Source organism: Cnephaeus nilssonii (genome assembly GCF_951640355.1).
Source record: "Cnephaeus nilssonii genome assembly, chromosome: 2".
Lineage (NCBI taxonomy): Eukaryota > Metazoa > Chordata > Mammalia > Chiroptera > Vespertilionidae > Cnephaeus > Cnephaeus nilssonii.
The window spans coordinates 36,051,537-36,263,980 of record NC_137073.1 but is presented as its reverse complement, the minus strand read 5'-3'; the positions used below and the strand labels follow the sequence as shown (position 1 = coordinate 36,263,980).

Below are 212,444 nucleotides of genomic sequence, written 5' to 3'. Positions count from 1 at the left end.
GTAACCTATTCTCCCCTTTCATATTACTAGTGAGGCAACTGAGACCCCTACTCTTTTCCCCCCTAAAAATAACATCTAGGTCTCAGTTGTATTTCAGCTCCAGGCCCAGAAAAGCAGCAAAACCAGACAAGTGACGCTGTGGCAGCCTCAGGACAAGTTTTTATCTCCCAAGTGACTCAACAGGATCACTCTCAAGACTTCACCAATCAGTCTCTTGGGGAAATCATGCTGCTGCACCCCTCGTCCAGCACAAAAAACACTACCTGTTTTTCTCTCACTTACCCTATGGCTCCTCCCACTATTAGGCCCACTGGTATTTATTCTTTTAATTTTGCTCTTTGGCCCCTGTCTCATACGCTGTTTCACTAGTTTCTTGCAGAACAGAATGCAGGTGTTCGCCAACCAGAAGGTGGGAGAGATCTATCTGGCCTTGAATTCAGAACCCAGTACCAGAATCCTTGAGACCCCGGGTAGTCGCCCCTAATGATGCCTCCTCTCAGCAGGAAGTAGCTATGGAAGATGGACCTTCACCCCCTGTCCTTGCCCGGACTCTCAATTTTTTTTTTAAATATTACCAAAAACCTAGAATGATAGATCCTCCCTTCCCCCAACTGATGGATAGAGTATGACATAACCTGCACCTGTGGTCTGGACATTCCTGAGCATTTAACCAGGCACCTTATATGGACTATACATTGAACCACCAGTCAGCACCTGCCAAATACCCTAAGCCCTTGATTCCTAAGTACCTAAGTGCCTAATCATGTGCCTTATATGAAACCACCAATCAGCGAGTGCCAAGTACCCTAAGCCCCATCCCTTCCCATTTCTCCCCTCAAAAGGCGTGTTCCCCTCTGCACGTGTTCCTACTCTCCCCTTTCGAGACAGCCTGGCAGGGGTTCTTCTCCTCTAATAAAGCCTGTAGTCCTGGTTTTCGACCCTCTGTCTCATCTTTCATTCCTAGAGAGCCAAAACAGACCACCACCTAGGCTCTCTCCTGTTGCTTCTTCTGTCCTAAGCTCTTCCCTTGTTTCACTGTCCCCAGCTTTAATAAATGTATTTTTAAATCACCTGGACTCATATTGTGAAATCCTTCCTGCATAAAGTAAAAAACCCACACACTACTGGGCAGCCTGAGGCAGACCTGCTCTGGGTCTGGTCCCTGTCCTGTTGCATTCTTTGGTGACCCAGATGGGACCTGGAGTTTTTTTCTCCTTACTCTCTCTCTAATTCACCTTTCCTGTCACTTCTCATCATTGGTGTGGTGGAAACTTGCATGTCAACTGCAAAATAAGTATTTCATGAAAACGTGCCTCATCAACCCTGAGATAGAAGGTAAGCCTGTCCCCTGGATACAGAGTAACCTGCCCATTTGACCGTCTTCCGGTGACACCTGGGTGATGGGGTCCAGTGAGTCAGGACCTGATGATCCCTGACCTTTTCTCTCACCCTCATTTTGCAAGTATGGAGTTGAGTCCCCTATCTGAGCAGATTAAATCCATCCTCAGGGCATCTACTTCCAAGATCTTTGGTAAGGCTACCCTCAGAACACAGGATAAACATGTCCATAGAACATGTATCTATCAGGGACCTGACTTCCTTTACCTGGTTCACAGTATATTAATCAGGCTCCCCAAAATGCTACTATTGTGCTTCATACTATAACTCCTGGTCCTCTATCTGGAGCATTTATTACACTGATTTTGACAACTTCATTCTTGTCATGGTACATCTTATCTTCTGTCACTGGTTTATCTTTCTCCCATATAAACAACTCTTTGGAATTTTACATACGTAATTCCTTGAACTGGGGGTGACACTATATTTGCTTCTACAGTTCATTCATGACTTTTAAAACTTTGAGAGTCTCAACAGATTTTCCTGTTGGATAATTAGGAGTGTAAACAAGGGTAAGGTAATTGAAAGGGGGGAAAAAGCCACTTTAAAAAATAACAGATGAAGTCACCAAAGCTTAATATCTCCCCTCACTCTTCTCCAGACTCTTTAAAAGTTGTCAAGAACAAATAAAAAAATCTTGTCTTCTCCACAATTATTAGTAACTAGTGGCCTGGTACACAAATTCATGCACATTGAAAGGAAATTAATTAGAATAAGTATTTTAATATCATTATTCTCCCTTTCTCTATAATAGAAGTGTCAACCAAATTTACCATCAACAATGACAGATTGAAACACACGTGTGCGATTGGCACCAGTGAGAGCTTTATGTGTATGGTGTAGGGAGCGGCTATAGGGTCAAGCCTCAGACTGACCTGTGGCAGAGCCACATACAAGTCCCAGCTTGGAGGGCAGAGCCCTCCTAGCACAACTAAACTTGACCTTATAGTCCTCCCTTGTTCCTAGGTAGCTAATGGGCTGTGGGAGGTGCAGCAAGTGCTGCCAAAACAAGGCTTGAGTAATGAAATAGATTTGAAACTTGCAAGAACATTGTAAATGTTTTGACCACTCCCCTTGTTTTGCTTTGTGTGATCTGACTATGAAATAAATCTTAGGCTTACAGGCTGTGTCACTGTTTCCTCATCCAGGCACAGTGTTCCTACCTATCCCCCAACTATATTCTATTGTCTGTCTTCTTTAATCCTTCACCGCCTGTCCTCAGGATCACCCCTGGCCGTGCTGGATGCGGTTCAGCATGGCACATGCGTGAGTCAACTTAGCCTTTTATATATGTAGAATAAAGTTACTTAATTAGACCTGCTTTCTGATTTGGCTAAACTTTTTCCAGCCCAATGAAGCACCCCAACTTCTCTTTCAGGTAATTGTCAGCAACACAGCAGTAAATATCAACATGAAGCACATTATTATTGTAGATCACACAGGGAGAACAAAGGGTAAAATATTTAACTGCAGAAGTGTTTGACTATATTCTGCGCAGTGAGAAAACCTGAAGTCATTTTCAAGATCCACCATTTCTTACTTCCTTTCAGTTGGGTCAAGTTTCTAAACTTTCTAAATCTCCATTTTCCAGCTAAAGAAAATAAAATAGGATTCCACTGAGTCTCCTATCTACCTACTCCAGGACTTCTGTGAGGATCAAATGAATGAGGCACAGGAAAACACTTCACAGACATTTGGTTAAAGTATAAAATGTTTGCACCTGGTATAAAGCATGTCATGTTCCTGGGCTGAAGAAACTGCAAAGAGGCTAGTCACTAGGGAGAGGAAGCCAGGTGTTGCTACATGATGTCATTAGCTGGGCCCATGAAGACCATTTCTGGGCTGGGCTAGGCTGTGGGCCACATTTTGCGCCATGGAGTCTTGGCAGCATTGGCTGCAATTTGGTGGGCTGTGGCTCCAGAGTGGTGGTGGGGCCTGTGTCCCACATGGGGGAAGCCAAGTGTTGCTCTGTCAGTGCCAGGTCCACAGTGCCATTTCTTTGTAAATGGCCAGTGCACATCATGGCAGCTCCTGCGTTGAGCGTCTGCCCCCTGGTGGTCAGTGCACGTCATAGCAACTGTTTGGATGGTCAGAGGGACATTTAGCATATTAGCCTTTTATATATATAGATACTGTTTATGTGTATGGTAAAAAAGAAAAACTAGACCAAATATTTTTTTCAGGATCATATGTTCTGAACAAAATTATTTTATACTAAAGCTAGTTTAACTTTAGTTAATGCTTTTTAGAGTGATTAACATGAAATATGTTTGTTTTACCTGGGATTACAAAAATTAGTTCATGTTAGTTCTCTCTGCTACAAAATTTGTCAATAAAATGGTTTGGGTAATAATTGACTTTAAAATCTCATATAGTTGTTAAAAACCAATAAATAGATGTAACTAAAATGAAAAGTTTTGGTAAGCTTTTCAGTAACAATTATATATATGCCTAAACATAGTTTTCTAAAGTCTATTGGTAGCTTGAAACTTTTGAGCTTATCTTTTTCCATTCTAAGAACTAAAGTTTTACTAGTCAGTATTTATGTTCATACCTTTTATTGTCACTTTGGGTAATAAATAATTTAGTGTTATTTCATAATGATATAATGTTTTTGGTCAAATGTGCTTGACAAACTTCCCAGGGTTCAAGTTTTAACAGGAGACTTCTTCTTAACCTAGAAATAGCTTTAAGTTATTCCAATGTGCCCCTGGAATACCTCAAGGGTTTGTTCTTTCTCCTTACAAAAGAGAAATTTTAGACTAATCAGGCCTATCTAATAAGTTTGATGTACATGGGAAGCTTTGTCAAATAAAGAAATAATAACTATGTTCTATTTGTATACATATATTTTTACTATTAAAGTAGATGTCCTAGAGATTATATAAAAAGTCTGCAGTTTTTTGTCAATTGTATTATAATCAGATCTACACAGTCATTGCCTTATTCTGATGCTTCTAAATTATAGATCTGAAAATTTATAACTGAATTGACACTTCATCCCCTGGTAATGGAAGCCTCATAATCAGTCATAAGCTGTATTGACCAGGTAAAAAAGAGACAAAATGGGCTGTGCCAACAGCATTCCCCAAGATTACCCACTAGGGTGGCTCCTTAACAATTGATCCACCTTTACGGGCAATGATCAAAAGAAAAAAAAAAAAAAAAGCATCCTTTTCTTTTGTAATGTCCCCAGAACTCAATACAATCTCAGGAACAGGGAAGTCTGACCTGTAAATGGAACACTGAATTATGACACTATTCTCCAATTAGATTTGTTTTTGAAAAAATGAAGACAAATGGAGTGAAAAACCTTATATTCAGATATTTATTGCCCTTTACAAAGATAGGGATTTAAGGAAGTCTTCTAGGATATTCCTTAATTGTCACAATGTCCGATGAATTAAAGGACGCCTTCCTCACAGCCCCTGCAAGAAGCTGGCTTCTGTCCCTAGTAGATAAAACAGAATCCATCCAGAGGGTGGAACAGCCTGTTTCCTAGCTCACTTCACTGCTGTCACTCAAAGTACAGCTGCTCCATATAACCCCTCCTCCACTGCAGAACTGCTAGCACTCACCCTAACTTGTAGCCCTGTCACTACCAGGAAGGGAACTCAAAATCATCCAAACCCTAGCATGTTGTCTCTGAGGGAAGTATCTAACAGGAAGCTTGGTAAAGAAATTATTTGGATACACGTTTCCTTTTCTATGTCTGATCTGGCCCTTTGCAAATAAAAACTTGGTTGGTTTTCCAAAGATCCTAGCAAATTCACACAGGGGTTTAACCACACTGCTTTACTGAAACAGGTAGAATAAAATGTTCCCCAAAATTACACCATCGAGTCAAGCCCTACCAGAACAAATTGCTCTATCAAGTTAAACCCCGCCAGAATTATGGCAGTTATCAACAGGTAATTCCAAAACAATGGTCTAAGAACTACCCTGACTTCTTTTAAATATTTTTTATAAGTGTTCTTTTAAAAAAATGTTTTTGGTTAATCTTCACCTGAGGATATTTTTCCATTGATTTGTAGAGAGAGTGGAAAGGAGAGGGAGAGACAGAGAGAAACATTGATGTGAGAGAGACCTCGATTGGTTGCCTCCTGTACACACCAGGCCCAGGCCAGGGAACCTGCAACTGAGGTACGTGCCCTTGACTGGAAGCCACTGAGCCAAACCGACTAGGGCTAATTTTTTTTTTTTTTAATCCAAAGCCAAACCATCAATCACAGCTCATTCATGAACTTTAAAGCTTTGACAGTCTCAATAACTAGCTGGGAAAGTCCCTTCCTGCATCTCATAATAAGTATTGCATAATCCCAGAACGATTCGAGTTGCTAACATATACCCGCACATCAGTATTCCAAAAAAGTTTAAAGCCAGCCAACCGACACCCTGATTTAAACCCCACCTTTGGGGCATAGAACCTGAGGCCCTATCTCAGTGCTCTCATCCTCTGTAGGACCTCAATAAATATGCCTTTGCTTTTATCAGTGTCCCTGGTCTAAATTCTTTTATATCAGGAGACAAGCACGCAAACTCATCAGTAACATTATGACCTAATGGAGTGATTTACAGACTGTTCTCTTCCACTGCTGCACTGTAAATGAAAAGCAGTGCATATAGAAGATGCTAGGGCTTATCCTGATAAATTAGCCAGTCATCATGCTAAATCAACACTGCATATATAGACTGGGGGAGATGCAATCCCAGATCAGGACCCTAATTAAGTCTATCAAACTGGGACAGATGAAGAACAAGAGGGAAAGGACCGCTGGACCTTTATACTAGGTGCAGTGGTTAATAATGCGGATTTTTTTTCAATAGATGGGTTTACACATATGTTGATATATAGTATATGCGATTTGATATGTACACTTTTTTGTTGTATTGACAACAAGCTTCAAAACTTCATATGTCAAATTTGCTGAAGGTGTTAACATCATAGATATTTTTACGCTTAAAAATGTCAAATTTCATGCCAAAAAGCATTTGTGGGAAGTTTTAATTCATTCCTTTATTTTGAAGAAAAGTGCTGCTGAATACTTTGGGAAGCTTATAGTGAACATGCTCCATCTCAAGATACTTGTGAACGCTGGTTTAAACGCTTTAAAAGTGATGATTTCAATGTGAAAGACAAAGAACGTCCAGGTCAACCAAAAAAGTTTGAAGACCAACAATTACAAGTATTAGTGGATGAAGATGCATGTCAAACTAAAAAACAATTTGCAGAAAGATTAAATGTTGCTTAGCAAACAATTTTGGTCCTTTACAAGCAATGGAAAAGATTTTAAAGGAAGGAAAATGGGTGTCACATCAACTGAATGAAAGACAAATGGAAAACCGAAAAGTCATCAGTAAAATGTTGCTTCAATGGCATGAAAGAAAGTCTTTTTTGCATCGAATTGTGACTGGCGATGAAAAGTGAATTTATTTTGAGAATCCCAAATGCACAAAATCATGGGTTGATCCAGGTCAACCATCAACATTGACTGCAAGGCCAAAAAGCTTTTGAAAGAAGACAATGCTCTGCGGTTTGGTGGGATCAGGAAGGTGTGGTGTATTATGAGCTTCTAAAACGAAGTGAAACTGTTAATACTGATCGATACCGACAACAAATAATCAATTTGAACCACGCTTTGATCGTGAAATGACCAGAATGTGCCAGAATACATGGCAAAGTAATTTTGCTTCATGATGACGCACCATCACACACTTCAAAACCAGTTAAAGAAGGACACATATGTACTACTATTTGTAATACTTTAAACAATAAATAATAATAATAATAATAATAAAAACACTAGTTAAAGACACGTTAACAGATCTTGCCTGGGAAATATTAATACACCTGCTATATTCACCAGACCTTGCCCCTTCAGATTACCACTTGTTCCGATCGATGGCACACGCACTTTCTGAGCAGCACTTCAAAACATACGAAGCAGTGGAAAATTGGGTCTCTGAATGGTTTGCCTCAAAACGAGAAAAGTTCTGTTGGGACGGTACCCACAAATTACCTGAAAGGTGGGGGAAATGTGTAGCTAGCGATGGACATTACTTTGAATAAAGCACTTTTGATGTTTCTCTTGAAATTATCGTGTTTTCTTTTATTACAAAATCCGCATTATTAACCGGTACACTAGTAGTTACTTATCTCATAGAAAGCATGACAAAATATACTATTAAGCCTGTTAATTATAACAAAATAAAAAAGGTTAGTTTAAAAAATAAAAAGATTTAACTCCGCCCTTTTCCCGGAGTGACTAACAAAAGCATTAGGAAAGTACACAAAACCCCCTTGAGTCTGTTAAGGGCCCTACACGCCCAGCACTTCAGGAAATGCCTTTTATCCAGGAGGCAACCCCAGTCAGCACGAGAAAGTCACAAAAACTAGCCTTGGGACCCCAGACCCCCACTGAGCAACTGAGAGAGATAGCTTTCAGTGTTTTTACCAACCAAGACAGGGAAGAGGAAGAGCAAAAAGCCACCAGGTGGAAACAAAAGGCATAATCACTTGAGAGCCGCAGCTTTAAATCCTATGCTATTCCTGTGGACGAGAAGGACCCCTAAAGGAGTGCCTACCTCTAACGCAGGACCGACTACCTCCAGGACCACGCCCCGTCTGCACGAGGAAAGGCCTTTGGAAAAGTGAGTGTCCCAGGCTTCCAAGGGAACTTAGTGCCTCCAAACCAAAGATGTTTAAAACACCTGAGAACTGATGGTGCCTGAGGCCTCCCACTGCCCCCACCGACCGGCTGAAACCATCACACCAGGGGAGTCTCCTGGTGGCCCTTGAGGAGACAGGTAAGCCCATTCATTTTCATTAGACACAGGGACTGCTTGCTCTGCTCTGACTCACTCACCAGGGCCTCTTTCTTCCCAAACCTATTGGATCACTGGGGTGAATGGGCATCCTCAATGCTACCATTTCATTCAACCCCTCGGCTGCTGCCTCAGGAATATCACTTTTAGTCCTAATTTTCTTGTAGTTCCAGGGTGCTCCATTCCCTTATTAGGGAGGGACAGCTTGTCTAGTCTAGAAATGACCATAGACGATAATAAACTCTCATTGTTACTCCCGATGGCCAACCTAACTTCTCACCCTGAACCAAAAATTAATAATATTCTACAACAAGCTTGTCAAACTCAAAAGGCTAACATGGGCCAAATAAACAAGTTTTTAAGTTTATGTGGTCCGCAAAAAAAAAAAAAACACAAATGCTTCCATTTTCATAGAAAGTAGGTTTATTTCTATAGAGACATGCTTGAATACAAAGGGCTGCAATAAACAAGTGATCGTTAACATAAAATAATAGAACATTTTAATAAAAATTAATATTTTTTCTTGAACATTAACTTACCAGACACTGAGTAACTGCACAAATTAATAAGTGTAATACAAATAAACCTATTTTTCTTGTTCTCCAAAAGCGAAATAACTTCCTGTTGCTCACACCAAACAAGTCAGTACAAGGCTGGCGTGGCAATGGGCTACTAAAATATTCGCCGCTAGCATTAGTGGAGAGAAACGGTGCAGCCCGCGCCTAAGGCTCGTAAGGGAAATGATTGCAACACCATTATAGTAATCAGTCATTAGCGAACATTATAGTTCGTTATTAATAACTATGTATAACAGGATATTGTAAAAAATGAAGTTACGAAGTTTTTATTAAAACGTTTCTTACATACCATTATATTGGCTGGGCCACAAAAACATTCATTGTGGGCTGCATGAGGCCCGCGGGCCACGAGTTTGAGATGCTTGTTCTAGAATCTGTCCTCTTCTCAGTCAATCCTGAGGTATGGGAAACTGGAATACCAGGCAGGGCAATAGGAGCAAAACCAGGGGCACCCTACCCTAAAAACAGACAGCACCCTTTAAGACCTAAGGCTATAAAAGGGATTGACCTTCTCATTAAATATATACATATCTAAAGCCTGGGCTTCTCAGGCCTTGCCAGTCCCCAGGCAATACCCCTCTTCTAGTACAAAAGCCAAGTGGCAAATACCAGTTTGTGAAAGACCTCAGGGCTGTAAATAAGGCTGTAATTCCGGTACATCCTATAGTTCCAAACCCATACACTGCCTTAAAGCCCAGGAGAAGTCAAATATTTTGCTGTGTTCAATTTAAAGGATGCCTTTTTCTGCACCCTGACTCCCAGTACTTGTTCCCATTTGAATGGACGAACCCCCAAACTAGGGAGACTTGCCAATATTCATGGGCTGTACTCCCTCAGGGCTTTAGGAACACTCCCCATTTGTTTGGAAATCCTTGAGCCACAATATGGTGATAATAATTAATTTCTAGTACTAACAGAGAACTCAGATAAAAATTCCATCCTGGTATTAAACTTCCTCGTAAATAGAGGATATAAAGTATCTCCCCAAAAGGCCCAAATAACTTTCCAGGGGTCCAATATCTAGGGTACCTACTTACCTCAGAAGCCCAGACCCTGTCACCCCAAAAGAAGCAAGCAATACTGGCTCTCAGAATCCCAAAAAGTAAACAACAGCTTGGAGAATTTTTAGGAATCGCTGGCTTCTGCCACCTGTGGATACCAGGTTTGGGGCTAATTGCTAACCCTCTACATAAAACTTTTAAAAGAAGACGGCAAAGGGCCAGTAGACTGGACCCCTAACTGCCAACGTTCCTTGGAGGAATTAAAAGTGAAACTGCGCAGTGCATCTGCTTAGGGCTGCCAAATTTAGAAAAACAGGTTCCTGTGCTCACTTCGGCAGCACATATACTAAAATTTGAACAATACAGAGAAGACTAGCATACCACCCAAATTTGTGAAGCGTTCCATTATTTTTTTAAAAAAAGAAAGAAAAACAGGTTACTTTGTATACAACAGAAAGATAGGAAATAGCACTTGGAGTCCCCACCCAGAATTTAAATTGGACTCCTAGCTTACTTTTCAAAATGCTGGATGCTGCTATCGTAGCCGGCGGGCCACATTGTTAACCAGGTGTAGCTGCCACTGCTCTCCGAGTAGGAGAGGTGGATAAACTTACCTAGGACAGCCACTAAAAGCACAAGCCCCCCATCAAGTAAATAAAGGGTTTATCAATGGCTCCCGGGAGGAAGGCTTAAATAGCAGGCTCTCTTCCTTGACTCTCCTGAATTAACCCTAAAGCCTTGCCAAACTCTCAGTCCTACTCCCCTCCTGGTAATAGGAGGGTAGCCCACCAGGTCACACACCAATGCATAGAAACTATTGAACAAGTCCAGCAGGCCTGACCTAAAAGATGAACCTTTACCTAAACCTGATGCAGAATAGTTTACGTATGGCAATCATTTTACACAAAATGGGGTCAAAAAGGCAGGTGTGCCATTGTCAGTCTTCAGGAAACAACAAAGGCAAAAGCCTGCCCCCTACGACTTCGGCCCAAAAAGCTGAACTCATAGCACCCACTAAGGCCTTACAACTAGGGGAAAACATCTGAGTTCATATCTACACTGACTCCAAGTATGGGTTTCTAATATTACATGCCCATGCTACTATTTGGGAAGAAAGAGGACCCTGAACAGCTAAAAACTCCCCCCCCCCCCCCTAAAACACCATATAGGAATTTAGAACTCCTGGCAACTGTAACACTGACGCAAGAAATAACAGTGATACACTGCCAGGGTCACCAAAAGGGAACACAGATATAATCAAAGGCATTACATTGGTAGATCGGGAAGCTAATATAGCAGCATGGTCTTCCTCCATCACCCTAAAGGCAGCTCTGGTCCCTGACTTCCCTCGGCAACCAGAAAGCCCCTTCTGCATCACTGAGGAAATCTTTGGGGCCTTAAAGAATGGATTCTCTAGAGACCGGCAGGCTGGATATCAAGGGATAGTAAACATTTGTTACCTCAAATGCTCCATAATGGCACCCACATAAGGAGAGGTGTTCTCGCCATCCTTGTCTCCCAGCTGGTTATGATATGAGAGCGTTATAAAACAGTACAGGAAGTGGCCCGAGTATATACTCCGCTCCGAAAATAATCTCGAGTTGCCTTCCTCCTCCTCCCTTCCTGGCACCAATACAAACCAGGGTACATACCCTGGGAAAGGTTGGCAAATTGATTTCACTCAGATGCCTCCTAAAGCTAGATTTAAATATTTGCTAGTATTTGTAAACACCTTTACTGGATGGATTGAAGCCTTTCCTACCAGAACACAAAAAGCTACTAAAATAGCCAAGTACTTACTTAGAAAAATCTTATCTAGGTTTGGACTACCAAGAAGTTTCCAGAGTGACAATGGACCCTCTTTTGTAGCCCAGATTACATAACAGCTACCTCATGCTTAGGAATCACCTATCGCTTATACTCATCATGGAGATCTCAATCCTCAAATAAGGTAGAAAAAGCTAATCAAACCCTAAAAAGGACTCTAGCCAAGCTATGCCAAGGAACCTCAAAGTCCTAAAGAAAAGTGAAAAGTTAGCCCCTTTTAACTCACCTACGGCAGAGGCCTTTCTCAGATCTTCCAGCTGATGCCTCACACCGTTAATCTAGGACAAATAAGTTAAACCAGGTCTATTGAAAAACCTGGCGGGACAACTGTCCTAAGTCCCAGCTACAGCCCAGATGGAAGGGCCCACATCAAGTCCGACTGAGCACCCCAACTGCAGCAAAGCGCCCAGGGATGTAGCCAGTTCCGTTCACAGATGTCAAATTAAACATATTTCCTGTGAGTCCCCACAGAAACCACAACCTGAGACCTACTCTCATGAACCCACCGAGGGCCTCTAACTCCTTTTCAAGAACCTGTTACAAGTAAGTCATGTAATGGCTGGGCCTTGGTGTGATTCTCTTTCTCATATTTCTGACACTCTTTCTCCTAGCCTGTCGGTGTGCCCAGCCTCCATCCCCCAGGAAGAGAATTTTTCTGTCCTTGTTGGATTTAATCCTTATCAAATAAAGTCCCAGGTCCTCCACTCCACTCAAATTATTTAAATTTTAACCAACAGCCAAAACCGGTTTGGCTCAGTGGGTAGAGCGTCGGCCTGCGGACTGAAAGGTCCCAGGTTCGATTCCGGTCAAGGGCATGTACCTTGGTTGCGAGCACATCCCCGGTGGGGGGTGTGCAGGAGGCAGCTGATCGATGTTTCTCTCTCATCGATGTTTCTAGCTTTCTATCCCTCTCCCTTCCTCTCTGTAAAAAATCAATAAAATATATATTAAAAAAAATTTTTAACCAACAATATTTGTCCTTCTTGTTTTCATATTCCTACCATTCTCAAGACCCCTATGAAAAGAATGGAAGACTAATATACTACTAAACGTTTCCAATATCATTGCTGCTGGAAATTAACTTTCTGATTGCTGGATCTGCCCTAAACAGACGACCACAAGAGCCCTCCCTCCTCAGTTTCAATCTATAGCCCTCAACTTAAATCTAACTCTACTAGTAGGGTCCCAAAATAATTTTGAAAAGACTAGTGCTTTTTTAGTAAACCTCCTTTCAATTTCTAGCGACTTTCCTCACACCAACCTCACCCTATTTTTTTTTTCCATTAGTTCTCTCAATCTTTTTTTTTTTTATTGAGGTATTATATGTGTACATATCTTACCATTACCCCCCCCACCCCACACCCACACTTGCCCTCACCCCCCAGAGTTTTGCGTCCATTGTTTATGCTTATATGCATGCATACAAGTCCTTCGTTTGATTTCTTATCTCCCCCCCCCCCTCCCTAACTTTCCCCCTGTAATTTGAAAGTCTGTTTGTTGCTTTACTATCTCTGTATCTATCTTTTTGTTCATCCGTTTATAATGTTCTTTATTATCCATAAATGAGTGAGATCATGTGGTATTTTTCTTTCATTGACTGGCTTATTTCACTTAGTATAATATTCTCCAATTCCATCCAGGTTGCTGCAAATGATGAGAATTCCTTCTTTTTTATGGCAGCATAGTATTCCATTGTGTAGATGTACCACAGTTTTCTGATCCAGTCATCTGCTGACGGGCACCTAGGCTGTTTCCAAATCTTAGCTATTGTAAATTGTGCTGCTATGAACATAGGGGTGCATATATCCTTTCTGATTGGTGTTTCTAGTTTCTTCGGATATATTCCCAGGAGTGGGATTACTGGGTCAAATGGGAGTTCCATTTTCAGTTTTTTGAGGACAACCTCACCCTATTTGTTAATCAGACTAATAACTGGTCAGTTTTGAGGCTCTTATACAAGATCCTTAGAGAACTTTGCTGTCATTATATTACATCCAACCAATCCTATATAATAAAGAGGTAATATGCAAATTGATCATCACTCCAACATACAAGATGGCCGCCCCCATGTGGTAAAAGATGGCTGCCCCCAGGTGGACACAAGATGGCCACCACAAGATGGTCGGCAGGGGAGGGCAGTTGGGAGAGACCAGGCCTGCAAGGGAGGGCATTTGGGGGCTATCAGGCCTGCAGGGGAGGGCAGTTAGGGGTGACTGGGCCAGCAGAGGAGGGCAGTTGTGGGGGACCAGGCCAGTAGGGGAGCAGTTAGGCGTCAGTCAGGCTGGCAGGGGCATGGTTAGGGGGTGATCAGGCTGGCAGGCAGAAGCGGTTAGGGGCAATCAGGCAGGCAGGCAGGCGAGCAGTTGGGAACCAGCAGTCCTGGGTTCCAGATTGCAGAGGGTGCAGGCTGGGCTGAAGGACACCCCCCACCCCACCCCCGTGCACAAATTTTGTGCACCGGGCCTCTAGAATATCAATAAACTAAATAATTCTGTCCTATCTCTGATATATCCAAAGACTTCTTCTAACAATATTTTCTGTACCCCCAATCTGACACACTGGTGTCCACTAAGCTACAGGGTCCAATCAGATGTCTGGGAAATGAATTCTCAAAACAACCCCCAGAACATTTGCAATTATTGACAAGGATAAACTAATGTTAACTGGAAACTTGTTTATCAAGTCCCCACAGCACATAAAGCCCCCACAGGGCCAAGGGACCTCCTTCTAAAAGGAGAATCCCCTTACCCTCGACTGCAAGGGGGATACCTATTGAGGTCCAACCCTATGGGTCTAGTTTTCTTTCTTTAAAAAAAATTTTTTTTGAAGGAGGAACGCACGAGGCCAAATTGGTAAGGGATTATAAATTTACTAGAGGCCCAGTGAATGAAATTTATGAATGGGGGGTGGGGGGGAGCATGGAGAGGTCTCTCAGCCCAGTCTGCATCCTCTCCCAATCCAGGACCCTTTGGGGGATGTCAGGCCTAAACCGGCAGTTGGACATCCCTCTCACAATCCGTGACACTGAATGCACCAATGACCATACATTTTATACAGGTGAAAGGCATCTTGCTGTTGTATGGGCAGCTACATATTTTACCCTGATTATAAAAAGTAGTACATAATACCCTTCTGAGGCAGTAGTACCATTTCTCCCATCTTATGGGTGGAAAAACTGAAGCAGAGAAAAGTAAAGTAATTGGCTTTGTCACACAGGTATAAGTGTCAGAATCAGGGCTGACCACAAAATGGGCAAGCCAGAGTCCATGCATGTCATTGCTGCATCATCCTGTTTTTTCAGTGTTAAGGTAGCCTTGCCAGGTTTTAATTTTTAAATCTAAGAGATTGTTCCCAATATACAGGGTAGGGTCCCTAGGCCTGGCCATTTATGGGGCGACCGGCAGGTGGGGCGATCAGGGGTCCTCTGCTGGCACCTGCCTTGGCTGGTGGCCTGGCGTGGCCTGCTGGCTGGCCCTGCCTCCCTGATCGCTGCCACCAGTCACCTCCCCCTGGTGGTCAGTGCATGTCATAGTGACCAGTAGTTCTGCCATTTGGTCGATTTGCATATTAGGGTTTTATTATATAGAATTAGGTCATCTGGATACCAGATGGGCTGAGCCCCAAAATAGTACCAGCCTCCAAAGACGGGGAGTCAGAGATTTTTAAAGGACTCTAGGCAGGTTTTCTCTGGGAGGAGAATTCTCTGTTCAGGTCTGGATTCTGGGAAACTCTGGAGGGGAGAGATAATGGTCTTAGCAAGTGGAATGTGGTGTAAGCAAGTGGAATATCCTATCTGAAGTGGCCTAAAGGTCAGTTCCCAGGGAAGGGGATATTGGTTCAATTATTTGATCAAACCTAACAATATTTTTATTGATTTCAAAGAGGAAGGGAGAGATAGAAACATCAATGATGAGAGAGATCATTGATCGGCTGCCTCCCGCATGCCCCACACTGGGGATCAAGCCCACAACCCAGGCATGTGCCCTGACTGGGAATTGAACCGTGTCCTCCTAATTCATAGGTCGACACTCAACCACTGAGTCATGCTGGCCAGGCTGCAGGTAGATACTCTTGTTCTGCCAGTACCGTAAGTTTCTTAGGCAACATGTCTTCCCCCTCCCGCCAAGTTGTGAAACACCCTGGATGTTGCACAGTAATTATGGTTATTCCTGTTTTGTCAGCCTGAGGAGCAACCATCAATCCATGAACCAGGAGCTCATGGTTAGGTTCCCAGTCAGGGCACATGCCTGGGTTGTGGATTTGATTCCCAGTAGGGGGCATATAGGAGGCAGCTGATCGATAATGCTCTCTCATCATTTATGATTCTCTCCCTCTCCCTTCCTCTCTCTGAAATCAATAAAAATATATATTTTTAAAAATTACCTGTAGACAATTTGAGGCTGTAGTTATGGCTATATGTGCCATAAAACTGTAAGAAGAAGACTATGAAGCAATGAGGTATGTAAACTGAATATAGAAAAATAGCATAGAAATCAGATATATTTCTGCTTGTATGCAATATAAATTTTATGACTTATGTTTTAATTACATTGCTTCACAATAAAAATTCATTGTATTAATAATCATTTTTCCCAAGAGGCCAAGAAATGCTTAAAGGAAAAAAATCCAAAATTTAAACAGTTTTTATAAAAATAAACTTGTCCATAAATAATATTTAAAAGTCACAAAGAAGATATTTTTATTTTTTAAAATATTTTTTATTGATTTCAGAGAGGAAAGGAGAGGGACAGAGACACAGAAACATCAATGATGAGTGAGACTCGTAGATTGGCTGCCTCCTGCACGCCCCCTCACTTGGGATCTAACCGTGACCTCGTGATTCATAGGTCAATGCTCAATCACTGAACCACGCTGTCCGGGCAAGAAGATATTTTTAAATTGCACTAAAATGGCCTTTTAAAAATGTTGCCTTTTATGTTAAAATGTAAATTTGTTTGGTTTTCTAGTAATAATACACATCTCAGCTATATTTTCCTAAATCTACTTTATATTTTGCACTATTTAAAGCAGGCCATACTTTGAAATCCTGATATTTGAAGTCTATTATGACAAACAGAAAACGTGAAGTTATATTAAACTACTTTCCTTCGCCTAGTTCCCTTTGAAAACAAGTTTTGTTGCTAAAATATGTTCATGTTAAATCACCAATTGGAACCACTCCTTGTACTGTCTATATTCGCATCTATATATCTTTGTTCAAACCTCTTATCTATGCCATTCTTAAAATCAATGTTTAAAGTAAAAGTACAGCCCTAGCCAGTTTGACTCAATGGATAGAGTCTCAGCCTGTGGACTGAGGGTATTGGGTTCAATTCTGGTCAAGGGCACATGCCCAGGTTGTGGACTCGATGCCCAGTCGGGGCATGCAGGAGGCAGCCGATCAATGATTCTCTCTCATCATTGATGTTTCTATCTCTCCTTCTCCCTTCCTCTCTGAAATCAATAAAAATATATTTAAAAAATAAAGTGAAAGTACATTTCCAGACTATAAGTGACACACTGGGGTTAGAGGGTGGGTACTCATGCTCTGGGGCCTGGTTAACTGACCCATGTGGTGGCGCTTCAGTCACTGCATATGAACGGGTGATGAGCTGTGGGGGTAGAGAATGGTTGGGAGTGGCCAAATAAGAGTGATCTAAGAAAAAAAAAGAGTGATCTGTGACATCCAATGTGTGAGACCTAGTATTTAGGGATAGGAATCTCTCAGAAGACATTCCATGGTACACACTCTGAGACCACCTATTGTAGGTCTGAGCTCTTTGTCATATGCCATCATTTCCACTCTTAGCTACCATTTCTGGCTTTTCTAACCTTTTCATCTTGTGGGTGTGACATCTATATGCTTTTGCTTCTTTTGACGCCTTTACTTTTTCCTTTTGTCTTCCTTCCTGATTTAGATGCATTTTATTTGTTTCTCTTGCCTTACTGCTCTGGCTAGAACTTCCAGAACTATGTTGAATAAGAGTGGTAAGAGTAGGCATCCTTGTTACAGATTTTAGAGGAAAAGCTTTCAGTTTTTCACTGTTGAGTATGATATTGGTTGAGGGTTTGTCATATATGGCCTTTATTTTGTTGAAGTACTTTCCTTATATTCCTATTGTCTTGAATGTTTTAATCATAACTGGATTTTGTAGCTTATCAAATGCCTTTTCTACAGCTATTGATAAGATAATTTTATTTTTATCCTTTCTTTTGATAATATGGTGTATTACATTGATTGATTTGCGTATGTTGAGCCATCCTAGTGCCCCTGGAATGAACCCCATTTGGAGAGGGCCTCTTTGGATTAAGGTAACTGTGTTCTGTTTCCTTCTTGGATTTGAGGATCTAGTTCTTTCTGTAGGTTTGGAAAGTTACCATCCACTGTTTGACTAGGCTCTCCATTTCTTTCTCCCTCTGTCTTCTGGTATGCCTATTATTCTTATACTAGAAGCCCAGTGCATGATTTAATCATGCACGTGTAAGCTGTCTGTCCGCTGGTCGGCAGCTCCAAAGTCCCTGGGCCCCTAGGGCGAGGCGGGGCGGGGGCGTGGTCCTCCTGCGGCCGGAACCCAGGCCAGGGTCTTGCCTTTGCCTCCCGCCCAGGAAGGCTGGGGCCGCCACGTGCTCCTGCGGCCCAACTGCCGCCAGACTCCTCCCCGGGGAGCCACGCCGCCTGCCCACCGCCTCCAAACCTCCAAAACGCCGGCTCGACTCGCTGCCCCAAAGGCCTGTCTGTGCCGCAGCACAGCCATGGCGCAGACGCTGAGCTCGCGTCGCCACTGGCAACGCGAGCTCAGCGTCCTGCCGGCCCAATCACCACCCCAGCCACCCCGAGTCCCGCCCCCTGTGTCACCCGCTGGCCCAATCATGGGTGTAGCGGAGTGATGGTAATTTAAATATTACCTTTTTATTATGTAAGACTAGAGGCACAGTGCACATATTCGTGCACAGGTGGGGTCTGGCCGGCCCACCTCAATCAGGGCTGGCTGGAGGGAGGGACCACAGGAGGTTAGCTGGCGGGGCTCGCCCCTGATTGGGATTTCGGGGGCTGGCTGGGGGAGGGGCCACGGGAAGTTGGCCGGCCGCAGTGCACGTCTTAGTCACCGGTTGTTCTGGTCATTCTGGTCGTTCTGGTGGCTTTAGGCCCGATGCACAAATTTTGTGCAAGGGGCTTGGTCCTCGAAGCCGTGGTGGCTTGCTTTGGCCCTCACAGCTGTGGCTTCATCCGGAAAGTCATCCAAAAGGACACCTGGAAGGTGTTTGGCTGTCCAATCTAATTAGCATATTACCCTCTTATTATTTTAGATTGCTTTTTCTGATGGAGTCAGATAGTTCTCATAGAGCTCTTTCTTTTTAATTTAATGCTCAGGTCTCTCTCTTCTTCCTTCTATGTCATGTCTAGATTCATATCTTTGATATTACTTCACCTGATTGGCTCTGTTTCCTATGTTCATCTCTTGATCTCCTTAATTGAATACTTCATCTTTAGGATTTCTGTCTGGTTCTTTTTTAAAGCTTCAATCTCCTTGGTAAAGTAATCATTTTGTTCATTAATTTGTTTTTTTAGTGCATTAAATTGTCTGTCTATATTTTTTCACATCTTATTGAGTATTTTCAGAACTGAAATCTTGAATTCTGTCATTGATATCACATATTTCCATGTGTCCCAGTTTGCTTTCTGGAGATTTTTCATTTCCTTTTTGAAGTGCCTCACTTCAGTGGTTAGTCATGGTATTTGCTGGACTCCTTCTCTGCCTAGGCATCTATATATTACTAGAGGCCCAGTGGTAGGGTCCCTCTCTTCCCCTAGCCGGCCCTGCCCCCTGGTTGAACTACCAGATGAACTCCCAGTTGAGGGGACAATTTGCATACTATGCTTTTATTTATAGGATTGGTGTTTCTCTAGCAGCTTTCTATAAAGAGGTCTTTCTACTGTTTTCCAGTAGATGGCACTAATCACAAGTGTTTTGTTTTTGTTTGGCTCCATGAAATCCCAGAGACGACCTCTGTAGCTGCCGTCAGTGTGGCTGGGCTGCTTGGGGATGGATTTTATTTTGCCTTCTCAATAATGGTGACCTGAGATCTCCACTGAGTCTTCCCCCACACACCCCATGGGATCAGTTACCAAGAGAAATAGTGATTCTATTGTAATAGTTCTCAATTTGCTCCTCAACCTGATGCCAAGAGTGATGGGAGGAGAGTTTTGGGAATCTGTGGCTCCATTTTTTTTGTTTGGAACACTGACTACCTGCTAGCAGACAGTCGTGGTAGAGCCTCTGTATTGTGTCCTTGCCCAGGCATCTGGCTGGCTCAGCCAAATCTCCCACCACTCACTCCTAAAGGAGTACTGACGAAGACTCTTTTCCTCCTGGCTGAAGGGCGCCTCTGCTACAGCCAGCTTTCTCTCCTCTTCTGGCTGAAGTTCCTTTAACATTTTGTATAATACTAGTTTGGTAGTAATGAGTTCCTTTAGCTTTTTCTTGTCTGGAAAGCTCTTTATCTTTCCTTCCATTTTATTTTTTTAACTAAGGGCCCAGTGCATGAATTTGTGCACCTAGAAAGGAACTGTGGGCCACGAGGCTGTGGTAGGCACAGGGGCAGGTCTCAGCCCATCCTCTGCGCCCCTGCCTGGCCCCTCCCGCCGCGGTCCCTGGTCCACTGTCTGCTGGCAGCTCTGCTCCTGCCACTGCCACTCCTACACGCTGAAGGCACCGGCCCTGCTCGCACCCACTGACGGCGCAGAGTGATTGGGGCTGGCACCATCAGCGGGTGTGAGCGGTGGCTGCCGCCCTGATTGCCCCTCAGGAGCAGGGGGAGGTGGAGAGGCCCTCAGGGGCAATTAGGGCCGGCGCCAGCAGTGGGTGCAAGCAGTGCTGGTGTGGGCGGCGGGTGTGAATGGTGGCTCTGGTGCCAGCAGCAGGTGCGAGCGGGGCCAGCAGCAGGTGCGAGCGCCAGGTGGGACCATGGCGCACGGGAGCAAAGAATTTTCAGTAACCACCAGAGACTTGCCCTGATGACAGCAACTGGCGCCTGCCTTGGTCTGGCACCCCACTCACCTGCTCCACCATCCCACCGCGGCCAACGCCTGCCATGTTCCACACTCTGCTGCCTGCTGCTGATGCCCACCATGGTCCACCTGTGCCCCCTGGTGGTCAGCGCACATCATAGCAACTGGTTGTTCAGTTCCGCTGTTTGGTCTATTTGCATATTAGCCTTTTATTACATAGGATGAGGTCACTCATTGTATTTTATTTATTTATTTATTTATTTATTTATTTATTTATTTTTAATCCTCACTCGAGAATATTTTTTCATTGATTTTTAGAGAGAGTGGAAGAGAGAGTGAAAGACAGAGAAATATTGATGTGAGAGAAACACATCTATTGGTTGCCTCCTGAACACACCCCAACCAGGGCCCGGGCCAGGGAGAAGCCTGCAACCTAGGTACATGCCCTTGAATGGAATGGAACCTGGGACCTTCCAGTCCGTAGGCTGACATTCTATCCACTGAGCCAAACTGGATAGGGCTCCTTCCATTTTAAATGATAGCCTTGCTAGGTAGAGTAGTCTTAGTTGTAGGTTCTAGCTTTTCATAACTTTGAATATTTCATGTCAGTCTCTTCTGGCCTGAAATGTTTCTGTTGAGAAACCAGATGACAATCTTATGGGAGATCCCTTGTAAGTAATTAACTGCTTTTGTCTTGCTGCTTTTAAGATTCTCTCTTTGTCTTTAACCTTTGTCATTTTAATTATGATGTGTCTTGGTGTAAGTCTCCTTGGGTTCATCTTGTTTGGGACTCTCTGTGTTTCATGGACCTATATGTATTTTTCCAACAGAAGTTTTCAGTCATTATTTCTTCAAATAGTCTCAATCTCTTGCTTTCTCTATTATCCATCTACAATGCAGATGTTGTTATGCTAGGTGGTGTCATAGAGATCCCTTAAACTATCCTCATTTTAAGAAATTTTCCTTTTTGTTGCTTTGATTGGGTGTTTTCTACTACCTTGTCTTCCAAATCACTGATTTGATCCTCTGCTTCATCTAATCTGCTATTGATTCCTTCTAGTGTATTCTTCATTTAAGATGTTGCATTCTTTATTTCTGACTGGTTCATTTTTTTGTTTTGTTGTTGTTTTTGTTAATCCTTACCCAAAGATATTTTCTCCATTGATTTTCAGAGAGAGTGGAAGGATAGAGAGAGAAACATAGATGTGAAAGAGACACATTGATTGGTTGCCTTCCACACATGCCCTGACTTGGGCCAGGGATTGATCCTGCAACTGAGGAACATGCCCTTGACTGGAATCGAACCCAAGACCCTTTAGTCTTTGGACCAATGCTCTATCCACTAAGCCAAACTGGCTAGGGCATGACTGGTTCTTTTTTATGCTTGCTATGGTTTCTATGTCCTTTTTTTATATTAAAGCTTAGTTTTTATTTAAAATTTTTAATTTAAATTCTTTATTATTTAGAGTATTACATAAGCCCCTTTTTATCCCATTGACCTCTCCATGGCTGCTCCCACCCCCAGCACATGCCCTCACCCCCCTACTGTCTTTGTCCATTGATTATGCATGCATACAAGTCCTTTAGTTGATCTCTTACCCGCCCCCGCCCCCCCCCTTCCCTTTTAGGTTGGATGTTCTGTTCGATGCTTCTAGCTCTATTTTTAAAAAAATATATTTTATTGATTTTTTACAGAGAGGAAGGGAGAGGGATAGAGAGCTAGAAACATCAATGAGAGAGAAACATCGACCAGCTGTCTCCTGCACACCCCCCACCAGGGATGTGCCCGCAACCAAGGTACATGCCCTTGACCGGAATCGAACCTGGGACCTTCAGTCCGCAGGCCGACCCTCTATCCACTGAGCCAAACCGGTTTCCACTCTAGCTCTTTTTTTGTTCATCAGTGTATGTTGTTCATTATATTCCACAAATTAGTGAGATCATGTGATATTTATCTTTCTCTGACTGGCTTATTTCACTTAGCATAATGCTCTACAGGTCCATCCATGCTTGCAAATGGTAAAAGTTCCTTCTTTTTTACAGCAGCATAGTATTCCATTGTGTAGAAGTACCACATCTATGCCCTTTTTTATGCTTACTATCTCTTTGTTGAAGTTCTCACTGAGTTCATTCATTCTTCCCCTAAGTTCCTTGAGCATCCTTAAACCATTGTTTTGAACTCTGTATCTGATAGATTGCTACCCTCCATTTCTTTTTCTGGGGATTTTTCCTATTATTTCATTTGAGATATGTTTCTTTGTCTCCCTATTTTGACTGCCTCTCTTTATTTGTTTCTCTGTGTTAGGTAGATCTGCTATGTCTCCCAGTCTTAGTATGGTGGACTTATGTAGTAGGTGTCCTGTGGGACTCAATGGCACAGTCATCCTGATCACCTGAGTTAGGTACACCAGGATGTCCCTTGTGTGGGTTATATAAGTCCTCCTATTGTAGTTGATTCTTGATTGCTGTTGGTCTGTCCATGGGTAGGGTTAACCCTCAGGCTGGCTGACTATGAGGATTGACCCCAACCACAGTGCACAAGCTGCTATGTCAGAGCTGATCGTAGGAAGTGGAATTTGGCTTGGCAGGGTCTGGTGCCCTTTGGGTGTACTGCTTGTGGAGCTAATTGGATCATGCTCAGTTGTGGTCTGAAGCCTGCCACGGGGTGTGTAGGTACTGGGACTTCGAGGGAGGGACTTTGGTGCAGATTAATGTCAGACACTGCTTATGACTAGTCCTGGGCTACCTATTATGAACTACAAAGTGATCCACAGCTTGAGGCTGCCTCTTCAGGGCTGGATGCATGTGGGAGGGGCCAAGCTGTGTACCAAGGCCAGCTTCCACAAATACTGAGCCGGGAGGCAGGTCAGGGCACCTTGAGATTCACCTCCGCCTGTCAGCTGCTTGTTAGGCTCAGTCACTGAAAGAGCCTCTGGCAGTATGTGAGTTGCTTGAAGGAGGCTTTCAGTGAGTTACTAGGTTGATACAGATTCAAACCCAGTGCCAGTGCAGGATCTGCAGCCACTGAGCAAAAGTCTAAAGGTACACCAAGGAAGGCCAGCCACCAAGTGCCTGGGGCCTGCAGACCTTTGTGATAGAGTGGGAACTCAAGGAGTCACCAGGAGCCCTTCTTTACCCGCAGGCTCTCAGTCTGCCTGGTCACTTAGCTGTCACTGACTGGCTGGCTCTGGGCATTGGCCCTCCTGCTCACAATGCTATTCTTCCTCTGAAGTCACATTTTCCCACCCTCACCTATTTCACTCCAAGATTCACTTTTTTTTTTACCAGAAATAGGAACCAAGTCAATATTTTTTCAGGGCCTTTCAGATCCCACTGCAAATTGCTCCTGCTATCTGCCAGCCGCCATGTCCTTCCTTTCACTTCTAAACAATGTTAGCTCCTGGCTCAGTATCAATCTCTTAAATTCACTACCTGTCCTAACACTCGGTGGTTTCAAAATACATGTAGGTGAACCTTTCAACACTATGGCTTTTAAGTTCTGTGAGCTGCTCTCCACCAATGAACTTGTCATCCACTCTTTATCAGCCACTCACTCTAGGCTCACACTTGAATCTCCCGGACGCATAATCTATCCACCTTTCAGCATCCACATTCATATAATCAGTCTGCCTCTCTGTTACCATGGATGAACTGTCTATACTTAAATCCAGCCCTTCACTAAACCTCATCCTCTCTCACCTTCACAAGGCGATTGCCCCAGAAGTTCTCCTTACTCTCTCTCTCTCTCATATTACAATGGGTTGGTTGTGGCCTTTCAAAAGGCCAAGGTACATAAACAAATATGTTATATCTATAGTATTAAAATTTTATGGAAGGGTAACAATCATACCTAATAAAATGGTAATATGCAAATTACCATCACTCCGCTACACCCACGATTGGGCCGGCTAGAGGCGCGGGGGGCGGGGACTCGCGAGTCCCTGCCCCCCGCTCCTCCCGCCGGCTTAAACGGCCGGCGCTGCTTAGGCCCGCGCTGCCGAAGACGCTGGTGGCGGAACTTGCTGGTGGCTGAACTCGGGGTGGCCGATTGCGTGGCTGCTGGCACCAGTTTTCCTCCAGCAGCAGTTTTCCTCTGGCCACCCGCCCGATCGGAGCGCCTCCCGATCGGAGTTCCTCTCGGGGTGGCCGATCGTGCTGCCGGGAGGCGCTCTGATCGGCGGATGGCCAGAGGAAAACTGCTGCTGGCGGATAACTGGCACCGGCAGCCAGGTGAAGGAAAAGTCTATTGCACGAAACTTCGTGCAACGGGCTCCTAGTCTATATATATAAAAAGCCAGCGACCATATGCCGTAACGACTGAATTGACCACTATGATGCCCACTGTGGCCAGTGAACCGGCCAGATCAGGGGGTGGGACTGGCTGGCCAACATGCCCCCTGTGGCCCTTCCCTCCAGCTGGCCCCACTCCAATCGGCCCGCAGCCCCTCCCCTGTCCAACCCCGCTCCTGATTGCCCCCCCCCACTCCAATAGGAGGTGGGCTGGCCAACCTCCTGCAGCCCCTCCCCCTTGCTGGCCCCGCCCCTGATGGGCACCCACCACCCCATTGGGCCACAGCCCTTCCCCCCAGCCAGCTACGCTCCCAATTGGCCTCCACCACACCACTCAAGGGTGGGGCTGGCCGGCCAACCTCCCACAACCCCTCCCCAGCCTGGCCCCAATCAGCGCCCACACTCCATTAGCAGGTGGGACCCGCTGGCCAATTGCCTGTGGCCCCTCCTCCCAGCAGGCCCAGCCCTGATCGGGTCCTGATCAGAGCAGGCTGGCCAGCCAGCCTCCCGCCATCTCCTCCTCCCGAACAGCCCAGCCCCGATCCGCCCTGATTGGGGCCAGGCCAGCTGGATCCCACCTATGCATGAATTCGTGCACTGGGCCTCTAGTTAGGTAAATAAAATCTTAAAAGCCTCCCAAGGGGCAAAGCAATTTTAAAAAGATTAACAACCATTAATTCAGAGGCAAAATCAAATTCCTATAGGGCACTACATAATCTGACCCCCATTACTTACCTGAGCTTGTCTCCTACTACTTTCCCCCTTGATCATTCAGCTCCAACCACATTGAGCTCTTTGCTGATTATTAAGTACATCATGCATACACACACACACACACACACACTCATCCTCCACCACCCCACCCCCCCACACACCCTAAGATTTTGCATTCTCTGTTATCTTTGCCATGGATACTCTCTCTCTCTCAGGTTTCCTCCAGGATGATTCCCTCACCTCCTTCCAGTCTTTGCTTAACTCAATGTCTCCTCAGAGAGACCTACCATGACCATCCTATTTAATACTATGGCATGCCCCCCTTACTTCTACACTCTGGATTTCATTTACCCTGATCTACTTCTGCTTTTACCCTATAGCACTTATTATCTTCTAACATACCATTTCATTTTCCTTTTATGTGTATTGCTTGTTTTCTGTCTTTATCCACTAGAATATAAACTCCATGAGGGTAAAGATCTTTGTTTTATGAACCACAACTTCTAGAACAGTGACAGTGCTAGGCATAGAGTAACTCTCAATAATGAAAAAATAGATAAAAACTTAAGTCCTAAAAGAAGCCATACATTCAGTTGAGTTAAATTCTATAACTGAGGGGGTGTGGGGGGGAGGAGAGAGAGACTATGGCTGAAGATGTGACACATGATCACATTATTAATTCTTCTGGGACTCCCCCTCCTAGGGTCATAAGAATAACTAGAAAGTAAGGCATGTTAAAGCTGTATCTGGAGTTTAGCCTAGGATGAGAAGGACTTCTTGTCTGGGCCTCACATTCACAAAGAGCCTCAAGTGTAGGTTTTGAACGTTCTCTCTAAAGGGGGTTGGTTATATATTCAGCCAGAGACATACACACAAGAAAGGAAGGAGACTTTCAGTTTACAACTTAACTAATGTCTCACTATAGCATTCTGTTGTATGGATTAACTTGTAAAACTCATAATTATTGCATGACTGTCAAAATCATAAACCTTTGTGTTAAAAGCATTCATTTGTTAAATATAACTATTTTAATTATGCTACAATTTTGGAATTCTGTGTTTGCTTCTCTTTGGTTTTTCACATGCTGCTAAATTTGAGAAATGGAAGTGGCCTGGGATTTAATAGACTTTGTCTCCTCTTGACCACAGAGAATCAAGGGAGTAGCCAGCACATTATTACATGAGCTCCTGGTGCTCAGAGGTTACCAGGCCCAGACACTCAAATGCCTCCTTCCCTTCTGGCTCACCAGCGCTTCCCCAAAATATGTACTTACAAAGCATTCCTTCCCCTTTGCTTCATTATCCCATAATACTCCTGGGTTGGGGTGGAAGTAAAAGAGGGAAAACCAGGGGGAAGAATTACTCAGGAGTATTGACCCAGGTCAGAATGCTGCCATGAAGACCATTGCAGGAAAGGGACACCCAACCTCTCTAGTTTTTGAGGCTGTGATGGTTTGTTTTATGTCAATTTGGCTAGGCTATGGTACCCAGCTGTTCGGTCATACAGCAGTCTAGATGTTGCTGTTAAAGGAAATCAGAATGTGTCACCGCAAAATAAGCCTCTTTGACAAAAAATTTATTTTGAGCTATAGGTAGTTTTTATAAATAGTAGGAACAGGAAGGACACTCTGGCTACCCCCCTTTTTTTCCTGAAAGCAGATCAAACTCTCATTAGGACGATATCCTCCTATATCAGGAGGAAAGTAATATTGTTATCATCAAGGATGGAAAGTTGAAACCTAGAGAATTCTGTTAAATAGGCATTATTAAAATAATTATTACCTTCTTTATCCTCCCCACATAGTTTAGTCACATATCCACAAGTGCTTCACTTTGTTCAACCTAGTATAAAAAGTCTTTGGGTTTTGCCACTTCTTTGGGCCTTCATTTCCTTATGAAGGCTCCCGTGTCACATAAAATTTATATTAAATTTGTATCCTTTTCTCCTGTTAATCTGACTTATGTCCATTTAATCCTCAGGTCCAGCTGAAAACGCTAAGAGGATAGAGGTAAAATTTTGCTTCTCATACACTGTGAGGGTCTTTAAAAAAAAAAGATATGATGAATACTTAATTTTAAATGAAGGAGTTTAGCTTCCGTACTGCAGGTGGGCCCAATCCAATTGGTTAAAGACCTTAAGAGAAAAGACAGAGGTTTTTCAGAGAAGAAGGAATTCTCCTCTAAACTGTAATAGAAACCCTGGCTGAGTTCCAGCCTGCTGCCCTGCAGAATTCACTCAAAATTACACATGAACTCTTCCCTGAATTTCCAGCCTGCCAGACAACTCTACACATTTTGGACTTGCCAGCCCCCACAAATGCATGAGCTAATTTCTTAAAATAGCTCTTTATTTCTCTCTCATTCTCTGTAGAACCCTGACTAGTACAATGGTTAACTTATGGCTAATTTCTGTTGGTTTTGTGTCTTTTTGCCTCCTTTAGCATTCTCCTTCTCTTTAATACAGATTTTTTTCCCACAGGAGAAAGTAAAAGATTTTAATATATGCACATGGAGAATACACATAGGCATGAAAATTCCAAAGACAGTGAGGCAACATTGGATATATAAGAAATTTTGGACAAAAGAGAAAATGGGGTGGAGGGACAGAGTATTTAGATTTTAGAAATGAGAATGAGCGATTAACAAGAAGTTGAGAAAGAGTGAACATACATGGCAGGAAAATTCTTGCTAGGCAACTCAAAAACAGTGGAACACGGGGTATCTAGCTAACAGGCCCCTGCCTGAAACCCTCTTATTTGCCATAAATAAAAAATTTACAGTTTCTAAAAAGAGGGCTGCAGTATATAAAGTAGTGTTACCATTTGGGGAGAGAAACACTGAATAGGTTAAGAAAAAAAAAGCAGGAATCAAAGGTTTGTTTTATCTTAAAAAAAAAACTTTTGCTCCACACAGAATCTTTAAGAAATAGAATTATTATTATTGCCATAGCCCATTCAGGTTGCTCTAACAGAATATCAGAGATGAGGAGGCTTATAAAATAGACAAGTATACAAAACGTATCTATTGTTCTTATTGAAAAAAGTTAACACAAAGCAGAAAATGTGGTGTTAGTTTTCTTCTTCCTCTTTCTCTGTAATTACTAGGGTACCATCCAGCTTTTTCAGTTTGGGCACTCTCTTGGTTGCCTCCTTAATCCAGTTCCCCTAGCGGGATGCTTCTCTTCCAAAGGAATGCCTACAAACACCAGGTATGACAGTCTGCCAGCCTCACAAACTCGGCCCAGTCTTTCGCCAGGTTATTGGCTCGCTTACACCTTGAGAGGCATGGAGGCCAAGGCTGTGATGTTTTCAACATTTCATGCCTAAAGCACGTAACTATTCCCCTGAAGTCTTTGAAAAGTGCTGGTTGAATGGATATATATGTCAGGGTTAAGAGAACTAAGAGAGGCACAGTTGGGGTTGGGAAGTCTATTCCCTATTATGTAGGGAATAATGAAGGGATTCTTCATTACATGGATCCCTTCCAACTTCTCAATAAAATTGTAGGAGATCAATAAGAAGCATGGAGAAGGATGCACATTCATCTTCCCTATAGGGGGAACCTGGGCATAAAGCGTTATCTCTTTGGCTTCAGATAGCTTCTAACTGGTTTTCTTTTCCCATCTGGCTAGGGCTTCTTTGATTGTTGTTGCTTTTGCCATTCCTCGATTGCTACTGTCACTCCAGGTTTTCTGTTTGTTTTTTGCTTTGAAACTAGACCTCTTTGTTTCTCACATACAACCTCCTTTCTTTTTCCTAGTACTAGTTACTACCGTATCAAACAGCCATCAATAGACTTCCCAACCCCAACTGTGCCTCTCTTAGTTCTCTTAACCCTGACATATATATCCATTCAACCAGCACTTTTCAAAGACTACAGGGGAATAGTCACGTGCTTTAGGCATGAAATGTTGAAAACATCACAGCCTTGGCCTCCATGCCTCTCAAGGTGTAAGTGAGCTAAGCAGGCAAACAAAGAATTGCAGTGATGTATAGTAAGTGTTACACTAGATATATGAAACTCTTAGGTATTGGTGGGACAAGGTGAGTGTGCTGAAAGGGGGCCAAGTTGTGGGTAAATGAAGGTATGTGTGATTTTCAATAAGGATGCTCTAGTAGGCTGAGAGAGGGAGTATTGAGATCATGTGGAAATGGCTTGGACAAGAAGAAGGAGGCCAGCTCTGCCACTAGGATGGATGTAAACACGTTATCTATATATATAAATGCCTAAGTGACCATCACAACCAAAACAACCGAACGGACAACCAAACAGGCTGCGTGGGGCGACCAGGCCGGCAGGGGGGTTAGTGAGGGATGACCAAATGACTGAACAGCAGACTGTGTGGGGCGATCAGGCCAGCAGGGGGGCGGGCAGTGAGGGGCAACCAGGCTGGTGGGGGGCAGTTGGGGGCAACCAGGCCGGCAGGGGGAGCAGTTGGGGGTGACCAGGCCATCAGGGCGGGGGGGCGGGCAGTTAGGGGTGATCAGACAGGCAGGCAGGCAGGTGAGCAGTTAGGAGCCAGTGGCCCCGGATTGGGAGAGGGATATTCGACTGCCCTGTGGGATCGGGCCTAAACCGGCAGTCTGACATCCCTTGAGGGGTCCCGGATTGAAGAGGGTGCAGGCTGGGCTGAGGGGACTCCCCTCCATGCACGAATTTCATGCACCGGGACTCTAGTCTAACATATCAGAATTTGTCCCCTCCTTTTCAAAAGAAGAAAGTGCCATGGAAGGGCAAAGAGCAGAGTTAGAGACCATGAAGCCAAAGAAAAAAAGTCTCTGAAACCAGAATGAAGTCCTGGAAATGACTGGGACAATACAGAAAAACAACACAAAACGATTCCACTTTCAGTTTAGCAATGTGCTAGATACTGGAATTTCAAAGGCACACTAGGTCCTATGTTCAAAGAACTCATAGTCTAAGACAAGTCGCATGAGCACTCACCAGAATGTTCTTCCCCCAGGTAGAAAATAATGGCACGATGTACTCCCTCAGGTCTCTGTTTAGCTGTCACCTCATCAGAGAGGCTGATCCTGCTCGCTTGATATAAAATAGCACACACACCACTCCTCCCAACCTTTCATATCCTCCCACTCCACATTTTTTTAACCTTTTTATTCAAGTATAATATATATACAGGAAAAGTTTATATTATATGTATACGTAGTTCACTAAATTTTCACAAACTGAATGTACACAAAACTCCAGCATCCAAATCAAGGAACAGCATTAGCAATGCCCAGAAATACCCATCTTGTCCAGTCTCAACCCTTTCCCCATGGATAACCACCATCCTGATTTCTAACAGAATAAATTAGTTTTGCCCATTTTTGTACTTTACATAAATGGAATCACACAGAATGTACTCTTTGGGGACTGACTTCTTTCACTCAACATCAAGTTTGTGCAATTCATTCAGGTGATTGTGTGTCATTTTCATTCATTCATTCTCACTGCTTTATAGTGTTTCATTACATGAATATGACACAACTTATTTGTCCATTCAATCATTGATAGGCATTTGGGTAGTTTTCAATTTTGAGTTATTAGGAATAAAGCTTCTATGAACATTCCAGTACATATCTTTGGGTGAACATTTCTGTTGGGTATAGACCTTGGAGTGAAATTGCTGGGTCACAGACTTACATTTTTAAAAAAGATTTTAAGAAATTATTAAATCTTTCATGTATTAAAAACAGTGTGTGAATGTACAGACTTAGAACTTAAGAAATAGAATATTACTGCTATAGTCCATTCAGGCAGCTATAACAGAATACCAGAAGTAAGGGGGCTTATAAACAACAAGCATTTATTTTTCACATTTATGGAAGCTGGGAAGTCCAAGATCAAGGCACCAACAGATTCAGTGTCTAGGGAGAGCTCACTTTCAGGTTCATGGATTGCCACCTTTTTGCTGTGTCCTTACATGATAGAAGGGGGAAAGAGACTGTGGGGTCTCTTTTATAAGGGCTCTATCCTTATGACCTAAGCACCTCCAAAAGTCCCCACCTCCAAACACCATCACATTAGGGATTAGGTTTCAACATATGAATTTGAACGGAAACACAAACATTCAGTCTATAGCAATTATCAACATTTTTAAGCTTTTTGTACTTCTATCTCACCCTCCTCTCTATGCCAATAGTAACCATTATTCCAAATTTTATTATTCCCTTGATCTTTATCATTTTGAGATATATTTCCCTGTTGTGTGTATGTATGATCTCCCTAAATGATACATTATTTTTTTTTATGTTTTTGAACTTGGTGTAAATGGAATTCTGTTTATTGTTCTTCATAGCACTTCTCACCAATTAACATTTATTTTCTTATTTATTTATTTATCATCTTGGTCACCCTCTCCCTCACAGCTCCTTGAAAACAAACAAAAATATGTCTTGTTCTTACTCGCTATTGTACGTCCAGTTCCAAGAAGAGTGTGTGGTACACAGAAGGTGCTCAATGAACATTTGGTGAATGAAATAATGAGAGAAATTTTGCTTTCTATATGACTAGTATGATTCAAGCTGTTTGTGAAAATGAAACAATTCGAATGATGGCTAATAAGCATTGTCCTGCTAAAGGCAAGAAAAATGAGTGCAGGAAATTCAGTAATATTAAATGTAGATTAAAATAACAGGAAACATAGTTTGCCCATGGAGTGATGGAAAATGCATCAGCCTCAGCGTCAGCAAACTTAGACTGGAATCTGGCTTTGCCACTTGCCAGCAATTTCCCTTAGAGCAAGGCTCAACCTCTCTTGAGTTTCCACTGCCTTGATTGCAAAATGAGAATACTATTACAGGATATGTAATGTGAAGGTTAGATGAGTTCATGGATGGAAATGCTCTGAACAATAAATACAAAGAAAATTATACTATAAACTGTCATCAATACTAAGACCAGGAAAGGCTTTGCGAATTAAACATCTCCACAAAACTCTCTCTTTACATCTTGCTCCAGTTTAAATTTTATATTATAAACATACCTTCTTTTTAAAAAGGCAACTTCTCTAATTAGCTTTCTCCTCAAGCAATAGTACTTTGTTTGTTATTATACAACAAATTGTATAATTCAATTGTTATTATGTTCACAAGGTTGTGCAATCATCATCACTATATAATTCCAGAACATTTTCATCACCCCAAAAGAAACCCCATGCCTATTAGCAGTCACTCTCTATTATCCCCTCTCCCCAGCCCCTGGCAACCACTAATTTGTTTTCTGTCTAGTTTAGATGTACAGAGAATCACACAATATGTGGCCTTGTGTGTGTCTGATTTCTTTAACTTAGCATAATGTTTTCAATGTTTATTTATGTTGTGACATGTATCAGTACTTCATTCCTTTTTTACAGTGATAATTTGCGTTGTATGGATATGTCATTTTTTATTTATCTATTCTTCTGTTTAGGGATATTTATATTGTTTCCATTTGGATGGTATTATAAATGATGCTGCTGTAAACATTTGAGTATAAGTTTTTGCGTGAACATATGTTTTCAATTCTCATAGGTAGCTATCTAGGAGTGGAACTGCTAAGTCATACAATAACTCTATATTTTATTTTTCCAGGAACAGCGGATGTTTTCCACATCAGCAGCACCAATTTACATCCCCACCAGCAATGTGAGGGCTCCAATTTCTCCACACCCTCTCCCAACAAGTACTTGTTTTATTTCTAGCATCATCCTTCACTTTACCTATCAACACTGCCTCAGTCATATTAGTATTGCAGCAGGTCTAGAAACTATTTAAATTAAAACACAACATTCCTACGTGACACCCATATATTTAAGAAATGGTCCAGCCCTAGCCAGTTTGGCTCAGCCTGCAGAAGGAAAGGTCTGGGGTTCAATTCCGGTTAAGGGCAGGTACCTTGGTTGCAGGCTCCTCCCTGGCCTGGGGCCCTGGTTGGGGCTCCTGCAGTAGGCAACCAATCGATGTGTCACATTGATATTTCTCTCTTTCTTTCCCTCTCTCTTCCACTCTCTCTAAAAATCAATGGAAAAATATCTTCGCGTGAGGATTAAAAAAAAAAAAAAAAAAAGGACTCCAACCTGGTCATTATGGCTCAGTGGTTGAGCATCCATCCATGAACCAGGAGATCACGGTTCTATTCCTGGTCAGGGCACATGCCTGGGCTGCCAGCTAGATCCCCAGTGTGGGGTGTACAGGAGGCAGCTGATCAATGACTATCTTTCTTCTTTTTTTAAATATATTTTATTGGTTTTTTTAGAGAGGAAGAGAGAGGGATAGAGAGTTAGAAACATCGATGAGAGAGAAACATCGATCAGCTGCCTCTTGCACACCCCCTACTGGGGATGTGCCCGCAACCAAGGTTCATGCCCTTGACCGGAATCGAACCTGGGACCCTTGAGTCCGCAGGCCGACGCTCTATCCACTGAGCCAAACCGGTTTCAGCAATGACTATCTTTCATCATTGATGTTTCTCTCTCTCTCTCCTCCTTCCTTCCTCTCTGAAATCAATATATATATATATATATATATATATATATATATATATATATATATATATTATTTTATTTTTTTTAAAGACTCCAAGTACTGTTTCTAATTTTTTCTGGCAGAGAGTATTCAGAATTGAAGCTGTGTTGCCCAGCGAGGGATTCAATTCACCATCACAGGGCTCCTCACAGAATCCCAAGAAGAAACCGTTTTGGGAACAAATCCTTGTATTAAACAGAGAGCTGTCTGGAGTAAGGGTAAGGGTAGCAGTTGAATAGCTTCTCACACGCATGTCACGTCGTTTCACTTTATTCTCTTGCTGTGGTCACCCTTGTGGGCAGTTTAGTCCAGGCAAAATATCTCCAACCCTCCGCACTCAGGGTCCCCGTCTCCTCCTCCGGCCCCGCCCCTCCAGGTCCACTCCTTCGCCAACACTTGCCCCTCCTACTCGCGCTCAGGTTCAGAGGGGCGGGATATGGGTGTTAGAGAGGGTCTGCGACCAATCCGCGTGCGTCTGGGAAAGCCCGATGACGTAGCCAAGCTCCAATCCGCATTCTGGGGGTGGGGCTGAAGTCCGACTGGCGCAACGCAGCGCAACGCAAGGCCGGAGGAGGAGACGCCCTGGTGGAAGCACGTGACCTGGGTCTGGAGCCGGAAGCTTCCTATCTGGTAGGGAGCGCCCCCCATCACCTAAGGCAGCGATGGTGAGTGAGGACGCATGCGCGGGAGGACGCGCTGGGGGCTCCTTGTCCCTGTTCCCCAATCTCTTTAGTTGCCCCTTCCTTGGCCGGCAGTCTGTCCCCACCTCCTATTCGCCCCTGGACGGAGAGGGATTGTTGAGGGCTGAGGAGGGATCTGTGGGAGGGTGTAGTCTGCGGAGGAGGATTGGACAGGGGGCAGGAGAGAGGCCAGTGGGGCTGCGAACGCCTTCGGGGGTAGCAACGGTGGGATGTGAAAGAACAAGGGAGCCCAAGAGCAGAGGGTGAGGACACATTGAGGTTCAAGAAGATCAGTGTTGCCCTACCTGGTTTGGCTCAGTGGATAGAGTGCAGGTCTGCGGACTGAAGGGTCCTAGGTTCGGCTGGGGTCGAGGGCACATGCCCGGGTTGTGGACTGGAGCCCCAGTAGGGGGCGTGCAGGAGGCAGCCAATCAATGATTCTCTTTCATCGTGGATGTTTCTATCTCTCCCTCTCCCTTCCTTTCTGAAATCAATAAAAATATATTTAAAAAAGAAAAGAAAATGCCATTCCTTTTTTTAAAATATATTTTTATTGATTTCAGAGCGGAAGGGAGAGAAACACCAATGATGAGAGAGAACCATTGATTGGCTGCCTCCTGCACGTGGGTATTGAGCCCGCAACCCGGGCATGTGCCCTTCACCGAAATCGAACCTGGGACCCTTCAGTCCACAGGCCGAGGCTCTATCCACTGAGCCAAACCAGCTAGGGCAAGACAAATACCATTTTTTTAAAAATCAGTGTTGAAGGCCATGTAAAGGGAATGGGAAAAGGGTCTGGAATGGCCCTGGCTTGGGAAAAAGAAGGTCTGGGGCAGGTCATGAGAGACTTGGGTTGCAAAGGGAGAGAATCGAGGCCATCCTCCTAGCAATGCTTCTGATTGCATCTTTACCCACTAGACTTCTGCGCTGACCCACGGGCTGGAGCGAATTCCTGATCAGCTCGGCTACCTGGTGCTGAGTGAAGGCGCAGTGCTGGCGGTGCGTTCTGGGCAAAGGGGGCGGGGGGAGTCCCCCCAAGTACACATGGCCCGGTGATCCCTTCTAACATTGCCCAGTTGAGCTTAATTTCCCGCTATTCTTGGTCTTAATTGGTATAGTACATTTTTAATAATTAAATCTCTGGAATCTCAGTATGGTAATTATTCTGAGGTAAAAGGGTTTACTAACTTTACCAAAGTCAGACAACTAGTTACAGGTTTGTTGTATTACCCGTTATTCTCGGTTATGTCTTTATTTGCTATTTATTGAAGAGGCTTCGTATTTTGTTTCATAGTACAATGTAGTGTTAGCTCTCTAGAAGTTTTCAATCTAGCTAGAGAGACAGGCTTAAGGTCAAAAGTTTAAAGCAATGCCAGTGGTCAAGATTACTGAAAGAGTTCAGAAAATGAAGGATTCAACCCTTAAGGTTATAACTTGTGTTATGAAAAGGGATCCTTGAAGGACAAAAAATTCAGCTGGGCTTAAAGGAAGAATGGTTGTGAACGGGCAGAAAAGAAGAGGGCTGAGATGGATATATTTGCAGGAGTGATGCCTGTTTTGATGGTGCGTTTATGTTGAAAAGTTTGGAAAGGTTTGGGGGAAGAAAAGGATGTGTAAGAAAAGATCTGATTGTGGAGGCCTTTCAAGACTGGGGCAATAGGAGCTTTGAAGAGTTTTTTTTTAACAGAAACATGAGCTGATAAAATAGTTGAGCAAGATTGTCGTATTAGGTGAGAAGGTGGGCTGGAAGGGGAGGAATCCAGAAGCAGGCAGGCTGTTGCAGAAGGAAATCTATGTATGAGTCTGGACTGGTGGCACTGAGAAGGAGCAGGGAGAGAAGAGAATGTAAAGGAAGAATCAATATATCTTCATAATGACTAGAGGGAGATAGGTAATAGAGGAGATACTTCTCCATTCAGTATGACTTTGAACTCAAGGCTACTACAATGATGGTTCCTTTAACAGGAAATTACTAAAGGAAGTTTACTGGGGAATGGGAGCGGTAAGGGGAATTTTGATGGCTTAACTTTAGACATCAAGTTTGACATAGAATAACAGCAGTTAATATATATTGCTAAGAGCTGTTTTAAGCACCTCACCAATATTATCTCACATAACCCTCAAGAGCCCATATGATAGGTGCTGTTGTCTCTAATTTACAGATAAGGAAACTGAGGTACAAAGTGTCCAAGAGAGCAAAGGGCACTGAATTTAACCTAGTGGGAGGCTCATCCTGAGGAGGTAGGGAGTTGTGACAGTCAACTGCAAAGAGGAAGCCCAGGCCACTGTGATATCATTACCCAAGGGCAATGTAATCGGAGCGGAGGTGGGGAGGGGTGGGGGGGAGGTCAAGGACAAAAGGGATATTTCTTGCAGATTCTGCAGACAGGGCAACAAGTGGGAAGCCAGGAAAAGATAGAGCCTTGAAAGTCAGTGATGTTTGAGAATGTGGTCTTATCAAATAAATGGCGACAGGGAGAGAAATCAAGTTTCAAGGGATTCGAAAAGAATGGTCAGTAAAGAAATGGATGAGTCACTGCTCACGGGAGGCGGGAAGCCCAGTATCAGCAAGAGAACCAGTATGGCATCTAGAAGGGCAACAACATCATAGGAAAGTTTTAGGTTTGTTTTCCAAAACGGGTGACCTCGAGGGTGCTAGGAAGTGGAGAGGAAGAGGGTACCAATGCCAGAGCCAAAGTGGTTCCTGAAATTCTTTCCCAATTCTGTTCCCTAATTTCTGCCATCCTCCCTCCATGTCTGCATGCAGTCATCTGGGGATCTAGAGAATGATGAGCAGGCAGCCAGCGCCATCTCTGAGCTGGTCAGCACAGCCTGTGGTTTCCGGCTACACCACGGCATGAACATACCCTTCAAGCGCCTGTCGGGTGAGCCCCATCCCCTGCCCCTACTGGTGGTGATAGGAAGTAGGGTCTCCCAGAGGTGGGGTGCTCTCCTCGAGGGGGAAAAAAGCACTGGTCTCCTATCAACCTCCCACCATCTCCCCCTGGGGTCCCTGGTTCTGGCTACTTTCTTCTCTTTGGGATTCACCCCTGCATCAGAAGAATGAGAAAGTAAGAGAAAAGTATGGAATGCAGACGTCCCATCTTCAGATCTCTGAGCGTCAAACCACCTAATTTCTTTGGCTCTTGATCTCAGCCAGTTTGTGTATGACCCCACGGAGGCCAGTACACCCCACTAACTCTGTGTTCCCTTCCCTCTCCCGGGATTTGGGAAGGCGTGTCTCCCCTCCAGTGGTCTTTGGAGAACACACGCTGCTGGTGACCGTGTCAGGACAGAGGGTGTTCGTGGTGAAGAGGCAGAACCGAGGCCGGGAGCCCATTGACGTCTGAGCCTGCCACGGGTGGGGGAAGAGGTGGACTGGGTCCGTGAACCTCTGTGATGAGGAAGATGCAACCTTCTCTTTCCTGGCCTGCTGCCAGACCGGAGGCTTTCTGCTCACCCTCTCCTCCACACCCCATTACCTGAAAGGGCAGAGGCTTGGTGACTATGCTGTGTTAAGAGGGAGGACAAGGGGGCCTCCCTCTCTCCTAATAAACATGAGTCTGATGTTCCTAGGCCTAGGGATGTGTGTATGGGGGAAGGGAGCTGACAGGAACTATCTGGTATGCATGCTGAAGGGAATCAATTTTGAGCTCTGGTCTCTGCTCCTTCCACCAACACACAAACAACAGTCCTTCTTCTCCCTCCTGAACAGGCATTTAATAGTCTTATTTCAGTTGGAAGCAGTAGTTGGAGAATAAGTTACAGGGACAGACAAAAAACAAAAACAAAACCCACACAACTTAAAGTGCTTCAGGCTGCAAACGTAAACATGAGGGGCAGGAAGAGGCCACCACCTATCGCCCCTCACCTCTGAGACAGGGTCATTGTCTGGGTCCCTTTACCATCACCACCCTCTAATCTCAGCCCTGGGGGGGGGGGGGGGGGGAGGGGGCGGATTTCAGAGGCAGGAAAGACAACTTAATAGGAATGAGAAAACACTTTGTAAACTTAGAACCAGGGAGCAAGGCGGGGAAACAAGGGAGCTCTTGGAACCCTTGCCCTGACCAAGGGGTGGGACCAGCCCTCCCAGGAAGTCAGGGAAATACTGTTTAGTGCTGCAGCCATACCCGCCCATTTCACAGCTTCTCCCTCATCAGCAGACACAGACAGGCTCCGGCCTCCTCACCCACCATGGGAGGCATCCCTAGGGAGGCACAGCCTGGAACAAGGACCCCCTCCAGAGGCATTCAGTTTCTGGGAGTACAGGAGAGCCGGCAAGGTGCTACTTTACAGGCTCCACCACCAGGACTTTGCACTCGCGCTTGGCAATCTTGTCCAGAGAGAGCACAGCTTTTTCTGGGGGCAGGTAGAGGGGGCGGCCAACTGGGGAGGCCACAGGGGGTGTGATGGCCCTGCGCTCCATCACACTGCCGGACCTGGAGGAAGGCAGAGGATGTGGGCTCTAGTTAGACCTCAGGACCGCTCCCTGCTCCCTCTCCAATTCCGGGCCTCTGCTGAGTCCAGTGGCTGCCCTCCCCTTGGTTCCATACCTCATGAGGTGGCTGCGGGAAGGCTGTTGGTGGGAGAAGGACTGAGAGCGGCCCAGGCTAGCCTGGTGCCTCTCCACCAAGTCCCGGACAGCTGGGCTGCTGGGACTGCTCTTTCGAGAGAGGGGCCGGGCCTCGGGTGGAGGGTGGGACACACTAGCAGTGAATTGTAGCTTCAGTTTCATGTGCTGGCTCAGCTGGGGTGGAAAGACACAGATCAGCATTCCCACTTGGCTTCCAGGCCCCAGACCTCCTTTCAAATCACTTTTCCCCTTCACAGACCAATACTGGATCTAAATGCCGCCTCCCCTCAGCCTGGCTTTAGTGCCATCCATTGTATTTCCTTGCCAGCAGCCAGCAGCCCTGATGCCTCCTATCCCAACATTCTGCATCACCCACCACACCGTCCACCCCCTCTCCAGCACCTCCCCAGCCCACCTCAAAGAGCCCTGTCCTTAGAGCCTGGAAGGCTACACTGAAGGTGAGTGCACTGCCCTTCCGGGAAAAGCCAAGGTTGTTGAGGGGCGTGTGGCAGACAATGGAGTCTAGGGCAGCCTGCATGGCCCGACGGTCCTCCTCACACAGCTGCTTTCCTGGGGGGGCAGAAACAGCGACCAGTGAACATCTGTATAGTGTTCCTCGCAAGGGGCTTCCATGAGCACAGTCTTGATTAATCTTCAAAGTCACCCTGTGGAGTAAACTGAGTATATCTTTTGCCAAATGTTATAAATGTAACAGCTGATATTTATTGTGTGCTGAGGTCTATTCTAACCACTTCATATACATTAAATCTTTAAGTCACCATAACATCCTCATGGGGGGGAGCAGTATTATTTTCTCCTTTTTAGGGATGAGGGAGCTGAGGTTCAGAGAGGGTAAGTAACCACCCAGGGTCACACAGCTTGTAAATGATGGAGGTAGAAATCAAACACACCAGGGAGCCAGCATCAGTGTCAGTACTCTTGTCACCCTGCCCCACTGTCTCTCTAAATTTCCTATCTGTGACACGAGCCGGAGCAGCCTGCCACATGTCACCCACCTCCATGACTTCTTCCTTTCCCCTCCCCACCTTCGGGACGAAGGCCCAGCCTGGCAGCACCCTACCAGCCTGTGCGTGCTCCGGGGTCCACACGAGCCTCACAGCAAGGAAGTCTTGGAGATTGTTGAGCAGCGTGTACGTGACCGTGAAACGCTCGTAGGTCCGAACCGGGGACTCGCAGGAAGCAGTCATCACAAAGCACGGGCGGTCCAGGCGAATGCTGGGCAGGCTAGAAGCAGTGAGAGGAAAGCAGGATGTATGTGTTTTGAAACAAAGGAGAACAGGGTGGTCCCACCACGGGTTCCCACACACTCACCGGTAGTGGGTGTAGATGCTCTGGGTGAAGGGCAGCTTTGGGGTGGACCACTGAACCACAGCAATCAAAGGGACTTCCAGGCCCTGTGGGAGGAGCAGAGGGAACCATCATGCGTAAGAGATCCCCTCTCATCTTCAGGTAACACCCTAGTGTTTTCTTTTTTGTTGTTAATCCTCACCCAAGGATATTTTTCTATTGATTTTTAGAGAGAGTGGAAGGGAGGGGGGAAAGAGAGAGAGAAACATCGATGTGGGTTGTCTCCCACATGAGCCCCGACCAGGGCCAGGGATTGAGCCTGCAAACAAGGTATGTGCCCTTGCCCAGAATCAAACTCAGGACCCTTCGGTCCACAGGCCTATGCTCTACCCACCAAGCTAAGCCAGCTAGGGCCCACTGCTTTTTCTTAACCTTTTTTCTTGAAATCACCAGCCCCTTATACTCACCTCCTTGGCCCCTGGAGGTGGCTGCTCACCCACTCTCAGCTGAAACAGGAAGTTGTGTTCCTCTAGGGCATTGAGTGGGCAGGGGAAGCAGCCAGAGGTACCAGGAAGCCGACAGAAGGAGCCCATGGACACCTCCCCAGATTGGTGACTAGTTCAGAAGAAAGGGAACAGAGCTGGATCTTTCCAGGCCAGAGCTCTCAGCCCTGACCCCAGCCCCAACACTCTGCAGCCCTGCCCCTTCCCAGGACCTCACCAGACATTGTCCACCAGCAGCACAGAGCCATCGGGCATGACAGGTAGATAGCTGGCATTGAAGTTTGGGAGAATACGTATATCCCAGATGGAAATTTCCTCTTGGGAAGAGCTGTTCAGCACTGTCGAAGGTAACCAGCTCAGTGATTATCTGGACCCCTCAGATCCCACCTTAATCCCCCAAAATGGACCTATCCCCCCAGTCTGCACAGGGTAGCTGCCATCCAGTCATTGCCCTTGCTGCTACCCAAGACCTTAGCCACCAATCTGCTCACCCTTGAGAACAGTCAAGTGTTTTCCAGCCACAGTGAACTGGCGGCATTTGAGAACTGGAGGGGGCAGCAGAGTCAGCAGGGTACTCACTGGGAGAGAGAGGGCAGGAGCAAGAACAAGAATTGATGGGCTGGGCCTGGGCACAGACCTCACCTCCAACCCACAGTTCTAATATTTCTCTCAATTCCACTCCAGCATTTTCTCCCTGCATTCTCCCCACCTTGGGCCTTGAAAGCACTCTGCTCTCCCCGGAAGGTCTCCCCAGGAAATCGGGTCTGCAGCAAGCGCAGGTAGCCTTGATCTCTGACCTCTGGTGCCTCAACCTCCCGCTTCCACACAGTTACTACGATCTGAGCAAAAGGAACACAGGGCCACAGTCAAGAGGAGAGGTAGCCAGCCAGCCTTAGAGAGAACATCTGAATTAGGATAATAGCCTCACCCCTTGCCAATCTTACCTTGGCCTTAGGTGTCCCTGGGGGCAGTCTATCCAGCGAAACAGTGAGTGGGAAGATGACCTCGTCTGTGGACACAATTGGCTCTTCCACAGGCAGCTAGGGGTGTGAAAGGGGTGGAGGTTAGGAGAGAGGCAGTTCCCTTTAAGAGGTGCCCAGTTCTGTCCTCAGCCATCATCTGCCCCCAGCTTCCCTCCCATGTCCCTCTCCTCTCCCGTCTTTGGATCCCAGCGAATCACCCCTGGTCCTGTGCCGTGTCACCCCAGTTCCTCACCGTGGTCACTCCCCCTGAGGTAGCAGGGCCCGGGCCGTGGGTGAGAAGGGGGCTGCAGCCTCGAAACAAACCCCCACCGCCCGGATCCCCGCCCCCTGGGGGTTCGGGATCCTGGTCGCCGGGGCCACCCCCGGCGCTGACCGAGGCCAGGGCTGCCAGGGCGGTGGCCAGTTCTGCCCAGGCCCCTCGGGAGCCCAAGCCCGGGCCACCCCCGGCGCCAGAGCCCGCACCCCCCCGGCAGCGAAGCACCAGCAGGAAGCGGACCGTCTCCCCCAGGTAGAGATGGTTGCGCCGGGGCAGCGCCCGGTACCGGCCCGGGTCCCCCGCCAGCTCCGCGCGCGGCGGCAGCGGCACGGCCGGGAAGTACATCGAGTAGTCGCACTGGGACTCCATGGGCGGCGAGCACCGCACGGCCGGCGGGGGAGGGCGAGGCGCAGGGCCGGCGGGGAGTCCCGACACCAGACGGGGACGGCGCGCGGCCCGGCCGGCCCAGAGACCACCCCCGGGGCCGGGAACCGGGACAACGAACCCGGAACCGAGACCCCGCGGGGCCGGAACCGGGTGCCCAGAGAATGACTGGAGAAAAGCCGGAAGCGGAAGGGAAGGGGCGTGGTCTGAGGCCCCGGAATTTGTGAGTGACCGGACCCTGGAGGAGAGGGGCGGGGTTCGGCTGCAGTTAGATTGCAGCAAGAAGGATTTAGGAGAGACTACAGACAGGCTTTTTGGAGAACCCTCTCCACCCCCCGCATCTCTCATGAAGATGCAGCATCCCCTTCCCTTTCTGCTCTACATAAAGCAAGTCCAAGTTTCAAATTATTTATTCATTCAACAAACATTTCATAGTGAAATGAGCGTAGCCCAGTAACAAATATTTCATAGAGACATGGACGGGTTATTCCAATCCACCGCGTCCCAAACTTTCTCTGGCTTAAATCATGGTTTGCTCCTCCAGGGAGCCTTTGAGAGTGCTACATGGACCTGCCAGGGGGCTGAAAAGGGGAAGGGGCAAAGGGGGGTGGAGGAGTGCTGCTAGGAGCTGAACAACTGGAGTCTTTGGCACAGCCTGGAGGACTTTGGGCCCACATCCATGCAAAGTTCCAATCATCCTGGAGGGAGCAGGCTTGCTTTCTCAGAGAAGCAGAAATGTCATCTGGCTGTCCCACACTGGTCACATGTGTCCTGTAGCTTAGCTGCTCTTTAACCTAATACTCAGTGGTCTAATGCCTATGGGGTGAGTAGCTTTGAAGTCTTGAAGGGCAGAGAGACTTTTGGAGGGAACTGCTTGGCATCTAGCTTGTCCTTGTACTGCAGCTCTGGGGTAGCCAGGCGCTCACACTCCTCCTGCTCTTGGAGGCTCAGTCCACTCCGAAGTGCATAGCCCAGAACCTTACCTGATCCAAACTGGAAAGGGCGGAACCGCCGGTCAGTGATGTATTTGGGGTCTAAAGCCTCACCCCCCAGCAGACAATGTTTAGCCAGGGCCTCTCGGCGAGCCCTGAGCTCTGCCACGGCACTCTCCAGTCGACCCTGGCCATATTGCTTTATTCGTGTCCACAGACTGCGGTTGAAGTGAACATAAAGAGCCCAGTCCAGATTGTTCCAGACTCGAGCCCGTGCAGTTAGTTGCCTGTCCTCAGTGGTCAGTCCACCATTGCTGACAGCATTTCTGCCCTGTTCACTTCCAGCCTGGGCATTGTGCATGAAGCCCACCACATCATCTAGACCCCAGCACAGGGCATCTGCCAGCAGAACCAATGACTCGTCAAAGTACTCGGCCACCAAGACCAAGTCAAAGACAGAGTCCAACCAGGCCAGACTCCACTGGACGAAGGATGAAGGCCCCAAATCTAAAGCAGCGGGGCTGGACGTCTGGCTGTGACCATCAGCAGTGGTGGGAGCAGGATGGAAGAGAGCATTGGGATCCAGGGTGTGGGCTCGAGAGCCAGTGCCAGAAGGCAGGACATGCAGCTCTGGGGGGTTGGGGTCACTGGGGAGATGAGGATATCCTCTCTTGGTCCTCATCTCGGGGGGGAATGGGAGGCCAAAGTCAAACCATAGCAAGTTGCGCGCATAATGGTCTCCACGGGCCCCAGGTCGGTAGAAGGCTCGAGGATTAGCTAGGAAGGCAGCCAAGGAAGGTGCCTTGCGGAAGGCTGATGAGGTGGATTTATAGTAGGAGAAGGCAGAGCGGGCCAGAGCCGCTGGGTCTCGGACAATGGAAAAGAAGAAGCTGTCAGAAGGCATGACCTGAAGTACCTGCAGAGGAGAGAAAACAGTCATGGGGAGAACGAAGTGGGCCAGGAAGGAAAGAAGTGTAAGCCCAATGCCCGAAGATCCCCCAGCCTCCTGACAGCTCTAATAGGAACCCCCAACTTTTTTCACTAGCTGCCAGATCTTGGGCAAGTTACTAATGTCTCTGAGACTCAATTTGCTCATCTACAAAATGGGGATACTTGTATCTTCCTTCCGAGCTCATTATGGAAGTCACATGGATTAAAGACTATGAAGGAACCTGGAACGTGGGAAGCTCCTGGAGAACCCGTATTTTCTTTGGCATTACTGTCTGCCTTGGTCAGTAAAATCTCTAAGAAGCAAACTTTGTGTTCACTTCTCCAACAAAAAAAAACTATTAAGAATCTACCCTGGGCCGAAACCAGTTTGGCTCAGTGGATAGAGCGTCGGCCTGCGGACTGAAAGGTCCCAGGTTTGATTCCGGTCAAGGGCATGTACCTTGATTGCGGGCACGTCCCCAGTGGGGGGTATGCAGGAGGCAGCTGATCGATGTTTCTCTCTCATCGATGTTTCTAGCTCTCTATCCCTCTAACTTCCTCTCTGTAAAAAAATCAATAAAATATTTATATATATATAAAAAAGAATCTACCCTGGGACTCTTGGTCCCTGCTCCAAGAAAGAAACTGGCCTCGGGCCTCTTCAGTGGGGGTGGGAGTCACTGGCAGCAAAGAGGGAAGAGAGGGGCAGCCATAAGGCTGTCTCAGGTAGAGGTGTCAGGTGGGCAGACAAGCCCAGGTTGGTTGAAGGACAGGGCACTTCTGGGGCTCCTGGGCATCTTGGAGAGCAAAAGGCACTTCTGGACTAGACATCCGGGGAGCCATGGTCACCTTGTAGGGAGTTGCCCTGAGGCCTGGATCATTGGATTCCACTTCTCAGCAAGAAGGAAGGTGGGAATCAGGTTGAGCCAGGCAGGTGCACATTAGAAACCAGCTCCCGGGCTCCCTGAAGGGTTTCTGCCTCTGAACGTGACTGTCATTGAACCTGACTCTCTGACATGATGTCCTCCAATCTGCTCTGCTATTATGGGCATGTCTGCAGGGCAGAGCCAGGGAACTGTGCATCTCTTTGAAGGAAGAAGAGAACAGTGCAGAGAATAATCTGTGGCATCAGGTGAACCTAGAATAAAATCCCAATTCAGCCATTTACCAGTTATGTAACTTTGGGCAGTTTATTGAACTTCCGCCATCTATAAATCTGGGTTAACACTTACCTTGAAGAATGTGGAAATACATAGAAGGCGATAGGTATTCAGATGAATGATGGTGACAATGAAGGTCCTCATCCTAACCTTTGGAGAAACCTGCCTCAATGGTCATTGTCATTGCCTCACTCCCAGTAGTGGGCCCTCCTTGCCCATTAGATCACACTCATGTTCCTCAGCTGCTTTCTCCAGCTCCGACTTAATCAGCAGTGGGTCTGCAGCCCCCACTGAAGTTCTACCACCTACACACACACACACACACACACACACACACACACCCCTCACACACACATCCACACCACCATGTCTTTCCTGATTATTTTGCTACCTTTAAGAATGCCTAGTGTTCTCCTTACTACAAAATCATGTCCACCCTTTCCTTTAAAACCTGCCTCTCCAGAAATCCCCACCTCTTTCTGCTATTCTTCTCACAGTTCCAAATACAAACATGTATATGCACATATGCCAGGGAAGGCACTTTGACTTTGGAGCAGATGGACCTGGGTTCAAATCTGGCCAAGAGACCAGTCACTTAGCCTCTCAGAGTCTCGACTCCTCTTCTGAATAATGGAGGCACTTATAATGTCTTCCTGGCAAGGTGATGGTAAGATTAATACCCAGAATTCAGGAAGTACTCAATAAAAGTTAGTCCCTTTCCTCATGTTTTCATTTGCACATTGACTTTCTTCCTCTAAGAACTCTCAGGTTTCTGTGTGTTCGGATGAACACGTGAGTCCATGTACCTATCTCCCCCTTTAGAACTGAGGCTGAGGGTGTCAGGGCTGGGCTATGGCTTGGCATATAACCGATTCTCAAAATCTGGCAGACATGGTGAGGGGAGTGAGAGGAAGATAGGTCAGAGGGCAGTGGCTGAGCAGCGGTCCTGGTGGTATCAATGGAAGGGGCTAAGAAGGGGAAGGGGCACCTGGAGGGGGAGTTCGGGAGTGAGATTCAGACTTGGCAGAGTGCTGACACCAGCTAGATAAATTGGTCAAGGAAGGAGACTGGAGTATGCACCAGATGGGAGGGGGCAGGACTTAGCTCTCAGAAACTACTGGGGAGGGGACAGCTGACGAGAGAACAGGAAATTTCACCTTTGTGGCCCCCTGTCCACCTTTTGGGTGAGGTGACTCCTGGGGAGCCCCCATGCCTAGGGCTTCCTCCACTGATGGTCCTGGCCACAGGCCTGATCCCATCTCTCTCCAGTCCCACCCACACCCTCGACACCTCTCACCTCTTTCAGGTTGAACCTCATGTGATGACAGAGGATGTGGAAGGGGGGTTGGGTGCCTCCACCCTGAGGGTGGTAGCCTTTGACCCAAGAGGCCTGGAAAAGCCTTGGGTAGCCAAACTGGTAGCGGGCAGGGAGGGCGAAGCGCAGCCCACGTTGGTCCCCGTAGCGATGAAGCAGGCTTAGCACAGAGCTGCTCCCAGATTTATGCGTCTTCAGGAATACTAGTCGCTGCCGCGGAGGACAGGATGGAACAGCTGGTCCTGGGGATGGGGCCCAGGGCTGTCGGAGCTGCAGCCCAGGTAACCTGGGGAGAGACGGGAGGGAAAGTATCCTGTCCCTCACCAGCAGGTGGATGGGCGTCTTGTGGAGCAAGGACAGAGGGTGTGGAGCCTCCTCTAAGTTCCCAGGAGTCACAGCCCCAGATAGGATTGGGAGGAGCAAGTGGGGCATCTATCAGGCATTGGGACAAGATAAAACTCACCTCCTTTGGAAGGGCCCACCCCAGAGCTGGAGGGCAAATCCGATGGTCATGAAGATTCCCAAAGCCACCCCCAGGCTCCGAGGCCCCCAGAGGCGCATGGTCCTGGTAGGAGACAGAGGGCCCATGTGGCACAGGGAAGGGTGACAGGGCAAGGGCCAGGCAAAGAGGCAGAGACAGCTGTGCAGCCACAGAAGGTGCAGATTCAAGATTGGGGGTCATTCCCCAGGCCTGTTTGCAGCCCTGGTTGAGTCTGCCCCCTGAGTTAGCAGATTTTTGCCTCTGTCAGCGTCTAGAAGGGAAATGAGGGGAAGGAGGGAGTCTAAGGAGAGGGTAGAGCCTTCTCTCCTGCTGTTACAGCTAGGACTAATTCAGAGGAGGGTGTTGGTGAGGGTGTGTGCTCTCTACACCCAGATCTAGGTGGCCCCACAACTACTCCTCTGCCCTCTGCCTCCAGCTTCTCCAACTGCCTATAGTTTCCCCCTGAGCCTCCGGGATTTGGAAGGAAGGGAGGGGGAAGCCAGAGACCCTGCAAGAAAGATCGGACCAATCTGCTCAGGACAGTGAGGTGGACATCGCCAGGCCCTGGCTCCCTCCTGAGCTTCCGTCGGGATGAAGAGTCCCATGTGGAGGCTGAGAGGGAAAGCCATAAGGAGGGAATGTGGGTCAGGCAGATGAACCCAGAGAGGTGAGACCACAGGAGTGACTCTGTGATGAGTAGGAGTCAGTCATCTGGTGTAAATTCAAGCATCTCTTTTCCCTCTCAGCACAGGGCCCACCCCAGTGTGGGAGGGGGTGGGGGAGATGTGGGGTTATTTACAAAACCCAGATCCCCAGACATATCCCCACAACCCACCCACCCCAACCCCATTCCCTTTTCAACCCCATCAGTGCACCCAGAGGAAACTGAGTGGGTGGGGCTGGAGAGAGAGAGACAGATACTGATAGAGGAGCGTTCAGTTTGGAATTCCTTCCCAAGCCCCAGTTTCCTAATCAGCTGGGAGTCCGACCCACCCCTTCAGATTACAACCCACAACCACGGGCCACAGCCCTTCCAACAAGCCCGGACAGCCCCCTCCGGGACAGCCAGGAGTAAGTCCAGACAGAGAAACCCATATTTGCTACTTAGAGACCTGCCCCCTCTGGCATCCCTCCCCTAACACAGCCCCCAGGATCTAGCCTTGCATTAGGTTTCTGTGTCCAGATTTCTTCTATTCCTTCCACCCATCTCTGTCTCCTCCTATTAGCCTCAATTCCAGCCCTCTGTCCCCTCCAGCTTTGGTGATAACCTCCCCCCTCCCCCCAAGACTCCTCCCATAAATTCTAGAGTCCTTCCACTGGCTGCAGCCTCAATGTCACTTGCCCACTCACCAAGCCTCCTGAGGAGCAGCAGGGTAATCAGGATCTGGCCTTCCCCAGCCACCGCCCGGTTCCTCACTCTGCTAAACTTTCCCCATAAACTTTCTCAGCGCCCAGGCTCCTCCCCTCTCCCTCCCTTTGTCTGGCCAGTCCCGCAGCTGCTTCAGCTTTGATCAAGTCTCTGGGTCTCTCCCTCCCTGCATCTTTTTTTTTTTTGGTCAGGGCACATAGCCTGCCCTTGGAAGACACAATTTCTACCCTCCTTTCACACTTAAGAGTCATTTATACCTTTTCTTTCTCTGCTTTCTGCAGAACAAAAGACTCATTCAGGAGACAGAAAGGAGAAAGGAACAGACAAGAGTTGAGAGCAGACATTGGCAAGAAGTTGTGACAAGGCAGCCAGAGGCTGACGCGCGGAGAACAGGAGCCCGTTCTGAAGGCAGGGGGCAGCAGTGTGGAAATATTAATGATGCTTCATGTTCAAGAATTTTGCCCGTAACAAGATGCTTCCTCACACAGTTCTTATTTGGTCCTTACATTTCTCCCCATTTTACAAATGAAGGTCCTCAGATGCAGAGGGTGAACAACTTGCCCAAGTTCAGTATCAGAGGACAGGATCCAAGAGAGGCGAGAAGCAAGCAGAAAACGAGCCATTTGAGGCTCTGGGGCCTCTGCAAGGAGCCAGGCTGGGGAGGGGGGCGGGGGGAGGCGCTGAAGGTACAGAAAAGTCACACTCAGGGTCCAATAAATTAGTTGTTTATTTGTAAAATGTAAAACTTGTGAAGGATGTGGATGGCAGAGGTCATGAATTTTTTTTTTTTTTTGCGTTTTAGTTTAAGAAATTGATACTGAAAAAAACACATAGAACCAAGGACCAGAGATCCTGATATCCTATTCACATACCCAAGTTCCCTGCCCTGCACCCTGTCAGCACCCAGCTTTGTCCATTTCAGAGACAGGTGAACCCACCACTCCCCACTTCCAACTTCCTTCAAACCCTACCCCCCCGCGCTCCCCCCCCCCCCCCCCCCCCCGCCAACTGTCACTCTAAAAATCTTCCCTTTCTCCTCCTTGGGGCTGACCACCAGAGCCCAAACTTAGAGGCTCAGTTGGAAAGACCACAAGTCCTTCCTAAATAAATACCCCCAGCCTCCCACCCCGATACCAAATGAAAAAATAAATATGTGAACACCCACCCAATCCTAATGGGAATCTCCTGGATTTGGGGCCCTAGCCATTCACCCAAAAAGTCCCTAGTCAACCATCTCTGCAGGCTCCTTCAACTCCTCCCCAGATTCAGCTGAGAGGGGAGGAGAGAAAGGGCCACGAACCCCTCTGATGCCAGGGCACCCTTCCCCTGTTATCGAGGTCCAAGCAGGGCCAGGGCTGAGAGGAAGAGAATGAGAATGGGTTGGGTGTGGAAACCAACCGATGTGCCCCCAGTCCTGCTCCTGCCCTGGTTTTGGCGGACGATGAAACCTCCTTTGCGGCCAGGAGGACGAGGAGGCCGGGCCGGGGGGCCCACAGCCGCTGCCCCGGCCATCCAGTCATCTGCATAGTGCTGTCCTTCTCCAGAGCCACTGGCATCCTCCTCTGCGGGAGGGAGAGGGTCAGAGACAGACAGGGATGGGTAGAAGGGGCAGTGGGAAGCAGAGATAGACACAAAGAGGGAGGAGAGAGCGATAGAGAGATAGATAGGAGGAGGGAGAAAGACAATGACAGGAAGGCAAGGATAGAGAGGTCAGGTGGACATGAGAATGAGGAAAGGCAATGGGAGACAGAAAAAAAGACAATGAGACAGAAAAGAGAGACAGGCAGATGGGAAGAGAGAAAATTAATGTTCTTGCCTTGCTTCTCTGGCAAACTCTACTTTGGGAAGCCAGCCCAATGGCACCCTCCCCAATCTCCCACAGTCCTTTGCCCACTGTTCTGTAAGAATGTTTTGGAGACTCCTCAACTGGAATGTGAACTCACAGATAGAGACCTTCTCTCATACTGGTCTTCTATCCCTAACCTTTGAGGTAAGGGTTCAATTCGTGATTGTAAAATAATGCGTGAATGAATGAATGATCACAAGATGGGAAGGGAGGGACTCAGAAAGCAGTGGGCGGGTCCAGGGTCCAAGGTCCAATCCCAAGCAACCAGAGGAGGGAGACCATCAGGGCCCTCCTCCCCACCTCCCCATCCCCGGGGTATCAGGTCTCACCCCAGTCCTCCAGATCTAGGTCGCGTCCCTGGGCAGCTGCCCTCATCCTCATTGTAGCTGACCGGAGTTGCAACCGCCGCATCCGAGTCCTGAGGTCGGGCTTTGAGGCTTTCACATCTAGCTCTGGATTGTCGATCTGCTTGGTCAGGGACTCTCCGACTACCGGCAACAGGTACCTGCGAGCAGAGCAGCCCGAAAAGCTCCCGCCCCGCCCCGCCCGCCCGGGATTTGGGCCTCGCCCGCCCACCAAGCCGCCCACCTGCCCCCCACCCCGACCCTGCTGGCTCTCACCGGCCCCGCCCGGTTCCGGTCCAGCAGGGCGCCGCTTCCTGCGTGATGTCCAATGCCATGCGGGAGTCCCCGCACACCGCCAGGGGCAGCCCGGCCCAGAAGCCCCGGGCTCGGTCCAGCCGCTCGCGGAGCTCCCACACCTGGGAGTGCAGAGGGAGAGCAGGTGGGGCTCCACCCACCCACCCAACACCCACACGCGTGCCCACCCACCCACCCAACACCCCCAACTCACCATCCGGGGCAGGCTGTTGCCCGCAGCTGTCGTGGGCTGCTCCTCCTCCGCCCCTGCTGCCGGGGTCCAGAGCCGGCCCACTTCTTCTATGGGTGCCAGGGCTCGGTGGGCACGGGCCATCGCCTTTGGGGGGACGCCACATTCCTGAAACACCTGTGGCACAGGGATGCCCGCAGGATGAAACTGACACTGAATCTCCATTCCAACACCTAAATCTCCCGTTTCCCCAGGTACCCTACAGCGTCTCCCTGACACCCAACACTGTCTCACAATCCCAGGCCCTGGCCGCCATCCTTTTCTCTCCTGTACTAGAGCCCATATCCATACCACTCCTCCCAGCCCCCAGGCTGACACTCCCACGCTCCTGGAGGCTCCTGTACCTGGGTGGACACCCCTATACTGTTTTCCTGCAGGTACATCAGACCTTCTGAGATCTTCACACCAATGGCCTGAGCTGCCAGCTCAAAGGAAAAGGGGCCCTGGATCTTCTCAGCCAGGAACAGGAGACCATCTTGAAGGAGGGGGAGAGAGCCAAGGGTGAAATGGGGGGACAGCATGGAGGTACTCATTAAACTAGGAAGTTCCCACAAATCCTGACCTGGGCAGCAAAGTGTTAGATGGGGAGACTCAAGATCTCTACCATTCCCTCCCCCCTCAATGATCCCTCTCAATGTGGCTTAAAAATCCCTCCCAGTCCATCCCACTCACCCTTACAGGGACACGCTTCTCAGGCTTTCCTGAGTCCTCACCCAGATAGGCCCCCCAGTCAGGGTCCAGTCCCTGGCTGCTGAGACAGCCATGGGCCACGTTGAGGCAGAAGCCCCGGCAAGGCGGCAGCAGGGGGACCCCCCGGCAAAAGGGGCAGCCAGTCAGACGCATGACAGCCCGCCTACAGCCTTCGGACATGGGCACCTGCGGGCAGAGAGCTGGGCTGTCATCCACAAACATTGAGGCTGCCCTCAGCCAAGCTTAGTACCGCACAGAGAGAAATCAAATACGCACCCTGCCTTCCCAGGCCCCATATGGAGAACTGATGTGAACGGCTAGGGTTGGTGACCCCGTGTAGCAGCAGGTGAGACCCCCAAAAGACTGTGGAGGGAAGTTCCTCGGGGCCAGCTTGCAGATACTGCTTTTGGGGAAGGATGGACCAGTGGGGTCTGAGAAAAGGTTTAAGGACAAGAGTGGGGAAGGATGAAACTGAGGATGGAAGAGGTAAGGCTCGAGGTCAGGGAGAGAATGGGTGATAGAAAGAGAGACTTGAAGGCCAAGTCAGGAATCTGGCCTTCAGTAGCAGGAAAGGAAGAGCCACTGAGGCATGTGGAGGAAACGGGGGACCCGTACTCCCACCTCAGAATGTTATGGAGATGAGCAGAACCCCAGAGGCTGACAGGAATATGAGTCATCAGAGGGCAGGAGAGGGTCAGAGGTGAGAGCAGATCATGAATCATGACACCAGGGAGACTTCCCTCTGGCCCATCTCCTTCCTGGTTCACCCTTGGGTTCCAGGGCCTCAAGGCTAACATGGGGAAGCTCCACACCTCTCCTGCCAGCTGGCATCTGACTCTTCCTCACGGGGCATCTCCTTTTCCCTCCCTGTGCCCCACCCACACTCAAGCACCCTCTAACCTTAAGTGCTTCGCTGACCACATCTCTTCCAGTCTCCAAGCCCTGGATAAAGGCCCGGGCAGCCACCATGGCCCGGGTTATCTGGGGAAGAAGAAAGAAGGTAAGAAAAACCATAGGGTTGTCTTGTCAGTCAAGATCGGGGCCAAGAACTATACCACGGGGGATGAGCAGTGGGGGGTAGGTTTGTGGAGTTAACTTGGGGTGGTTAGGATTATCAGGTGGTACAGGAAGGCAGGTACAAGAGGCTCAAAGGAATTATAGTCTAGAAGGATCAAGGTGAGCTGGGCTTGGGAAGAGATGGAGGGACGTTTTACAGGGCTTGGAGATAATGGGACTGTGCATCAGGACAAACACTGAACTACAGCCAGAAGACCTGGGTGTGAGACACAGCTCTACCATTTACTGGCTGTGAGACCTTAACTTCTGGGAGGTTCATTTTCCTCATCTGTAAAACAGGAGTACTACCATCTACCTCCCAGAGTTAAAATGGCAATTAAATGAGATACTATAAAATGAAAATCCTTCTCAAATACTAAGTGCCTGATTCACATTTAATTGAACCAGAGGAAGTCAAGATATTAGAATGAGGAAAGAGCTGGCAAAAAGGTGGCTGGGAGGCAAGAGTAGGTGAGTGGGTCAGGGATGTGTGTGAGAGTGGGAGACATCCAATGAAAGGAAATCAAGGAGCACTGGGTCAGGCAGGGGTCACTGGGGCTCTAGATAGTGATCACAAGGTCAGAGATGGCTGACATGCATGATGTGGGGATCACCAGGTCAGGGGTGACTGAAGCATGAAGGGGCAGTCATTCAGTTGGAGGTGAAGGCACAGTTTAGAGGTCACTAGGTCAGAGATGGCTGAAACTCAGGCCTTGAGACCCCTCACCTGCAGGCGGAGGCGACGGGGTGAGTCCCCGAAAGGCTTCAGAGAGTCATCAGCAGAGGAGGCAAGGCGAGTGAGGCAGAACAGGTATTCAGGGGAGAAGATGTACTGTGGGTGCAGCAGGGGGAACATTCTCTCCAGGACCTGCGTCCAGAAATCCACCAAGGCGTCATCTAACCCCTCACCAGACTTCTCATAGTAGTCCCGCAGCCGAGAGAACAGGCCGCTGAACAAGGGGGTATGCTGGGAATATAGGCGGCCATAGGAGCGGTGGAAGAGCAGGGCCAGGGAGTGCTCAGCTGATGAGAGCATCTCCCGAAAAACCTCTGTGGCAAATGCAAAGAAAGCGGTGTGAGGTGGGATGAGACCAGAGAAGGATGAAACAGTGAAAGAGCAAAGGCAAGAAGAAAGAGGGGAGAAAAAAAGACAAGTGAGTTAGAAATTGAGCAACTCTCAGACTTGGGCAGATTGAGAATGGGGTGGGGCAGGACCCTGGAGAGAGCCTGGGGTGGGGTTGGGGAGCTAAGACAGGGCAGGGGTGCCTTAGGGATGGAGTAGGAAGTGAGGACAGGATATACTTGCTGGGATCATGAGCGCAGCGAGGAGGTGTGTGGCCAGGTTTGGGGACCCCAAGTCCTCACCATCAAATGTTCTATGCCGGGAAGCCAATGTGTGAACCAGGAAGGAGCCATTCTCCTCCACCAGGCCTCGGAAAGTAGCCTCAGTGTCCCAGGTCAGCCTCTCCTCTATTTCACTGGAACAGCAAGTATATTCTTGGGGACAGATCCGGAGGTGCTCACCTAGATAGAGGAGACACAAGGAATGGTGGGACATAAGGAATGGTGGGAAGTGATGTGGTAAAATTCCTTTCTTTTCCTGCCTATCTCTGGGGGCCATCCCTTCTCTTTCACCTGTCTGGTTTCTTTTCTATTGTCTGTACACACATTCCTACTTGACCCTATACCCACCCTATTGTCCCCTCACCCATTCCCAGTCCTCTGCCATTGGGCATGGGATCAAATAGTAAGGGGCCACATTAGTGATCAGAGGGCCCTCAGGCGACCGTCCCCAACGTGGCACACCCCAGGCCTCTAAGGACTTACAGGGCAGCTTCTATAGGAAGCATGGGGATTGGAGGGGTGGGGTTACTTGGTAAACAAGAAAGTATTATAGAAGTGCTCTCAGAAACAGCGAGGAGGACAGATGGGGCTGTAAAGAAAGCACCAGAGAGATGGGTGCTCCTTACTAGAAAGGGATTTGGGGTGGGGGTGGAGTAAAATAGCTACTATGCGAACAGGAGGGTTATTGTGCTCCTGGCAAGGAAGTTCGGGAGGAGAGGCGTCATTACTATGGGATAAAAACATTACAACGGTCACTCTGAAAGGGAAGAGTTACTGTGAGACGGGGAGGACCCACCCCGACCCCGCCCTCGCCCCCAATGCTCTAGTCTTCCTCTTTCTCCTCACCTGAGATCAGGGCGGGAGGGAGTAGGCTTAAGCTATATCCCCGGGCCCCCAGAACCTGCCGGGTCTCAGTGCAACTCCGGGTGACCTTTGCCTCGCTGCTGCCGGGTCCGGGACCAGGACCGGGACACAGGGGTAGCAGCAGAAGCAGAAGAGCTCGCAGTGCGGACATAGCTGCTGCGACCCTGGAACACCAAAGTGGGTCCTCCGGAGGAAAGAAGAGCTGCCCGAACTCGGGAAGCCGGTTCTCTGCTGCAGGACCGTCCCGCGGGCAAGAGAAAGAGCGCGACCTCGGAAAACTGAACGCCGAGGAGGATCGCTGGGTCGGGCAGCATCCGCGGAGACAATGGGAGAGGCGAGCCGGGCAGCGGGAGGGGCCCAAGGCGGGGCCTCACCAATGATGGTAAGGAGCCGGCCTCACAGGCGGGATCAGGGGAGAGATTAAGCCAATGTGGTTGGGGGACCTCGGCCGAGGGGCGGGATTAGGCTGAACTACAAAGGTTGGTGGGGGGCTTGGTCTTTCTCGGGGGCGTGGCTATCCGGTTCGAAGGGCGGGGCCAGGGTAGACCCCAGCCTATGGTAGTTGATAACCCAGAATGAAGGGGCTACTACTGGTGTACTGCAAAGCCCCGCCAATGGTGTGTGTGTGGCGGGTGCGTGTGCGTGCGTGTGCGTGTGCGTGTGTGTGTGTGTGGGGGGGCGGGAGGGGGCGATAGTGGAAGCGGAGGGGCTGGGGCCGGGGCGGAGCACGGTTGAATTGGGCCGCTGGAGCGCCCAAGCCCACGTGACTGGGCAGCACGTGGGAGAGCTGGTGGCCGCTCGAGGCTGCCAGAGCGGCGTGACTGGAACGTGGTGAGCACGCGCTCGCACACGCCCAAGCCTCGCGACAGTTACCAGCCCCGGGACGAGCCGTTGGGCTCGCGCCTGCGCACAACGCACCTCGCGCCTTCCCGCGTTTTTCTGGATTCTTCCGCCTCCGCTGGAAGGGAAGCGAAGGGAAGCGGCGGGCGCCTGTGTCGTAGGTGGGGTGATTACAGCGACCAGAGGGATGGACCCCAGGTGTTGACTTTTCCTCAACCCTACTCAGCCAGAAGTCGCTGTACTGGGCTCAAGCAGTGAGGTTCCTCTTTGACCTGAGAAAAGGCCCCCTACCTCCCTGCCCCCTCCCCCCATCCCCCCTCCCCGCCCGCCCTCCCGTCCGCTTCCTCCTCCATGCCTTAGTGGCCTCTTCCCTTTCCAGTACCCGAAAGGCTGATAGTCCCGTGAGCGTTTAGAAGGTTCCTCAGCCCAAAGAAACTTACCCCAGGGAGGGTCAGAAGCACCATCATATGGGAAAGTAGAGAACGCGAACTTTCCTTTAGTCCTCTGGCGTTTCTGGCCCTGTTCTAACGGCGCCTCCTCCTCTCCCCCCAGTTCGTTAAAAATGCCCCATTCCTTTCCGTGTGGAATCAAGTAGTACTCACTTTCTAGAAATGAGCGTCTGGGTGCTTTTCGATTTTTGTGTTTTTGTTTGTTACGTGTTTGCTGGTTCACTTGCACCAGGCACTTTACGCTTCCAAATCGGGAGTGGGGTCTGCTTTAAGCTGCTCCGGCGTGTGCCTTGGAAAGCAACTCCAGCCCCATAGTCTGCATCTGTCTTTTTAAAAATTTTTTTATTTTATTAAAGTATTACATATCGTATGTCTGTCTTGAATGCCCTGGTGCCTTACTTAGGTCAAGACTGTCTTTTGTGTGTGTGCCCCGCCCGCCCCCCGCCCCCCTCCCCCCTCCCCCCTCCCCCCTCCCCCCCCCCCCCCCAGTTCCCTTGGAAAGCAAAGGGATAGCTGGGAGGGAGAAGTGGGAGGGTAGGAGCCATTTTCTCTCTTTCCTCCTCCAGCTGGTCCGCCATGTCTACCCTTCGACCTGCCGCCTCCTGGCTCCGTAGCTCCTCCTCCCCAGGCAGTCTGTCCTCCCCACTGCAACGAGCAATGCGAGGTGGGCCGAGGAGCCTGTCTACATCCAGTTTGTATGTCAGTGTGCCCCGTGATGACAGGGACTCAGACCAGACTTCAGAGGGGTGAGTGGAGTTGGCAAAAAAAATTGTTCGCTTGTCTGGCTTTTGCCTGCCTGGTCGGCAGCTTTCCCCTCTGTCTTTTTACCAACGTGACAGTAAAAGATGCCCTGCTGGTTCACAACAGTGCCCCCTTCCAGTTCTGCTGGCTGTTTCTATCTGTCCTACATGTTGCAGACATTAAGAATGATACACGCTGTTCTAAATCTATCGCCCAACTCGTCAGACCTTTCTTGAACACATTTGTATATTCAGCATGTACCACCTCTGGTGGAAGCAGGGACACAGGGGAAGAGGAAGCAAAGAGTTCTTTATTTGTTGCCTGACATGTAGTAGGTAACTACCACTTTGTAGTTGGTGTCCTTTAGTGATTTTATTTGGGAATTTTATATACAGGTCCATCTACCCTTGTTACCATTTTTGAGCTTTTACTGTGAAGGTTATAATACTATATCTTGTTTTTTCATCTTTCCAGAAAAAAATAATCGTATACAAACATCTGATTTATCCCCTGGTTATTTCAGTTGACTTCCTCCAAATCATTCTGTTTCTGACAGTACTACTATTCAGAACCAGATTATATCTGTGTTATAAACTTAATGGGAATCAATAAGACTGTGAATTTGTTTCAAGGGGTAGAATTTAACTTCAGGCCCATATTAATCTCCTGTTTATGTATGAGTAATATATGACTTCCCAAGCCATGCTCACTTTTCTCCACATAGTGATCCCTCCACCTGCTTAAGTAAATATTACTTTATTTTCTTACTAGAGGCCCGGTGCACAAAATTCATACACAGGTGGGTTCCCTGGCCTGGCTGGCCTATCAGGGCTGTCTCGCCCAGTCCGGATTGGGGCCCAGCCAGCTGGGGCCTGGGGATGGGGGACAGGGAGAGGGATGGCAGGAGGTTCCCCAGCTGGGGGGCGGGACCAGGGGAGGTTGGCTAGCCCTGGGAAGTTGGCTGTGGGAGCACACTGACCACCAGGGGGCAGCTCCTGCATTGTCAGTGTGCGTCATAGCGACTGGTCGACTGGTCATTCAGTGGTAACAGTTGCTTAGGCTTTTATGTATACTAGTATAGATTTAGAGACTATTAGGAAAGGATTTTAGGTCCTCATTCTTTATCTCCATTGCTTTATTCAAGTGAGTTTTCCTTTAAGACTTTGTCCCTACTGGCTAACAGTAAGCTCATGTCTTCCTGAAGAAAATCTGGATATATTTTTCACATGGAGAGGGGGTACAGTTAGAAATAAAAAGAAATTATAATTTATTTACCCTTTCCTGTGGTGGAACTGGAGTGTTATATTTAAGGAGAACCACATTCCCTTATAGGGATAGTGATTCTTTGTCAGCTGATGAAGGCAGTGACTTTGAAGACAGCTCAAGACGCAATGTGAAGAAGAGAGCAGCAAAACGACCGCTCAAAACAACCCCTGTGAGTCAATTTTTTGTTTTCAAACCTGGTCTGGGAAGCAGCCAGAGAAAACCTCAAAGAGGCTCAGGAGATATGTTTGATGAAAGGACAAGACTTGTTAAAGAGTTTTAAGAGCCTGGCCAGTGTGGTTCAGAGGTAGACCATGGACCCAAGAACGAGGAGGTCATGGTTCGATTCCCGGTCAGGGCACATGCCCAGGTTTCAGGCTTGTTCCAAAGTAGGGGGTGTGCAGGAGGCAAGCCGATCAGTGATTCTTTCATTGATATTTCTATCTCTCTCTCCCTCTCTCTTCCTCTCTCTTCCTCTCTCTGAAGTAAATAAAAACATTTTTTTAAAAGAGTTATAAGAGACAGAGTAAGAAGAAGGCAAATTTTGAAGAGAAAAGAATATAAAAAAAGGGTTATTAAGATTCAGAGGAACAAGAAGGGGGCTAAGGGACTTTTTAAGAGAAAAAGTTCACAATATAAAAATTATTTCAGATCTAAGCAGTAACTCAAACTGCTATATAATTGGCAGCTTAAGCCTACCTATGTGATGATGTTAACGTCACTTTTTAAAAATACTCCTCATCTCTTTATACTTATTAGGTGGCAAAACATCCTAAGAAGGGGTCTCGAATGGTACGTGGTCATAGCCAGAAAGAATCAGAGCCACCAGCCAGTGATCTCTTTGATGCTGTGAAAGGTGCCAAAAGTGACATGCAGGTAAAACAGTGTTTCACTCTGTTTCTTGATACCATCTCACCTTTCGTAGGGTGAAAAGATAAGGACAAGTGTCTACAAACTTGATTTAATGTGGACATTTTAGTGAACATAACCTGTATCAGGAAAGACAGATAAGATCATGAAGTGAAATAAGGGAGACCTTAGATGAGAGAGATTGTTCCTTTCCTAACTATCACAGAGCAATGAAGCAGGGAGAGGCATTGGATAATCTAGAAAGAGAGCTTGGATATAGGTGGCAACTTATTCACCCTTATCACTTTTTAGTTTACTCTTGACAGTTACACCTAATTCTTTTTTCCCCACCTCACATTTTTTATAGCTGATTGTAATTCTGTAATAAAGTATATTAAAAAATTTTAAGTATGTAAAAAATTTTAAATGATCACTCAGAACTCCAGCCCTAGCTCAAGAAATGAAATAATAGTGCTATAGAGACCCTTATATATCTTCCTTCTACCCTACCCCCACACTACCCAGAGATAACCACTAGAGTGAATTTTCTATTAATTATTTCCTTGTCTTTACATTATAGTTTTATCACCAGGAAATGTATTCTTTAATTTAAACAAATGGATCATTCTTTATATAGTCTTATGTGACTTAATTATTTTAATTGTTTGATATTCACCCATGTTGATAGGTAATGTAGATTTTTATAGTTTTTAGAAGCTTAAAAATTTCAAGCATTGCGTTTTCCTATTTATATTTTTGTTATTGATTTCTAACGCTATTGCATTGTGGTTAGAAAATATGGTCTTTGAAACTTGGAGACTAGCTTTATGGCAGCATTTAGTCCTTTTCCAGAAACTATTTCACATGTGCTTGAAGGATGTGTGTTCTCCAGTTGTTGGGTCCAGTGTTCTCTTAGGTGAGATCAAAGTGTTAAATGTGATACTGCTTTGATATTTCCACCGTTAGTTTAAGGGGGTTTTGAGGTGTTTTTTGGTCTATTTGATATATCAATTACAGAGAGAGGTGTGTAAAAAGGTAACTTTTTCAATTACTCTTTTTGTATTCATACCCATCTTTGCCTTAAATATTTTGAGGCTTTGTTTTCTGGTAAATCAAACCTTTTATTGTCATACTAGGGGCCCAGTGCATGAATTCATGCACCTTGAAAGGAACTGTGGGCCACAAGGCTGTGGTGGGCACAGGGGCAAGTCTCAGCCCATCCTCCATGGCCCTGCCTGGCCCCTCCCGCCACGCCCCTGGTCCCCTGTCTGCTGACAGCCCTGCTCCCAGAGCTGCTGCTCCCAGAGCTGCCACTCCCACACACTGACGGCGCGGAGCCATTGGGGCCGGTGCCAGCAGCAGGTGCAAGCAGGGCCAGTGCCAGCTGCGGGTGCGAGCTGTGGCTGCTGCCCCAATCACGCCTCAGGGCTGGCAGCCACTGCTCACAACTGCTGATGGAACTGAGCGATCAGGACCAGCACTGGGCGCTGGCTGTGGGTGCTAGCAGGGCCAGCGCCCCCACTCACCTGCTCCACTGTCCTGCCACGGCTAATGCCCACCATGTTCCTCGCATGCCTCCTGGTGGTCAGCACACATCATAGCAGTTGTTCGGTTGTTCTGCTGTTTGGTCTATTTGCATATTAGGGTTTTATATATATAGATAATGACACTCCTTTATCTGTAAACATTAAGACAACAAATTGTTTTGTTTTGTATTAACATATCTACATTAGCTTTATTTTATTTATTTTTAAAATATATTTTTATTGATTTCAGAGAGGAAGGGAGAGTGGGGGAGAGAGATAGAAACATCAATGATGAGAGAGAATCATTGATTGGCTGCTTCTTGCATACCCCCTATTAGGGACCGAGCCCACAACCCAGGCATGTGCCCTTGACTAGAATCGAACCCAGGACCTTTCAGTCTGCAGGCTGACACTCTATGCACTGAGCCAAACTAGCTAGGACTAGCTTTATTTATTTTTTTAATATTTGCCTAGTATTTTTTTTTTATCCCTTTACTATCTATATATGTTTGTAATTTGTATTCTGCATACAGAATATATCTGGATTTAATCCATTCTGTCAATCAAAGGAGAGTTTAATTCATTTTTATTTATTGTCCCTACTGATATATTTTAATTTATTTCTACCATTTTATGTACTTTCACTTTATCCTGCCTTTCCTCTCTCTTTTCCTCTTTCCTTGCTTGCTTTTGGATTTACATCTTCTATAAGTACTTAAGCACATTTTAATTCCAATTGCTCCTTCCAGTTTGCATACTAGTGTACAGTGTTTTAGTTGTGTCTATTTCTCCTCTCCCAGAAAATGAAACATTACTATTTTATTCAATATTTGTTTATATTTGTCTACATTTTTATCATTTTCTTTGTTCATCATTCCTTCTAAAATCTCAAATTTTTCATACAGAATCATTCTCTTGTTTTCCAATGTTTATCCCTTAAACTTTCTTTCAGAGCTTATTAACAAACTTATTTTTTTGCTTTATTCTTGAAAGATTCTTTAATGTGTATGGAATTCTAAGATGACATTTTTTCTCTTAGCACATTAAAAATAATATTCCACTGCCTTCTAACTTCCCTTATTGCTACTGAAAGTCAGCTATCAGTCTAAGTTGGCATTGCTTATTACAACAATTTGTAAGGATGAAAATGTTCTAGATCACCATTGTCTCCATTATAGTATCCATTAGCCACATGTGGCTATGGATTTTTAATTTTTATTTGATTTAATTTTAATAGCCAGATATGGCTAGGGGCTAATGTATTTGTGCATATCTAATTTGTAAATGTTTTTGTTTATGTTAAATGCAAATCGTTTTAAGTGATCTCTTTTTGTTGTGACGATTTTCAAAACGTTTTTTGCTTTTGTTTTATGGATGTTTGGTCATGTCTGAGATCCATTAGTGTCCAGGCTCTGAGGACTGGTGTCTTTCAACAACTACAGAAAATTCTTTTCAAATATTGCCTCTTCCTCATTCTGTTATCTTCTAGAATTCAAGTAGATACCATTAGAACTTCTCACTATATTCTCCATGTCTCTTAATAGCGCTTTCATTATTTCTGTTAGTCTCTGGGTTGGCTGCATTTGGATAATTTCTTTTACTTAATAATACAGTTTACTCATCTTCTATTCTGCTATGTCCAGTTTGCTTTTAATTTATTAATTGAAGTTTTAAATCCTATTTAATAATAGACAAATATGCAAATTGACCATACCTCCGACACACCCGCGAGCCACGCCCACCATCCAATCAGAGTGAGGTTGCAAATTAACCCAACCAAGATGGCTACAGCCACAGAGAGCAAGGTTTCCTAGGTAACAGAGGAAGCCAAGCTTTCCACCTGCCCTTGCCAGGCCTAAGCCTCCACTCAAGCTACAAAGTTTCAATTATAGAAGGTAAAAAAATTCAAACAAATGGCGGCAGAATGGAGCTTGAGAGAGCAGGCCAGGGTTGCCGCCGGCAACAGGGGAAGCAAAGCTTTCCCCACACCCTGGCCGGGCCCACCCGCTTAAGGCTACAAAGTTTCAATTATAACCCCAACACAAATGGCTGCCAGCCTTGGAGGGAGCCCCAGGGTTGGCTCTGCTCCAGGCTACAAAGTTTCAATTGTAGAAGGAAAATAAATTCCAGATACCAGGGCCTCCGCTTGGGTTGCCAGGGGGCATGGCCGGCCTGCAAACCACCACAGGCCCCTCGCTCAGGCCGCTCCACACCCCAAGGGAACACCACCTTATCCGGGACGCCCTTCAGGGCAAACCAGCTGGCCCCCACCCCTACACCAGGCCTCTATCCTATCTAATAAAAGAGTAATATGCAGATTGATCATCACTGCAACACACAATATGTCTGCCCGCATGTAGTCAAAGATCCTGCCCCATGTGGACACAAGATGGCCACCACAAGATGGCGAGCAGGAGAGGGCAGTTGGGAGGCACCCGGCCTGCAAGGGAGGGCAGTTGAAAGGGACCAAGCCTGCAAGGGAGGGCAGTTGGAGGTGATCAACCCTGCAGGAGAGGGCAGTTAGGGGTGACCAGGCCGGCAGAGGAGGGAAGTTGGGGGCAAACAGGCTGGCAGCAGAGTGGTTAGGGGGTGATCAGGCTGGCAGGCAGAAGCGGTTAGGGGCAATCAGAAAGGCAGGCAGGCAAGCATTTGGGAGCCAGCAGTCCTGGATTGTGAGAGTGATGTCCGACTGCCCGTTTAGGGATCTGACTGCCCACCGGGATCGGGCCTAAACGGGCAGTCGGACATCCCTCAAGCAGTCCCATATTGGAGAGGGTACAGGCTGGGCTGAGGGACACCCCCCCTCCGTGCACGAATTTCGTGCACCGGGCCTCTAGTTTTATTATATTTCTCCAGCAAATTTTGTTTGTTCCTTTCAAAATTACTTGTTCTTTGCTTCTACTTTCAAGCTTCTCTTTCATTTTTTTAATCATAGTAAGCAAAATCTACACTAATAAAAGAGGAATATATAAATTGACCGTACCTCTGCAATGCCCACCAGCCAATCAGGAGGGAATATGCAAATTAGCAGGACAGAGATGGTGGCAGCCCTGCCCCCCAGCCGCTCCAGGACACCTGCTATGAGGGGGAGGGCAGTGGGTGGAGGGAGCTACAGGAGTGGCACTCCAGCCAGAGCAAAGCGAAGACTGCAGACTAGACTGCAGACTCCGCTGGAGTCAGCGAGAAGCCTGCAGACTCTGGCCGGAGTCAGCGAAGACTCCAGAGCGAAGGCCTGGGTCCCGGGTGCCAGAGGAAAACTGGTGCTTTCAGCTAGGTGAAGGAAGGCCTGTCGCACGAATCTTTGTACAACAGGCCTCTAGTAATTTTATAATCTGACTAGAGGCCCGATGCACAAAATTTGTGCAAGGGGCTCAACCCTCGCAGCTATGGTGGCTTGCCTCGGCCCTCGCAGCCCTGGCTTCGTCCAGAAGATCGTTCAGCTGTCCAGTCTAATTAGCATATTATGCTTTTATTATTATAGATAACTTCAATGTCTAAAGTCTGTGAATATATTTCTGCTGTCTGTTTTTCCTGCTGGTTCTTACTTTCAGTGCCTTGTTTCTTTATTAGGTTTTACTGTGATCCACTCATTTTCCATGGAGCTCTGTGTGTTGGAATTCTTTAGGGCCTGGGTTAAAGTTGGGTGTTTTTTGTTGTTGTTGTTGTTGTTGTTTAATATATTTTTATTGATTTCAGAGAGGAAAGGAGAGGGAGAGAGAAACATCAATGATGAGAGAATCATTGATTGGCTGCCTCCTGCACACCCCCTACTTGGGATCGAGCCCGCAACCTGGGCATGTGCCCTTGACCAGAATTGAACCTGAGACCTTTCAGTCCGCAGTCTCCACTGAGCCAAACCAGCTAGGGCTAAAGTTGGGTTTTTAAGAGAGGAATCTGCATTTAACTGGGGACACTTCAGAATCACTTTTAATTACACTGAGTGGCCAGATTATTGTGATCTCTGAACACATAATAATATGGCCACTCAGTGTATTTGTATCTCAAATGAGTACCAAAAGTATTCTAGACTTTTGCTGGAGATCCACCACCTACTTGCCCTGAGCTTTCTATCAGCCAGTGCAAAGGGGAAAACTGATCAGGTGCACGATTTATAGTATCTTTGATATAAAAAAAAATGAGGTACTCAAAAGAAGTACACTGAGTGGCCAGATTATTATGCGTTCAGAGATCATAATAATCTGGCCACTCAGTGTAAATTCTCTGATTGAGATTATTTTGATAATATAGATAGTATGAATATGGACTGAAAATTTAGATCTGAGAGCTGGTTTATGATTATGAATTCTCAAGGAAGAATTATTTTTTCTCTCCACCTCACACTAAGGTCATAGCTGGCTAGTTTTCTTGTCTTCTTCTGACCTGTAGGTTTATTTTTCATTCTTGCTTTCATGAGGATGTGACTCTTTGCAGGACCTAGCTTTATGCAGAAGCCTCCTTTTGGACTACTCTTCTTGGAAAGCCCTTAGGCTCAATCGCCTATGCTCTGATTTCCATGCAGCCATCTGGACAGAAAGTCAGGGTTCCCAGGCTTTAATAGAAACCTCCAGGCACCAGTCAGTTTGCTTATCTCTAAGGATTGCTACCTTCACTTCATTTTTAGCCATATGGAATTTTACTTTTCATTCCAGTTCAGCAATAAATTTTAAAAGACTTTTTAAAGATTTAATCAGAAATTTAGATGCTTCACTTGGGAAGATCACACAGGATTTATAGCTTGTCATAGTGCCAAAAATATAAATCATCCATATTGTTTTCCTAGTCTTTGGTGGATGAGTGGCTGGAGAGCTACAAGCAAAACCAGGATTCAGGATTCCTAGAGCTCATTAACTTTTTTATCCGATCTTGTGGATGTAAAGGTGAGGACACTCCTACCCCTTTCTGGTCTCTAGTCTTCTGCTACTATGTTATAAAACTTCCATTTAGAGGAGTAGGATTAAGCATTTCCTAAATGAAGGAAGAAAGTTAAAGCATAAGAAAAGTTTAACTTATTTAACTATATTGTTAACTGGTAAATAGGGATCTAGTAGGGAACTATGTTGGTTTGGAGACAAGACCTTTTGTGGAAAAATAATTCATCATACTAATAATATTCACAAATTAAAATGGTTCCATCAGATACCCTTTAGTCTTCCTCTCTCTAGATGAAATATTGTTTTTTAAATTTATTTTTGTTAATCCTCGCCAGAGGATATGTTTCCATTGATTTTTAGGGAGAGTGGAAGAGAGAGTAGAAGACAGAGAGAGAGAGAAAAACACCCATGTGAGAGACACATCAATTGGTTGCCTCCTGCATGAGCCCTGACTAGGGTCTGGATTGAGAAGGAGTCTGCAAACAAAGTACATGCCCTTGACCAGAATTGAACCCGAGACCCTTCAGTCCTCAGGCCGACGTTCTATCCAAAGCCAAACTGGCTAGGGCTTATTTTCTTATTCCTATTTCTCAGCCACTTCATAGCGTATTTCTTCACTGAAGCTATGGGCCACTAGAGGCCATGACCTAATTGATTGGGCCAGGTAGTCTTAGACATCCTATCTAATAAAAGAGTAATATACAAATTGACTGTCACTCCAACACACAAGATGGCTGCCCCATGTGGACACAAGATGGCCTGCAGGGGAGGGCAGTTGGGGGGGAACCAGCCCTGCAGGGGAGGGCAGTTGGGGGGAACCAGGCCTGCAAGGGGGGCAGTTGGGGGCAATCAAGCCTGCAGGGGAGGGCAGTTAGAGGTGACAGGCCAGCAGAGGAGAGAAGTTGGGGGCAACCGGGCCTGCAGGGAAGGACAGTTGGGGGGGACCCAGGCCTGCAGGGGAGAGCAGTTGAGGGGGACCAGGCCTGCATTGGAGGGCAGTTGGAGGGGACCAGGTCTACAGGAGAGGGAAGTTGGGGGTGACCAGGCCTTCAGGGGAGTGAAGTTGGGGGTGACCTGGCCTGCAGGGAAGGGCAGTTGGGGGGGACCCAGGCCTGCAGGGGAGAGCAGTTGGGGGGGTGGACCAGACCAGCAGGGGAGAGCAGTTAGGGGCGATGAGGCTGGCAGGGGAGGGCAGTTAGGGGTGATTGGGTCGGCAGGGGCGGGCAATTGGGGGGGGGACCAGGCCTGCAGGGGAGGGCAGTTGGGGGGGACCAGGCCAGCAGGGGAGGGCAGTTAGGGGGGACCAGGCTGGCAGGGGACGGCAGTTAAGGGCAATCGGGCTGGCAGGGGAGCAGTTAGGCATCAATCAGGCTGGCAGGGGAGTGGTTAGGGGGTGATCAGGCTGGCAGGCAGAAGCAGTTAGGGGCAATCAGGAAGGCAGACAAGCGAGCAGTTGGGAGCCAGCAGTCCTGGATTGTGAGAGGGATGTCCGACTTCCCTCAAGGGGTCCCAAATTGGAGAGGGTGCAGGCTGGGCTGAGGGACATCCCCCCATGCACGAATTTCGTGCACCGGGCCTCTAGTGTTGTATTATAAGAATCCAGAATCTGTGTGTGTGTGTGTGTGTGTGTGTGTGTGTGTGTGTGTGTGTGTGTTTGTAACTGCAGTTTTCCACTGCTTGATTCCTTTGGGTTTTCTAGAATGGTTGCCTTATAGCAGATATACAGTTAGATGATAGCAGATTTGGGTCTTCTGATTCCCCACCTAAGTTCTTTTCAATATATTCCCTAGCTCATCTTCAGATGTATATGTAAATAGTCATGGTGTCCAGTTATTTTCCTTGTAAATACCTCATTTCTTCCATTCCTTAGGCACTGTGACCCTTGAGATGTTTAAGAAGCTGTCAAACTCGGAGATCATCAGGCACCTAACAGAACAGTTTAATGAGGTGGAAAGAGAAGACCAAGATCATTATGCCACTCATTTCAAAACACAAGACTCATTATCCCCTTCTTTCTGATTCTGGGAAATGTGATAGCTTTTAGAAGTTCAGTCGTGTGGGGGCAAAAAGGATCCATAGATATTATCTGAATATGCCTCTATATTTGAGAAAGCAGGAAATGAGGTATAACAGAGATAACATATTTACTATACACTGGATTTTTAAAATTGTGATTTTATTGATTTTTAAAGAGAGGGAGAGATAGAAATATTGGTGAGGGGAAAAAAAGAAATATCAATGAGAGAAACATTGATCAGCTTTCTCCTGTGGGCCCCTACTGGGATCGAACCCACAACCCCAGGCATGTGTCCTAAATGAGAATCGAACTAGCAACCTCTTGGTGCATGGGTCGATGCTCAACCACTGAGCTACACCGACCTGACTATACATTGGGTTTTGGCATCCAATGTCCCAATGGCTTCATAGACCTGGTAATAAAGTTCCCATTCTTTTCAAACCCTCTATAGGACTCAGGAGACTATCCTCTGACAGCTCCAGGTCCATCCTGGAAGAAGTTCCAGGGTAGTTTCTGTGAATTTGTGAAGACATTGGTCTATCAGTGCCAATATAGCCTACTTTATGATGGCTTTCCTATGGACAACCTCATCTCCCTGCTCACTGGCCTGTCAGACTCCCAAGTCCGTGCCTTTCGTCACACTAGCACCCTGGCTGGTGAGCACTCATTTTACTCTATAAATGTTCTGTGGATTGTTAGGGCTTTCTTCTGTTCTCCAGTCCTGGATCTTCTTTTGTACCTGCATCTTAGCTCTTTATTTCAAGGCCATGCTTCTTTTATCCCAAATCCAATTAGTTTCTCACTAGTGGAGTTCTAAAAAAGGGTGGAACACAGTGACCATTTCCAGCTTTACTATGTTTCTCATAACTCACTACTGGGAATATGCTGAGTATTAAAAAAAAAGCTGAACAGTGTTAGGGAGAAAGAAAAGTCCACTCTAGAATAGTCTTGATATTTGAGGGCCACACTGCTCTAGCTTTTCATTTTCACTGATTTTTATTCCCTTATTTTTTTAACCTACCTTCTCTCCCCTGACTTACATTACATATTAGTAAGTAATGATTCCCTTATCTTGTTTTTCCTGACTCAAAGCCATGAAGCTAATGACCTCTCTGGTAAGAGTAGCCCTCCAACTGAGTTTGCACAAAGACAACAATCAGCGTCAGTATGAGGCTGAACGAAACAAGGTTCCAGGACAGAGAGCACCTGAGCGGCTGGAGAGCCTGTTGGAGAAACGCAAAGAGGTGAGAAGTACCATATTTTCCGGCGTTAAGACAACCCCCAACTTTTCCAGTTAAAATATAGAGTTTGGGATATACCCACCCTATAAGATGACACCCGGCATATAAGATGACCCCCAACTTTTGAGAAGATTTTTCTGGGTTAAAAAGTCGTCTTTTACGCCGGAAAATACGGTATCCCCTGTCTTTTCCCTCCCTCTCTCCCATCTTCCATTCACTGTTGCCACAGCCCGCGTTATCAGTCCCCAAGCGCTTTTCTCTGGTAAGGCACAGGTCCCCAAGCACCCTTTCAGATCATGAATAATGGAGACTGGCAATAGTTTAATAGACCCATCCTTCAGAGGTCATTGCATGCTCATCTTGTTTCTGGGATGTGGGCTCAATTTTATCATTTCTAATTTAGAGTAAATTTTAGGAATTCTCTATAATTTCATTTTTACTCAGTTTCCTTTGTCTGCATTCATTATCAGAAGTATTTAGGTGTTGTGCCTACATATCATGCAAGGAGTTAAGTTTTTACTTTCTTGTCAAGTATACAGTCAACAGGTCACCACAAGAGTACTAAGGCCAACCACTGATGTGGAGGAGCCAAGTTTTTAAGGAATGGAAAGGGTACAGGCCTTTCAGTAACTCCTGGGTTTAAAATTCTGTTCCAATTACCTACTAGTTCATGGTCTTGTGTAACACCTCTAAGTTTCAGTTTCCTTTTCTTTAAAAAGGGGATAATTCTACCTTTTTATGAAGTTTAAATGAGATAAGTAAATTTGCCTAGCCTGGCACTTAAAAAAGACCACTGGAGGACATAAGCCCTAACATAATCTTTAACACTGATTAACCTTTAAACAGCTGTATATATTATGAGATTAGACACTAGATCCCCCGCCACATACACACACACTCCCTTGGTATCTGAGACTTCCCCACCATGAGGTGGCAGAACTCACCAATCTAACTATACCAATTGATCATTTTCCCAACCCTTGCCAAAGATTTCATCTGTGCTAAATCATTAGAGAAGGAAACTTTTTATTTTCCTCATTCTTTCAACTTTCACTGTCAGTATGCTCTTAAATCTTGTGTGTATTAGTTCTATCTCAAATCTTAGGCATGTTGTATTATAAGAATACACTGGTGTCTTTTTCTTTTTACTTCTCTATGCTCTTGCTTCAAGTATTCCCCTTTTTGTCTTCAATCTCTTTCTCCCCACGGTTTCTTCTCTCCACTTATATGTAGGCACTTGAATCATTCTTTCATTCCACTCTCCTTGAGAAAGTATTTCCTAACTTTATCTTTATATACACCTGAATCCATTTTGCTGCCTAGCTTCCATTCTCATTTTTCTTTGAAATTCTTAAACCAGTGACTTCCTAATCCCTATAGCCAATGACCTTTTCTCAATCTCCCTTTTCCAAACTTCTATAGAATTTGGTACTGATGATCTACCTTTCCTCCTTTCCTCCTCCCTCTCCTTTTTCTTTTAAATTTGAAATTTTCAAAAATTCAGAAAAATAGAGACACTGCTAGAACGAACACTATATACAAATTATCTAGACTTAACAACTAATATTTGCTCATTTGTTTTTTTACTATTTTATGTAAATTGTGGACATATTGTATTTCAACCTAAAGACTTAAATATATCTTCTAAAAGATGACGTAGTCCTACATAATCCCAATAGCATTTTCACATCCAAAAATACTAATGATGATTCCCTAATAGATTCTAATTCCAATTTATATTAAAATTTCCTCATGTGTTCCCCAAATGGTTTTAATATTTGATTAGATATAACCATGATTTAATTAATAATTGTGTGTTACTTGGTTGTTATGTGTCTTTAGTCTCTTTTAATCTTAAACAGAACCTTTGCCTATCCCCATTTTTCCCCAGTATACATATTGATTTGTTGAAGACATAGTGTTAGTTGCCTTAAAGGATGTTCTCTTATAGTTCTGATACCCTGTAACCCTTGTAATTCTCCTTATAATTATTTTTCTTTAGTATCTATTATTCATCCAGTCTAGGGTTTCTTAATAGTGGCACTATTGACATTTGCGGGGGCTATCCTGATATTGCAGGATGCTTAGCAGCATCCCTGATTTCTAGCACTAGATGGCAGTAGTAACCCCTAGTTGTGACAACCAAAAATGTCTTCCAACATTGCTAAATGCCCCTGGGGGGCCTCCAGTTGAGAACCATTGATCTAAATTCACAGGTGGGGAACCTTTTTTCTGCCAAGGGCCATTTGGATATTTATAAAATCATTCATGGTCATACAAAATTATCAACTTAAAAATTAGCTTGCTATATTTAGTTAAACAATTAACTCACCCCTAATGCCTTGGTAAGCAAGACCAAATGATTTCCTGGCCTTACACGGCATGTGGGCCGGACTTTCCCCACCCCTGATCTAATCTCTTCCTTCTCTTTTTTGCTACTTCCACATCTTCTGTCAAACAAACTACATTTACTAAAATTTCATTTTCTCACTTGTTAGTCAAAAACATGTAACTACCAACTAGGGCCTCTGAATAGCCAACGATAGTAAAAATAACCAGGTGCAGAGGAGATACTATTGTTTCCAAACATAAAGAAGCCTCTGAGGTAGCAGTTAACTATACAGTTTCTTCCAGAATTAGGTTTAAAGGGAACATAAGATACCAAGGTTCAGATTGTTTTGTAATAAATATAAAGTAGGTGGAAGCCATACTTTTTTTTTAATATATATTTTTTTATTGATTTTTTACAGAGAGGATGGGAGAGAGATAGAGAGTTAGAAACATCGATGAGAGAGAAACATCGATCAGCTGCCTCTTGCACACCTCCCACTGGGGATGTGCCCGCAACCAAGGTACATGCCCTTGACCGGAATCGAACCTGGGACCTTTCAGTCCGCAGACCAACGCTCTATCCACTGAGCCAAACCAGTTTTGGTGGAAGCCATACTTTTAAAATATTTTTGTGGCCTTATATTGTTGAGAAATTGACCTGTTCCTTCCTCTCCTCCAGCTCCAAGAGCACCAAGAGGAGATTGAGGGGATGATGAATGCCCTCTTCAGAGGTGTCTTTGTACATCGGTACAGGTGGGTTAATGGGCTCTTCTCTTTGAAGCAGCTGGTCCTTGGTTATAGAGTCGATAGAAGTAACAAGGCTCCCTCCTTAACTCAGAATTATTTGTTTAGTCTTAGAACTAATACAGCTAGAGAAAAAACTAACAAATATTTTAGATTAATAATGTTTAGTTTGTCCCCATCTACAAAGGATCTTATAAGCTCTTCTGGGAGAGAAAATAAGGGCATAGGGCTTTGCTGAATATTCTGCTCCAACTTTATCCAATACCTTCCCTGTCTCCCATGTCCTGGGGCTAGAGACTAGAGAGGATAAGAGCAGAGAGAAAAAAGGCAGGGATTTTCTGAGGGTGTACAGCTTGGCAAGCCTTTTTTAACCCTAGCCTGCTGTTTCACTATGCTAAATGTGGGGAGTTTTATACTGTTTAAAGAACGGGTAAGAATTAATTTAAAAAATTCATCTGTATTTGTTTCTCATTCTTAACTAGATTTTTACCCTGTATCTTTTCAGAACCCTTTAGCTAATTCAATCTTTTCTTGAAGTGGAGTTAAAACACAAACACTATTTGGCCAATGATTAAATTAACTTCCAAAATCAGTTTTTAAAGAGGGCAGGGAGGATAAGATCAACTATTTTATGGGCTGGTAACAGAAGGAAAATGTTTACTTTTTATCTATCATATTTACATCGGGAAGAGTTAATGAAAGGCATGGTACACGGTGTTTAGTCAAGAAAATAAATTCTACTATGATGGAGATTATCTGGTAGGAGGGAAAGTGAATATGGAGAGAAGGTGATAAGGGTCAATTTATCTCTCTATGCCTAGGGATGTCCTTCCTGAGATTCGTGCTATCTGCATCGAGGAGCTCGGGTCCTGGATGCAAAGCTACAGTAGCTCTTTCCTCACTGATAGCTATTTAAAATATATTGGCTGGACCCTGCATGATAAGGTGAGAATTGAGTCAGTCGCCTTTCCTCTATTCCCCTCATTCTTTTCCCTGCCCTAGGATACTTCAGCTTTTCCTAGTCCTGCCACTTAGGTGTCTCACTAGTCATCAGTGACCAACCCATCAAGGCACTGAACCTTGTATTGGAGAGGTAGGCTAAGAAGAGAGAAAGACCTATCCAAGGAGTAAAACACCTCAAAACCTGAGTAGAGGGGAGAAAGAAAAGCAAGAATGTTATTGATGAGTTGGTAATGCAGGTGCTAGTGTGATAACCAGAGATCCTTCTCATTATGATTGCTAAATTCTGCTGTGATCCTTTTATTTTTTTAAATAATAAGATAGCTGTTCATTGTCTTTTAGGTACCTCAGAATCCTTGGTATAGAGGACACTGAGGCACAGAATGAGTAATTTGAGGCGGGGTGGGGGGGGTGGATACGGAGACCCATGAGGGTGAGTAGAGGAGTAGTCAGCCATACTTCCATTTTCCTCAATAGCATCGAGAGGTTCGTCTGAAATGCCTGAAAGCTCTCAAAGGGTTGTACAGCAACCGGGACTTGACTGCACGCCTAGAGCTCTTTACCAGCCGCTTCAAGGTAAAATTGGGACAGTACTTGTGTGTTTGACTCTTTCCTGTGGCTCTCATTTCCCCACCTCATCTTTCTATTTCTGTTTCTTAGATATACTAGTATCTGTAGCTCTTCCAGCATCTGCTTCTACTCTCTTTCTTTCTTTAGGAATCTATCAAATACTAAAAGAACATGATTTGGAGGGAGGGGGTGTGGTGGGTACAGTGAGGTTTTGATCAATGTTTTCCTTCTTGCAGGACCGAATGGTTTCCATGGTCATGGACCGAGAGTACGATGTGGCAGTGGAGGCTGTCAGATTGCTAATACTTATCCTTAAGTGAGTCCTGGGAAGTGGGGAAGCAAGCATCTCAGACTTTTACCTTTCCAGCATCAGACAGGTCCTTCCAGGGTACTGTCCCTCCATCTAGCACAGGTTGACTCTTCCTTATGTACAGGTTGAAAGACATAGGTCATTTCTAAGTTGCAAGAACTCCAGGGGGAAATTTTTCTATCTTCTCTCTCTCTCCATACTTCCATGCTTCATTTAAAAGTACTTTGTGAGTTAATACTCATAGTTTTTGCTTCTTTTGTTTCTGTTGTGCTAGAAGACTACATCCATATCCATCTGCTTTTTCTCCTTTTCTCTTGACAGGAACATGGAAGGGGTGCTGACAGATGCAGACTGTGAGAGCATCTACCCTGTTGTGTACGCCTCTAACCGAGCCCTGGCCTCTGCTGCGGGGGAGTTTCTGTATTGGAAGTGAGTGGGGCTCCTTTCATGTGTTTCTTTAACACCATCCTCTGTTGTTTTCTCTCCCTCACCTGCTGCTGCTCTTGCTAAGAACTCCCCATACCTATTAAAGTCTCTCTCAGAGACTTTCCCTCTCAGCTCCTTGGGGCTTTCCTTAGCTCTGCACCTGTTTTCTTTTCATACCTCTCCTTGGTTTACTAGTATTTCTTCCCTCTATGGTGATTATTTCTTCCCATGCTGTGATTTTCTTTGTGTCCATTCTACCAGGCTCTTCTACCCTGAGTACGAGGCAAGAACGGTGGGTGGGAGAGAGCGGCGCCGAAGTCCACACACCCAGAGGACTTTCTTCCACCTTCTGCTGTCCTTCTTTGTGGAGAGTGAGGTGATGTATAGGAAGGAGCTGTTTGGCTGTTGTGCATAAGAGCTGCAGATAGAGAAGGATGGGAGCTGGCACTATAGGAAGGAGAGACATGGTGCCACTTCCTAGAGTTTTATAATGTCGCTTCAGTAACTTAATGTATACCTCCTTCCACAGCTCCATGACCATGCTGCTTACTTAGTAGACAGCCTGTGGGACTGTGCAGGGTCTCAGCTGAAGGACTGGGAGAGTCTGACAAGCTTGCTGCTGGAGAAGGACCAGAGTGCGTGTCATATGGTAGCTGGGGGTGGGGGGGTGCCTTTGACCTCCTAGTAGGAAACCAGATATTTCTTTCCTGTATTGTAAAAGGCAGAGGTGTAATGGGCAGTGGCGGCACAGGAGTGGGGGAAGACTCAGAGATGGAGGATGGATAATCTGTGATTTTGTGTTTTCATCCTCCTGCCAACCCAGACCTGGGCGATGTGCAGGAGAGCACGCTGATAGAAATCCTTGTGTCCAGTGTTCGGCAAGCTTCAGAGGGTCACCCGCCTGTGGGACGGGTCACTGGGAGGAAGGTATGGCATGAGGGGTGGGGTGGGTTGATTGGCAATATTAAATCCAGACAGGTATTATCCATCTTTATCCTTTTTCTGCCCCTCAAAGAATTCCATTTCCAGAAGAAGAAGAAAAATCTGAAGGGAGCTACTGAATTCTCTTTTCCTTCCTGAATAGATAAGATTGTGGGGAGGAGAGATACACATACATGCCAACTGGACCCAGTGTTTCTCCACACGTTTCCCACACCCCCAAATGACTCTAATTCCAGGGCTTAACCCCTAAAGAACGTAAGATTCAAGCGGATGACAAGGTGAAGCTGACTGAGCACCTCATTCCCCTGTTACCTCAGCTCCTGGCCAAGGTAGAACTGCCCAAATGTTCAACATCTGGGAATGACAGGATGAAAAGAAAATGGCCTCATGAAGAATAGGAGTAAGAATTAACAATATATTAGTTAATGAGTTGGTCTCCCTCTCAATCACAGTTCTCGGCTGATGCAGAGAAGGTTGCTCCCCTGCTCCAGCTTCTTAACTACTTTGACCTCAACATCTATTGCACCAGGCGCTTAGAGAAGGTGAGGAGGAAGATGTATTTCCTCTACCTTGTTGCTTCCCTGTCAGGGCCAAAGGTCCTGCTAATATCTGGTTCTTTTCAAAAAGCCTGGGTTTCAGAAAAATCAGTCTTCCCTTTCTTAGGTACCTTATCTTTGAAGTTTAATACTTTCAACCCAATTTCTTACCTCCCTCAGCTATACTCCCCTCCAGAAGAGTGGTCCTCCCCACCTTTCTAACAGTACTAGCTTCTGCCCCCTTTTTTCTATCAGCACCTGGAGCTGTTTTTACAGCAACTCCAAGAGGTTGTGGTGAAGCATGCAGACCCAGCAGTGCTGGAAGCTGGAGCTCATGCCCTCTATCTGCTCTGTAATCCTGAGTTCACCTTCTTTGGCCGAGTGGACTTTGCCCGCAGCCAACTAGTGGATCTGCTTGCTGACCGTTTCCAGCAGGAACTTGAAGAGCTGCTGCAGGTAGGAGTGGGCTGAATGACAGGACATACCACACTCGAGTGGGAGAGGGCCACAGACAGGGAACCTGGATCAGTGAGTTCTTGGGAAAAATCCAGTTATGGACCTTCTTTCGTCCTCAGTCATCCTTCCTAGATGAGGATGAGGTATACAGTCTGGCAGCCACTCTGAAGCGCCTCTCTGCCTTCTACAAGTGAGCAGTTTACCTCTTCCTTCCTCTTCGATTTCTACTGTTTTCTACAGAGTTGACTCTTCTAGTTCTGTTCTGGTATAACATTTCCCTTTCCTTCCCCCTCAAGTGCTCATGACTTAACTCAATGGGAGCTCTATGAGCCATGCTATCGACTCCTCCGGAAGGCTGTGGACACAGGAGCGGTTCCTCGCCAGGCAAGTAGACAAGTTGGAGATGTGGAGGCAGAGAGGAGTTTTTAAGGGCCCCGTCTCTTAAAAACTCTCTCAGGATTTTCCAGTTCCAGAGATGTGGATAGACCACAAAGGAGGAAGATCACATGTGCATTGTCCTTCCATTTCACTCTTGAAAGGTGTACGGTACTTTCCACTGCCTAAAAACAGCTATCCTTTTGGTTTCCTGAGAGTCAAGGATAAGAAGACTGAGAGATTCTAAGAGACTTCAGATAAATTAGGGAGAGGTGACATTTTTACTCAGGATAATAATATCTTAAGATTGTCTGGAATCACTTATTTTCTATCAAAAAAAGGAATTGAATCTCCCTAATCTCATTTTCTCTCTTCCTTCCCCCCCTTTGCCTCTTTTTACTGCTTTGTGTGTACCTCTCCCTCTCTCTCTCCCTATCTTCCCCTTACTCTCCTGACCCATCCTCATTTTTGTAACATTTGGTTGTTACAGGTGATCCTGCCAGCCTTGACTCTTGTCTATTTTTCCATTCTCTGGACACTAACCCACCTTTCTGGATCAGGTGCTTCCCAGGTGAATATGGGTCTGAGTAGGGGGAATGGGAATGAAGGAGGCTGTGTCTTCATTCTTGCTCCTGAACCACTATCTCCACAGAAACAGCTATTGAGTTTGAAGGGCAGGATGGTAGCCTTCTGTGAACTCTGCCAGAGCTGCCTCTCAGATGTGGATCCTGAGATCCAGGAACAGGTGAGCATTTAATCAAGTGGGACCAAGGAGACAAGTCTTTCCATGGTTTGAGGAATGCTTTCCTAAGGAGAAATTAGTTGTGTAATTTTGATCTTAACCAATGTTTTGTCCTTTTTAAGCATTCTTTTTTTCCCCCCTAACAGGCTTTTGTCTTATTAAGTGATATACTTATCATCTTCAGCCCTCAGATGATTGTGGGGGGACGCGATTTCCTTAGGCCCCTTGTCTTTCTTCCTGATGCCACTCTCCAGTCTGAGCTAGCCAGCTTCCTCATGGACCACATCTTCATCCAGCCTGGAGAAATGGTCAAGGGTACAGGGGCTCAGGAAGGGTCTAGGGCTTGGGCCTGCCTCAGGCAAATAGGACAAAAGGCCTAAATCTGTGACTCTGATATTTCCATTCTGTATTTGATATGAGCCAGGTCATTCCCAGGAGGATCATTTACAGATAGAGCAGCTGCATCAGCGGCGCCGCCTCCTGGCTGGGTTCTGCAAGCTGTTGCTTTTTGGGGTGCTGGAAATGGATGCAGCCTCAGATGTTTTCAAACACTATAACAAGGTACAATGAGGCACCAAGCTGATCACAGGCACGAATGCAGACACTGTAGCATTACAGAAAGGAGGGTGGGAGAGATTGTGGTATCAGGGTTAAGGGAGAAGTAGGAGGGAAAGGGCAATAGGAGTTTAGAATAAAGGAACAAAGAAAAGAGACTTCGTAGTCAATAATCATGGGAGAAGGTATTTGGGAGGAAGAAATTCATTGGAGGGGACATATCCATTTCTGTGACCCCAATCTATGGAATGGGGTAATCTAGGAATTAAAAAAAAAAAAAGAATGGAAGTGGGATCAATTTTAACAAGATACCTAGATGTGTATCTTAGTTTCCTCAACCCACCATTGCATTAATTTCTGTTTAGTGAGTATCTACTATGTGCCAAACACCATTCCAAACACTAAGAGCAAAGCAGTGAACAAAATAGACAAAGTTCCTTCTACATGGAGCGTCTCTTCTAGTGGTGTGAGATAAACAGTAAAGACTTCAATGCTGGATAAGAGTATGCACTAGCAGGCTTACTATTCTCCAAGAAATGGGCTCAGAGCAGAGTTTCTTCCCTTATTTATTTGCCTAACTCTGATTTATTTGGGGTTTTACACCTATTGGCTATAGCTAAGGTCTAGTCTAAGTTGTTATACACGTAGATTTATGTTTCCCTACCTGAGTGACTTTTGGAAGGAGACATAATTAGGAATGTGAAGAAGAAATGGTCTTTTCTTATAGTCAAACACTATCTTTTCCATCTCCTCTCCCTCAGTTTTACAATGACTATGGTGACATTATCAAGGAAACATTAACTAGAGCAAGGCAGATTGACCGAAGTCATTGTTCCCGAATCCTGCTGCTGAGCCTCAAGCAGGTACTCCCTTCTGCCTAGAGTGCCTCAAAACTATGAAATGCCTTTCCTATAGTTTACAGATTCTCTGTCCACCCCCAGCCCTTTAGGATAAGAAATCCTTTAGAGCAGGAACTGATTTATTTTCACTGTTGCTTTACATAAAGGTCTCCATAACTACTAGACACATAGAAAGTTTTTTTTTTAATCCTCACCCAAGGATATGTTTATTGATTTTAGAGAGAGTAAAACATCAATGTGAGAGAGAAACATTGATCAATTGCCTCCACTGTGCACCCCGATAGGGGATCAATACCACTACCTTTTGTTGCAAAGGACAGTGCTCCAACTAACTGAGCCACTCGGCTAGAGCAGAAAGTATTTTTTAACTGACAGGCAGCTTCCACCCTAACTCAATAGAAATTTAACTATTAGTTGGGACATCGGAGTACCAATAATAAAGTGATAGGGAATTTCTATGTTTTTTAATCTGTTCTTTTTAACCTCCTTTGGTTGCTACAGACAATTTTATTTATTGTTATAGAGCAGGGGTGAAGGCTCTCTCTGCTGCAGGGGTCAGGAGTAGGGATAGTGTCTGGGAGGAAAGAAAGAATAAATGTAAATGACAGTATCCAAAGTCCTTTAGAATTTCTAGGCAAAGGAAGGAATGCTCTATTTTTCTATTTCCACCTTGTTCCTCCATTTCCCAAATGTATCATGTCTCTTGGACACAGTTGTACACAGAACTGCTGCAGGAACATGGGCCCCAGGGCCTGAATGAGCTTCCAGCCTTCATTGAGATGAGAGACCTAGCACGGAGGTTTGCCTTGAGCTTTGGACCCCAGCAGCTACAGAACCGTGACCTTGTGGTCATGCTACACAAGTAAGCCAGTATTAGTTGGAAGTCAATGTTCTTGAATATTCCTAAGAGGGTTAAACCAAAGCCTTTATAAGGGAGAGCTGGGAGTAAGGTCTTGGAGGGAGGATAAGCATGTTGAGAAAAAGCAATCAGGTTGGCAGATGGGTAGCTGTGCGAGACAAGCTGGTGACAAGAGGAGGGTATACTGGGACAGCTCTGGGATGGAAGTGGGAAGGGACTATCTTCCTAAAATAATTCTGCTCAACAAGGGAAGGCATCAAGTTTTCCTTGTCTGAGCTTCCTCCAGCTGGTTCCTCCGGTCAGCCTCCAAATCTAGCATTCCTGGAGCTCCTTTCAGAGTTTTCCCCCCGACTTTTTCATCAGGACAAGCAGCTGCTGTAAGTTATTGGTAAAGAAGTGGATTAGGGAAGAAGGGGATGGTGAGGGCCCAGTGATCACTTCAGCCTCCTCATCCACACCCCTTGCTTAGACTCTCCTACCTGGAAAAGTGTCTGCAGCGTGTCCCCCAGGCACCCAGCCATCCCTGGAGTTCAGTCACCACTTACTGCCACTCCCTCAGCCCTGTCGAGAACACAATAGAGGCCAGCCCTCAGGGCTACCCCCACTCCAAGAAGAGGCGCATTGAAGGTAAAGTGCTGTGTATATATGCTGTGTGTATAGATATCAGGGTCCCCAGCACTACTTCCTTTATTGCCACTACCTGGATAAGAAGCATATTGTCTTTAGCCTCCTTCAAACTATTGCCTTTGGTTAAATAAAAAATATTTCATTGAACATCTATCATTAAGGGTACTAATTTTTATCAGGGTCTATTTAGCCAACTGAAAATAGCAAACCTCTATGAAAAATCAATTAGAAAGTAATAATGAAACCAAAAATTGAACTAAGAAATCTGTATATTTGGAGTGCCCTTTCCTAACATCTTTCATTCTGTTATTTTATAAATTTCAAATATTTTTACACAACTCTCATGATTTTTTACCTTCAGATTACTACCTATCGTATAATTTACCTAAGGTTTTTTCTTTAAACTGATTTTCTTATATAGTGTCATCTTAAGTGATATCCTAGAAATCACAAGTTTGGTGTGCTAGTATGTTTTCTAGTGTACATTTAAAAATATTAGTCATTCCTCATTCTCCCCATCTCCTAACCCTAGGCAAGACCACTAATCTACTTCATATTTCTGAATTTGCCTATTTTAGATATTTCATGTAAATGGAATCATATAATATGTGGCCTTGTGCATCTGACTTCTTTCACTTAGCATAATGTTTTTAAGGTTTATCCATGCTTTAGCATATATCAGTACCTCATACTTCTTTATGGCTGAATAACATTCCATTGTATAGATAGGCCACATTTTATTTATTCATCAGTTGATTGACATTTGGGTTGTTTCCACTTTTTTACTTTTATGCATAATGTTGCTGTGGACATTCATGTACAAGTTTTTGCATGGACATATGTTTTCAGTTCTCTTGAGCTATACCTAGAGTGAGATTGCTCAGTCATATGGTTACTCCATGTTTAATGTTTTAAGGAACTACCAAACTGTTTTCCAAAGTGCCTGCATCATTTTACAATCGCAACAGCAATGTATGAGAGCCCCAGTTTCTCCACATTCTTGCCAATACTTGTTATTGTCTATCTTTTTTTATTTTACTCATCTCCCAGTGGCTATGAATTGGTATCTCATTGTGGTTTAATTTTCATTTCCCTAATAACTAAAGATATTAAGTATCTTTCATATGCTTATTGACCATTTGTTTGTATTATCTTCTTTAGAGAAATATTCTAATCCTTGCTCTGTTTAAAATTGGTTTATTTGTCTTTTTATTGTTGAGTTGCAAGAGATCTTTATATATTTTAGATACAAGTCCCATATCAGATATGATGTCCTAAAATTTTCTCCCGTTCTTGGGTTGTCTTTTCATTTACTTTATGGTATCCTTTGAAACACAAAAGTTATTTTGTTGAAATGACAGACTGGAGGAAGGAGGAGAAATGGCCAGATACTGGATATATTTCTAAGATATCACTAATAGGTCTTCCTGACAAACTGGATGTGTGATGTAAGACAGAGGAGTTGAGGATGACACCCAAGAATTTTGGCCTAACAGTTGGAAGGATGGCATTGGTGATAAGTGAGATGGGGAAGGCCGTGAGTGAGATCAGGGCTTTGGTATTAGTTATGTTATTACAGGTGGAGATGTTGGACAGTCAGCTGGGGATAAGAATTGGGAATTCAGGGGAGAGGCAAAAACTGGAATGAATTTGGGAGTTGCTATTTAAAGCTGTGAACTTGAATGGCTAAGGAAGCCAGGGAAGGTGGAGCAGAGGAGATGCCCAAGGGTTGGGTGCCTCCATTAATAGGCTGGGGACATTAGAAGAACCCACCTGGAGGCCCAAGTTTTCCTCTCTGGGGTTACAAGCTCATGGGTGTGTCTCTTTCCTGTTGTCCTCCACTTAAGCTAGTAGCAGTTCACTTTCCAGGTTCTTGGTTTCTTTGTGCAAGCATGGCCATAAGAAGGGAAGGTAATGGAGATGTGAATATTTACATGGCGGCTGGAGATGGAAAGAGCTAGATATATGTAATTCTGTAAGCCTTATTCTTTCAGTATATAGGGCTATACATTAGTACATAGGGCTACAGTCATATTTTAGTCATAACATAATGAGGCCACATAGGTTTTTCATTCTCTTTTTAACTTTTTCTAACCAAATCCTGGCAGGTCTTGAAAGGTAAGAACATTTGTGGCAGTACCTGGTCTACAGTTAATATATATGGACATCTGCTTCTTTTCAGGCTCCTCCAGGCAGCACAGAGAGGACAGCTCTTCATCCCAGGAGGAAAGCCTACAGCTGAACAGCGTCCCACCCACACCCACCCTCACCTCCACAGCTGTGAAGAATAGGCAGCCCTTGGAGGGGCTGGAAGAGATGGAAGAAGAAGGCAGCTCAGAATCAGAGTTTACCCAAAGGTGAGGACTGGGGGAGAGAATCTGGGTGTCTGATTTGCCACTTTGGTGTCTTGCCATCTCTGTCTTACTGTTTTTGCTTTTCTCCCCTACAGCACTCCCTCATTCTTGGGTCCTTATGCAATCCTTTCTTCCTCCTCCTCCTCCTCCTCCTTTTTTTTTTTTTTTTTAATCTTTTTCCCTATACTCTGAGCTTTTTTCCTCTTTAATGCTGGCCACCTTACCTCTTTTTACCTTTTACTTTTATTTATTGTCACTGATCCTACATTATTCCCAACAGCCAACTACTTCCAGGCACCCAGAGGTCAAGGTTCTTGAGTCCACAGCATTCCCAGACTCCATTCAACCCTTCAGGTCCTGGTTTGGGTAACCAGCTGACCCGGTGAGCTTTTCTTTTCATCTTCTATCTTCACTTCAGATCTGTTAGCCACAATGAAGGGATTCTCCCCTTATCCAATACTTCTATGCCGATGCTTCTTGGAATTGTTTTAGCCACCGAACACTTGCTTCTAATATAATGTGGAACCCTAGTATGTAAAACTGATAAGGGTAGGGCTGCTGATTAAAGCAGGAATGGGAACCTAAAGGCCTGCTTTATTTTCTGCTTACACCTGCTCCCCTGGGGTGCCTCTGAGAAACTCTCAGGGGCCTTTAAAGAGCACTTTGGAAACCTCTATACCATTGCCATCAGACTCAGCCTTGTGGAAGAGGACGAAGACAAAGAAGAGTTAGAAACTCAGAATGAGTCAGGTGAAGAATGGCAAGATCCAGACAAGGTGAGTGGAGCCAGCATTCCCTTCTCCCTCTAGAACTAGAGGCACATATGAGAAAGAGAAACTAGAGTGATTCTGCTCTATCAGTCCTGATGATGCCTTTGTCTCGGAATGTTCCTTAGGACTTTTTGAAAGATTCACAGAGTAAAGGAGGGAGGTTTGTAAGTTGCTTTGCACTTTGCTAGGATTTATCTTTATTTAAAAAATAGGGCAAATAAATTTTCAAATACCAAAAAGTACTGGAATAGCATTCCCCCTCTCAATCTCCAAATAAGAATTCTTCCTCTGAATCTAAGAAGTGAAAGGAGTTCTAGAGCTAGAGATAGAAGGTCATCTAGTCCAACCTTGCAGCCCATTCAATAAGTCTCTTCATAATGTATGAGCACCGGCACGGCAACATGGGCACCCTGCCTTCCTTCCTGTCTTCCTAGAGGGCTGCCCCAGTCCCTGTTCCTCCACTCACTCCCTTTTCTACCCCAGCCTGATTGCTTCCCCAGGAGGAAATGCTGCCAGTCTGGTAGGAAAAGCACAGTTTCACCATTTTATCTAGTTAGCTCTTTAACCCCTCTGAACCTCCTCATCTTTAAAATGGAGCTTTTACACAAAACACAAAATGAAAAAAATACAAAAAGGATAATAAACGGAAAAGGATTATGTGTCCACTGCTGTTATTATTCTGCTCTCTTATCTGTTCTTTGAAGAGGGAGAAAGAATGGAATTAATCAGAGGAATGGAGGTCTTATGCTCAGAAGGAAAAAACAGACAATGACATATTTAAACCAGAGACTAGAGAGCAACGTGTCTATTAAAATTCTGTAGTCTTTCGTAAAATTCCCTCAGGAAAAATTCCGTTCTCAGGTTCCAAAATGGAATGAATTTAAGGGACTTAGTCTGCAGATCAGAAGAAGAGGCACTTCTCTGATGACTTTGGGAAGTCTAGGTTTGAACCTCCTGCCCACCCTGCTTTTGCTAATCTTCCCTTCCTGACTGCTTCAGAGACCTACTGCAGCCCTTACACTTGTTATTGGAAAGGGAACTTGGTGATTGTTTGCAATGTGATGGGAGTAGGGAAGGACCTTTCTGACTTTTGACCACATTCTCTCTAGCACTCTTCCCCCAGTGAGCCTGGGCTGGACCTCTTAGATTCTACAGAACTAAACGTTGAGGTGAGTGGCCCCAAAACAGACTGTGGAAGGCAGGGTAAGAGGAGTTGTGTGTCTTTGGGAGATTCTGGCAGGTACCTTGCGTATCTGTCAAATAGGTGGAAAGGCCACAGCCCATGGCCTGCCCTCTCAGCTGTGTCCAGAGCTTTAGGAATCGCCCTGGGAGGAAGTCAGGAGGGGAGTTGTCATCTGTAGGACCTTGCAGTCATATCTTTGCCCTGTGGCTGTGGTAATGTCTTTGTGCTTGCCTTTCATGTTTCTCATTACAGGATTTCTGACATGACTCTGCACCCCTCTCCATCTTCACCCGACACCTCAACAATATAACCACTTGGAAAAGGCAAACAGGAAAAAGAAGCAAAAGGAATCATTACTTCCAGGCCCTGCCCCTGGTCTCTGAGGGAAAGAAGAGGTGGGCTTTGCCTTTGTAACCTATGCTTTCTCTGATGTTGTTGGCATAGAGAAGCCTTAAGTCCCATCCTTCCTAATGCACCATGGCTCTGTCCCTCTATGTTTGAGCCGAGTGCCTATTCCCTACTGTGTTTAGAGGGGTGGGGGCTTCACCTCAGTATTTGAGTTGAATGGAGAGAGCCTAACAGTTTTCCTATATTTTTGGAACATCTTTCCCAGCCTCTTTTGTGCCCTGATTATTAGCTCAATAAACATGTTTGCATCAGCTGGTTCCCAGGTGTGGCTTGAGATTATTAAACTGATGGAGATCAGGTCTTTGCTAGTGTCTTAAATGGCCCTGCCCAACCCCATGGCCCAATGTGTAGATGTGACACTGCACACACCCCAGGTGCTTACTAGTAGTATACTGGCTCTCATGGATCTATTGCTTAGTAACTGAGAGACGGGGTGGGGCAGAGAAGTTAGGGAGAGACTGCCTGCCTTTGACTAGGTTTATCTACTGAGAACCGTTTAGGCTGAAGAGGAAAGGTAGTAAGTATCCTGATCGGCTGGAGGGTGGACCTTTCTGTCCCATCTACACTGAGGCCAGGCCAGCCCACCCCACATATCTTGGCATCCTTCACCTAAGGGTTCTTTCCAGGGGTAATTTCATGTCCTCATCCCCAAAACACCTGTAATAATTTGAAATTTTATAGACTCTCAATATCTGAGAGATAGGAGGAAACTTCGAAGTTATTCTAAATTACCAACCCTAAAATCCAAGCCTTTGACATCACCTTCTCCTTCGTCCTTGCCTTCCCCAGGTAGTTCTCATTAAGTCCTGTCAAGTCATTCTTCAAAATATATCTCTGATCTATCTCTTTTTTCATTGCAGCCATCATCTCTCACCTAAACTGCCATAAAATAACCTTTGGAAATTGGCCTCCTTGAAACTCTGACTTGTTTGTTCTTGCCCTCTGGTCTCTCTTTTCCCTCTGACAAGCAATCAAATATATGAAGACACTGTCACTTTCTACTTTGCCTTTTTTCTTCTGTGGTTTAAGGAACCCTTCAGTCTCTCCTTTTATTTTTATGCTTATTTATTTTTTAAAAAATAAACTTTTATTGATTTCAGAGAGGATGAGAGAGGGAGAAGGAGAGAGAGAAACATCAGTGGTGAGAGAGATCATTGATTGGCTGCCTCCTGCGCAGCCCCATTGGGGATCGAGCCCGAAACCTGGGCATGTGCCCTGACCAGGAATTGAACTGTGACCTCCTGGTTCATAGGTTGATGCGCAACCACTGAGCCACGCCAATTGGGCCAGTCTCTCCTTTTAGATATGATTTCCAGTTCTTCCCTGTCCTGGGCATCTGCTTTAATTTCAAGTTCTCACTGTGGTCTTCCCAGGCTGAAAACCGCCATTCAACTAGTGGTCTCTGCAAAGGAGCCATAACTTCTGTGATCAGGTCACGCAGCCAACCCCATTTCTTCCTTCTTCCCCTTTCCTCTCCCCTACTCTCCCTCCCAGATAGAAGCTGTAAATTGGGTTTGTGAGTCTCCTTTGGAAAGACAGCGTGGGGGAGGAGGGGTAGTTGACACTTTGAGAGATCTTTAGCCTGTGTTCAGTTGGAACAGCCCCAAGGAAAGGAGCCTTTTTTATGGGATCTGGGAACAGAGTGGGAAAACTGAATTGAAGATAGAGAGGTCACTAAGGATCCAGGAGGGGAAAGATTCCCGAGTTATTTAAATACCAACCAAGCTGAGGGTACTTCACAAGATCAAAAGAGAAACTTGAAAGCTCTATAAATGTGGAGATATGTATACAGCCAGACAGCCCACTGTAGTGGATTGAGCTCCAACCTTTGAATCTGTGTGTTATACCATGCTCCCCAAATCCTTTACCACTCTCTATTGATAGGTAGGGTTCTAGGTCCTCTCCCCTTGAATATTGGGTCCATGATTGCTTAATAGAATGTGGTAGATAATGCTGTGCCAATTTCCAAATCCAGACCTTAAAGAAACGGGCAGCTTCCACGTCCTATTTCTTGAGATAATCACTCTTGGAACTTGGTTACCAGGCTGTGAGGAAGTCCCAAGCAGCCACATGGAAAGGCCATGTGTAAGTATTAAGTCAGCAGCTCTAGCTGAGGTCCCAAACTACTTTCAGCATCAAGCACCAGCGGTGTTCAGATGTGAATCAAATGATTCCAACACCCAGCTTTTGTCTTCCAGCTGAGGCCCCAGGCATCACAGACCAGAGACAAGCCACCTTTCTGTGCCTTTTCCGAATTCCTGACCCATAGAATCCATGAGTATAATGAAAACACCACTAAGTTTTGTGTTGTTTATTATGTGGCGCTCGTAACTGAAACAGAACCTTAGAGTCTTAAGACTCCAAATATTTGGGCATTTTTATCAGTTAAAGATTTTTATATATTATATAAATACTAGCAGCCCGATGCACGAAGATTCGTGCAAGAATAGGCCTTTCTTCTCGTGGCTGTGGCTGCCGGGACACCGCAGGTTCGCTCAGGCAGCCTGTGCAGTGTTGGTGGCGGTGGAGCAAGCCCTTTGCCCTCCGGCACCACTTCCTCCTCTCCCTCCTTCTCCGGAGAGTTCCTCTGTGCAGCACTGGTGCTCCCGGGGAGGCACTGAGGGGAAGAGGTGGGGGGAGCGAGGCAGGCGTGGAGGACTGGAGAGGTGGGGTGTGCTAGTGCATTTCACTTTCCCATTGTGAAAGTGGGATACAACTGGCCCCCTTCCTCATCCTCTTTCTCCTCCGCCCTCCCTCCATGCCCATCGCCCCTCCCCTCTGGATTTGGCAAGATAGGGAGGAGGAGATCTGATGATTAGGGTTACTGTGTAGGTGGCATTTTTTATCTATTTAAAACAAAGCTGAGTCGCCACCATCGCCCCTTGGCTGGTCCCGGGCTCCCAGGGCGCGCTAACTGTGCATCTAGCGAGCTCCCGCACATGTCCCTGCCCGCCCGCGGGCTGCTCTAAGCTAGGGTTTTGTTTACCAGAGCAGCGGGGCAGGGGTGGGGTAGAGGGAGACACCAGACACCAGGAGCTATGACCCCAGGCACCAGAGGGTTGCCTTTGAGGCCAGGGGCTGGGCCACAGGGAGGCTGCAAGGACGGTTGACAGGTGTGGAGCACGGCAGGGAGGCCCTGAGGAGGCCCGTTGCCCAGAGGCCTGGAGTGGGGGGGGAACGGGGCCATCACCATCTTTGTTGGGTTAATTTGCATACTCCTGATTAGCTGTGGGCGTCACGAAGTGATGGTCAATTTACATGTTTCTCTTTTATTAGTATAGATAGACTTACTGCTTGTTTTACTTACACATTAAAAATATAATGGATGATTTAGTGATGAAGTAAATGTTTCTAAATATTTTATTGGTTAACAGAACAAAATACCTTTTTGTGCTAAAAACAGTGAGAGCAAAGTGAGAAACATTTTTTAAATCATAGCTTAACATTTCTGATTCTAGCTGAAATTTATTTTGATAGTTTTAATGACCTTCATAACTGAAAAGAATACATCTCAAAAACTTGTAAATCCAAATGGAAGAGGTGCTTCTTTGGCTGCATTTACTATTTTAATAGGTGAACCAAGCCCTGGCCAGAGGGCTCAGCGGTTAGAGCATCAGCCCATGCATCTCTCTCTCTCACACACATTGATGTTTCTCTCTTTTTCTCTCTCTCTCTCTCCCCACCCCCCATCTCTCTCCCACTCTCTCTAAAAAAAGAAGTAGTGGAAAAAATATCCTAGGGTGAGGATTAAAAACAATAATAATAAAATAATAAATGAGCCAAAATCCACTGAAATTCTTTATTTGGAAGCCTTGTAACAGGTCAGAAAATGATTTCCAAGAACAAATAGCAGTGTTCTTAGAGGGGATGCACATTGTTTGGGACCACAGAACCACTATATACTATAGCACATAAATTGCAATCCATCATAATCTGTGGGTTTGCCTCTCTTACTTTAGAATGCTGATCTTATTGGAGATGACCCATGACATTTGGATCCCAGTGAGGGTGTCACTTAATAGTAATAAAAGTTAACTTCATTTATCTTAAAAAATTAGAAATGTTAATCATTTTTTCTGCATGATACCAGAGGATATTTTGTATATCACCCGAGGTTCACACACCCCACCTTGATGACCACAGTTTGAAGGATTTTGTGCCAGTAAGCTCCCTGCCAGCAGAGGCAGAGCTGCGGGCTTCATGAGCAGCAGCTCCAATTGGTTAGGCCCAGGCCAGGCTGGAGCTGGAGCCGAGGCCAGCTCAGGCAGGGGGCGTGGAGGACCCTGCATAGGCTGAAGCTGGCCCGGGTTAAGTGACACCACGCAGTGCTTTTCAGGAGAGGATCACTGCACTGCCTGTTAGCTTACAACCAAACAAAGGCTTTTTCAACTCATATTGTGACCATGAACTCTGCCAGTTAAGTTGTTGGTATTCTCTCCTAAATTATAAAGTGAAGGTTTTTTTCCCCAGATTGCTGAGAAAAGCCTTCAGCTTATAGTAAGTTACCATCCTTTGAACTCCAAACAACACTGACTCCAGAGGATACAGGATGAAAAAAGAATATGGTTGGATGACATGAGGATAAGGTGGTGGGATGGGGGAAGGTTTATTTTCATACATAGACATCAATTCTTCCTTGAGCTCTATAGTTGCTTCCCTGGGGATAGGGTTGAACATTGTGATCCTGGACAGGATACACAAAAAGAGGCTTAAGCACAAAACACCCTGTGTGTTGAGTTGGAATAGCTGTAAAAATAGGTACTAAAGAGTGGTCAGAATGGAGCAGAGAAATAGAAGAGTGACAAACCCACCAAAAATAAATTCCAGGAAACTAAAGAAGACCTCCGGTGGGCAGAGGAGCCTAGAATCCTGGGGAAACTTGAAGGAAGATGTATTTAATTTGATAAGGTATACTAGAGCCAGCAATTGGACTGAGTGATATAGTGGAATGCTGAAAAATAAAGCATTTGTGTGGTTGCAATAGCCTCTCACAGTAGAGGATGGGGAAGCTGCTAAATCTAGGACCTTTGCAAAGGTTCCCCACTAATGGGGTGGAGGACTGCCTTTTTTTTTTTACAAAAACCTTATAATCCGGTTAACATTTTTAAAAAATATATTGTATTGATTTTTTACAGAGAGGAAGGGAGAGGGATAGAGAGTTAGAAGCATCGATGAGAGGGAAACATCAATCAACTGCCTCCTGCACACCCCCTACTGGGGATGTGCCCGCAACCAAGGTACATGCCCTTGACTGGAATCGAACCTGGGACCCTATAGTCTGCCTGCCGATGCTCTATCCACTGAGCCAAACCGGCTGGGGCACAGTTAACATTTTTAAACTGTGTGTGGGAAAGGCAGCTCAGCATGGTTGTTAATAGTGTGGGTTCTAGAACCAAAATTTTGGGTTCTAGCTTCACGGTGTACTAGCCTCGTGGCCCTGGGCAAGTTACATAAGATGATTGTAAGTGAGAATCGCTCACAACAAATTTAGCTCATAATATACACTCAGATGCTACCTCTCAGTTTTTATATTACTTTGATGCAGGAACATAAGTGACCTTTTCACATTTAAAATATATGTAAAAATAAAATGGAGCAGCTATGAGTCTCACTCTACAAACTCAAATGAGGATTATCTCATATGAAAGGATGGTCACCAATACTCAGGCCTCAGCCAGGCATGAACAAAGTGCTGCACCTACCTAAGTATGTACTCCCCTCAGCTACACTGTGAAGCACAGTGTGGTTTCCTGTGGGGATACTGCTTTTCTGGGAGCTTAAGTCACTTTGTCTAAGCTTGCAGAGCTAGGAAATCGTAGCTCCAATTCAAACCCTCCTGAGCCTCTTCTAGAGACTGACCACAGGGCTGTTTTCACTGCAACTGGACTTGGGTTGTGGCTGAAGGGATTTCACCAAGAAGTATTAGAGCAAGAAGTGGCTGTTATCAGATTGTGTTACCTAACCTGTGTCTCCAGGCCCAAGAGGGATGACTCTGGGCTTATGTTGCTAGGCTTACTGACCTTTTGCATCACCAGAGCTCAAAACTCAAGAGTGTTCGGGATAGCCAAGAAAGTTCTGAAGAGAACAAGGGCCCTAACATATCACAACATAAAAGCATTCTACTTAGGGCCATGTGATAATGAAGCAGAAATAAGAAGGGGGGAAATCTTGAAAAGAAAATCCAGAAGTAGGTCCATTTGCATGAATTTATGATCAAGATAAGTATTAAGAAACAGTGGGGAAAGAGACTATTCAATAAGTGGTCTGGGGACATCTGCCTTTCCACCTAAATGTTACACTATTTTACACCACCACCACCCCCAAGTTAAATTTCATTATGGCCTAAAAACCCTCAGTCAATAATAAAAACACTATAAAATTATTTTGATAATTTGGCCTTCCTAAGTACATAATATTTAGAAATGATAAAAAATTGACAGTTTTAACTTCGTGAAAATAAAAATGGAGAGGGGAATGAACAGGCTGGTGAAGAATTTTGATGTTTTCTAGTCTATATTGTTTGAATCTTACACAATGAGAACTTACTGAGGAGACATTGTGGCTTACAGATGGAAGAAAAGGGAAATGGTGAGTAATTAACTTTGTACCATGGCTTTTAATCTATCGATCACCAAGTATCAAACCCCCTATGTTCTTAGACTGTGTGGGGGTTGAATAAAGGAGCCACCACCAGAGCCTGCCATCTGGAAGGTGGTTGTCCGAGGAAGAAGTGTTCCCTCAGGACAGCTTCCTGGAGGGGGTAGAATTTGAGCTGGGCCTTGCAAAATGGGGAGGGTTTCAGAGGGTGGGAGAGGAGAATCTTCCAGGCTAGGGAGGCGGAGGCTGGCAGCCCAGGTGCCTCCGTGCTCCGCACCCACACTGGCTGGGCCACCTTAAAGTGAACCAGCTTTTACAGGGCTCCCCCCCTGTCAAGGGAACAGTAGTGGAGGAAGTGGTGAGAGCAGTCTGAGTCAGGTTAGGAGGCTGAGCCTGAGAGAAGGTCAAAGGTTTGAGAGAATGCTAATGGGGCTGGGAGCAGTCTGGGGACCCTCCTTAGCTAGGCTCTGAGGTGTGGATGGGGTGACAGAGTTTACCCAAAAGACTGGTTTGATTTATGGCTAACATCACAGGATTAAACATGCTGAATCAGGCAGGTGGGCAAACCAGGCCTCAGAAAGGTGACAATAGCCCTGAGCAGGGCTGTCTCATTTCTTTCTTTTTTAGAAAAATATATATTTTATACTGATTTCAGAGAGGAAGGGAGAGGGAGAGAGAGAGAGAAACATCAGTGATGAGAGAGAATCATTGATGGGCTGCCTCCTACACGTCTCATACTGGAGATGGAGTCTGCAATGTGGGCATGTGCCCTGACCAGGAATCGAACCGTGACTTATAGGTTCATAGGTTGATGTTCAACCACTGAGTCACACCGGCTGAGCTCATTTCTTACCACACAGGACAAGGAGTCCTCAACAACCCCGTTGGCTCTAGCCCTGAGCTCACCAAAGTACTCTCATCCCAGAGTCAAGCTGAGCACAAGACAGGACGCAAAGCATTCTTATCACTTGTCACTGCTTATACAGCAGATTTCTGTAAATGAACATAAACAGAGAAGCAATTTGGGGGACACTGTGGGAAAAGATGGCCTGAGTCAGGGAGATGGCAGCAGGAGTGATAAGTCAGGTGGTCGAAGCCCTCGGGATTTCCTGATGGACTGGAGATGTAAGAGGAGTCACAGATGATTATGCTTTTGACTTGAGCAGTTGGAAGTCAGTAATTCTCAGCTGTGGGTTGGGAAGGCTGCAAATGGGGCAGAGTTCAGTTTGGGGCATGTTTGTGAAGTTAGGGGAGAGGGAGTTCTGGGCTGGAGATTTAAACGTGGGATGGGTTGGTATATAGACCGTGTGGAAACGCACTTCAGGTGTCCTCAGTGGGTGAGTGATGGGTCAAGTGGGCCAGGCTCTTAGGTAGCCCCTCTGGCTTTCCTGCTTAGAGGTCTTCCTCTTCCCATTTTCCTCCACATTTCCTACGCCTTAGCTGGGGACGGTCTGGGTCAGAGCCTTCTTCCTAAGGAGAAACTGGGGTCCCTCCCTTCTGAGGAAATGAGATTCTTTTCAGGTCACTTTGCAGTGTTCTCCCTTCCCACCCCCACCTTGTCACTGTCACTTTAATTGTCCTGAGGGAGGGAGTCCCCTGCCCTGTGTTCACCAGCTGAGGTAGACTGAGAGAAGGAAGTGGAGTTGGGTTGCAGAGAGCACTGAGCCCAGCTGCTCCTGGGCCTGCTCACACATGAAAACTTCCTGCGATGAGAGCGGAAACACAGGTGCCGTCCCCAACACCACAGCCCCCTGAGCCTGGGCCAGAGGGGAGCCATGGGCAGGCCCCCGGCCCTGGCCCTGCTCTTGGCACTGCTGACACTCTGCATCACTGCTGGTGAGTGGGGGGCTGGAGAGAACCAGAGGCCATGGGGATGCCGTGGAGACCCAGCCCCGGGCCCTTCCTATGTCTATTCCACAGGGACACCTGAGGTGTGGGTGCAAGTTCAGATGGAGGCCACCAAGTCCCTGTCCTTCACTCTTCGCTGTGGATTCCTGGGATCTGGCACTATCTCTTTGGTGACTGTGAGCTGCGGGGGGCCTGATGGTGCTGGAGGGACCAAGCTGGCTGTATTGCACCCAGAATTCGGCACTCAGCAGTGGCCTCCTGCCCACCAGGCCCACTGGGAAACCAGAACCAGCATCTCCCTCACCCTGGAAGGGTCTGAGGAGAGAAGCCTTGGTCCCAACACCACCTTCTGCTGCAAGTTTACTTCCTTCCCTGAGGGCTCCCAGGAGGCCTGTGAAAACCTCCTCCTTGTCACAGACCAAGGTGGGGCTGATGAGGAACAAGGTTCAGGGAGGGCAGGGAGGAATTCGGGGCATCGGCCGGAGATCTGGTATGTCTCTCTTTGTGCACAGGGTTCCCTGCCCCTACTTCAGCCTCTATTCTACGGGCTGACCTGGCTGGGATTTGGGGAATCTCAGGGGTCCTCCTCTTTGGCTGTGTCTACCTTCTCCACCTGCTACATCGGCAGAGGCACTGGTGAGACCCAGCCCCAGCCGGGCCCAGTCTAAATCCTCACATCATTGAGCTAGCCGTATGCTTTGTTTCTGACCCTCCTAACTCTCTCCCAGGTCTGTCACAAAGCTTCAGCCACCCCTCAGCAGCCCCCTGACACAGACACAAGCAACGGTGAGGATCAGGGATCACTTTGGAGCAGGGAACTGAGTGGGCTGGAGCTGGGGGCCATGAGGTGAAACCTCACTTGGCCCTTTTTCTCTGCTATCCCTGCAGGCGGCCAGCCAAGCCTCCCTGGCCTCTCCCCACATCCCCTATGCCATCATCTCCACCAACCACCTCTGCCGGGCAGCTATGGACACGGTCCTTCCACCACAGCCATTGTCCAGGAGGGAGCCGATCCCCAACCACACAGCACAGCATCCTGCCCCTTGGGCACCTCTGCCAGCCTCTGCTCGCAACAGTTTCATCTCCGTTGAGAATGGACTCTATGTTCAGGCAGGAGAGAGGCCTCCCCACATCTCCAACCTCATCCCTCTCCCTGACCCTCTGGGGCCCAGAGCCATGGAGGGGCGTTTAGGAATTTAATGAGGGGCCCCACGTCCACTTGACCTTCCTCCCTTCCCAGGCCTCTGGGGCCCCTTCCATTGGTGTTTGCGCATCTCATTAAGCCTCTGATAAGTCCACACATACCCAGCAGGGCCCACTGCTGCGGATGTGGCCAGCGTGTGTGCTTGTGTGGGCACGCGTGTGTATGAGGTGACAAAACCCACCCCAGGTTGTTTCCTGCTCTCACGTCCCCCGCCCTCCCAGGTGATGTCGATAACTAAGTCAGCAAAAATGGTTTATTTGACTGGGGTCTTGGCTGGGCCTTTTCTTCTTTGGGAGCTTAAGAGGTTAGAGGCAGTGTCAACCCCTGGGAGGCAGGAGCCAGGTTAGAGTCAGAGGGAGGAGGGCCTGGGTACGGGAGATCTCTCCCCTACCCCACCCCCACCAGACAGGAGTTTCCTGGGGCTGGAGGAGCCGTGTCAGGCTGGTGACTCCTGGCCCTGCAGACCTTGCTGAGAGACAACAGGTGAGACTGACAGGACTGGGTGTCTGATGGCCCCAGCCAGGATAGTCCATGTTCAAATCCCACCATGCCCTGGGACAGCACAAAGGCTTCTGGGGCTTCAACCTGAGAAAAGACCCTGTGGTCTGACCTGGTGTCCCTACCACAGGGCTCCCTGAGACGGCCTGGGGATGAAGCCCTGACACCCCCCTTCCCCCCTTCCCCCAGAGTTGATACTCAGAGGCAGGGAACCCATCTCATATCTGCCCACAGTAGCTTCCTCTTGCTCCTCTCCTGCTACTGGGCACCAGGACTATCCCCACTGGCCCCTGGCAGACAGGCCCATTCGACACAGGGACTGGACACACCCTCCCCTACCCACTAGTCTTCCCATCCAGGAGGGGCTCTGCCTCCGTCAACAGGCCCAGCAGCCTGGCCTCATCACACGTTTGCGACATGAGGCAACGTGGTGAGAGGCTCTGGAAGCCAAGAGGCTCCACAGGAATGTGGCAGATTCCTGGGAGGTGGGGGGACAATGTAGTCCTGGAGCCAGCCACCCCTTCTGCCTCTGTCTGGCTCAGGGAGGAGGCCTGCCCAGAGGCTGTGTCCAACCACAAAATGTTCTAGCAACCAGCTTACTCTTCCAGACATGCTTGGAAGTGGCCTTCCCAGAAGCCAGGCCCGTGTAGCCACCAACCCCACACTGCACTAGGAAGAGGATGGACCAGACGGAGGGAGGGGGTGGAGAAGGGGTTGGGCCTGCCTCCCTCAGCAAGTGGTCCTCCTCCTCCTCCTCCTCCTCCTCCTCCTCCTCCTCCTCCTCCTCCGAGAAGCCCTCGGCACTGGTCCCGCCAGCTCAGTGGTCCCCGCAGGGCTGGGATTTAAGGGAGAAAGGTGGGGTTGCTGCAGAGGTCCCAGAGGAGGGGAGAGAGATGCCAGTGAGGGAGGGAGTAGCTCAGGGCCCAGCAGTCCTGGGATCGTGTTGGGAGCAGGGACGGAGGTTTGGGGGGCAGTGGGGCTTGCAGGAAGGGAATGTTCATGGAACAAGGGGAGCTCTGAGGGACCCCAATCCCCAGCCCAGCTCCCAGCCAGACCACTTGCCTAAAACTGAGTTGGGGGAGAGGTCCTCAGGCCTGAGCCTGTCTTCCACAAACAAGCCTGGGAGGCCACAGCCAGCCTGCTCTCGGTGGTATGCGGAACCAAACACCTGGGGACCCAGGAAGTCTTCACAGCTGGCTCGCTCCCCACTGTCCACCCCAAGTGCAGACCCAGCCGTGCTGAAGGGACCAGCTGAGAGAACCATGTGGCCCCACATCGTGGGGATGTCGCTGGACACAGCCCGGGGATCAGCAGTGCAGGCTCCCCTCTCAGACCCAGCCTGGGCGAACATGCTCACGTTTGTTCAACAAAATGTGGAAAGTGGGGCCCCAGAGAGAGAGAGAGAGAGAGAGAGAGAGAGAGAGAGAGAGGGGACTTGCTCAAGGGGCCAGGCCTGAATCAGCCCCTGCGCCTCCACAGACAGTCATCCAGGAGGTGCCCTCAGCCTTAACCCAAGGCTTGCTCTTTGAACTGACCTGGGTTTGAGTCCCAGGGCCTGTGGGACCCGAGGGCTCACCTAACCTCCCCGAGGCTCACTTGGCTCCTCTGCACATAGTAAGGCCCGGAGGGAGTGAAGATTGTGTACACCAGGGCCAAGTACCAAGCAACATGGCCCCGAGTATCTTATTATCCAGGACTTGCACAACTCCAAGGGGTAGGTATTTTCAATCAATCTATTTAACAGACCGGAGCCCGGACAGCTGAGGAGGAGGGATGGGCGGGGGAGGAGGGGTGCGCGGAGTGACTGACAGGGACTTGGAGTCCGGGAGGGCGGGATGTGCCGCCCTCGCCGACACCCGCTGGAGGGGCCCAAGCGCGCGCGGCCTCGGGGCCCCTGGGAGACCCTTCTGCGAAGACGCGCGCTCTGCCCAAGAGAACAGGATCCTGGGAGGCGTCTGGGGGTGCACAGAGTTGGACCCACTCGCCACGCCACCGCGATCCCCACCCGCTCGGCAAACGGTCTCGCAGCCCTGCCTTTGCCCAGCAGCACGGGACCGTCCCCCCAGAGGTCAGCTGCTCCGCCCAACCCCAGCGCCCTCGGTGCGGTCCAGCAGCGCGTCCCCAGCCGAGCCGTCCGCCCCTCAGCATCTCCGAGTCCTTTTTCGTGCTCCAGCCCCAGCCGCTCTCGGCTCCTCCCCACCCCCACCCGGTCCCGGCACGGGTCCCGGGAGCTCACCCCCTGCCCCTTCGCCTCAGCTCCCTTTAGTGCCCCCCTCAAACCCGCTCCCCGCGCCCCGTCCACCCACCCGCTGCTCCGGTGGTCCCTGCGCTCCCTGCTGCTCTGAGCTCTGAGCCCTCAGCTGCCATCGCTGGTCCCGAGCCCCAGGAGGTCGGTCGAGGTGCCCAGCAGCCACCTTCCCACCCACAGGCCCCTCTGGAGACCTGCCCAGATGAGCCCCAGGCCCAGAAGGGGTGCTGGGACCTGGATGCCAAGACCACCCGCCCCGTATGCGGAGGATCCTCGTAGTGACCTCACCCCCAGCCCCTTCAGGGCGCCCATCCAGCTGAGCTGAGGTGGCCAGGAGACTGTGACAGTGAATGGCATGGGTCTGGGACCTGGAGAGAAGACATCAGAGAAGGGGTGTCTGAGGACTCCGCCAGCAAAATGCAGGGAGAAGACCTCTTGGCTGGGATGAGGTCGGGGCGAAAAGGGACAGAGTTGAGCTGAGTCTCCTGTTTTTTTGGACCTCTCCCAGACCCCAGAGAGAAACCACAGGCTGTGGCCCCAATTCCAGTTCTTACAGAAGAAGACACAAACACACAAGATTCTAGATCTGCTGGTCCAGTCGTGGTCAGGGGAGACTCTCCAATTTCAAATCTGATGATGCAGCTGCAACATCTGGAATTCCCATAGCTGGGCCCTTAAACAGTTTCACTTCAGCATCTGTGAAATGGGTCAGCTAGCTCACCTGGGAAACTGGGCTGTTTGGTAAATAAACAGACAAACATTACAATTGTTAAAGGATCAGGAATAATGGGACCTCTCCGTGTAGACATCCTATCTAATAAAAGAGTAATTTGCAAATTGACCATCACTCCAACACACGATATGGCTGCCCACACAAGATGGTCGCCACAAGATGGCCAGCAAGATGGTCGCCGCAAGATGGTCGCCACATGATGGCAATTGGGAGGGACCAGGCCTGCAAGGGAGGGCATTGGGCGTGATCAAACCTGCAGGGGAGGGCAGTTGGGGGTGACTAGGCCAGCAGAGGAGGAAAGTTGGGGGTGACCGGGCCTGCAGGGAAGGGCAGTTGGGGGGGGGGGGACCAGGCCTGCAGGGGAGGGCAGTTAGGGGTGACCAGGCCTGCAGGGGAGGGCAGTTAGGGGCAATCAGGCTGGCAGGGGAGCAGCTAGGCATCAATCAGGCTGACAGGGGAGTGGTTAGGGGGTGATCAGGCTGGCAGGCAGAAAGGGATAGGGGCAATCAGGAAGGCAGGCAGGCGAGCAGTTGGGAGCCAGCAGTCCTGGATTGTGAAAGGACTGTCCGACTGTCCATTTAGGCCCGATCCAAAGGGCAGTTGGACATTCCTCTAGGGGTCCCAGATTGGAGAGGGTGCAGGCTGGGCTGAGGGACACACACCCCTATGCACAAATTTCGTGCACCAGGCCTCTAGTTTAAAATAAAACCTAAAGGTAAGTGGGAGTTGTCTACGGGAGAGTGGAAGAGAGGGAAAGATAGAAACATCGATGTAAGGAAAATACATCTACTGGTTGCCTCCTGCATCTTCCCGACCAGGGCCCAGGCCTGGGAGGAGCCTGCAACCAAGGTACGTGTCCTTGACTGGAATCGGATCCAGGACCCTTTGGTCCACAGGCCGATGCTCCATTCACTGCACCAAACCGGCCAGGGCCCCAGGGGGAGTCTGTATAAACTTACAATAAACTTCTACAATGGTTGCTTAAAAATCTTTCAGTCCGCGAATTTTATTCTTCAAACTTCGTAGGACAAGAACCCACCGGGAGAGACTGCGCCCCGAACTCCATGTGACAACAGTAGTGGCAACATAGCAGCATCAGCAACAGGCATGACCACAGTGACAGAAAAACTAGGAGAAAGAAAAAAACCCTTTTCTCTGACCATAAAAACTGGCCAAGGGAGCACTTATGGTTGAAAAGAGCAGGGGAAAGCCCCTGGCTTTTTACTCGGCCTTTCCTCCCACTGCTTCCCCCCAAGAGGAAGATGCAGTCACAGGAAGTGCATAATTAGAAGTAAGTGAGAAAACTAAAACCCTGACTTTCTGTATTTAAAAGGAGGAAGTTTAAGGCCAATCAGAAAGAATCTATGCACCCCTATCTTCATAGCAACACAGTTTGCAACAGCTAAGATCCAGAAACAGCCCAAGTGCCCATCAAGAGATGAGTGGATAAAAAAGCTGTGGTACATTTATACCATAGAATACTGCAGCTGTAAAAAAGAAGACTCGCTTACCCTTTGAGACAGCATGGAGGGACCTGGAGAGTATCATGCTAAGTGAAATAAGTCAGAAAAAGATAAGTATCACACAATCTCACTCATATGTGGAATTTAAATAACAAAATAAACTAATGAACAGAGCAGATCCAGAGACATGGAAGCATGGAACAGAGTGCGGAATCTCAGAGGGAAGGCGGGGGAGGGTGGGTGGGTGGGAGGTATTCAACCAAAGACCTTGAATGCATACATGCATAACCCATGGACTCAGACAATAGGGTGCTGAAGACCTGGGGTAGGGGGTGGGGCAGGCTGGAAGGGGTCAATGGGCGAAAAAGAAGGACGTATGTAATATTTTCAACAATAAATATTTGTTTTAAAAAAATAAAAACAATAAAAAGAGGAAGTTTGAGAAAGGGGTTTCATAAGCTGCATATGAAGCCCAGGCCCACCTCCAAGATACACATACATGGAACTGATCCATAAAAACATACCAAAGGCGTTGAGAACTAAACTATAGTGTAGACTCCCCACCCCAGTCTCAGAATGGCCCAGGGGCAGGGGATGGGAGGAAGAAGAGAGGAAGGGGGAAGGATACATACACAGGACAGATCCAAACACACAATCAAGTTTTTAAAAATGAAAATGGCATTAGAAACACAATATAAAAGAGGAACATATATGGTTGTAAATTTTCTTCAATTCACTTAAAGTGGTGAAATATAAATTCTATTGAGGCTATGAAACATTACATATATAAAAATTTATATATATATATAAAATTCCTACACACTAAAAAACTACACAAGTTCTCCTCAGTAAATGGTGCTGGGACAACTGGATATCCACAGGCAAAAGAAAAATGTTTTTGTTTGGGATGATGAAAAAGTTTTGTAAATAGATTGTGGTGATGGTTGTACAACATTGTGAATGTAAGTAATGGCACTAAATTTTACACTAAAAATAGTTAAAATGGAACATTGTGTTATATGTATTTTACCACAAGTTTTAAAAAAATTAATAATGTAATATACCAAAAAATCATTGAATTGTAGACTTCAATTGAGTGGATTGTATGGCACAGGAATTGTATCTGAACAATGCTATATTGTTTTTAATGGGACAAAAAAAATTAAACTGCAAGTACTTGAAAATGAAGAGACACATTCTTTTTTTTCTAATATGTTTGTATTGATTTTAGAGAGAGGAAAGGAGAGGGAAAGAAAGCTAGAAACATCAAAGATGTAAGAGAATCATCACTTGGCTGCCTCCTGCATGCTCCCTCCTAGGGATTGAGCCTACAATCTGGAGAATGTGCCCTGACCAGCAATCAAACTGTGACCTCCTGGTTCATGGGTCAACACTCAATCACTGAACCACACTGGCTGGGGTGCAGACACATTCTTAAATAACTCTTGAATCAAAAAATAATTAGGGGAACCAAGATGGCGGCATAGGTAAACACCTGAACTTGCTACCTTGCACAACCACATCAAAACTACAACTAAAAGACAAAACGGACATCATCCAGAACCACAGGAAGGCTGGCTGAGTGGAAGTTATACAACTAGAAGGAAAGAGAAAAGCACACTGAGACTGGGAGGAGGTGCAGAGGTACAGAGGCATGCGCAGAAAATGCAACTGGGCACGCTGTTGTCTTTTTCAATTGGGAGGGAGATACAAGCTCCTGACTGCTCTGAATTCCAGTACCGGGCGAGACTCTGGGGACCCAGACTCATATGGGGAGAAACTGGACTGTCTGGCATCAGGCAGGAACACAAGAGTGGCTTTCTCTCCAAGGTGGTTACAGCGATCATTGTTCCTGCACTGGCTGAGGGACACAGAAACCCGGGGACCTCTTCAGGGCAGGGCTGACAGTTAGCCATTGCTGTTTGCTCCACCTTGGTGATTCCCTGAGACCCCGCCCCACCCAATTTACAACCCCACCCAAGCTTTGCACAGAGGCTTTTGCATATGAATGGCCTGGCCTTTTGCGATCTAAAACCTAACAAACTGCAGCTGGGTCAGAGAGCCCCAGAGCTTCCAAAAGAAGGCCCAAGGCTCCACAGCAGCTTGCATTGCTTCACAGCTGGGCCTCATCTAGGCACCTCCAAACCCCAAACAAAGAGGAGGAATCTGCAGATCTCTTTGCACCTCCTTGGAGATCCAAGAGCCAGTGTGCCCAGTGGTCAGAGTGAGACCATCCAGATTACAACTCTTTACATCCATAAGAGGGGAGTAGACTCAGTGAGCACCAAAGCCCCACTGAAGCACGTCTTGCCCCATAAGCGTGTCTCCAGCACAGAAGTTCTCCCATCATAGACACAGCTGATCCTCACAGCCAATTGGCCTGGAGGTCAATTCCTCCCAGTGATACCAACAACAATCAAGGCTTAACTACAGCAAGACTATGCACACAGTTCACAAAGGGGTGCACCAAGAGTGTCCACCTCAGGTAACTGGGGAGGCTGAACCACTGGGCCCTATAGGACACCTAGCACACAAAGCCACTCTATCAACTCAGGGAAGCATCCAAAATGTGGAGACAAAGAAACAGGTCACAAATGAAAGAAATGGAGGAAAGCAAACTACTGGATATAGAGTTCAAAACCACGGTTATAAGGTTACTCAAGAATCTTCTAGAAAAGGCCGATAAATTTAGCGAGACCTCGAGGATATGAAAAGGACCAACTAGAAATTAAGCATACACTGACTGAAATAATAATATACAGAGATCTAACAGCAGACTAGAGGATCCCAAGAACCAAGTCAAAGATTTGAAATATGAAGAAGCAAAAACACCCAACCGGAAAAGAAAAAAGAAAAAAGAATCCAAAAATATGAAGAGAGTGTAAGGAGCCTCTGGGACAATTTCAAGCGTACCAACATCAGAATTATGGGGGTGCCAGAAGAAGAAAGAGAGCAAGATATTGAAAACCTATTTGAAGAAATAATGACAGAAAAATTCCCCTACCTGGTGAAAGAAATAGACTTACAAGTCCATGAAGTGCAGAGAACCCCAAACAAAAGGAATCCAAAGAGGACCACACCAAGACACATCATAATTAAAATACCAAGAGCAAAAGACAAAGAGAGAATATTAAAAGCAGCAAGAGAAATACAGTTAGTTACCTACAAGGGTGTACCCATACGACTGTCAGCTGATTTCTCAACAGAAACTATGCAGTCCAGAAGTGAGTGGCAAGAAATATTCAAAGTGATGAACAGCAAGAACCTACAACCAAGATTACTCTACCCATCAAAGCTATCATTTAGAATTGAAGGTCAGATAAAGAGCTTCACAGATAAGAAAAAGCTAAAGGAGTTCATCACTGCCAAACCAGTATTATATGAAATGCTGAAGTGTATTCTTTAAGAAGGGGAAGAAGAAGAAAAAGGTAAAGATAAAAATTATGAACAACAAAGTGACAACAAATACATATCTATCAAGTGAATCTAAAAATCAAGTGAATAAAAAATCTGAGGAACAGAATAAACTGGTGAATATAATAGGATCAGGGGCATAGAAAGGGAGTGGACTGACAATTCTCGGGGGGAAAGGAGTGTGAGGGGTGTGGGAAAAAACTACAAAAATCGTACACCTATGGATGAGGACAGTGCGGCGGGTAAGAGAAGGGGGTGGGGTCGGAGCCAGGTGGAGGGGAGCTATGGGGGGGAAAAAGAGGAACAACTGTAATAATCTGAACAATAAAGATTTATTTAAAAAATAATAATTAAAAGGGAAATAATAAACCACTTAACAAGAAGGAAAACACATCATACCAAAATCTTGGGACACAATGAAAGCTGCATGCAGAGAAAAATGTCCTGTCTTTAAGGCATTAACTTTTAAAGAAGAAAGGCCTGGCCAGTGTTTCTCAGTGGTTAGAGGATCAGCCCGGCACCGAACGGCTGCGGGTTCGGTCAAGGGCACGTGCCTGGATTGCAGGTTTGATTCCCTGTCGGGTTGCAGCACATGCAGGAGGCAACCAATCGATGTGCCTCTCTCACATTTCTCACAAGGATGTTTGACACACCCTCCCTCCCTCCCTTCACTCTTTCTTAAAAAAAATCAATCCTCGGGTGAGGATTAACAAAACAAACAAACAACACATGATGAACAATAAAGTGTGGGGATTTGGCAGAGACTGTTCTGTGTTCCTCAAAGCCTGGATCCTTTTCTACCAGACACACAAAAGTGTGGTCCCCCATGTACATGCTTTTACGTATTCTTTAATGGTTAGTTTTTAAAAATATAAATGTTTATTGATTTCGGAGAGGAAGGAAGAGTGAGAGAGAGGTAGAACATCAATGATGAAAGAGAATTATTGATCAGCTGCCTCCTGCACACCCCCTGCTGGGGATCCAGCCTGCAGCCCAGGTATGTGCCCTGGACCAGAATCGAACCTGGGACCCTTCAGTCCGCAGGGTGACGCTCTATTCACTGAGCCAAACCAGCTAGGGCTAATGGTTAATTTTTAACAGAACATTAAAGAGCTGGAAAAAAAAAGTGTTGAAAATGAAAAGGAAGTCAAAACTCACAACACTCTTTTAAGTTTAAATATTTTATTTATAACAAAATCAGAATTTATTATAATTTTACCTTGCTGGCTTTAAATCGGGCAAACTTGTTAATAATACTTTAACAATCTACTGAGTTTTTGCCTTCCCCTTATGTCTTCAGTCTGAGACGAGTGCCTCCCTTGCCTCACCCTGATCCTGGCTCCACATCTAAATACGTTTCCTAGCCTCTCTTAGAGATAGGTGGGGTCGGACAACTGATTTTCGGCCACTGCAGTGTGAGAGGAAATGATACATATATTACCTCCAGAAGAAGTGACCTATCCCCTCTGTGCAATCCTCCACGCTATCTGTATCCCCATTTCCCTAAAGAACTAAAGGACATGAAGCTGCAAAGGAGCTTGAAGGAGCCTAGGTCCTTGAATCACCAACTGGAAGAGAGATGCTCAAGAAACCCTGGACCAGGAACGCCGCACTGGAACGTTGTACAACCCAGGATTGAACTTCCGTCGCATTAAACACGGGCATTGGAGGTTGTCTGTTACAGCAGGTTTATTTTATCCCGTGCACCTCAGATCCAAGAGTGAAAAAATATAATGCACAATTTCTTTGGTTGACTATAAACCCCTTTTCTCCCTGTCTAATTTCCCAGGCTACATGATGGCTCTCCTCCCCTATAGCAGGGTTTTCTGCAATAATAATAATAATTAAAATTAAAAAAACCCACAAAGGGCCGCTGAGCCCGTTTCCCTTTGTATCCACCACACTTTGCCAACATCGAATTCACACTCCACGGGCCTCTATTCAGTCTGGAAGCAGGGCAGGCCCTGACTGTGTGCCTGGCTCTCTCAGACAAAGGCAATTAGAAGACATCCCTGAAGGGGAATAATTATAAAGGAAGGGCTGGGCAGGGTGCAGCAACATTAGAAGAGACACTATGGTGGCCCAAGGCCAGTCCAAGTCTGCTCTTCCACTCACGGCCTAGGCCCTAGGGAGTAGTTACCAGAATCCAGACACAAAGGAGGGGAGAGAACTGTGCAGGGAGGGCTCCTTGACAGGCACTGGGGTCAGCACTGTCCCTAGAGTCAGGCAAGAGGGATCCTACCCTGACTCCAGGCTCTAGTAAGTCTTTTGTTGCTGTTGTTCATTAAATTTATTAGGGTGACATTGGATAGTAAGATTATATAGATTTCAAGTGTACATCATCTATGATACATCATGCAGGGGTCCTCAAACTTTTTAAACAGGGGGCCAGTTCACTGTCCCTCAGACCGTTGGAGGGCCGGACTATAGTTTAAAAAAAAACTATGAACAAATTCCTATGCACACTGCACATATCTTGTTTTGAAGTAAAAAAACAAAACGGCAAAAACACCCGCATGTGGCCCGCGGGCCGTAGTTTGAGGACGCCTGATATATTGCATTGTGTGCCTACCACCCAAAGTCAAATCTTCTCCCATCGCCATATATTTGAATCCATCACCCACTTCCCTTTCCTTCTGGTAACCACCACACTGCTGCCTGTGTCTATGAGTTTTTGTTTGTCTTATTTGTTCATTTGTTGCTTTCAGTTTTATATTCCACATATGAGTGAAATCATACGGTTCTTTACTTTTTTGCCTGATTTGTTTCATTTAGCATGATATTCTCAGGATCCATCCATATTATCACAAGTGGAAGCATTTCATCTTTTTTTATGGCTGAGTAGTATTCTATTGTATATACTAGAGGCCTGGTGCATGAATCCATGCATGGGTGGGATCCCTTGGCCTGGCGGGGAATCAGGGGCCAATTGGGTCCATCTCACCCAGTCCCCACCGGGGCCAATTGGGGGCAGCTAGGAGGATAGGGGGGAGAGACTGCAGGAGGTTGGCCGGCCATGGGAGGTTGGCTGTGGGAGCGCACTGAACACCAGGGGGCAGCTCCTGCATTGAGCGTCTGCCCCCTGGTGGTCAGTGCACATCATAGTGACGGGTCAACCAGTCATTCGGTCATTCGGTCGCTTAGGCTTTTATATATATATATATATATATATATATATATATATATATATATATATATATATATATATATAACATATTCCTTATCCAATCATCCATCAAAGAATACTAAAGGCAAGGGAAGTAAAGGCAAAAATAAATGAATGGGACTATATTAAACTAAAAAGTTTATGCATAGCACAAAAAATCACCATCAAAACAAAAAGGCAATCGACTGTATGGGAGATCTTTGCAAACAGCAGCCCCAACAAGGGGCTTGCATTGTGTGCCTACCACCCAAAAAGAAAAATGAAATATAAAATTACAGATAAATTATATCAATATCCACAATGTATAAAGAACTTACTTAGACAACCTGGCCGGTGTGGCTCAGCGGTTGAGTGTCCCATGAACAAGGAGGTCATGGTTCAATTCCTGATCAGAGCACATGCCGGGATTGTGGACTTGATCCCCAGTGGGGGGAGAGCAGGATGCAGCTGATCAATCATTTTCTCTCATCATTGATGTTTCTATCTCTCTCTCCCTCTCCCTTTCTCTCTTAGAAGTCAATAAAAAAATATATTTTTTAAAAAATAGCTCATACAACTCAATACCAGTGACACTCCTAACCTGTAATGAAGGATCTCATCACTAACACCCTTCTGACCCCACAGAGTGCTTTTCCCCGCAGCCTGCCCCAAGGGGCCTGGACCCAATTGCCATAAAGCTCTGGGGGATATGCCCTTGTTGACATAGAAGACTATGGTGAGCCTGTTGTCGAACACAGCCATTACTAAATTAAATAATATGCACATGACAATGTGAAATTACTTAATGCCAGTGAACTGTACACTTTAAAATAGTTAAAGAAAAATGAAATATAAAATTACAGATAAGCCGAAACCGGTTTGGCTCAGTGGATAGAGCGTCGGCCTTCGGATTGATTCCGGTTAAGGGCATGTACCTTGGTTTCGGGCACATCCCCAGTAGGGGGTGTGCAGGAGGCAGCTGATGGATGTTTCTCTCTCATTGATGTTTCTAACTCTCTATCCCTCTCCCTTCTTCTCTGTAAAAAATCAATAAAATATATTTTTAAAAATTACAGATAAATTTTATCAAAAATGAAGGAAGCTCGTCACTTCCTACTTATTTTATCATATTTTAGTATTATCTATGCACTTGAGGTTAATTATGATATTACAGCAGCATGGTGGGAATACTATATAGTGACTACTGTGCATTTCTTCCCAGCTCTGCACTCAATGACTTCACACTGGTAGTTACATTAGTCTGTTTTGGCTTTCGTAACAATACCGCAAATGGGGTGGCTTATGTTCTCACAGTACTTAAGGATGGGAAGTCCAAGGTCAGAGAGCCACAGGGGAGGTTTCATTCTGAGGCCTCTTTCCTTGGCTTGAGGGTAGTGGCAATGTGCTCACATGGTTTATCCTCAAACAGAGAAAGGGTGAAAGTAGTTTCTTTCTTTCTTTCTTTTTTAATATATTTTTATTGATTTTTTACAGAGAGGAAGGGAAAGGGATAGAGAGCTAGAAACATCAACCAGCTGCCTCCTGCACACCCCCTACTGGGGATGTGCCTGCAACCCAGGTACATGCCCTTGACCAGAATTGAACCTGGGACCTTTCAGTCTGCAGGCTCTATCCACTGAGCCAAACTGGTTTCGGCTGAAAGTAGTTTCTTATAAGAACCCTAATTCTATTGGATCAGGGGTATTCTTGTGTCACTTCATATGAGGACCTATTCCTATTGGATCAGCCAGCACCCGCCCCTCCCTCCCCCCCCCCCCCCCAACTTCATTTAACCTTAATTATTTCCTTAGGGATGCCATCTCCAAATATAGCCACACTGGGGGTTAAAGCTTCAACACATGAATTTAGGGGTGGGAGTGGGGGGGGAGGGGGAGAGACACAAACATTCAGTCCATGCAGGAGTTAAACCGGTACTGTGGAAGTTTCTACACCATGGACATTGGCAAATGCTACAAGTCAGCACTTCTTTCTGGAAAGCTGTTTGTTGCATACTGACCAGCACAGCACTGCTCTGAGGGGGAGGGAGACAGCGATCTCCCGTTCCCTTATTCGTGAGTCCCCTTCTCTTCTCCCAGTCTGGGCGCTCAGCAAAGCCAGGAGTCACCCTTTGCTTGCTGGTTCTCAGCCTCTGATCTCACCTCCTAGAAGCTCAATCCGCATTTGTCAGACTGAACTAGAGCTGAAATGCAGGCATGAGAAGGAGGCTGAAATGGGAGAAAGTCTCAGTCACATGACAAATGAAACGTGAATATGACAGAGGCAGAAACTACAGATGGCAGGCTCTGGAGCCAGGCAGCTGGAGCAAATGACTTGCCTTCCCTAGCCGGTTTCTCATCTGTAAAGTGGAGACAATAACTATCTCCCTCAGAGGGAGAGCGTGAGGACAGAATGAGGTAATCGGAAAGCACTGCCTGCTGCCTGGAAAGCTGCATGGATCCTTGCCTGACACCCGCCCTTTAAAGACCTCTCCATTCCTCCCATCACGTTGGTCCGCACTGACTGCCCCACTCGCTGTGCCAGGTGACAAGGACCCAAAGCTGCATGAGCCGTACCCCAGTCAGGCCTCAAACGCCTTCCCTGGGCAGCAGGAATGCAGCACGGATAAAGGGACCCTGGGCTGTTTTATGGCCCAGATGACTCTGGTCCCTGGTGGGGAAGTAGTGGAGAACGTGGACTCTGGGCTCAGCCCCAGCAGCACAGCAGACAATTACTGGCCATGTGACCTCAGTTGAGATTCCTAATTTCACTCAGGACCTCAGTTCCCTCCTGTGTAAAATGAGGACCATTAACAGACCCTGCCCAGCTCCTGAGGCTGCTGGGAGAGTTATGCTATTTAAAAATACACCCTAGATTTGTTTTAATCATGTTATGGTAAGACGCACAAACATAAAAAAGACTGTCACAGGGAAAGATGTTTGTACTCACAGATCCCTAAAAACAAGAGGCGGGGCCGGGCACCAGGTCCGTCAGGAGGCAGAGGGGCCTGGGGGAACATGGACAGCAGGCTTTGTTGTGTTTCCGTGAGAAGGGGAAGGCAGGCGGGGTGCGCAGGGTTAGGAGTGGCCGGTTTGAATAGTTTCTGCAGGCTCCGGGGATTAGGGCTGTCCCGCGTTGTCTGGTATCTGGTTGGCCATGGGTGACTAAAGTAGCAGAATATTAACCTCCAGGAGCCCAAGAGCCAGATAGAGGAGATGGATGGAAGTCGGAGCTCTGGACTTGTAGGTTTGCATATGAAAGGCATGCTCCTGGGCAAGTCCATTGCTATGTCTGAGAATCAGGTCGCCCTGGGAGGAGCAATCTCTTCCTGGTCAGTGAGGCCCTGGGTGTCAGAGCATCAAGAATACAGCAAATAGACCGGCTGGTTGAGCATTGACCTTTGAACCCAGAGGTCACGGTTCAATTCCTGGTCAGGTCACATGCCTGGGTTGCAGGCTCACTCCCCAGTGTGGGGCATGCAGGAGGCAAGCCATCAATGATTCTTTCTCATCATTGATGTTTCTATCTCTCTCTTCCTCTCCCTTCCTCTCTGAAATCAATAAAAATATATTTTTAAAAAGCAACAAAGAATACAGTGAACATTTTTGTTCTCAGGGGAAATGGTTTTCGTTTTTGCCCATTGAGTATGATGTTGGCTATAGGTTTGTCATATATGGCCTTTATTAGGTTGAGGTATGATCTCCCTATTCCCACTTTGCTGAGCGTTTTTATCAAAAAAGGGTGTCAGATTTTGTCAAATGTTTTTTCTACATCAATTGATATGATCATGTGATTTTTGTCTTCCAATTTGTTTATGTGATGTATCACATTTGTTGATTTGTGAATATTGTACCAGCCTTGCATCCCCAGAATAAATCCCACTTGGTCATGGGGTATGATCTCTTTAATGTGTTGCTGGTAGGAGAAAGATAAGTATCACATGATCTCACTCATGTGTGGAATCTAATGAATAAAATAAACTGATGAAGAAAATAGATCCAGAGACATAGAACCATGAACAAACTGATGAATTTCAGAGGGAAGATGGAGGTGGGGGTTGGGGAGGAGAGATTAACCGGGGAATTTATATGCATATATGCATAGCCCATAGACACAGACAGTAATGTGGCAAAGGCTAGGGAGAGGCGGGTGTGGGGAGGAGGGGGTCAATGGGGGAAAAAACCAAAGGGGACATCTGTAATACTTTCAAACATAAATTTAAAAAAATAAAAGAAACATTAAAAAGGATTTAGCAAATAAGAAAACATCTTTAAAACAATTGCAAAGCTCCCAGCACCCAGAAAGTGGGAGGGTCATCCTTGCCTGTTTCAGCTCTAACTTGGGGTCTGGGCCTCCCTCTACTTGTGTCACACGGCGAGTCCTCCCTTCCCAGCTGGACACTAATTCCTGGAGGCTCACTGCAGGCTTGTGCCCACCCAGGGCCCGGATGAGCCCTCTCCGTGTCCCCTGCCCGGATGGAAAACAGGAGGAAGCAAAGAGGGTGACGTCAGCAGAGGCACACAGTCTATGGGGAAGGCCAGGGACCAAGACTGTCCCCCTGGTCTCTCCTCCTTTCCTGTCCTTCAGAGAAGGCGTGTCACTGTGCCATGGCTCCCGTGGCCTGCCAACCTCAGGGACCCCATCCCTCGTCCTTGGTGAGCAGGGACCGCATCCCCAGACCTTGGTGAGCAGCAGCTGAATGAAGCACAGATGAACAACTTTCCCTGCGAAAGGCTGTGGAGGAGAGGAGAGGGGAGGGAGGTTAAACTGGGAGGGGTCTGGGAGCAAGCATTTGGCTAAGCATCCGGCTCACAAGGCACATAGACCTGAGGGTGGTTCAAACGCCAGAGGAAGAGAGGAAATTGGAGTGTGGTAAACTCTTGGCGTCTCTGTTTCTTTCTCTGTAAGGTGAGAATAAAATTCCTGCATCTCACAGAATTGCTGTAAAGAAACACACAAGGCAGGCCCTCAGTCAAACTCCTAGTGGTTCTCAACTTCAGCGGTCAAGGTGGGGCCTGAGAATTAGCATGTCTCACAAGTTCCCAGGTGATGCTGGCGTGGCTGGTCAGCACTGCCATACCTGTGAGCGGTATGACTAGGGCACATATTCGGTGTGTGCTTAACTTTTATGGAACGGCCAACGTGATTGTGCCATTTCACATCCTCCCTGTGGTGTCTGAGAGTTCCAGTTGCTCCACATCCTTGCTGACAGGTAGTCTGGTCGGCCTTTTAATTTTAGTCATTTAACAGATGTTTAATGACACCTCATTGTGGTGGTCACTTGCATTTCCCCAATGTCTAATGATATTACCCATCTTCTCATGCTTATTAGTTACCCATATATCTGCTTTGACAAAATATCTATTCAAATATTTAGCTCAATTTTTAAATTGAGATTTTATTTTTTTAATATTTTAAAAAAATATTTTTTTATTGAATTCAGAGAGAAAAGGAGAGGGAGAGAGAGATAGAAACATCAGTGATGAGAGAGAATCGTTGATCGGCTGCCTCCTGCATGCCCCACACTGGGGATTGAGCCCACAACCCGGGCATGTGCCCTGACTGGCAATCAAACCGAAACCTCCTGGTTTATAGGTCGACACTCAAACACTGAGCCACACTGGCCAGGTCACCTAAGCATCTTTCACAGCCCAGAGGACTGAATGAGATTAAGCTCTGTGCCTCAACTTCCCTGTGGGTAAAATGGAGATTACAATACACCCCCCACAGAATGTTGTAAAGCTGAAATGAGGCAATGGATGTTTTGTGGCTGAGTCAGATAAGAGGCCTCCATAAAAATTTGAAACCTCTCTCTCAGGCCTAGCAGGAGGGGTATGAAAAGCAGACACAGCGAGGGGCGGGCTGCCTGGCTGGCTGTGGGAGAAATGTAGAAGAAGCCTGTTAGGATTGGGGAAGAAACTGATTTAAAAGGAAGTTGGTCTGCTGCTTCCATCTCCAAAAGTCCAAGGTCACTTCCTCTGATGCAGTCATGTCCACCCACTCCCACAGTCTACTCAGTAAGTTGATGCCAAGCTCATTCTGGGGAGGCAATGGGCAGAGCCTCCTGTGAGTCACCAAAGGTCCAGTTCACCACCAGTCTCAGGCTGGCAGTGCCCTCCAGTAGGGATGGTCCCAGGGACTTCACTGGGGTGACCCATTACTGCTCTGAGCCTTAACCCCCGCTGTCCAGGGAAGACTCTGGATTAGCCAGGGCTCCCACAGCAGTGGGCGGGATCATCTGAGGAGCATTATAAAAACACAGCCTCCTGCAGCTCAGCCCTCAGAGCTCTGCACTCTGGTGCTGAGGCCTAGAGACTCTGTGGTGCAACCAGGTAGAAGCATCCAGAAGGCTCTGTGGATTCAGCAAGAGGGGGGTTCCAGTCCTGGACCCATCACTTGAGAGTCACGGACTGGGCACACTCTCTCTGAGCCTTGGTGGTCTCATACGTGAAGGGGTGAAGTCAGGGCCCTGCAGATCCACACGAGTTCTGTGGGTAAAGGCATGGCCGCCAGAAAGCCCACTCTCTGGGGAGAGGGAAGTGTCAGACCACACTCACCTCTCAATCCCAGCGAGGGTGTGAGATGCAGAGGGAACAGGCTGGGGCCTGTGGGTCTTCTTTCTGCCCGTGAACTGCAGGGGAGGACGAGGGCCCAAGAGCCAGCTGGATGCACCTGGGGTGGGGCTGGGGTGGGGGGAGGGCATCTCCACCAGCGCCTCCCTCCTCCTTTTCCAGGGGCTGTGGCTGGACAGAGGCTCCTGCTGCCTTTCCTCTCCTGAAGGAGCCTGAGCTGGTCCTGCTGCTGCCCCTTCCCCTGCAGTGAGAGAACCAGGCTGAGAGGCACCAGAGAGGCAGAGAAAAGGAGAGCGAGGAGAGACAGAGAGGTGGGACTGGCTCCTAAGGAGATGAGAAAGTCCCTGGCAGAGACAGGGAGTTGAGGTGGGAGGGGAGAGGGCCAGGCAGCCAAGGTCAGGACCACACCCGTCAGCATGAGATGGGGACTGGGGGGCCCATATCATGGCTCTTGGTCACTGACCACAGGGGAAGCTCTTCTGCAATATCAGAAAAGAAGAAGCCAGATTGTAGAAGGAAGTGCTGTTCATCCCGGGGCAGGCACGTTTGGGGCAGGCTCCCCCCAGCCAGTCCTCGGAAGGAGCTGATCCTGCCCCTCCCGGTGGGCAGACTAGCCTGAGGCCGCCCCTCCACAGAGCCTCCCCTCCACCAGAGGCTCTGCTTCTTTTCTCACCCGCCCAAGGAGAGCAAGGCGATGGGTCTGCCCCTGCTGCTGCCCCTGCTGCTGCCCCTGCTGCTGCCCCTGCTGCTGGCAGCATCGCTGCAGGCTGGTGAGTGGCCAGGACGCCCTGGCTCTGACCAGCGCCCCAGGGGAGCCCAGGGAGGGGCTGTGGCCAGCCAGGCTTCCCACCTGCAACAAGCAGTGGGCTGGGCTGGTCCCACAGTGCTGGGTCCCCCACGTCCCTCACCCTCCTTTCTACCCCCCTGGAGAGGGGGACACCCAGCCAGAGGGCCAGTCCTAGTATCTGTCACACTTCCGCCCACAGGTGAGGGTGCCAGATGGGCCGGGTTATCTTCTTGGTCCCTCCAAGTGGCTTCAAAGTCCCTCCCTGTCCCTCCCTCCTCCAGGTGGCTCAGCAGAATGCATTTTAAACTCTGATCATGGAGTCTACCAACCAGAGCACCTCTCAGCCCCTGAGGGTGGCTCCATCGACATCCTCTTCTCCTTCTGTCACTCCTGGGAGTTGGCCAGGGTTCCCAATGTGCGTATATCCTGGAGATGGAAAGACTTCCATGGAGAGTTCATCTACAACACAACCCCGCCGTTCACCCGTGAGGATTTTAAAAACCGCCTCTCCCTGAACTGGGCAAAGGGCCAGACGCATGGCTCCCTCCGGATCTCTAACCTGCGGAGAGAGGACGAAAGTAAGTACTTCTTCCGAGTCCGGTTGACCACACGGAAGGACGGCGTGAAGGAGTGGCAGTCCATCGAAGGGACCCAACTCACCATCACCGGAGGTGAGTCCGCCGCCCCGGCCCCTGGTGCCCCCGGCCCCCAGGACTGTCCAGGCGCCTCTCTTCCTGACCTTCCTCTCAGACTCCTCTCCCTGCCCCTGCCTGCTTCCCAGGCCTCTGCCACCTTGGCCTTCTTCACCGTAACCTCCCCCAAACTTGGGCTGCCTTCCTTGCCCACCCCCTCACGGCCCCCATAGATCCAGCCCCAACCCCATCCCCAGGCTTCAGCACCTTCCGGGCTCCCCGGTTACCCTCCCTTCTTGCTCCAAGTTGGGGCTGCAGCCCTGCCTCCTGCCTTCACCCCATGTCCTCCGGGTGGACCTGACTTTTACGGGATGTGGCCTGCCTTTCCTTTGTCCTGTGTCTGTAGGTGGAGCCCCAGCAAGCCCCATGTCAGTGTCTCCCCCCAGCCCTGAGCTCAGCCTGACACACACAGGAGGGACCCAACAGCGGCCCAAGGATGCCCCCCTCCCCTCCATCCCTGGTAACACCCCAGCACCTGTTGTCCCAATTTCTCTGCTTCCTTTTCTCACTCTGCTCCCCAGAACATGGCCCTCAGTGCTCCCTCCCCAGTTCCATCTCTTTCCTCTCCTTCCCCATCTCCCTCTTCCCATCTTCATCCTCTGTTCCCTCTGTTTCTCACAGCATCCCCCTAAGTCCTCCCTCCCACCACACAAAGCCCTGTGTTGGCCCTTCTCCCTCTGTCCTGGTCGTCAGAGGCCCCTCTGCATCAGCAACAAGGCAGCTCCCGCTTCCTGTGCCCTTGCCCCAGCTCAGTACGTTGGTATGCAGCGCCCTAGCCACCCTGCACCACGACCCCGCAGTTATAGTAGGAACGCTTTCATCTTCCTGTTCCAGACGGGGAAACTGAGGCTTACACCTACACAAAGTCACCTTCATGGTGCAGGTGGAAATTTGAACCCAGTTTAACCCCAGAGCCTCCTCTCTTAACCATTAGCCACTCAGTCTCACCTACTGACTTGATCATCTTGTTGTCTTGACCTATTTTAACCTACTATGGGGTGTGCTTTATTAATAGATCCTCCTATATTACTCACTGGGATGGGGGAACTTGAAGGTGAGAAGGTGTGGCTTATCTATCTCCAGGTTAGTGGGGGAGGAGCTCTCTCCCAGGCCCCAGCATAAAGGGGTGCATGGTAAGCCGATTTACTTTTTTAAAAAATATATGTATTTTTATTGATTTCAGAGAGGAAGGGAGAGGGAGAGAGAAATGGAAATATCAATAATGAGAGAGAATCATTGATTGGCTGCCTCCTGCACGCCCCACACTGGGGATGGAGCCTGCAACCCGGGCATATGCCCCGACCAGGAATTGAACTGATGACCGCTTGGTTCCTGGGTCAATGCTCAACCGCCGAGCCACACCTGGGTGGGCTCGATTTACTTTTTTTTTTTTTAATATATTTTATTGATTTACAGAGAGGAAGAGAGAGGGATAGAGAGCTAGAAACATCGATGAGAGAGAAACATCGATCAGCTGCCTCTTGCACACCCCCTACCGGGGATGTGCCCGCAACCAAGGTACATGCCCTTGACCGGAATCGAACCTGGGACCCTTGAGTCCACAGGCCGACGCTCTATCCACTGAGCCAAACCGGTTTCGGCTCGATTTACTTTTATAATCACTTGTGCTGGCAACTTTAACTATGTCAGTGATGAATCACTCCAACCAGCCTGGGTAAACCCACTGCCCTGTCTTGACCACAGAGCTGGTTTTAGATAATTTACAAAGTGGCTCACAACCTGAATTACACAAACAGACTTGGTTTTATTCTTCCTGCACCTTCTCCGTATCTCCTGTATTAATTTCTAACAAGAGTAGACAGAGAGTTTGATCCATGCTAACCTAAAGATTTTATTAGAGTTAGATTTTTTTCTGTGGCTTAGTACTATATCAGTTTTTTAATGGTACATTAAACATCTACAAAGGTACAATCTGTGGGTAGAAGCTAAAGTTCAATATATATTAATGTAGCTTTAAAAACATATTTCCAGTATGTACTAGGTGCTTTACAGATGTTTTCTCACTTATTAAAACAATCCTGCAAAAGACAAATACTCTTCGATTCTACTTATATGAGGCATCTAGAGCAGTCAGTTCATAGACACAGACAGTAGAATGGTGGGTGCCAGGGCTGGGATGAGGGTAATGGGAAGTTGTTTAATGGGGAGGTTTTCAGTTTGGGAAGATGACAAAGATCTGGAGCTGCTGATGGTGAGAGCTGCACAATGATGTGAATTACTTACTGCCACTGAACTGCACATGTAAATATGGTTAAAATGGTAAATTTTATGTTGTGTGTCTTTTGCCACGATAATTTTTTTTTTAAATCCTGTGATTTAGTTATCTCTATTTGTAGGTGATGAAATGAGGTTCTGAGGTCACACCAATGATCGGTGGTAGATTCAGGATTTGAACTGAATGATGTATGTGACAAGCCTTCAGCACTTCACCTTGTTAACCTCCCTCCTTGTGTGAGAGCTTCAGAGGGTTGCTCCCCACCCCCAATGTTCCTCCAACTAGGGAACAGGATGTGACAGTTTCACCCAGATACTTCCAATCCTCTAAGGAAGAATTTGCTTGTTTCTCATGTCTTCTCAGCCACTGAGAAAACCACCATGGACCCCACCACCAGCCCCACTACCACCACAGATGGCCTCAGTGTCTCGGGGAACAAAGAGAGATCAGGGTCTGGGCCCCTGACTCTAGGAGCGATAGTTGGGGTGGCACTGGCGGGTGCCGTGCTCATAATCGCAATTTTGGGATTGATAATCTACCTCAGGTGGAGGAGAAGCAAAGGTAAGTGGTCAAAGACCCCACTCTCTCTCCAATCTTCCCAACCAGATGTTTCTCTGAACCCACCTGCATCAGCATGAACACAGGAGCCTGTTAAAATTGCAAAATCTTACTGGGGTGAGGTCTGCACTTCAAGTGGTATTAACATTCTCCTCAAGTGGTGTCTGTGAGTAATCACGTTTGAGAACCACCACTCCAGACAAACCCCTCTCCACAAATCTGATCATTTTTCCAGTTCTTGGTTCTTGACTTAATAATTTATCATTAGTCCTCACCTTTTGGTTCATGGGGAGGGGAGGATCTGCCCTGAGAAAACTAAGGAGAGAGCAGATGGGACAGAAAGTTGGCTTAGCTCAGCAAACATTAATGGGGTGCCCCTTTTCCAGGACCTGGCTTGTGACTGGAGCTATCTATATATATAAAAGGCTAATATGCAAAATGTCCCCTTGGGAGTTTGACCAGGAGACTGGGAGTTCGATCACTCACTATGGCATATGCTGACCACCAGGGTGTGGTGCAGAATGAAGGAAGGCCCTGATCGGCCCTGTTCACCCGCCACGCCTAGGGACCCTACCATGCACAAATTTTGTGCACCAGGCCTCTAGTAAGTAAATAAAGCAGAGTCCTTGCTTTCAAGGAACTCAGAGGGAGCAGGAGGTACTTCAAGGGCTAATTGCCTCACTTGGAAAGAACTATGATAGATTGGGAAGAAGGAGAGGAACCAGGGAGGACTTTCCAGAAGAAGTAACATCTGCAAAAAAAGTCTCAAAGAATAAAGAAGAATTAGCCAGGGAAGTGGTGAGGGTGGTATAGAGATCACTGTTCTTCCAAGCACAGGAAACCATTCTGGGAACCAAAAGTAATTCAGTGCTATGGAGGAGGCACCAAAAAATTTATCGTGGCAAAAGACACACACTATAAAATTTACCATTTTAACCATATTTAAGTGTATAGCTCAGTGCTATGGAAAAGAAGACCTCATAAATTGCATCCAAGATTCCAGAGGCAACATGAAGCAGCCAAGAGGCAACTACACACTTCACCTTGCAGATACATAGGTCTGTAGAGAGAGTCAGATTCTGGAAAAGGGTAAGAGGGAGCCAGTAAGACTTGATGACTGGGTTGATGTAGCAGCAAGGAAGCAGGAAGAAGTCCCAGGTTTGCACCTTGAGTGAGTGAGACTGTAATGAAACCACCAAGTGAATTAGGGACCATAGCAAGTCAAAAGCCTTATTTGGGGGAGAAAAATGATTCCTCTAATTTGGGATATGTTATATTTGAGATACCTGTGTGGGCAGGTGAGTAGAGATGTCCATCAGAAATTTGGATGTTTGCATTTACACCTCAAAGAGAGGGCAGGGTTAGAGGCATTAATTATTTATGCCCCAACAGCATCCAAAATTGATTTTAAATTACGTTTTAAAAATTTGCAATAAGATTTGCCCTCTTAGTTATATTTTTATTGATTTCAGAGAGGAAGGGAGAGGGAGAGAGAAGCATCAATGATGAGAGAGAATCATTGATTGGCTGCCTCCTGCACACCCCACACTGGGGATGGAGCTCACAACCCTTACCAGGAATTGAACCATGGCATCCTGGTTCATAGATCGACCTCAGGGTCTCGGGAGACAAAGGGAGATCAGGGTCTAGGAGAGAGAAACAGCCACCACTGAGCCACACCGGCCAGGCTGCCCTCTTAGATATTAAAGCACAAAGGTGAAGAGCATAAAATCTGACTGCCTGCAATCAATCCTGGCTGGGTCAACTCTGGCACAGTGGTACTATTACTCTGTGCTTCAACTTACTCATCAGTAAAATGGGGATAATATTAGTAATTACCCCAGGGTTGTCATGACAATTAAACATAATGCATTTTTAGAGTAACTGCAATACTAGCACTTAATAAACAAACAGATAAAAGATAAAGTAATGGAAGAAAATAAAAAAAACTCAAAATATAGGCAGATTAAAAATAGGCCCAAATATATGCAAGAATTTAGTAAATTAAAAGGTAATCAATGGGGGAAAACAAGTAATTCAATACAAAGTGCTGGAAGCATGGAGTGGAGATGACCTCCCTAAGTATGATATAAAACCAAAAAGTACTAAACAAAAATATTGATAAATTCAACTGCATAAAAATAGGGATTTTTTTTTTAATTCTGCAATGAAAATACCACAGTGGTTACTCCTGACAGTGAGGATGAAGGTCAGAGATGAAGAGAAAATGCAATACAGTCACTGAGGAAGTGGAAGATAGTGTTTAAGGATTTGATTCAGGCATGAAGCCATAAACCTGTGAAAGCATCATTGCACATGCTTGTGTTTTTCCCCACCAGTATTCAGCCATGCAGTTTAGAAACCTTTAAGACTCATTGGTTAGGAGTTGTGTTCACCTGCTAGCTCCAGAGGCCACAAGTAACCGTGGTTTAGATACGAGAGAGATTTTTTCCCTCTCATATAAAAAAATCCCCGCTGGCGTGGCTAAGCGGTTGAGCTTCGACCTATGAGCCAGGAGGTCATGGTTCAATTCCTGGTCAGGGCATATGCCCGGGTTGTGGGCTCGGTCCCCAGTGGGGGGGCGTGCAGAAGGCAGCCGATCAATGATTCTCTCTCATCACTGATGTTTCTATCTCCCTCTCCCTCTCTCTATGAAATAAATAAAATCATATTTTTAAATAAATAAATAAATAAATAAATAAATAAATAAATAAATAAATAAAAGGAACTGGAGGCAGACAGTACAGGAAACCAGTCCTTAGGCACTCAGGTTCCTACCTTTCTGCTATCTGTCCTGGATACAGGATTCTATCCTGAGGGCTGCCTCATGGTCCAAGGTGGCTGCAAAGATTCCAGCCATTATTTCTGAATCTAAATGGGAAAAGGAAGAAGGAAAGGACAAAAGACTCTACCCCAGTTATCTGTCCTCCTGACAGTAAGGATAGGGTCAGAGATGAAGAAAAAATGTGATATAGTCCAGGAGCCTCCTTGGAAGTCCTACCCATATTTTCCCTATATCTTATTGGCCAGAATTTAATAATATGCCCCACACCTATCTGTAGAGGAGCACACTACCACTCCAAATAAAATCAAGGTTCTGTAACTGAGTAAGAGGAGGTGAATGGATATTGGGTAAGCAAGCAACATTCCATGCCATAGACCAGTGGTTCTCAACCTTTCTAATGCCGCGACCCTTTAATACAGTTCCTCATGTTATGGTGACCCCCAACCATAAAATTATTTTCATTGCTACTTCATAACTGTAATTTTGCTACTGTTATGAATCGTAATGTAAATATCTGTCTTTTCCAATGGTCTTAGGCGACCCTGCTGTAGAGCCTAAGACCATCAGAAAACACAGGTATTTACATTACGATTCATTAACAGTAGCAAAATTACAGCTATGAAGTAGCAATGAAAATAATTTTATGGTTGGGGGTCACCACAACATGAGGAACTGTATTAAAGGGTCACGGCATTAGAAAGGTTGAGAACCACTGCCATAGACACATGCAGGACTGGCGATTTGTCAGCTCAGTGTGGCCCGACAGGGGAATCAGGAGGTTAAGAAGCTGGTGAAAGGGCACAAGTGGAGAGTGGAGGACTCTGAGTCAGCCTGGATAACCTGAAAGAAAGTGGATTATCAGGGGACAAGAGTTCAGGGAGGTCAAAGCACAGGTGTGTTGGGGGGGGGGGGGGGGAGGGTGATGACAAAAGAGGGCTGGAAGGAAAGAGATCTACAGCATAAAAATAATAATAGCATTTAATATTTCAGAGTTTTCTTTCCCAGTGATTAAAAAAAATAATGTCCAGGGTATGGTGGAATGGAGTGGAGGTCACTGGAGTTGGGGGATGGGTGAGTCCAGTGCCTGAGAGGATTGTCCCTGTGGGTGACGAGACCTCACAGGAAGGTGGGCAGTGGTGGAGAGGATGTGTGAACCAGGGCCAAATGCTTGGGAAATGCTGTAGAGACTTGAGAAGGAGGTGGAGGGGGGGAGTGCAGGGATGTGGGGAGAACAACAGAGTCCTCGGTGGAAGAGAGTAAACAGATTCCAGCCCTGAGGTTCAGAGGTGGAGAGAGAAACAGCCACCACTCCAAGGAAAGCATAAGAGGCTGGTGTGTCACAGCAGGAGGAGCGATGGTGCCTGTGACAAGATGGGGGAGGGGAGGGAAGGCGGGCCGGGCTCAGCAGTGGGAGGAGAAGGTTGAGGGATTGCAGGGAGTCCAAGGAAAGTGGAAGGAAGCAGAGGGAAAGTCAGGGAGAGAGGGCGGGTGAAGGGGGCACAGGGTGCAGAGAAGAGCTGCTCTCCTGGCTTGGTGTTGAGGACAAAAGCAGGAGAGGTGGGCAGCCTCAGGATGCCAGCTGGTGCCACTCCGAGGCCTAGGCCCTTCCAGCACGGCTTTCAGCAGAGCTGCTCTGCTGCCCTGGTTTATCCAAGGGGGTCTCAGAGCAGGATGGCGCAGAAAAGGCAGAGAGATGCTGTTCATGGATGGCACACTGACCTGCTGTTGGTTCCTCTACAGGTCTGCAGACTAAATGTGAGAAGGATGATGTTCAAGGTGGAAAGAAAGCAAGAGCCCCAGACAAGTGAGTGCTTGCCTTCCAATGGGGGTGCTGGTTTGGGAAACAGGGAGTGTCCTTATGAGAACAGTGTGAGGGAGTCTTTCACAGCTGCTCTCATCCTCCGCTTTCACATTAACGTCCACATCCTCATATGTCCCCAACAGGTTAGGCTCTACATTTCCTGCGGCTCTGGCTCCTAAAAAGCAAACAAGCCAAAAAAAAAAAAATCAAGAACAGAGGACCTAGGGGTTCCAGCAGTTTCTGTAATTCTTTCCCAGACTGTCTCCCTTTTCCCTTTCTTAGAAACCCCTTCCTCCTCCTTTCATGGCCATTTCTCAGCTTCTCCTTCTGTTCACCCTGTTTTCTTTCCACCTTGAACATCATCCTTCCCACATCTTCCTGTTCCACATTTTTTCCTCTTTCTTGCTCATTGTCCAATCTGCCTTTTCCCCGGGTGAGGCGCCCAGTGGCCACAGAATCATCTGCCTCCATCACCTCTACCATCTGCCTTTTCTCAGAGCATTTTCCCCCTCAGCTCCCAGCCTGGCCTCCTCTCCTCGGTGCTGGGATCTCCTTCCTGCCCTGAGCACTGGTCCTCCGCACCCTCCCACCAGTTTCCTTTTCTCCATCCTTCCTCCCATTTCTACACTTTCCCTTCCCTAAACCCCTCCCACCTTTCTCTCCCTCCCTGACTTTTGCCAGCTGCCTTACTCAGGTCCCATCTTCTCCTGTGCCCCTTCCTACAACAATGGTTCCCTAGAACAGTCCTTCAGGTGGCACTCAGGGGCCCCTCCTGGGCTACACCACAAACTGCCTCTCAAAGCTCGCCCAGGCGGCCTCCTTCTGAGAGCCTCAAACCATGGCCTGCATCTTCTGAGTAGATCCAAGCAGGTCGCAGAGCCCCCAAGAGAACCAGCCTGATGCAGGTTTTGACTCCTTTCTGCCCAGCCTCTAACACATTTCCCACCCTTTCCTTCCCATGCAGGGGATCCTTCCAGAACACTGAGGAGAAGAACGAGAACATTGGGCATAAAGGTCAGTTCTACCACCATCACTCCCCACTCTCCACCTTGGCCCTTCCTTCTTCCTTACACTCTCTCCCCACACGTGCCCCTCAGCGTTTTCCTCTTTCCCATGCCTCACCCATCCCTCCCACGGACCCTGGTCCTGACCTAGCAGATGACCTCACTACTGAGCCCTCTGCCCATTTCTCTACCTTGGCTGCCATGCTCTGATCCTGGCACTTTTTTTTTTTTCTAGGACTACATAGAAACTCCAAGCCGGACCCAAAGGTAAGAAGTTCAGACTAGAGCCTGAATGAATTAAAGAGAAGCTTGGAGCCGAAACCGGTTTGGCTCAGTGAATAGAGCGTCGACCTGCGGACTCAAGGGTCCCAGGTTCGATTCTGGTCAAGGGCATGTACCTTGGTTGCGGGCACATCCCCAGTAGGGGGTGTGCAAGAGGCAGCTGATCGATGTTTCTCTCTCATCGATGTTTCTAACTCTCTATCCCTCTCTCTTCCTCTCTGTAAAAAATCAATAAAATATATATATATATATATATATATATATAAAAGAGAAGCTTGGAGAAGGGGTGGAAAGAACAGAGGGACTGTGGTATCAGCAGGGCACTCAGGTATGAGATCACTGATGTAAGATGAGGTCGGCTCCCCCTCCACTTCTAACCCCCTTCTCTTTCTGTGCTCACACAGGTTGATGGCATCCTCTATGCCTCCCTTACCCTCTCCAATTTGACCTCACCCTCACCGTCAGCACCTCCTAGCCACCTTCTCCATGAGAGCTCCCAGGAAGAGACCCTATACTCTATCTTAAAGACCTAAGGAGTGTGACTGAATGATGACCTCATTGAGTAAGCTGCACAGAGGGATCACCACTTCCCATGATAATCCCAGCCAGACACAGATGACTCAGAAGCCAGCTGGGGTCGAAGGCCACCAAGGACCTAAGAAAAATAGCCATCTGCTCCAGTTCCCTCTTCGCCTCGTTCCCTTGCCCACAAAAATAAAAGTACCTGTAGAATTTGCCTGCATGCGTCTAAGAAAAAAATTGATTTCAGCTTCTGTCCTTCTTGCCAAAAATAAACTACAATACATAGCTCATGCCCAAGATCCCTCCTCTAGTGCTTCTGTTCAGTGACTGCAAGTCCCTGAACACTGTTAGGCAGCCTGGAACCCAAGGTCTGCCCCCCAGTCTAACCACTCTACTTCCCTGATGATAATAACTAGCATGTATTGTTATGCATTACCTCATTTAAACATTAACAACCATATACGGTATTGGATGTACTCATTTGAGGCATGAAACAAAGAACCAGAATGGCTACAGTGCTTTTCCTAAGGCCACACAGCTAGTAAATGGTGAGCCAGGATTTGAACCCAGTCCTGCCCTTTTTTATGCCCTTCACCCAGAACTCAGGGGTCTCTGCCTTCCCAGATTCCTATGCTGTGCAGGCCTCACACCAGAAACAATGACATGGAGGAGGAGGGAGAGAAGCCAAAAGGAAGCATGTGGTTAAGAGACAAACCAAACCAATTAAGCCAGTAACCTATTTTATTAACACATAAACCATACAACTCTGACTTCAGCGAATTAATCTTATAGTCAATGGCCAATCCCAATAATTCTCTGGGGCCGTTTGAGAGGCTCTCCCTCCTACCCTCAGGGAAGAGGGACGAGAACAAGTGAGCACAGAACTACTCCTCAAAGAAGATGAACTCCTCCGTGTCATCTCTATGCTGCAGCTCCACCCTCTGCTCTGGATTTTCCCCAATATCTTCCATGAGTTGCTCAAGGTCCAAGTCACTGGAGGCTTCATCGTCAGGAGGGAAGCTTCCAGCCTCCTGTAGCTCTTGAGGTGCAGGCTCTTCCTTCCCCGTGGCAGGACAGGCCTTGTGATGAGCTGGTAGGATCAGGCCCTCTGGCACCATTATAACCTCTTTTTCTTCAGACAAGCTGGTTACCAAAGCCTTGCTTTGGGGAGCTTTAAATTTTTTCTCAGGACCTAAATGAAAAAAGTGAAAGAACTGAGAATCTTATTAAGTCATCTGTCCTTACCTTTTACAAATCAAACTCCAAAGTTTATATTTTTAAAAAAAACTCTGGAAAAAATTACCTTTCTCAATAGGAAGAAATAGGCTTTGGAGTCAGAAAGACCTGGATTCAAGCCATGGATTAACCGTATGATAGAGACATGAGACAGGCAAATTTTAAACTCTTTGAGCCTCCGTCTCCTTATAATTGAAATGCCAAATATCCATCCATAGAGATATTGAAAAAAATGAAAGGGAATAACATGGCCATTGCATGACAATATCTATTTAGCCATTGCATGACAATACTCAATAAATGTTAGTTCCCTCCGCCTTATCATTCTTGGGTCTCTGGATCAAACCAAATCCACAACCATTATGTTCCTACTAGAGGCCTGATGCATGAAATTCGTGCAAGAGTAGGCCTTCCTTCCCCCGGCTGCTGGCACCAGCTTCCCTCTGGCACCCAGGACCCGGGCTTCCCTCTAGCACCTGGGACCCAGGCTTCCCTTGCAGCCCTGGCTTCATCCAGAAGGTCATCTGGAAGGATGTCCGGAAGGATGTCCAGTCTAATTAGCATATTATACTTTTGTTATTATAGATAGTGTGTACTGCATTCTACAATCTGAGAGATGCCATTTTGGCCAGTGTTTGTTCTTTTTTTATATATATTTTATTGATTTTTTACAGAGAGGAAGAGAGGGATAGAGAGTTAGAAACACTGATGAGAGAGAAACATCTATCAGCTGCCTCCTGCACACCTCCTACTGGGGATGTGCCCGCAACCAAGGTACATGCCCTTGACCGGAATCGAACCTGGGACCTTTCAGTCCGCAGGCCGCTCTATCCACTGAGCCAAACCGTTCAGGGCAGTGTTTGTTCTTTTTAAAGTAATGAAAAAGTGTAGAATTGTTTAAAAATTATCTAGATCCCTGGCCCGACTTCCTCCTGCCGAGGGCAGCCGACCCAGCTGGAGGAAGGGGCGGCTGCGGCAGCAGCAGCAGCCACGATGAGCGCAGGCTGTGTGCACTGGCTGGCTCGTCAAGTCGCCCCCCCCCCCCCCAGAGGAAACTGCAGCGCTACGCCTGGCGGGGCCGCATGAGTGGCAACCCCAACGTCCTGGAGTATTACAGGAACAAGCACTCGAGCAAGCCCATTCGTGTGATAGACCTCAGCGAGTGTGCGGTGTGGAAGCATGCGGGCCCTGGCTTCGTGCGGAAGGAATTCCAGAATAACTTCGTGTTCATCGTGAAGACTTCTTCTCATACGTTCTATCTGGTGGCCAAGACCGAGGAAGAAATGCAGGTGTGGGTACACAGCATCAGCCAAGTCTGCAACCTCGGCCACCTGGAGGATGGTGCAGATTCCGTGGAGAGCCTCACTCACACGCCCTCCTCCCTCCAGCCATCCCCTGCCAGCTTCCTTCACACCGCCCATGCTGTCAGCTCCCCCTTGCCAAGAGATGACCCACACTCTAATACCATAGCCACTGAGGAAACCAGAAGTGAGTCAGAGTTGCTCTTCCTTCCTGATTATCTGATTCTGTCCAACTGTGAGAGTGGAAGACTGCACCATGCCAGTTTATCCACCAGATGTGACAGCTGGTCGAACTCAGACCGTTCATTGGAACAGACTTCATTCGACAATGCTTTTATTGATGGCCTGCAGCCACTGCCCTACATTAACCTGGTCCACCCCTCAGCCCAGAGGAATGGGTCTCAGGAGGCACCTCCCACAAGGCCTCAGGCTGCCCTGACCTGGAGCAGAGATATCAATGGGCCAGCCAGGGACCACTTTCCCTCACCATTGCGGGAAACTTCCTTAAATCCCACCCTTCAGGTAGACAAAAACCAAAGCTCCTTACCCTACGGGGTAAAAGAACTAGACATTGTGTCCAACACGCCACCTCCCCGCCCGCCTAAGCCAATTCATCTCTCTGAACGGTGCCAAGAGGAGCAGCTACTGTGGAGTGGGCACGGCAGCATCAGAAAGCCAGAATGCACTGCGGCACCAAGAAGGATCTCCCTCTCTGGTTTAGATAACGTGAGAACCTGGAAAGCTGATGTAGAAGGCCAGTCCTTAAGACACCGAGACAAGCGGCTGAGTTTAAATTTGCCGAGCAGGTTCTCCCCAATGTACCCCACGACATCAGCCAGTGCCGAGGACGGCTACGTGCCCATGGGCCCCCACATCGCCGCTGCTTGTCTCCGAACCCAGTGCAGCCCTGATGACTACATCCCCATGAGCTCAGGAAGCATCGCGAGCCCACTGCCCAAGCTACCTGTGGACCTGGAACCTCCTCCAGTGAACAGAGATCTCAAGCCTCAGAGGAAACCACGGCCACCTCCGCTAGACCTGAGAAACCTCTCTACCATCCGGGAACATGCCTGTCTAACCAGGACCCACACTGTGCCTTGCAATCGGACCAGCTTTCTCTCTCCAGGAAGAAACGGTATTAATTCTGCAAGATTTTTTGCCAATTCTGTTTCCAGAGAAGAGGAAGAAAGCTACATCCAGATGGAGGAACACCGAACAGGCAACTCCCTGAGCGGTGGTTCTGTGATGTGGACAAAGAAATTCAGCCTGGATTACTTAGCCCTGGACTTCAATTCAGCGTCACCAGCTCCTGTACAGCAGAAACTTCTCCTTTCAGAAGAGCAGAGAGTAGACTATGTCCAGGTGGACGAGCAGAAGACGCAAGCTCTCCAGAACACAAAGCAGGAGTGGACCGACGAGAGGCAATCGAAAGTGTCACGATGCAGAGAGAATGTGTAACGTCCGTGGGCTTGGCAAGAACCCGTGGGAGAGAATGATCTGTTTGTGTACATTCGACGGGGAGAAGAAGGAAGCAGCATCCTCCCAGAGGGGGCTGGGATGGAGTCCAGCCCCTCTACACGCCACCACCTGTCACAGAAGTTTCCTCCTCTGGCCACACCGGCCCATGCCCAGAGCCTCAGGGATGCTAAGAGCTGGCTCTACAGTCACAAGAGGCGGAGATGAAGGATTGCACGGCCGTGGACTGGGATGGAGAAAACTTCATTCATTCAAACAGGGTAGGAACAATCAAAACAAAACTCGAGAGACTATTTTCCCAGAGTTTGGTGACAAATCCCTCCACTGGAGGATTTGGAGTGCAGATCGAAGCCAGTATTCCTAACTGACAGGAAGACATCCTTTGACTCCAGTACCTGAAATGGACCTCTCTCTCCCATGCTTCCCCTGAAATGATACATTTTCCCAGCAGAGAAGCCCCTGGAGACCATCGTGTCCTAGCTCCCGAGGACACAGTTGAAGAGATCAAGCCAGCAATGGTGGGAGAATCTGCACTCCTCCCTCCAAAGACTCCAGCAGATAGATCATTGTTATCCCCCAAAGAAAGACAATTGAAGTGACGAGGCAATGATTCCTGGGCTCTGCGGTGGCCATATCAGATGACAACAGTGCCTCTGAGGATGTCATGGTTTAAGCAGCTAACTGTGGCCCGGTATTCCGTTGCTGTTGACCTGTTTCCAGCATGTTTTCACGTGTATCATCGCCTCTCCCCCTAAAAGACCCCGGAAGCTCCGGTTGGTAGAAATTGTTGCTCCCACTTGAAGAAAAGCAAACGAGGACCAGAGGAGGGCGCACTTTGCCCACGATCACTCATGGAGCCGAGACACAGAGTCGGGTTTAAATAGAGTTGGCCAGGCTGCCCATTGCAGGTTCATTCTACCATCTCACACTGACTCTGAGGATTTAAAAACAAACAAACCATATATTGATTTCAGAGAGGAAAGGAGAGGGGAGAGAGAGATACAGAAACATCCATGATGAGAGAGAATCATTGATCGGCTGCCTCCTGCACACTCCACACTGGGGATCAAGCCTGCAACCTGGGCATGTGCCCTGGATTGGAATGGAACCTGGGACCCTTCAGTCTGTAGGCCAACGCTCTATCCACTGAGCCAAACCAGCGAGGGCGACTCTGCGGATTTTGATGAAATTGATCAGTTTGGTGCACAGGACCTGAGATGAGTCATCATCTCCTCTTTCTTTCATAGGCTTTTGAGCAGGTGCTTTTATACTTGAAAGGTATGTGTGTCCAGCCAGGGTTTCAGATGCGGAACTCTCACATAAGCAGTAATTACCATGAGAAATACCTCCTGACGACCAGTGCAAAATCCATTCTTGGACTACACGGTCCCCTTGCAATGTGTTTCCTGTAAGCTGGCTAATGCTGGTGGAAGAATTTTTTGCTAGCTTGGGAAGGCACAACTTGTCCCTGACTATCTTATGCTTTTCAGTGATAGAGTTATGATTAGGAAAAAAACACAAACAAACAAAAACAATGAGCTGCATCCTCATGTTTCCTGGCTAGTTTTCCCCTCTGCTTTATGGGGTACTGAGGTTCAGGGCACTCGGACGAAAGTCACACTCGCACATGGGGCTTTACTTAATGCCCCTTCCTCATCCCTCCGAGCACCTGTGGCCAGAAGACAGATCGGAACAACTGGGAATGAAGCAGTTTCTGCAACATTTTCACCGACACTGTGTCCTCTGTATGAGGCTGGATCAAATAGGCAGGCAGGTCTATGACAGTCAGGGTTACGCAGGGCAGCTGTAGGCTTTGCTGCGTGGTTTCGAGGTTTCAGAATGCCCTGCCGGTAAGTAAATGCCAAAGTCTTGTTTGTTTAGATCATAAAAGAAGTCATTTTGATGTTGAAAGCAGCAGGACCTGTTAACATCATTTTCTTGAGCAAGGTGGGGGGAAGTGCCGAGGTTTGTGTTTTTTTTAATTTTTTAAAATTGATTTCAGAGAGGAAGGGAGAGAGACAGAAACATCACTGATGAGAAAGAATCATTGATCGGCTGCCTCCTGCACACTCCACACCGGGGATCGAGCCTGCAACCTGGGCATGTGCCCTGACTGGGAATGGAACCATGGCCTCCTGGTTCACAGGTCAACACTCAACCACTGAGCCACGCCACCTGGGCCTGCCGAGTTCTTTAACTGAGTCGAGTCCTTAGTAAGCCCAAACAAGAGGGCTCCTCTCACCCCGTGGCCAGCTCCACATCATCACACAGGAAGGCTGGAGCCTGTAAAGAGCCACCTCCTTCTCTGTGATTTGCAAAGAGTCACAGAGCTTCAGGCAAGAATCCCGGGCTGCTGATTGCCAGTTCCCATAGAGCAGGGGTGGAGAACGGCTGGCCCGCGGACCTTATAAGGCCCGCAAAATCATTTGGTCTGGCCCTGCCAAGGCATTAGGGCTAAGTTAATTAAACATTTAACCAAATATAGCAGGCTAATTTTTATATTTTTATTGATTTCAGACAGGAAGGGAGAAGGAGAGAGAAATAGAAACATCAGTGATGAGAATCATTGATCAGCTGCTTCCTGCACGCCCCCTACTGGTGAATTGAGCCCACAACCCAGACATGTGCCCTGACTAGGAATCAAACTGTGACCTCTGAGATTTTTTTTCCCAGAAATCATCCCAGATTCCATTCCGAGTCCAGTGCACACGGCACGCCTGTACACTGTGCAGGGTGCTCCTTCTAGAAGACTTGGGAATCAACGGAACAGGACAGTGCGGCAATTAATCCCACATTGTTTTCCGCAGTTCCTTGTTTGTTTGTTTCCTTCCATATTGTTTTGTTAGGAAATTCCTCCGGATCGGGACTTGTGAAGGGTCTCAAGCCTACAAGTCCCTAAGGACTTTGGGAGATACGTTTTTCTTGAGGAGGAACGAGCCCTGAGGCCCAGCACACAGCCCGCTATAAAGGCATGGAGTGAGACTGTGGGAGTCCGTCGGTGGAGCAAGGATCAACTGAATCAATACCTTTAGGTCTGACTTGAGACTGAAGGCTCCCCACAGTCCTGCTTTCTCTTCTCAAGGCCTCCTCAGTCCCCATTCATGCCATCTTTGTACCCATGATTATACTGATGTTAAAAAAAAAATCCATTGTGTTTTTACTATTTCATTTCTGGCATTAATAAAAGTTTTGTAAGGAGGAAAAAAAAATTATCTAGGGAGAGGAGATATAGACATGAACCCTATTTCCCCAAACTTTTTCCAAAGTTAGAGCCTTACCTGGCTGGTCAGGATCTGAATTGCCATGCACTTTTTTCTTTCCCATTATGAGTACAGGAGCAGCTGCAGGTTCATTTCCAAGAGATCTCTTCACTGACTTCCCTTGCTGAGTCCCATCTCGTCCATCTGCTATGCCTGCATCACCCCACACCCCCAACCATGAAGAACATTTATTTCTCTCTAAATAACAACTTGTCAAGGGTCCATTGACTCCCCACATTTATGTCTCTGTCCTGCATCTTCTGCTAATCTTAATCTAGTAAATTCCTTCAATTCCTCCCCGCTCCCCAATATTTCTCCCCTCTCCCCTCTCCCCATCATCTTCCCCTCATGGTTCTCCTCATGGTTCTTCTCTAGAAAGTTATCCTTCTTGCTAAGAATTTAAAACATTCATTCCTAAGATTTTTATAATTCAATATACAGAAATGAGGACGCTACAGATTCTCTAATGACACTAGAATGAATCCTGCCATGTTTCCTCAGGTTCTGGATCTGAGACAGTCAGTAAGTTCCAGCTACCTGCAGGCCCGTTACACTCTCTGCTTTCACCCTGCCTTAACTGTAACACATGTCCCATTTCCAGCTGGCTTGCTTACCTCTGGCCTTGGGGAGTTTTGTCTGAATTTTGGCTGGCCTGGGACTGGGCAAAGTTGGGTCCTAAGTATGGGAGAGAAAAAAATAAAAAAAGATAAATGAAGTTATATAACTGTGTTTTTAATAGAGTGGGATGCTACAGAAATGATGAGAACAGTCACAAACTGAGAAAAAATATTTGCAAAAGGTATATCGGATGAAGGACTTATCCCAATATATAAAGACCCTGGGTCATAACGACTGGTAATGACCGAGGCTCGACCAACTGGAAGTCAGTCCTGCAGTCAGCGCTGGGTTGCCGTGGCACGAATTTCATGCACCGGGCCACTAGTCTAAATATAAAGAACCCATAAAACTCAGCAGGAAAACAAATAACCCATCCTGGCTGGTGTGGCTCAGTGGTTGGGTATCCTCCTGTGCACCAAAAGGTTGCCAGTTGGATTCCTGGTCAGGGCACGTGCCCAGGTTGTGGGCTTGTTCCCCAGTAGGGAGCATGCAGGAAGCAGCCAATTGATGTTTCACTTCCACATCAATGTGTCTCTCTCTAAAAATCAATTTAAAAAATTAAAAAAGAAAACACCCCATTTACAAATGGACCAAACACCTTAATGGAAACCTTACCCCAGATATACAGATAGCGAGTAAGCACATGAAAAGATGTTAAACATCATAATCATAAGTGAAATGCAAATTAAAACAACAATGAGATAGTACTATGCATCTATTACAATGCCCAAAATCCAAAACACTAACAACATCAAATGCTGGCAAAGATATGAGGCAACAGGAACTCTCATTCATTGATGGTGGGATGGGAATGTAAAATGATATAGCCACTTTGGAAGACAGTTTGGTGGGTTCTTACAAAACTAAACAGACTCTTACCATATGATCCAGCAATCAAGCTCCTTGGTATTTATCCAAAGAAGTTGAAAACAAGTTCCCACAAAAACCTGTATACAATGTTTATAGCAACTTTATTCATAATTGCTCAAACTTGGAAGCAACCAAGATATACTTCAGTAGGTGAATGGGTAAATAAACTGGAACATACAGAAAATGGAATATTATTCAGGAAAAAAAGAGACATCAAGCCATGAAAAGACATGGAAGCACCTTAAATGCATAATTCTAAGTGAAAGAAGCCAGTCTGAAAAGGCTACATACTGTGATTCCAACTATATGACATTCTGGAGAAGGCAAACTATGGAGACAATGAAAAGATCAGTGGTTGTCAAAGGTTGAGGCATACTGGGGGAAGGAGAAGAGATGAACAGGTGGAACACACAGGATTTTTAGAGCAGTGAAATACTTTGTATGATATTACAGTGACTGATACATGTCATTACACGTTTGTCCAAACCCAAAGAATGTGCAACACTAAGAGTGAACGGTAATATAAACTATGGACTTTGAATGGTTTGTGAATGTAGGTTTACTGATTATAACAAATACACCACTCTGGTGGGGGATATTGATAATGGGGGAGGCTATGTACGTTTAGGGAAGGGGTAAATGGGAACTCTCTGCACCTTCCTCACAATTTTGCTGTGAACCTAACACTACTCTAAAAAGTCTCTTTAAATATGAAAAAAAAATTCTATATTTCATGTACCTGAAGAGAGACTAAGGAAACAAGTGAATGAATATCCTAAGTGTCCACATAGTGGGAAGAGAGAATAAAGAGAGGCAACTTGGTGTTCTCTGAAATTGCTCCAGTCAGAACCAAAGAACTAAGGTAGGAATTGAGATGATAATAAAGAAATAAGTTGCCGAAAGAAAGAGAGAGAGAGAGAGAGAGAGAGAGAGAGAGAGAGAGAGAGAGAGAAAGAGAGAAAGAAAGAAAGAAAGAAAGAGAGAGAGAGAGAGAGAGAGAGGGAGGGAGGGAGGGAGGGAGGGAGGGAGGGAGGGAGGGAGGGAGGGAGGGAGGGAGGGAGGGAGGGGAAAGAAGGAAAGAAGGCCGAAACCGGTTTGGCTCAGTGGATAGAGTGTCGGCCTGCAGACTGAAGGGTCCCAGGTTCGATTCCGGTCAAGGGCATGTACCTTGGTTGCGGGCACATCCCCAGTGGGGAGTGTGCAAGAGGCAGCTGATCGATGTTTCTCTCTCATCGATGTTTCTAACTCTCTATCCTTCTCCCTTCCTCTCTGTAAAAACTCAATAAAATATGTTAAAAAAAAAAAAGAAGGAAGGAAGGAAGGAAGGAAGGAAAGAAGGAAAGGAAGGAAGGAAGGAAGGAAGGAAGGAAGGAAGGAAGGAAGGAAGGAAGGAAGGAAGGAAGGAAGGAAGAAAGAAAGAAAGAAAGAAAGAAGAGAAAGAAAGAAAGAAAGAAAGAAAGAAAGAAAGAAAGAAAGAAAGAAAGAAAGAAAGAAAGAAAGAAGTTGCCTTGACTGGGCAACTCAGTTGGTTAGCATGACCTCCCAATATACCAAAGTTGCAGGTTCGATCTCCAGTCAGGGCACATACAAGAAGCAACTAATGAATACATAAATAAGTGGAACAGCCCTAGCCGGTCTGGCTCAGTGGATAGAGCATCGGCCTGTGGACTGAAGGGTCCCAGGTTTGATTCCCGTCAAAAGCACATGCCTGGTTTGCGGCTCCATCCCCAGTAGGGGCTGTGCAGGAGGCAGCCAATCAATGATTCTCTCTCATCATTGATGTTTCTATCTCTCTCTCCTCTCCCTTCCTCTCTGAATTAAAAAAAAAAAAAAATGAGTGGAACAACAAATCAATGCCCCCCCCCCTCTCTCCCCCTTCCTCTTTCTTTCTCTCTAAAACAATAAATTTAAAAAAGAGCCCTGGCAGGTGTGAGCCCCTCAGTGGTTAGAGCATTGGTCTGTGCACCGAAGGATCACAGGTTCAATTCCTGGTCAAGGGCATGTACCTGGGTTGCAGGTTCGATCCCCGCCCTGGTCAGGGCATGTTCAGGAGGCAACCAATTAATGTTTCTCTCTCTCTCTCTCTCTCTCTCTCTCTCTCTCTCTCTCTCCCCCCCCGCCCCTCCCTCCGTCTCCCCCTTCTCCCTTTCCTTTCTCCTTCCCTTCCACTCTCTCTAGAAATCAATGGAAAAAATATTCTTGGTGAGGAATACATACATACATACATACATACATACTTTGCTTTTTAAAAGAAAGAAGTTCTAACCTTGATTGGGTAGCTCAGTTAGTTTGAGCATTGTCCTGATATGCCAGGTTTGGGATTTGATCTCCAATCAGGGCACATACAAGAATCAACCACTGAATGCATAAATAAGTAGAACAACAATGTTTCTCTCTCTTTCTCCCTCTTCCTCCCTCTCTAAAATCAATCAATCAATCAATAAAATTTTTAAAAAAGAAATAAGTTTCTAGAGATGTGATATATTAGAGAGAATAATCAAGGAAATTCCTTGGAGACCCTAAGAGACAGGATTATTAGGGTTCCCTGAGGCAGAGACAGGACACTTCCTTAGTAAATATAACCCATGCCAACAGATGCTCTATAGGAATCTCTTAAAAGGGCCCCAAAGATCAATCTTACTTTTTTCTCTTCCTCCTCTGCCTCCTCCTTCTCCAGGTCTGACTCTTCCTCCTCCTTCTCCAAGTCTGACTCTTCCTCTTCTTTCTCCAAGAAGGAATCTGGACTCTTAGCCCCAGTGAGCATTAAGTCTACAACAGGAATAGGAAGGAAAGCTAAGTCATTTATTCAATAAAATAGGTGATGAGTTAATGGAGCTGATACCAGAGAATCAGTCTTCTAAGTCTACCCTTCATGCCCAAGTAGTATTTTCTCCATAAATCATGATCCTAGATTATCATAGTTAGACCCTTTTCAAAGTCACATGACTATTTAATGTGCACCCTCCTTCCCTGCCCCATTTTTTCCTCCATTCCTCTCTCCACTCATCCATTCATCTATTCATCCCCAACACTGGCCCAATGATATTCATGGAAAACCTCCTATTATAAAATCTAGAACTAGGTTGATAACATCCTATATAATAAAGAGCTAATATGCAAATGGTTGTCATGCCCTCACACAGTCACACCATTAAAGACTCAGACACTCAACACTGGGGAGAGAGGAATGGGGACCAGCCAGGCACAAATTAGCTTGCAAGAGAGGAATGGGGACCAGTCAGGCTGCGGCCCAGGAGAGGGACAAGCCGCCCACCCCGAGGTCCTGGGAGCCTGCAGCTGCGGCTCAGGTAAAGCTGTCCGCCCACGGTCCCCTGCGGCTGCAGCTGGCCCGGGTGAAGCCAGCCAGGTACTCGGTGCCTGCGGCCAGCCAGAGGGAGGGAAGCCCGGGTCCTGGGTGCCTGCAACCAGCCGGAATAGGGAATCCTGGGTCCTGGGTATGGGGCGAGGTAGAGGTGGTTAGGGGCTCTCAGGCCAGCAAGGGAGCAGTTACAGGTGATCAGGCCGGTAGGGGAGCAGTAAGGGGCGATCAGGCAGGCAGACAGGTGAGTGGTTAGGAGCCAGTGGTCCCAGATTGCAACAGGCATTCCCTGAGGGGTCCCAGATTGGAGAGGGTGCAGGCCGGGCTGAGGGACACGCCCCCCCCCCCGCCCCTGTGCACAAATTTTGTGCACCAGGCCTCTAGGCAGATATAAAACAAAGAAAAGCTTCAGTTGCTGTCCTCATGAAGGAATCCCTCCTCTCCCTCTTTAGTCTTCACCTCCTACATATCCTACCTTTTCCTTCCCCATTATTGTCAGATCCACTGTATCTGCTCCAGAAACCAAACAATTTAACCCGCTCCTAAGGGAACCAAGAAACAAAGCATCATCTACTACTCTCCCAGGAACTATTGTTGCCCTCTGTCTTCAAGATTTTAGTTCTAGGATTTGAATTTATATTCCATACCATTTTCACTTGAAATTTCACATTAGATTTACCTAGATATTTTTGGAGATTGACTATTATAACATATTGTAGTAAAGTAATATATAATCATATTATCATCTCTTTTCCAGTTTATAATTCAATAAATAACTGGGAAGGATAAATTCACTGCCTGCCATTCTCCACCCACCCCCAAAGGCAGAATTGAGGGTAAATACTGACTCCGCATAAAAGAGATGTTAAGGTACATATATCTGAGACTTGACTTTAAAATAGGAGGAAGCATGCCCCTACCACAAACTGTCTCTGTCTGGACTGGGAGAAGATCCCATTTGTCCAAGGGTAAGGAAAAGAATGGATGAGTTAAGGAATTGAGGGAATTTGGCCTGGGAAGAAAAGACTATGTAGTTCTAAGACTAAGACTGTATAATGGAGAAGGACAAACCAATTTTCTGCAGTAGCGAACACATGGTTTGCTTTGGGTCTCAAGTCCCAAAGAGGAGCTGGTATGTGGTCTGAACACTTTCCCACCTGAATACTGATCTGTTCTGCCTCCTGAGCCATTATCATGGCTGCCCCCAGTTGCTGGCTGCAGTCCTTGTTCCTGCACTTTTTCTGAAATGGAAGATGAGTAGAGTCATGATAAATATTAGAAATGTGACCCCAACATACTGCTCACCAGATACCTTTTTTAAAAATATATTTTTATTGATTTCAGAGAGGAAGGGAGAGGGAGAGATAGAAACATCATTGATTGGCTGACCTCTGCATGCCCCACACTGGGGATCGAGCCTGCAACCCAAGCATGTGCCCTGACTGGGAATCGAACCGTAACCTCCTGGTTCATAGGTTGACGCACAACCACTCAGCCATGCTGGCCGGGCCCAGATATTATCTTTAACTACATTTATTTCCAGCTCCTGGTATTGACATGATACTCTTATTAATCTTTTGAGCTCAGAGACACAATTCTCACTTAGCCCCCAACAAAAAAAACCCTCACCAATTCCCAGCAATTTTCAACCAACACTTTTATGTCCTCTCCAAAGTAATTCCCATGGAACTTTGAAAAGGCAAGATTAAAGGACTTCAGATGATTACACTTTTAAGCTTTTCACAAGTTTCTTTAGATCCAGCTGTTTGACTGAATACTCACTACCTAATTTTCTAAGGCCCCTGAGCTGCTGGACCTCTGCTCATTTGTAAGGCTGGTCAAACCCAAAGCAATTATAGGGAGGAAATGTTCTTTACCTAATGCAGTGATTCTCAGCCAGGGGAGGTTTTGCTCTTCCCCGCCCCCACCCCCACCCCCAGGACATTTGGCAATTCTAGAGACAACTCTTTGGTTGTCACAACCAGGGATGGGGGATCCCTACTGGATAGTTGCCCAGGGACGCTACTAAACATCCTACAATGCACAGGACAGCCCTCCACAACAAACAATTATCTGGCTCAAAATGTCTATAGTCTCCAGATTGAGAAACCCTGAGTTAATCTGTGCCCTCATTTCTGCCACACCTGCTTTGGCTAAACTGTAGAAAACTAGTCTTCAGGAAGGCCTCCCATCTGAAGCCAGGGAAAAAGATTAAGAAAAATAATTATCTTGTTACAATCCTGGTAGATAGAAGAGTCCCTCATGAATAACCTCACCCTTGCACACTTGGTCAGACATGAGACTTTCTCCTGATACAGCTTCCCCTGGGAGAATATCAGGTTTAATAAAGGGAAAATTTCGTTTTCAAGTTTGCTGTATCACAACTGACCCCCAAGGGTTGCTCACCACTCCAGATAGCTCCAGAGACAGCTCCTGAAAGTTCTTGAGCATGTTGACTGGGATCCAAGCACGAGAGACTGTTTCTCCAAAAAATGTCACATGGTACTTAGACTGAAATAAAAGATGGTTATGTTATGGCCTCTTGTTTTTCTCCTTGCTTTGGCCCTCTAGCCAGAAAAGGAGGGGAAGAACTGAGGAGTCACAAGGAAAGGGATGCTGGGCCTTTTCTGCTCCCTTATACTGACCCACTTATTTCCATTGTTCTTCCATCCTGACCTCAGTAATCCTAATCAATGCATATTTATCAAAACACACATGTCCTAATAAATATTTAATTAGATACAAGTTTGTTTCTATATGTGAGAATTTATTTGTTTTTCACTCCAGCTAAGGGTCTATTTCTGCTCATGTCTTCTGGCTATGCCTATGTTTCTAACTCTGTGCATCCGTTAGGATGAATTTGGTCATTACTTTGGCTTGACCACCTACCTGAAACAGGAAAACTCACCGGCAGGGAATCAAGATGAGAAGCAAAAAGAAAATATTCCCCCAGGTCAGGGTCAGATTCTACCATGCCTGGCCACCTGAAGAAGATAGATTGATGTAGGAGACAGAAGAGATGGGTTTAGATGAATAGAATACAAACTCATTAATATACATGTAAAGAAAGGAACAACATGTTTTATAACCAAAGATAGATACCCCGACCCTGTCAATCCCTCCCAGTGGTCACTACCAAATGACTGAAGACTGAAGTAACTTTCATCAATGTACAAGGAAGCTTAGGATCTTCCTTGTAAAAGTATCTTATCCTTAGGCCTTCCGGCAACTCTGAGAACAAAGTCTTCTGACTAGGGACATCTCCAAAGAAGAAATTACCCATCCTACCCTCCCTTGTTCTCTTTACTTTATCCCTAATATCTCAATGTTTAAAAATGCTGTAGAGCCACCCTCCTCTTTCTACCAATTCAGAGTAGAATTGTCAGACCTTTTTTTCCAGGGAAATACAACATCCACTATGAAATTCTAGAGAACATGCTCTTTCAAAGTCTCCAAGCTTAGTGCTTTATATTTTCCCCCACCCCAAGCTCTTTCTAAGGCAGGTACCATGTCTTTTTTTTTATTTTAAATCCTTACCTGAGGATATGTTGTGGATTTTTAAATTTTTTGAGAGATAAAGAGAGATAAACATCAATCGGTTGCCTCCTGTATGCACCTCGCCATGGGGATTGAACCCACAACTGAGGTATGTGCCCTGACCAGGAATCAAACCCATAACCTTTCAGTGTACTGGACAATGCTCCAACCAACTGAGGCACCCAGCCATGGCTAAGGCAGGTACCATTTCCATTGTAAATGTTTCCCATTTCCTTCCTTCTCTGTTTGAATCTACCACTCTCAAGATCATGAAGGATGTTCCAAGTATGCCATGGTGCCCTACCAGGGGTAACCATATTGCTTGGCCCAGATGATGGATCCTGGGATGTAGGAGGCATAGGCCACATCACTCTCATGCCCTATCCAGGTCTCCTCAGGGATATCACAGCGATTATACTCCAAGTCTGCCAAAAAAGAGAAGGAAAATAGCCTGGATGAGGGCAGGAGATAGGACAGGAAACAGGTATAGGCAGCAGGTATGACCAAAAGGGCACCTGGGAGATGGGCATGGAGGAAGAACAAAGACCCTTGGAGGAAATGCAACCTAGAAGTAGGAGTGCTACCTCATTATACTCTAGAGAAAGAGATTCCAGGCTTCTATATCCCATATTGTTTGACCTTTCTATGTAACATTATGGCTGTAATTTCTCTGAGACACTGTTTTCTCATCAGTAAAGTAACTGGGCTGACTTAGAGCATCGTAATGTCTTTCAGGTAGTTTCAAACATTCTAGAATTCTATGCCTCTGGATCTTTCTTAACTGCTTTTCCCTATATATTCCATATCCCTTTCTATCCAACCTAATACCAATAACCTAATCAGGATTGACAGGGTCAGACCAATGCTGAAAAAGATGGAATTCTCTCAGAACATATGTGTGCTTTTCTATACGTTTTTATTTATTTCAGAGAGGAAGAGAGAGATAGAAACATCAACGATGAGAAAGAATCATTGATCAGCTGCCTCACGCACACACACACACCCCCACCCCAGGAGATCGAGCCCAAAACCCAGGCATGTGCCCTCACCAGGAATCCAACTATGACTTCCTGGTTTATAGGAATGCTCAACCACTGAACCACATTGGCTGGGCTCAGAATATATGTTCAGATTCCATGCCCCTCCCCACAACATAACTCTTTAGGTTGTCTTCTTCTAGCCCGTTATGCCAGATTCATCTTGATATGACAGGAAGATCGTTTTCTTTCCTCCAAACACTACAAGGACCCCTGGAGTTGAAACTACACCTACAACATAATTAATTTAAAGGATATATGCAGGGAAAGAAAGGGTGGAACCAAAAAAACAAAAACATTTCCATTCCATTCAACCTGTATTCTGGACACAGGACCAATTATCTGGAAGGACTGAGGGGTCAATGTTCCCACGAAGCCGCCTCCATTTCTCACAGTTCGGGGAGGAACACTGGACCCAGACTAGACACTGACCTGTGACAGGGGAAAAAAACTGAAATGAGACTCAAAAATGTGCTCTTCCTTCTTCAACTCATTTAAAATAATATACTCCTCACCACAATCACATAGCCTTAGAGATCACCTAGTCTAATCCTTACTTATAAATGGGAAAAGTAAGGCTCAGAGAAGATAATTGACTTACTGAAGATTAGTCTAAATTTGTGGCAGAGGTACATTTACAACCCAGGTCTCACATTTCAATCTTTTACCATACCATGCCATCATTTCTCCTCCACCCAGGGCAGAAAGGAGTGTTTCCTATATTGACAGTTCTTTAAAAAGGTTGGTTTCCATCTTTCTGGCTAGTGCCTTGTTCTCTGCTAGCATGTCAATGCTGAAAAATTCTTTTGAAGGGCTACCCAGCATCTTTTGTGTACAACATCCAGAGTTTCTATCTGAATCTCAGCAGATCTATCTGTCACCAAATCATCAAGTTGCAACCTTTGGGATCAACAGCCCCAAGTTCACCCCCCTCCAAAACAAACAGGTCTAAGTCCATCATTTCTCAATCAACTATTTACTTCAGGCCCTGCTGAAAGACAAAGCATTCCTTTTAAATATATACATATATTTGTTATTGAATTCAAAGAAGGGGGAGGGAGAGAGAGATAGAAACATCAATGATGAGAGAGTCATTGACTGGCTGTCTCTTATACACCTATCACTAGGGATCGAGCCCGCAACCCAGGCATGTGCCCTGACCAGAAATCAAACCATAACCTCTTGGTTCATAGGTCGGTGCTCAACCACTAAGCCACTGAGGCTGGGCAAAGCATTCCTTTTATCACTTACCTGCCAAACCTTCAACCCCACATTTTCTGAGTTGTCCCCGTACCCAACACAGCCTCTCCTCCACTGTTATTTTTAGAATTCCAGACAAAAGCAACAAAAGTCCACATATCTTCAACCTCTTCTCTGAACCTCTATCTCATTTTTGAAACCTGGTGATGCACTGACATTGCCTCTACCCGACCCCACCCCACCCGCAGTTCTCTAAATAGAATTGGTTCCTTCTTAGGAATCTCATGTCTCTCAGGCCAGAAAATGGATTCAGCATCATCCTTATTCCCTATTGCCATTTCCAGAGCATTACTATCTCCTTCCTATAAAAACCTTCCTCCCTTGAGGACCAGGCAGTGGAACTATACCACCCTCTCATCTCCCTTGAAAAAATGCTGACATCTGGTTCAGCCTTCTCCTCTCTACCTCCTGGCCTCATTCCAAATGATCACTATTTCCATAGGGGTAATTCACAAAGTATCCCATTCTCTGAGTTCTTTGACCTTTTTCTCCATGCTATCTCAATAACCCACTTCACTTCAGTAACCCCTCCTACCCTTGGATGCCCCACCGGTCACCTGCAGGGACTGCCCACTCCCTTGAACCACTTATCCAAATATCCCTCTCTGATAAAAATTCCCTGTCTTCCCACTTCATTTGCTCAAAGGACCCTTACAGCAACTTTCACTTTATCTAGATCTCTTACCCACTGGCTCCTACCCTCCCCTCAATCCAGAAGCAACCTCTTTTCATTACTCTATACTTACTCAGGTTTGATTCCTTAGATTCTCTTGCAGACATCTTCATTTGCCTCTGTCCTTCCTCCTATCCAGCTGGTAAAACACAACCCTGAATGAACCCACTCTACCTTTTCTGTGCCTATATTCATTAAATTGAGTGTTACTAGAAAAAAAATCACATAACTAGGCACATGGGTAAACTATCTATTCACAATATGTTTCTCTAGTAAGTTCACTCTCCCACTGTCAAATCTTACTTTAAATACCTAAACATAAGGAATGCCCTCCATCCTATTGAAACCATCCTCAGAAAAGCATATTATGGATCACTTTCTTAATTGATTAATTTTGAAGAACAAGGTACTGGTTGGGAATGTTGTATTAGTCTGGAAAGATAATTACTAATGATACTTTTGGATGTTTGTAGAGATGCCCTAGCAAGACTAGAAAAAAAAATGTGAGAAGGGGTTGGGGACTATAAAAGTAAACATAGATCGGAGAAACCAAGATGGCAGCATAAGGTATACACCTGTACGTGCTGCCTCTCACAACCACACCAAAACTACAACTAAAAGACAAAACGACTATCACCCAGAACCCCAGGAAAGCTGGCTGAGTAGAAGTTCTACAACTAGAAGGAAAGAAAAAAGCTCATTGAGACTGTGTAGGAGGTGCAAAGCCGTGGAAAAGCAGAGGTACGGAGGCGCGCGAATCAGACTGGCAACTGGGGGCACTTTTTTTTCAATTGGAAGGGAGATACAAGCTCCTGACTGCTCTGAACTCCAGTTTCCGGCAAGACTCTAGGGGCCCTGACTTCTATGGGGAGAAACTAGACTGTCTGGCATCGGGTCGGAAAGTGAGGGTGGCTTTCTCGCAGAGGTGCTCGCAGTAATCATTGTTTACTGCACTGGGGCACGGGGTGCGGGGACGCGGGGATGTGGAAACGCAGAGACTTGGAAACGCAGAGACGCAGAGACAGCTGACTGGTAGCCATCGCTGGTTGCCATGTCCTAGTGATTCCCTGAGACTCCACCCCACCCAATTTACAAACCCACCTGAGCTGTGCACAGCGGCTTTTGCATATGAATGGCCTGCCCTTTTGCAGCTTAACCTAACAAACTGCAGCTGGGTCAGATAGCTCCAAAACTTCCAAACCCCAAACAAAGAGGAGAAATCTGCAGATCTCGCTGTAGTTCCTGCTGGGTGGCCTCAGACAGTAGCTGACTTGCACCTCCTTAAAGATCCAGGAGCCAGTGTACCTAGTGGTCAGTGTGAGATGACACCAGATTTCAACTCTTCATATCCATAAGCGACACACTCAAGAGGCAGACTCAGTGAGCACCAAAGCCCCACTGAAGCAAGTCCTGCCCCATAAGGGTGTCTCCAGCACAGAAGTTCTTCCATTATAGACACAGCTGATCCTCACAGCCAATTGGCCTGGAGTTCAATTCCTCCCAGTGTACCAACAGCAATCAAAGCTTAACTACAACAAGACTGTGCACCCAGCCCACAAAGGGGTGCACCAAGAGTGTCCACCTCAGGTGATTGGGAATGCTGAGCCACTGGGCCCTACAGGTCACCTACCACACAAAAGCCACTCCAACAACACAGGGAAGCAGCCAAAATGCGGAGACAAAGAAACATGTCACGAATGAAAGAAATGGAGGAAAGCAAACTACTGGGTATAGAGTTCAAAACCACAGTTATAAGGTTACTCAAGAATCTTCTAGGAACCACCGAGAAACCTAGTGAGACCTCCGAGGAACTTAGTGAGTGAGACCTTCAAGGATCTTAATGAGAATGCCAAAAAAATGGAAAAGGACCAGTCAGAAATTAAGCATACACTGTCTGAAATAAAGAATAATATACAGCCCTAACCAGTTTGGCTCAGTGGATAGAGCGTTGGCCTGCGGACTGAAGGGTCCCAAGTTCGATTCTGGTCAAGGGCATGTACCTTGGTTGCGGGCACATCCCCAGTAGGGGGTGTGCAGGAGGCAGCTGACTGATGTTTCTCTCTCATTGATGTTTCTAACTCTCTATTCCTCTCCCTTCCTCTCTGTAAAAAATCAATAAAATATTTTTTTAAGAAGAATAATATACAGAAATCCAACAGTAGACTGGCGGACCCCAAGAATCAAACCAAAGATTTGAAATACGAGAAAGCAAAAAACACCCAACCAGAAAAACAAAAAGAAAAAAAGAATCCAAAAATATGAAGATAGTGTAAGGAGCCTCTGGGACAACTTCAAGCATACCAAAATCCGAATTATGGGGCTGCCAGAAGAAGAGAGAGAGCAAGATATTGAAAATCTATTTGAAGAAATAATGACAGAAAACTTTCCCTACCTGGTGAAAGAAATAGACTTACAAGTCCAGGAAACGCACAGAACCCCAAACAAGAGGAATCCAAAGAGGACCACACCAAGACACATCATAATTAAAATGCCAAGGGCAAAAGACAAATAGAGAATCTTGAAAGCAGCAAGAGAAAAACAGTTACCTACAAGGGAGTACCCATATGACTGTCAGCTGATTTCTCAACAGAAACTATGCAGGCCAGAAGGGAGTGGCAAGAAATATTCAAAGTGATGAACAGCAAGAACCTACAACCAAGATTACTGTACTCAGCAAAGCTATCATTTAGAATTTAAGGTCAGATAAAGAGCTTCACAGACAAGAAAAAGCTAAAGGAGTTCATCACCACCAAACCAGGATTATATGAAATGCTGAAGGGTATTCTTTAAGAAGAGGAAGAAGAAGAAAAAGGTAAAGATAAAAATTATGAACAACAAAGTGACAACAAATACATATCTATCAAGTGAATCTAAAAATCGAGTCAATAAAAAATCTGAGGAACAGAATAAACTGGTGAATATAATAGAATCAGGGGCATAGAAAGGGAGTAGACTGACAATTCTCGGGCGGGGGGGAGGAAGGGGGCGGGAGGGATGCGGGAAGAGATTGGACAAAAATCGTACACCTATGGATGAGGACAGTGGTGGGAGGTAAGGGCATGGGGTGAGGGGGGTGGAATCAGGTAGAAAGGAGCTATGGGGGTAAAAAAGAGGAACATCTGTAATAATCTGAACATAAAGATTTATTTTTTAAAAAAAGAAAAGAAAAAATAGTAAACATAGATCACTAAAGTAAGTGGGTGGTTGTGAAAATAATGAATATTCATGAGGAAATGAGTGAGGGGGGAAATCATCCTAATGACATAGAACTAGATATTTATGGCTTGGTATGAAATCTTCAAAGACAACAATAAACAGTTCTTTAAAGTTCCCTTTCAAACAATGTAGAAAGAGAAGGTGATGTGTCTGAAAATGGAGCTTGAGGCTCACAACATGGCGCTATGATAATGAAGAGTGATGTCAAACACACATTAAGAGCATTTCAGTTGACCTCTCATTCTTGAAATACTAGTTTCCTTGGATTCTGTGATCACTTACTCTCCTCTTCCCTCTCTCCATCTTTCTGGCAGCTTCCTCCTTTACTGGGTTCTAATTTTTCTCCATTAAAGCTTTAAATGTTGGGATTCCAAAGCCCAATCATGGATGTTTGCTCCCATGTTACACTTTCTCCTGAGGCAAACTTTCCCATTCCCATAGCTTTGAAATACATTTTCATACCTGACAACACACAGATGTATATACTAACAGTCTCTGTTCTGAGCCCCAGATATCTATAGCCATCTTGCTCTTTAATAACTCTATTTGGATGTCTCACAATGATCTCAAATCTAATGGACCTAAAACCCAAACACTTAATCTGATTCCACAAATCTGTTCTTCCTCCACCTTTCCCCACCTCCTTTCATGTAAATGTTCAAGCCAGAAACCAATCATCTTTAACATACTCTCTCCTCTTTCAACCACCTCCCATATCCAATTCATTACCAAGTTCTGACAGTTACCTCTAACACATATCTTGAAACTATCCATTTCTCTGTCTCCAATTTCATCATCCTAATCCAAGCCACCAAAAATCTAATCTAGCACTAACTTCTTGTCCACTCTTGTCTCTAAATCTCCTCAAAGATCCCATAACTTGCTCACAGCTGAACTCACAACCTTAAACTTTTTCTTCTTTATTCTCCATTTTAGATCAAAGTCCTTTTAGCTACTCATTCACTCATGCCTCACTCTTCCTCAGCTCTTATATCCAACTGGTAACCATATCATGGTGATCCTGTCTCCTAAATATCTCAAATTTGTCTCTTCTTCATCACTGCTATTGTCTATCTTCCTTGCTTGGATCACTGTTTCTGAGTCTAGTCTTGTTCACAGAAATTCATTCCATGCTATTGCCAAAGTGAGCTTTCTAAAATAGAAATCTTATCAAATTTTCCCTACTTAATGTCAGTGGTTCCTCTTTATCTATAAAATAAAACCCAAACCCCTTAACTTCACATGCAAGGCCCTTTATGACCTGGCCCTTGTGTGTCTCTAGCCTTATCTCCCCTACCCCTGTAACCTCCTACCCCAAAGCACAACCAAAAGCTACCAACATTAGTCCTCCTCTATAACTCTGAAAATTATCACTCTGATCCACCCCATTTCCATTTTGGTTCATCTGACTAAATTATACTTCAAGTTCTGGCTCAAGCAGTATCTTTTCTTAGAAACTTTTCCAGTTCTATCCCCAACTTGTAGCTTTATCTACCTTCCTTAGAAGCCCATCTCCCTTGTGACAGGCTTATATTCATTTGTTCTGCACTTACCCAGCACCTCCTAAAATGCCTGGTATATATATAAAATAAATAAATAAGTAAAAATAAAAATAATAAAAATAAAAATAAAATGCCTGGTATATAATAGGTACCCCAAAACTACAGATTATATGAATGAATAATTCAATGAATTAAATCTTTCTCTCTCTTCTTCAGCAGCATATCCTCTAACACAGGGGTCCTCAAACTTTTTAAACAGGGGGCCAGTTCACTGTCCCTCAGACCATTGGAGGGCCGGACTATAGTTTAAAAAAAAACTATGAACAAATTCCTATGCACATATCTTATTTTGGAAGTAAAAAAACAAAACGGCAAAAACACCCACATGTGGCCCGCGGGCCGCAGGTTGAGGACGCCTGCTCTAACAAGTAGCTATGAGAAATTAATTATAATCTTTGCATAATTCCCTAACATTCTAACCCTTGCCTCTCTCCTTCATCTCCAGTTTTCAAGCCCAAGTACTTTTCCAAACCATGGCTGAACTTACCAAAACCACTTTCCTCTCCTTTTTGTTGGTCCCTGATCTGAGCATGATCCTGTACCATTTTCTTTGGTTGGTCTTTCTGTTTATGCTCATGTCCTGGTTGGGCTTTCTTCATTTTCTCATCTTCTGGGAAGATAAAATAATTATAGGGTGGGGTTATGTGGGAGAGATTCTTTGTAGACAGTAAAGCAGAAAGAAGGATGAAGGAAAAAGAATCATAGCATGATAGTTTCAAGCCATAGGTTGGAAATTCTCAGCCTGCCCACTGTCACATTCCCTAATTTTATGGATTAAGTATTTGAGCCAGATGTCAAAGTATATCTGACTATACTTACGAGCTTTTTTCTTTCTTCTCCTTATAGAGAGTTTACTGAATTTCTTCTCAGATGATGCAGGATCTGGCTGGCCTGGCTTAGATATCTTTATCTCAGGGATTATTCCATCTTCCTGAGAGGCTGAAATCTCTAGAATATGAGGTACCGTTACCCACTCTCTGAAAATAAGATATTTTTAAATGAAAAGGTAAAAAGAATCCAAGAATAAATTTTAAAAGGATAGAAGACTGGCCCCGGGTCCGGGTGAGGCCGTGGGCCCCTGGATCCGGGTGAGCCTGGCCCCGGGTCCGGGTGAGGCCGTGGGCCCCTGGATCCGGGTGAGCCTGCCCCCGGGTCCGGGTGAGGCCGTGGGCCCCTGGATCCGGGTGAGCCTGGGTCCCGGGTCCGGGTGAGGCCGTGGGCCCCTGGATCCGGGTGAGCCTGGCCCCGGGTCCGGGTGAGGCCGTGGGCCCCTGGATCCGGGTGAGCCTGCCCCCGGGTCCGGGTGAGGCCGTGGGCCCCTGGATCCGGGTGAGCCTGCCCCCGGGTCCGGGTGAGGCCGTGGGCCCCAGGATCCGGGTGAGCCTGGGTCCCAGGTCCGGGTGAGGCCGTGGGCCCCAGGATCCGGGTGAGCCTGGCCCCGGGTCCGGGTGAGGCCGTGGGCCCCAGGATCCGGGTGAGCCTGCCCCCGGGTCCGGGTGAGGCTGTGGGCCCCAGGATCCGGGTGAGCCTGGCCCCGGGTCCGGGTGAGGCCGTGGGCCCCTGGATCCGGGTGAGCCTGGCCCCCGGGTCCGGGTGAGGCCGTGGGCCCCTGGATCCGGGTGAAGCCGTGCCCCTGGGTCCGGCCGAGACCAAACCAGAGGGAGTCGGACCTGCATTACCACCATTTGTCCACCATCCAGAGCTGAGGGGTCAGTGCCGACATGTACTCATAAGGAACTGGTGGACATTGATATTGGGTCTCAAAAGAACTGTTGGTCCAGAAAGAAACTCACTACAGACTGATTCATTTGCCTGTCAGCATAACTATTATTGCCCGTTGCACATTCAATTCTTATAAGTATATCTCTAGTGACACATGATTTCGCTCATCTAGGGGAAATGATGAACAACATGGACTGATGAACAAGAACAGAACCAGAAACAAGGAGGCATCGATCGGACTATCGGGCCTCAGAGGGAGGATAGGGGAGGGTGGGGGGAGAAGGGAGAGATCAACCAAAGGTCTTGTGTGCATGCATAAGAGCCTAACCAATGGTTAAGTTCAACAGGGGGTTGGGGCATCCATGGGGGTGTGGGATGGGAATGGGGGGATGAGGACAAATATGTGACACCTTAATCAATAAAGAAATTAAAAAAAAAAAAAAGGATAGAAGAATCCTAGGCTCTCTAAGGCCTCCTGATGTCATTTTACCTATCTACCTGCCTATTTTTCCCAATTCAAACAGGTAGCTTTCCTGAGCTGAGACAAATTTACAGAGATATAAAAAATGACTAGATAGGTAGGTTGGTAGGTAGATAGATAACCTTTTATAAATATTAAGTCTACCCTGTAATCAACTCACCTAACAGGAATAAACTTACCTATCAGCATTATCATTATCAGTAGTAGAAGAAATTCCTGGTTCCTTGTCTAACTGGGTACGTCTTATGGGCTGGGCACAGGAAGTCTCTGCAAAATCAAGGCTAGATTCTATCTCTTCCAAAACAAAACACTATAAGCAAAGAAGTAATTTTAAGAAATAACCACTCCATTATTTCTAAATTATAATCTTTCATTAAAATGTCTTCCACCTGTTGCCTGGAAGAGTCTACTTTTGGACTTTTGTCATATCATAAAATTTTAAGTCTTTAAAATTTCAGGAAAAAATACAAATTTATGTCCTTCTAAAAGCCTTTCCAGATTGACCTGCCTCATTCCAGGATAGCCAGGTAATGTTAATTTTATTTTCTTTACTGTGTTTTATATGATTTTTCCTTAAACTTTCCTCTAGGAATAGAATTACATCTAAGAATAGCTGAAAATATCAGACCATTTTCCTTAGCCTCATGACCTTATTGATAGGATCTTGGGGCCTATGCTATAGAGTCCTTTGTTCTAAAAATAAAATCCTTGAACAGGTTGAAACAGTATGAGAAACAGAAAATATACAATGGTAGATGGAAACTAAATTCTTCAAAACTGGGAAAAATAATTTATCTTTTCTAAGTAAATTATGAACGTATAGAAATGAATTTAACTTATACTTTAAAAAATCTAGATGAAAGTGTATTTACATTCTGAAGTAAATGTAATCTACTTTTCTAAAAGTCTGTACCCCTTATCTAAGGTGGTTTAGCTATAGTCCTGTTGATAGAAGATGAAGTATTTTAAAGTATGTCAAAGTCCCATCTAATATTTTCTTACTTAAGGGATGGAGGCTAGAAAGGAAGCTGTCAATTTACTCAACATCTCAGGTAAAAGTTTTTCTGCCTAACTTAAACTCTTTTTCTCTCACCAAAAGCCATACCCAAGCACTCTTGGAGGGACTTCTGTATCACAATCTGGACAATCTCCTCAAACTCTTCATTGGTGAGATTTGATTTTTCCTGCATAGACAAGGGTAGAGAAGGAAAACTGCTTGTCTTTTCCCAGTTCTCCTCTCTGGCCAGTCAGAAAAGCCTTCGTTAGATGAGGCAGTAAACTCACAAGGCTGAGAGCATGAAGTCGATCGTACATAAGGACTCCATAAACTCTATCCCAGATCTCCTGGGAATAAAGGAGTCAAAAAATAGAAAAAGCTGATTAAATTTCTGTTCACCTCTACTTTCATATCCAAACCACCTCAGCCTCTATATACCTACCATTATTTCCTGCTAAATACTTTCATCAAAACATTTTTTACCTTTTTAAGAAAAAAATGGAAGTCCCCAAAAAGGAATAAAAAACTGAAACTACAAGATGAATTTCCCCAACATGGAAAGATTCTATTTGTTCAGGATGGATGACTAGAAGAAACTGTCCCACTAGAGCCCATCAGTATAACTGATACCTTTGCTTTCTTCTCTGCTTGCTTGTTGTCTTGAACCTTTACTTTTTTCTCCTGGTCACTGCATGGACCATTCACTGTGGTTGCTCCCTCCTCCTTCTTCTCTAACTTGGCCTTTAGCAGGTTTGGTCCGGCCTCTGCCAGGTTTGGTCCAGCCTCTGCCTCCAGAGAACTGATCTCCATAGTCTCCTCTTTGTGTGAGTTAGGGATGTAAGGCATCAGGCTATGCAATTTTTGTGCAGGTGGGATAAAGGGTTTTTTTGATCCTTTCCCATATTCTGAAAGAAATTTTATTATCAAATGGAATTTATGAAACGTAGTGTCTAACACAGAGACTGCCAAACACTGCCAATTGACTGACCATATCAGAATTATCTGGAGAAATATTTTACTAAATTCATATTTCTAGGTCTCTACTCACCCACCCTCACTTACCCTGCCCTGAGTTTCTGATGAAATATTTTGAAGTGAGACCCGAGAATCTGAAATTTTACAGGACTATCTAGATGATTCTGATGTACTTCCAGGTTTAGGAACCACTGAGTAATTCAAAGGTGATAAATATGACAAATATAAGCATTTGGTAAACTGAATTATTTAAATGTAAAATTTTTAAAATTTGTCTATTTTAACTTTGGACAAAATTTTATGGGAAATTAAGAGAAAATGAAAAAATATAGTTTAAATCTACAGATGATACAATGAAAATTGTAGTGATTCTCCCAGGTGTAAGTAATATATCTTTCTTCTGAGCTTCCATAATACTTTGTACCTGCCTGGTGACATTCACCCCATTCAAATTTATGTTATAGATATTTATGAGTTCATATATTCCTTGAGCAGGACTATTTCTAAGATATATATTTCACTCAAGGTGTCTAGAAACGTAGTAACTTTAACAAAGTGGAAATAAAAAATATGTAAACTGTGCTTCTCTTTGGTAGGATTCTGAGAAGGGAAAAATGAAAAATATGTATAAAATGAACCTCCCTCACTCTTGACTCACCTTCTTTACTCTGTGATGTTGTCATCATTCAGCTCAGAAGCTACACTCTTTTGTGCCTCTGTTAGAAAAAAGAAATTAACTGCTAAGGCTCTGATTGAACATGAGTTTAAACTTTCTTTTCTTCCTGTCTTCTTGGGTTCAGGATTTCTTTTCCTGGAACCCCTGAATTACATGTTCTGCCTTCTTGACTATACTTCTGCCTTCTGGGCAATGCCAATTACATGCCAGAGGACAATCAGAGTTATTGTTTTAAAGATTAGCAATAATTCTTAGTGTTTTAAGTGCTGAAGAGATTAATATACTCATACATTTCTAAGTCACCTGTGGCACAGCAGAATGCTGAGATTCAATTTGTGGGTGATGTTCCAATAATTTTTCCAATTTATACTTTCCACTATTGATATTACTTCTATCCACTTGTTAGAAGAGAATTGCTTTTTTATCAGCCTAAATGTATAACCCTCTACCCAGTTTTTTTAGGTATAAAGCATATAATTCACTCTTATTTTTGTAAAAGTTATAATAAACACTATAACTCTGGTAGGGTTATTAGAGGCCATAATATATCATTTCCCCTTTTTACAGATGCAAAATATGCAGAGAGTTTAAGTGGTTTGCCCAAAGCTTCAGTGTTAATACATGGGAGAGCCAAGTTGAACCCAGGCCTTTGCTTTCAAATTCTACTAATACAACATCTATTCTTCTCAGTGATCTTATTTCTGACTGCTGGTTTTGAGTACTTTGAAGGCCCTAGACTTGCAACTCAATCTTCCAACTCTGCCATCTCCCACTTATAAAAAACCCACAAAGTAGCATAAAATGAATCTTTAAGTTTATATACAGTTCCCTTTAAAGGATCTGAAAATTTTAAGACCTTCAAATTATAGTGAACACTCAGTTGTTTGGGGTGTAAAGTTCCTCTCCCTGGTTCCTAAGATGAATTCAAAAGGTGTTGGGGCTTGACTTAGTGTGGCTACAGTATGATTGGGTGTAAAGTATTTTTAAGTTATCTTTTGGTGTTTTTCTGTTCTAGTTCTTAATTTCTGAATGTGGATAATTCTGATGTGCTGTTCTGCAATAACTACTTTTCCTTTATATTAAGGAGCACATTTTCTCACTTTTTGCATCTCACCACTACCAACCCCCAAATGTATTTGCTCTAAGAAAAAAAGCAAATGGGAAATTGGGGGAGAAACACTACAGCAAATTGGTCTCCTTCTTTATGATAATCCTAAGTAGAAGCTAAAAACTGAATCAAATTGGTTGCAAAAGGAATATTAATTTGACCACAAATGACAAACATATTTTCTCTCAGATTCCAGAATCCCAAAAATAATCTTTAGAAGTCCCTAAGAAAGTAATATAAATTTCAAGAAGAGCTATACTAAATGAGAAGTGAAAATTAGTAGATTTGAGATGACAAAATTTCCTTTTTTTATTTTTTTTAAATATATTTTATTGATTTTTTTATAGAGAGGAAGGGAGAGAGATAGAGAGCTAGAAATATCGATCAGCTGCCTCCTGCACACTCCCCACTGGGGATGTGCCCACAACCAAGGTACATGCCCTTGACCGGAATCGAACCTGGGACCCTTGAGGCCGCAGGCCGATGCTCTATCCACTGAGCCAAACTGGTTAGGGCAAAATTTCCTTTTTTTTTTTTTTAAATGTCTATCTTTTAAAAGAAAAAAAAAATTTTTTTAAATGTCTGTCTTTATAATATGCCTCTGGAGAGTAGAACTGTATGGAAGGGAGCTTTTTATTGTACCCCCTCATGCATCTCTAACATTTTATAGCATACACATATTATCACTTCAAAAGTTATTTTTTTTAATTATAAATTCTTTAAATAAAATGAAGAGTATTTTGATCAATCTAAAAATGCACAAATTTTCCAAGTTAGGTTCAAATCATTATTTAAGCCTCTAGTGACCTCTGTAGGAAAAAGTGTGTTACTGGAGCCCCAACCAACTGGATAAAATTGTGGATCATTATTGAGGTAACTGTAGTAAATCTATACTAGTAAGCAATGATGTGTAACACTTCCCCTTAATCGAGAGTGGGTTTGTGATGAAGAACATTACCTTTAAAGAAAATCTCTAACCTGATCAATAAAGGAAAGCCAGGAAATCACTGACAACTCAAGTCTCTGCTCCTCTGTTCCAGACTAATTATTTTTTTCCACAATAACAAATACTGAAATATAGTTCAGAGAGAGAAATATTTCTAAATAGTTAATAAATATACAAAATACCACCAACTTTCATCTGACCAGCTAATAAATGACTTTCACTTAAACACTAAAAATCATCACATTGGTTTTAAGAAAAAATCACCTTGCTCAGCAGTTCTCAAAGTGTGATCCAAAGACTCCTGGGGGTCCTCTCCCTTTTCCAACTACTTATTGTGTTAGGCTAGATTTTCTCATATACTTCAACCAAAACAAGATACAAGCATACCTTGTATATATTGCAGATTTGGTTCCAAACCACCACAATAAAGTGAGTATCACAATAAAGCAAGCTGTAATCTTTTGCTGATGGAGGGTCTCGCCTTTAATTTATTAAAAAAAACAACCCTGGCTGGTTTGGCTCGGTGGATAGAGCGTTGGCCTGTGGACTGAAGGGTTCCAGGTTCGATTCCGGCCAGGGGCATATGCCTGGGTTGTGGACTGGATCCCCAGTAGGGGCTGTGCAGGAGGCAGCCAATCGATGATTCTCTCTCATCATTGATGTTTCTGTCTTTCTGTCCCTCTCCCTTCCTTTCTGAAATCAATAAAATACATTTAAAAAAAAAAAGACAAACAAACATGCAACACCTGTGAAGCACAATAAAGGGACGTGCAATAAAACGAGGTATGCCTGTATCATAACAGATTGAATTTAGAAACAGATGAAAATCCAGCTGTCTTCTATTAAGCCAAACATGAAAGATATTTCAAAAATGTAAAACAACATCATGTTCACACTAACGTTCCTTTTGTTTGGGAAAATATATTTTTCATAAAAATGTAAACATGTAATGAGTTTATTATTTTAACATTAATAAATGTTTAAATCTTTCTGGTTAATTTCTGCCATAGATATAAACCAATCTTTAGAGTCCTTCAGAATTTTCAAGAGTACAAAAGAGTATAACATGTTTAAGAACTGGTCTAGCTAAATAACTTAATTCAGTCTTGTAAATGCTTTTCAAAAAGCATTCATTCTCTTCCCTCCTCCCCCCATTTAAAATGTGTTCACAAATTTCTTCCTCCTAACTATCCAAATATTCCCTCTATATTGTTTCTGGAATCCTTGATCTAAGAAAATAAATGTAAACCCTTTAGAATTGTACTCTAATATAAACTATGCAAGCTTCAAAAACCTGTATTTAAAGACTATATTTAAAATCTCCTTTAAGCTGGAATTGGATTCCCTTTTGGCTTTAATGTCTAATCTGCTTATTTTCATGCCTCAATCAGTAACAGTTGGTTTCTTTTCTCTTTTTTTTTTTTTTCTGTGCTCAGAGAGGATGATTTAAAACATTTAACAAGACAGAAGGAAAAAGAAGATTCCAGCTACCCTACTGCCTTTACTAGACTACCTGACATTACTGTCATAACTACTATAGTTAACCTAAACCTTTCACAGAATATTATAAATGGTGAACTAAAGCTTCTTGGTTCAGAGAGTGCAGGGAAGCACAAAGATATGGCCACTTATCACAAAAACGCACTCCTTCGGGACTCTGAGCTTGTTCTTGCTATCTACTGCCAAAGACGCTTCCAGTGTGCCCTCGTTCCCGACCTCCAACTAGCCTTTTTGGTGTTGTTTTCGCTTAAAGCAGCACATCTCCATCAACTTCCAGATCACCGCGCCATTTTTCCTCTCAGGGTGCCAAGGTTTGGAACAGTAAAAGGCCTTAATTCCACCTTTAAAATTTGAGGGAATAACTTCCTGGTGGTCGCCATTTTGCCTCGCTCTTCCTTCACCACGTCTCTCTTAAGATCGGAGGTATCACAGTCAAAAGTCCTTGACGCCCCTCAAAGAGTAAAACCGTGTCTTTCTAGATTCTCTTCCCCCATCAAGAACCCCACCATGAGAGAATTTCCCCTCAGCTGCCCCTCCCGCTCAGACACCAGAACCCTCATTCTCGCTCGGACCCTCATTGCCCGCCAGTATGAAAGAATAGGTTACTTTGTTTGTTGGCTGGGGGCGAGTTTGCGGTTAGAGGTTCTCAGGAGCAGGGGTAGGAGTTGTCACCCTGACGAGAAAACTCAGACGAAAGATCCCAGGATTAGCTGCGCCTAACACCTTCATCTGTAACCAGGTTAGAGATAGCTACCTTCTGGAGCGAGGAACAGAGAGAACTACTGCAACAATTCTGCAAGCCCCTCCGACCTCGACCCACTTTTCCCGCCACCAAGAAAAGGCGCGAGGACACGCATAAGCTCCACAGTTCCCTCCAGTGGCGAACGCTCCGTGCTGAGGCGCATGCGCAGTCAGGAGATGCGTTTGCGCTTGCGCAACTGAATGTCGCCATCTTCCCCTCTAACGCCCTGTAAAACTACAAATCCCATAATCCTAGATGGCCTCACTTTTTTTCTTTAGGCGTCCACAGCAGTGCCTGACCGTTAATGAACCACAGCTTTCTTTTACTAACTCCTCTGCCCCAAGCTGTATTTTCCTTTTCGTTCCCTGATTCCTATTATTCCTTTTAGTCTCCTTCGAACCCGTATTTTAATATTTGTTTGAGACTCTCCGCCCCATTCTCGCCGCTCCCACCAGTCTGGGGTGCAACAGGGCCCGCACCCCAGCACTGTTGGAAGGGAAAAAGGGCCACCTTGCACCCAGTAGAATGGGCGTTGAATAGCTTCCTCCTCATTGGCCGAGGCAGGGGCAACCAAGCCTAAACCTCTTCCCCACCCACACTCGTTTATCTTAAGGCGGCACGAAGCCGTAGCTGTACTCGGAAGGCCTGCGTGCGAGATGGTGGTAGTGGTGAATGTATTGCTATTGGTGGTTGCGGTGGGCATAGGGTCACAGTCCTCGGGCTAGGGGGTCGAGCGCGCAGGAGTCCGGTGGGGTACAGGGGCGTTGGCATCGGGGCTTTGGGAGACGGAGGGAAGGGCGTGGTGTCCTCAGGTGATCGCGATTAGGGGAAGGCTGAGGAGCGAGAGGACTACGCGGCCATTACTTTGGAAGAGGAAGTTGGACATCAGCTGTTTTAGTGATTTTTTTTTTCCAGTTCAGCAGTGAATATTTTCCAGGGGGGTGAGTTAAAATGACTTATCGTATTTTATTGAGAACAGTTCGTAGGAAGACAGTACACTCGCTCCTCCCTCTACTTTTAAGGTTCACCCCCCTCGTTCCCCGCAGCCCTTCTAAGTAGGTGGGCAAACGGAGACAACTAAGTCATGAATAATTCATGAGGGCCTACCCGTTCCTTAGCCACGCCCCTCCCAATCGTGCTAACGCACGTTACGTGTACCAAACCTGGGGAAGCGACGTAACAGTCCCCGCCCCTAGGACGGAGGGCGGGGCACCACCATCAGCACGTGCTGCATCAACCCGCGCAAGCCCAAAAGGATGTGCGCAGGCGCTCCCCGCTAGGGGGAGGAAGGAGGCGGGGTAGGGAGGTTGTTGGGTTTAGAGCCGGGCGGAGACCGCTGAGACTCATTCCTCAGGAACAAGGGTCGGGTGTCAAGGAGACCTTTTCACACCAGCTCCCCGTCCCCGCCTACGGTGGGTGGGTTCGCGCGGCAGAGACAAAGGATATCAGTAGGGACGAACATAGCAGCGAAGGGAAGTAGGGTGTCAGTTTGGGGTGGTGGGCTTTTGGGGGGATTAAAGGGAGCTATATTTAAACTCCCGGAGCCGTTAAGTTGGTTCGTACTCGGATGCGCGCGCGACCAGGGTGGCGGCGGAGTGCGCATGCGTGATTCTGGGGCGAGAGGAACGCGCTTCGCAGTGCGCGCTCGCGGCCAAGCGGTAGTGGAAGAGGAGAAAGGGGTCGGCGCACGCGCGGTTTATTCCCGGAGTTCGGGTCTCGCGGGCATCTTGTTTTGGTCTCGTAGGCGAGGGGGCCGCGCTTCGGGGGAGGCGCTAGGGCGCGAGACTAGGCGAGAGGAGCTGCGCGCGCACCCAGGAAAGGGGGGAAGGGAGCGGGTGTAGGAAGAGGGGGGGGGTTAAGCCCCCTGGTCCACCCTCTTAGCCCTCGACTGGGACGGAATAAGGGGAGGCAATGATAGAGATGGCGGCGGAGAAGGAGCCGTTTCTGGTACCTGCCCCGCCGCCGCCGCTCAAAGAGGAGTCAGGCGGAGGGGGCAGCCCCTCGGTGCAACCGCACCGAGAGCCCGCCTCCGGGGAGCTCCGCGGCGGTACGCAGCGTGGGCCTGGCCCGCGAGCACACGCAGCCGGGGTCTTGGCTTCTGGAGCGGGCAAGGAGAGCCCCGGGGCTACTGCCCAGCCTCGGGTCAGCCAGTCGCAGCAGCAGCGAGGGGAGGCCCGCTTGTCGGATCCCCACGGGCGAGCCGCTCCCCCGGACGTGGGGGAGGAGCGACGGGGAGGGGGTGGAACAGAACTGGGACCCCCTGCCCCGCCTCGACCCCGGAACGGCTATCAGCCCCACCGGCCCCCTGGGGGAGGTGGGGGCAAGAGGAGAAATAGCTGCAATGTAGGGGGAGGTGGTGGAGGCTTCAAACATCCGGCCTTCAAGAGGCGCAGGCGGGTTAATTCGGACTGTGACTCTGTGTTACCCTCCAACTTCCTCCTGGGGGGCAATATCTTTGATCCACTGAACCTGAATAGCCTCCTGGATGAGGAAGTGAGCCGCGCACTCAATGCTGAGACCCCTAAGTCATCCCCACTTCCGGCCAAGGGGCGAGATCCAGTGGAGATTCTCATCCCCAAAGATATTACTGACCCACTCAGTCTCAATACTTGCACTGATGAGGCCCAAGTAGTTCTTGCTTCACCACTCAAGACTGGTCGGAAGCGACATAGACACCGGGGACAGCACCACCAGCAGCAGCAGGCAACTGGAGGGATTGATAGCCACTCTGTGCTGCCCACAGCTCCCCCTACTCCCTCACTCCATGGGGAGGGCACCACACAGCAGCAACGGCATAGGGGCCAGAACCAAAACCGTGATGCCCCCGAGCCCTATGAACTCAACACAGCCATCAACTGCAGGGATGAGGTCGTGTCTCCCCTTCCATCTGCCCTACCGGGTCCCTCAGGCTCCCTCTCAGCCTCTTCAGCTGCCTCAATTGCCTCTGCACCCCCGTCTTCCTCCTCACGACATAGAAAACGGCGCAGGACTTCCAGCAAGTCAGAGGCAGGGGCTAGGAGTGGAGGAAGCCAGGGTCCCAAAGAAAAGGGCCGAGGGAGTGGGGGAGGCCGCCACCACCTCCACCCACTACCTGCAGCAGGTTTCAAAAAGCAACAGCGCAAGTTCCAGTATGGGAATTACTGCAAGTACTATGGGTACCGAAATCCTTCCTGTGAGGATGGGCGCCTTCGGGTGTTGAAGCCTGAGTGGTTTCAGGGTCGGGACGTCCTAGATTTGGGCTGCAATGTGGGCCATGTGACCCTGAGCATTGCCTGTAAGTGGGGCCCATCCCGCATGGTAGGCCTGGATATCGATTCCCAACTCATCCACTCGGCCCGCCAAAACATCAGACACTACCTGTCAGAGGAGCTGCGTCTGCGATCCCAGACTGCTGAGGGGGACCCAGGAGCAGAGAGTGCGGAAGGGGTCACAACCATCCGAAAGAGGAGCTGCTTCCCAGCCTCACTGACAGCAAGCCGGGGTCCCATTGCTGCACCCCAAGTGCCCTTGGATGGAGCAGACACATCAGTCTTCCCCAACAATGTTGTCTTCGTTACGGTAAGAGGGTCTTGGGATAGGGCCCAGGTATGAGGATGAGATTAAATAATAATGTGACAGGAAAGTTATGAGCCAGAGGGATTTCTGTGCATGCAGTCCACACCAGGAGAACCAGATCCTCAAGAGAAGGGTCTGAATCCACTGGGTGTCCCTTCCTATAACCTGGAAAGGTAGCTCCACCTGGGCTCCTTTCTTGTGACTCCTAGCCCCAAAAAGGGATCTGACCCCTTTTGCCCTGCTCCCTACCTGGACTGTAATCCAGGCCAGTCCACCTTCCCTAGGGGGCTACTTCTGATGCTCACTAGGGGATTTGGTCCACATGAAAACGTGTCCTCTAACTTACTGAATGTGCATGAAGGGATGGGTATCAGACATGGAATGTCTCAGGGTGGAGGGAGGATTGGGTAGGGTAGTGGCTAATATTTGCAGTTTCTCTCCATTGATAGGGACTTTGTTTGCATTCAATAGAGTTGGAAAGTGTCAGTGGTCAGGAACCCAAGTGGCTTGGCCTTGGACCATCTCCACGTTGACCCTAGATAATAGGTGGAGAAGAGTCAGAGTCCTCTGTGGGAGGGGAGGGTAACATGTCTTCAGCGTCCGTCCCCTGACTGCCTGCACGTAGCTCCTCATAAAAACACTCCAATTCGGCCATATCCAGTAGTGTTGGAAAATAGACTTTCCAGAGGGTGGTATTGAGCTTATCTAGAAAAAATTTCTTAAGGGATGGATGGCCTCTTCACTTCTCTGGAAAGAACAATCCTAAAACTTTGCCAGCCCCAACTACTGAGAAGGAACCACAGGTCTCCCTTCCAAATCTGGGTTAGGTCCCTTTGCATAATGTTGACTCGCTGGGCTTAATGGACAGGGTCTTGGAGGAACTCTAGCATTCTTTCTCTGAAGTTTCACCCCAACTTTGGAGATCTCGTGGATACTTTGCTCAAATTAAAATTATCCAGGCTTCTTTTTGTTTGGTGTACCACCAATAGCATGCAAAAAAAGTGATACTGAGGGTATCGAAGATGATTGTGGCCAAGGGCTACAAAGTGAGGCTGCGGAGTGAATGTGTGGGGCCATGGCTCTTAATGCCGCTGTTGACCGCTCCCTCAGGGTAACTACGTGCTGGATCGAGATGAGCTGGTGGAGGCCCAAACACCTGAGTATGATGTGGTGCTCTGCCTCAGCCTTACCAAGTGGGTACATCTGAACTGGGGAGACGAGGGACTGAAGCGCATGTTTCGACGGATCTACCGGCACCTACGCCCTGGGGGCATCTTGATCCTCGAACCCCAACCTTGGTCAACCTACGCCAAGAGAAAGACTCTCACAGTGAGTTGGTATTTAAGTGGAAATTGGGTATGTCCTTTAGTTGAGGCAAGAAATACCCCCAAAAAAGTGGAATGGACTTTCTGGAAAAGGTGAAAAGATCTCCTGGGTGGGCATCATTCTCTGGCAGGGGAGAAGGCAGCAAGGTGAAGTGGTTCCCTGCTCTTCTCCCTAGGAAACAACCTACAAGAACTATTATCGGATCCAGCTGAAGCCAGAGCAGTTCAGTTCCTACCTGACATCCCCAGAAGTGGGCTTTTCCAGCTACGAGCTTGTGGCCACACCCCACAACACGTTCAAAGGTAAGTCTGGCTTATTTTGGTGGGGGGAGGAAGACCAGTCCTGAGGGAGAAGGCACAGACTCTGTGGAGTCTTGAGGTCCTGCCCATCCCTCCTGATTGCACACTCTCCTCTTAGGCTTCCAGCGTCCTGTGTACCTGTTCCACAAGGCCCGTTCCCCCAGCCACTAAGTGGCCCCCTGAACAGAAAGTGTGAAGAAGCTGCCCGCTGCTCTTAAGGACCTGGGGAAAGAAAATAACCCGCAGTCTTTCCTTTCTGGCTCCAAAAGTTTCCTTTCTTGGATCTGCATAGAAAGCTTTTCCTGTGTTGCTGCCCCAGCCTCCTCCCTACACCTCTGATACCTAAGCAGCAAGCCCAGCTGTTCTGGAGTTACGGCCATCTTCCTCTTCCCCCAGCCCACTGGCTGGATGGCATGGACTGTTTGCTGACCTCTGTTCTCCTAGGGCACAGGAGGTGAGGAGTTACCAAGTTCTCTGGCCTCTTCCTCCTGTCCTTCCACGGAGAAATTCCCATTCTCCTCAGCCCTTGCCCCTACCTACGTTTCAGTGGACCACATGATAGATGGACTGAGGCTAAAGGGGGGGAAGCTTGATGGGGAGGCATGCAGGTACTGTGAAAATCCCTCTGCTGTCCCCCATTGGGAGAGGGGATTGGGTTTGGAATGTAAGAACAGCACAATAAACTTGATGTTTAGGGCAATGGCCCCCACACCTATGTCTAGCACTTTTTGTTTTATATATATATATATATATATTTTTTTTTTTTTAATTGATTTCAGAGAGAGGAAGGGAGAGAAACATCAATGATGAGAATCATTGATTGGCTTGCTTCCTGCACACCCTGCACTGGGAATCAATCCTGCAACCCAGGCATATATGCCCTGACCGGGAATTGAACCGTGACCTCTTGGTTCATAGGTCAATGCTCAACCACGGGGCCACACAGGCCAGGCTGGCACTTTTTAACTGGTGGGAAGGGATGGTGCCTCCCAGTACAACCTGTGCTTCCTCTGTCTAAACTACTCTCAAGGTTTTTCAATGATTGGGAAGATTGTGGATTGCTACATCTACACACAACTATATAGGACCCTAGTGAGGAAAAGGGTAAAATGCAAATTTTGATGTGAAACTTGAAGAGCCCATCTTTCTCCCATCCTCCCCCCACCAAAAAAAACAAAAAACATTCATAGTTGTTTTTTTGTGGAAGCTTTGGCAGAGGCTAACTTTGGAATTTAACAGAGTTCAAGTGGAGCTAGAAAAAGACAGTTTGGACTGGACCGACTCCCTGCTCTAGAACCTCCCTATCATCCAGCCTCTTTTTTTGATACTGTGGAACCAGACTAATAGGCAGTTTAACTTAACATGTAGCTATTCAGCGGCTTGTCAAGTATTGAGTACTCTGGTCAGGTGTAAAGATGGGCAAGGCCCTTGAAGGTAAAAGGAGATAACTTAAATAACTAAATGCTAGTAGCTGCCTTGCCAGGTTCCTTGAGTCAGGTAACATGCAGGCTGAGATCCACATAAAGTGATCAGAAATAAGTGGTGCAAAGAAACAAGTGTAGTATCATAAAAAACAAAGGTGGTAGGTGTGACTGCAATCAGGAAGATGTGGGGAGGGTACCTAAACCCCTGACTTGGCTCTAGCTAGTGTGGCTCACAGGGTTGGAGACTCCTACACTGAAAGGTTGTGAGTTCATTCCCAGTCTGGCGTTTACTAGAGGCAACCAGCCGAATGTTTCTCCTGTCCTCTCTAAAAATCAATATACATCCTAAGGTGAGGATTAAAAGAAAAAAACTAGCCCTGGCCGGTTTGGCTCAGTGGATAGAGCATCAGCCTATCGATTCTGGTCAGGGGCATGTACCTTGATTGCGGGTACATCCCCAGTAGGGGGTGTGCAGGAGGCAGCTCATTGATGTTTCTAACTCTCTCCCTCTCCCTTCCTCTCTGTAATATATATATATTTGTTTGTTTTAAAAAAGAAAAAAAAAACTAAACCTCTTACTTGGACCAGTGTTTTCTACTGATCATTATGGAGTTGCTTAAAGAAGGGGCCAAAACACTCCCAGGCAGCTTCTAACCTACGGCTTTCCATCTTAAGCCTTCCAAGAAAAGTCCCATTTGTTAGCAAAACCACTTTATTATGTTACTTTCAACACAAAAATATGAGCAATTCTGGGAGCCTCCTGGTCTACACTTCCCATCGCCTTAGTGTTCGATGCATGAGGAAGGTATCCTCTGAAGGGCGGGGCCGGAGTTGAAGGCGGAGAGAGGGCAGACTGTCCAGGTTCAGGTGTGGAAATTCATAAAATAATGTTTCTGGGTCACACAGCATAGTCATGTCTGGCCCTGGCCCAGGTGGCTCCTGTTGGAATGGAGTCCAAAGCAAGGTTACACTAGGAGAGGGAAGAACCCGCCGCGGAGAAGGGAGGGGAACACGGGAGGGGACTCAAGCCAAGTCCCTCACCTTTGGGGGCGGGGCTCGGGCCTGCGGTGGCAGGAGCGCCAATTTCTCCCTCAGCGCCGCGTTCAGAACCTGTTCCTCGGGCACCTGCAGGCTCACCAGGTCCCGGAAAAGCCGCTTGGAGCGCGGCACGTTCAGTCCTGAGATCGCAGGGGGAGCGGAGGTGAGCCGCGTCTCTCACCCCAACTCCCGCGCCCGGACTGCCATCTGCCCGCCCTCACCCTCGGCCACGCTCTCCTCCAGGACACAGCGGGTCTGGAACGATTTTCTCAGCTGTTCCTCCACGGCCTTGGCGGCATCGAAGTGGCCCGCGGCTGCGGCCCGCGCGGCCTGCAGCTCTAGGCTCAAAGCCAGGCTGCTGTGCTGCGCGGGCGCACCCAGGGCCTGCGACGCCGCGGGCTTCTCGCTCGGTGCGGCAGGGACTGGCAGCGGCTGGGGCCGGACCGGGGAGGACGGCGCCAGGCGGAAACGGACCTGGGAGCAGAGAGCAGGGCGGTGAAGAAAGGGGACCGGGGTTGGGGGCGGGCTGCCGGCCAGGCCTTCCGCCAGCTCACCTGCCGCTCCTTGCGGGCCCCGCCCCGCCGGCTTGCCCGCCCCTTCCCCCGTCCCGGGCTGCAGTTCGGCTGCTCTGGGCTCTCGGACCGCGAGCTCAGGCTCAGGCTGAGATCCAGGCCAGGCTCGGGCACGGGGGCTCCGGGCTCCGGGGCGCGGGGTTCCGGGGGTGGCCCCGGGGCCGCAATGGCCGCCTCCCCTTCCCCCGACTTCAGCTCTGATTCCTCGCAGCCCATCATCTTGGAGCCGAAGCGGGGCACTCGGTCACAGGGGGCGGAGGCTCACGGGGCGCGGGTGAGCACCTCTCCCCGGCCCTTCCCAGACATCGCGACCGGAAACCGTTAGCCCGACCCAGGTGGGCGGGGAGGCGAGCCCTCGCCCCGCCCTGTTACGCTGCCCAGCGTCATTTTTGTTGCTCCGCCCCCAGCTTCCCGGCGGGCTCCTGCGGGCCGGCCTCCGCCCCGCCCCTAGGCCGGGATTTTAGAGCCGGAGCCGTGGAAGCGCTACGGGTCCTCATCAGCACCATTTCTCCTTTCGAAATCTCCGACATGGCGCCCTTTCCCGGCGGACTCTTCCTGGGGTCCGGAGTATGTCAGTCCTCCTGTCGGGGTACCAAATGGGGCAGCTTTAACTTAACTGCCCAGCTTCCTCGCATTGGGCCCCCCTACTCGGTGCCGTCACTGCAGCTCCCGGTTTTCCGGCGCCTCCGCGCTCGGACCAGAGCTGCCCAGTTGGAGTGAGGGCCGGGCTCGCCTCCCCAGCCGCCTGCTCCCTCCTGGGACTCGGGACGCCAGTGGTTGCTTGAGCATTCACTGCCTCACTCAGCCTTGAGGCTTTTTGTTACTTTTTCCTTTTCGAGGGTCTCCTAAAATGCTCATTTCTATAAAAATAGGTATATGTTGAGTACCTATTTTATTTTTTGCAGTTTAAAAGGTCTCACACATTTATTACTGAACCTACTACTGCAGAAAAAAAAATCAACAGAGCAAAATCATGAGTCCAATAATTTTCCAATTAAAATGCCCCAACTGCCCAGACAGTAGTGATCTTTTCAATCATTTAAAGGTGCAAGCAACCTGGATACAGCATAAATATGTGAGCTATCTCATGAGTGATTCCTCATAGACCCGGTTTGGTTCTTCTCCACTGTCTCCTCTTGGAGTTGTACCTGATTTTATTACTAATTTTCATCAGAATCCCTTGGGGGATGGGCCAGGAACCTCTTGATCTGAAAGTTGTGGGAAGACAGGGCAAAGGAGAAGCAAACTGCACACACCTCGATGGTGGAAAGAGAGAGAGAAGGCTTGAGTACAGTTTTTAAAAAAGAGGAGCTTGGTGGATTTATCCGACCCCTGGACTGCAAGGCAGATGACTTGAACCCTCGCTTATTCCCTACCTACCTTGGGCAGGTCCTCTCAACTCTGTGAGCCTCTGTTCTTGTGTTAAATGTACTAAATTGGATCTAGGACTCAAGGTTCTCCCAAAAGTGGGTCAATATCAGTAAACAGGCATGTTTGTGTACCACTTTTTTTGTTGTTGTTAAACTTGGATCTTTTTAAAAAAGAAATTATTTTATTGATTTTCACAGAGAGGAAGGGAGAGGGAGAGAGAGATAGAAACATCAATGAGAGAGAAACATCAATCAGCTGCCTCCTGCACACCCCCTACTGGGGATGTGCCCGCAAGCAAGGTACATGCCCTTGAGCGGAATCGAACCTGGGACCCTTCAGTCCGTAGGCCGATGCTCTATCCACTGAGCCAAACCAGTTAGGGCTGTGTACCACTTTTCACATCCTTTATCTTCCTAAGAAATGGTGTGGAAGATCAGATAGAATGGATAGTGTTGCCTTCGTTTTACAAAAAAGTTTTTGAGGATCTCAATGGCGAAACACCGAGGACTTACCTGTTAAAGTTGGGAATAAGAAAGTATGCCCATTTCCTCTACTCTTTTTTTGTTTTTTTTTAATTTCAGAAAGGAAGGGGGAGGAAGAGAGAGATCGAAACATCAATGATGAAAGAGAATCATTGATCAGCTGCCTCCTGCACGCCCCTCATTGGGGATCAAGCCCACAACCCAGGCATGTGCCCTAGACCAGAAACGAACCCAGGACCCTCCAGTCCGCAGGCCTACGCTCTATCCACTGAGTCAAACTAGCTAGGGCTCTCTCTACTCTTTATTTGTAAAAGGGAGTAGGGAGGTACAAATGTAAATAAATAAATACATTTTTTTAAGTGGAAGTATACATTTAAATTTTTTTAAAATATATTTTATTGCCGAAACCGGTTTGGCTCAGTGGATAGAGCGTCGGCCTGCGGACTCAAGGTTCCCAGGTTCGATTCCGGTCAAGGGCATGTACCTTGGTTGCGGGCACATCCCCAGTGGGGGGTGTGCAGGAGGCAGCTGATTGATGTTTCTCTCTCATCGATGTTTCTAACTCTCTATCCCTCTCTCTTCCTCTCTGTAAAAAATCAATAAAATGTATTTAAAAAAAAAAAAGAAGCTTCAGCTGTTATTTTAAAAAATAAATAAATAAATTTTATTGATTTATTACAGTGAGGAAGAGAGAGGGATAGAGAGTTAGAAACATCAACCAGCTACCTCTTGCACACCCCCTACTGGGGATGTGCCCGAAACCAAGGCACATGCCCTTGACCGGAATCGAACCTGGGACCTTTCAGTTCACAGGCCGACGCTCTATCCATTGAGCCAAACCAGTTTCAGCCATTTAAAATTTTTAATGGTTATTTAGCTTGGAAAGGAGAGTAGAATGAAGCAAGACTTGAATATACTTTGTTTTGTGCATTTGACTTCAGAAATCTATGTTTTACATGATTGTATGATAAAAATAATTTTTTTAAAATCAATCCCTACCACATATAATACCTTAATAAAAAAAATTGGGAAAAAAAATCAATCCCTACAAGTCAAAAGTAAAAGGAACAAATGAATCTAAATGTATATCTAGTTGGTGGCCTAACTGCACAGAAGGGAACTCTTCTGAATGACTTCAAAACACACTGATTTAACTATACATCTGAAGATCTACCCAAAAGACAAAATTAACTGCCAGCCCTAGCCTGCTTGGCTCAGTGGATAGAGCATGGGCCTGTGGACTGAAGGGTCCCTGGTTCAATTCCGGTCAAGGGCATGTACTGGGTTGCCGGCTCCTCCCCAGCCTGGGCCATGGTCAAGGGTGCGTGCAATCAATATTTCTTTCTGTCTTTCCTTCTCTCTTTCACTCTCTCTAAAAATCAACGGAAAAATATTCTCGGGTGAGGATTTAAGAAAAAAAAAGTGATGAAGATGGATTGTGGTGATAGTTGCACAACATTATGAATATATTTAATAACACAAATGTAGCCCTGACTGGTTTGGCTCAATGGATAGAGCATCAGCCTGCGGACTGGGAGGTCCCAGGTTCGATTCCAGTCAAGGGTATGTACCTTGGTTGCAGGCATATTCCCAGTGGGAGGTGTGCAGGAGGTGGTTGGTCGATGTTTCTCTCTCATCGATGTTTCTAACTCTCTATCCCTCTCCCTTCCTCTCTGTAAAAACTCAAAATATACTTTTAAAAAAATAACACAAATGTATATTTAAAAATGGTTAAGATGTTAAATCTTATGCATATTTTACCACAATAAAAAATGGGAAGAAATAATTATGTAGATTTGTATTATAACAGGAAAAAATGTGCAAATCTAAAATCAGTGATTTATGCAAATTCCCTGTAGTCTTGATTTAATTAGGAAATAACTATATGAAGTCATGGCATATTTTAGCTTAAATTAAAAAGCATATCCTGCCCTAGCCAGTTTGGCTCAATGGATAGAGTGGCAGCCTACAGACTGAAAGGTCCCAGGTTCGATTCCAGTCAAGGGCACATGCCCAGGTTGTGGGTTCGATTCCCAGTAGGGGGCATGCAGGAGGCAGCCAATCAATGATTCTCTCTCATCATTGATATTTCTATCTCTCTCCCCCTCTCCCTTCCTCTCTGAAATAAAAAATAAAAATAAAAAGCATGTCCTGCCGAAACCGGTTTGGCTCGGTGGATAGAGCATTGGCCTGCGGACTGAGGGGTCCCAGGTTCAATTCCGGTCAAGGGCATGTACATTGGTTGTGGGCACATCCCCAGTAGGGGGTATGCAGGAGGCGGCTGGTCGATGTTTCTCTCTCATCGATGTTTCTAGCTCTCTATCCCTCTCCCTTCCTCTCTGTAAAAAATCAATAATATATATATATATATATATTAAAAAAAAGCATGTCCTTCCCTGACAAGGTGGCTCAATTGGTTGGAGAATCGTCCCATGCACCAAAAGGTTGCGGGTTTGATTCCCAGTCAGGACACATACCTAGGTTTCAGGTTCAACTCCCAGTCGAGGCAACCCATCGATGTTTCTCTCTCCCCTCCTTTCTCTCTAAAATCAGTGAACAGCCCTGGCTGGTTTGGCTCAATGGATAGAGTGTTGGCTCTTGGACTGAAGGGTCCCAGGTGTGATTCTGGTCAAGGGCACATGCCCAGGTTGCGGGCTCCGTCCTCAGTTGGGGGCATGCAGGAGGCAGCCAATCAATGATTCTCTGTCATCATTGATGTTTCTATTTCTCTCTCCCTCTCACTTCCTCTCTGAAATCAATAAAAAAAATACTTTAAAAATGAGTTTATCATATTTAAAAATAAATAAATAAAATCAATGAACATATCCTCAAGTGAGGATTTTTTTAAAAGCATTTACTAATTCTGTCCACTGAAAAGCCCTTAGAAACAATGATGGACTCAATAAGAACTCCTAGCCCCCAGTTTGTGGTAACTAATTCCATATAGGCATTTTAATATCTATACACAAGTGTTCATACCAGCTTTATTCATAATAGCCAAAAACTGGAAATAATTCAAATGTCCTTCAACAGGCATAAAGTTAAACTATGGTACTTCTATATTATAGAATACTACTCAGCAGCAGGAGCAAACTGTTGATACATCCAACAACATGGATGAGTTGCTAGGTTATACTGAAAAAGAAAAATCCAATCCAAAAACTTATATATGTGGTTTCATTTATATAACATTTTAGAAGTGACAAAAGTTTAGTAATGGAAGACAGATTTAGTGGTTGCCAAATGGTAAGGACTAAGTGGAAGAGGTGGAAGGAGTGACATGGGTGTAGTCATAAAAGGGCAATACCAAGGATCTTTTGGTATTGGAACTATTTATTTCCTTTATTGTCATGGAAATAGGACCCCACACAGGTTATAACATTTTACAGAACTTAATACATACAGATGCAAAAATCAGTACAACACTGGGAAATATGAATCAGATTGGTGGATTAAATGAATGAATGTCAATATCCTGGTTGTGACAGTATATTATATAGTGTGCGAAATATTACTGTTTTAGTCTATTCCTGTTGTTATAACAGAATACCATAGACTGGGTGGCTGTAAGCAACAGAAATTTATTCCTCACAGTTCTGAAAGCAGGGAAGTCCACGATCAAGGCACTAGCAGATTCATTGTGTGAGGAGAACCTACTTCCTGGTCCACGGAGGGCTGTGTCCTCACATTGTGGAAGGGGGCAAGGGCGCTCCCTGGAGCTAAACACCTCCCAAAGGCCCTGTCTCCAAATACCAACACTGTGAGGATTAGCTTTCAACATATGAATTTTGGGAGAACACATTCAGTCTATAGCAATTACCACTGGGGAAAACTGGGGAGTGTTTAAGTGATCTGTCTGTATTATTTTTTTGTAAATCCATGTGAATCTACAATGATCTCAATAAAAATTTTAATTTAAGGTAATGTTGCCCTGCAGCGATCGCCAACCCGTGGTCTGTGGACCACTGGTGGTCCATGAGGTCCGAAAGGTTGGCGACCTCTGGGTTAGAGCATGGTCCTGATACACCAAGGTTGCAGGTTTGACCCCATCAGGGCACATACAAGAATCAACCAATGGCTCTGACCAGGTTGGTCAGTTGGTTGGAGATTGTCCTGTACACCAAAAAGTTGCAGGTTCGATTCCTGGTCAGGGCACATACCTAGGTTGCTGGTTCAATCCCTGGTCAGGGCATGTACAGGAGGGGCGGTCCCTCAGCCAGGCCTACTCCCTTCACAGTGCAGGAGCCCTCAGGGGCAGGAGGCAACCTGGCGATCAGGGGAAGGCAATGGCCCCTTCACACAACGCAGTAGAAAAATCATCAGAGCATATAAACAGTAAAGGAAAAACAACTGGGTCTTAAACTTAGAGGATGAAAGAGAAAGCCATAGAAAGGTCATACAGACCACCTGGACCCTGGAGACCAGCCTTCTTAGGGCCTCATCTGCCCCACCTTGGGCAAGCATAGCCGACAACACACCTCACTGAACAATGCGCAGGTTCCTCCTTCAGCACAATAGACCAAACTTGCCTTTTAAAACCTGTCCCTCTGCAGCCACTCACCCCAGGAGGCATTGAGGGGGAAGTCAAACAGAGAGAAGCTTGTTCCTCAGCTTTAGCAGGGAGACAGACTGGAGCATCCAGGGTAAGCTGAGCAGATAGGTGTGGGGCAGGTGGGCTCAGCTTTGAAACAAAGAAGACAGAGCAAGGAAAGAGAAATCCCACCCTTGGTCCATATCCCCCTTGGAGATCTTACCAGCTGTCTGCCCAGTTCTCCAGACTGACCCAAGGAGCAGGCAGCGACTTCAATATATGGTGGAGAGTGCTGGAAAATACAGTAGCAATGATGCAAGGGAGAAAGGACTCAGCATGACCCACTATCAGAAGCGCCTGCTCCTAGGCCTGCAGCCCTCCTGACCCCTTGGAAAAGCTCCAGCCCTATGAGCTTCACAGGTGCTCCCCGCCAAATCCATGTATCTCCGAGTCCTGGGGAACCAGGGCCATACCTGAAGGGCGGTGCAGACAAAGGATGTTGGGCCCAAAACAGTCCTGGAGACTAACATCTCATTTGACTGGTGACTTATTCCCTCAAAGAATGCCAGCCTTGCAATCCTACAGTCTTTTCTCTTAATTAATCTCATTCCTGCCACTACTGAGAGGAAAATGGGAACAAGTTGAAATATAGCTACAGACACCCACAAGTACATATAGGCACATGCATCTGTGTTCATCCAGCTGTACACTCTGCGTGCATGTGTGAGAATAACTTTGAGGCCAAGGTCTTCATGACGGTGGCCAGCCATGGTGGGGCTCAGTCAGGGCTGGCTCTCCTTCCCGAGGGCTCAAATACTAAAGTGGATGAGGTACAAGGGGAGGGAGGGACATAGGTAGAAAGAAGATCCAGTGACTAGGGCTGAGACTTTGGTTCTGGGTTCAAAGGCTTAAACTAAGAATGTTTTATCCAGGTCAACTCTCTCCATGGCAGCTTTGAACTGTTAGGAAGTAGGGCTGTGGAAGTTGGAGGCACCATGTGTCCCTAACCCTGAAGAGTATATAGTGGGTAATGGGAGCACAGGACCCAAACGGGAACCCCTGGAAGCTGGCAGGGAGCAGAGCAACCAGTAGCTCAACCCATCATTTTATTTTAAGAGCCTGAGGCCCAGTGAAGGGAAGTGACTCACGCAAGTGCCACAGCAAAGTGGTAGTAATATTGCAACCAGGACTCTGTCAGGTCTTCTTCCTGCTACCCACTGCGCATGCATTTTTTTTTGCGGGGTGGGGGGGTGGGGGTGGTGTCACACCTTAAATGGCGTTCCTTCCACCAGGCAGCTGGTTGGAGTATGCTTCCCACACACTAGGTGAAGATGGCTTTCTGGTTCATTCAGCAGTTTTAGGCTATGGGATAGTAGCCATAAACCGTAAATCTTAACCATTATCATAATATCAGCTAAAATGTATTGAGTCCATGTAGTGCCAGGCATCATATCCCTGATCATCAGGACAACCCCATTATACAGTTGAGGTCCTGAGGCTCAGAGAGGTTAACCAATTTACCCAAGGTTACGCATTCAGGAAGTGTTAGCTTAAACCACTTCCCCTGTTCTTAAGTACTGCATTTCACTACTGTCTCCCAAGAATACGGGTAAGAAAATAAATATGATGATTTCAGATACTTTTAAGTACTACGAAAAAAATAAAGCATGGCGAGACTTAGAGGATGACCATGTGTCTCTTCCGTTCGTTAGGTTGGGTGGTCAAGGTTGAAGATGTAGCGGCCTCTGTACAGATTCCAGACTGACAAAGAGCCCACCATGCCAAGAGCTGAGAGAAGGGCATTTTAGACGAAGGAAACTGTTGGATTTGGGGGGGGGGGGGGGGGAGAACGCCCTTGGAAGGTTTAAGCAGGGGAGTGACATATTTTGCTGTGTGATGAATCGATTGTAGGGGGATCCCAGGGAAAACGCAGGAGAAAAGATTTGACATTTTCAGGAAAGTTGATGGTGATGGGGGAGGAGGGGGGAGGGTCTGGGCTGGGAAGAGAGTCAGGGCATCTGGGACCAGCATTCTTATTTTGCTTCCCACATTCCCAGGGACCCCCCCTCGCTAATAGGATGGTTAAGTTTTGAAAATAAAGAAGGACCCCTGGCCCTGGCCGGTGTGGCTCAGTTGGTTGAGCATCATCCCACTCACCGAAGAGTTATTGGTGCGATTCTTGGTCAAGACGCATGCCAGGTTGTGGGCTCTATCCCCAGTCGGGATGCCAATCAATGTTTCTCTCACCCTCTCTCTTCCTTTCTCTCTAAAATCAGTTTTTAAAGAAGGACCCTGGTTCCAGTTAGGCCCACTCATAGCCCTACCATTTTTGTCTCGTGGAGTAGAACAGCTTCAGAGGAGGGGAAATGCCCGGGGTCTGATGGGGATAGTGGGGGAGGGTTCTAACATAGAATTTTCACTCAAGACTGCCACCGGATAGATTTCTCAAGGGATCACCCTGTCTGCCACTGCTCTCCACCAGGAGAGGGCTGTGGTGGATAAGAATTATTTTCCCAAATCTCCGCCCCAGGAGATCCCACATGCTTTCCTCCCTCCCAGTTGGGAAGTTCCTCCTCAGGTCCCACCACAGGCCTTCTACAGGGCTCTAGGCTGGATTATTGACCTTCCCTTTCCATTCTGCCTCTTTCTCTCTCACAAATCTCCTGCCCCTGCATGGCCAGGCCTAGACAGGACTCCATCATGTCTGGGGAGAGTGGTAGGAGGTGCTAGCAGCTCCCTTGGCTCCTGGCTGAACTCAGCTTCTTCCTTCCCTCCTCCCACTCCCAAAATGCTGGAGAAGCCAATGGAAAATGAGAGCAATGTTCCTTCCCATAAGTCCACAGCCTCCAGCCCAGATTGACTCCTGGGCCTGTAGCTACTTGCAAGACTGTTTACTGATGACCCGCAAGTGCCCAGCCTTCCCCAGACCCTTCCCTAATTTGTCAAAAATCTTAGGTCCTCAGGAAGATAGAAAGACAAGCCTGTTTCTAAGGACTTGGAAGAGCTCAGTGGATCCCAGACAGGGAGGCACTATTCCAAAGCCCTGGGACCCATTAAACATCTGGGCTTCCTGGGATACAGACCCTGTATAGCCTGTTTGGCCCCAGTACATTCTTGGCACATAATGGAGGTGTGATGAGTAATCTGTGATTGAAAACCCCAGAAATGAGCCACTGCGTTATCATTTTGTTTTGAGAACCCATCTAAAACTGGCTTTGATTTCAGGCTGAATTCAGGACTAATGTTGAGCAAAGCCACTTCATTCATGCATTGAACATCTATTGTATTACATGTATGTGTGTTATACATGTCACATGCATGTAACATGTCCTGTGTGAGCTAGGCTCATTAGTTGGATGAATGAAAACATGAACTGTCCTTCAGTTTTCTCCTCTAAAAAAATGGAAGTTGCCCTGGCCTGTGTTGCTCGGTGGTTAGAGTGTTGGCCAGCGGCCCGAAGAATCTCAGGTTCAATTCCTGATCAAAGGCACATCCTGGGTTTGGGGTTCACTTCCTGGCCCCAGTATGGGCACATTCAGTGTCTCTCTCTCTCATATCAATGTTTCTCTCCCTCCCTCCCTCCCACTGTCTCTGAGAAGCAATAGAAAAAATATCCTCAGGTGAGGAGTAACAAAAAAAGGGAAGTAACAATACTTCATTGTAAAGCTGTTGTGAGAATTACTTAAAATAAGACATAAAGCCCTAGCTGGTTTGGCTCAGTGGATAGAGTGTCGACCTGTGGACTGAAGGGTCCCAGGTTCAATTCCGGTCAAGGGCATGTACCTTGGTTGCCAGCACATACCCAGTCGGGAGTGTGCAGGAGGCAGCAGATCGACGTTTCTAACTCTCTATCTCTCTCCCTTCCTCTCTGTAAAAAAATCAATAAAATATATATTTTTAAAAAATAGTCATAGTAGGTGCTTAATAAGTGGTGGTTAATATGAATTGTGGCTGTAAGTGTTCAGGTGCTTAGCTGTAGGGTGGGGCGGCCCAGTGCTACTCCGGACTCTTGGGAAAGGGCACCCGGATTCCCAGCAAATGGGCCCCAACTCTCCCAGAGCTGCAGGACTGGGGGGAGGGAGAGGGGGATTAGTGAATCCATGCTTCCAGCAAGCCATCCCTGTCGCTCCTCACAATCCCCTAGCTTTCTTTGCTCATGCGCACTGTCTGCTACTCACAACTCACCTCTCCGTGAGCAAGACTCTGCAGCAAAGCAGTCCGCTCTTTCTCCCCAGCTTCCCCACCCCGGCCTCTGCTGTCCCCTAAGCTTGGGCCCCGCTGCCATCCCTTCCTCCTTCCCCAGGCCGCCCCAGCCCTGTGGGCCCTGAAATCCCCGAATGTTGCTTGTTTTTGTTTTGAGAAACATCCCTGCTTTTCCTTGGGGAGACACCCCTGCATCTTCGCAAGGCTTCTCAAGAGGGCAGGCTGAGCTGGAGAGGGGGACTTGCGACTCCACGCCCCGCCCCCTCCCCGGTCCCCCGCGTCGCCCCCAACCCCACCCCCCAGAGCGCCAATCAAACGCCTTCTAGATCTCCAGGGGCTTGGCGCAAAGCCCACATCCTCCGAGCGGAAGTGTGCACGGCCCTCCCGCCAAGACTGCTCCACCCCCCGCCCCGTGGCGTCGCCGCCGGGAACCCTGGGATGTGTAGTTTTCGGCAGCTCTCAGCAGGGCCATCGCCCGCAGGGTCAGCCTTCCCCACAGATGCACGTCCTGCTATTGCCATATGCGTCTTCAGACCCACTGACTCTCCGGGCCCAAGAGCACTAGAGAGGCAGGACTGTGCGCTGGCTGCTGGAGGCGGGCAGTTTCCAGAGGGGTCCGTAGGGCCTTGGACAAGTCCCATAACCGACAGTCTGACTTGCAGGATTTTGAGGGAGAACAGGCTCAGGACCTGGCACGCAGTGTGTCCTCAATAAATGGGTGCTAATGTTATCTTTACTGGCCAGGCAGAGTTGACAAAGACAGTTCAGCCCCTAAGCGTGCGTGGGCCCAGGCCAGGACCTGTAGATCTCCCTCCCCCAGCCCCCCCGCCCCCCCCACACACACATACATACACATCTTCCCAAAAGGCCCAGAGGTTACTCCCGATCATATTTGATCCAGCAACTCAGTGCCCCTCTCTGTCCCACCCAAGTTACCCTCTTTGCCTCTGGCCATCTACAAATACACTCTATATATTCCTACTCAGAAATATCTGATATTTATTTCCCAACATTTTGAAAATTTTTTTACAAATTGAATAAAAGGAATGAAGGGGAGAAGTGGGACCCCAGGCCTGGCCCTGGGTTCCTGATGAGAGGTGACAGTATGAAAATGTCTCCTCACCCACAACTCCTGGCCTGCTGCCCTAACCTCTCCTTATCAGCCTTACCTAAGAGTGAGGTGGGGGCTTTCTGAGGATGTGGGGTTCCCCCCTAGAGGCATCCTTTTTCAGGCCCTGAACTGGTTCAGGCTGGGGGCTAGTGTGGGCCCAGTGGTGGTGCCTTCTGCGCCTCTCTTGCCTGCGGGCCAGCTGTCGCAGTTGTTTCCGAATGGCCCACAGCACCAGATACACTTCCCGCAGCATCTCAGCTTCCGGTGACTGCAAAGGGGACCCGGTCCTTATTTCGGAAGGAACTGAGGTAGAACTCACAGATGACTGAAAGAGAGAGACGTGCACATGTAAACAGCTTGGTCTAAGGAGAAACAGCTGGTGGAACCACCTGCAGATAAATAGCAAAAGCTTTTAATTCCACCTCCTTCATTATGCCTCAGCTCAGGCATTGCCTCCTCCAGGAAGTCTTCTCAGGCTATATTAGGTGTCCATCTCTACCCTGGTGTTTGCCCTGTCAATCATCACTATTTGTTCTTCGGACTCAACACTAGAATGCAAGATCCTGGAAGATTAGGACCACGTCTGACCCACCTTTGAGTTCCCACTCGTGTTTCATGGAAAGCATGTTAAAATGAAGAAGGATCTCTGTTTCCAGCCCAGAGCTCCCTTCTGACCTCCAGGCCTGCATATCCCACTGCCTCCTAGACATCTTCCTGCAGATGTCTTATGGACATCTCCATTTGTTTTGTCTCAACGCCCAAACTCATCATCTCCTTCCCTAAGTACGCCCTTGCTCCAGCCTGCTCTGACTTCTATTTCTCCCTATTCCCTCACCATATTCCAACCAACCAGTTAGTGCAACAATTCTATCCCTTAAATATTGCTCTGACCCATTAACTTATTCTACCCGATGCCTCTCCCCAAATCAGAATATCCTTCTCTCTTAGACTGGACTACAACACCTCCAATGGGTCTACCTGCCTCTCCTCTTGTTCCCTGCCCCCTCCACAGGAAAGCCAAGTGACTTTAAATTAATGCTGCAATACTTAATTCAAGGCCAAGATAAGCTGATTTGGTAGTGATCTAGACATTTCCCAGTTTTAAATTAAGTTTTTCACTTTGAGATAATTGTAGATTCACATGCAGTTGTGCGAAATAATAGAGTTCCTGTATACCTTTAATCAGTAGTCTCTCCTCCCCTATAGTAAAATCTTGCAAAATCCTAGCACAATATCATATCATAGATATTATAGTCAGGAAATTGACATTGATGCACTCCACTGATCTTATTCACATTTCCCCAGTTTTACTTGTATTCATGTGTGTGTGTGTGTGTGTGTGTGTGTGTGTGTGTGTGTTGAATCCTATCCAATTTTATATCATATGTGCAGGCTCATGTATCCAACTACCACAGTCATGATGATACAGGAGATTTCCATCACACAAGGATTCCTCATGTTGTCTTTTATAACAAACCTTCCCTCACCTCCCCACCCCCACCCCCACCCTCACTCTGCAGCCCCTGCCAACTACTAAACCACTGATCAGTTCTCTGTCTATAATTTCAGTATTTCAAGAATGGTATATCATATAAATGGAATCACATAGTACATACAACCTATTTTGTATTGGTTATTTTCATTAGCATAATTCCCTTGAAATTCATCTAAGCTGTTGAATGTATTAATAGTCTGTTCTTTTTATGGCTGATAAGTATCCCATGGTATGGATATATCACAGTTTAACCATTCACCCATTGAGGGACATTTGGGTTGGTTTTGGCTATTACAAATAAAGCTACTATGAACATTCATGTACAGATTTTTGTGTGAACGTAAAATTTCATTCATTCATTAGGATAAATGCCCAAGAGTACAACTGCTGGGTCATATAATAATTGCATGGTTAGTTTTATAAGAAGCTACCAAACTGTTTTCCAGACTGACTATACTATTTTGCATTCCCACCAGCAACGTAGGAGTGCAGGTGACCTTTCTAAATCAAAATCTGTTATTCTTAGGGTCAAATTCAAACTCCACAACTGGTCACCAACTCTCCCTTGTACTAGCTGGCCCTCAGCTCCAGGATCACTTTACTGTGATCCACACAACTTGGGCCAGCCCTCCAAACATCTGTGCTTCTTCCTTCATAAATGCTCCTTCCACTCCTTCCACTTTCTGCTGACACCTCCACCCTGCCTCAAGCTAAGCTAAATCCTTCAGTCTCAGCTTCACGCTCTCTTCTGTTAGGAAGGTCTTCCTTGACTTCCCAGGCCTGGATGAGATGCCTCTCCCCTGGCTCCCCACAGACCCCTGTGCCTCCTATACTCAGCTAGCAATGCCTATGATCTTGTCTGTAGCCCCCCTTAGTCTGGGTAAACCTTGTCCATCTCCACCACGTATCCTAGGAGCCTATCTCAGCAACTGGCACTAAATAGGGGTGCAGGAAATCAATGTTCAACAAATGAATGGAGGGAGGAGGGAGTCCTGTGGGGAGGGGTGGGAAGGTTGTTGGGGACAAGGGGGATATGGTACTGACCTTCCAGCTGCACATTTGCCAGCCAGACTGGAGGGCCGAGATCATGAGTGTGGAGACAGACTTGGCAGCCGTCCGGGGCAGCTGCAACAGGGACCGGCTCCCACGATCCAGCTCCACTTTAGCCCCATCTGTTGTCTTGGCCAATGTGCAGGGATCAGCCACCTTGGGGAACACTCCCATCCTGGAGACTTGAGCCTCTTTAAGGGGCTCAACCAACTTGAAAGTCTCAACCATACTGGACGCCTTCTCCATCTTCAGCGCAGTTTTCTCGGAGTCAGGGTGTTCCACAATGGTTGACTTAGCTCTGGGTTTCCAGAAAAACACCTAAGAACCAAGAAGGGAGAGGAAGGATGGGAGAGAGGGCCAGAGTGGAGACAACAGTCAGAAGGGGAGGCACAGAAGGGATGGGACAGTGTGTGTCCTGGCCTCCTCCTTGGCTGTCCTACCTCACTTCTCCCTCCCTGTCTTGTTTGACCACAGGAAGCCAGGGGGAGGGGGTGTTTATGTGACCTAGAAGTCATTGGCCAGACCTCCCACCCCAGCATGGTATAAGAAAGGGCAGTTTCTGAAACTTACCAAGAAAGTAATCTTTCGCCAAACCCACTGGAAGAATCTTCTGATAGCCATTTCTCCCAATTCACAAGTCCCAAGTAGGGGGCAAAACCAGCATTTGGTATGGGGAGAGGGTTTGGGGGGCAAGCTGCAGGCCAGTGGCTGCCACCTAAGAGGTCTCTCAGGAACTTCAAATGCAGCAGTGAAGAAATAAATAAGGAATCTAGGGGGAAAGCTCCCCCTGACAATTCATCCTAGGCCTCCCCTCCCCTCCCTGGGACAGGGAGAGGAGTCAAAGTGGATGAGAACCCAGAGTGAGGGAGAGTTCTAGCCCATTGTGAGAGCCTGCCTGGCCTTGACCCCAACCCCCGAGGCCCTTCCAAGAGCCCAGAGCCAATCTCTGAACCCTCAGCCCTTCTTTCCCCAACGACATGAAAGGGAAACTAACATTTACGGAGCGCTGGGACTCACTGGGCGTTTTCTGTGTATGATGTCCTATAATTCTCACGGCAGCCCTCAGGTAGGTATGACTGTCAGTGCCGTTTTACCCACGAGGAAGCTGGGATTCAAAGAAACCAGAGACCTGCCCAAGGTCATAAATAGAAACCAGAGACCTGCCCAAGGTCATAAATAGAGGGAGCCATAGGGTCAGCTTCCAGCACCCAGACTTCTACAGGTCCTGTCCAGGCTGGGGACAGGGCCCTCATGAGCTGAGGCAAGCTGCTTTCCCCCACTTCCCCACTAGATGGGGTCCTTCTCCCTACCTGCTGCTTCTGCCTTGGACAGGAGCCCAGCTGAGGCTGTCTGGGAGGGGCCTGCTCCCTCACTGGGCCCCATCCTCAGCCAGCTGGGGGTGGAAGCCACAGAGGCCGGCCAGGCCTGGCGAGGGCACTGTGTGCCCGGGAAGCCTGGCCCACACCCAGGGCTGAGACAAGGGGCCCATTCAGGGCCCCCTGCCCCACCCCCAAGCAGCCACCCGGATCCAGCCCGCAGAGGGGACACACTGGGAAGCTGAGGGTGGATCCTGTACAATCACCAAAAGGCCTCATTGTTTCCCTGTCGTCCCCACCCCTCCCCAGCACGTGGGCTGACAGCCCCCTCCACCCTCCCTCCCTCTGCCTTGCCTTGCCTGCCCCTTCCCAGGACCTGGCAGGCCACTGGCACCCTTTCCAGCATCTCTTTTGACCACTCGGAGCCACATTAAACCTCCCCAGTTTGGGCAAGACCTCCGGGGAAGCCTACAGCCTCAGTCCCTCTCCCACGGCAGGACCTGCCGGTGTAGGGCCCCAGTCTGGACACAAGCAACAAGATGCCAATTTCCAGATTCAAGTTTCTTTGGATTTTTTAATTATAATTATTATTTTAATAACAACCTGAATCCCAGAACTTCCAGATACTGTCCATATTCCCTCCCCTGGGCAGAGAAGAGGGGGCACTTCCAGGGAATAAGGTGAGGATGGGTGTCTGCCAGGAAGCCTCCAACTCCCTCAAGCCATCTACTGCTGGGGGTCCCAGAACACCGACACCTAGGGAGGGAGACGGGAGCTCCATCTAACACGCCGTCCTGAAGCCCTCTCCTCCATCAAGGCCTGGGGATGCCCCAGCCCAGTCCCTGGGCACTGTGGGGAAATGGAGGAAGGATCGGGGGACAGGCCAATTCTGAGCCTTTAACTCCCACCCCTAGGGATCAGGGGGAATTAAAGCTGCATAGGAAGAGGGGGCAGGCAGCTGGCGCAAGGCCTGGCAGCTGTGGCAGCCCCCAAAGGCACATTGTGAGGGAAAGGAGGCTCAGACGGAGGGCCCGTTGGGCGCAGGGGGCCCAAGCCGAGGGACCCCGGAGGACGGCAGCTGGGCCAGCTGCTCAGGGCTGGCCAGGGCACGCAGCAGTCCATTCTCTTGCTCCAGTGCAGCATTCCGCTCAGCCAGGTCCCGGATCTGCTCCTTCAGCACCTCCACCTCCTCCCGGACCGCAAACATGAGGTGGGACTTCACCAGGTCCTGGGGGACAGGCAAAGCATCAGGGGTCCCAGGCCACCCCAACCTCATTGCCTGCCCAGTCACTTGAAGGGCTGAGTGTGAGAAATCCTCCTCCTTCCAGATAATGAGGGACCACTGGGGAAGAGGCAACGCAGGGGAGGAGTGAGGGACAGCAGAGAAAAAGGCCAGACAGAGGCAGGGTCAGGGCCCAAAGACAGAGATGGGGAGCGGGAGCAGGCCCAGACCCAAGGGAAGTCAGGGTTCAGGTGGAGTCTGCAGCTGGTGGAGGGCCCACGGGAACCCAGCTGGGAGCAGGTGGAGGAGCTAGGAGGCAGTGTTCCCTAATAATGAGGACAGCAGGGGTGGAGCAGCAGGCCAGCTAATAGAGGCAGGACACGGGCATCAGCACATGAGCAGGGACCTCCTGGGGCCAAGACGGCTTCTCTTACCATGGCTTGTTCGATCTTGTTGTCAATGCCAACCAGGCTTCCGGAGCCACTGGAGAGGGAGACAGGGAGACGAGAGGTGAAGAGGAGCAGGTGCCAAGCCAGGTGTCTGGACACCATAGCCAGTTGCCTTCCAGATGTTTCTCAGAGCAGGCTCTGGCCTCCACAAGCCCCAGTGCTGCAGCCTCCCACCCACATCCCAGCCTGTACCTGTGACAGTAGAGAATCAGAGAGAGGAGGGTTTTGTCCATCCCCCGGCGGGGTGAGGGTCTCTGCCCAGGCCCCCCTAGGCCCCGGTGGGGCGGGGGCCCCGAAGCCCCTCGGATGGGGGATGCTCCCCTAGGGGAGCAAGGAGAGGAGACACAGCCCCTTTTCCGGGGAGGTCCCGGAGCCATCCCTACCACTCGGGTCTCAAAAGATGACACCAGGGACTTGACAGAGACTCCTGGCTGGGCCATCCCCAAGGGGCAAGGGTCCCCAGGCCTCCCACAAAGGGAGAGGGCTGTATCAGTACTGCCTGGGGGGCTCAGAGCCCCCCGGGCAGAGCGGGGTCCGGCTGGTGCCAGGCAGGCAGAGAGAAGACAGTGCCCAGGGGGTGCTGGTCTGAGAGATATACACCAACCCCCAGGGCAAAGCCTGGCTGCTATTGGCTCCTCAGGGACACGGGGACCCCCTCCCACTGGCTTCATGGTGGGCGGGAATTCCCAGACTCAGTCAGTGCCAGTGTCCCCTTCTTAACCTGGCACCAATCCCAGAGCAGAGGGGAGGGAGCCTGGCTGAGGGAAGTCAGCTGGTGGGCCTGGTGCAGGGCGGGCCGTGGGTCCAGGAGGGGTGTAAAGGTTGAGGGAGAGCCTGGCCTTGGGAGGCCTCTCCCCACCTCTGCCTCCATCCTGCCCCCTCTGGCCTAACACTGGCCTCCCTCAAGGTCTTAGCTCCTCTCAGCTGGGGTGGCGGTTGCGGGGGAGGGGGCATTTGATGTGCTTGTGGTCTTCCTTGGACTGTAAGCAACCCCCTTTCCAACATAAAGCTGTCATCAGGGGTCTCTCCTGGTGCCTGCCCAGAGGAAACCCCACCTCCCATGGTGAGGGCCAGGAGGAATGGGAAAGGTTACCATGGCAATGGAACAGAGTCCACAGCCCTGAAAGACCAGTACAGCCTCTGGCCCTGGGTCTGGGGTCTGGAGTGTTGAAGGAGTGAGGGCTGGAGGAGAGGTGGGGAGGCGAAGCTGGAGGTGGGACACTGGGAATAGGAGCAGAGACTTTTTTGAAGACCCTTGGAGCAGAGGACAGGAAGGGGAGAGCAGGTCTGGCTGCAGTTTATTAAGTGGCCACCAGAGGTCAACACAGGCCTGGCACACCGGTCCTCAGGGCCAAGTTCTGGGTCCCAGAACCAGACCTCCCTCCAATCAGTCTCTTGGAGGCCTAAGGCCTGAACCATCCTTTGAGCCCTGCCCTAACCTCCAAGGCTCCCTCTTCCCACCACTCAGGCCCCAGAGTCCTGCGTCATCCCTGGCTCATGACCCAACCCTGTCCTGTTTCTGCCTCAGCCCCAGGGCCAGCCCTTCAGCCAGGACGGTGCTGTAGGATCACCACCCTGACCTCCTGCCCCCAGCTCCCCCCACTCTCTTAGAGTAGGTGGCCCCAACATGCTGCATCCTGTGCCCTTGTGCTCAATTGTCAAGCCCTCTCTCCTGCTTGTCAGTTCCAACTTGCTTTCCTGGAGGGGGGGCGGGGTTGGGGGAGATTAACACTCATTTCAAGGTGACCCTTGAATGAGGCCCTGCAGCCAGGAAGAGAACACAAGGGAGCTGGGAATTTTCCATTTCCCATCCAAGCTCTGGGTGCAGAAGGCCCTGACAGGTGGGTAACCAAGGGGGTGACCAGGCCTGAGAGAGCAGCCCAGGGTGGGGTGGGGGAAGGACACCTGAACTCCTAGAATTGGAGGGGAGAGGACAAGTTTAAGAGTAGAGGGCAGGCCAGCCAGCTGGAGAGTCAAAGCAGCTTTCAAGCTATTTCAATCTGAGACACCTGGGTGGAGACTGGGCCACCACAGAACCTCCCTCCCTCCCCTTCCCCATAAACAGACACACAGAGACCAAAGAGGGGCAGACTCATAGGAATAGGAACCCTGGCTTCCTTGGCGGACACTTGGGTAAAGATGCCAAGTACGTTGTTTGTTCTTGCCAGAAATAAAGGGATACTACAATAATAAACATTTGTTGGCTGATCGATGACTATCTCCTGTTTGTCTAGTGCTGGAGAGTTTTTGACAGCACTTTCCACTGTCACATCCTAACATTAACACTTCAAGGGACCAAGACTCCGGCTGGCAACCCAAGCCCTCCCTTTGAGAACCCTGAGTGAGGGGCGGCAGGCATTGTGCTGGAATTCTTGGGCAAGGTCAGGAGCCGAAAGCTTGGGGTTGGCTGGGTGAGATCAACTTTCACCAGAAGCCCAAAAGGTGACTTTGTGTGAATTACAACAATATACCCCCCTTCTTCAAGAACTTTATTGCCATCTTCCAGAAAACTGTCATGACTTCAAATGTCGACAGTGACTTCAAATGTGTGTGGCGCCCCCTGGAGTTGTGCAGGGCACAATGCGCACAACTGGGGACTCTGGGTCTGCAGGACTCTTGGGTCCTGGGGCAAGAATAGCCTTAGAATTGGTCTTCCTTTTTGGAGGTCAAATGAAATAGCCTCAAAATGAGGATCAGATGAAGAAGCAAGACATCTGGGAGAGGTGAAGGTTCTGATCCCAGGGACAAGGGCCAGCCCTGCTCCCTCGCTGAGTTCTGAGGAGCCCCCAGGAGCTGGGCCTGGGGCCAACAAAGTGGCATCCGGCAGCACTGTCTACACTCCCTCCCGGATCTGTGGTGTTTTTGGGGTGGGGCCAGACCAGGAGTGGGGAGGATGGCTCCTTGCCCAGCTTGAGAGAGCTGTCCCTGCCTCTGTCCTGGAGAGAAAGGGCATCCTAGAGATGGCTGCTCTTGGAACACAGGCACCCAGTAGGAAAGGGGAGAGAATGCGGTTTTGGTGTCAGACCCAGGCTCTGATTGCAGTCTTGCCACTTACTAGCGCAGTGACCTTAGGCAAGTTGCTAAAACCCTCCTCCTCTGAGTCTCAGTTTCTTCAAGTGGGTATCATAGAGTTGCTTTTAGGATTATGTGACATAAAATGTAGCATCTGACCCAAAGGAGACACCAGATATAAATGTACTTTTTCTTTCCTGAGTTCCTGGAATTCAGTCCTTATCATGCTTGGATTCCCGATGTTGGCCATCCACTCATCCATCCACCCACCCAACCCACCCACCTATCCAATTATTCAAGTACCTTCCAACTTTAAGGCCCTGTTGAGGGCGCTCCAAGGTTATTGCAACTCAGGGGCACTTGAGCAGGCTGAATTCTCCAGGCACCCTCTGTTCTCCCATCCCCAGACTCTGGAATTGATCAGGCATCTTCAACTCCCCATCTGGGATCCATGCACTTAACATCCCAACCCATTTTCCCTCTCAAAAGGGCGGTCCCATGCCACTTGAACCCTGTTCTCCTGCCAGCTTCCAGCACACCAGAGAGGTGAGGTGGGGGCTATATGCCTCTTTCCAGGGGGCGAAAGGGGTGGCCCAACCCAAACCCGCTGGCCCAGCAGGGTGGGGCACAAGGGGCTGGGCTGGGCCAGAGCTCCAGAGGCTTGCAGGAGAGCAGGGTAAAGTGGAAGCTAGGAGCTGGACCGGTCAGACTGGGGTGTGTGGAGGGGATGGGACAGAGGGAGGGAGGGGACAAGCCAAAAGAAGACAGCTGAGGAGGCTTCTGGAGGCAGAACTCTCTAAGGGAAAGCAGGAGGCTAGGCTCTGAAATCAACAGGGGTGGAGGAGGGTCAGGCAGCCCTAATGCCAGGTTACTTCCCAAATGGGAGGAGGAGAGGGTGGGAAGAGCTGAGAATAGCAGCAATGGGGGCAGGTGACTCTCCAGGCCCTGGCTGACCTCACACCTCACACATTCCTGACAGCCCGAGCTCAGATGGGAGCCCAGACAGGGCCCCGCCCATACGGGCTGTCCCTCATTCTCCACAGCCTCCACCAGGCCCTCACCCTCCACCCCATCCACCAGATCCCAGCCACCACTTCTCTTTCCTCTTGGGCTCCCAGCTCTCCCCAAGGCCTTGGGCATTTTTCTTTGGTGAGACTCAGTCCCTGATTGTGGGGGTTGGTCTCACAGAGGGGAAGAAGGAAGAATGATCCCCCCAGCACCCACTCACTCATCGGTAAGCCCTTATTATTTCTCCCAAACAGGAAGTCCCTCCTCCAAAGCCTCAAACAGGAAGTCCCACTCCTCCCTCCAAAATAAAAGTTACGACTCCCTAGCCCTTCTTCTGGGTTCCTATCAGTCTACGGCCAGAAGGGAGCAGCTTGGCTATCTGACTAGCAATTTTGTTCCTCCCTTTTCAGCTTGCTGACATTCCTATGTTGAAACCTGGCCCTCAAAACAGGAAGTTCTGCCCACCACGCCATAGAACTGATCCGGACATTCTCCCCTGAAGGGCAAACCCCAGCAGCTCAGCTCTCCGGTGCCTTCCCTGCGCCCCTCAGCCATCCTCTCCATGGCATTGGCTTGGCCAAGGGGAGGACCCAGCCCCGGGGTGTTCCTAGGCAGAGAACAGAACCTTAGGGACATGCTTCCTTGGTACTGGAGGTCCTAGGACCCTAAAGTAGTCCACATGGACTATAAGATGTTACCATTAAAGACAGGAGTTCTGTTCCCCTCAGTAGGGAGAGAGAGATGGGGACTAGGAGGAGACTGACTCCCTATTCTCACCTCTATCACACTTGCTAATAAGTTCTTGGGGTTGGCCAGATGATCGCTAAATCTGCAAGAGCTCTGGAATTTGACAAAGACTCCCTTCAAACTCTAAAAAAGTACTACGGCCCTGGGTGGTTTGGCTCAGTGGATGGAGCGTCGGCCTGCAGACTGAAGGGTCCCAGGTTTGATTCCCGTCAAGGGCATGTATCTTGGTTTCGGGCACATCCCCAGTAGGGGGTGTGCAGGAGGCAGCTGATCAATCTCTCTCTCTCATCGATGTTTCTAACTCTCTATTATTCCTCTCCCTTCCTCTCTGTAAAAAATCAATAAAATATATTTTTTTAAAAAATAATAAAATAAAATAAAAAAGTACTATGATTGACAATCCTAAACCTAGAGTGCCACCCAGCTCTCTCCAGAGAGGGAGTGGGTCCCAAATCAACTTTGCCCAGTGTGTTATGCCCAGGCCAGGTCTCTCTGTTTAAGAGGTCCCCTCCAAGTTTAACTTGGGTGAAGGACACCTACCCGGCAGTTTCACGTGGCTGCGAGGTACGGGGTTCGGAGGCGGAGCCCACCTACCTATCATCATCGCTGTCCAGGTGGCCACTGATGGCCAGCATGGATCGGGCCAGGCTGAGGCTCTGGGCTGCTGCTGCTCCGAAGGGGTCTGGAGACTTGTGAACCAGACTGGCATCAGGGAAGAAGTAGAGGGCCGGGGAGCTGGGGCGAGAGTCGAGGGGGGGTACCTGGAGGCAGAGAGGTAGGAACTGTCACATTAAGCAAGAGAAAGAAACCAACCACTTTACAACTTGCCTAGTAGTCCTCCTCCCTATCCACCCCTCCTCCCCATGCTCTCTTCCAAGGACCCAGGGGTCCTGCCCTTGCAGCCCCCCTTTTCCCCAGGTCTGGGGAAAGCATCAGGCAGGTACTAGAGGCAAGGAAACAGTGCCAATCCTGATAACTAGGTAAGTGGCTTCTATATTGGTTCACAAGGTATCAGAGAGGGGCTCTGATCTACACACCAGCACCCTGCCACCGGCTGAGCCAGGACCCCTAAGCAGAGGCTAATCAGAGTGTCTGCCTTCTGTCACCCAACTTCTTAAAGCAACTTAAATGTCACTTCCTCAGAGAGGTGTTTCCCTATCATTGGACTAGTAAATTCCACTGAACTGTTCCTTTTTTTTTTTTTAATAACACCTAATACTACCTGACAATAAAGTATTTTTGCCTCTCTGTTGCTAAAAGGTAAGCTCCAGAGGGCACAGCTTAGTTTGTTCAATAGCTATTTGTAGAATGAATGAATCCTCAGAAACTAGTCCTCCACCCTCCCAGCCCCACTATACCCATTCAAGCCTCTCCTCTCACACTTTTCAGGACTCAGGTGAAGTTCTACTCTGGCTCTCTGGCCCTGGGGTAGGGGGTGAGGGAGCGGGTGGCAGAGATGGGGGAGGCGGAGCCTGGGCGTGGACAGCCCAACAGGCACTGGGGGAGGCTGCAAAAGGGCGGGGGCCACAGGAACAAGCCGCCTCTGTGAGGCCCCAGGAGGCCCCAGCTTCTCAGAAAAGCCAAGAACAGAGAGTTCAGGGTGGTTAGAGGGACAGACAGAGGAAGGGGGCCCAGGTGATGTCCCCGGCCCTCCTCCTGGCTCCCGTTAGAGGCCACTGAGAGAGAAGAGGCATGGGGAGTTGAAGGAAAGACTAACTTTGGGGCAGGGAAGCAGCAGCACAGATGCATGCACACAGGAAGGGATCAAAACCTAAGAGAAGAAAAAGGGGTTGGGGGCACGGAGAAGAGAGGGGCAGGGTCTGCGGGCCCGAGGAAAGCTCAGGCAGGGCTTAAGGATAGAGAGAGCAGAGGCTCGGGGCAGAGGGGCTTGATTTGGAAGTGTGTGGGGGATAGGGAAGGGACCAGTAAAGGAAACAGCATCTTCTCCCCTGGGGTAGAAATTGAATGAAAGAGCTCAAGACAAGTAGGGGTGGGGGTAGGGGGGTGGCATGAGAGATGTAAACTTCAGGCCAGGAGGGAGTGGGGGGAGCCGGTCCTGACTGGTCCTGACAGGGCCCAGACATCCAGTCTCAGGTTATTTTTATACTGTGGTTTGTGCCCAAGGCCAGGAAGGGGGAAAGTTCCCATCCTCACACTCCCTGCCTTTCCTCCTGCAGCCCAAGGTGTTATTTTCTCCTCCGGGACAGACACATCCAACCCCCAATCCCTGGCTGCCCACCCCTCACCCCAGAGACCCAGGCAGGCATCCTGCCCCCCAGCCCAGACTTGTTCCTCTTTTGGAGACAGGAAGCAGAAGGAGCAAAGGATTTAACTCCTTCTCTGCTGCTTCCTGCCTCTCTCCCACTCCACAGTGGCCAACCCCAGTTACTGATCCTGGAGAGGCCCAGACACAGGGAACTGAGACAGACAACAAACCAGCAAGCCCCCCATCCTTGCAATGGGTCCCCAGCACCACCCAATTCCTCAATTTCTCGGAGAAATCTGGCTTGGGACAAAGCTAGAGAGGGGCTGGGACAGGTGGCTGGCTAGTGAGAAGACCACCCCCCACCCCCTTGGGAATGGAGCTGCAAAGGAGAGACAGCAGAATGCCTACTTTTTGCCCCTCTCCCCCAACTCTGGCAGTTCCTCTCCCAGAGGCCCAAACATGGGGCCTCCACCCTCAAGGCCTAAAGGGTGAGACTAAGACTAAGAGAGAAGGGCACATCTCTGTGACAGAGAGATGGTGGGACTGGCTACATGGAGATGGAGGCTTGGGCCAAAGGCAAAGGAAAGGCTAAAGAATGTAGAGAAGAGCCCGACTGGTGTGGCTCAGAGGTTGAGCATCAACCTATGAACCAGGAGGTCACGGTTCGATTCCTGGTCAGGGCACATGCCTGGATTGTGCGCTCAGTCCTCAGTGGGAGTTGTGCAGGATGCAACCCATCAATGATTCTCATCATTGATGTATCTCTCTCTATCTCCCTTCCTCTCTGAAATCAATAAAAAAATATTTTTTTTAAAAAAAGAAGGAAAACAAAGGCTGTGTGAAGAGTAGAAAAGGAGCTGCAAGTGAGATGGCAGGAAGAAAAAATAGGGGCTATCTGATCTGACAGAAGGTGATGATGGAGTAGGAAGAAGTCAGTATGGAGGTGGAGGCCAAGGCCAAGATGGTCAAGCACCACCCCTCAGGTGTCTCCCCCCCACCCTGGAACCCAGCTCTTACCTGCCCCATCTCCTCTGGAGCAACCAACTCCATCCTCAGTCGCAGGGCTCCATCCTTAGTTCGGGACAGTGGAGGAGTTCCAGCTGTCGAGCCCCTGGTCTCCACTTCCACCCTCAGGGAGGACAGGGGCGTGGCAGCCCGGGATGTGCCCACGCTATCTCCAGCCCCAGGCTCTGGGGGGCGCTGCTGGGGTGGGGAAGCTGACAAAGGGGGTGTTTCCACCTTGGCCTTGCCAGGCACTGCCAGCTGGCCCAGCCCCCCAGTGAAGGAGCGGGCCTGAGGTCCAGGGGAGGTGGGAGGAGGGAGAAGCCAGGAGGTTGGACCCTGAGACAGGCCTGGCTGTGGGATCGGGGCTCCCAGGCCCAAGCTGGCCAGCTCCAACCTGGAATCCAAAGATCTGCCCCCAGCACCCCCTGAGGCCCCTCGAATCCCCTCCAGGAGCCGGCCAAAGCTAGGGGGCTCCAGGTCTCTCTCGTAAACATCCACACACGTCCAACGGCCACGGCGATAAGGCTCTCCCAGGCCCTGCGGCAGCTTCACCACCCGGAAACGGGAGGCCGGGGCCCCAGGCGGTGGGGAACCATTCCGGGGGGTGCTCTTGCCCCCTGGCTCTGGGTTGGGCTCCCCGTTGGGCAAGCGGGGTGGGGGCCCAGTAGGGACCGGCAGGGCAGGGGACTCTGGACCTCCAGGGCTCCCGGGGCCCTCATAGTCCGTGGTGACGCTGGTGATTTGGAAACTACTTTTCTTCTTGCCCCCACTCATGGTCCCTGGGGCTCAGGATGGGGCCAAAGTGGGCGGGGGACCGGGCGGTAGTGGCTCTTCCAAGGGGCTCAGGCACCCCTGGAACAGGGGAGCCACATGGCGGGGACATCAGGGCCCCTGGGGACGTCTGGGTCCGACATGGTGGGAGGGCCTTGCAGGAACTGGGGGTGCCTGGCTGGTGAAGGGAGAACAGGGGAGGGGAGGCGGCGAGAAGGGGGAGCAGGGGCAGGTTTTTCCTGCTGCTGTCGCTGCCGAACTCCAGAGCTGAGTTTGCAAACTGGAAAAAGAGTGAGAGAGTGTGTGTGTGAGAAAGCAGTGGGCAGGCCACCTCCGGGTCCTCCCCTCCGGGGAGCAGAATGGGGCAGGAAGGGGAAACCACCAGAGACAAAGAGACAGAGATGACAGAGACCGGAGGAGAGAGTAGTCAGAGCGGCGCACGGAGCAGGAAGAGGCGGCCAGACCCAAAGTTGGGCATTTCTCGGCTGGGGTTCAAACTCACGGGGCTCTAATTCGTCCCAGGAGCAAAGGGCTCCAGGGCTTGGTGAACGGGGAGGGGGGGGTGTGGGTAAGCAGCTCCTCGGCCTGGCAGGTCCTCAAGGCCCCCCACACCCCAGCTCCCCCATTCCTGGGGCAGGCCCTGCCCGCCGCCCCAACGCCCCGCCCAGCCCAGCGCCTCACCTCTCGGCCTCGGCCAACAAGCTGGGCCGGGGGTCCGGCCGCCTAAGATGTCGGGCTGTCGTTCCCCGGGGCCTCTTGGCCCCAGCAGCGCGGGGGGCGCAGGCGGCGATCAGAGACGGCCCGGTCCTCTTCGGGGGCCGCACCTCACCCCGCGAGGCATCTCCGTGGAAAGTTTGCGCTCCGGAAAAGAAGGAGCCCCCGCCTCCTTGGTGGAGCCCAGGCGCGGCCTCCGAAGCCCCAAGTGTCTCGGGGCTGATGCGGGAGGGGCGGCTCGGCCCCCGGGTCCTGCAGGTGGAGCCACTTCGGTGGTCGGGGCGAGCGGGTCTCTCCAGTCTCCTCCCGCGTGGCACCAATGGGTCTCCTCGCCGCTCAGCTCCTTTTGGTTCGGTCTCACTGCCTCCCTCTTTCTGGGCTGTTGACAACCCCCACACCAGGAAGTCCTGCCTCCTCGGGCCTGCTGACTGCTCCTCTCCTCCTCCTCCTTCTTCCCCTCTTCCTCCCCTTCCTCCGCCCTCTCTCCCTCCTGGGGCTCCGGGCCAGCTGGCGCGGAGCCAGGCCTGCCACCGCCACCGCTGGGGCAGCAGCACTTGCCGCTGCCGCCGCCGCCGCCGCTGCTGCTCCCGGGGCCCCGACCCAACTCCCTTAACCCCACACCTGCTGGGCCCAAGCTCAGCCTTTCCTCGTTGGGAGAGGCCGTGGAGGGCGGAGAGAAAGGGGAGGAGCCTGCAGAGCGCACTGGGATTCCCTCACTTGTGGGCACTCGCTGCCTTGGGCCTGCAGGCACCGGAGAGTGGGGAGGAACCGGTCGGGGACTCTACTGGTACCTACCACCCCACAAACACCCGATAAATGTTATGGTGCTGCTGAAGCTGTTATTGTCATATCTTTGCTGGCTTTCACAGTCAGTGTACGAGGACGGTATTGTTCTTCTCCCCTGTCCCTCCCTATTTTAAAAAGTGGATTGTGATGACAATTTATAAAAATGCCCAAAGAGAATGGTATAATGGACTCCCAGGTACCCCTCATGCAGTTTCAACAATGATGAACTCACAGCCACTCTGGTTTCATCCACAGCCCCTGTTGTTCTGTGTGGGATTATGTGAACCAAATCCTAGACATCATATTTCACTTCTTTGATGTGGCAATGGAGACTCAGCAGGTTCAGAAAGGGTATCAGTGGGAGAGCAGAGGCATTCACACACTCAGGGGTGTCCTTGTCTGTCCCCCATTTGGAAAAACATCATACATGTCCACACAACCACCTACACTGATGCACCTGAGGATGAACCGCTGGTCCCAAGCATGGGTTCCTCTCCCACCTCTCACACGTCCCATTTTTTCCATCCCTTGCTCCAGGTGGAGCCACTCAGTGGTCGGGGCGAGTGGGCCTCCCAAGTCTCCTCCCGCTATGGGGAATCCACACACACTCATCAAGGGCCAACCATATGCTTGGTGTGAAAGAATAAACCTCCAACTGCCCTTGTCTCTTTTTTGGCACCCCAACCAACATTCTGAGAGGAATTATTTTAGCAAAAGCCACCTCTGCCTTCATTCCTAGGTTCAGAAAGAAATGAATTCAAATTAATTTTGATCAAACGAAACTGGTCCCGAGTATATTAAAAATCCCTCATGTTTGTTCACTTCACATAAATTATCTGGTAGATTCTCAAACAGACCTGGGAAGAGATGGGATGGGCTTTGAGTTCCAATGTTTCTGCTAAGGAAACTGAGGCTCAGAGGCATTCAGTGATTTGCCCACGACCTCAGCTAGTAGGAGACTAGCACTGGGCTGTCTGACATCCCTTCTTCCTCAGCTTTAGCTCATGGGAATTTTAAACCAATATTTAGCATTAGGCAAAAATTAAATGATGCTAAGCCCCTTGGGCCCCCATACTTATATATTATCATTTATCTCTTTGTTAAAATGCACCTGCACTCCTGCCTCTCTCCCTTCATGGTAACAATGGCTACCATAGCCAGGTTCTGAGGCCTCCCAAATATGAAGTCCAAGAGGCAGGTTCCCCCCGACACACACACACCAAAAAAAAACAACACAAAAAACAAACACACCTCTCTCCCCCTGGCAATATTCAGAACATATTCCTATTGCTCCATTCCCAGATTCTTCTTCTTTCAGCTCTGACTAGTTACAGACTATTCAAAACCCATCTTTAGACCCTCCCCTTTCCATGGCTTTAGATCCTTAGTATCATCTTGGACTTCTCTGAGTCTATAGTGCCAGGAGAGTATTGGTCTCTGCAGAAATGTTTGTTGAACCAATCAATAAAAACTCATTCACACTAAGGTGTAAAAGAAAAAAAAAACACCTGTTGTTTTAATGTATTGCCTCTCTTGGGGGCATTTATAACTGCCCTTTAATGTATGGGGCCCTTTACACTTGTATCCATTACTGCCCCCAACATTATTGAGGTAGGTATGAGATGAGGCAACTCTGAGAGGTTGCTCTATTTGCCCAAAGCCACACAGCACATCTTGAAAGACTGCCATATAAAGTAACATTCACAGGTTCCAGGGATCAGGGCGTGGATATCTTTTGGAGGTCCATTTTTTCAGCCAGTTAAGGGTAGAAGTGAGGTTTTCTTGCAGTTAACCTGCACCAAAGATAATTCCAAAGAAGGAATTTCTCTTATGGTGCTGATGAGAAAGGTGATGGGGGAAGGGGGCGAGGTCTCATTCCTGAGCGACCATCCGGCCTTGGCCAAGGTGGCTGCAGTCAGATCTATCCAGAGCGCCCAGGTCCGAGCGGGCTCCGCCCGCGGAGTCAAAGGTTGCAGGGAGGATGACTTGGGCTGCGGGGGCGGACTGGCGGAAGACTGAGCCCAGAAAGTGAAAGAAGGCCCAGGCGCCTGGGCGGCTGGAGGGATAGAGGACCAGCACCAAGCGAGCCAGCGCGGTGCCCTCCCGCACCTGGGGGGGGGGGTGGGGGGCCCCCGGCGGGAAGCTGGCGTTCAGCCAGTGGCGCACGCCCCCTGCTGGGCAGAGACAAGGAAGGTCCCGCTCCGGTCTCGGAGCCCCTTGGCCCAGAAAGCGGCCCCCCCTGCCGGCCTCGCCGCCTCACTGCACTCCGGGTTCCGCAGCCGCAGACTCGCCCCTGCCGGTCGCGGGGTGCGCAGCCGGGGAGCCCCTGTCGCACAAGGAACTCGCGCGGGTGCAAGCCTCGGGCTGCCGCTGGGGGGCACCGCTGCGCGCTGCGCCTGGCTTCGCTCCGCGGGGACCTTGGCCACCGAACGGAGCACGGCCCGGCCGGGCACCGGGCGAGAGGCGGCGAGGAGCGGACGCCCCAAAGCGGGGGCTGGCTGGCGCCGGGTTCCCAGCGCCCCACGACCTTTCTCCGAGTCCCCCCGAGGACTCCGTGGCCCCCGTTATCTCCCACCCCAGCCAGGCGGCCGCTCCCCTCCGTCCTTGGAGAGTGGAAGGGTGGGTTTGGGGCCGGGGGCGGGTCTGGGGGCGGACCCGGAGGCGGGGCTGTCTCTGCGGCAGGACCCAGCTCGGCTTCCCCCAGTCTCTCTCTGTCTCTCCTCCTCCCTCCTCCTGCTCCGGGCGGAGCCCGGCATGGGGGGGCCGGCGTCCGGCAGGCCAGGTACGGTTTTGTAGAAATTGGGGAGGCTTGGTGCAGGGAGGTGGGATGGGGGAAATCAGGGGCGGGGAGGATGGGCGGACTGAGAGACGAAGAAACCCAGGCTAGCAGGACAAGGGGAAGGGGAGGGGTGCCCGTGAACCTGGGGCCTTGGATGGAGAGGGGGATGAAGCTGGCCAGGTTTGGAACGGACAAGGAAGGGAGAGGACGGCGGTGAGGAGGGGCGCCTGGCAGGAGAGGTGAGGCTGGGGCGCAGGAGAGTGTGTTTGGGGGAAGCGAAACCAGGCAGGTATGGAGGCCGCAGCTCTAAAGGTAGCGACGGGGCCAGACTGGAGATAGCAGGGTGGGATTGGGGGGCGGGAACTGGGAGAAGGTAGCGGGAGCCTCCCGAATCCTGGGGGAGGAAGAAGGTGATTTGAGCTATCAGCGAGGGAAGCGGAGACCATCGCTGAGGAGCCAGGGCGCAGGATGAGGGGTGGACGGAGGCCCGGGCCCAGGCAAAGAACTGGCAGGGGGAAGGCAGGGGATGGAGATATTTGGGTGGCAGTATTGTTAATACCCAACTCAGAGTGCCCCTACCCTTTCTCCAGCATCCCAGCCCTGCCCTCACGACACCCCCCAGCCTCAGGGCCCAAGATGGGGTGGGGAATCTGACTACCTCCCCCTTCCCCAGTGGGGTGCAATGTTCGCAAGTAGGCCCAGGCATAACTCCTTGTCTGTAGGTATGTCCAGTTCTGTGCAGCCTATTTGTGTGTGTCTGTCTGGAGGTCTGTGTGAGCTGTGGGTGTGTCAAGTGTTTATGTCTGTGTGTCTGACTGTTCCTAGGTTGTGTTTACCTGCGCGGATCTCTGTGTCTGGTCCTCTGTTTGTAGATGTGGGTCTGTGGCCCCATGGTTTGTGTGTCTGAATGTGTGTCTGAATGGTGTTTGTGGGGCCTGTTTGGTGGATCAGGATGTATTTACAGGATGAGAATCTCTGTCGGTCTGATTTCTCCAAAGTATGTATTTGTGTCTCTGAACACCTTTGTCAGGATGTGTGACTCTGTGTACAAATGTCCCTCCATGTCTGTCTGTCTGTGGGTCCTTAGAGGTGGTGTTGGGTTTGTGTGCCTCTGTTTTCTCTCTGAGGACCCGAGTCATGTCTCTGTTCCTCTCTCTCTCTCTCTCTCTCTCTCTCTCTCTCTCTCTCTCTCTGATTCCTGCCCCCTCCCCATCTTTCTTTTTTCCCCTTCCCATCCCCCCACCAAGTGGATCCGGGACCCAGGGAGGGCCGTCCTCCGGGCCTGGTGGCTCTGAGCAGGGCCCCCCAGCCCCCACCTCCCACTTCACGACATGAACCTCCTCTACCGAAAAACCAAGCTGGAGTGGAGGCAGCACAAGGAGGAGGAGGCCAAGAGGAGGTAAGGCTGTGTCCTAGAATGCCCCCTTACCTGCCTACTTCTGCCTCCCCCTAGCTGGGTCACATCCCTTCTGCCCTTCCTGGGTCCAACAGCCTGGTCATCAGCCTGATCTCAGAGTCTGTCCAGAATTGCTGGAATGGCACACACCCTGTCCCCACCCTGCGCCTGCCTCCAGACCCTGTCCTGCCCTTTTGGGGGGCTTCCAGCTTAGGAGCACCCTGTTGGCTCTTCTCCATTCCCAGAGGCCCAAGTCACTCCTTCCCGACTCACCTCTGGCCTGTGGCCTTCTCTCTCAATTTGGGGCTGGCTCCTGGCTCCTCTGTCATCTGACCTTGGAAGGGGCAGGCCATGCTGCCCTCACAGTCCAGGGACGGGGGTCATTTGTGGGGCACCAGAGAAGACCCATTTGGCCCCCTCTCAGCCTCTGCTGGGGGAGGGGAGGGCCCAGAGGTAGGGTTGTGTGTGTGTGGAGAGGGACATGTAGGCCCTACAGAAGAGCCAGAACTTGCCCTCTCTCCTTGCCCTCCCAGGGACCTGGGGTCTGGCCTCTTCTCTCTTGCTCCCTTCTCATCTTCACTCCCATTGACTGCACAGCCTCTTGGAGCCTGAGTCAGAGCCATCTCCCTGCTCCCTTCTCCCTTCTCGAAACTAGAGTTTAATTCTTGTTAATTAGATTAATCAGAGCTATCACTGCAGTGATCTCTTCCTAATGAAGGGTTAGTAGACAGGGCCCTAATGAAAGCCCACCCCACAGTTTCTCCCCCTCTTCCCTGCCAGCCATCCCCTACCCTTCACTCATCCAGAAGCTCAGAGGACAGTGAAAGGGAATGGGGGTGAGCCTGGGAGGGTGACAGAGAGAGGACAGCACTGAGGAGAGAGACAGACAGAGATCAGATCAGCCTGGGGAGGCTGCTCTAGTGATGTGGTCTGGGAGAGGAGGTGCGGTGTGGTGTGGAGCAGAGGCCACTGAGGCTGGACATGGGGAAGGCCAGAGGCCAGGTGTGAGCATGAGTGAAAAGGAGCAGAACTGTGGTGGCAGGTGTGAGCCAGATGGGGTTGTGCTGCCCGGGTTTGCCATCTCTCGGCCTATGTGTGAAATCGTCCACATGTGTGCTGTGTGCTGGCTATGCCTGGGCTGAGATCGGCCAGCACTAGGCTGCTCCCCTGCACACATACTTACCTCTTCTCTCATCCCATTTTTAAAGCCCAGGGGTTCTGCCTGAAGCTACTACTTCAGTGCCCTGGACCTTTAGGCCGCCCCCCATCCCCACCCCAGTCCCTCCTCTTTCTCCCTGGGAGGCCACAGGGTTGCAACCGACCTCTGCTCCATCTTGGCCTTCTCTCCCCAGCTCCAGTAAGGAGGTGGCTCCTGCAGGCTCCGTAGGGCCCGGGGCTGGCCCAGGGCCCGGGGTCCGTGTGCGGGACATCGCCTCTCTGCGCCGCTCCCTCAGGATGGGCTTCATGACTATGCCCGCCTCCCAGGAGCACACCCCCCACCCCTGCCGCAGCGCCATGGCCCCTCGATCCCTCTCCTGCCACTCTGTGGGCAGCATGGACAGTGTGGGGGGTGGTCCTGGGGGAGGAGGAGGGGGTCTCACTGAGGACAGCAGCACACGAAGACCCCCGGCCAAGCCCCGGAGACACCCCAGCACCAAGCTCAGCATGGCAGGGTCCGGGGCAGAGACGCCCCCTAGCAAGAAGGCAGGTGAGATACCCCCAACCCTCCCCAGGGGAAGCAGGGAGTGGGGAGTTGGAAGGATCCATTCCAGGCCAGGGGAGGCCTGCTGGGAGGGTTCATTCAGGGAAGAACCAAGGAAGTGGAAGATTTCATTCTCAGAGGGGCTGGGGGTGGTTCCTTTTCGGAAGGGTTTGAGATGGATTATTCAAGGACAGGGGAAGTTTCCTGAAAAGTTCGATCTTGGGAAAGGGGTGACATGTCCTTGGAAGTACATGAGGGTGGGAGAGAATTTAGGGTGGGAGCTTCAGATTCTGAAGAGTTCATTAGAAGGACCGAGGGTTGACTGGTAAGATGGGAACCCACTGGAGCTGTAAGTTGAGAAATGTGGGCAAAATGAAGAGGCAGCTGTGTCCTTGCAGGTGGGTCAAGAGGTCAGAAAGGGTCTCCCTGTTCCCTTCCCCAAACAAGAGCGCAGTTTATTTTTCTCTTTCCCATTTTCCCCAGGCTCACAGAAGCCAGCCCCAGAGGGCCGAGAGTCTAGCCGGAAGGTTCCTCCACAGAAGCCCAGGCGAAGCCCCAACACCCAGCTCTCTGTCTCCTTCGATGAGTCCTGCCCCTCAGCTCCCTCTCCCCGAGGGGGAAACTTGCCCCTTCAGCGCCTCAGTAGAGGGTCCTGCATCGCTGGGGACCCTGAGGTGGGTTCCCAAGAAGAAGAGCCAGTGTACATTGAGATGGTGGGGGATGTCTTCAGGGGAGGAGGGAGATGTGGAGGGGGCCTGACTGGGCCCCCTCTTGGGGGTGGGGGTCCGACCCCTCCAGCTGGCGCTGACTCAGACTCGGAAGAGAGTGAGGCCATATACGAGGAGATGAAATATCCGCTGCTCGAGGAGGCAGGGGAAGGCCGGGCCAATGGGCCCCCTTCGCTGACCATCACCTCCTCGCAACACCAGCCTCATGCCCTCCAGCCCCACACCCACCATCGTCCAGCCTCAGCCCTCCCAAGCCGGAGGGACGGGACGCCCACCAAGACCACCCCTTGTGAAATCCCCCCGCCCTTCCCCAACCTCCTTCAGCATCGCCCTCCACTTCTGGCCTTCCCCCAAGCCAAGTCTGCTTCCCGAACCCCTGGCGATGGGGTCTCAAGGCTACCAGTCCTCTGCCACTCCAAGGAGCCAGTGGGCTCTACCCCAGCTCCCCAAGTGCCTGCCCGAGAGCGGGAGACGCCTCCCCCACCGCCGCCGCCTCCTGCTGCCAACTTGCTGCTGCTGGGACCCTCGGGCCGGGCCCGGAGCCACTCAACACCGCTGCCACCCCAGGGCTCTGGCCAGCCCCGGGGAGAGCGGGAGCTCCCCAACTCCCACAGCATGATCTGCCCCAAGGCGGCAGGGGCGCCGGCAGCCCCTCCTGCCCCAGCCACCTTGCTCCCTGGCCCCCCCAAGGACAAGGCCGTGTCTTACACCATGGTGTACTCAGCGGTCAAGGTGACCACCCACTCCGTCCTGCCAGCTGGGCCTCCCTTGGGTGCTGGGGAGCCAAAGACAGAGAAGGAGATCTCGGTCCTCCATGGGATGCTGTGCACCAGCTCGAGGCCCCCCTTACCTGGGAAGTCCAGCCCCCACAGCGGAGCCATGGGCACAGCAGCTGGGGTTCTCCACCACCGAGGCTGCCTGGCCTCCCCACACAGCCTTCCGGACCCAACTGCAGGCCCCCTAACCCCCCTCTGGACCTACCCAGCCTCAGCAGCTGGGCTTAAGAGACCCCCTGCCTATGAAAGCCTCAAGGCTGGGGGGGTGCTGAATAAGGGCTGTGGAATGGGGGGCCCATCCCCCCTGGTCAAGATCCAGCTGCAAGAGCAAGGGACTGATGGGGGTGCCTTTGCCAGTATTTCCTGTGCCCACGTCATCGCCAGTGCAGGGACACCAGAGGAAGAGGAGGAGATGGGCGCAGCGACATTTGGGGCAGGCTGGGCTCTGCAGCGGAAGGTCCTGTATGGAGGAAGGAAGGCAAAAGAACTGGACAGTGAGTGAACGGAAGGTGGGGAGGGGTGCGGGTGTCCATGGTGATTCAGGGAAGGCCTTGGAGGAGTTATTTGGAAGCCATGGCCCATTGTCCTGAACTGGGAAGAGTTCTGGGAGACCAGAGGGCCGGGGGTATGCAGTGGACTAAAGGGATGGGGTCCCCAAGGGTGTGCTGAAGGGACAGTAAGATCTGGGCTGGGGAGGTAGGATCTGGCCCCCAGAGCAGCGTCTCCTCCTGCCCAATCCTGCTGTACTCCCTGCCCCTCCCTCTGCTGGGCTGCAGGGGTGTGTGAGTGTGCGCACACTTGGAGCTAAACACAGCTGCCTCCCAGCTGTTACCATGGCAACTCGTCCAGACTGGAGGGAGAGGAGAGGGAGGCCCCTACTGTTGCCTGGCAACGCAATGCTCTGCCAGGCCTACTCTCAGAGATGAGCTTAGTTCACAGTCAGCCCTTCCTCCAACAATTCCCCCCCCCCCCCCCCCCAAACATACACACGCACACTTCCTGGCTCAGGATTTAGGATTCTTCCCCTCCTGGAGATAGGGCCCCTGTTCTGTTTCGGTAGGTAGTCATTACAGCCCTATCTGGGGCTGGAGGGGCTTGGAAGCTAAAGCTGGGATAGGGTAGATCCCTCTGCCAGGAGTCATACCAGTGATTGCAGTGGAAGGTAGCAATACCCCGGTCCCTCCTGTGTGTGAATGTGCTGGGCGAGTGTGACATAGGGCCCCTCCCTTCCCAGCTGTGACCTGCAAAGGGGCCGTGACTTGTGATCCACCCATGCTGCAGTGTGTGGAGCTGGGAGAATAGCGAGACCCCTCCCACATACAGGCACTGAGCTCTCCTTGTCATCCCAGCAGAGGCTGAGGATAATGCCCGGGCCTGGAATGGCAGCACCGAGGGTCCAGCCAAGGTGGAGCGTGAGGACAGGGGTCCTGTGGCATCAGGGATCCCAGTGAGGAGCCAGGGGGCAGAGGGCCTGCTGGCCAGGATCCACCATGGAGGAGACCGAGGCGGGAGTCGCACGGCGCTGCCCACACCCTGCCAGACCTTTCCGGCCTGCCACCGAAACGGAGGTGACACCCGGCCCTCCCACACCTGTGCCCAGACGGGGTGGGCTGGGGGGGCGTTTCCCAGGGCTCCTGTCCTGGGGCCTACACCCTAACACCTCACCTCCATCCCCTTCCCTCTGCTGAGGCAGGGGCAGCCCGGAAGGGGCTGTGCTGGGGAACCTAGTGGGAGACCTGAAGGCCCCTCCCCTCCCCTCACTTCCTCAGACTTCGCGGGAGGCTACCGCCTGGGGCGCTCTGCCTCCACCTCCGGAGTCCGGCAGGCCGTGTTCCACACCCCCAGACCCTGCAGTCAGCCCCGGGACGTGCCCAGCCAGGTGAGGAGGAAGAGGTTGGGTTTTATCTGTGAAGGGACAGATAGAGGGGAAGGCCGGAATGTGGAAAGAAAGGCATGAAGTCAGCCTGGGCCCTGGCACAGACTGATAGGGTCCAGGTAGAGGGGGCGGGGGGGGGGGCGGGAGTTGGGGGAGGATCCTGGGAAGGGGCTGCTTATGATGGGCCAGCCAGGCCGGGCCTCCATGGTGGACAGTACCTTTGTGCATCCCCTCTGGGGGGACCACTGGAAAAGCGCATCCTACTAGGAAGACAGCTTTTAAAAGGTGCCCCTTCCGCAGGGGGAGACGGGCACAGCCTGGCAGCAGGGCTCACCGCTGGGCAAAGGGTGGTGCAAGGGCTGGGTTTCTGTCCCCGTCGCTGCCCCCAGCCAGGGGGAGAGGATGGGGTTAAGAGAAGACTTGTTTCTGGGAGAAGGCAGTGGGGACAGGGCGCAGTCCTTCTGAGGTCCTTGACCCCTATTCTCCCTTTCTCCCCACGTCGGGGCGGCGGCGGGAGGAAGGAGCACAGACCCACCCTGCACTGCCGCTGCCCCTGCCCCTGCCGCCCCAGCCGGCCCGAGAGCGCGAGCGCGACGGCAAGCTGCTCGAGGTGATCGAGCGCAAACGCTGCGTGTGCAAGGAGATCAAGGCGCGCCACCGGCCCGACCGGGGCCTCTGCAAGCAGGAGAGCATGCCCATCCTCCCCAGCTGGAGGCGGGGGCCCGAGCCCCGAAAGTCCGGCACCCCGCCCTGCCGCCGGCAGCACACCGTCCTCTGGGACACTGCCATCTGAGGAGGGCGGAAGCCGGGGCACCGGGACTGGGGAGCAGGGCAGGGCTCTCCGAGAAACTTGCCCGAATGAGGGACACTAAGGACCAGGTGAGAGAGAGCCACCCCGCCCTTTCTCCTAACCCCTGAGGCGGGGCGTCTGCCAGGCCCACCGGGCTTGGGGCGCTAGCAGTACCCACAGAAATTTGGGGGAGGAGGAGGGTTTGCTTGAAGCTGGGAGTGAGACTCTCGCTGCTCTTCCCACGGAGCGAGGTAGACCCCTCCCGAGAGGGCAAAGGCCAAGCCAGAGGTCAGCATGGGGGTGGAGGGAAGGGTTAGGGAGGACGGGGGATGGGCCAAACTGAAGGAGGGACTAGAGAGTGAGAGAGGTGAAGGAGCTCTTATAGAGTCGGGGGTTGGGGAGGGCATATTTATTTTACTTATTTTAGTCTAGAGGGCAATTCTGCCCCCACCCCCACCCCCAAGCAGGGAGTGGGGAGTCGAGAGCAATTAAAGGAAAGCAAGTTTGCACTCTCCCCAACGCCTGAAGGCCCCACTATCCAGGCCTGCCCCAAAGCTAGGGATTGGTCTGGAGGGCAGCAGACTCATTTACAGTATTTACAAGTCGCCAGAATTTGGTAGTGAGCTGGCCTGCTCTGAAACAGGCATCTTATTTAGCTCTGGAGTGAGGATCTGGCACCAGGGATGGGTGGGATGATGGGGAAGGAGGGAAATTTTTGTGGGTGGGGGGGGAGGGCAGGGTATTTATTTAAATTTTAAAAAACCAGAAGAGATGTCGGGAATTTTTTTTTAATTCCTTTCTTGCAGAATAATATATTAAAAGACTAATGATCCTAGAACTGGCTTCTTAAATCTGTGTGCTCTGCCTTTCTTACATTTGTTTCCTTTTCCCTCTGACCCTGGGTTTGTGGGAGTTGAAGGTTGTGCAGGGAGGGTTGAGTGGCTGTACTAACAGGGACAGGTGGAGTTTGAGGTAAGTTTTCAGTGACTCAACATATTTATGGAGCATCTGATGTGTGCTTGACAATGTGCCAATGCAGAAGGAACATTCAAACTAAGACCTGCCCTCGAGCAGTTGTAATCTACCCAGGGAGATGAACCACCCGGGCTGACACTAGACAGTGCTCCAGGAGTAAGAGAGGGCGAGGGCTGGAATCAGCTGAGAATGCTCCTTGGAAACTGAGCCTGTAAGGACAGGTAAGGTTTGGATGAGCTGGGGGAGGAAGGAAAGTCCCAAAGTCACAGTGATTGTCTGTAGAACAGTAGAAGATGGGGGTTCGGGCCAGGAAGTGTGTTTAAATAATACATACGGCAGCCCTGGCCGGGTGGCTCAGTTGGCCGAAGGGTCATCCCATACACCAAAAGGTTTCAGGTTCGATTCCTGGTCAGGGCACATGCCTAGGTTGCAGGTCCCATTTCCTGTCTGGACGAGTACGGGAGGCTACTGATCTATATTTCTCTCCCACAACAATGTTTCTCCCTTCCTCTCTCTGTAGAATCAATTAAAAAAAACAACACAAACATATCCTCAGGTGAGGATTAATAAATAGATAAATAAATAATACAGAGGGCAATAGGGAGTCAGCCATGATGAAGCTGGTTGAGAAAGATGGGCTTCAAAGGAACATGCTGGTCTTGGGGAAGGAACCCAGAGAAATCCCAGGAGGTGCTGTATCACCGGGAAGGAGGATGGAGGACTAGAGACAATGAATGGGGGTGGGAGGAGGGAGAGCATCTTCCAAGCCCAGTTTGGAGCTTTATGTGATTGGGGAAATGATCACCTTGACACAGCAAGGAAAGTGGGGTTAAAAGGACTTTGAGTGAAGATCAATGAATTTGAAGCAATAGTGAATATTCAGTTAAAAGGTTTGTGACCACCTAGAAAAGAGTTCCCAAAAATATGGATAATACAAGAGATGTTTTTAAACAGTATGGAGGACATTTTAAAAAAACTTTAATTGTCTTGTGTTTATTTTTATTCATATTAAAGAAATTATAACCAGCACATCAGACTTCTTGTTATTTCATGGTTATTATTACATAAGACTAATGTTTATATGTTTTCATTGATTTCAGAGAGGAAGGGACAGGGAGAGAGTGATAGAAACATCACTGATGAGAGAGAATCATTGATCGGCTGCCTCCTGCATATCCCTTACTGGGGATCAAGCCTGCAACCTGGGCATGTGCCCTGACCTCTCTTGGTTCATAGGTCGAGGCTCAACCACTGAACCACACTGGCCAGGCAGAAATGAAAAATTTTAAGTTTGATCACATTCACAATTTAAACTTACATATGGCCAAGTCAGTCTACAAACATAACTGGGAAAGTTTTTCTTCTAACACATGAGAACATGATCGGTACAATATACAAGGAAGATTTTTGAGTTGATAAGAAAAAGAACCCAAACAAATGTGAAAAAGAGGACATGAACAGTTCACCAAAGAAACAGAAATTACCAATAAACATGTCCAACCTTAACAATAAATAATGCAAAATAAAACAATAAAATACTTTTCACCTATCAGGCAAAACTGAAAAATTTCATAACATCAATCTGGCAAGTATGTGCAGGAAAGAGGCACTCCTTGTAAGTGTAGATTAATACAGTCTTTTTGGAGGTCAGTTTAACAGTATTAAAATTTTAAATGTGCCTTAGCCGGTTTGACTCAGTGGATAGAGCATTGGCCTGTAGACTGCAGGGTCCCAGGTTAGATTCCAGTCAAGGGCACATGCCAGGGTTGCGGGCTCGATCCCCAGTGTGGGGCACGCAGGAGGCAGCCCATCAATGATTCTCTCTCATCATTGATGTTTCTATCTCTCCCTCTCCCTTCCTCTCTGAAATCAATAAAAATATATTTAAAATTTTTTTTTAATGTGCATGGTTTTCACTAAAAATTCCATTTCCAGGAATTTATCCTACGGAAATAGTTATACAAGTGTACTAAGCTAAGTGTACAAGGATGCTAATTGCAGCATTGTTTGAAATAATGAAAAACTGGAAATAACCCCTAATGTTCACCAGTATGGAACTATGTCATTTATGGTATCCATGGAAAACTGAAGCTGTTAAATACAATGCGAAAGATATAGCTGTTCTAAACACAAGAAGCGGTTCATAATAAGTGAACAAAGTAATGTGCAGGAAAGTACAATATAGAAAAAGCACATTTTGAGAAAAAATATTTGTAAATTTTTATGAAGGTCTGGAAGGAAGTACACCAAATACTTGGCGATTATTTTGAGGCCTGACAAGAGAGGTGTCTTAATTTGCTTCAAAAAATTTTAGATTACTTAAATTTTTATGTGTATATCTTCATTCTGAAATCAGAAAACTATATATTTATTATTTTTTAAAAATAAGTAGTTATGTGTTCAAAGAGGATAAAGACAGAGGACAGGGGTGGTGCTCAGTGACAAGGAACAGAGCTAGGCACCGAGTGCCAGGTACTGTGGAGCCAGCATATGTGGGTTCCAATCCAGATGGGCACTTAGAGGTTGAAAAGAGAGAGGTAGGGATAGAGATGGCGATGAGGTGAGATGAGAAAAACTGGAATCTCAGCAGATTTAGAAGGAGAGGCTGGATTGGATGGGGTCAGGGTAGTAAGGGCTCAGACAAAGGCCAGGTGCTTAAGGATGCTGTGAGCCTGGGCCACCCAGACCTTTTGTGAGATGTACAAGACTGAAGGCCTGCAAAGAGTTAAAATGTTTAAAAAACTTAGACTATGCCAGAGCTATAAATCTCACACTGGGAAGTCAGCCTGGGCCCAGCCTGCCTGCCTAACACCTGGTAGAACACCTGGATGTCCTCCTGGGGCCACCAAGCCACTTCCAACTCGGACTTTCCACCTTTTGAAACTCCAGCAAAGCTGGGAGGTCTAGGGCAGTATAGCCCGAGGTGAGAGTGTCCTGGAGCGTTCAAGCCAAGAGGGTGACAGGAGCTGGGTGGGAGAGACCTTCATTGGGAGGGAACCCATTCAAATGAAAGGGGGGAGAAAAGTACCTCAGAAATAATGTGCTGCCTTATTTTTCATGGCCAATTTTCCCGCTGAGATAATATTTCAGCTCTGAAGAGAGATTTCTATCAAAGGGTCACGTCAAAAAGACTTGGGAGCAATTTTGAAGAGCTCTCAATGGCCAAAGGATGGGATAATTCGAGCATCAAGATGGGTAAGAACTGGCCTGGCTGCTGTGGCTCAGTTGGTTGGAGGGCTGTTCGATGCACCAAAGGGTCTCAGGTTCAATTCCTGGTCAGGGCACATACCTAGGTTTCAGGTTTGAGCCCCTGGTCGAGGTGTGTGCAGGAGGCAACTGATTGATGTCTCTCTCTCACATCAGATGTTTCTCTGTCTCTCTCCCTCTCCCTTCCTCTCAATAAAACGTATCCTCAGGTGAGGATTTTTTTTTTAAGGGCAAGAACTGCAGTAGGTTGGAAGACAAATATGGTTAAATTCATTAGTTCATAATGACAAAAATATTTCTCACCTTTGGAGGATGGCAGAGAATCAACTCATTATTTTAAGAACTGGTAAATAAAGGGAAAAAAATCAAGCATCTATTTAGCTTTATAAAATCACTGGTGAAGGGTAGTTTCTGTTTATATGAGTATTTTGGCTAGTACATGAAGACAGGATCTTAGAATTGGAATATCGCCATGAAGTAATGGATCCAGGTATTGAGTTTCAGTAACAGCGATCATCACATACACAGTACAAGAAACAACCAGACATGATGTGCTTCCTGATAGAAGAAAGCACCACCATCTATGAAGTGTTCTAGTCCCTCCAAAATTGAACTTAGAAATATGATCAAGCCTGTAGATGCCACTACCAGTTATAGGAAATGAAAAGGAGGGGGAAATGCATTGAACACCAGGGGATGCAATCAGCAAAATCTACACTGGGAAATGCCTCAAGGCAAACCTGGATTCTTCAACCAATATATTGCCAAGGAAAATAAAGAAATGGAGAAGGAACCTATAGATTAAAAGAGACTAAAAAAGACATATTGCCCATTGCAATAGATGGACCTTATTTGGATACTAATTCAATCAAACAAACTTTTAAAAGCTCAGTTCTTACATTTGTGAGATAATTGGGAATATGACCACTGACTGAATATTAGATGAAATTAAGGAATTATTATTAAACTTCTAAGTGTAAAAATGTATTGTGGTCAGAGTCCTTTAAGAGAGAACACTGAAATATTAATGGGATAAATTATATGAGGTCTGGGATTTGCTTCAAAATAAAATGAAAAGTGAGAAAGTGTAAGGGGAACAAATGAATGAGTTGATCATTGTTGTGGCTGATGAATGTTTGGTCTTCCCTTGGGTCTGTTTGAAATTTTCCACAATAAAAAGTGTTTTTGTGTGTGTGTTTTTAACTTAGTGTGATGAGTCAAAAATTTTCCTCCTTTGAAAAAAATGAGGGGTGAAGCAAATGATTTGGGGAGCCCCTCCCAGCACACATAATTAAAAATAACATTTTCTTTAACAAGAAACCCACAACCTGAAAATATATATATATATAAACGAGAGGCCTAGGATTCGTGCACATTGAAAGGAAATTAATTAGAAAAAATATTTTCGAGGCCAGGGAGGGACCTGGGGAGATTGGTCAGCCAGGGAGGGACCATGGGAGGGCTCCAGTCCATGTCTGGCCTGTTTTGCCCAGTCCCCATTGGCAGGACCACAGCAGCAAGCTAACCTACCGGTCAGAGTGTCTGCCCCCTGGTGGTCAGTGCACATCATAGCGACTGGTCGAATGAACAGTCGGACACTTAGCACATTAGGCTTTTATTATATAGGATATGCATTGTAGAAAGTTTTCAAATATTGAAAAGCAAAAATAAAATAAAACACTATATTCCTACCACCCAGAGGTTACCATTTAACAATCTATAATAATAAAAGCATAATAAGCTAATTAGACTGGACGTCCTTCCGGATGAAGCTGGGGCTATGAGGGAAGCCTGGTCCCGGGTGCCAGAAAGGAAGCCGGTACCGGCGGCCAGGGGAAGGAAGGCCTACTCTTGCATGAATTTTGTGCATCGGGCCTCTAGTTTCCTTTATAACATTACAGAACTTTTTCTCCAAATATATATATTTAGTGATTTCAGAGAGGAAGGGAGAGGGAGAGAGAGATAGAAACATGATTAATGATGAGAGAGAATCATTAATCAGCTGCTTCCTGCACACTCCCTACTGGGGATTAAGCCTGCAACCGGGGCATGTGCCCTTGACCAGAATCCAACCCAGGACCCTTCAGTCCGCAGGCTGATGCTCTATTTACGGAGCCAAACGAGTTAGGGCTCTCCGAATATATTTTGAAAGCTGTTTTTCTTTGTTAATGGTCTCCATCTCCCCATGCCAATAGATTTTCATCTTATTTAACACATAGGTCATATATACATTTCTTTAATTGTGCCCCAAAGTGTCCTGGTGTCTTAGTTTAGGCTGCCATAACAAGATACCATAAACTGGGTGGCTTAAGCAACAGACATTTATTTCTCATAACTCTGGAGACTGGGAAGCCCAAGATTAAGGTGCTGGCTGATTCAGTTCCTAGCTTGTGGATGGCCACCTTCTCACTTTCTCCTCATCTAGAGAGGGACAGGGACAGGGAGAGAGCAGCACTAGTCTTTTTTCCTCTTCTTAAGAGGACCCTAATCCCACCACGGGGGCCCCAACCTCATGACCTCATCTAAACCGAATCACCTCCCAAGGTCTCATTTCCAAATGCCATCATATTGGAGGTTAGGACTTCATCATATGAATTTCAGACTGAGTTTATCCTGAACCATACAATGCATCCGGTTGTTATGTTTCTTCGTGTCTTCTAAGTTGACACATTATCTTTTCTTCTTTTGTTCCCATAACTCAACTGGTGAAACCGACTGGACCAATTATCCTGCAGAATGTCGCACTCCCTGCATATGCTTAGTTGCTTTCTCAAGGTGCCTCAATGGTTGACAAGTACCAGGAGTGGAGCCCCTTGCTATTCAGACCCAGGTGGCCTAATGCATGCACCTTCAGGGTGGCAGCCCATTCTGAGGGTGCAGCTTCCAATGCCCCTCTGTAACCTCCAAACTGTCCCTAGAGTGCAGTGAGGAGCATGTTGGCTGAGGACTCATCCAGGCCACCCACTGGCTTTTGCCACCACCCCAGAGCAATTTTTGCCACCAAAAATGGCTGGGAGCCAGAAACTACAGGCCAGAAATTTTAAAAAATTTCCACTGACCAAGTGGTGACCTTATGCTGATTGTGCTTGACATTCCTGCCTTAAAACCCGGGGATGGGTGGGACCGAGAAATGTACACATTCCAGAAATTTCAGGTTAATGAGGGGAAACCTTCTGGAATAATTAGAAACTAGAAGGAAAATTTTATGTGTATTATTTATTTTCCTGCCCACTCAGATCTGAAGTCACTTTGCTCATTGAGTAACATAAAATGTATCCTTGCATTTGGGTCATAAAACTGTCATGGTTGGTCTACTTAGAGATATGGAAATTGAGAATAAAAATAGAGAATACTTCTCCCATTCCACCCTTTATTTTGACTTTGAGGTTGAGTGAGTGAAAAGATCTATGAGGAAAAGTTCCCCTCCTCTCCTTTGTATTTCTTCTTCTTTTCTTTTTCCCCACCTAGGTGGTCCTAAGGTAAGGGGAAGAAGACAGCTCCTGATCAGAGCTTCGTACAGAGGCAAACCCTTTCACTCAGGGTGGGAAAGGCTCCTGGCAGGATGGACAATTCACTCCTAGAATTCCCTGCTGGGGTGGGGGTGGGAGTAATCCACCTCCTTTCCAACAACAGAGGTAGAAGGCTGCCCACCCGACCTTGGCATCGTCAGTCATTGCTCTGAAAGAGACCTGCCCCAGCCCACCCTTCCTTGTGGTGGAAGGAGGATTTCCCTTTTGCCGTTCTAACGGAGAGATGGGGCCTCTACAGGAAAAGAGGCTTTGTGCCGGTCCACCAATAGCCCCCCACTCATTACACCTTAGAGGGGGAGACCACTTGGGCTTTACAGTGTATGGGGTGGGGAGGGTACAAGAGGACAGCAGAGAGGACAGCCATTGCTCCTGGAGCTGCACAAAACCACGGGCTGGGGAAGCTGGGGGAGGGGGAGAGGGGTGTGGCAGTAGAAGCACCCTGCCAAGCAGGCAAGCAACCCCTGTCCCTCCCAGAAGGGTGAGTGAGCCCAGGTGGCCAGAAAGTGACCTAGAAATCCTCCGCATCCTAGTCAGTGGACCTGAGTCCCTGACCCTGGTGGTATTGCAGCGTAAGAGGAGACTCTACTACCCAGGTGATGTGCTAACTGGTAGCTAGAGCAGGGTTCTCAACCAGGTGACTTTGCCCCCCAGGGGACATCTGGCAGTATTATTGGTTGTCACAACTGAGGATGCATTTGCTCCTGGCCACTAACAGGTAAAGGCCAGAGATGCTGCTAAACATCCCACAATACACAGGACAGCCCCCCTACAACAAAGAAGCACCTGATCTGAAATGTCCATAGCGCCGAGGTGGAGAAACCCTGAGTCTTGAGGTTGAGAAACCCTAAGTTAGAGTATCTTAACATGCAGAACTTTAGGTTCCTATTGTAAAAACTAACAGCTTTATTCAACCCACAAATTTTTGTGTGTTTGTTTTCAAGTGTGCCAACTTTTAAGTCAGACTGGGTGGGGTTAGAAAATTATACAAAACCTTTCTTAAGTTCCAACCTTCATCACTTGTTAGCACTTTAAATTTGTATTATCTTATGTTAACAACTGCTTATTGACCTCTAATGGGTGCACAATGGAAGCTCTGAAAATCACATTGCTATTTTTTCAAATCAGTTTCTTTCTTTTTTTTTTATTAATATATTTTTATTGATTTTGGAGAGGCATGGAGAGGGAGGGAGAGAGAGAAACATCCATGATGAGAGAGAATCATTGATCAGCTGCCTCCTGCACACCCCCTACTGGGGATTGAGCCTGCAACTGGGGCATGTGCTTGACCAGAATCAAATCTGGGACCCTTGAGTCCGCAGGCCGACGCTCTATCCACTGAGCCAAACCAGCCAGGACTCAAATCAGTTTTACAGAGGTATACTTTACACACAATGAAATGTACTTATTTTAAGTCTACAGTTTGAAGAGTTTTAACTCCTCTGTATACCTGCATCCGTAAGTTTTTTAAAAAAACTAAGTTTAGGTTTATGGAGTTATGGTTATAAATGTGGAATTTAAAGTCGACTAGATCAGGGTTCAAATTCCAGCTCTACCATCTATCAATCCTCAGTTTTTTCAGCAAGTTGGATTAATAATATCCACCAAAGGGGTTATCGTGATGATAAAAACTATGACACACAAAGTATTTAGCACAGAACATGCCTGACATATGGTGAAGTGCTTCATCAGTGGTAATAATAATCGTAATTATTAGCATTCTCACCATTTCATGATACATTTGGCTAATTTCGTCTATATCTACATGTCTTCCCAGGATGGGCACACCTTCTCCAAGATTACAATATGCATTTATACACATATGATTCCCAAACCAGTATTTCCAGCATTGACCTCTCTCCTGGAATCCAGAAGAACAGGACAATTTTCCCTGGGCCCACCTCAAGACATGTCCACAACTGTACTCATGATCTTCCGCCCAGCCCCCCACCATGTCTTAGACTCCCATCTCAGTCAATGGCAATCACATCCAGTCTCCTGAGGCAGAAATCTCTCTGTCAAAAAACCTGGTTCCTTCCTCACTCACACACACCCTTTATTCATTAGGGTATTGGCTTTAAAACAAACCCAAACAGCAGTGGTTTAACCTAAATGGAAGGTTATTTTTTGCTCATGTTAAGTGTTTAAACATAAGCAGTCCATAGCAGATCTGGAGGCTTCAGGATATCTGGGGCCAGGCTCTTCCTTTTCGGTTGCCCTTGTTCCACTAGGCCTGAGTGGCTTACTGCTGGGCCCACTTTTCATGCAGCAGTATGGTACTTGCTTACAATGCAACAGTCACTGCACTTAATTCTCATACCACCTAAGAGGCAGCGGTTGTATTAGGGTGACCCATATAAAATTGCCATTTTTGTTGATCAAATATGGTAGAATATTGGCAATTTCATATAATTCAACCTAGCAGTAGCTCTACTTTACAGATAAGAACTCTACTGCACAGAGAAGTCACACAGCCCAAAGTCACACAGCAAGTGAACAGTGCAGAAGGAATTAAAATCCAGAGCCTCCCTGGAAGCTGGGCCTGTGGAATATTCTTCAATAGCAAAGTTTGGTTCCGCTG

General features: G+C 47.8%; 14 protein-coding genes across 25 annotated transcripts; 7 read left to right on the top strand and 7 right to left on the bottom strand.

Annotated features, from left to right (window-relative positions):
• The first annotated feature begins 34,677 nt into the window (after window positions 1–34,677).
• Window positions 34,678–38,400, top strand: LAMTOR4 (late endosomal/lysosomal adaptor, MAPK and MTOR activator 4). Of its 2 annotated transcripts, none has more exons than XM_079785459.1 (4): window positions 34,678–34,814; window positions 35,748–35,828; window positions 37,597–37,714; window positions 38,065–38,400. In XM_079785459.1, exons 1-4 carry the CDS (start codon window positions 34,812–34,814, stop codon window positions 38,109–38,111), a joined length of 249 nt encoding a protein of 82 aa, XP_079641585.1. In that variant the 5' UTR covers window positions 34,678–34,811; the 3' UTR covers window positions 38,112–38,400. The 2 variants fall into 2 exon arrangements, with proteins under 2 accessions (XP_079641585.1, XP_079641584.1); XM_079785458.1 differs by having other exon boundaries at window positions 34,681–34,814; window positions 38,082–38,400.
• A 125-nt stretch (window positions 38,401–38,525) lies between these two features.
• On the bottom strand, window positions 38,526–43,036 carry TRAPPC14 (trafficking protein particle complex subunit 14). Its single transcript, XM_079785394.1, has 11 exons — window positions 42,429–43,036; window positions 42,158–42,253; window positions 41,923–42,052; window positions 41,705–41,791; window positions 41,431–41,551; window positions 41,178–41,325; window positions 40,735–40,817; window positions 40,484–40,647; window positions 39,818–39,972; window positions 39,383–39,576; window positions 38,526–39,268 (listed from the first exon to the last, which is right to left on the bottom strand). The coding sequence occupies exons 1-11, from the start codon at window positions 42,819–42,821 to the stop codon at window positions 39,115–39,117; spliced, it is 1,725 nt and encodes a 574-aa protein (XP_079641520.1). The 5' UTR covers window positions 42,822–43,036; the 3' UTR covers window positions 38,526–39,114.
• A 193-nt stretch (window positions 43,037–43,229) lies between these two features.
• On the bottom strand, window positions 43,230–49,108 carry GAL3ST4 (galactose-3-O-sulfotransferase 4). 3 transcript variants are annotated; one of them, XM_079785441.1, is made up of 5 exons: window positions 49,005–49,108; window positions 47,637–47,925; window positions 47,156–47,459; window positions 45,931–46,008; window positions 43,230–44,684 (listed from the first exon to the last, which is right to left on the bottom strand). In XM_079785441.1, exons 2-5 carry the CDS (start codon window positions 47,759–47,761, stop codon window positions 43,653–43,655), a joined length of 1,539 nt encoding a protein of 512 aa, XP_079641567.1. In that variant the 5' UTR covers window positions 47,762–47,925; window positions 49,005–49,108; the 3' UTR covers window positions 43,230–43,652. The 3 variants fall into 3 exon arrangements, with proteins under 3 accessions (XP_079641567.1, XP_079641568.1, XP_079641569.1); XM_079785442.1 differs by having other exon boundaries at window positions 47,637–47,738; window positions 49,005–49,106; XM_079785443.1 differs by lacking the exon at window positions 45,931–46,008.
• A 1,244-nt stretch (window positions 49,109–50,352) lies between these two features.
• GPC2 (glypican 2) lies at window positions 50,353–55,877 on the bottom strand (the record flags this gene model as incomplete). Its single annotated transcript, XM_079799903.1, has 10 exons — window positions 55,694–55,877; window positions 54,869–55,027; window positions 54,231–54,553; window positions 53,348–53,428; window positions 52,471–52,633; window positions 52,102–52,232; window positions 51,722–51,874; window positions 51,490–51,629; window positions 51,199–51,374; window positions 50,353–50,585 (listed from the first exon to the last, which is right to left on the bottom strand). Exons 1-10 carry the CDS (start codon window positions 55,860–55,862, stop codon window positions 50,353–50,355), a joined length of 1,728 nt encoding a protein of 575 aa, XP_079656029.1. The 5' UTR covers window positions 55,863–55,877.
• Window positions 55,878–57,576: 1,699 nt separating this feature from the next.
• STAG3 (STAG3 cohesin complex component) lies at window positions 57,577–85,369 on the top strand (the record flags this gene model as incomplete). The annotated part of the gene is made up of 33 exons (XM_079789742.1): window positions 57,577–57,746; window positions 59,074–59,176; window positions 59,764–59,880; window positions 66,160–66,256; window positions 68,121–68,197; window positions 68,719–68,923; window positions 69,360–69,511; window positions 72,519–72,592; window positions 73,405–73,528; window positions 74,021–74,119; window positions 74,350–74,429; window positions 74,745–74,852; window positions 75,111–75,225; window positions 75,379–75,484; window positions 75,673–75,776; window positions 76,028–76,120; window positions 76,244–76,333; window positions 76,583–76,783; window positions 76,903–76,973; window positions 77,080–77,167; window positions 77,649–77,729; window positions 77,811–77,903; window positions 78,047–78,215; window positions 78,325–78,461; window positions 79,217–79,318; window positions 80,029–80,177; window positions 80,423–80,551; window positions 80,644–80,811; window positions 82,994–83,158; window positions 83,436–83,537; window positions 83,847–83,931; window positions 85,035–85,094; window positions 85,361–85,369. The coding sequence occupies 33 exons, from the start codon at window positions 57,577–57,579 to the stop codon at window positions 85,367–85,369; spliced, it is 3,723 nt and encodes a 1,240-aa protein (XP_079645868.1).
• An 8,467-nt stretch (window positions 85,370–93,836) lies between these two features.
• PVRIG (PVR related immunoglobulin domain containing) lies at window positions 93,837–95,255 on the top strand. Its single transcript, XM_079791275.1, has 5 exons — window positions 93,837–93,949; window positions 94,034–94,384; window positions 94,474–94,597; window positions 94,690–94,747; window positions 94,850–95,255. Exons 1-5 carry the CDS (start codon window positions 93,889–93,891, stop codon window positions 95,159–95,161), a joined length of 906 nt encoding a protein of 301 aa, XP_079647401.1. The 5' UTR covers window positions 93,837–93,888; the 3' UTR covers window positions 95,162–95,255.
• Window positions 95,256–113,783: 18,528 nt separating this feature from the next.
• On the top strand, window positions 113,784–124,104 carry LOC307093463 (paired immunoglobulin-like type 2 receptor beta). 2 transcript variants are annotated; one of them, XM_079761615.1, is made up of 7 exons: window positions 113,787–114,005; window positions 114,304–114,693; window positions 117,314–117,511; window positions 122,034–122,097; window positions 123,059–123,108; window positions 123,334–123,365; window positions 123,785–124,104. In XM_079761615.1, the coding sequence occupies exons 1-7, from the start codon at window positions 113,930–113,932 to the stop codon at window positions 123,911–123,913; spliced, it is 939 nt and encodes a 312-aa protein (XP_079617741.1). In that variant the 5' UTR covers window positions 113,787–113,929; the 3' UTR covers window positions 123,914–124,104. The 2 variants fall into 2 exon arrangements, with proteins under 2 accessions (XP_079617742.1, XP_079617741.1); XM_079761616.1 differs by lacking the exon at window positions 123,334–123,365 and having other exon boundaries at window positions 113,784–114,005; window positions 123,785–123,923.
• A 529-nt stretch (window positions 124,105–124,633) lies between these two features.
• On the bottom strand, window positions 124,634–156,540 carry ZCWPW1 (zinc finger CW-type and PWWP domain containing 1). 6 transcript variants are annotated; one of them, XM_079785347.1, is made up of 17 exons: window positions 156,427–156,540; window positions 152,101–152,158; window positions 151,098–151,372; window positions 150,564–150,654; window positions 149,650–149,737; window positions 148,087–148,244; window positions 147,755–147,877; window positions 140,872–140,988; window positions 139,824–139,944; window positions 138,891–138,966; window positions 138,389–138,493; window positions 137,140–137,223; window positions 136,458–136,524; window positions 135,305–135,432; window positions 131,790–131,850; window positions 131,194–131,328; window positions 124,634–125,094 (listed from the first exon to the last, which is right to left on the bottom strand). In XM_079785347.1, exons 2-17 carry the CDS (start codon window positions 152,126–152,128, stop codon window positions 124,787–124,789), a joined length of 1,965 nt encoding a protein of 654 aa, XP_079641473.1. In that variant the 5' UTR covers window positions 152,129–152,158; window positions 156,427–156,540; the 3' UTR covers window positions 124,634–124,786. The 6 variants fall into 6 exon arrangements, with proteins under 6 accessions (XP_079641473.1, XP_079641474.1, XP_079641475.1 ...); XM_079785348.1 differs by having other exon boundaries at window positions 147,755–147,874; XM_079785349.1 differs by having other exon boundaries at window positions 150,576–150,654.
• On the top strand, window positions 126,221–128,716 carry LOC307107877 (GRB2-associated-binding protein 3-like; the record flags this gene model as incomplete). The annotated part of the gene is made up of 2 exons (XM_079785407.1): window positions 126,221–127,872; window positions 128,674–128,716. The coding sequence occupies 2 exons, from the start codon at window positions 126,221–126,223 to the stop codon at window positions 128,714–128,716; spliced, it is 1,695 nt and encodes a 564-aa protein (XP_079641533.1).
• Window positions 156,541–157,134: 594 nt separating the features above from the next.
• Window positions 157,135–162,685, top strand: MEPCE (methylphosphate capping enzyme). Its single transcript, XM_079788597.1, has 4 exons — window positions 157,135–159,972; window positions 161,080–161,298; window positions 161,471–161,597; window positions 161,713–162,685. Exons 1-4 carry the CDS (start codon window positions 158,326–158,328, stop codon window positions 161,763–161,765), a joined length of 2,046 nt encoding a protein of 681 aa, XP_079644723.1. The 5' UTR covers window positions 157,135–158,325; the 3' UTR covers window positions 161,766–162,685.
• A 931-nt stretch (window positions 162,686–163,616) lies between these two features.
• PPP1R35 (protein phosphatase 1 regulatory subunit 35) lies at window positions 163,617–165,435 on the bottom strand. The gene is made up of 4 exons (XM_079759718.1): window positions 164,611–165,435; window positions 164,278–164,530; window positions 164,060–164,196; window positions 163,617–163,957 (listed from the first exon to the last, which is right to left on the bottom strand). Exons 1-4 carry the CDS (start codon window positions 164,845–164,847, stop codon window positions 163,784–163,786), a joined length of 801 nt encoding a protein of 266 aa, XP_079615844.1. The 5' UTR covers window positions 164,848–165,435; the 3' UTR covers window positions 163,617–163,783.
• Window positions 165,436–176,190: 10,755 nt separating this feature from the next.
• On the bottom strand, window positions 176,191–180,596 carry SPACDR (sperm acrosome developmental regulator). Its single transcript, XM_079799601.1, has 3 exons — window positions 179,442–180,596; window positions 178,866–179,189; window positions 176,191–176,651 (listed from the first exon to the last, which is right to left on the bottom strand). The coding sequence occupies exons 1-3, from the start codon at window positions 179,490–179,492 to the stop codon at window positions 176,385–176,387; spliced, it is 642 nt and encodes a 213-aa protein (XP_079655727.1). The 5' UTR covers window positions 179,493–180,596; the 3' UTR covers window positions 176,191–176,384.
• A 145-nt stretch (window positions 180,597–180,741) lies between these two features.
• On the bottom strand, window positions 180,742–191,874 carry LOC307115987 (TSC22 domain family protein 4). Its single transcript, XM_079799589.1, has 5 exons — window positions 191,289–191,874; window positions 189,849–190,887; window positions 187,220–187,386; window positions 181,844–181,892; window positions 180,742–181,415 (listed from the first exon to the last, which is right to left on the bottom strand). The coding sequence occupies exons 2-5, from the start codon at window positions 190,608–190,610 to the stop codon at window positions 181,206–181,208; spliced, it is 1,188 nt and encodes a 395-aa protein (XP_079655715.1). The 5' UTR covers window positions 190,611–190,887; window positions 191,289–191,874; the 3' UTR covers window positions 180,742–181,205.
• A 2,892-nt stretch (window positions 191,875–194,766) lies between these two features.
• NYAP1 (neuronal tyrosine phosphorylated phosphoinositide-3-kinase adaptor 1) lies at window positions 194,767–202,828 on the top strand. 3 transcript variants are annotated; one of them, XM_079786190.1, is made up of 8 exons: window positions 194,827–194,889; window positions 195,477–195,608; window positions 196,134–196,285; window positions 197,635–197,990; window positions 198,468–199,982; window positions 200,838–201,056; window positions 201,258–201,367; window positions 201,894–202,828. In XM_079786190.1, the coding sequence occupies exons 3-8, from the start codon at window positions 196,218–196,220 to the stop codon at window positions 202,155–202,157; spliced, it is 2,532 nt and encodes an 843-aa protein (XP_079642316.1). In that variant the 5' UTR covers window positions 194,827–194,889; window positions 195,477–195,608; window positions 196,134–196,217; the 3' UTR covers window positions 202,158–202,828. The 3 variants fall into 3 exon arrangements, with proteins under 3 accessions (XP_079642317.1, XP_079642315.1, XP_079642316.1); XM_079786191.1 differs by lacking the exon at window positions 195,477–195,608 and having other exon boundaries at window positions 194,767–194,889; window positions 200,841–201,056; XM_079786189.1 differs by lacking the exon at window positions 195,477–195,608 and having other exon boundaries at window positions 194,767–194,889.
• The last annotated feature ends 9,616 nt before the right edge of the window (window positions 202,829–212,444 follow it).

Excerpts from the sequence above, each read along its gene's own strand:
- GAL3ST4 (XM_079785441.1), bottom strand. The coding sequence starts at position 47,761 with ATGGGCCCTCTGTCTCCTACCAGGACCATGCGCCTCTGGGGGCCTCGG. Across the intron at positions 47,460-47,636 it reads GGTGGGCCCTTCCAAAGGAG|GTTACCTGGGCTGCAGCTCC; the intron begins GTGAGTTTTATC and ends GTCTCTCCCCAG. Across the intron at positions 46,009-47,155 it reads TGAGGTTCAACCTGAAAGAG|GTTAGGATGAGGACCTTCAT; the intron begins GTGAGAGGTGTC and ends GTTTCTCCAAAG.
- LOC307093463 (XM_079761615.1), top strand. The coding sequence starts at position 113,930 with ATGGGTCTGCCCCTGCTGCTGCCCCTGCTGCTGCCCCTGCTGCTGCCC. Across the intron at positions 117,512-122,033 it reads CAGGTGGAGGAGAAGCAAAG|GTCTGCAGACTAAATGTGAG; the intron begins GTAAGTGGTCAA and ends GTTCCTCTACAG. Across the intron at positions 122,098-123,058 it reads AAAGCAAGAGCCCCAGACAA|GGGATCCTTCCAGAACACTG; the intron begins GTGAGTGCTTGC and ends CTTCCCATGCAG.
- ZCWPW1 (XM_079785347.1), bottom strand. The coding sequence starts at position 152,128 with ATGATGACAACATCACAGAGTAAAGAAG. Across the intron at positions 140,989-147,754 it reads AGGAGAGGAAAGTGGTTTTG|GTCAGTGTCTAGTCTGGGTC; the intron begins GTAAGTTCAGCC and ends CCCCTGTCACAG. Across the intron at positions 135,433-136,457 it reads CAATAATGGGGAAGGAAAAG|ACTTAATGCTCACTGGGGCT; the intron begins GTAGGATATGTA and ends TTCCTGTTGTAG.
- MEPCE (XM_079788597.1), top strand. The coding sequence starts at position 158,326 with ATGATAGAGATGGCGGCGGAGAAGGAGCCGTTTCTGGTACCTGCCCCG. Across the intron at positions 159,973-161,079 it reads ACAATGTTGTCTTCGTTACG|GGTAACTACGTGCTGGATCG; the intron begins GTAAGAGGGTCT and ends CCGCTCCCTCAG. Across the intron at positions 161,299-161,470 it reads CCAAGAGAAAGACTCTCACA|GAAACAACCTACAAGAACTA; the intron begins GTGAGTTGGTAT and ends TCTTCTCCCTAG.
- LOC307115987 (XM_079799589.1), bottom strand. The coding sequence starts at position 190,610 with ATGAGTGGGGGCAAGAAGAAAAGTAGTTTCCAAATCACCAGCGTCACC. Across the intron at positions 187,387-189,848 it reads CTCCAGAGGAGATGGGGCAG|GTACCCCCCCTCGACTCTCG; the intron begins GTAAGAGCTGGG and ends CTCTGCCTCCAG. Across the intron at positions 181,893-187,219 it reads CTGGACAGCGATGATGATAG|TGGCTCCGGAAGCCTGGTTG; the intron begins GTAGGTGGGCTC and ends CTCCCTCTCCAG.
- NYAP1 (XM_079786189.1), top strand. The coding sequence starts at position 196,218 with ATGAACCTCCTCTACCGAAAAACCAAGCTGGAGTGGAGGCAGCACAAG. Across the intron at positions 196,286-197,634 it reads GAGGAGGAGGCCAAGAGGAG|CTCCAGTAAGGAGGTGGCTC; the intron begins GTAAGGCTGTGT and ends TTCTCTCCCCAG. Across the intron at positions 199,983-200,837 it reads GAAGGCAAAAGAACTGGACA|CAGAGGCTGAGGATAATGCC; the intron begins GTGAGTGAACGG and ends TTGTCATCCCAG.
- PVRIG (XM_079791275.1), top strand. The coding sequence starts at position 93,889 with ATGGGCAGGCCCCCGGCCCTGGCCCTGCTCTTGGCACTGCTGACACTC. Across the intron at positions 94,598-94,689 it reads CTACATCGGCAGAGGCACTG|GTCTGTCACAAAGCTTCAGC; the intron begins GTGAGACCCAGC and ends ACTCTCTCCCAG. Across the intron at positions 94,748-94,849 it reads TGACACAGACACAAGCAACG|GCGGCCAGCCAAGCCTCCCT; the intron begins GTGAGGATCAGG and ends CTATCCCTGCAG.
- TRAPPC14 (XM_079785394.1), bottom strand. The coding sequence starts at position 42,821 with ATGGAGTCCCAGTGCGACTACTCGATGTACTTCCCGGCCGTGCCGCTG. Across the intron at positions 42,254-42,428 it reads CCTCAGGGGGAGTGACCACG|CTGCCTGTGGAAGAGCCAAT; the intron begins GTGAGGAACTGG and ends TCACACCCCTAG. Across the intron at positions 41,792-41,922 it reads GAGTGCTTTCAAGGCCCAAG|TGAGTACCCTGCTGACTCTG; the intron begins GTGGGGAGAATG and ends TCTCTCTCCCAG.
- PPP1R35 (XM_079759718.1), bottom strand. The coding sequence starts at position 164,847 with ATGATGGGCTGCGAGGAATCAGAGCTGAAGTCGGGGGAAGGGGAGGCG. Across the intron at positions 164,531-164,610 it reads GGGCCCGCAAGGAGCGGCAG|GTCCGTTTCCGCCTGGCGCC; the intron begins GTGAGCTGGCGG and ends CTCTGCTCCCAG. Across the intron at positions 163,958-164,059 it reads CCCGAGCCCCGCCCCCAAAG|GAGCCACCTGGGCCAGGGCC; the intron begins GTGAGGGACTTG and ends CCATTCCAACAG.
- LAMTOR4 (XM_079785458.1), top strand. Across the intron at positions 35,829-37,596 it reads GTGAAGGCGCAGTGCTGGCG|TCATCTGGGGATCTAGAGAA; the intron begins GTGCGTTCTGGG and ends GTCTGCATGCAG. Across the intron at positions 37,715-38,081 it reads ACCCTTCAAGCGCCTGTCGG|TGGTCTTTGGAGAACACACG; the intron begins GTGAGCCCCATC and ends TCTCCCCTCCAG.
- SPACDR (XM_079799601.1), bottom strand. The coding sequence starts at position 179,492 with ATGGCTATCAGAAGATTCTTCCAGTGGGTTTGGCGAAAGATTACTTTC. Across the intron at positions 179,190-179,441 it reads GGCGAAAGATTACTTTCTTG|GTGTTTTTCTGGAAACCCAG; the intron begins GTAAGTTTCAGA and ends CTTGGTTCTTAG. Across the intron at positions 176,652-178,865 it reads GGCAAATGTGCAGCTGGAAG|TCATCTGTGAGTTCTACCTC; the intron begins GTCAGTACCATA and ends TCTCTCTTTCAG.